Source organism: Heteronotia binoei, chromosome 4 (assembly GCF_032191835.1).
Source record: "Heteronotia binoei isolate CCM8104 ecotype False Entrance Well chromosome 4, APGP_CSIRO_Hbin_v1, whole genome shotgun sequence".
In the NCBI taxonomy this organism is placed as follows: domain Eukaryota; kingdom Metazoa; phylum Chordata; class Lepidosauria; order Squamata; family Gekkonidae; genus Heteronotia; species Heteronotia binoei.
In genome coordinates, this window is record NC_083226.1 from 59,358,960 (window position 1) to 59,636,201 (window position 277,242).

The 277,242-nt window shown below is 41.0% G+C and overlaps 4 protein-coding genes across 7 annotated transcripts; 2 read left to right on the forward strand and 2 right to left on the reverse strand.

Annotated features, from left to right (window-relative positions):
- Positions 1-272: 272 nt before the first annotated feature.
- On the forward strand, positions 273-50,236 carry GLDC (glycine decarboxylase). Its single transcript, XM_060237366.1, has 25 exons — positions 273-647; positions 1,046-1,124; positions 17,557-17,692; positions 23,903-24,067; positions 24,417-24,494; positions 25,896-26,043; positions 26,612-26,808; positions 28,173-28,269; positions 30,240-30,345; positions 30,733-30,872; positions 32,837-32,917; positions 36,784-36,881; positions 37,439-37,523; positions 37,620-37,661; positions 38,403-38,545; positions 38,873-38,948; positions 42,710-42,835; positions 43,567-43,716; positions 44,848-44,960; positions 45,587-45,728; positions 46,688-46,799; positions 47,564-47,659; positions 48,120-48,292; positions 48,863-48,943; positions 49,459-50,236. Exons 1-25 carry the CDS (start codon positions 342-344, stop codon positions 49,600-49,602), a joined length of 3,114 nt encoding a protein of 1,037 aa, XP_060093349.1. The 5' UTR covers positions 273-341; the 3' UTR covers positions 49,603-50,236.
- Positions 50,237-54,052: 3,816 nt separating this feature from the next.
- On the reverse strand, positions 54,053-148,790 carry UHRF2 (ubiquitin like with PHD and ring finger domains 2). 3 transcript variants are annotated; one of them, XM_060237376.1, is made up of 17 exons: positions 148,693-148,790; positions 148,160-148,379; positions 124,419-124,661; positions 118,597-118,859; positions 98,421-98,639; positions 86,804-86,913; positions 84,743-84,929; positions 71,114-71,237; positions 67,374-67,481; positions 66,684-66,788; positions 63,913-64,019; positions 62,045-62,207; positions 60,373-60,510; positions 59,115-59,238; positions 58,557-58,720; positions 57,234-57,332; positions 54,053-55,128 (listed from the first exon to the last, which is right to left on the reverse strand). In XM_060237376.1, the coding sequence occupies exons 2-17, from the start codon at positions 148,310-148,312 to the stop codon at positions 54,982-54,984; spliced, it is 2,454 nt and encodes an 817-aa protein (XP_060093359.1). In that variant the 5' UTR covers positions 148,313-148,379; positions 148,693-148,790; the 3' UTR covers positions 54,053-54,981. The 3 variants fall into 3 exon arrangements, with proteins under 3 accessions (XP_060093359.1, XP_060093358.1, XP_060093360.1); XM_060237375.1 differs by having other exon boundaries at positions 148,160-148,695; XM_060237377.1 differs by lacking the exons at positions 58,557-58,720; positions 148,693-148,790 and having other exon boundaries at positions 54,888-55,128; positions 148,160-148,475.
- Positions 148,791-190,741: 41,951 nt separating this feature from the next.
- On the forward strand, positions 190,742-234,306 carry BRD10 (bromodomain containing 10). Of its 2 annotated transcripts, XM_060237367.1 has the most exons (8): positions 190,742-192,082; positions 203,745-203,945; positions 212,103-213,496; positions 218,507-218,583; positions 221,037-221,126; positions 228,231-228,346; positions 228,522-228,700; positions 229,634-234,306. In XM_060237367.1, the coding sequence occupies exons 1-8, from the start codon at positions 191,502-191,504 to the stop codon at positions 233,296-233,298; spliced, it is 6,303 nt and encodes a 2,100-aa protein (XP_060093350.1). In that variant the 5' UTR covers positions 190,742-191,501; the 3' UTR covers positions 233,299-234,306. The 2 variants fall into 2 exon arrangements, with proteins under 2 accessions (XP_060093350.1, XP_060093351.1); XM_060237368.1 differs by lacking the exon at positions 203,745-203,945.
- A 2,927-nt stretch (positions 234,307-237,233) lies between these two features.
- Positions 237,234-252,500, reverse strand: MLANA (melan-A). The gene is made up of 5 exons (XM_060236401.1): positions 252,435-252,500; positions 251,075-251,169; positions 241,804-241,900; positions 240,553-240,657; positions 237,234-237,592 (listed from the first exon to the last, which is right to left on the reverse strand). Exons 2-5 carry the CDS (start codon positions 251,146-251,148, stop codon positions 237,524-237,526), a joined length of 345 nt encoding a protein of 114 aa, XP_060092384.1. The 5' UTR covers positions 251,149-251,169; positions 252,435-252,500; the 3' UTR covers positions 237,234-237,523.
- Between the last annotated feature and the right edge of the window lie 24,742 nt (positions 252,501-277,242).

Genomic DNA, 277,242 nt, shown 5'->3' on the forward strand with positions numbered 1-277,242 from the left:
CAGAGCAAAAGGCCAGCTGATGAAATGGGCCCGGAGGACTTGGCACTTTTCTTATGATTTAGCGTCTCCGAAACTTGTCCCTTTGCCTCGTAAGACGCCTCGGCTGCTGCTAAGCGAAGCCCATCCTTGTGAGGAGGCAGTGGCCGCCTGTAAGGGACGGGTGACTCTCTCACAAAGCAGGTGGCTTTGAAGGGGCGAGGCCACCGGAGCCCCGCCTCTTGGGCTTATCATTGGCGCGAGGCTATAAGCGGGCATCGCCGCAAGGAAGCGAGTTGTAGGTGTTGCAGTCGGTGAGGAGCCAACTAACTTTGCTTGTGCTCGTCCGTGGGACTCGAGGTAGCATGCAGGCTTGTTTCCAGCAGTGGGGGCGACTCGTGAGCCGGGGCGCCAGTCTACACGGACTCCACAGCGGCGCCTTAGGGGGCAGAAGGGCGCAAGGCCGATGGGGACGCCGGGGGCAGCCAGGAGTGGCCGGTCTGACGAGGAGCAGCACCAGTGGAAGAGGGGTCGAGGCTGCTGCTGCCGCCGCCTCGACCTCCTCCAGGCACATCGAGAGGCTCCTGCCCAGGCATGATGACTTCTCCGAGCGACACATCGGCCCGGGGGACAAAGAGAAGCGAGAGATGCTACAGACGGTGGGGCTGTCGGTGAGGAAGCTCCACGGGATTCCCTCTCTTCTGAGTCTTTTGTTTGTGTCTGTTTCCCACCCCCCATGCTCTTCCCCTCCCATGAAGACCCTAGCCCGACACTCTCTCGAGTAGCGCCCTCTTTGTCTTTGTAGTTTCCCCAGGTTATTCCCATCAGTATGCTCCCCCATACATGCACCTTTCATGCCGTTTGGCTTATTTTAGGAGAGAAATCAAATTTCTTAATAGTCTTCAGCAACAAAAGCTTTTGTTTAAAAAAAAACAACCCCAAAGAGGTTTCATGAGGTTTTCCTTCAGTACTTCTGTTGATTCATAATTTCATCTGTCTGTTTTGGATGCAGTTTTGGAAGAACTTTAAACATGCTCTTAAGTAATTGCATGCTTTGATGTATTTTTAGAGTATTGATGAGCTGATTGATAAAACAATTCCAGCTAACATCTGCTTGCAACGGCCTTTGAAGATGGATGACCAGATTTGTAAGTGTGCCTTTTACCCAGACACCATCTAAATCTTTATATGAGATTTATCTGTGCTTTTTAGTGCTGCTTGTTGAATAGACATTTAAAAAGCTCTATAGGAGAGTTCAGTTTTTAATCACTTTGAGAACTGGAGCTTTATGTGGTGAGGTTCAGCTCAAAAGCAAAGATTGCCATTTAAAATATCTAAAATATTTGCACTAACAAAAACGAGCCTTTTCTCTTCGTTCATTCTGCTTTTTAATGTATTGGTTTCTCAATAAAGCAGCATATGGTTGAAATACTTTGTATGTGTATGAGAGAAAAACAAAAACTTATAGTACTTGTAAGGTCTGACTATCTTAGTTATAGATAAGATTCATAAATGTTCCAAATGCATCTGAACAAAATTGGCATGCATTGTGTTATACCAGACGTCTACCACAAAGCTGTTTTGAGCCATTATGGGGTATATTGGCAGTCTAAAATTTAATTACATTGTTACACTAAACAAAGAAATAGAAACTTTGTCAAGCAGAAGACCCACACTTTAAATGCAAATTGCAAAGAAGCTTGTGTTTGGGAGATACACCATGGTAAATGCTGGCTGAGGGTTTTAAGTGACCAAAAGCTAGTATCTTGATCCAAAATATTTGTTTGGTGTTGCCAGGTTGCAGTGCCAGAAAACATCTTTTTGTGCTTTATTATCAAATTTACTTTCAGTAGTCTGACTAGTCTCCTAGTTTAAAATTAATTAGAAGAATTTATGTTAGTTCATGCTTAGTAGTCATATAGTGACAATTTATTATTCAGAGGGAGCTTCTATATAATTCTTTGGGGGAAAAGGGATGTATTAGCTATTATCTCTAGCCCTATAAATATCTCCTAAGTACCTAACATAAAAGTGGTATGTAAACAACTCTGTGGAAAACATACTAATGACAAAGACAGTTTTAACAAGGTTTGATTATTGCAGTGATACTGCCTGAGAGTTTTTATTCCCTTGAAGACCAAGGATAATATAATTCATGATAATGTTTTAATATGCAGGCACATATGTGATTAGATTCTTCTTTTGATGTTGTTCAGTAGCAAATTGCCATTTGAGTGTAAACTTTAGGTCCTGCAGCCTCTGTGAGGTTCCTGACCAGTTCAGCCTGGTTAGTTCGAGATGATATCACAGAACAGAAGCAGCAGCCAGAATGAACTGTGAATATATGTTTGCACATTATATATTACAGATTCCCCTGAAAAAGCCTGTTGGCAAAATACGTAGGGAATTTTAATCGAGTAATACTCTTGTTTTGCACCATGTGCCTTGGCCTAATTTTGTCCTCTCTTAGTTGCTAGATAAACCAACATTAACAAAAAGTTTATTTTTAATGTAATTATAGGTGGTGTTTTCCAAAATATGACAGCTGTGTAGAATTAGCATTGAGGAAGGATGATGGGAAAAAATACCATGTAACACGCTAAAGTTATTCACACAAATACCCAGTCTTTTAGTGATCTAAGTTACAAAGATTATGTAGTTTCGTTATTGCTACTTTATGAAATTTGGTGGGGAGAGGGATACTTGGATATAGCGTCCAATGCACAATGCAGGTATTCTGCCTCAAATGTGAAGTTTTATATCTATATATATTACTTGTATAAAAATAAACTTGAGTGCAAGCCCTGTTCTTTTGCAACTACCGTTTGGATGTATTCTGAAGGGAAGTGAAAAATGTATGTATTTGCTTGGTCAATGCATGAATTGTACAAAAAACAATCTTGCATGAAGTTATTGAAAGCCACTGTGGTGCAGTGGATAGGGTGTTGGATCCTGGGAGATTCAGGTTCAATTCCCCACATCTACTATGGAAGCTTGCAGATGACCTTAGGTCCATCACAGATTCAACCTAACCTATCTCAAAGAGCTGTTGTGAGAAAACAGGAGGGGCGAACAAAGTTCTAGGTTGCTTTGAGTTCTGGCTGGGGACAAAGGCAGAAAAGAAATAAATGCAAATGTATGTCTATAATAGGAGGAGGTCTGAATGTCCTGCCTCAAAGCAATAATGCTATTAAGACATTTTTCACAAGGCTCAACATGTAGACTGACACTGAGGAAAATGCTTTTCCTCTGCTATTTGTATGTTACTAAGTTGTGCTATATGGCTTACCACTGCATGGGTACCCCAAGTGGCTGTTAAGTTGTATTTGTGTCATCACCTCGGTGGGGTAGGGCGGGATATAAATCGAATAAAATAAATAAATAAATAAATCACTGTTAACTGCTAAACCAGTTTCTGTTGTCTCCTCCCTCCCCCATGCCGTTTTCCAAGTATTTGAGCTATTTGAATCTAGTTCTGTAAATGTTGGTGCACTTGTACATTCTTTTTTGACAAAACAGTGACTAGTAGTGTGCCATCATTCTTGGATTTGAATATTCAGTACTGAAGCATCAACTTGTGTGCGCTTTAAAGTGAGCAATTTCACCCATTCCGCACCAAGGCCTTTTTCTGGCTGTTACACCTCAGTGCCCCAAATTTATGCATGGCAAAGCTATCTTACAAAGTGATTTTAAAATGACATTTTAAGTTTGACTGATAATGCATTTTAGTATAGTCTCTGCCATGTGATTGTAACAAGTCCTAAAACAAAATCCAGCATGTGATAACTTAACAAAGCATTCTACATAACAATATCTTAAGTGACAAAAAATAACATTGTTCAAGTTAAAGTTATGAATTATGGATTGTCATCTTTTTTGTTCTTTTTTTATTAAAATAAATCAACTTTATCGGGCCTATTGGTCACAATTAGTAACACTGTGCTATAGATGGCTGCCTACTCAGTGATAATGTGAAATGATCAGTTGGTGGTAGTATAGCAAGTCTTGTTTGGCAAGCTAATCATCTAGTTCACTGTTACATAACATTGCACTTCTCTGGTAAAATATCTCCGAGGGCCATTGATGTCTGAGTGTCTCAAAATCATAAACTAGAACTTTCCAGTATTTCAAAAGGATGAGAGACTGCACAAGATTGCAACTGCCTAATCTGATGAATTTTAGTGGAGGATTAATAATTTGATCCAATTATCATGTCAACATGTTGACAGAGCAAAAAGTCTCACTGCAAGATCTTGTTACTGAACACTTTGTACTTAGACGTAGCATAGAATCAGCCTGTGCAGATAAATTAACAATAACATAGAGCAACATAAGGAGGGGGGGGGGGGGGTGAAGAGCCACAATTGGAGTTCAGAATTCATAAACTCTTACATTCTCTTTGTGTGCTCTGGAAAGGCATTATTGCGTGTTTGTGGCTTTCACTGATATTAAAGAGAACTGGAGGGTGGGAGGCTATATGTGCATTCAGCTCCCTGTCAGGTTGCCATGTCTGTGTTGGAAAATACCTGGAGACTTGCAGTGGATCTGGGAGAGGGCAGCATTTGGGGAGGGGAGGGGAGGAGACTCATCATGGTACAATGCCATAGAGTCCATACCCTTTAAAGCAGCTATTTTCTCCAGGGGAGCTGATCTCTGCCAACTGGAGATCAGTTGAAAAGCAGGAGATCTCCAGGCCACACATGGAGACTGGCAACCCTAACCCTTGGTGTAAGAATATAAGCTAGAGCTCTTTATGGATTGTCCTTCAAACAAAACTAGAGCTGCACAAATCAGTGAGGAACAGTAAATCTTATCAATTAACTGTTTGGGAAGAGGCATGTGACTGGATTTCAGCTTTCTTTAAGTGGCTACAAATGCACGGCCCCAACCATAAAAATAACTGGGAATTGTATGTGCAGCAACTCATTCTCCTTAGGGTTAGTCTCCTCTAGTTCAGGAAATGTGTATAAAAGCTTTCTTCTCTGCACATGGAATTGTTCAATTGAGGTACTTGTATTTGCATCAGGGCTAGAGCTGTCTACATGGGGTTACAATCTCTTGATAAGTGTTGAAATCCAGGATAAATGAAGCCATAGACTGTGTAAAATGAGAAATCTACAGCCTGTTTTACTCCATTAATTAATATAGAGCTTTGTGTGCCTGCTACTGTTGTTTAGTGCTTTTCATTTGGCACTAAAAATGCTCTTCACACACACCCCTCCCAAATTTTTGATTATGCAGGAAGTGAACATCTTGATCTTTTAAAATGTCATAAAACTTTCCTTTTAGTTGCTGCTTATTAGACTGATTCTTTTGGAAGTTGTTAAGAAGTTCTGTCTTCTCCTGTGTCTTGCCGTTTGAATTCTGTGCTTACTCTCCTTTCTTCCAAGAAGTTCATAGTCATATATCGTCTATAGTTCATAGACTTTTTTTCTCCTACATTCAAGTTCCTTTGCATTTCCATACACAAAGAGTGCATTCAATTCCCTGTTGCTCTTCTTTTCAGATAAGGGCAATGTTAATAGTATGTAAGGGCAGAGGTGATTCTGTTCTTCCATCACCCTTTTTCTACCTGTTTCCATTTTTTCTACTGGCTACCACTTTTGCCTGAGGACTCTATATTTATGCTAAAGTTGTTGTCATAATATTATACATACATTATCCTTCTATATTTTGTCCTGAATTGCATAGATTGAATAGTAGTGGTGAAAAGATAGATAATAGTAGATAGAACTGAATGGTCTTTTGGTACTTTTCAGTTCTGATTCAATATACATTTTTCCCCTGTATTTTTTTTTTTTCAGGCTTGTAACTGATTTTAAGTTCTCTTTAAGTATTTGAAGAGCTGTCACCAGGAGAGCAGAAACCTTTTCCTCCTGGCAGCAGAGGAGAGAACTCACAATATTGAGTTTAAAGTAAGGGTAGGAAAGTGCCAGCTGGATATTAGAAAAAACTTTTTATACCCTGGGTACATTCACACCATACGACATGATGCATTTTGCAACTGGATTTTCGCCATTCTTATACAGTAAAAATCCAGTTTCAAAACGCATTATTTAGTGTAGCATGAATGCACCCTATGAGGAGTTCAACAGTGGAATCAGCTACCTAGGGAGGTGGTGAGCTCCCCCCCATTGGCAGTCTTTAAGCAGAGGCTAGACAAACACTTGTCAGGCTGATCCCACATTGAGCAGGGGGTTGAACTAGATGGTCTGTATGACTCTTTCCATGATTCTAACTAGAACTATAATGGTCTTTTGATACTTTTCAGTTCTGATTCACTATGTCTGTTTCTCCCTGTATTTTTTTCTTCAGATCTGTAACTGATTTTTTCAGATCTGTAACTGCAATAATAGACATAAAGCTAATAGAATAGGGATTGCCAAACATGCTTCACATAAGAGCCACATCGAATAAACGTCAGATGTTTGAGAACTGCAAGACATGAACTTCAGATGTGTGAGAGTTGAGACATGAACGTCATATGTTTGAAGGCAGGCAGGCAAATAGATGGGGAAGTGGGAGGTGGAAAGAAAGCAACTTTAAATGCATTCTCCAAGCTTCAGGCTGGCATGGCTTGGAGAAGTGATTTAGAAAGAGAAATGCCTCTCCAGGGCAGTCAACAGGGGGGTGGGGGCTTTGAAAGTCACACCATATCTGTGAGAGAGCCACATGAGGTTCCTGAGTCACAGTTTGGCCACCCCTGTAATAGCAATCTAAAGCCAGGTTAATGACCGTAATAATGAACAATCACCAGAAAGGGTTTGAATGATAAGGGGACAATATCTTAATCACAGTATTATTTTTTGCATCTCAGTCAGTGGAAATTTAGTGCTTCTCTTAAAACTTAGACTGCTCCTTGGCTTTCACTTTTGTGTCTGCTGTCTGATAAAAAGCAAACAGTAGAAGCAATTTAGTACTCTTGATGGTCCAGGACTTCCTGCAATGCTGGCAATCAGTGGGAAGAATTCTGTTTAAAGTACTTACCCATTCCTTTCTCCCAAAAGGGACCTATATCAACTTATAATAAAACATATTCGTTGGTTTATTCTGCTCCCCATAAACAATCTCTTTCTTTTTGCAGAAAAATGGGGAAGAGTAAGAGATCTATCAGATTCCTTTAATCAGATATATTGGATTTAGTCATTCCTCACTCTGTTCCTTAAACCATGAAAAATACTTAATAAATCCTGAATGGGTTGTTAAAGTAATTCAATACAAACTGCAACAACTGTTTCTTTAGCAAAAAAAAAGGATGACACCTTTTCCTGTCACTTCAGTTTATTAACTGAGACTTTCCTTGAACATTATCCAACACAATGTTTTTCCTGTAACAAAACTGGCTCTATATTGGCCTTAGTCACATACCTCTAGGTTATGCTTTTTTACATTACGAATCAGTTCTGGGAGCCTCTACATTTAGCTGATATAAACTGTAATTGTGATATGAGGAAATAACGTAATTTTACAGACAGTAATAGAGATTCTGTTGAAAGTGGGCTGTCTTCCAGGGAAAAGTCGCACCTTGCCTCTGAAATCCATAAATGTTAATGTTGTACTGAATGTGCAGTGTCCTTTCTCTTTCCTGTTCTGAGATAACAGTGCCAAAAGATCAATGAACTCTATCCTTGGTACATTAAGATCATTACCTCAAATCATTATGCAATACTCACAGCTCAGAGACATAAACAAGGTCAGCTGTAGGTATTGATTCAGCAAAAAAAAAAAAGTGCTAACTAAGTTCCTGAAGGATTACTCAACTAAATTCAGTGTAGTGAGTTTATATTATAACGCATTTCATCTTAGCTGCTGGCCTAGAAAACTAGAAGCAGTAGCCTGAGGAGGATGGCCATGTTCCAAGTGTTTGTTAATGGGTGTTTACAGTCCTCTCGTATTTCCAGCTCCCTCCTCCCTGTTCAGTGAGTACATTCCTTTATAGGTTTCTCATTGCACAATGTAGGGGAGAGCCTCACATTAACCAATTAGATTCATAATCAAAGGGCAATGTCCATAACATAAAGATAAATACTGAAGTAACTTGATAGTGAGTAGTTCTTCATATGCAAAAGAAATCTGGTTGGCAGCCCAAAGTTATGCCATTGCAATATTTCAAAATATGGAGCTGCTCCAGCAGCCCAGCCTAATACATTGGAATCCCAGACAATCATTTCAGGTCCAGTATTTAGGATTGGGGTATTAGAGGCACATTCACCAAAGCATTTCAGAAAGTAGAATTTGTTACGTTAATTGAATTCTGGGCTGACCCACCCCACCCCATCTCATTTTAGATTTTTATGTTGTCTACCTGCACTTCTATCTGAAGTTTTTTGTGCATTCCTTCTGTTTTTCTATTTTGCTTTATCAACGAAATCCAAATTCTGTTTTGTAACTTGGGAACAGTAGCACCACCTCAAATGTATTTTTGACCAGTCCTAGTGAACAATGGCAGGCCTCTTGATGTTTAATTTTGGAGATTTCAAATTCTACTGAAAACATAAATGAACCGAGTGCTGATTATTGTATGAGTATACTACATACAGTGAGTTTGTATCTATTATGTTGTTAATTGCAAGATTGATGCATAAATACATATGAATATAGGGGAAGTCTGGTGCTCTCTGGAAGGCTTATAATAGTTGGGTGGAGATAGCAAGACCAGAAGAAGGAATTGGAGAGATTACCTGGTGTAGAGTGAAGCTCATTTTGGGTTAAGTAGAATAGACGGTAAAAGCATCTTTGATAAGGTTTTTCTCTTGTAAGTCAGGCTTCTATTCTGCATCTCCACATTCTTCTAATAATGGAAACTATTTCTGATAACACTTCATTTTCAACCGTGTGAGATGTAGAAGCTTTGGGTAACTAAGATAGATGCTTGTGATAGATTGTGTGATTCCAATGAAGCTATTAAGAGTGTTTGCGTTAATTCCTAAATTATGCCAAGGTTTTCATTTTATGAAAAGCTTACTTGCTGTTGGCTGCTAGAATTCCATCTTTTTTGTCCTGTTTATGCATTGATATTTTGTGGAAGCTTGAGGATAGTTAAGTTTTAAGAACTCTTTTATTTGATGTAAGGCATTCCTTCTAAAATTTGTTTAAGTTTAAACATCTTAATATTCAAAAATGGTTCTAAACTTAGTGAGCTTGTATGCCATTTTTATAATACATCCATATGAAATGAAAAGAAAGGTGAAAATGCTGCCCCACTTTAAATGTTTCTTAGGAGGAAAACAGACAAATTGCCATAGACTCTTTGACATCTCAATCTACGACTTTTTGAAGCTCTTGTATAATCTGTTTTCAAAAGAAATGGAAGGTTCCATGAATATTCCTTAATTTTAGTTATTAAGGTCTTTGCTGTTTTTGCAACCAGAATCATAAACAGCAAATCTTTCCCACAATAAACCTTGTTCCATGAACGTTTCTGAACTCCTTAAATTGTGCAGACGTGAAGCTCTTTCCTTGCATAAACTAAAGATTTATGTAAATCAGTGAACCTATGTATCTGCTGCCTGAAAATGAATTAGCTGCCCTTCCTTAATGACCTGTATGAATTTCCTCCTGTACCTAATTTCTAGTAATTTGCTTTAATAGGCTATTCACAGAGCTAACAGCTGGCTCTGTCACTCAGTACACATAGGGGAAAAGTCCCCAAAACTGAGTTTGTTTATCCAAAGTAGCTGTGTGAATTAAACCTGGAATCCTGTAACTTCTCTTTTTAGTGTGTGATTTCCCTTTTTAATGTGTGATTTCTGTGCAGTGTGTTTTCTTATAAGTACCACAGGATACCTGTTTCATGTCAGTGTAATATACTTGTATCTATTGCTGCTTTGACCTGGAAATATTTATTTGGTTTGAAGCATGACCTGGAAATACTATATCATATAAAATGGATTTAGTCAGCCTTTGAGAGCTTGCAGCAGTGCAATTCTTAAACATGCCACTACTCTAATCCCATTGATTTAAATGGATTTAGAAGTGTGTAACTCTCCTTCAGATTGTACTGTTAAAATATACACATTAATTCTTCTGTTATCCAGATCTTCCTCACCTTCCTCAGCATGTTCATTGTTGGTCTGCAGTATTTAGCTCCACCCGTACTGCGTATAGTTCAACTACATTATCCAAGTAATGGCAAATACAGTGCCTATATGACTACAGAGGTTGCAAATATAGTCCTGTCCAGTTGAAGGACTGGACAGTTTTCTGTTCTCAGGTGGCAAGTTGTAAAGTAAATAATAATTCAAGGATAGAAGTTTACCTTTTCAGCAACTAAGGCTACTGAGATTGGTTATTCCATACCAACAAGGTGGTGGTTGATAAACAAACCTGTAAATTCAGTGGTTTCCCTGTTGCCCAAAGCAATCAAATGTCATTCAAGACTTGCTAATGAATTATGGCTCCAGTGCTTCCAAGAATGGAGTTAGTTAATAAAAGCAGTTTTATTTTTGCCAAATACTTTTGTTTCCAGCAGCTACCCCTGATGCATGGCATACTGTTCCGATGGTCCCCTGAACCTCAGCAGCAGCTTCTTGAGGAACGGTGTTAGTAAATCTGTGAGCTCTTTTCCTTATTGGGCTAAGTCCTGCAACATATCTGCTGTGATACACAACCTGCTAAGCCACTGGCAACTGGAGGCCATGACCTTAGGGCATTTGACTCTTTGTAAGAATATAACAGCCCCGCAGATACCACATAGCCGCTGCTCGCAGTAAAATAGGGTTACTGATTCATGTTTTAGACCAGAGGTTCCCCAATGTGGCACTTGTGGGTGCCATGGAAGGTATCAGAAATGTGTTGATTGACAGGTGTTTTTAGAATGTGGTAGGGACCAGGTGGGGCTTTTGCTCAGCTTGTGTAAAAAGGATAGCCAGGCTAAATGCTTGCAAAATTGAGGCAGCTACTGCCACATAAGGGTTTCTTAACTAACTGAATACTTACTTTGTGCATGTGCAAGGAAATATTTTGAAATAATATGTTCATGTAAAAAGGGATCCTGTTTAACATAGTTTCTGCCTGAAGTTGCTATCAGATTTATGCACAACATCACTTCCTGACATTTTGAGGCAGACTTCATTTCCTGTGGCAACCATTTGGTGGTTCTCTCTACCGCACTGTATTAGAATTTCAAAAGTGCCCACAGGCTCAGAACAGTTGGGGACTATTTTAGTGACATCACTTCCGGTGACGTCACGCCACCGCCGGAAACAGGAAGTGACATCACTTCCTGTGACATCATCTCCCCCCCCGCGCCACCTGCCGGAAGCAGGGAGTGACATCACTTCCTGTGACATCATTTCCCCCGCGCCACCTGCCGGAAGCAGGAAGTGACATCACTTCCTGTGACATCATTTTCCCCAAATGCCACTGCCAGAAACAGGAAGTGACTTCACAGCACTTCCTGTGACGTCCCCAAAAATCCCCCAAATATCACCGCCGGAAACACCAAGATTATTTATAGAGAGGGAAAGGGGGAAATAAAGTTAAATAAAACTCTTTTTTTACTTTTTTCAAAGTGAGAAGACTAGAGAGAACGGGTTCCACGCTGAGAAGCCAGTCAGATTCCAGTGAGATACCAGTGAGACTGTGCTGCATAATGCAGCCTATTTATTTTGTCCTGTTTGCTCTGTTGGCTCTATCTGCGCCACCTTCATCACTTTCGGGGTGTGGATCCCCCAGTGGGGTGGTCTCCCGACTCCCTCCGCTGGCTGTTTCTGATAGCCCTGCGCCCCCTCTTTCATTTGATATGTGTCCCGTGCGGGTGCCACCCTCCCTCCGGGAGATGCCGCAAAATGAGCCCCCTTGAGACTTATGGCGGCAGGGCTCGGGGGAAGCGAGCTAGACTGCTGTTCTTTTGAGGGGTTATAGAGTGTTTCGAGCCCGTCCCTGTGGCATCGGTCCCATCGTTGTGGGACCCAGGGGGCCGGCGCAGTGGCCCGCCGAAGCAGCCTGTCACTAATAACACAGGTCGAGATGCAGGAAAGGAACCCGGAAGTGACCGACAGGCTGCTTCAGCGGGCCACTGCGCCGGCCCCCTGGGTCCCACAATGATGGGACCGATGCCACAGGGACAGGCTCGAAACACTCTATAACCCCTCAAAAGAACAGCAGTTTAGCTCGCTTCCCCCGAGCCCTGCCGCCATAGGCCTCAAGGGGGCTCATTTTGCGGCATCTCCCGGCGGGAGGGTGGCACCCGCACGGGACACAAATCAAATGAAAGAGGGGGCGCAGGGCTATCAAAAACAGCCAGCGGAGGGAGTCGGGAGCCCACCCCACTGGGGGATCCACACCCCGAAAGTGATGAAGGTGGCGCAGATAGAGCCAACAGAGCAAACAGGACAAAATAAATAGGCTGCATTATGCAGCACAGTTGAGAAAGTGCCTTATCCCATATACTGATGAAGTAAATACAGGATATGAGAACAAAATTGCACCAGAAGAAACAAACACAAAGCTCCCTTACACTGAATCAGTGCTTGGGTCCACCAAAGTCAGAGTTGCTTAACAAAAGAGCAACACAGAATAAAGGTCAGATGTTTGAGAGCCGCAAGACATGAACATCGGATATTTGAGAGCCACGGAAGGAAGGAGGGAAGGAAGGAGGGAAGGAAGGAAGGAGGGAGGGAGGGAAGGAAGGAAGGAGGGAGAAAGGAAGAAAGGGAGGAAGGAGGGAGGGAAGGGAGGGAGGGAAGGAAGGAAGGAGGGAGGAAGGAAGAAAGGGAGGAGGGAAGGAGGGAGGAAGGAAGAAAGGGAGGAGGGAGGGAAGGGAGGAAGGAGGGAGGGAAGGGAGGAGGGAAGGAAGGAAGGGAGGAGGGAGGAAGGAAGAAAGGAGGGAGGGAGGGAAGAAGGAGGGAGGGAGAGAAGGAAGGAAGGAGGGAGGAAGAAAGGGAGGAAGGAGGGAGGGAAGGAAGGGAGGAGGGAAGGAAGGAAGGCCGCCCCCCCCGCCAGCCGCCCCCCCCCGCTTTCGGCCCCCTCCCTCCCTCCCTGCCTGCCTGCCGGCTTACCTTCTCCCAGGGCGCAGCCTCCCCTCCGGGCGGGCATGCTGGCCAGGAGGCGCAGCGGCGGCTGGTGCTGCTGGCGGCGCTGCTGCTGGCCAGGAGGCGCTGCTGGTGGCGGCTGAGGAGGAGGCGGCCGAGCCCACCGACCCGGGGCCTCCCGCCACGCCGCCGCCGGCCCACCTCCCGCTCCGGCCACGGCCTCCGCCGCCTCCCCCTCTGCCGCTGCCGGGGCCCTACGCCAGCGAGAGGAGCCGGCGGGCCGCGCGCGCAGTCGGGGAAGGCGGCGACTGAGGGACCGAGCGTCCCTGCGCGTGCGCACGGCAGTGTGGCGGGCCCTACGCCGCCCACTCTCCTGGCCCCGCGCATGCGCAGAGCCCGCCACACCGCCGTGCGTACGCGCAGGGACGCTCGGTCCCTCACTCACCGCCTTCCCCGACTGCGCACGCGGTCCGCTGGCTCCCCGCTGGCAAAACCGGGATCTCTAATGGTCCCGGTATAGCCAGCCTGGGAGGCGGGAATTGGGGGCCAGAATCGGGACTTTCCCGGGTGACCGGGATGATCTGGCCACCCTACGTCAGGGCTTGGTGGTGGAGGATATATCGGGCTCTTTGCTTCACTGAGACTGGGAGGCTTGGGAGCTTTTATTTAGAGTTATATGCTCACTTGTGGGTGGCTAAGTAAACTGGGAAGAGTTGGGACTTGCCTGCCTAGTGTGGCATTTGGAGGAAGAAATTTCCCCTGCTCCTTTAAACAGGTTCCCTACCTTCCCCCCCCACCTCGGCTCCTCCCCTCCCCCCACCTCGGCTCCTCCCCTCCCCACTCATTTCTACTTCGGCACCTTTCTTCCTTCCTGAAGTCTCTCTTGCTCCTCCCAGACTCAGCTTTTCCTCCTCCTTCCCCGGCTTCCTTCCACGTGGTCTCCCAAACAAACTTTTGCTTCTTCTCTCCCAACTGCACTGTAAGTTGTATTTTTTTTTTTCTGATTGTAAAGGTGGGCGTGGGGGAGAGGTTTGGACCTGGACAAAACATAGGGCTCCAGCAACAGAATTTCAGGGCCAGTTTTGGATTTAAAAATAAAATAAAATCAAGGGCACAGAAGAAGATTTTCCAGGGGGAAAGACTTGCAAGTGGAGGGGTGGAGAATAGAAAGAAGGCAGAGAAGCAAGGAGCTAAAAAAACTGCAGAAGCCTTTCTGCAGCATATCCTGGAAGGATGCCAGCCTCCAGGTGGGAGCTGGGGTTCCTCTGAAATTACAGCTCATCTCCAAACTACAAAGATCAGAAGCGGACAAGAGCTATTCTGTTCTAATCTCCAGGGGAACTGAAAGGATAAGTTATTTCTCTGTTTTAGAACCAGTTTGCTATGTATAATCATGCAACATATCAGAGCCATGCATAGTTACAAATGTTTAAAAACAGCCTGTTGTGAAGGATATTCTCCAGCTATGCAAATATCTCTGGGTTTGGTCCTTGATGACACACAAGCCTGTTTAAAAGGTGGACATGAGACATATGCAAAGAAATAGTCTTTCATGTTGGATTTGGCTGACAGAGGTGCTAAGAGATTTCTTTATGCCAGTTATGGAATTGCTTTGGGACTGTTGTTGCTGTGAATCTAGTTGTGCCTTCCTTCTTTGGCAGCCTGTAATAATTCCTAGCAGGGAATTTTTTTGTAGAAAAATAGGTGATGGAGCTCATCCAGGGATTGTTATGTAGCCACACCTACTATTCAGTGGACAAGGAATGTAGCTGGGGAGGAGGAAAGGGAACCCTCAGAAAGGTTCAGGAGCTGTGCTCCTGTGAGCTCCTGCTGAATTCAAGGCCTGATTCCTAGACATTTGTGAACTGATTACAAAGCAAAATAACATCCAGTGGATGCTAGTTGTTCAAACCAGCAACTGGCACTGTAAAGAAGAGGGGCTGGAATGCCCTATGACAGGAGTGGCCAACGGTAGCTCTCCAGATGTGTTTTTTTTGCCTACAACTCCCATCAGCCCCAGCCAGCAAGACCAAATAGCTGGGGCTGATGGGAGTTGTAGGCAAAACATCTGGAGAGCTACTGTTGGCCACCCCTGCCCTATGACTCAGGGAAGGAGATGTGTGAAACACAGTTATACCCTCCCTTAAGTTATCAGTTGACAGACTTAATAAGTAAACAAATTCAGTAGTACTTTTAGTTATATATCATAGTTAAGATGCAGGCAGTTTCTGCTAGGAGAATAAAAATATCAAAAGGCTACCTTTCACAGAAAAGAAATATAGGAGCTCCTGGCCACTGGCAGGGAATGGGGGAGTTGGGTAGCCATATCCAGATGGAAAACTTGTGGAGATTTGGGGACATAACCTGGAGAGGGAAGGCACCTCAGCAGGGTATAATGTCATACAGTCCCCCCTCTGAAGCAGCATTTTTCTCCAGTGTATAGTCTAAAAATGAGCTGTAATTCCAGGGGATTCCCCAGATCCCACCTGAAGGCTGGCATCCCTAGGTTCATACAGTTTTCTGTTGTGCATTTTGCATAGTGTGAAGTGTGCAGTTCAGTGCATAGAATCATTGAACCATAGAGCTGGAAGGGCCTCCAGGATCACCTAGTCCAACCCCCTGCACAACGCAGGAAATTCACAAAGAAGTTAACAGAATCAACATTGCATGCGTCTCTTTCCTACTAAAGTCAGTGTAAAGGGCTTCACTTTTGGCAGAACTTTTATGCCATGCTCTAGACAAGGAGTGGCCAATCTTGTGTAATGTAAGAGCCACATAGAATAGATGTCAGATGTTTGAGAGCCACAAGACATGAATGTCAGATGTTTGAGAGCAGGAAGGCAGGCAGGCAGGCAAATAGCTGAGGGGAGAGAGAGGTGGAAAGAAAGCAACTTTAAATGCATTCTTCAAGCCACTGTTTGACTAGGCTTGATTTAAAGAGAGAAATGCCTTCTCCAAGTCAGCTGACAGGGTGGTGTGGGCTTCGAGAGCCACACAATATATGTGAAAGAGCCACAGTTTAGCCACCCCTGCACTATACTGTTTTTGAATATTTTACCAAGTAATTCATTTGCATTGTTCTCCACTTCAATAATTGTAGTCCTAATACATTGTTTATTAAAGGCTCTTGCTGTCTGATTGAATTGCGTTTCATTTTTTGTATTCTGTCCTGAGTCTCAGTGAGGAAGGTGGGCTGTAAATGAAGCTGATAACAATACTGTGTGTTGTATATATCTTCTTAAATTAGTTGTGGAGTATATGCAAGAAGTATTCTGTTGGCATTATTATTGTTAAAGCACAATCTGATGGCAGTATAATTTTCAAATTAACACTGCATTTTTGTGGTGGTGAGGTGTTTTTTTTGGTCTGTTTTGAAGCTATGAATTATGCTTGGTATCTGCTGGAGTTCCCTATTGCTGCTTTAAGTCAAACTCTCTTCTTTTGGCCTGCTTTGTTTTCTGCTGAAATTTGACCTTCTTTAAAAACAAATCAATCCAGAGTGCTTTGGTTAGGTTATTTATTTTGGTACAAGTAAATATATGTTTTGCTATTTTGTTTATAACTCTCCCCATCAGTAAGGTTCTACAGCATCCTTGATGCTTTATGCAAAATTTTTGTTATTTTTGTACTGGCAGGAGGCCTAAAAGTCTAGAGCAAGGGTGGCCATACTGAGGCTCAGGTGCCACATGTGGCTCTTTCACGCATATTGTGTGGCTTCCGAAGCCCCCACTGCTGCCCTATTGGCCAGCTTGAGAAGGCATTTCTCTTTTTAAATCATTTTTCCAAGCCAGCTGGCAGCTTGGAGAATGCATTTAAAGTTAAAGTTGCTTTCTTTCCACCTCTCCCTACCTCCTCCCCCATTCAGGGGTCATTTTGTAGGGAAAAAAGGTGCGGGAGCTCAGTAGCATATCTCATTTGTGTGTGCCCCGGAAACTGTGTTCAGTGGGGAGAGAACTGCCCACTGCATGCAGACCCTGGCTGGAGGTTCAGGTGCTATGCTCCTGTGAGCTCCTACTGAATTCAAGCCCTGCCCCCATCTATTTGCCTACATGCCTGTTTCAAACAGCTGAGGTTCATGTCTTGTGGCTCTCAAACATCTGATGTTTATGTGATTCTTAACATTAAGCAATTTTGACCATCCCTGGCCTAGAGGTAATGTAAAATGGGGAAAGGTGGGGGTGGGAAGTTATATACGACAGTATGTTTGAAGTTTGGGGGGGGGTGGGAAGAAGTTTCTTCAGAGGAAAAGGCGGGTTTGGGAGAGTGCCCAGAAAGTGATGTCAAAGGAAGAGGTGGGGTTTTGGTGGAGTGTGCTGGATGTGACATCATCAAATGAGTGGAAGGGACATCACTTGACCTTTGTCCTGGAAGTGACATCACAGGAAATGACATTACAGAAGTCTCCCGGCTCCACCCCCAAAGTTCCCAGATATTTGTTGAGTTGGACTTGGCAACCCTCATGAAATCATGCCTGGAAGGAAACCAATAGCATAGCTGGCTCAGGTTCAGTCTAGCAGGCCCTTGGCTAGTATTGTAATGCCTGCAAAAATGTTTAGCATTATTAAATCCTTCACAAGATGTCCACTATAACTTTCTTTTCAATTAGGTGAGAATGAAGTTCTTGAAACTTTACACAATATTGCCAGCAAGAACAAGATCTGGAGATCCTATATTGGCATGGGTTATTACAACTGTTCAGTCCCTCAGGCCATTTTGAGGAATTTGCTGGAGAATGCAGGATGGTAATGTACACTATTTTATCATTAAACAAGTCTATGGTTCATGAATATTTTTCAGCTTATTAACATTTTGGGATACAGGGAGGTACCCATACTATATATAGCTACTTTGCAATGCATCAAAATGTTAATAATAGAAAAACTACAACTGTAGAATTAAAGTTTAAGTGGCAAAAATGATCTGGTCAGATCTCAGAAGCTAAGCAAGGTCAGTACTTGGAAGGGAAACTACCAGGGAAGACTCTGCAGAGGAAGGCAATGGCAAACCACCTCTGCTTCTCACTTGCCTTGAGAACCCCTTGCTGGAGGTGCCATAAGTTATCTACAACTTGACAACACTTCATACACACACACACACACAAATAGAGTGGTGGTCGTGTTGGGCCAGCAGCGAGCCTAAATGTAAAGGCACCTCTCAGTTGGCACAAGGCTCCTCTGCAGCGGCCAGTGGATGCTGTCCTTCCCATCCTGTCTGGGAAAAGTGCCTTATGTGGTATTTGTTTGTATTTCAGTGGGATTCCTGCCCCTACCATGACCAGAGATGGATGTCACAGAATAACATAATATGAGGCATGTGGGTTACAACAAGCTTGTAGTCCCTTGTGTCTACATATACCCTTGTTGGTGGCTTCAGTGGTAATCCTTCTTTCCCCCACCTTGTAAAGTTTACTGCCACGACACGATTGTTATTCACCACAGGCTGCTGGGCACATACAAGTTAAGCTTATGCAGCAGAGAAGGGAAATGCATTAATTTTATATTGTTAAGCTAGCAAGGCCATATACTTCCTGTGATGTGACTAATATATTTCTTTTAAATAAGTGTTTATTGTCCATCTAGTATGCCATGATGCTGAGCAACAATTTCACAATAAATATACATTTGTAAAGTTTCTGAAATTTTTGGTTTGCATGATTAGATTCCTTTTGGATATGCAAAAGGAGATACTTAGAAATCTGTAGCCATTTTGCTGTGTGTCTCAGCTTCACATATCATAGGAGGCTATTAAATCCTTAGAAATCTTATATTCTAATAGCCATCCATGGCCCCCATCTGTGGATAGCTAAGTCTGTGGATCAGGGCCACATAGAAGCTAAACAGATCATTCTGTAAACTTAAAGCACTCTCCAGATTTGCAGAAAAATCTGAAAATAAAAAATACGGGGAGTTTAACACCCCCCCCCCCAAAAAAAATAGTGTTCTCTGTGCAAGTGCAGAGAATGCTCTTAGCAGATCAGAACAGATCCTGGCCCAGCAGCAGATGCTGACAGCTTCTTTGGGCATTGCATATGGTGGTGGAGGAGGAGGCCAGGAGCTGGGGAGATAAAAAACCATGTGGGGCCAGTCCGCTGTGGAAACTGGCAGCTGTGCAGGGTCTTTGACAGACTCAACAGATGGGGAAGCTGGAGCTGTGCCAGGTTTAGCAATGAGGGGAGGATATGGATTCCCCCCAACAGTCTGCTCTCTCCACTGAGCTGGAAGAAGGGAATCAAGTTTGGGTAAGCAGCAGTGATGGAGGGATTCTTCCCCTGTGAGTATCATGGGTCCCAACTTGTATTCAAATTCTGTCTCTAGAGGACTGTACTATTCATGTGAAAATGCAGCTCCTGTGTACCATGTTACTGCTTTAGGAAGTGTTTAAAGGAATGTCCTAAAAGTAAGTCCATTCCAGGTTAAGGTAAAAATAGGGAATGTACTGTTAATGGGCATGTAAAGTTGGTCCTTGAAGTAATTGGCAAGACTGAAAATAAAATAAATATATAAAAGTGTATGGGGCATATGTTTTTTTAAAAAGTTTATTCTAAGTGAGCTTCAAGTGACTTGATATAAGGATATAAAAGTGTACGGGGTATGTGGTTTTCTTAAAGAAGTATTATTCTAAGTGAGTTTCAAGTGAGTTGCATGAAAGCAGTGTGAGCAAACACCATTCAAAGACTAATCTGGCAAAACATTCACATTCTTCTAGCAAGAATGCAACTCAATAGGGGTCTTGGAAAGGGATGAGTCCTCTTGTTACTCTTGGAAGACAATTGCACACAGTCATTCATTTATGACTAGCTTCTTTATTTTCAGGTGATATTTAGCAGAAATAACACTGCTTGCTTGTTCTCAAGACCAGAAGTAGTATTCATGTTCTCTTCTCTATGAATGGAAGGATATTTCTGCTTACACAAGGAGAGATGTTTTTCCACCCTTCTCAGTACAGACTCCAGTGCAGCATCCCTCCATTTCAGGGTCCCTGACCCTCAGGAGTAAAATGCAGGGGATGTAGGAAGAAGGGGGAGTAGACAGACTATTTCCAGCAGATGTTCTTGCAATCCACTGTCTTAAGCATCAAACACTGGCTGATGTTTTGCAAATCCATCGCAAACTTGCCCAGTCTGCACTGTATATATGGTTCAGTATTCAGCTTTGAATTTGAAATAAGTCAGTAAAAGGTGATGTTCTGCAGTCTCAAATAAAAACTGAAAGAGAAATGAAGAGGAAAGCAAAGCCATGAATAGGTCACTTGCCCTTATAGTCAATTTACCTTAGAGTCAACTTGGAAATGGATGCTGAGCTATCCTCTCAGTTTGAATTAATGATACCATAGATGGAATGACCCCAGGCAGTTGTATGTGTGAATTAATAGGCATATATCTAATACAGTATATACAAATATAACAGCTGTCTGAGTGTTTATTTAAACAGATGAGCATATTTCACACTGTGCATGAACTTTTTTCAGCAGTTGCCAGTGAGACCTGCATGAAATAAAATCACATGAAGAGTCCTAACTCAGCAGCAGAGGCTGTAACTGTAATGTTTTCATAAATTAAGTAAACAGAGACTTAATAATTGCTCTTAAGCATGAGTTTGTTCAAAGAGGGAAACTGATTGTTTGAATCCGCATTAAGGCCCATTTTTGTTTGTTTGATCTACAGAAAATTGCTGCATTGTACTATAGTATTACTGAAAGATTAGGATATTCACATAAATAAGCCAGAATTTCTTGTAAAATATAATAGTGACAGTCACTGGGGTTTAGCAACTGATTTTCTTTAATGAGAAAATTGACAAGTGTGTTAAGGAAAAAGTGGTTGCAAATTAGCAGTGGGTTTTTTCCCTTTCTCTCTCCTAGGTTGTCTAGCTTTTTTCATTTGATCCAAAAATAGGGTAGGTTTAAAACATTGCTTTGGCTCAGCAACTTATAATCAGCAGTTAGCAATGTAATGCTGGGGACTGTGTTCGGCAGCACATGTTTTGGTGTCTATACTTCCTGAATATCTTCACGCTACCTCTCTGCTGTAGTGTTGCCTTAGAAACACAACTACTTAATTCCAGCGACGTGACAAGAACATAAATGAATGGACAAAGAATAGAAAGTATGTTTGGCTTCATGAGAGAGTTGACAATGAGTCTAGACTTAACTATATGCTTTAGTAATCATTAGTGGTTTTGAAATATACTGGAATTTGTGAGGTTTCATGAAAGTTGATTAAACTTCTGGCAAATGCTGGGTAATGCTAGCTAATTTAAAAACCAGAGCATGTAAGTACCTGTAAAAAAGCAAAGTTAGAGCATTCAAAATAATTCAACAGAAGTGATCAAGATAGGGCATTCTATAGGGAACCAGTTGGAAAGAACAGGTTTCCAGGGTCAGTAATAGTTACTGTGAGTGATGTGTAGGAATGACCCTGTGTGAAAATTGAGGTGTCATATTTATTCTATGCCTACTTTATTTAAACACTGGCTAGTGGTAATACTATTGAATGGAAGTTTTGCCTCTTTGCTTCTGTGTTTTGTAATTTAAATTATGCTGTTAAAGTTATCGACTCCTCAAACAATCTTATAGAAGGCCACTTTCAGTGCAGCCATCTGAGTCTTCCCCCCAAAAAGCTCTCTGAGGGCCAGAAGTCCTTCTGGAAGATGATGTGACAGAAGGGGGAGGCTGCAAGTAGGAGTAACTTGGAAAAATGTATCCATGCACTGTTGCAGCACCTTTCATGACATTTGCAGAGCTTATTCTACTACTGCAAGAGTGCAAAGGAGGAGTTTGCTCTTGTGCTGTGGCTTCATGAGTTGTCCTGCATTGTTGTGGAAGATAAAAAGTTTCTGATCCCTAGCAGTTTTTTTGGGAGCTTAGGTGGGGCTGTTTTGAGAAAGTAGCAGAGATCTGTTCTGTGAACTTGTTCATGTCATAGAAGGATTAGATCCTGTCCAGTATTTTTGTAACATACAAGTTTTACAAGTTTAAATCATGAAGGTAGGCTCTCTCTTGTAGGAGCTTTATGGCACAGAGTGGTAAGCTGCCCTACTGCAGTCCAAGCTCTGCTCACGACCTGAGTTTGATCCTAGCGGAAACTGGGTTCAAATAGCCAGCTCAAGGTTGACTCAGCCTTCCATCCTTCCGAGGTCAGTAAAATGAGCACCCAGCTTTCTGGGAGGAAAGTGCAGATGTCTGGGGAAGGCAATGGCAAACCACTCCATAAAAAAGTCTGCCGTGAAAACATTGTGATGCGATGTCACCCCAGAGTCTGAAACGACTGATGCTTGCACAGGGGACTACTTTTTACCTTTAGGCTCACTCCCCTCCCTCACTTTGTTTTATCCAGCCTTGCAAATAACATGTTAGTAGTTTATAAACTGCCTAAATAGCCCACCTGGAGGAGTTAATTGTCTAGGCAACCAGTTACCTGCAAGTCTGATAAATCAGGAGGTTACTTGTAATTTGTCTTTTCTATTTTGATGATATTGTAAAGATAAAACTCAGAAGCTGTTTGAGGGATTAACCTTCCTGTGAACAGCTCCAGAATCTGTAAAAGTTCCACTTATTAAGAAAGATAGAAGATCCTAGATTAATGTAGAAACGTAATTGTGCCACCTGGATATTTTAAAAACTGTATGTTTTTAAAAAACTGTAGCCTTAAAATACACACACAACTGTGAAGGTGGAAAATAAATGTTCTGTCTTTCTGAAAAGGGAGAATCTATAGTTTGAACACTTTAAGAAGCTAAAATTATACATTACTTTAAAAAATCTGTTCTAGCCCAGCCTTTGGTATGACAACAGGGTTATCTAGAAACTGCACTCTAAGATAATAGTTGCTTTGATTGAGGCACAATGATTGCTACTGTCATATTTTTGCTTATATAATTTTGCAGTTGATAAGAAAAAACTTTCCAAATGACAATTTTATACAGAAATTGTAATTGCACATTGCAAAGCCAATCTCAAATGTAAAAGTGTGTGTGTTGCTAAAAAGTTAAATCACGTAACATATTGGTCATCTCCAAGAGAAGATTTCATTGCCCAGTTGTAGCCATAATGGTTCCATCACTAAACTGCTGCCTGTAGAGTCTACAAAGTACAACATCATTCTTAATCTTTACATTATATACCAGCATGACTGCTCACCTGGAATCAGTAATTCACAAAACATTCCTGCTTTTGGTAAAGGCTAAATTGATAAGAATAATTCTGTTTGCAGTGTTTTTCTTTAAACACAGTCTGATAGTCAAGGTACTTTGGCAGTATTCACATGAAGAAATTTTCTTGGAGGAAAGGAAAAAGATGTTTGCGGCAGATATACTTGCTAAGACTGGTTTCTGATGGTTGTTTGTAGCTGCTCCCCAACCAAAATTTAGCCATTCAGAAATAGTGCCTTAACTGTAGTTAAACATCATAGTTTAGTGTTATGAATGCATTGAGTCATTAATGTATCTTTCTCCTAGGTTTCTTTTATACTATTTTATTCCTTTTATTTGGTGACTTAAAAAGACTTTACTAAAAAGTGATATCAAACATAAAGCATAAAACTTCACATGCACTGAATGAACACAAACATTTTATCAGAAAGTAATGCATTTTGGAAGTGTATTTCAAGTTATGCAGCTTTTGTTATTAATCAGATGATTGAATGAATATCCACATTGTAGAGAGAAGTTCTTTTCTCTCATGCTACATGTCATTCTAAAATTGTGGATTTATCCAGTTGAAATGACAATATACATTATTATTTTAATTGATCTGTCTACAATTTTTTGTAGACAAATTAAAATTTTTATAATAAATTAAAAAAATGGTAATAAATTACAAATTTTTATAATAAAAATTATAATTTTGTAATAAAATTGTCCATAGATATGCAACTGTCACCTTCTTGTTAGGCAAACATGCATTTTTCATTGCTTGAAACAGGCTTGATTTCTGAAATCTGTTGATTTTAATAGGATTACCCAGTATACTCCTTACCAGCCAGAAGTGTCCCAAGGCAGACTGGAGAGTTTGCTGAATTATCAGACAATGGTGTGTGACATCACAGGAATGGATGTGTCTAATGCATCTTTATTGGATGAGGGAACTGCTGCAGCAGAAGCAATGCAATTGTGTCACAGGTAAGCAACGGAATGAAATAAATCATAACGAACTGTTTTGCCTTGCTATTTCCTTATGTTAAATTGGCTGGGGGCTTGAGTTGTGCCAACCTGCCTAGAAATAGAAATCTGGACCACAGCTGTAAAAGCCAATAAAAACAGAAGGGTGATGGTTTTGTTTGCATATTGTCTGTACGCCATAGAAACTATTATGCCTTGTACACCAGAAACTTTTTCCAAATAGATGCATTGTTTAATAATCTTGAAGATAGTATAAAGTTATGCTACAATTTTAAATTGAAATAGAGTTGTACTCTTTCCTATGAAGCATATTTAAAATTTTTATATAAAATGATTTTTTTCCCTACAGGCACAATAAGAGGAGGAAGTTTTATGTTGACATCCGATGCCATCCTCAGACGATAGCTGTGGTGCAAACTAGAGCAAAGTAATGCTTGTTTCATGTTCTCACAAAAGCAATGTAGGCATTGTAAGGGGGATCATTAAAATTCTAATAAATTCTAGCTAATTAATTGTTAATGGTGTCCCAGGACCAGTGGGTGATCAGGCCTCCCTTGAGGGAGCAGATTGTTGAAGAGGGAACCCAGTGACCACAGCATGTCAATAATTAAAGAAAAAAATGTTTTAACTCAACAAGGTGATGTTACATCTTAAGCATTCTATTGCTATAAGTTTCCATTCAAGCAGTTATTAAAGCTCACTCTGTCAGGTGACCAAATTTGACTGGTACCCTGTTGTTATCAGGCAGGAGTCCTGATGACTGACTGTCTTTTCTGATGTTGCCCTGTTGGTCTCAAGCATGGTGGATTCTGCGCAATTATATAATTTACTTGGAGCTTGTTATACTCTTGAGGGCCACCTCAAGCTGTCTTGCAAAACTTGGGGTGCAGCACAGCTAAAATTGCATGACATCCTGTCATGAGAACAGGCATTAGTTGTGCCTTTGCTTGGTGTCATTTAGTTCAAGACCTATTTATCAACCCCATCTTGTTCTGGAAGCCAAGAGGCAAAATGACAAGATGTTCTGAGTCTGAACTGTTGGTGGGCCTCTGAGACACTAGGACTGTTCATACTTCTTTTCTGGTCTTTTCTGCAAGCTAAGCAATAAGCTATCTATCTCACACACAGTTATATCAATGCATTTAATCTAATTTGATTATCACTTCAATTTATTTCTCCTTATTAACTGAGACAATGCCAGCATGATCCAGAATGACACTTTTTTGGGCAGGGCAATTTCTGTAGAAAAGGCTCACCAGAAACTCATTTGCATATTATGCCACACCCCCTGACATCACCATTGTTTCACGCAGGGCTTTTTTTGTAGAAAAAGTCCAGCAGGAACTAATTAGCATATTAGGCCACACTCCCTGACACCAAGCCAGCTGGAACTGCATTCCTGTGAGTTCCTGCTCAGAAAAGCCCTGCTTTTGATTAGACTATCTACATAGATACTGGATAAATATTACATATATCTATTATTAGTCCATATGTTGTTGGCCATTTGAAAATAAAGGGTAGGATCCAGAGCATCCCCTGAGCAAACAGGTGGCATGTCTGCTTAAACAAAGAAGGGTCCTCAAAGATTCCTACCCAGCTGCAGTACCAACCCCTCATACCCAGTGCATTCTGTTGAGTTTGTAGTCCTTAGGAATCGTGTTTCAGAAGGTCCTGCAATGAGAAAGAAAAAGCAGGAAATCCCTTTTCCATGCTTTTGATTTTGGGGATTCAGCCCATAGTCTTGGTTATGTCTGGGTCAAGGGGAAACTGAATATAAGGTGGCTTAGGAAGCAGTTTCCTACATGGCTGGATATCATTTGCTTTGCAGTTACACTGGCATCCTTGTGGAACTGAAGCTGCCTCATGAGATGGACTTCAGTGAGAAAGATGTCAGTGGAGTGCTGTTCCAGTATCCAGATACTGAAGGGAAAATAGAAGACTTTACTGGACTTGTTGATCGAGCTCACCAGAATGGGGTAAAAACAGTTGTAATATTATTTATCTACAGGGGTTGTGTGTCTGGTAAATTAGCTGCTATGTTGCAGCTGTTTAAGACCATTCTCCCAGTATAGCTGGTTTGTAGGAGAATGCGTCCTCATGCATTGCTGCACAATATTTCAGCAGAGACAGCAAACAGATCTACTGCAGTCTGTACGTATAGATGTTGGAGCTCTCTCAGGCATGAGAATGCTGTATATGCATTAGAGTTATGTCTATTATATATGAATCATTGGGACTAAGTAATAAGTCCCTAATATATTTTGCATTCAACAGATGATTTCAAGATATTACTGTTTATTTTCATTGCATTAGATACTGTGGTACTATTTATTTTCATTGAGTTAGATCCTGTGGTACTGCTGCTATGGGAAGGATCTTAATTCAGAGAAGACTGATCTCCAGGGTAAAGAGGCTATATGATTGCTGTCCTTTGCTTCTTCGAGAAAAACTTGTGTGCATCATATTTTAACATATTTTAGAACATTTCTTTGTAGCCTTTTCTCTGTAAAAGATGCTGACAAGGTTGATATTTTCTGATTCCAGACTCTTGTTTGCTGTGCAACTGACCTGTTAGCTCTGTGCATCTTGAGACCTCCAGGAGAGTTTGGTGTTGATGTTGCTTTGGGTAGCTCCCAGAGGTTCGGGGTACCACTTTGTTATGGTGGACCACATGCAGCATTCTTTGCTGTCAAGGAAAACTTGGTGCGAATGATGCCTGGAAGAATGGTGGGAGTTACAAGGTAAGTTATGTTTTAGCTTAAAATCTGAATTCCAGACCTCTCTTGGGAATTTGGGGAGCACATTTTTGGTGGATAGTGCTGAACTTGGGAAAAATCCTAGTCTAATGTGGTGGCATTTCCTTCTGTATGCCATTACCTGCTTTTTTCTCATGAGGAAAAATGTCAGTCTAAAATCACTTCTGCTGGAAGTTAAATCTTGCTGTATTTGCATTACAGCTTTTGCTAAAAATCCATCTGTTTGTGTAAATAGATTTACTTGCTGAACTTTAAATATAGAGTATCAAGCCATACCTTAGTTGTGTTGATACTATAAAACCTTAATTGTGTTTTACCTCCTGTTAAATCTATTCCCATCCACTACAACTTAAAAAAAACAATGAAGAGCATAAAGCAGAACTGTTAAATGGTAAAGTTACAGTCCAAACATTTACACTTCCCAAAGAAGCCATTGATACTTTTCACAAGCATGTAGACTGTGCAAAGATCTAAGACTGTCTGAGAAACTGAAATTAGCTGATCCAATATCACAGTTTACAGCAGAGTGTTTGTGCTGCGGATTGAGAGGATTTATTCTAAGATGTTTATAATAAGGTTACTTGGTTTATAAATACTTGATCCAGCTACTTCCTTCCACGGTTGTGAAGGTAATGTTGGTTAGACTTCACCTGCATTTTATTGATGGATAAATTGGGCTTGGTCCAGAACTTTGCAGCCTAATGGAACATGTATATTTCTTAAATGCATATCTGCTGATTAAGGCAAGTACAGAAAAAAATCAGGGCAGGATGAGTGCACAGCCCTTTCTTTCTCCACCTGTAATTTCTCTCATGCAGATATTCTGCTTCTGAATCATTTTTGTCTGTCTTTGAATTTTGGAGCCATGTTGCAGGGCAGGGGTAGTAAAATTGCCGGAGGGACATTGGCAAGAGTGAACTGGCAAGCGTGTTGAGGGCAAAGTGCCCCTCCCCCCATGCATTTGCCTTCCAAGAAAACCATGAGGCTGGGAATCTAAATTTTCCTTACTATTTAGTAACCTCTCCAGGGAAAGCATTTTCAAAGGGGAGAAAGGGGTTTTATGGTGCCTTCCCTAGTGTAGCCATTTCCCTCGGTTTTTTCCTTTCCCAGAACTGCAGTTTGTATGAATGACTATCACAACGAGCCAACATCTCTCCTCATCCCATTTGACCTCAATGGATGCTGGAGAGAGGATACAAATATTTGCTCTGGAATAATTTTATAATTTTTGCAACAGTTTTTCTGTTATTCAGACTTATTAGTTTCTTGTGGACCGGTTGCCATTATGTTGACAAAGGAATGGAAGTAATCTTTATTTCCTTCCCCCACCCCCCCACCAATGGCTCAAGGGATGCAAATGGAAAAGAAGTATATCGCCTTGCACTGCAAACCAGAGAGCAACACATCAGGAGAGATAAGGCTACAAGCAACATCTGCACTGCTCAGGTAAGCTTTTCTGTGGATTTAACTTAGCAATGACCATTTGAAAGTAGCAGTGAACTGCAGTTCAGTAGCTAGTCATCATGACAATCAGCAAGCAGCCAAAATATTTTACTTCTTTTATCGATGGTACAAATTCTGCCACAATTTTAAATTAAAACAATAGGTTCTGCCCTGTGCCTTAACTGAGATTTTATTAAAATATTTTAGTCAAATAGGAAGAGAGAGAAATCTTAAAAATCCAACTTCTTTTGACAGTTTGATTCCAGAATATGTGCTTGCCATACATAGCTATGAAGAGGCAAAGCATAAATACAGCTGTACTTGGATCAGAGCTTAAGTTGGTGTGGGAAGCACACATCCTGAGGGTGGTGAGTCTGTACTGAGAAGATGTTGCAGCCTTTACTTGGAATGTGTGCATTATCAGGCTGAGATGTGAGGGGTATCTATGCAGTGCCAAGGTTCCAGCAGTGTGGGCCCTGATTTCTGGAAATAAAAGATCACTGTCAGTGGCCAGCCTGTTCCTTGGATACAGCCTGACAATATGACCCCTGGTGTGGGCTTCTGCCACAGGCTGACTGCTGCACTTGGAGACCCTACATGCAAAAGTGGATGTGAAAATAAGCCACGTGACAGACTGCAAGGCTTTTAACTAAGTAGCAAGGAACCGAGAGCTGCTAGATCACATGACCAAGGAATTGAAAAAAGAAGTAGTAGTGAGACAGTTTGTTGAGAGAGTCAGTCAGAGCGTTCAGACCTAGAGAGCAGGTCTGCAAAGATGCAGCCAGCTTGAGGGGAAACTGTTACTAGAGACCGAATTCTGCTGATTGCCTCTAGAGAGAGAGAGTAGTTAAATAAAAGGAGCCTCAAACAAGAAAGCTCCTTGGTGTTAATAGAGTCACACACACTTCTCAGAGAAAGCTTTTACCCAGTTGAGAAAATACTAGGAGTCTGGAAAGGCTTGCCAAAGGACTTGGGTAGAGACAAGGATAGGCTCATAGGTCAAGCAAAATTGAGGTAATTCTCATGGCGTATAGAGATTACCTGGAAGTCCAGACTAAGAGAGTCTTAGGAACAACAGGAGATATTAGCAGGAGAAGTGGAAGTATTCTCAGAACCACCAACCAAGTTAACATCTGCCTTGAGTAAATTAAAGTGAAGCATCTTGAACAAAAACAGAAGACTGTCCTATGTAAATACCCCAACCCCACCAGTGTTTGTGTGAATAAAGATCTTTTCTGTTTGCTGTTCAAAAGCTGTGGTACCTGAATTTCTGAGGAGAATTTATGAAGTAAAGACATCAAACCCCTTGAAACAGTGTCAGTCCAAAAAAGGGTATAAGCTGACTTGAAGAAATAGTTTAAACATAATTTTTTATTTTTATTTTGGCAGTGAGCTACCACAAAGTTATTTAGTTTTGTTTATAGGAGCAATACTGCTGAAAGACGGGGGGGGGGGGGAGAGAAAGTGGATGTCACTGTAAAAAGGTGGTCAGTCAGAAAATCAGACAAAGACTGACCAAGTCTTTAGTCAGGAAACAGATTACATCATACTTGGTTAGGGGACACTGGTGTTGCCATGCCCCCTAGCCTATTGTGTAAGAGTTTGTCTTGAACAGTTATGAAATACATACACAGCTCTTAAGGCTTGGATGTGAACCCTGGTGGCTCAGTGCACCAAGGACCTCTGTGCCTACTATTGGTGATAACAATACTGTTCCCCAGAATATAACTATTCAGTGTACAGCTAATAATATGTTTTGCGCATTTTACACTCAAAAGCTTGTAAAGAGTTATTATATTGTTTATAATATATAAGGCATAATTGTAACTTTCTTTGCCTTTTTGCTCAGAGTGTATGTAATGATCAAAGTGTATGAGTAGTAATGTGTTCCTAAATATACTGCAGAACGTTAAACTTCTAATTACACTAACTTGCTAGCAAACTGACTTGTTTACCAATTTGGTTCATTTTAGGCACTTTTGGCTAACATGGCTGCAATGTTTGGAGTCTATCACGGTGAAAATGGATTAAAGCACATTGCCAGGAGAGTGCATAATGCCACTCTGATTTTAGCTGAAGGTAAGTGAATATTAATAAGTGCATAGTGTCTTTAAAAATTGCCATCATCTGGTCCAAAGCAGAATTCTTTACTTTGATAAGATAGATTGAGGAACTATTGGTCAGAAGAACTGTTTGTTAGACACTAGAAAAATTGCCGGTAAAGCAACTTAACCTGTCAGGGCAGATTGGGCAACATGTTTCTTCCCATCATGCTACCTTGACCAAATCTATACAAACTTAATTCCAGTACAGTAATGCACACATTATTCTGGCTCCGGCCTCCATCACAGTTGTTGATAAAATTAGTAACAACTCAAAAATAAATATATATGCACATTGTATGGGACCTTAAGGAAACATGAACCGCTGGTGGCACAGAAAGTTTTCATATATTGTTTCTGATAGGTCTGAAGAGAGCAGGTCACAAACTGCAACATGACCTGTTTTTTGATACCCTGAAAATCCAGTGTGGCTGTGATGCTCAAGAGGTTTTGCGCAGGGCAACCCAGAGACAAATAAACCTGCGAATTTACAGCGATGGCACAGTAAGTGACAGTTTGTGAGCAAGACTCTTCCAGTGTATTTTGTTGTCTGTCAGAAGCATTAAAGTAAAGTAGTAATTTTATAAGGGTTTATAAAAGTTACTTATTTTACTGTTACATAAAAGTTACTTATTTTAATGTCTCAGCAGATGTTATCTAATAATTTTTAAAAATGTGATCACCCAGAGGAGTTGAAAATAAAGCCGTCTTGATCTTTAACAACTCCATATGTTCCTGTGCTATTGCTTCCCTCACCCCTGTACTTGTTCTGTAAATATCTGACAAGTGCTGGGGTTGTGTTTACCTCAGTTACATGGGAAAATGAAAGAAGTGCCGAGGGTGAAACTGACAAAATGCTGCATTTTCTTCCTGGTGCCTTTGCTGCTGATCTTTTCCCATATTACTTAAAAGGTAGTGGGGGGGGGGTTGTTGTTTGTTTTGTAGCTGGTACAAAGAACGCAGTGCCCAGAGTTGGGGTGGTGTCATTTATTTTTTAAATTATTTCTAAATTTTAATAATATATAAAATAGACAGTTTGTTTTTATTTTTATGACTGACTTTAGGCGGTCTACTCAAACCATACACTGGTTTAGTAAAAATACCTTTCCCCCTATAATTTGAAAAACACCAAGGGTATTTTTAAGTTCTGGTAATCCTTTTTAATTCTTTGAAAATTCATTCTCAAATACTTGAAGATGTTATATGTATTCATTATACTTTTGCTGTTTCTCCATGAGTTCATTATATTAAATTCTTGGGGGAAATATTCTGTGTAGGCTGAATAGTAACCCACTTAGCCTCAAGCATAGAAATCCATCCTGCACATTCAGACTACTTGCTACTTATGACAAGCTAATGATAGCAGCAAATCTGGAAAAGGTGACCCTGCCATGCAAATGAAATCTTTGCAGCCTGTTACTTACATTATTTGTCACTGGAATTCTTAGAACTTGTCAGAGAGAGAGAAAGATACAAAGTCTTCTCTGACTGTAGACAAACAATGCAAACAAACCAGTGTTTATTTGTAATGTGGAAAGGCCTGGTTTATCACAGAACCCAGGTTGAAGACTTTTCTGGTGGAATGAAAATGGAGCTGCTTGTGATAGCCAAATTGGAGGGTTTGTTTTTTTTAAATGTAGTTTATTTCTTGGCTACAAACCAGGATTCTGAACTAGGAAGATATATACAATAATCAGTAAGAACCCCCCATGGCACAAAGTGTTAAAGCTGCAGTACTGCAGTCCTAAGTTCTGCTCACGACCTGAGTTCAATCCCCGGTGGAAGCTGGGTTTTCAAGTAGCTGGCTCGAGGTTGACTCAGCCTTCCATCCTTCAGGGGTCGGTAAAATGAGTACCCAGCTTGCTGTGGGGGAAAGCGTAGATGTCTGGGGAAAGCAATGGCAACCCACCCCGTAAAAAGTCTTCCGTGAAAACATGGAAGCAACGTCACCCCAGAGTCAGAAACGACTGGTGCCTGCACAGGGGACCTTTTCTTGTTTTCCTTTCCATACAATTCTCAAGGATAATGTATACTAGGAAGGAAGATGTATACAATATTAGGAAAATGTATACAGTACTCAAGGATAAACCAGATTTGTTTTCAGCATTAGCAAACCAGAATTTGTACTGGATGGAGTCTATATCTTTGGTGCCTTTGACTGTGTTCTATAGCATTTATAAAATTCCATACTCTAAATTGCCTGAAAAGATGTATTAATTTAGTAGTAAATATATTTAGTAGGAACTTGCTCAGATCTTTTATCACATAAAGGGCAACCCTGTACTAAGAAGGCTACACGAACTTCACACTGAACTTACTGAATCTATAAAAATATTAGTCTAAGTTTTCTATTTGGATGTTTGTTTTAAACATAATTCAGAAGTTGTAGATAAAAAGTATTAATGAAGTCTTATCATAAACTGAATCCAGATTTTTATATGCTTTTGTTTGGATTATGGCTGTTGCAGCTTGGCCTGTCCCTTGATGAAACTATAACTGAAAAAGACTTGGATGACCTATTATGGATCTTTGGTTGTGAATCTTCAGCTGTAAGTAAAGTTCTAGTTATAGCACTTTATATGCAATCAGTGAACAACGTGCTAATATCAGATAGGGCACAAACATGTCCATCACAGACACAGCATTGTGGATTTGTATAAATTCAACAACTCATATTGGGATCGGGGGGGGGGGGCAGGTGCAAGCAGCAAATGGACCATTTGGTTGAGGAAGAGGTTTGTTGGCCTTTCAGAATTTACATCGTGTTCTGTCCTAAGTGGGGTGTTCAGTCCTCAATGGTGGGGGAGTGCTGGTTGAGGTTATGGGGAACTTATCTGTATGACTTTACAGAGATGGGGAACTGAATAGTGTCCATAACTTTTACTTGAGAATATTGACTGTTGCTTTGTAAAAGAGATTAAACAAGGTTTTCCAAACTCTTCTCCTGGAGAAATCCAATTGTTAACAGTGTTAGGTCAAGTGCAGGAGGTTAATGTTCTTTATTAGTAAGTTGGATGTGAAATTGCTGGCTTGATTTGTATTATGGCTGAAAATTTCTAGTCCAACCAGTATTCAAGTTCAGAAATTTGTAAGATGAGAAGGTAAGTGTACTGACTTTCAGGCTCCAATTATCAGGTACCAGAAGTCAGGCAAAGCAGAGTCATTCAGTCCAAGGTCAGGGATCCAGAAGTCAGGCAAAGCAGAGTTGGTGACTTAGCATCTATCTGATGCATTGCATCCACACCTAACAGCCTCTCTTGGCTGGTTTTAAAGCCCCCTGCCAAAAGGTCATGTTTGCAAATCGTTACTCAGAAGCAATCCTGCAACTACTCATCTTCATTATCAGCAAGCAGCTGGCATCTTGTCTGCAGCTCTGTCCTCAACCTTCATTTGCAGTGTTCTAAGAGTGTAGTGGGCTGGGAATGGCCAGCTGAGGTTCACCTGCTGGATCGGGGATGGGAGGTGGCTCTGCACCAGCTGTTGGCTGTGAATCCTGACAAGCTTGCTGCTCATTTTCCTGTTGGGCAGCTTCTGTTAACTCGAGGCTAGCTACACAAGGTTCCTCTTCTCCATTCTTTTCCATTCCATCACGTTTTTCTTGCAATCATTGCCAATCTGAGTACGCAGGGGGCAGGGTGAGAAGCTTGCAATGTCCTGCCATTTCATATTTTCCTAACCCAGAGCATTTTATATTTTTGGCTTATATTTTTAGTTTCTGCTGTGATCCTTGTGCTTTTTCTTGATGTTTTATTATTAAATTGCATTGCCAAATCCCACTATTCCCCCACTTTTCCATTTTAAACAAATTACAAGAGTTTTAAACATGTTTGTATTTTAAGTAAAAATAATATATTTAATTGTGTTTTTCAGTATCCTTTATAAAGTTTATATTTCCACTACCTAGCATTACATTGTATGCTACGCATGGCCTGGCCCCACAAAGTCCCATTTATGCCAGATCTGTACCTCATAACAAATGAGTTCAACACTCCTGCTTTAAATGATCCCATCACAGCAAACACATAGTAATTTCAGGTTGCCTCAGCAGTTAGAGATATGGAAGATTTAGTCATTCAGTATATGCATGGGTGTTTCTTTTTCTTTTCTTTTCTTTTCTTTTCTTTTCTTTTCTTTTCTTTTCTTTTCTTTTCTTTTCTTTCTTTCTTTCTTAATGTTAGCTCCTGGAAGTATTGAGTTGAAGGGGGAAGCATGTGAATAAAATATCCAGAGTCACTGAGACCCCACAGGAATTAATGTTGGGGTCCTTACAAATCCTAAATACCATTTCTGCATAGCTGTACCTGTATATGTTAAACAGTAATCCTTAATATAATATCCTTCTTTTTAAATTAGACCTTTCAAGTACATTAACTGTGTGTGTTAAAATTGTGTTGTAATAGTAGTCTGTTTGCTGTAAACTGAACAATACCTGTTTCTGGATTTGCTCCATGAAAGAAATGTCATGAGACTGTAATCTGTTTTCTAAAATACTATGATCCAAAGTCCTTAAAGGATCAGCTGCCTCAACTGTTAATACTTTAGTTTCCGTTGTCACTAAAGAGAATCATGTACTGGGAAGGAATCTTTATGCAACTACGGTACTTAAATTTTGCTGGAAGCAATATTCCTTGACCTCTGAGTTTGTAAAAATAGTTTATACATGTGGGGACCTGTGATAATTGTGGGGGGAATTTGTTACATGTCTTAGTTTTATTTTCTGTTTCATTGCTGTTGCCAGGCCCATACCTGGACCCACCAAGACTTCCCCTATCCTCATCGACAAGGGTGAAATTCTAGCAGCAGCTCCTTTGCATATTAGGCCACACACCTCTGATGTAGCCAATCCTGCAAGAGCTTTTTTGTAAATTCCACCCCTGCTCATTGATGATCATGCTGGTGAGCCCTGCACAGCTCCCAGCTGCTGGGTCCTCCAAGGCTTCCTCCCTGGTTAACAGCGGTGAGCTCTGCACAGCACCAGGCTTCTGAGCCTGCTAAGACTTCTCCCCCCCCCCTCCCCCAATCAATGACAATGACAGTCTCTTGTGTGTGCTGGCCACTAGACTCACCAAGGCTTCTTCCCTGCACTATTGATGATAGTGGTGGTGAGCCTATGCAGCTCCCAACAGTCAGGTCCACCGAAGTTTCTCTCCGCCCCCAATAATGAAAGTGGTGAGCCTGCCACAGCTCCCCCCAATTATACAGCCATCAACAGGACCACCATAGCTCCTGGACACCTCTACCATTGCTGCTGTCACCCTGAGTACACTGGAGGTAGGAGCATTCTCTGCATTTGTGCAGAAAATGCTACTTTACTTTTGGGGAGATATAGCACCCCCCGTGTATTTTTTGGGACACTTCAGATTTTTCTGTAAATATTGGGAAGTCCCCCAAGTTTGCTGAAAAATCTGTTTAGCCTCTGCGTGGTTCCAGTCTGTGGATTTAGATATCCACAAATGGGCACCACACATGGCTAATAGTATATAGACAAGTGGCGACCCACAAGAAACTTGCAAAAAGGGTGCATCCCTTCCCACTCTTTGCTTTCTTCCCTCCTTCTCTAAGAATCCTCCTCTTTCTCACACTCCTCTTATTTGTCAACCTACCCGCATCCCTTGGGTCAGTCTACCTCCTTTCTCTGTTAACCTACTCCTTTCTCCCCTTTCTCCCATTCCATCTCTTTTGCCCCCTTCTCTTCTGTGTCACTCTACCCCTTCTCTGTTTGCCTAGCCCCTATTTTCTCCTTTCTCCATTTCCTTTATCTATCAGCCTACCCCCTATTTCACTCGTTTCTGCCATTTCTGTTATCTGTCAATCTACCCTCCTATCTCTTTTGCCAGCAAGGTAAAATATCTGAGATGAGAAACAGACTTCAGTTTCTAGAGGGAATACATTCAGTCTTTTTCCATCAGTCTACCCAATCCTCAAGAGGTAGGTGCATTCTCTGCACTTGCCCCAAGTTTGTAGAAGAATCTCTTTAGCCTCCACATGGCCCTGATCTGTGGATTTAGCTACCCGCAGGTGGGGGCCATAGGTGGCAATTCAAATACAAAACTGATCTTTGCACTTTGAGTGTCGCTTTGTGTAACTTGAAAGATAACTTTGTGTCACTATGCGTAACTTGAAAGATAAGTTCGCTTTCAGATATTTCTAACTAATGTGCTTCAGACAATGACAGATGACTCTTCTGGATTATATCTTTGTAGATAAGTATTTCATAGCCAGCATTTCTTGCAAGTAGCCTGAGAGTTATACACACTAGAGTTTCACAATGACAAGCTGACAGTTGACTGACAAATTACTACCAGCAAGGTAAAATATCTGAGATGAGAAACAGACTTCAGTTTCTAGAGGGGATACATTCTGTCTGTAAAGAAATCATACCCGTGAGCACATATGCTTTTTTTTTTTTTTTAAGGAACTGGTTGCTGAAAGCATGGGTGAAGAAACAAGGGGCATTTTTGGCACTGCATTTAAGAGAACTTCAAAATTCCTAACACATCAAGTGTTCAACAGGTTTGTGACATTCATTGGACTGTCTGTCCACCCTTGGCTTTGCTTTCCTTTTAAATTGGATAAAGTTGCATTAAAGATTATAATAGTGGAGCAGGGATTTGATTTTCTTATTTCAAAGTGTTATTGCGCTTTACAAGCTACAGGGGAAGTTAAGGAATTAATTTTTTAGCTCTCTCCCCCCCCCCTTTACATTAAATTTAGAAAACTGCCCAGAAACATACGGAGAAAGCAGCCTAAACCGGACCATGCAATGTTTTTCCCTTGGTTGCACAGACATAGGATGCATTTATTATGATAATGCATGTGTGTGTTTAAATATTGAGGCCACGTAGGATCTCACAAATTATATATTCATGTTGATTGGATATTGTAATATATTACTGTCAGTTGGTGGGAAAATATTTGTAAGTACAAAATAGAAGCAAGAAAAAGGAAAGGTCAAGTGTTTTGCAGTAGTGACTGATGTCTTTTAAAAGGGTAAATCTTACAACATGGTACTTTAGGGATGCCTGGTTGTGTAGTTAATTGGCTTGTTAATGTAATGTTTTTGTCTTCAGCTATCACTCTGAAACAAATATTGTCCGATATATGAAAAGACTGGAAAACAAAGATATTTCACTCGTTCACAGCATGATTCCTTTAGTAGGTATAAAATTAAAAGGTGGAATTGGCATTTGCTAGTCTCTTTGAACGAAATCTGCTGATAACATTAATATGTGTTTGGTTTTTTGCCCCTAGGGATCCTGTACAATGAAGCTGAATAGTTCATCAGAACTTACGGTAAGCTTTCTAGCAACTTTATGCCTTTTCTGAGATCAGTATTAAAAAGTAGTAAAAGGCGACCCACTTCCTGCTTTATCATGTAAGTGGCCAGTGAACAATCCCAGACTCAGTAGGTGCATTAAGAACACTGACGATTTTCTTATTCAGTCTCTTTCTCCTTCTAATGAAGGTATGCTTTGAATTACCTTTTTTGTGAGATCCGGGTGGATCTTGTGAGTAGGCTTAGGCATACGTGGTGGTATTTGACCTGTTCACCAACCCACTCTGCATCTCTGCATCTGGATTCCTCCATGGGACTGTTGGGAGGAAAAACAGTTGTATGAACTTGCTTCCACAAACACTTCAGCTCAGAATCCTATTTATATTCACAGGGAGGGTGACCCAGTAGTAATTCAGTAAAATGAAAACAAAAAACAACCCTCCATAAACATGGAGCTTATATGTTCCTACAATTTTGAACTTTAAGGGAATTATTTCGAATCAGCACCCAGCATATGAAAAAGATATTCTGACTCATTGCCTACAAATGAGGCTTTCTGTAATTATATTTGTTTGCTGAACTGTTCAAAAAACAGAATGTGGTTAGATAACAGCAATATACAAAGAACTTTTAGTAGCACTCTGTTGGGGTTAAATAAAATCCTTCCACATATGCAGTGAATAATCTCAGAGTCATTAATCACATTTTATTTGCAGAAGAATGCCTTTATTTTCTTCCTTTCCCCCCTTCTTCTGTAGCCTATCACGTGGAAGGAATTTGCCAATATCCACCCCTTTGTACCTCTAGATCAGGCTCAAGGATACCAGCATATCTTCAGGGAGCTTGAAAAGGATCTTTGTGAGATTACAGGCTATGACAAAATTTCCTTTCAACCGAACAGGTAGGAGCAATCTTGCTTCTGTCGCAGTTTCTGGGCAGGCTTTAAACAAAGAGAAATTTTTCCTGCCCAGGTATCCCTTCAGTGAAAGAAGAAGCAAGCACACTGTGTGTACGTTATCATAGTTATGAAGGCCCATGTTCTTATTTAGCCATGAGTGGTAAAATGAACAGTCATGGAAATTTGTCACACATAGCAGCATGCAGAGTGTGCGTTTAGAGTAGGAAAGTTGGTCTTTTATAGACCTTGCTTAAAGGTGAACTGACCTTTTAAAAATTGGGTACTGAATTGCATTCATGGACATTTATAGTATGTTTTGTGATTTTGCAGTGGGGCCCAAGGTGAATATGCTGGATTGGCTGCTATCAAGGCTTATCTAAATGCCAAAGGAGAATGGCATCGAAGTGTAAGTGAAAGAGATGAGCTTTAACTAACATTGACCTGACAATCCTGCAGGCTACTAGCTATCCACAGAAGTGAGGCTTGTTTTTTAAACCGTATAGCCTTTTCTTGGTTGGGCTATGTTACTTTAATGTACTTCACAGGAAACAGGATCTATGACTTTGCCAAGAGTAGAAAGTACAACTGCTGCTTTAAGGAACTGTATGAGAAAATTATCCTCTGTTATTTATCTTAGACATACTTGTACTCAGATTTTTAGAAAGATGAACTGATGCACTCTGAATACTATTCCTTTATATATACTTTGCATCCTTGCATATGAGTCCACAGGGATACATGAGGCTCAGCTCACGCAACCCAGCCTGATGCCCAGGGAGGGCCAAAAACACGGCCCTGTAGAGGTCAGAGTCAGGCGCAACGGTGTTGCCAGCAAGTGCGAGGGTAGTTGCTTCAGGATCATTACCGTAAGTTCTGATGAACTATTGTTGGTCTGACAAACAGTTGTCAAGAGCAAGTAGAGCACATGGCAACCTTGTCAGTGAGAGAACTGTACCTAATATCCAGATTACCATCAGGAGCAAGGCTCCTGGTGCCAGAAGAGTCTGCAGAAAAACAGGCCCTCAAACAAGCATAAGGGAAAGAGGAGAGAGGAGCCACTCTATGGGGTCCTTGGGTTAATACACTTGAGGTGATAATCTTTGTTCCATGGGAAGCTAGTGGGAGAAAGCACCACAGGAAGAGTAGGAAGACAGGTCTGACATAGACCCAGCCAACAAGGAAGACTGGAGATGGTAAAAGGGTAGTTTTGGCTGATAAGGAGAAGGGGAAATGACTGGTCTATGTAGTCAGTAAGCCCAAGAAGCAGTGGGCTTCTGCCAATCCATGCAGCCTTTTTTGGCCTCACTACATCACTTTAATGTACATGCTGGGTACAAGGGACATGAAGGAGCCAGTCTCAGGTAAGAAGCCACCCAGCTATAACTGGGCCATAATGAAGATAGAGCAGACTGGTATCTGTTGACCTTTGTGACCAGCATGAAGAAGCAGTATGTGGTGCCTCTGCCCTGGAGGCAGATATAAGATGCCACACATCAGCATGGTAGTAAACTATTTTTTGTGTGCCTGATAAATAGGGTTTTGACATTATTGTAATTTTTATCTGTTTCACTGTACAGGAGAATGGATGGGGGAAAGAAATAAAAGGGGCTGGGGTTATTTATTCAGTTAGGTCAGAGGGACACAGAAGAAAGAGCACAGGGTTCCTCACGCCAGTTGTCTGCCCTTGACTGAAAGAAGGTTCAGAAAAGAAATCTCTCTGGTCCTCCATCAGACCAGATGTAGAAGGTAGGGAGGGTTTTCGAAGTGCATATTCTGTTGTATGAAATTCACACTGCTCTGTTGGTAAGTGGCCACTCCTGAACTTTGTGAGGTAGGTGGGGCTGAGAGATTTCTGAGAGAGAACTGTAACTGACCCAAGGTCACCCAGCAGGCTTCATGTGGAAGAATGTGGAGTCAAACCCTGTTCCCTGTACTAGAGTCTGCCACTCTTAACCACAACAGCATGCTGGCTTCCAGTGGCAAGCAGATGCACTGATAGCACCAATTCAATCCTGAGTTTAGGTGGGAGGCCTTGTCTCCGATCTGTGCAGCATTTGGGAGGCTCTTGGAAGCAGTTAGCAACCTATGATTAGCCACTGCCTTTGTGCATACATGCAGGAGTTCACCTTTGGAGTTGCATTACATTTCAGAGGTACCCTTCAGGTAGCAAGACCCTGTTCCTCTCAAGTATCTCTGAAGCTTGGCCCTACATCAAAGCTGGTTATGACTGCAAATTTTGGCTCTCATTCAAAGCCAGCCAAAATTTGTGGACTCTGTTGCTAACCTCTGTTGCTTAGTATAGCAACTCAAAGAATAAAACAGCGTATGTAACACAGACTGATGCAGAGTGGCAGCTTGTTACTTTGCTCTTCAGTAAATCTTGCTGTCTTAAAAAAAAAAAAGTTCTTACTGAGGCCCTTTCTTCTGTCCAGAGAACAGCTTAAAGCTCATTATGAGATTCACTGCTAAAATCCTGGAACAAACTCATTAGCAAAATTAAACTAAGTTGAAGTTTGAAAGAAAGAAAAAAAGGCCTTCTGGGTCTGGCACCGGCTGCTGCGATTTTCCAAAACCTCACTGGGGCATTCAGAAGGCTTTTGTGTCAGAATTAGAACAGCACTGTAGATTTAAATGCATGGGTTGGTTACTTTGCACGCACATAAGGGTTGGTATCAATATGCATACTTTAAGCTAAAAATCTTATACTGGGTTTTTACCTAAACAGTCATACTCTGGCCTTTCCCCCACACAGTCCAGTGCAGTTTACCTGATCTCTGGTTTTCTGACATAATTATTGCGTCTCCATCAGCTCTGTTCACGACCACACAGAAATAAAATGCTTGGTTTTTCAATCAATTAAGAGGCAAGCCAGCAATACCTTGTTTGATCCAGCAATCTGTTGAAATAGGGCTTGTTTTCTACATCTGGTTTTCTGCATTTGTAATAATTCCGCATTTTCTTTGTGCCCTCTTCAAGTCAGTTCTATGGAGTGTATAACGGTCATACTTTGGATTAATTCCTCCTTTATGCACTGTGTAATGGTCTCTTCTAAAATACGTAACTGTTAAGTCTGACCACTTGTATCTCAAAGAATCAGCCTTTTGGTCTCCTAGCACAGATCACTCAAGGCATTGTTACCTTGGATGACTGTACTAAAAAAACTGTTTGCATTCGCAGACTGCAGACTAGTTAGCACTGCTTCCCAAGGACTTATGCACACAAGCCTGTGTGGATGTTGCCATGCCAGTCGCTCTCTCTTTCAACCTAAGCTGCCTTACAGGGTTATAGTAAGCATAAAAATGGAGGAAGGAAGAACCCTGAGCCCCTTGGAAGGATGGGATAAAAATGTAATATATAAACTTTACTACTAAGTTATATATTCCTTTTTTGTTGTAACTTTAGTGTGCTCTCTTCATACAAAGGGTCTCTTACTAGTGCACATGTCTCTTTTCAAGCATGAAACCTATTAGAAGAGGGTTTAGGAAGACATCCAACTAAAAAGACTTTAACATTTGAAAACCTGAAAAATGTAAATAAGCAGATTGTGTACTTAAGAGGCTTTGGGCAGTACAGTATTTATGAAAAGATTCCATGGTGAAGTGGTAGAACTCAATACTCTGTACCTGTTCTGGAGCCTGGTTGTCTCTAATTCTTAGCACAATTCAGTTCAAAAGGCTTCAGCATGAGCTAATTCATGTCTGTTTTAAATAGTGATACATACAGTTTTGTTCCTTTTCTGTTATTAGGGTTTTGAGCCAGAGATCTGCCACTGTCAGCTATTTTATCGATGAAGCAGAATTCTAGAAACAGAGAGCAAGTAGTTCCTTTTATCCATAGTCTCTGCAGATAGTGAGGAAACAATGGAAACTAGGCATGTTTTCTACATCTGGCCAGCCTACCCACTTAGAGATGGTTCTATAAATAAATGGATCAAGCCTTGGACATGGTTAGACTGGTCAATGGAAATCTCTTGGAATAGGATTTGATACAATAAGTAGAGCCAGGGCATGGAGACTGTGTTCTTGGATATGTTCTTCTTGCCTGCTAGTGTCTTGTTGAAATCAAGCCATAGTACCATGACTGCAGACTTAACTAGGTTGTAATATGCCTTAATTAACTTGCACAAGATTGGCATTTTTGTTAACTTTAGCATTCATGTTTTTAAAGGTTTGTCTTATTCCAAAATCTGCACATGGTACTAACCCAGCAAGTGCTCAGATGGTTGGAATGAAGATTCAACCAGTGGAAGTTGATAAAAATGGAAGCATTGATGTTGGCCATCTTAAGGCAATGGTAAAATTGTTCTGTGGAGTTGCTTTCTTTCCTCTTTGCACCTGTTAGAAGCTTTTGTTAATATTTGCCTCTTTCCTTGGTTAGAAAAATTATGTTTCTTTTGAGGGCAAAATCTGTGGCTGAAATATACATATGCATTTTGTAAAGGTTGAACTGCAGAGTTGTAAATCAACCTTCCTGCATGGCAAAAAAAAATCTATTGAGTAACGTGATGTAAATGTAGTTCCTTTTTTCATTTTTGATTTTCACATAAAATCTTCTGTACAAGTTAGAGCTGAAAAGCTCTTAAAGAGACACATTAATTTGTCCGGTGCTACCTGTTAATGGTTTTCCCCATCATTAACATAATCATGCTTTCTTTGGTAGAAAAGGCCCAGCACGAACTCATTTGCATATTAGGCCACAACCCTTGATGTCATCATTGTTTAACATAGGGCTTTTTGTAGAAAAAGCCTAACAGGAATTCATTAGCATATTAGGCCACACCCCCTGACACCAAGCCAGCCGGAACTGTTCCTGTGCGTTCCTGCTCAAAAAAAGCCCTGAACATAATACATGAGTAGCTGAAATAGCTGAAACAAAGTATGGTATATCAAGGCCTAATGAAATAATGCATGTTTCTTTTTAGCCAGGGAGATTTTTCTCTTTGTCTTATCATTGGGGAAAGTTTGTGAAAATGTTCACCCTCCTTGACCTTTCACTTGTGCTTTTTGTTTTTGCCTAATCTGAAGGTGGATAAGCATAAGGAGAACCTTGCTGCTATCATGATCACATACCCTTCCACTAATGGTGTCTTTGAAGAAGAGATCAGCGATGTTTGTGACTTAATTCACAGACACGGAGGCCAAGTTTACTTAGATGGAGCAAATATGAATGCCCAGGTGGGAAATGGATCTCGTAGGTTGCTTCTGTGAAATGCGTGGGCATGTGCACCTACCTCATTGATATTAAGGAATTCTATATGTGTGTCCAATATATGGTTAAAAATCCAGGTTGGGAAATACCTGGAGATACTTGGGGGGTGGAGCCTGAGGAGGGGAAGATTTGGGGAATGGAGGGACTTCAATGGGGTATAATGACATAAAGTCCACCTTCTAAAGCAGCCATTTTTCCCAGGCTGATCCCTGGAGATCAGCAGTAATCCTAGGAGATCTCCTGGAGACTGGCAGCTGTAGTCTGAAAAACTGCATTAGATTCTGTTAATGTGATACAGGAATGGTAAGCTGCATGAAGGCCTAGGCCTGAGCAAGGGGTTTTCTGCACCTATAGTAATTACTGTGTCACACTGCCTGTTTCAGGTGGGTAGCCATGTTCATGTGAAGCAGCAGAACAAAATTTTAGTCCAGAGGCACCATTAAGACCAACAAAGTTTTATACCCAGAAAAAACTCTGTTGATCATAAAGATGCCAGTGGACTCAAACTTTGTTCTATTGCCTATTTGTTTGTGAAAATTCTTTTATCATTGTTATTTCTGCTGTATTTAATGTTATTATCAAACCTTTTGTGAACCACCTGGAGAGTTCTTTCTGAGAGAACTGCTAGTATACATATTAAATAAATAATATAGAATAAATGCAAACCAGGGTTTGACCATCTGAGTCAAACCCTAGCTTCATAAACTAACCATAGATCAAATATAGTGTCATCTTATATATTGTCATCTTATGTCTGAAGTGAGCCAATGTACCTTGTTAACAATTGGAGGAATCTCTAATTTTTGTAGATTTTGGAGTAGTTCCCACAACTGACAATATAATATTCAGATTTCAAATTTCAATGTTCAAAGCATCTTTTAGATAAGAGACTAATTTTGAGCTGAAGTAACATTAGCTTTTAATGTATTAATGGGGAAAGTGGGAATTATTTTTATCAGTATTGGTTAATTTTCTAGGGGAAAATGTAAGCTTGGTACATTGTGGAATCTTAAACGGCAGGAGTAACACTCAAGATTCGGGATCCCCTTAAACCCCACTTTCTTATATTTGCAATGTTCTGATGTCCCTCCTACTAGGTTGGTTTGTGTCGTCCTGGAGACTATGGATCAGATGTTTCTCATTTAAACCTTCACAAAACTTTTTGCATTCCTCATGGAGGAGGAGGACCTGGAATGGGACCAATTGGAGTGTGAGTTGTTTAGTTTAAGAATTTGTATTTCAAGGAAGTTGGTGCTGTTGAGGGTGGAAAAGTGCAATGCTACTGCACTTGCAGTTTTTCCTTGGGAGTGGAAGGCAAACTGTATAGTTCAAGACTAGGAGTTCAGATGTGGGAATGGTCACAATCCCTGCATGCCCTATGTTTATGAATGTAGTAGTAGGGCATCTCCCTAGGCTGGCTGGCTGCACACTCTTATTCCTGGAGCTAAAATAACTGTTGATTCTTTAAAGATGGCAATTATGGAGAGGGATAGCATGTTAGGTTTTGTAAAAGGTTTATCAGTTATTTAGGTTAATTATTTGTGTGTATGTGTTTTATACCATGTTGAGGCATTATAAGCTGTTAGACATTAATAGAGGTATGGTGGGGTAAAATACTTAAGTGTTTTAAAGAACCATCCTGTTGGAATTAAGTTTATGTGGGTGGAGTTTTATCCTGGGATACTGCCAGACTGTGATGTTCACTCTCTGCCTTGTATTGATATCCTGGGACCATGCCTAGTGACTTTTTCTGAAATTCTGAAGGCAGTTTTAGCATGAGGAGGATGCAGTGTGGTAGGGGTTTGATTTATAGGATCTTCTTGTTTCCTTTTTCAGGAAGAAACATTTGGCTCCCTTCCTGCCTAGTCACCCAGTCATTGCATTACACCACGATAAAGATTCAAGCCCGTTAGGAACAATCAGTGCTGCCCCCTGGGGATCCAGTGCCATATTGCCTATTTCTTGGGCTTATATTAAGGTTTGATTTCTCATTTGTACACCTTGATTTTAAACTTGAAAGAAGGCGGGACTCTTCATGATTATTGAAGCTGTTTGCCATCTTTAAGAAGAGATACAAACATATTTCCCCAATATATTACATTCTCACCAGTCTCTGAGCTAAAAGTGTAAAGTTGCCCATAAGTATTCATTTTGAAGTATCCCCTTTGCCAGTGCTTCAAAATTGTTGTGATAATGTACAAAATTGGCCACCACATCCTATGTTTGACCGTGAACATCTTACCATTGTCATCTGTCAGTAAATATTTTTGACATGCATAGGATTTCGCAAGGTTTTTGAATTTTTTCTATATCACTTTAAAACCAAGTTCTATGAATAAATACAGACTCTGCCTTTATTCTGAAAGCCTGTGGTGTTCACTCTCTGCCTTGTATTGAATTTGGCTATGTGTGCCATACTTCTACATCTTTACAACATTGACAGAAATTTCACATGGTGGTTCAATGTTCCTTAGACCAGGTTTCAGTTGAATGAGATATTTGAGGAAGTACACACTTCTAGAGAACCTACTAATTATTCACTTTCAGTACACTACTCCCCCACCCCACCCTGAATGGCCCAGGTTAGCCTGATCTCATCAGATCTTGGAAGCTAAGGTTTGGATGGGAAACCACCAAGGAATTCCAGGGTCATTGTACAGAGGAAGGCAATGGCAAACAATCTCTGTGACTCTTATGGGGTCACTGTAAGTCAGTTTCCGCTTAACAGTGCTTTCCACACGCAGTCCCCTATATTCACAAATAATAGTACTAGTGTCCCATTGCAACTTTTGAATACACTTTTGTAAGGTAAAAACACTTTGAAATGATTGCTTGGAGGGTACAGTGCTTTTTGATCAGATACACAGAGTGAAGAATCCAGGGTTGTTGGTGGTTTATGCTGCTGCTCTTTATTATTTAGTATTGCTGTCTTTTCAGATGATGGGAGGAAAAGGCCTTAAGCATGCATCGGAGATCGCAATACTAAATGCTAACTATATGGCAAAGAGATTAGAGAAGCACTACAAAGTCCTCTTTAGAGGAGCCAGAGGCAAGTATCTCTCTTACATTACCTTTTCTCCCAGATAATGTGGGCCATGCTTTACCATACTTTGATGAGCATCAAAAACTGCATTACAGAGAACCTGTACTTGATTTTTTAAAATGTAATATTTCAAGCATATCTCCACCTCTTAAGACTGTTGAGCAGACTTTGGTTAGCAGGAGTCAGGGCATTAATAACAGAATTGTGGATGTACATCTTCCCACTGTTTATACAAGTAAACTGGATCAATCAGCTTTCTGCAGCAGTTTTTGCCCTGGCAAGTATGCATCCTAGTTCATAGCAAAGTACAGCACTGCAACATCACCTTTTTCCAGGTTCATATTGGATAGGATCTGTCCAATACTGCGCTTAATTCAAGAGGTAGCTTGCACCATAAGACTTTCCATTTTCTTTTTCTAGTCCCTTGCACTGAAGTGTGCCACGAGCTGCTGAGCCATTCCTGTTCTACCTGTCTCTATTGACTTGCAAACACAAGCTCAGAGAAAGTACTAGGCAAATCACAAACTACATTATATAACCAGAAAAGGATCTATGAATGTATTTGTGAAAAACATGCTTCAAAAACTGTGAAAGCAGTTCTGAGGTTATATGGTATAGGTTGCCATAAATTTTGACTAAGCATTGTTCTGTACATTTTGAGTGATCCACAAAGACTCTAGCACTGACTGCTTCAAAATAAAGCTGCCTAATCTTTTGTGTTTCATTCTTCTTCTCATGTGCTCAGCATAAACAATTTTTTTCATATCCAGGTTATGTAGCACATGAATTCATTTTGGATACCAGACCTTTCAAGAAAACAGCTAATGTTGAAGCAGTGGATGTTGCTAAACGGCTCCAAGATTATGGTGAGAAGTCAAAAAAGATTGTGGGCTGGTGTGGCACTTCCCCCTCCCCTTCTTAAAAGAGCCCCGTGCCGCAGAGTGTTAAAGCTGCAGTACTTCAGTCCCTGAGTTCTGCTCATGACCTGAGCTCAATCCCCGGTGGAAACTGGGTTTTCAGGTAGCCGGCTCAAGGTTGACTCAGCTTTCCATCCTTCCGAGGTCGGTAAAATGAGTACCCAGCTTGCTGGGGGGAAAGTGTAGATGACTGGAGAAGGCAATGGCAAACCACCCTGTAAAAAGTCTGCCGTGAAAACATTATGAAAGCAACATCACCCCAGAGTTGGAAACGACTGGTGCTTGCACAGGGGACCTTTCCTTTCCTTTAGGCATAAAGCCGTCTGGCTGGGTCAGGGTGGCAGCTGGTTGATATCTGTTGATGTACTTTCCACTTGCTTTTAAAGCTAATGGAGTTCTTGTTTGCTAGGATTCCATGCTCCAACCATGTCTTGGCCAGTGGCAGGAACTCTTATGATTGAACCAACAGAGTCAGAAGACAAGGCAGAACTAGACAGATTTTGTGATGCAATGATTAGTATTCGACAAGAAATTGCTGATATTGAGGAAGGAAAAATGGATTCTCGAATTAACCCCTTGAAGGTGAGCTAAGAGGAGGGCTCTTCCTGTCAGTGTAGTCTCCACATTGCTAAGTAAACTTTTATTATGTTTGAGGGTAACAATGCATAATAGGTGAGAAAATCTGCCATTTTTATTGCATGTGGTATTAGGAACTTCAGTATTCATAATTTTATCATTGAAAAAGGAAGCATATAGATGATACTACTTTCACATGTTATATTCTAGTCTTCTGATCCAAAGATATGGACACATAATTGATTTCTAAAGCATCTGCAACAGAGTATCTTGAATTCACTGCCCCCTGAAAAGTTAAGATTCAGGTGGCCATGTTGGTCTGAAGCAAGAGAACAAAGTGGCACCTTTAAGAGCGACAAAGTTTATTTCTGGGTATAAGCTTTTGTGTGCACGCACACCTCATCAGTTTTACTCAAGTCTCATTTAAATCAGTGTGACTTCAGTTAGTCAGAACCTTCTACCGATGGGACCTGTTGCACTTCAGCAAATTATGGATGGTAGGAAACGGATAAGATCTGGATAGGTGAGCAGTTTAATTGAACTTAATCTGTTTGTGTCTTGATTTTGTTTGCTTAGATGTCACCACACACCTTGACCTGCATTGCTACTCCTAACTGGGATCGTCCTTACTCTAGAGAAGTAGGAGCTTTTCCACTAGTAAGTGTTAATTGAGTGTAAAGAGAACAAAGTGAGTTAGATGAGATTCATTTGTGATGTAATGTTGAACCTATGTAGCATCCAAAAGACTGCAGCCAAATTGGGTCTTATGGGGCTTTTCAAATATTCTACAATAGGCCTATTTGTAGCAAAAAAACCATGTTTTGCTGTAGGGCACTGTTGCTCTGAACACAATCACTTGCTTGTATACTTTTGTGTTTTCAGTGGGCAGGACACAATAGCTCTGAGTGTCCAACTGGGCTGATTTATCTAATAGCAGCCCCTCTTCCTCCCCTCCTCATGCCTCATGGCCAACTGCTTTCGACACAGCTGTTCCAAGTTCACTGGCATAAGGTCCTTGACATGCCTAAGGATGGAACTAGTTTGGTCAAGTTTTTTGAATTTAGGCTTTGGTTTTTTACTCCCACATCTGTTCCAGTACTCTGTCGCATTTATAAATGAATTGATAAGTGAACTTTCCCCCTCTAAGTATGTGTTTCCTTTCTGCTCTTCAGCCATTTGTGAAGCCTGAGAACAAATTTTGGCCCACAATTGCTCGAATTGATGACATTTATGGCGATCAGAACCTAGTTTGTACCTGCCCACCAATGGAAGTCTATGAATCCCCTTTTGCTGAACAGAAGAGAGCGTCATCTTAGGACCAAGCCATCTCTGCCTCTTCCTCTTCACTTACAAGTATGCAGGGTTTCTTTTCCAAAAGCAACTGGGTTCAGATCTCACTACTGCATTTTTTGTCCACAAAAATGGATTATTTTAACCCAGTGAGCAAATTATATATACAGTGTATATTTTTGTAATCTCTATACTGTTAATTCCTGTGCAGCTACATGTAAATACTTGTTTTAGGTGGAAATAGAGTTGCTTCAGTGCCTCAGTTTCTCTGGTGGTCCATACTGAAGTGGCCTTGATTTAGTACTCTTTGTTCTATTTAAACCAGTGCTACTCTGTCAATCAGAATCTTTCTGTTTAAACTGTAGCAGGGCCTATGTCCCTGTTCATCAAAGTGCTCTCTGATACAAAGCAGCCATTTATTTGAATGGAATCTGTATATTGTTAGATTCATTTATATGGAGATATGGGCCAAAATCTGACACAGAGGTGGGCATGCTGAAATCCGGTAAGATGAATTAAGCATACCTCTCCATGTAAGATTGTGGCCATAGACTTTGTTAAAAATCTCTTGTCTCCAGCTTTGATAATGTCATTAAGGAATATTTTTTTCTTTTTGTAACTTTCCAATATTAATATTCCAATAAAATCTGGTAGACTTCAGCCATAGCCTTTGGAGTTTGATTTCAAAACATGAAAACCCATTCTCCTGAACTATTCACAGAGTGGTTGGTTGTGCTGGAACCAAATAAATGCCCTATCTGAGATTCTGTCCTATGCTACTCTTTCACAATACTCTCATTTCTGGGAAGTGAAAACAAAGAAATGGTAATGAGCTCATACAAATTAGAGTTCTCTTGCTACTTGTGGCCATATGTGAGTCACTTCAGGTAAATGTGTGACCACAATAATCAAAGTCTGAACAGCATTTCAGAATCCAAATTAGGTAACATTAATTTCAGGGAGTTTAGAAAATGCTTTATTAGAAACTATCCATGTCTTTCGTTCTTCAGTGGAGGTTTTGGCATATTTGCTTAATGCTAGCTCCCTAACATCACACTGACCTATTTGAATTTGGGGCTTCTCTTACAGCATCACTTCCCATAATGTGATGCCTTGCCAGCATTTTACCTGCTTACTTCCTCCACACTTTTTGTGTCACATTTCATATTCCTTCCTTTGCTATTTTTTTTCCTGTCCTATGCCACTTCAGCTGGCTTTTAAGGTGTGCTAAAGATGACGGAGGGGCAGAGTTATGGTAAAGCCAATTTCTACCTGCCCACTAAACCAATAGCTGTAACTTGGCTCAGTTTGTCTTAAGAGTACAGTATGCTTGCAATTAGTTCACTAAACAGCTCCACAAGAAGTGAAAGTAAATATAAGAATGAGAAGCGCCAAGGTGAATGGACAATTTACACTCCTTCAGTCTCAGCCCAAGAAGCCCATCCCACTCTTCTGGCATATGTCATACAGAATATTTTCACACAAACGACATGCACTGGATTCACTTACAAGAGTGATTCTTGTAGACTTGTGAATAAGGCCACCTGCAACAATTTAAGTCAGTTACATAAAAATGAGTAAACTAGGTAGTTTCTGAGATAGCAATCAGCATGTGATAATACCCAAAATGCTTTCTGAAAATTCTGTAGGCTCAATAAGGTTGAGGATTTTAATCTTAAGATTTTTGAGGTGTTTTCAATACACAAGTTTTGTTTTGTTTTGTTTTTTTAAACTACTCATAGCTCCCATATGATTTTTTTTCCTGATCAGTGATGATTACCAGTGAAGTAGCTGACTCATTCAATGTTGTTGGATTTCTAGATAGTTGCTTTTTATGAAACAAGCACCTAAGGTAACCCGAAGGTGTAACCCTCATCCTAGAGCACAAGAGTTTTCTGTAAATCATTAATGAATATCTTCAAATTGTTTTTTCCTTAATTACCATTTAAAAAATGCTATTTATTGCATTTGAAATTATGTACTATAACAGATTAACAACAGTAAGGAAAAATACAACTGGCTGGATTGCTCCAATCGAAATTTAACTCATTGAGAAGGATGACACCCACATTTACAATGACTGCTACTAATTAACTTGTCTAGGACACTGTGTGTATGCACTGCAATTTGCGAGTGCAACTAATGCAACTGCAACAAATTGAATCTGCCCATACATCAGAAAAATATGTACATACATGAAACGAATGTGTTAGCAGCTGCTAAAATAGAATGACATCCAAAGACATATTGATGTAAATCTGGTAACCAGGCAACTAGCTTAAAGGTGTGCCCACAGGCCAGCCCAAGACACTTGCACTCTCTCTACCCATGGCTCCTGGACTGCGGAGGCCAGGACATGAGTAACTCAGGCAAGGCGTAGGCAGCACTGGAGCAAGCTATGGTTGTTGGCTATGGCTATCACCTGCTTGACACTTGACCTCTTGCGGCCACACAAAAGCTTTGCTAATGGATGAATGCTGGCTAACAAAAATTTTACTGTATACAGCTTTAGCTCATAGATGCCTAAAATGAGCTACACTGTGGGACTAGTCTAATTTTTTGAAAGTAAGGCTTGCAAGGCTTTTAGTTTTGAATAGCCTATACATGAAGATTGAAAAGTGACTTAAATAGTGAACTCTAACAGTTCATATAATTTTTATTTATTTATTTGGGATTTATATCCCGCCCTTCCCACAAATGGCTCAGGGCGGCTTCCAACAGTTAATCAACATAAAATTTAAACAATTTCAAATATAAAACAATTAAATATTTAAACAGATTAAAACATTAAAAACAGAGTAAATCAGTTTCCTATAAACAGATGGCTGGCCAGTTAGGTATAGGCTAGCCGGAAGAGGGTCGTCTTACAGGCCCTGCGGAACTGCGCCAAGTCCCGCAGGGCCCTCACCTCTTCCGGCAGCTGATTCCACCATACAGGGGCCATAACGGAGAAAGCCCTTTCCCTGGTGGCTTTCAGACGGGCTTCTTTTGGCCCGGGGATAGTTAGGAGATTTTGTGTTCCTGACCTCAGTGCTCTCTGGGGAACATGTGGGGAGAGACGGTCCTTCAGGTAGGCAGGTCCCAGGCCATATAGGGCTTAAAAGGTAATAACCAGCACCTTGTACCGGACTCGGTATATCACTGGAAGCCAGTGCAGAGTCCTGAGACCCGGCTGGATGTGTCCCCACTTTGGGAGACCCAATAACAGCCGGGCCGCGGCATTCTGCACCAGCTGCAGTTTCCGGGTCCGAGACAAGGGCAGCCCCATGTAGAGGGCATTGCAGTAGTCCAACCTTGAGGTGACCGTAGCATGGATCACTGTTGCTAGGTCGTCGCGCTCCAGAAAGGGGGCCAGCTGCCTTGCCCGCCTAAGGTGAAAGAATGCGAACTTGGCAGCGGCTGCTATCTGAGCCTCCATCTTCAAGGAAGGCTCCAATAGCACCCCCAGGCTCTTGACCCTGTCCGCCGCCATCAGCGGCGCACCATCAAAAGCCGGCAGGGGGATCCCCCCACCCGGGCCGCGGCGACCCAAGCAAAGGACCTCTGTCTTCGTAGGATTTAGCTTCAGCCCGCTCAGTCTGAGCCACTCAGCCACGGCCCGTAGTGCCTGGTCAAGATTTTCCGGGGCGCAGACAGGCTGGCCATCCATCAGTAGATAGAGCTGGGTGTCATCAGCATACTGGTGACATCCCAACCCATACCTTCGGGCAATCTGGGCAAGAGGCCGCATGTAGATGTTAAATAACATCGGGGAGAGAACCGCCCCTTGAGGCACACCACAATCGAGTGAGCGCCTCCGGGATAGCTCCCCCCCAATTGCGACCCTTTGTCCCCGACCTTCCAGGAAAGAGGAAAGCCACTGTAAGGCCAACCCCTGAATCCCCGCGTCGGCGAGGCGGCACGTCAGTAGCCGATGGTCGACCGATAATTAAGAGAACAAAAATTATACAGACTTTCCCCAAAAAACTTAATCCCCATTTTGGCACTTTGATAAGCTATAGGTTAATATATGCAGTAATATTTGTAATGCGTAGCTCTGCATGCACACAAAAATTAATGATTCAAGAAAATAGGAAGAGAATTGGTACACAAGAGGAAAAAAGGCCACAAATTATGAAAGTGGCTTTAAGGAATTCTGTCTACAGTCTGTAATGAAGAAATAATAGCGGCTTACCTTAAGGGCTTGTTAAAGTTACTGAAATGCTTTGAACACTCTGCTCTAGAGGGTTGTTCTCTGTTGTAACAAATCACCCACTGAACTGCAATCAAAGCCAGAATTGGAAAGGCTTTTCAAAATAGATTGTTTAAAATATCGCTTTCCAAAAGACTAATCTAAACCTCAGCCTTATCAAACACATTGGCTCAGATTATCAAAAATTTCAATGGAATTACACATACTGTTAGAAAAAGCCTTCCTTTAGAAAAAACACATACCCCTTCAGTTCCATGGCTGTAAAATACAAGCAATTAACAAGATTTTCTGAATCATAAAATATTTAATAAGGTATATGGGGAGGAGGAATATACTGTATATAAAATTTAAGATCACAATATGAAGCAATTTGAGCCCTCTCCAAGCTAGCACTGCTCTCAATGCTGTGTTAAGATGTATTGCCACTGATACAAGACCTACGAAAAGCAAACAGTATTACCAAATACAAAAAGTGGCTTGGTTCATATGAAATAGTTTTTACACAAGTTGAGTGTCTGGAATATCTCTCTTAAGTGCAAAAAACACAAATCACTTTACATTAACAGCAACAATGCATTCATATTGTTCTCAGTCATTAGTAGTCAACTTGCATAAGATACGAGAGCACAAGGACGCTCACCAAAATAGACTAAAAGCCTGTTCTTGCAAAAGAAAGAAAGAAATACAGCATAACGGGAGGAAACACAAACAAGGAATATGCACACCACAGAAACTGATGTTTTGTAATCAAAGCTGGATTAAGTGCCGTATTCTGTTGGTAAAAATCAAACTGCATGGACCAGGCAAAACTAATTATTTAGGAGGCGGTGTGTAGCTAAACTTCATTCAACATGCTTTTAAAATTCCCCACAAATTGTTTTCCTCCATCTGAGGTAGTTACAAAAATTGAAACTGTAATTTGAAGCTTCAACTGCTGTAGCCAGTCAGAGCTAAAGCCTCTATTTTTCCTGGGTACAAACTAGTTGTCATCTGTCCAAAACTACCTTCAGTATTTGAAAGACAGCTGAGAACTCAAAGTTCTTGCTACACCAAAAGATTGCTAAATGGGAAAGAGAATTGGATTAGCTGTTTCACAATGTGGCCTTAAAGTGAATTTTTCTCAACCCATCTGGTCCACTGTTGAGCTTTCCTGGTTTCTTCTCTTTGTACAGTCAATAAGTCATTAGGAGAAGAATGTGTGACGGATCACTTATCATCGTCCTTTGCTGTAACCAGGGAAGAACTGGTCAAGTAGTGTCTGCAGGATCTTGTTTGGAACCATGATGTAGCTCTTTCCAAGGTCATGTCGACAAGCAGGGCAGCTGAAGACTTCAGCTCTGAAAGAGCGCTGTAAACAGCTCTAGGACACAGAATGATAAGGCACATATGTTAAGGCACATATGTTTATGAAGGAGCAGGGGCTCAAAGTCTGAGCAACTGTTTGGCATGCATAAAGTCCCATGTTCAGTCCCTGGCATCTCCAGCTAAAAGGACCCAGTGACAGATAACATTAGAGACCTCCACCTGAGATCTTAGAGAACTGCAATCTGAATAGGCAACAATGACCCTGATCCAATGTAATGTTGAAATGAAATTACAAGAAAATACATAATAGCTTATTTCCAGAAAAACAGAAAGCATGTAACTTGATAATTCCTTGTTTAAAAAAACACAGGAAATCTTTTACAGATCCAATGTGTTTTGTCAAAGTAAATCACAGAAAGAAAGAAAAATTGGGGCCACACTGGGCATGTCACCGACTACCAAGAAAAAAACCACACACCAATCCTTTAAGTCATTTGTTTAAATCAAAGCAACAATATAAAGGGATTAGGAGGATAATCCATTTCATCCTACATACTGGTTCAGAGGACCCCTCTATGGCACCTAATGACACCTTTCCTGGGGTTCAGGAAGTGTTTTTAGAAAGCAGATGAGCCTAAGTGGGGCTTTTGCCCAGCAAGACTTCTGACTGGCTACTGGATATTTCATTGGCTGTAACATTTTGTGGCTGGCTCCGCCTCCTGCAGCAGTCATTTTGTGGCTGCACACACCATTCTGTGTAACAGGGGTGGCCCACGGTAGCTCTCCAGATGTTTTTGCCTACAACTCCCATCAGCTCCAGCCAGCATGGCCAATGGCTGGGGCTGATGGGAGTTGTAGGCAAAAAACATCTGGAGAGCTACCGTGGGCCACTGCTGCTGTGTAAGAATTCCAAAACACGTCAGCAGGCTCAAAAAGGCTGAGGATCCCGTACTAGTTTGCATCTGTTTCAATACAACTGGAGGTAAAATTTCTGCAGAATCATCTCAGTATACAATACCAGTTACCAGTGGGCATCCTCTTAGGCACAAACTTCCCTTTCCCCCCCTCAATCCATGTTCAGTGTTGCATATCCATCAAATGCTGGAGTTAAAATGAACTAAAACAGTCTCCCAGGTGTATTCCACATGACAATGATTCTTGGAAGTACTCTTCTTTCAGTTCAGCAGCAATGGGGCTTCCACATGACCATGGTGACGTAACAATCTCCGTATTCAGAGATTTACTCTGTAAATTACCAGTGGAAGGAGGAAACATGACGGGAAGGCCCTGTCCTCTATGTGCTGCGTTTTCGGCCCTTCAGGGCAACTGTTTCAAACACCATGTTAATATGGAATTTGATGGACTAGTGGTCCAATGCAGCCAGGCTCTTCTTGTGTTCTTATGTTGGCCTGCATTTCCCTTGAATCCGACACCTTGCTGCAGCTACCTCACCCCCAGCACCACTATGCTGTGCAAAAGTGGAAAAATCCCTTCCCAAAAGAATTCAAGTGGAACCAAATACATAGCATGGAAATAACACTGAATGCACTTTTGGAATAGTGCTTAAATACTGTCTAGTACATCAGTAGCACACCTGATTAGAGGGGTGTGTGGAAATCAGCATATAAGAAAGGATGATCAAAGACTGGTGCATGCAATCCCTCTGGCCCATACCCTAAATCTTGCTTCAATATTAAGTATGAACTGACACTGTTTTGTGAAAGTCATAATTACAAATGAGTGAGTTTTCTCATAGTAATACTCTCAAACTGAAACAAATGCATTGTGCATATATGCTCATAAGCCCTTTTAGTCCTTCACACAAATTCTTAGTGTGATACTTGTCACATATGAAGAACAGGATTCTGAACATGTATGAAGCCCAGTGACATTTAAGATCTACTAAAGGGACTCAGCTGAAAGTTCCGTCTAAGGTAGAGGCAGGGTCGTTTCTGTCACAAACCCATATTTTTAGGAAGTGCATATGCCTGTTTGCTTCCTTAACCTCCTTTGTCAATGTAGATCCACTAGAAACAGCACAGGGTTTTGTTTTTGGCCTTCAGCTGGAATGGTTGGTCAAGTTATTTCCATGAGAACAGTCTAGGATATAAGATTACATTTCCCAAATCCTCTGAAAGAACCAGGTTCGAGGGTACTTACTTTACAGACATTATGGAGGCACTCTGTGGTCACCGGCTGGTAAACCAGCTCCTGGCAACAGACACACATAAAGGATTGTTCCAGTTTCTTCAGAAAATTCTAGTACAGAAAGGAAAAATAATTCGGACACAGAAATCTTAGGATGAGCCCATCCAGAAAAATCAAAACGGTAGCAAAAATGCTTTTTTAAATAACAAAGGACACGCCCACAAAAGGAGCAGACTACCTCTCTATGTCCTTGGTTCTGACAGGCAACAGACTCTTCTCTCCACCCCCACCCCCACCTCCACCTTCTTAAAGATGTTGCAAAGAAATCTCTCATGCATGCCTATGGAAGCAGAAAGCTATGCCAATGTATCTGTCCTTGCCTGTCTTCAGTGCCTGAGCTATGGTACTGGTATGGCGAAGTGCTTCACACAAAAACACTATTTACATTTACTGTACTGAGGCAATGGACTTGGAACATAAGAGTGCTTGATGGAGAGAAAGCTAACACAGCTCTCTGCCTTCTCCTTGGAGATAAGACTCTCCAAGCTAGTAATTTCAGTCATCCCCATTTGTTACTTGTTTTCTCTGTTTAGTAAAACTCATAAAGAAAATCACCTCTTCCAGGGCATTGGTGTGCCTTGGGACTCAGTGTATTTCACTAGCAGGTGATGTTTGTTGGAAGATAACAACCTGGTGGGGCATGAGTAATCCTGGGGTCTGTGCGCACAAACAGTATATGCTGCAAGCATCTTGCATGACTGTGATCAGAGATGGAATGCTTAGAAGAGTGTTTGGTGGAATTGGCATAAGCAGGGAGTATACTGAAATCAGTAGAACACTTTATTCCTAATTGTTTTTGCTTTTTTGTGAGGCAAAGGTTAATGTTAAACAGTAACAGCTTCCTTCAATTGTCTTTTGAAAAGGAAACATGGGTGGGCACCAGCTTGCCATTCCAAAGGTGGCTGAGGTTTCATGAACATGGTTTCCTCACTCTTGCATTACTGGTGAATAATGGTAACAGCTGATACCACAGGAAGGCTTTGCTGAGTTGGGTGTCATGAAGCAGCCTGAGATACCAGCTGGGTATCTGGACAGGAGGCAGAGGAAAGAGCAAAACAAGGAATTTGCGAGATAAGCCAAGTTTCAGTAATTATTGGCAGACCCATCTCTGGTTTCACAAATGAACCACAATTAAAAATAAACCATGGTTTTGCATTACTTCCAAACAAGCCCTCTGCCTCCTGTTGTATGTCAATAAATGTTTTTATGAGTGAATCTTCTACAGCTATTGTAAGAAAGGTTAAATGCAGAATGTAAGTTACTCTACAAACATACTGGTCCTTCCTTAAGAGAAGCAAGAACTTCATCCCACAGCTTCTGATTTGGAGAGTCTTCCTGAATCAACCACTGCTGTTGCTGAGTCAGCTGGAAAGCTTCACCTTTCCCACCATCTCCCATCCGTCTGGCTTTGGCTGTTTTTGGAGGATCTTCTAGAGCTTCTGAAAAATATTATCACCAAGTTGCTGGTATTGCCTTACAAAGGATTCACAATAAGGGTACCTGGATACTGCACCCAGGCAAGGTTACTGATACAACTAGTGATAAGAGACATTTTCATTCACATTACCACTACACGGCTAGATAACTATAAAATCTACATTTTTAAAATAGCTACAGCAGTAGAATTTTTGACTGTAAAATATTCACATGATGCTGCAGGAGACTGCTATTCTCATTTAAGCCTTAGTTGAGGCAAAATGTGTTTATATTTATGCCTCATTTTCACGTTCCTGTTTCAAACTGCATCCCTCATCCCAGCATTCTCTTACACTTACAGCATTCTTATGCACTTTTACTGTCTGTCCCACAGCAAATTACTTCTAGCAGCCATACCATCATCAATTGATCTTTTTTGATTTCCATTGCTCTGTTCTGTTGGCTCCTGTTTCACAATTTGTTTTTTTACTTTATCCTTCTTTTCTTTACTAGCCATGGCTTCCAAATAGCCTTCAGGATACTAGAAGCAAAAAAACATCACATTTGAGAAATATTCTAAACAAAATTAACATTAAAAATAAGACTGCTCTGAATTTTTTTTTAAAAAAATCATCATATGTGAAAAGATTTGCATGCCTTGGAGGGAGAGAAGATCTAAAGAGCATTCATCCAATCAACTGACTCAATAAATACCAATCTTACAGCCTAAGACCCAGCTGCATCTTGTTCTCTGCACTTACTACTCTGAGACAGTGAGAAAGTCCTGTGAACTGCAGCCAGTTCTACAGCCTACAGAATTATTTATGAGACCTATTTGGAAACTCAAATGAGCCCACCCATTTCATCAATCACTATTAACAGGTGCCTATTTCGGATTCTAAAAAATTCCAGTGTTTAAAGAAGAAACTGGATTCAAGTGGGTAGCCAAGCTGGTCTGAAGCAGCAGACCATCAAAGATTTATTCAACATATAAGCTTTCATGTGCAAGCACACTTCTGCAGATACAACCAATGGAATAGAATCCCCTCAAGTCCAACATAGGAAAAGAAGAGGGTGGAAGGCAGCCATTAAGAAGGGCCAACATGCATAATTCCACCTGAAATAGGATCATGTGGCTGGTAAGATAATGGTAGCAAATTAGCACATAAATGCAAGAGCTAATGAAGAGATGTGAGAATGAAGCTAGAGTCCAGCAGCACCAAGACAAACCAAACTCCACCCTGGGTACATGTGAGAACAGAGAGCATGTGCATACTTCTTCACATACATCAAAGTAGATTTCTACAAATATTACATGCACATGGTGGTGGTGGGAGTGTTTAGTTGTCAAGAAGTGCTAATTGGAGTCAAGATGCATAAGTAACTGAGCAATAAATACAGCTAAGATTGGAATAACAGTATGGTAGGACATGTAAATAGCAGCAAATTGGCATACAGATGCTAAAGGAGTTAACAACAGATGTGAGAACCAAGTTTGAATCCAACAGCCTCAAAGAAGAAACTATAACTCATTCTGTTTTACCTATTCATCCAGCATCTTCAAAACTTATAAATCTTATAAAAGGCTTGCTGTACAGGACTTTCAGCTGAACTTTTTCTATTGAAGATGTCAGAATGGATATTTTTTTCCAGTATAATTTTGGCAAATTCTAACCTGTAAACTCAGACCCAGTTTCTTTGACCGTTCAGTTCCTTCTGAAGTCCAAGGTGCAGGTTCAGCATCATCTCTTCTCAGAAGATAGCGCCAAACCAAGAACCCACACTTTCCAATTTCTGGCCAATATTTTACCACCTACATTATAAAAGTTTCTTTAGTTGTTTTATTTTACCTTCTACAGTTCCTACAAATTTATAGCTAGTTAAATCACTCCATGCATTTATTACAGTATGAAAACCTGAACATTTTTACTTCAAGATGTAAATAATGTGTATTTTAAATTCTAAAGCATTCATAACTGGCAATATGTAGCTTGAGGAATTCTTCAGTTGGATCCATGAACAATATAAATTGTATATTCAGAGTGATAGAGATGGTTCTGGTTATAGTCAGGAAACCCCTCTTAAAGATGCTTCCCTTGAACCCAAGCAAGTATTGCCAAGTAACAAATATCCCCTTTTTGAACAAGGCTTGAGTCACAGCTGCTTAATTCCAGGGTTTCTTTAATTACTTGAACCTTTAAATTAAATCAGGACAGGTTTGAGACCTTAAATGAACTTGACAACCATGATGAATTAGCTTTATCAGGCAAGAGGCAGGGGGAGGGCATCTCTTGATTTTCCTGGATTTCTCAGAGGCTTGCAATACCATCAACCACTGCAAACTTCTGGGTTAGCTGGTACAGATGGTATCAGGAACACAACACCCCAATGAACCTATCTAGCTGACCTGTGTCAAAATGCAGTGCTAGAATACAGTTGTTCAGGCCCAAGACATTTGTGGCACCACAAGCTTATACTCTGTCCTTAACAATCACACAAAACATCTGAGTTTTCTATAGTATTAGACTATATGCTGGTAACCATCAACTGTTTCTCAAAAGCATCAGGTGGGATGGTGGATACTCTGAACAAGTTCCCAAGTGCAGTGGTGGGCTAATAAACTGAAGACGAGATTGTGGCACAGTTCAGAACAAGACTGTTCAGCCGCCCTACTGACTACGGAGCTCAGCATCCAGTTTCCCAATGCCAGGCCTCCCTGGCTGCCACTATACTTATCTTGTGCCACTCTGCTATGTACCTAATTAGGAACTTTGGGAGGCCTGCTCTGCATGTTTCTGTTTTCCAATCTAAGATGAGTGGCCATGAGAGACAGGGCTTTCTCTGTGGTGACAACCACATCGCATAACATTTTCCCTTTCACAGATGTGGTACCAAATCTGCTATTAGTGTCAGACGTTCCAATTTACCTGGGCTTTTAATAGAGTTAATGTTTTATTGGTTACAACTTGATTTTTAAAGAAAAACCTTCAATAAATTAATGCAACTATTTTCATTGTTTTAATATTTTAAATATGACATTTGGAAACTACGAAGGAACCTTTGGGGTGGGGTAGGGGGGAGAGAGAGAGATTAATCAAACAAACTGCTATGACAAGAAAAGAGACTGATGATCCACTTCCCCATTTTCAGAGAAACTCATAATGGAAGCTGCTAATTTAGTTACTGGAAAACACTGCAAGTTGATTCCACATTAGAATAGGAAAGAAGATCACCCAATGCCCCAAAGGGATGTCTAACAATAATATAATTCACAATTTAAAAAATAAGAAATACAATGCTGCTATTTTCATTTTTAAATTAAAAGCAAGTAGAAGAAAAATATATACCTTGTAAATGCCATCATATCGATTGCCTTCTTCAGGAGCATATTTGCTAATCCTTCGCCCTTTTGAGCTGCGAACAACTCGAACTGGTTTACCAGCTCTCCAGTTTTTAGACTCAGCTCCATTTTTATCATCCAGTGGGGCATCACAATTTAGGGCCAGTGCCCTGGTGAGGAAAAGTATTTAGAAGTCTTCATATTCTATAATGCTTCCTAAAGCATTAAAAACGTGAACAACACCCTAACAAGATCTATCAATGGTCCATCTAGTCCAAAAATTCTACAGTGGCCAACAGATATTCCAAGAAAGCATACAAAAAGGTAACAGAGGCCAAAGTCTTCCTCCCTGTGTTGAGGACCCCGCTGCCACTAAACCCATGATGTTAGCATCATGCTTTGTGTGCAGCCCTGTGGCGCAGTGTTAAAGCTGTAGTACTGCAGTCCTAAACTTTGCTCACAACCTGAGTTTGATCCCCGGTGGAAGCTGGGTTTTCAGGTAGCCGGCTTGAGGTTGACTCAGCCTTCCATTCTTCCGAGGTCAGTAAAATCAGTACCCAGCTTGCTGGGGAGAAAGTGTAGATGACTGGGGAAGGCAATGATAAACCATCCCGTAAAAAGTCTGCCGTGAAAATGTTGTGAAAGCAATGTAATCCCAGAGTCAAAAACGACTGGTGCTTGCACAGCGGACCTTTCCTTTTTCCTTGTGTAGCCACTGATGGACTTGCCCTATGTAATACTGTCTAATCATCCTTTAAAGTCACCATAAGGTGGTAGTGGGTCTCACAAGTTAAATATGTGCTGTATGATGAAGCCCTTTGTTTTGTCCGTTCTAAAACTACTGACCATCAACTTCACTGGGTGCTCCTAAATTCTAATATTATATGTGTGTGAGAGAGAGAAAACACTCAAGTTGATCCACAGCATGCATAATTTTATTAGCTTCAATACTGTTATGTGTTCTTTTGTGTTCTGGAGAGCCAGTTTGGTGTGGAGAGCCAATTTGGTGAAGTGGTTAAGTGTGCCGACTCTTATCTGGGAGAACCAAGTTTGATTCCCCACTCCTCCACTTGCACCTGCTGGCATGGCCTTGGGTTAGCCATAGCTCTGACAGAGGTTGTTCTTGAAAGGGCAGCTGCTGTGAGAGCCCTCTCCAGCCCCACCCACCTCACAGGGTGTTTGTTGTGGGGGAGGAAAGTAAAGGAGATTGTGAGCCGCTCTGAGACTCTTCAGAGTGGAGGGCAGGATATAAATCCAATATCTTCTTCTTCTTTTAGTTTTGCATTTTTTTAACTTTTTTTTTTCATTTCTTCATAAAGGAGGTAATCTGACAGTTTGATCAGTTTGGTTGCCCATTTTTGCAGCCTCTTCCAGGTCAAGAATATCCTTCTAGAGATGGAGTGACTAGAATCATAGATGGTACTGCAGATGAACCTGCACCAAAGATCAGTGCATGGGATCCATGATACTGGCTGTTTTACTATCAATGTCTTTCCTAATAATTTGTATCATGACGATTAACAATACTTGCAGTTATCTTGCCATGTTCAGCTATTTCAATTTGACATTTATAGTCAACTCCAAGTCACTAATTAAAATGCTGTATTGAATCCCATACTGTGTAGCAAATGACAGAAGTGATCATTGTTCAGAGCTTTTCCTCCTCTTGCTTCAGCCTCTCATGCCACATAAATCCTGCCCTTGGAGGCTGGTAGACCCTTGGACCAGTGTGTTTGTGTGTGTCTGTGTGTGTGGAGGGGGCATGGGTGCAGAGTAAGGGTCTGCAACAAGAATGGAGAACTGGCAAAAATTAGCCCCTCCCTTTTGAATTTCTCCTCCTTTGGATAATAAATTGGTTAAGACAATCAGGCCTACCTGTTCATATGTGTTAAAGTTTGATCAAATGAATGTTCTCCAATCCTTTTATTGCCAGAAAGATCTCTCCCACCACTCCCAGTATAAGTGAATTCATCACCTCGGTCCTATGTGAGAAGATCAGTCACTGATTAAAATATCAAATGAACGTAAGAGCTCAAATATACAGTTAAAGATTACCTAGTCAGGGCTTTGCATATAATAAAAATAAGTCAGCACCAGGTCTATGAACTAGGGAGAGAATCTCTCTGTAATGGAGGTTGATCACAGAAGGATAATTTGCTTTCCTGACATACTGTACATATTTTATACAGAACATGGAAATTCTAAAAGGATTAATCTTTGATAACTTTTAGTATAGCACATTTAGCTATAACACTTTCTATTATCCTCTCAAGAAAAATCAACAGAATAGAATAAACACCAGTTAACACTATGCTACCCATATATATATTGAATTCCCCTCCGCAACATCTCACACTCAAAAAATACCAGCCTTCCTCAGAATTGAAACCACCCAACCAACTTCTAAGTACTTAGAAGATGAGAAGAACGCAGTAAGCAACTGGCACGATTAGAACCTTTTACAGAAGTATGGGAGCCAGCATAGCTCGGCTTCATGAATTTGGTAACTATTAAAAAATTCATTGTGAATTTCTAGGCTTCCAGTAACAACTGAACTTACATTGATATGCTAAAATTAGGTACTTTAAACAACCACATTACAATAATTGGTAACACAAATGGACGAAACAAACCTCTTGCAACAGAATTGTCAGTACATTCCATCACAAAATTGGTAGCTACAAGTCATAGATCAGATTTTCTTTATAATATGAATCAAGTATAAGGAAGGGGAATGCTATGCATTATTTATATTTTTCTTAGCTATCAAAAATATTAGACTGGAAAAGAGCTATAAATAAAAAAGTTGCTTTAAAAATGTTAATGCATGTCAACAAATACAATTTCACATTTAATGAGTAGCAGTAAGTAAATTAGTAGACAAAGCAACCTGCTGACCTGTATGACAAACTTAAGCAGGGATGGGGACTAATAAACTAAAGTTTACAATGAATTTTCGCCAGAGGTTCGCGAACTGAAGTTCAAGGCAGGTCATCCAGCATGAACTTTCCATAAACTTTCTAGAAGTTCAGGGAGGTTCATGAATTGATACATTTTCAGATAGACTGTCCCCAATCAAACAAAATGTCTACCAAACTTCAAAGCAAAGGTGTGGGGGAGTGGAATTTTCCAGTTCTGGAAACACTGTTGTCAGTTTCAAATTCCTCATGTCAGTTTCAAGAAGAATTTCCCCCCACACACACACACCTTTTGCCTGTGTTCCTTTGTATTCACTTCCCATTTGCTTGCACATAACTTGCAAAATCCCCACCCCCACAACCAGCTTGGATTTGTGACTGTGTTTTGAGATCAGTGACTGCTAAGATTGTAACTGAGTTGGCATTGCCACATTGCACTGGTTCTGCTGGGAGTGTGATTCTTGCTAGATATCAGTCCTGTTGAGCTGGCATTGCCACAATGGCACTGGGTTCTGCTGGGCTTGCAAAACTGCCCCCCCATCTTCAGTTTCTACTGCAGAGATTCTCAGGGACTTTGATTCTGTTCCACTAAACTTCTATTGCCCTTGCCTTTTTTTCTTTTCTTTTCTTTTTTTGCTGTTTTCTTCCTCCCTTCTTTGTAACTTGGACCCTGTACATCTAATCCTCACCAAACCAAACTCCTGGAGATCATTTCTGGGATTATGGGGCCTGTACTGAAAAACAGCCATGTGAGTCTAGGGAAGGCTTGAGTGAGGAAGGTCAAGGGGCCAGGCTAAAATTGCTCCTCCTCCCTTTTCCAGTCATACAGCTCTGCTGAGGGGAGGAAGCTATTTTGTTCCCTTGCCCTTCCTTATTCTAACTCTACCCTTCCTCACTCCAGTCCTGCCCCCCACTGCATATATGGATGGATGGTTATTAGCAAAGATAGCAATGTATATCTAATAATAATTGGAACAAAAAATCCTTAATACAATGGGAATGTGAAAATTAGATGCATAGAAAGATCAACAATGTTTAAGTTGAAAAAACAAATACAAACAAATATTACAGAACTAATCCATAAAGCTCACAGTCATAATACTGTAGGGGAAAATACACTGTTAATTATACATAAGGTACTCTCTGCTTTAGGTGGTGTCCTCCGAAAAAGGAAGAGGGAGACAGTGCCCCACCTAACCAATCTTCATCCCATCCATCTCCTCAGTAATAGTCTCCTCTGCCTTGCCACTTCCCTATGCAGAAGCCAAAACAGCTACTTCTCCAAGGCCTCTTTAATAGTATGTGCCTTCTAGATCTTCCCAAACTCGTACAAGACTTCTTAGCCATCATTTTGCTTGCAACCAAAAGCAGTGGCTGAACACTCATGAGATGAAAGAGGATTTAGGAAGACCTGAAGGACTTTTATGGTTTATGCAGTTTTTACAAAAGGAAGTGAAGAAGCAAAAAGAATAGTCCACTTTAGCTCCTGGAAAGAAAGGTGTGGCAATGGAAGTAAGGTATATCTTTTTCTGCAGGTCTGTTTTCTTCCCCTTCCTTTCAAGATTTCACTGCATCTGCACGGGAGGACCCAGCTTTACTACTATGCACAGCAGCTAACCTTTTCTGAAACATTTATCTTAACATTTGATTTTAAGTATGCTATCACTGACAATGTGAAAGCAGGCTTAACTCTCAACACATACACAATATTCTGAATATAAAACTTACCACTTCATCTTCAAATCCTCCAGCCAGCACAAGGGAATAAGCTCCATCATTACTACGACCATGAATTCCACCAACATGAGGTCTGTGGACGCCTGCTTCACTCACCTTCATAATAAAAAAAAATTAAAAAATGTTTTAAAAGGAATTTACAGGCTGTGACAGCAATGATCTAAATTTGTATTCATCATTTCACTTGGGACAGCAAACTTCCCATCTTTATCACAAATTATATCAGCAGTTTCAAGTCTTTTGTCATGCATCCTGGGGGCTGCAATTCAAGGACTTCAAGTCATTGGACCTAAAATAGTAACTAGATCTTCATTCAATAGTAAGAAGTAATACCTAAGCAACAACACTGCCTCCTTGGGACAGGGCCACAAACAGAAAGTCCAGTCATAGTAGTCGTTAATGGATCAGCCACCAGACAAGACAAGCCTAACAACTGTAAGAATTTAAAAATGGCCTCCAATATACCATGAAGTGGGGCTGGCAAAGGGTAAAACCAGCCAGGGAGCCTCACTGTACATGGCAACCTTTGGATCATGGTGACATTAACCCCCTCCCCCAATTATTTTAAGCACTGAAAATACAACTGGAGTATGTTTTGTAACTTGCCCACTAGTGCAAACAGTGCAAGTTAAAAGAAAAAGGGGATGTTTAGTTTACATATGTAGAAAAAAGCATATTTACCTGAACTCTGAATTTCCAGGTTGTTCCTACAGGAACTCCAGGAATAGGTCCATAGTGGTTGGAAGGAACAATTGTGCATTCCTTTGTACGCCCAACACAGGCCATACCCTATGAACATGAAAACAGTTAATGTTTCAGAAATAGTTGTGAAGTTTCAGTAATAGTTGTACAGTGACATTTCAGTTCAGTATTGGTAACAGCTGTGAAGTGTAATGAACAGACACACAAGCAGCTGTTATCCCTAGCTAATGTATAGAAGTCATTTCAACACACTTTTTTTATTATTATTATTATTAAATTTTATTTGTATCCCGCCCTCCCCGCCTAGGCAGACTCAGGGCGGCACACAGGTAGATACACATAAAGCAGGTTGGAGTACAAACAACAGACTTTACTCCCATTGTGCAAAATAAGGTGCTTTATTACTTGTACTCTTTGGGGATTTTATATATAATGAAGACATTTCCTAGTAAGTTGTATAGTGCATTTTCACTGAATAGAGAAAGATGTGTGAATTATGTTGACTATTTTGCATTACTAACAACTGAGGTTTAAAAAAATCATTTTTGGCAATATTTGGTCAATGAGTCATGTTTAATAAAAAAACAAATATGTTTAATAAAAGACAAAGTAATACATGCATTTGTTTAACAAATGCATTGTCAGATTGTTAGATGCTAGGACATTTATGTCAGGATCTCATGCTTTGGGTTGACTGGGGCTGCAGATATACATCAGCCTTATTCTAATTCTAATGCATGTTTGCTACTAGGTGAGGATCACTGAAATTCTGAAATTCTGAAAAAGTATGCAGAAAATTGATGCCATATAAAAATAAGGTAGGGAGCAACTGCTGGGAGGGGGATTCTAGTGCACAAACCTCAAAAAGATATGGCTAAACCGAGGGGCAAAATGGTACTAAACAGAAATTGCATGTTGGTTGCTCAAGGGTAAACTAATCTGCATAATAGGAGAGTAGAGAGCAGGAGTCATGGACATCCCTCATTCACTATCCATGTTTAGCAGATGCGTAGCTTGTACTAACAACAGTAGAACCTGTGGCATTCTTTTAAAATTCAGCAGAAACCATCTGAATTGCAAGGGACTAGAAAGAATGGATGGGAAAACCATACCTCAGAGGAGATGATATATCACAGTGCTGACCATAACAGAGCTGGTATAGAAAGGCTGAACATGAGAATACTATGTAAATCAAACTGGATAGAATATATAAATCAGCTAAATGTAATGACTATTTTTGTAAGACCTTTTAGAAACAACTACACCAGGTGAATTTTAGTCATAACTAAGAGCCCCGTGGCACAGAGCGGTAAAGCTGCAGTACTGCATTTGGAGCCCTCTGCTCATGACCTGAGTTCTATCCCAGCGAAAGCTAGTTCAGGTACCAGCTCCAGGTTGACTCAGCCTTCCATCCTAGCTTACTGGGGGGAAAGTGTAGATGACTGGGGAAGGCAATGGCAAACCGCCCCATAAAAAAAAAGTCTGCCATGAAAACATGAAAGCAACGTCACCACAGAGTCGAAAACGACTGGTGCTTGTTCAGGGGACTACCTTTACCTTTTTAATGCAGCAACACAACCATATACTACAGACAACTGGGGAGATTAAATGGAAACACTGCAGGGGGGAAAACAACACTTTGTGCCAAAGTTTTTGATGAAATTAATAGGAAACCATAAAATAAGCTCAGAAGGAGAGACAAGTGCTAGCAAAGTCTGGAATGCACTGTGCACTCTGCAAACTGAGAACAGTTAAATGTTTCCAATCAAGCAAGTCTTTCGCCAAGCCTGTAAGATGGCCCCTTACCTTGATATGGTTGATTAGGTCACCTGGATTCACACCACAGTAACATTGAGACCAGACTACTATAGTGCGCTGCACATTAATCTGCCTTCAGATCAATTTGGAAATCCCAGCTGGTGAAAAATGCTACAGCATTTTCAAGGAGATCAGGAAAGTTCCTATTCTCCTAGTTTTTCACAAACTATGCAACACAAAATGATTCAAGAGGGCTTTTCTGCACAGATAATAGGATTGTACTGTACAAAATGGTTCCCAAATTTACTTGGATAAATGATCAGGGACTGCAGCCTACACTGCTATGTATAGCTTATTGTAAGCAATATCCTATTATGTAATTTTATACCATTTAACATGATAATACTTAATGCTATGCTTCAGCTCTATCTTTCAGAGTTCTGGTTGGCTCCAGATATCGACAATCCTTGTTTACTAAATATTTCATTTTGTTGACTGTATTGATTCACTATGTGTAATAAACCATCAGTTCCTGTGAGAAAGGCATACTACAAATAAATAGCCTTCATCCTTTGTGTAACAGACAACAGTGATAACGTGGCACCAACCATAGCATCACCAGCTGGGCAGAGTACAGCACTGTCCCAATTATGGCTATGCATCTGAATCTACCCAATCCAAAAATATACCTGAAAAACACCTTATCAATATTTTGGGGTATATTTTGACCCCTCACATATATCCAAGATTTTTCAGGAGAACTAGAAAAAAAATCCCAAATCCCAGATATATTCAGAAATTAATGGCAAACCCTGAAAATCAGCTGAGGGCTGGAGCATTGTTCCTGCCACTCAGTTGTTTTTAAGCTTTCTTCTGCAGTCCCTTTAAATGGGGTGTTTAAAAGGACTGCAGAAGACAGCCCGCAAAACAGCTGAGCCGGGGAAGCCCACTCCCCAGCCCCTCAGCTCAGCTGAGGCTCTCTTGGGCAGTCCAGTTTAAAGGGAACTGCCCAAAAAAGCCTACAAAGCACCTGATTCCAGAGTTCTCCCTGTGGCTCTCTTGGGCAGTCTGGTTCAAACCAGGCTGCCAAAAAGAGCTTGTAAATTAGCTGAATCCTCTGGGGAGAACTCCCCGCAGCTCAGCTGGGGATCTCTTGGGCAGTTCAAAATGCCCAAGAAAGCCCCAGCTGAGCCTGTGAGAAGAGTGCTTCCTGCAGGACCAGCAGCTCTGCAAAGCTCCTTTGGGCAATCCAGTTTAAACCAGAATGTTCAAGAGAGCCCCAGCTAAGCCACAGGGAGAGTTCTCCCCACAGGATCAACTGCTTTGCAGATTCTTTTGGACAATCTGGTTTAAAGGGATTGCCCAAAAGAGCCCCCACAGAGCCACCTCTTAGCTGGTTTTTGTGCCTTTGCAGTTGCTTCCCCCATCCATTTTTTTTTTTATTCTGGTCTACTGCAACCCACAAAAATAATTTGGGATTTCCAAAAAATCCCTGATCAAATACTTTACTAATCCAATAGACCCAAACTCGAAAACACCGAGAGAAAAAAATGCACACTCCTGGTCACAAGTAGACTTGATGGATAAAATGTAGGGAAAGTGTGGCACTGAGCGAGTTTCCTAGATGGTGAGGGGGGGGGGGGGCGGGCACTGAAATTTTATAAATGCATAAATAGACATGTACAATTAGAAACCAAACCATGATTTCAATTCTAAGCTGTGGTAAGTATAAATCATGGTTTGGCATGTGATCTGAACTGAGCCCTTTGATTCCAAAGGTTCTTTTTATTCATATGGAAACTCGACAGATTTGTGAATACTATTTGTATACTCTTACATGGTTATATGCAATCCTTAAACATACCCTCTGTACATGTTCCTAGTGTGTGTAAATCATTTTAGTCTGTGTGCTAGTAGAGAACACAAACATACACAGTGTACAGCTGGTTTCTAGTGGTTACCTTGCCCCAGTCCCGCTGGCTGTCTGTGCAGGCAGATGGCATCTTTGCTTTCTTTTTACTCTGTTTGAGTTTTTCCCCAGCTTTTACAACTTCATTGGAATCGTTTTTACAGGAAGGACAATACCTAAAAAAAAAATTATGTTTTTACATTAATGACTCCTGCATAAAAACTGAGCTTGAAGTGCACTGATGAGATGACGGGAACCATTTCTGCAACCCTACTCATCTACATCAGTGACCAGAACTGTACACACCATTTATCTATACAAATGAGGCCACACCATTTATCTATACAGTGGCATTACAACATTGGCCATTTTATTCTCAAAACCTTTCTTAATAATCCCTAACACAGAGTTTGTCTTTTTTCACTGCTGCAGCACACTGGGTTGATGCTTTCATTGAGCTATCCACTACAACCCAAAGATCTTTTCCCCTCTTAGTCTCACAGTTCAGTCTACATTTGAAGTTGGGATTTGTTGTCCCAATGTGCATTACCTTACACTTACCAATACTGAACTTTATTTGCCACAGTGTCACTCACTCACCTAGTTTGTGGAGGTCCTCTTGGAGCCCTTCACAGTTAGCCTTGGTTTCTACCATTCTGAATCATTTTGTATCATCTGCCACTAACATTACTCATGCCTAGTTCCTGATAATTTACCAATCTTTATGAGACCCCCACTGCTTACTGTCCTCCATTGTGAGAACTGTCCACTGATTCCTGCTCTTTGCTTCCTGTCATTTAATCATTTTCAAATCCTCTTATCTCATGACTGCTAAGTTTACTCAGGAGTCTTTGGTGAGGTAACCTGTCAAAAACCTGTTGAAAGGCCAGGTATATAATGTCTACTGGGTGATCGTTGACTTCATGCTTGTTCACTTTCTCAAAGACTTCCAAAAGGTTTGAGAGGCAGGACTTCCCTTTGCAGAAGCCACGATGATTTTTCCCTCAGCAGGCTTTATCAGTCTATGTGCCTGACGATACAATGACTGTATATAACAATTACTGTAGTACTGCTTTCCCCAGGCTGCTTCCCTCCTGCGATCCATGTCAATCAAGTCACGCTTCACCAACATGGATGGTGAGGACCAAGTCATTGCCTTGCAGGTTTCTCGTATGTTGATGTTGCATCAAAATGCTGCAGCAAATGCCTCAGCCCTCATTGAGTGACCTTTTATAAGGAGCAAACCTTTGCCATCATAAGCTATTCTAAGTACTGATGTGACCTACCTGAAAAGCAGCTGAGCTGACACAGTTTTCCCTTCACTAGAATCGTTAAAGCAGACAAACAGGTTGCTGTCTTTTCTAAATGGAGATGTATGCTCTAAATAAAATGGTAATGTTCTCCTCATATCCAGTGCATGCTACGCTTGTTCTGCTGTCAATTGTGGTTCTGGAAAAAATACTGTAATAATGTAATGTTCTAAGACATATGGAATTCCAACATGACTTTTGGGAGGAAATTTAAATTTGGGAGTAACACAACCTTACCTTACCCCTAAGAAACCTAATAAAAGAAGGCTCACATCTCAGGGCAAGCAGCTCCCCATCTCTCCATGCAAACATGAGTGCCACCAAAAATGTAGTCTTATAAGAGTGGAAATACAAATCACATGTAGCCAGGGGTTCAAAAGGTTTATGAATTAGGTGGGATAACATTAAAGATAAGCTTCATTGAGGAACTGGTAGTTTGAGCAGGTGGTGCAAATGGTATAGACCTTTGAGAAACCTCTTTGACAAAGGATTAGAGAAAAGAGGTACAAAATCTATCCCTAAATGGAAGGTGGATATGGCACATGTAGACCTTCACTGAAGACAGGCCTAAATCCTTTAGGGAAGGCAAATATTCAAATATTTCTGATAATGGGCAAGTGACAGGCCTAACCCTTTTCTCTGAAGCCCGTGCTACAAAATGATGTCACAACCTAATATTTTTTTTATTTTACTTTAGATCTTTATCCCTCCCTCTCTGCAAGCGGACTCAGGGTGGCTAACAGTCACTTTAAAATACAATGTCAGGTTACAATTTTAAAACAATAAAACTTTAACAATTAAGCAATTAAAACAACATAGTAGGCGCTATTCAGAAGAATTTTGATACTGGTGGATCACAACTTTTGTCCTTCGGCAGTCTGATCATAGTTTCTTCTGTTTTCTGATGGTGGTCCTTCTGATGGTCCTAGTTTCTCGGAACAGGTATTGCTCAGCAGCACAGAAGTACAGTAAATAAGGAAACTTGCGGTGTGGAGTTTAGGCAAAGCAAGAAAAACACTGAGCACCAAATGTTGCAATATAAGTGCAAAACACTCTTTTACTCAACCACTTCATCACTGTAATTCTTCAAAGCAAGTAAACAGTCCTTAGTAGAAACTCAAACTTTAAATGTTGCCAGGTATGAAAATCTGCTGTCTTCTTGTCTTTCTGTTGAGAGCCACAGATAGCCCGAGTCCTAGGTTCAAGTTCGTGTTTCCTTTACACTTCCTCTGGCCTCTATTTTTACCCTCCGGAACCCATGCTTAGGCAACAACTCACAGTCATATCTTATCAGTATGCATAAGTATCTACTAAGGATTGTTTACTTGCTTTGAAGGACATTTAAGAATTACAGTGATAAAGTCATTGAGTAAAAGAGTGTTTTGCACTTATATTGCAACATTTGGTACGCGGTGTTTATCTTGCTTTGCCAGCAGCATAGAAGTGGCAGCCCTCTCCCATTTAGATATTGTAGGCCAGTCAGAAAAGTTCAGTTTTACAGGCCCTGTGGAACTGAGAGAGATTCCATAGGGCCCTTATGGCCTTTGGGAGGGTTTCAACATTAATGGTGCTGAGAAGGCCCTGGCCCATGTAGAGCTCAGTCTAGCCTCCCTTGGTCTGAGGATGAATAGCTGATTTTGTGCTCCCGAACACAGTGCTCTCTGGGGAACATATGGGGAAAGGCGGTCCCATAGATAGACAGGTCCTCAACCATATAGGGCTTTAAAGGTCAATACCAGCACTTTGAAATGGACTCGGAACACAATAGGCAACCAGTGCAGCTCTTTCAGCTCTTTGAATGTGCTCCCACAGAGGGAGCCCCATTAGCAAAAGTGCTGCAGCATTCTACACTAGCTACAGTTTCTGAGTCAGAGTCAAGGGCAGCGCCATGTAGAGGTGATCGTAGCATGGTGATCGTAGCATGGATCACCATTGCTAAGTCACAGTGCTCCAACTGCAGTACCGTGGCAGATTTAAAAAGGTGGACTTGGCAGTGGCTGCTACCTGGGCCTCCATAGTTAGAGAGGACTCCAGGAGCACTCCCAGGCTCTTGATGTTCAGGGCCAGTATTAGTGGCACCCCATCAAAAGCTGGCTAAAAGATCACCCTTCCTGGACCACCATGACTCAGATAGAGAAGAGAACCTCTGTCTTCATTGGATTCAGCTTCAGTCGACTCAGTCTGAGCCAAGATGCCACAGCTTGTAGTGCCAGGTCCAAATTGTCTGGGGCACAGTGAGATTGGCCACCCATCAATAGAGAGAGCTGGGTGTCATCTGCATATTGATGGCACCCCAGTCCATACCTCCTGACAATCTGGGCAAGCGAGTGCATGTAGATGTTAAATAACATCGGGGACAGAACTGCCCCTTGCGGCACACTACATGTAAGTGGGTGCCTCTGGAATGATTCTTCCCTATCACCACCCTTTGTCCCTGACCTTGGAGGAAAGAGGCCAGCCACTGCAGGGCAGACCCCTTAATCCCCACATCGGCGAGGCAGTTAGACAGTAGCTGGTGGTCAACCATGTCGAATGCGGCTGACAGATCTAATAACAACAGCACTGCTGAGCCACCCCAATCCATATGTCATAGGAGGTCATCTATGAGGGTGACCAAAACCGTCTCCATTCCATAACCTGGACAAAAGTTGGACTGGAACGAGTCCAGTGCAGAAGTGTCATCCAGAAACCCTTGTAACTGAGTCGCTACTTCCCACTCTATAACATTACCCAAAAAGGTTAAGTTTGACACCGGACGGTAGTCTGCCGATTCAGCCAGCTCTACAGATGGTTTCTTTAAGAGGGGGCGGACTATGGCCTCTTAAAAAGGAGTAGGAAATATCCCTTCTAAGAAGAATCTGTTGATAATCACCTGTAGTGGTTCACGTAGCATCGCCTGGCTAGCTTTTACAAGCCAAGACAGGCATAGATCCAACCCACAAGTGGTAGGACACACAGTAAGAAGGATCCTGTCAACTTCCTCCAGGTTGAGTGAAGGAATCTAGAAATGGACCAAAAGACGTGCTCGGTGCCTTGAGTTCGCTCACTGTATCAAATGTGGCAGGGAGATCATGTCAGAGTGACGAGACCTTATCGGCAAAAAACTTGCAAAACCTTACAGCTTATTTCCAGTTCCCTAGCATTTAGTTTACCTTGATGAGGTTATTAATGAACAAATTACACTAAATAATTGTGCCAGGTGTGAGGTTGCAGAAGCAATCTGAGTCACAAAGTAAGTCTTCTTTGTGACTCAAACTGCCATCTCATAGATCCGCATAAACGAACTGTAAGATGTTCTCGTCGCTTTATCATGAGCACATCACCATTGCCTCTCTAGTTGTCTTAATCACTGTTTCATCTATTGCAGCTCTGGAATATACCATGGCGCAAATTGTGAACGGGGATGAAGAGGATGTTGGGGAGCAATCTCATTTGAAGCATATAGACAAACTGGAACGAGTCCAGAGAAGGGCGACAAAGATGGTGAGGGGTCTGGAGACCAAGTCCTATGAGGAAAGGTTGAAGGAGCTGGGCATGTTTACCTGGAGAGGAGGCGGCTGAGAGGTGATATGATCACCATCTTCAAATACTTGAAGGGCTGTCATATAGAGGATGGTGTGGAATTGTTTTCTGTGGCCTCAGAAGGTAGAACCAGAACCAATGGGTTGAAATTAAATCAAAAGAGTTTCCGGCTCAACATTAGGAAGAACTTCCTGACCGTTAGAGCGATTCCTCTGTGGAACAGGCTTCCTCGGGAGATGGTGGGCTCTCCTTCCTTGGAGGTTTTTAAACAGAGGCTAGATGGCTATCTGACAGCAATGAAGATAAACAGGTTTCCTACCTGTAACTGATGATCTTCGAGTGGTCATCTGTGCAGTCACACTTGTGGGATTAGGCGCCTGCGCCGATCTCGATCGGTAAACTTCAAAGCTGTGGATTTCCGCGGGTCCGACCCAGCGCGCATGCCCAGGCGCCCTACTGCGCATGCCCACCGGGACGGCCGCGGACATCCCGCCAGTTCCTTCTGGCCGCCGCGTCAGCCCCACGGCGGGACCGGCTGCAGCGGGGAAGGTGGGCGGGTAGTGTGACTGCACAGATGACCACTCGAAGATCATCAGTTACAGGTAGGAAACCTGTTTATCTTCTTCGTGGTCTCTGTGCATCACACTTGTGGGAGATTAGCAAGCTCAAGCCTACCTGGTGGAGGGTCTGCTGGTCCATCACACTGAAACAGACTGCAACACTGCGCGGCCCACCGAGGAAGCTTGTCTGCGTCGCAGGTCCAGGGCGTAGTGCGTCACGAAGGTGTGCGCCGAGGACCACGTGGCTGCCCTACAGATGTCCTGCAGGGGAACTCCCTTCATGAAAGCCTCAGAGGTAGCTACTGCTCTTGTTGAGTGGGCACGGAGCGGACCTGGAAGAGGCTGCTTCCGGAGAAGGTAACACAAACGAATTGTCCCTGTAATCCATTTGGACAGACGCTGAGACGAAATGCGCTGCCCTATAGAGGGCTCCGCATATGACACGAACAACCTAACATCCTTCCTAGAAGGGCCTGTGCGATGTAGGTAAAAGGAGAGCGCCCTCTTAACATCAAGGGCGTGTAACACCCGCTCATAGTCATTGGCTGGAGAGGGAAAGTAGACTGGCAAGTGAATATCAGAATTGAGATGAAACGCAGACACCACCTTGGGAAGGAAGGTGACGTCTGGGCGTAACGTAGCCCCTTCGGCTGAAAACACCAAGTAGGGGGAATCGCACCTGAGAGCTGCCAGTTCCCCGACCCGCCTTGCCGAAGTGATTGCCACAAGGAAGGCCGTCTTCCACGCCAGGAGGTGGGACGAGCTCGTCGCCATCGGCTCGAACGGTTTCCCTGTCAGTGCCTTGAGAACCAAGGGAAGGTCCCAAGCAGGCGCGGGGGCCCTAACCGTAGGGTACAGCCTTGCCATGCCCTTCAGAAAACGCTTAGTGTCCGGGTGTGTGAAAGGTGAATGGCCATCTATCGGCCCGTGTTCAGCGGAGATTGCGGCTAGGTAGACCCTTACCGAGGAGGGCGCCAAGCCACCGTCCAACAACGAAACTAGAAAGTCCAGTATCAAAGGTAAGTCCGCCCTATCGGGCGCCACGGAACGGTCTGCAGCAAATTTGGCAAACCTGGCCCATTTGGTCGCATATGACCGCCTCGTGGAAGATTTCCTGCAGTTCATGATGACGAACTGGGTCCTGTCTGAGAATCTAGGACCAGGCGCCAGGCCGTTAGGCGCAGATGGGGAATATCGTGATGCAGGACCTGCCCTCGGTGAGAGAGCAGGAGATCCCGCACCTGAGGAAAACGAAGGTACGTCCCCCCCGACAGCCGAAGGACCACAGGGAACCAGGACTGGCGGGGCCACCACGGTGTCACCAGAATCCCTCTCGGGCGTTCCCTTAGGATCTTCTGAACTACCTTGGTGAGGAGCGGTATAGGAGGAAACAGGTAGATTACGTGATGCCTCCATGGCACCAGGAGCCCGTCCCCCAGTGCTAAGGGGTCCGCACCTCCCCTGCAGCAGAACAGGTCGCATTTTGCGTTTTGCCTGGTAGCGAAAACGTCCAGCTCCGGAGTCCCCCAAAGGCGAAAGACTGGGCGCAGGAACTCCCAATTCAGCTCCCACTCGTGCAGTAGAGCTCCGCCCCGACTCAGAAAGTCCGCCTGTGAGTTCATATCTCCCGGGAGGTGGGTTGCCCGCAGGAACACTCCCCGAGAGATGCACAGCTCCCAGACCCGGAGGGCCAGCTGACAGAGCCTCTGGGACACTGTGCCCCCCTGTCGATTGATGTAAGCCATCGCAGTGGTATTGTCCATCATCACTGCTACTGACCTGTCCTCCAGGAGCGGTAGAAAGGAGCGAAGGGCGTGAAATATGGCCAGCAACTCGAGGAAGTTTATGTGTTGACTGGCGTGGTGGCCCGGCCAGCGGTCCCCCACACACATACCCCCCATGTGGGCACCCCAACCCCACAGGGAGGCATCCGTGGTGAGGGTGCGAGTCGGCTCCGGCTTGTGGAAAGGAGCCCCTTCCATCAGGCGACTCTTCAAGCCCCACCAAGTCAGGGACGACAGGATCTCTGGCGGAACCGTGAGCAACTGGGAAGGGTGATCCACGTTGCACCTGAAGCTCCGCAGGAACCAGAGCTGTAGGGGCCTCATCCGAAGCCTCGCGAACAGGAGGACAGAGGTCGTCGCCGCCATAAGTCCCAAAAGTCTTTGGAGTGTCCGCGCTGGGACAGTCGGATCCAGACGGATGGAGGACATCAGCTTCACTATGGCGTCCGCCCTGTCTGAGGGGAGGAACGCCCTGCATACACGCGTATCCAGGATCGCCCCGATGAATTGCACCTTCTGAGAAGGCGTCAGATGAGACTTTTTTAAATTTATCTGGAGCCCCAATTCGTCCACCAAGGTCAAGGTGATAGTGATGTGTCGCAGCAACTGCTCCCTCGACACCGCCACCAGGAGCCAGTCGTCGATGTAAGGAAAAAGCGTCACACCTTGAAGCCGTAGGTGAGCGGCAATGACCACCATGGTCTTGGTGAAAACCCTTGGGGCTGTACAAAGGCCGAATGGTAGGGCTCGGTACTGGAAATGGTCGTCTCCGACCGTGAAGCGTAGATACTTCCGATGCCGAGGGTGGATGGAGATGTGGAAGTATGCGTCTTTCAGATCGAGAGTCGCCATCCAGTCCCCGTCGCTCAGGAGGGGCAGGATGTACGGCAGGGATGTCATTCGGAACTTGTCGCACCTTATGAAGGCGTTCAGGGCCCGCAGGTCCATGATCGGTCGGAGGCCCCCATCCCGCTTGGGGACCGCAAAGTAGCGGGAGTAGAACCCCTGACCTTTCTGGTCCCTGGGAACCTTCTGGATGGCATGCTTCTGACAGAGCAACCTGACTTCCTCGCAGAGGGTCGGAGAAGGAGCTGTGGAGACAAACCTCGGGGTATACGGGCGGCGGCAAAATTCTATGCAGTAACCCAGTTTGATTATCGACAAAACCCACCGGTCCGAGGTAACACGGGACCAGGCAGGGAAAAATTTGGCAAGACGGATAGAGTCCAAGTCCTGTGGGCCGAAAATGACTGGAGGAAAGTCAAAGGCCCTGCTTGCCCTGCTTCGCGCCCTTCTGGCGGGCAGGTTGGGTGGAGGATGGGGAGTACTTATGCTTCGACTGGAAAGAAGGTCGAGTGAAAGAGGCCGATTTTGAGCGCCACTGTCTGTCGGGTGACTTGGAATACGGCTTCTTTTGCCAAGTTTTAGGCCACTGACGCTTGGGTGGAGGGCGCTGCCCGGACACCCCCAGGTTTCTGGATGTTTTGATACTTTTATCTAGCTCCTGGAGAACCGAGTCCGTCGTGGAGCTGAACAGTCCTGCCCCATCAAAGGGAAGGTCCTCGACGTACGCCTGTGTGTCGGGTTGAAGTGCCGTGGATCTCAGCCATGCATGTCTGCGCAGGGAGATAGCCGATGTAAGGGCTTTTGCGCACGTGTCTCCTGAGTGTCTGGCAGAGTTTAGCTGCTGCTTTGCCAGTGCCATACCCTCCTTCTGCAACTTCCGTAATGCGTTACGGCTCTGCTCAGGAAGGGATCCCAAGATGGTGGAGACTTGGTCCCAGAGGGCGTATTGGTAACGGCCATAGCATGCAGCGTAGTTGGCTATTTTAACCCCCAGGGAGCCGGCAGAGTATAATCTTCTCCCCATAGCGTCCAGTTTCCTGCCCTCCTTATCTGGTGGGGTGGAGTGCGTCTTTCGTGCCTTGGAAGACGACGATACGACCACCGAATTGGGTCTAGGGTGGACGTAAAGGAATTCCGCTGACGCTTCCTGGATCCTGTACATATGATCCAGCCTGCGAGAGGAGACAGGTGTGGAGGAGGGTTTGTCCCAGGAAGCCTTGGCTGTCTGCAGCATGACGTTCGTGAGCGGCAGGGCAATCGCTGTCGAAGTGTCCTGCTGCACTATATCAAAAACCGTGTCAGTCACTGTAGGTTGAGGCTGAACGGTAGTGAGGGAGAGGGTCTGGGCCATTCTCCTTATAAGATCCCCGTAAGATTTAAGGTCTTCAGACGGAGATATGGGCTGCTCCTCCGAAGTCTTTGCAGGCGGTGAGGCTTCACCATCAGAGGTTCCCGATGAGTCTTCCACTGATCTGGAAGATGGCTCAGGGGAGTCGGAAGGTTCAGATCGGTGCCGAGGAGGTTCCTGGAGAACTGGTGTAGACTCCTTGGCTGGTGGAGAACGCTTGGGTTCCTTCTGGACCGGCCTGTCGAGCTCAGGGGGCTTCGATACTGATGCCGACGGCTCGTTGCGTTGCGTCCTATGAGACATTCGAGATCGATATGAAGTCTCAGAGGCTTGGTCCCAGTCCTTCTGTGGTTGTTGGAGCCACAGGAAGGGGTGTTGCATGGAGTAAGCCCCATACAAGTACTGCCATTGTCTCTGGTCCCAGGGGACCTTGGTCAGCAGACGATGTGGTGAGGGATCGTCACTTCTACGGCGAGGGGAACGGCTGCTGGACGATCGGTCCCGACGGGGAGATCGGTGCCGAGCAGGAGAGCTGTCCCGACGTGGAGATCGGTGTCGAGTGGGAGAGCGGTCCCGACGGGGAGATCGGTGCCGAGCAGGAGAACCTCGGGGCTGAGAGACCGATCCATCGATTGGACTATTCCTGGTACCGATGCGTTGCGCCGATTCGATCTCCGACTCCGAATCGGAGATGATAAGTTGAGTCGACATCGACGCCAGCTGAGAGCTCGGGCGCTTGACCGGTGACGCGAAGAGCTTCAGCGGGGGAACTATCGGCGCAGTCGGATCGACCGGGGATGCTGGAGAGGAGTGAGACTCCGATCGCTTTGACTTCTTAAGCTTCTTTTTCTCCGAGGGCATCCCTTTGTCCTCCTTAGGCCTCTTTATCGGCACCGAGGACTCCGAAGCGGCTACCGAACCGGATCGCTTCCGGGGTTGGTCGGTAACGATGGGCCGCTCGGGATCGACCGGGGTCGATGACGACTGATCCGTCTGGCCGGGCGCGGATTCAGTCTGGTCCGCTCGCGGGGAAAGCGCTCGCTCCATCAGGGCAGCTGCAAGTCGGGCCGCTCTGTTCTTGCGCGTCTGTTTCGAAAATTTTGCACAGTGTGGGCAGGAATCAGGCCTGTGCCGTTCCCCTAAGCACAGCAAACAAAGCGAATGGCCGTCTGGTGGGGCAATCTTGCTCCCACACTCGGAGCAGCGGCGAAAAAATCCCCACCTCCTTTCCATACGAGGGAGGGAATCGAGATGAAGAGAGCGAGAGGGGGGGGGTGTCCCTTCCCCGAAGGGCGGGAAAACGAAAAGAAGCCCGCTCTCTCGATAGAAATAAAGGAAAAACCTACGCTATCTAAACTATCTAACTACTATACTAACTATATACAGCTAACTAGAAAAATCCGAAAAAGGATAAAGTTCACCGACCGTAGCAGAGAGATCAACCGATCAGCGCGGCGGTCAGAAGAGAACTGGCGGGATTTCCGCGGCCGTCCCGGTGGGCATGCGCAGTAGGGCGCCTGGGCATGCGCGCTGGGTCGGACCCGCGGAAATCCACAGCTTTGAAGTTTACCGATCGAGATCGGCGCAGGCGCCTAATCCCACAAGTGTGATGCACAGAGACCACGAAGAAGATCCTGTGAATTTAGGGGAGGTGTTTGTGAGTTTCCTGCATTGTGCAGGGGGTTGAACTAGATGACCCTAGAGTTCCCTTCCAACTCTATGATTCTATGATTCATCAATAGCTGTGGAGAGCCGATTATTCCAGGTCTCCACAAGATCATCTAATGAGTAACCAGAGGGCCAGGGATCCCACAAAGCCATCTGAAACCGCATAGGGTCCATCTGGCTTCATGGGTGAGCTAAAACCTGCTTGCTGCCTAAACAGGGTGGAAATGGGATATCCACATGGGCCCTCAGGGCATAGTGGTCCAACCATGGCACTGTATCAGTAGAAATCTGGTCCACTACAACTCCCATCGCAAAGATCAAATCTATCATTTGTGGGAGGTGTTACATATTGGGAGAGTCCTAGTGCCACCATGGAAGACACTAGGTCCACCACCCGACTGGAGGCTGCATCCTTGGCATAGACATTGAAGTCGCCCAAGAATATAAGTGCTCCTTGTGCCCAGCCTGCTACCACTTCCATCAGGGACGGTAAGGCACTGGCTGGTGCGTTAGGCAGACGGTACACCAGCCAGATTGCCAAACTCTCCCCAACATCCCACATCAAGCCAACACACTCTATGCCAGTGATCTCTAGTGGCGGGAGTGCCCTTAAGGAGTAAACATCCTGTATGAAAAAGCCACCCCTCCCCCCTGCCCGCTTGTCCATGCTTGGTGAAGGACTAAGAACCCAGGAGGAGCTACTTGGAAGAGAGCTACTGTCTCCTGTCTCGCATCCAGGTCTCTGTCACACAAGTCATGTCCATATCCTGCCTAAGCAGGTTATTTATGGACCTGGCATTACACAACACCAAGGAGAGGCGAGTGCTTCCACTTAGTCCCCATATCTGCTATCCTTGGGATGGGACACAGGCTAGAAGGAGAGCGAGCCTTTCTATGTCTCAGTCTCCTTTCATTCCAACTTCGCCTGCTCCCACCACTATACCCTCCCCTCCCCAGGAGCACTGGAATCCCCTGACCAGACATCTCCCCCTGATGATCTCTGCTGAGCCTCAGATCTCCATCAGAGTACAATGTCTGAAGCTTATCTGCCCCTCCCTTCCGCAGGAGGTTGCCAGCCTGGAAGGACTGAGGTGCATCCTGTTGGGTCCAAGATGGAATTATCCCAGGAGCATAAAAGCCCTCCTGTGGAAGAGGTAGTCAGTTTCCTGATCTCAGCACCCAGAGGTGCCGAGCTGAGGGCCTATTCTGAGTCTTTGGACTTGGAGAGGGAACCTCAGCCACATTGTCCTCTGATGACTTTTAGGCTGTCTCTTCTAAAGAGAGTAATGGTGTTTGTGTTTTCTGCATGGGGATTCTCTCACCCTCAGAAGACACGTTACGAGATTGACAGAGAGGAATTGGAGTCAACATGATGGAGACCACTGAAGTTGAGGTGACTGAGATCTTTGAGCCTGAGCTGCTGATGGTGTTTAGCATTGAGGGCTATCAAGTGGTCAGTATCAAGATGACAAGGGGTGTGATGTCAACTCCAAGGGGAAGATGAATGCTGAATCTGAGTTAGAGAAGGACCTCAGTGTCAAGGCAATGAATGTGAACAGTGTTGATCTGGACAGTGTGGTGGTGACTTTGGTGCTACTGTTCTGGGTGATCACTCAGGTTGGGACAATACCAATCCGAAGTGCTTAGATTTGTTTTTAGCTGTTCTTTGCACTGACATGGTCTTCGGTGCCAGACTTTGATTCACTTCGGTGCCAGACTTTGATTCACCCAGTCTTGATTCACCTTGGGGGTGAAAAGTTGGCACACTTGGCAGGTGCCTCTATTGTGCCCTTTCCCCCAAACACATGAGCCATCTTGGTGCCACAGAATTGGCACTTCTTAAACAGAGCCATGATCTTATCAAAGGGAAGCAAAAACAATCCAAGATTACTCAGAAGAAACCATTCTGAACTGCAGGACAAAATTCTCTCAGAAGCTCGCGGTGCATTTTCTTCCAAAGAGGCAGAAAGACAATTGAGATAAGACTGTTCCCTCCCCCCCTGTCATGTGACCAAGTGTATGGGGAAAGGTTTCCAACTCTGATGGATGGAAAAGAAAGCAGAAGAGCTTTCTAGAAACATATGGAGTTTTTCCTTCAGTGGCATGCCTGCACTGAGGCAGTCTCCATGTGGGACTGCACAAAAAACATGAAGATAAACTGCAGTTTCACAAGCAGCTCAGGGATAATAAGAAAGGGAACAGGACAATGAACCTGCTCTACAACTTAACATTGTGATGCACTGACTTGCAAGCAGATTTACTCACAGGCAGCCCCATTAGCTCAGCATTCAAAGAACTAGTCGTTTCCATAGGTAAATCTATCTGCAGACACAGGCCTTGTTCTGTGTATCACTGTCAGATATGAACAGGAGCAACATTTCCCCATGAGACATATATACTTTACCTGTATCCATTAGACCTGAATTGATTAATTAAACCAGAAATTCTTTTTCCATTGCACCCAAAAGGACCTATGTTTCATTAAAGCAACATTCCTTTTTTGGAAACAGACAGGCCCATTGCTTTAAAGATCAATCACTTTAAGGATTGATCGAAAAGTCTTCTAAATCTGTAAACAAAAGTACACTTGCCTTGCAACAGCAAACAATTATAAAAAAAATAAATCTGTCTTGCATTACTTACCAGTCTTCATCTTCAGGTATCTTGCTTAAAGGTGGATTCAGACAGTATATGTGGTAGGCCATGTTACACTCATCACACAGAAGTTGCATGTGGGCGTCCTGTTTCCCCCCACACAAATAACAGGAGCAAAATCGACATTCTTTATCTGGATCAGCTCGACAATGCTTGCATTCAGGGCCACTCTTTCCTGCAAAGCAAAGTGAGATGATCTTTCCTGCTGCCAAGGGATCTTACAGTTGTGCTTGAATGACTTACCATGAAGTGTTTTCAAGCTAGGTTGCACAAAATATGTATTTGTAATATTACCCCCAGTGACAGAAATATCACAATGTACTACAGTTAGAAAATGTTACGCTTCTGTTTAGGGATAGTTACCTACAAAAGAAAAAGCTTAAGAACAGATCTGGTTTTAGTTTTCTCTATATATTTAATTCAGTACAGGTCTGTTTATGCATATATTTTCTGCAGAACACGAAATTAACAATCCAACATTAAATGTAGTTGTAGCAGAATAACAATGATACTGCTAAGGATGTGCTCCATGTGGGGCTGCCCAAAGTGGGGTGACTTTACACTATTCTCCACAGCAGGCATTGTAAAGACAGTCAATTAATTATATAAAAATATTTATTGCTGTTAATAGATGCTTTCCAGCTGTGTTTCCAAAGGCATTGCACCCCCTGTCACCATAGCTGTATTAGGTCTAGGATTTTGGTCCATTTATACATACACTTACAACTTTTCTTTGGAGGGAGGAATTATCTTAGATATTTTAAAAGTTTAGGATTGTCTAATTTCTGCTGGTGGTCTGGCTGGAATTTGGGTAAGCTGCATGATTTTAAAATATTTTTTCAGTTATTTTAATGTAGTCCACTTTAGTAACTCTTTTTTATAAGTTTACTATAGTTTTTAATAAACAGAAACAGCAGAGATTCACCCACATTTACATAGGATTTGCCATCAAAGTCCATTGCGGGTGAGCAGCTGCACACCTTCCAATCTAAAATTATGTGGAAACTATCCAAAATGTATTGCTGTAAATTAAACAGCACACTCAACAATGACATGGGCTACTTGACTGAATACGGATTAATTTCTAAAGAAATAAATAAAGGGTAATATACAGTATTGACACTTGACACATCTTGGTATTTTCCATTTCTAAGTGTAAAAAGCAGAGCAACGCCCTTGTAAGAGACTTCAGTACACTTAGAATATCATAACTCTTATTAGGATGGTACTGTAAATATAATAAAGCCAGGGCTTTTTTTTGTAGCAGGAACTCCTTTTCATAATAGGTCACACACCCCTGATGTGGTCAATGCTCCTGGAGCTTATAGAAGGCTCTGTAATAAGAGCCCTGTAAGCTCTTGGAGGATTGGATACATCATGGGGATATGGCCTAATATTCAAAGGAGTTCCTGCTACAAAAAAGTCCTGAATGAAACCATTAAGGAACATGTATAATGTATCAACCCAAATTTTTAAAAAGCTTGGGAAACAAAAGCTAAATAACTACAGTGAAACAGAATCAGTGAAAGAGGAGTGATGAATCACATGGAAAAGATACACAGGAGCAGGAAGGATTATAATGGCACTCACATAAATAATGCTTCTTGTGATAATAAAAATAAATACAGGCAAGGAGTAGGGAGGAAAATAATTCTTAAGACTATTTCAAGAAAAAATGTCAAGAGAGATATCTGATATCATAAATTCATTTTACATAAAGCTATGGAAGACAAAAAAATAGTTCTCAGAATTTTCATACAAAGAATCTTAAAATAAATGTCATTTTTAAAAATGTAGTATATTACAACACAGAGTATGCTGTGGGTGATTAGCCTGGATGTGGCCAGAGTCATAAACCAAAGGGCCCTTGGCTCACAGTCTGCAGAGCTGAGTGAGAGGGCCCAGTGGATCCAGTACTGGCCCAGGATTTTTCTTTTGTCTAAATTTACATTTCCCTAACTTTTCAAAGCCACCTGAGCCCCCAGTGGGAAGAAGAGAAATACCTTAAATGTGAACACATTCCTTCACATAATATAAAAAACTGCCTACTTTTGAACTCTCCATCTGCAAATGTCAGAGGATATGCTCCTGGCTTTTCAATCTTGTATATTTCCTCTATAAAAAGTAGTTTGCAATCATTTATTATATTTTCTGGGCCTCTGAAAAGTAAAACAGAAAATATTTTAGCTCAATATATCTCAAATTCTGATTATAATGCTGACTGCACTCTCAAAGTACTAATGTTGGCTTTATGAACTGCATTTCATAAAAGGAACCATCATGTACTGAGCATAGACTGCATCCAAAACAGAACAAAAACCAGTCTCTTTAGGCAGAAACTATTAGTTCACTCGTTTTATCTCAAAAACATTAAAACATATACTTTATTATTTTGAATAAAAATACAGATAAACATAAACAATAAACGTTAAATGAGGATATCTATATGTGAAAAACATTAGTACAAAGAAAATAGAAGATAGTTTGTAGGCATTGTAGTTACATTTGAAGAGATGAGAAATATAATCAGAAAAAGGAAACCATTTTTCTATTAAATGTGACTGGTAATTAATATTTTACGAAGTTAACAACTGATCTGAAATTTTGTCCATAACTACAAAGTTCCAGTTTTTGTTTTGTTTTTTAAACCCATTGTCTAATTATAGGAATTCTGCCTGTTTTCCATTTTGGAGTTAGTAAAAATTTTGCTGCAATTAATAAAATAGCAATGAGTTCTTGCATTTGTTATGGAATAGAACTGTTAAGACAAAGATTCAATAAAATAATTTTAGGTTGTGTTGGAATTACATGGTGAGTAATACACTGTACATATTTAAGGAATTTTATTCCAAAAGGGTTGATTTTAGAAGAGGCCCACCAACAATGGATCAATGTTCCCACACTGTCGCAGCATTTCCAGCACTTTCGGCTACACTGTGATTTGAAATGAGAAAGTCTAGTGGGAGTTAAATATCACCTGATATACATTTTAAAAGCTTGTAGCCAGATATTTAAAATTTTGAAGTGTGTTCAAAGACCAAATAAGACCCCCATTGGTGATCATCAATAGCCACATTAAAATCCTCTTCCCATGCTTTTTCTCAACTAGAGATATTTGTCCATAAAGTATGATTTAGTAGGGGGGGAGGGGAGGTGGGCTGCCTCTTGGGTATCCTGCCCCCCCAGGGAAAGTGTATGCGCAATACATAGCCTCTGCTTTCCCAGTGTAGTGAACGCCGCATGGCCACTGTCCAGCTATGCCTGGCAGATGGTCACTGCAATGGCCTCTCCTGCATTACTGCATCCGTGGCAACACCTTCCCGCTGGTCCCCCCCCCCGTTTCTCACAGAGTTTGTCACGTCATGGTGCGACCGAATGTCCGGTGGTATAACCAGATGGGCAGGCTGAGCTCAGCAACCTCGCCAGCCAAGAGAAGGAAAACTCTAACATCAAACCCGGGCAGATAGAGCTCGTTAATGTAACACCTACCACCTGGAGGACTCGCTGCCGGCGTCCCGACTTACTGGGCCATGGCAGATGACACCAAGGTGAAAGGGTGGAGCCAGTACCGTGCACACTGTGCATCACCTAAAAATTCCTCTGCGCAGGCCTGAAGGGCATATCCACATCCACAACCCACAACACACCAAGTCCTGCAGCGATGGGCAAGGGGCGAAACGACAGGTGGAAGATGCAACTAGAAGCCGCAGTCCCGATCCTGCATGTAGGCGGTTCAGGGTATTGGTCGCCTGATGCTGACCCGGAGACGAAAGCATTTTTCGGCAGCACCCTGAACGACCAAGCAGCATTATCTAGGGACAGCACTGCTCGCTCCGCACGGAGAGGGGCCTAGAAAAGGTGGCCTAAACAAAGCTCGTCTCCCCCCCCCCCGGTTGGCTAGCCGCGGTCAACGGGCATCCTTACTTGCGGTCAAAAAATAACAACAAAGAAAAGGCATGCACCTGCCTCACAAAGTGTGCAAAGACTAAAGCTTGCGTGTTAGAACATCAGAACCATGCTTGACACAGTAGACAGTGGTCGCCCTGAACGACGCTCTGCTCTAGTTGCCCACGAACTTCTCAGGTTGAATATTGACATAGCAGCTCTCAGTGAGGTCCGTTTCCCTGAGGAAGGTAGTCTTCAAGAACACGGTGCTGGCTATACCCTCTACTGGTCGGGTAAGTCAAAGGCTGAGAGCCGCCTTTCTGGCGTTGGCTTCATGGTCAGGAACTCCATTGCCTCCCAACTCGAAAACCTGCCAACAGGTCACTCAGATCGCATCATGTCCATGCGCCTCCCACTTCAAAACAAGCAGCATGCAACACTCTTCAGTGTGTATGCCCCAACCCTTCAAGCAGATCCTGCAGAAAAGAACAAGTTCTATGCTGATCTACGCAACCTCGTACGGAAGACCCCTACAGAGGACAAGGTGATCATCCTTGGCGACTTCAATGCCAGAGTAGGTAAAGACTCGGAAGCCTGGAAAGGAGTACTTGGCAAACACGGCATTGGCAACTGCAATGATAACGGGCGCCTCCTGCTAGAATTCTGCACGGAGCACCAGCTCACCATCACCAGCACTATCTTTCAGCAGAAGAACAGCCTGAAGACAACCTGGATGCACCCACGGTCTAAGCACTGGCACCTTATCGACTACATTCTGGTGCGCCAGAGAGACCTTCGAGATGTCTTACACACCCGAGTAATGCCCAGTGCGGAATGTCATACGGATCATCGTCTTGTACGCTGCAATCTCCGTCTTCACTTTAAACCCACACCCAGGAGAGGAGGTATCCCTCGGAGGAAGCTTCAGGTTGGCAGCCTTCAGTCAGCCGAAGTTAAAGCTGCCTTCCAGGCAAAACTCCAGTCAAGAATTCAGGACCCCAGTTGCCCCACAGACCCTTCTCCAGAAGCACTCTGGGAACACCTAAAAACTACCATCCTGTCGATCTCTGAAGAAGTCCTCGGGTTCTCCACAAGGAAGAACAAGGACTGGTTTGATGAGAACAATCAAGAGATCCAAGAATTACTAGCGAAAAAGAGATCTGCCTACCAAGCACATCTTGCTCAGCCCTCCTGTTCCGGGAAAAAAGCAAGCTTTCGCGCTGCATGTAGCAACCTCCAGCACAAGCTTCGAGACATTCAGAACGAGTGGTGGACCAAGCTTGCAGAGAGAACCCAGCTGTGTGCAGACACCGGTGATTTAAGAGGGTTCTACGAAGCCCTGAAGGCAATATATGGCCCATCATATCAGGCTCAGAGTCCCTTGCGTAGTGCAGATGGCCAAGTGCTCCTCACAGACAAGGCATCCATACTGAACCGGTGGTCGGAGTATTTTCAGGTTCTCTTCAGTGCCAACCGCGTAGTTCAAGATTCAGCAATCCACCTCACCCCACTTCAACCAGTGAAAACAGAGTTGGATGAGATCCCCACCCTAGAAGAGACTGTTAAAGCCATCAAGCAACTGAAAAGTGGCAAGGCAGCGGGAGTTGATGGAATCCCACCAGAGATCTGGAAGCATGGGGGCACAGTACTACATAGCACACTTCACAAAGTACTTGTCACCTGCTGGGAACAAGGCAAACAACCACAGGACTTTCGCGATGCAATCATCATCACTCTACACAAGAACAAAGGGGAAAAGTCAGACTGCTCCAACTACCGGGGGATAACCCTGCTCTCCATCGCAGGCAAAATCCTTGCCAGAATACTCCTGAACGACTGGTGCCCACCATTGCAGAAGAACTCCTCCCAGAGAGCCAATGCGGCTTCAGAGCTAACAGAAGCACCCCCGACATGGTATTTGTTCTCAGGCAGCTCCAAGAGAAATGCAGGGAACAGAACAAGGGTCTATATGTGACTTTTGTCGACCTTACCAAAGCTTTCGATACCGTTAGCAGGAAAGGCCTGTGGCAAATCTTGGAATGTTTAGGATGTCCCCCAAGGTTCCTCAGCATGATCATCCAGCTACATGAAGACCAGCAAGGCCAAGTCAGACACTGTAACGACCTCTCGGAGCCCTTCCCAATAGGCACAGGTGTAAAGCAAGGCTGCGTTCTCGCGCCAACTCTCTTTACGATCTTCTTTAGCATGATGCTTCAAAGAGCCGCAGTAGATCTAGATGATGACGATGGTGTCTACATCCGCTATCGCACCGATGGCAACCTGTTCAACCTGAGGCGACTAAAGGCTCACTACAAGACAATGGAAAAACTTATCCGAGAGCTACTGTTTGCTGATGATGCTGCACTCGTCTCCCACTTGGTATCAGCTCTGCAGCATATGACGTCCTGCTTTGCAGAGGCTGCCAAGCTATTTGGCCTAAAAGTTAGTCTGAAGAAGACAGAAGTTCTCCACCAGCCTGCACCCCAGGAAGATTATCACCCTCCCTGCATCACTGTGGGTGAATCAGTTCTGAAGACAGTCCAGCAGTTCAGCTACCTGGGGTGCGTCATCTCCTCAGATGCCAAGATCGACAAGGAGATTGACAACAGGCTGGCAAAGGCAAACCGTGCATTTGGCCGACTGCACAAAAGAGTGTGGAGCAACAAGCATCTGAAAAAAGGCACAAAGATCAATGTTTACAAAGCGGTTGTGATGACAACCCTCATCTACGGCTCTGAATCGTGGGTTTTATACCGTCATCACCTGCGACTCCTTGAGCGCTTTCATCAGCGCTGCCTTCGCACCATCCTCAACATCCACTGGAGAGACTTTGTGACCAACAAAGTCCTCAAGAGGGCGGAGGTTACAAGCATCAAGGCACTGCTGTTGAAGACGCAGCTGTGCTGGGCAGGGCATATTTCTAGGATGGAAAACCAGCCAGTATCATAATGCCCCTGTATAAATCGATGGTGTGGTCTCATATGGAATACTTTGTACAGTTCTGGTCACCGCACCTCAAAAAGGATATTATAGCATTGGAAAAAGTCCAGAAAAGGGCAACTAGAATGATTAAAGGGTTGGAACACTTTCCCTATGAAGAAAGGCTGAAATGCTTGGGACTCTTTAGCTTGGAGAAACGTCGACTGCGGGGTGACATGATAAAGGGTTAAAAGATTATGCATGGGATGGAGAAAGTAGAGAAATAGGTACTTTTCTCCCTTTCTCACAATAAAAGAACTCATGAGCATTCGATGAAATTGCTGAGCAGTCCGGTTAAAACAGATAAAAGGAAGTACTTCTTCACCCAAAGGGTGAAGACTTCGCACCATCCTTAACATCCACTGGAATGACTTTGTGACCAACACTTAAGTCCTCAAGAGGGCAGAGGTTACAAGCATCGAGGCACTGCTGTTGAAGACGCAGCTGCGCTGGGCAGGGCATATTTCTAGGATGGAAAACCACCGCCTTCCCAAGATTGCTCTGTATGGCGAACTTTCCACCGGCCATCGAAATTGAGGGGCACCAAAGAAGAGGTACAAGGACTCCTTGAAGAAATCCCTTGGCACCTGTCGCATCAACCATCACCAGTGGTTTGACCTAGCCTCAGATCGCAAAGCATGGAGGCACACCATCCACCAGGCTGTCTCTTCCTTTGAGAACACACGCATAGCTGGTCTTGAGGACAAAAGGAGATTGAGGAAGAATCGCACTGCTACAGCACCAACCCCAAATTAGACTTTTCCCTGCAGCCACTGTGGCCGGATCTGCCTGTCCCGCATTGGTCTTGTCAGCCACCAGCGAGCCTGCAGCAGACGTGGACTACTGCACCCTTCTTAAATCTTTGTTCGCGAAGTCAAGCCGAGAGAGAGAGATGATTTAGTAATTTATATATAGTAGAAATCAAACACTTTGCCTATATTACCCCATATTTCAACAGATACGCACACTTACTCATTTTCCTATTAAACAAGGTATGCAATTTTGATTTGTATATCATGTGGTAACCTAAAGATATTGAATCCAGAGAATTACAAAATAATGTTTTAATTCTAATTGACTTGTAGACCATTGTACAGAATTTTTAGTTGAGCTACCTGGTACAGACCATTGCTGTCATTAAAAAGCTATTACTGGATATAGTCCTGGGGCCAGTTTGTTTCTAGTCCTATCCTCAAAAAATAAAGTAGTTCTTAAGTATGGATTTTCCAATATAGTCTTAGGTCCGTCAGGTGGCTTATTCCAAATCATTTATCTTAACACTTGGGGAGAAGCATATGTTTGTTCTATTTGTACCCATGCTTTTTCATTATTAGAAGATGTATTATGTAAGACACGTGTGATCTGAGCAGCTTCATAATATGACTTTAGATTAGGAAAACCTAATTCTGTTTTGTTTGGTCTGTTTAATAATAATAATAAAATCAAATTCTAGGTGTTTTATTTGCCCAAACAAATTTAGTTAACTTAGTTAGTAGTTATAGTCATAAATATCTTTTAAATTAAGAGGTACATTAACACTCAGGTGTTTCCATACATTAGAAACACGTTTAAATTTAAAATTGGACAAATTTGTTGCTGTGTTTTGGTATGAACAAAAACAGGATACAATTCTGCTTGGGAGAAGTTGATTGTAAAACCAGGGATCTTACTATAGTTTTCAATGTGGTTCATCAGTTTGTTTAAAGAATAGATTGGATCACTTATATACAAAACTGTATCATCTGCAAACAATGACAACTTGTGGTTTACAGAATTGACATTAATACCTTTTAACTCCAAATCCTGTCTTATGGCCTGTATTAAAGATTCCATTGAAATAACAAATAAAATAAGTGAGATCAGGCAACCCTGTCAGGTTCCTTGTTGTAATTTTAAATCCTTAGATCAATATCCATTAATATTTATTTATTTGGGCTAAAGGTGACTGATATAAAGCTGAAATTACTGATAAAAATAAATAGCCAAATCCCAGATATTTTAATAACATTTAAAATAATTAATTTACACTTTATCAAAAACCTTTTCAGCCTGCACAAAAACCTGCGCTGCCAGAGTTGGTATCAAAAACGATGGGCTGATTATTCTGAGAGACTTCAACATTCTCTCTAAGACCATCGGTTAGATGCAACTTGGAATGTTATGAGTCTATGGCAGGGCTGCCGATGTGGGGGGGGGGGGGGGGACTGGCAGGACAAAATTTGGGGACCCAGCCCTCATCCTGTATTTATCAAGTACATTTAATTTTTTATATAATGCTGTTCTGACTGCAGCCACTAGTGGCACAATGAAGAAACAGCAAAAGTAAAAGGCAATCACAGTCTAGTGGCTGGGCCTTTTAGCAAAGTTTACCATAAGGCTGACGGAAACCATATATCAGATCAAACCCATCAGCCAAGCCAGCACTAGCAAAGCAAGACTAGTCAGGATAAGGTATAGTCAATGCCAGGATGCAGCCTCCTATCAATGTTTATGGCTTTCACCCAACTCCCGCACAGCCAGATCTTGCAAAGGGGTAGCCTTGTTAGTGTATGGTAGCAATTTTTTTTAAAAAAATTAAATCATTGTCTTTTCCTTAATTTCTCTAACTCTTTTCCACACTTGTGTCTTGATTTGCTATATTTCTGTCATGTCTCATGTTATATCTGGTGCCATACAAACAGCAAAGCCAAACTCTTCAGGAGTATGATCTAAGACTGGGGATCCTTAACATATTTTTTTCATCATAGATCATTACTTGGCTGGGTTAAACCTTACAGATGCACTGGAACGCCATAGTAGTGGGGCATCAGTGAGGATGGTTTCATGTTGGCTCTGAGGAATTTATTGGCATAATGGCTGGTGAAGTGGTCTGAGCTCAGAAGTGGCCTGAGCAGATGACAAGATGGTACTTTGGTGTCCCCTTCCATTGGGTCAAATGTGAGCAAGAAAGCCCAAGTCAGGGATGCAGAGGAACCAAGCTAAAGATCAGAATGGCAGAGCAAGGGAAAAAGAGGAAAGGAAGAACATGGAGAAAGAGCAACAAGGGTCCTACAGTGCCTAATCCTGAAGGGTTAGCATTAACAAGAACTGTTGGGAAAACAGTCCTGATATAAAGCTGAGCCTGGCTGAATCTCATAAAGATTCATAGAGGCAGAGGAACAATGATGAGATGAAACAACTTGAAATACTGGACTAAGGGCTGGTTCTTACATACTTAAAATTCATGCCCTTTTCTTACATACTTAAAATTCTTACATACTTAAAATTCATGCCCTTTTCTGATTTTAGGGGTGCCAGAGTTACTCTGAGAAGGATGCTAATGGGGCAAGAGATAAAGCTATCCTGTTGATTAAGGTCTTTATTAGTCTTATTGGGCAGGGCTGCATTGTAAGGGACAAGTGCAAGGGAACTGGAATGTGACAGCACAAGAGAAGCACCCAGGAGGTACATCTTAGTGAGGAACATCCCTCCAACCAAAAATTCTTCCTTGTCTTCTTTCTCTTCTACATCCAGTGCTGCTTCCTGTAATTGGGGTAAAAGGTTATATTTCTTGAGGAAAGAGGTTCCATACCAAACTTGTGTGCAAAACATTGGAAGCTTCAATGGAAAGGCTGGAAAGTGGCCAGGCAGGGAACAGTAGGGGAGGAAAATAAAAGGCGTAAAAGACCTTTTATGTAAAGGAACTTCCGCACCACTATTTTAGACAATCCTGCTAATAAAATGGTGCATTCAAGTGGGTAGCCATGTTGATCTGAAGCAGCAGAACACTTTAGTCCACTGGCACCTTTCAGATCAATGACAAAGTATATGCTTTCAGGTGCACATAGAAACTTATTCCTTGAATAAAACTTCGCTGGTCTTAAAGGTGCTACTGGACTTGAAAAATGCTGCAGTTAGATTTCCCACTTCTGCACTACATTGCTCACTCAGAGAACGAATGAAATAAACCAAAGTCAAGATATTAATCAAATAAGTTATTTCTGGATTTGCTGGCAATTGCCAAGGTGTTATTTTAAAGTTCTGACTGACCATATTATTAAGAACATGTTTAAATTCAGAAGGCAATTTGTTTAGCAAAATTAACCTTTCCCAAATAACAAAATATCTTTATACTTCCTATTCATAGCAACAATTGAGCAACTGCTGCTACTAGCAACATTAAGATAATGGGCAATAAATACTTATAACAAAGCATTAGTTCAAACAAAAAGTGTCATTCAGTAACTTACATAATAAACATGTTAGAACCATTCCTAATAATGAACTTGATGGTTGTTGTTTATCAATAGCACAACAAAATGGAGTCATCCACAAGCAGAGTAGAAGGCTCCAACAATTCAGATAAGCATTTGTTTGTTAAGGGGAAAAAAATCTTCCAAGAGGGAGCCCTATTATGACTATGCAGGCTCCTTGCTCGCAAGAAGCCAGTGTTGAGCACAGCTGTCCAAGAAAACAAAAAACAAGGCGGAAACACCTACCTGAACTCCTATAATATCCTGCAATCCTCTGCTCCATTTCTGGCCCCCAAATTCCTCCATACAGCAGAGGGAGAGGGAGGTAAAAATATCCCCCTTCCCATGTTGCACCATAGGTCAGAAGATAATTGTATGACTTCCTGTTCAATTAACCCTGAATCTCAGTGCTATAGAGGAATTTTACCATAGTGCTATAATGCTGAGATTTAAGACTAAGTTATGTTAAGCAACTTAGAGATCAGCTGCCTTATATAGCTTGGGGATCAACTGTTTCATATAATTCAAAAAGGAAGTGAAATTTACAGATGTCTGTCCCCTTCCGAAGTTGCTGGTAAACTGAATAATGAAGCCTACATCTCTCTCCACTCTTTTATGAGCTACTTGGACATACGAAGTTGCTGGTAAACTGAATAATGAAGCCTACATCTCTCTCCACTCTTTTATGAGCTACTTGGACATACAAACGAATTATGATTTGGCCATGGTTCAGTATGCATTACAAACTTTCCCGTTACTAACCCACAAATCATATTCACAAAATACAGTCAAAAGTAAGTCCAAAGAAATTGAAGAAGAATTTGATACAAAGTACCTGTGCTTAGAATTACCTCCAAAATTTCTCTTTTGAAGAAAACCACACAGAACTAAACAGCGGCGGTGCTAGGACACCAGCCCAAGGCCGGGGCCCCAGGCAAGGCACCACCACTGCTCCAATGCCAGCACCAGGAAGAAGGAGCGCAGCTGCAGCTAGGTTCCTGTTGTCAGCATGTGCGCCGCTGCTGCCCACCGTTACTCTGCCTCTTGCATCTGTGACACAAGAGGCAGATTGATGGCGGGTGGCAGCAGCACAAACACTGACACCAAGAGCCTCGCTATTGCTTCTAAGAGGACTATTTCAGTCAGCTTAGAAGCACAGGAGGGTAGGAGGGCCCAAACCGGTGGCCTCTCCTCAGCTCGGCGCTCCCAGTAGCCACCTACTGCGGCTCAATGGACGCGCCAGCCCTGGAACTAATGATGTTACCCTATTTTTATTGATACAATTGTTGACCCAGCTGTTATTCTTTAGTTCTCCTTGCCATTTGATATCTGATTCTGACATTCGTCTGAGAAATGCAGCTGCACTTGGCAGTTGTTCTACTAAATGTAAATGAGAGCTGTGATACGTCAGTGGTTTTGAAAATAGCTAAATGAGGAAAAATCCAAAATCATCATCTGAAATAGATAGGCACAATGCATATAGGGGTCGTGCTAAAGCAAAACAAAATTCTCACAGACATACTAAGAACGATGCCAATTTGATGATGCAAAGAAATACAGTACGTTACAAAATAGTAAAAAGGAAAAAAAATGTAAAAAGTTTTTTATCAGCTTTGTATTTGTTAGATTGCTATTGAATGTACAGGAGCAGAAGCTATAATTTTAAAATATTAAATAACAAAAATTTAGATAAAGTAATCTTCATTCTTACCTTTTAAACATACATTCCTAGCTCTTCACACAAAGCGAAGTGAATGAAAAATAGGCCCATGTGGAAATGTTAGCTATCTAAGGTTAGGGGTTAATCTGAACTCTTCATTTTACTGCTCTAAGAATACAGATTGTAAAAACTATTATATCACCAGAATTCTACTGCATGTATTGTGAAAAAATATCCACATACCACTGAAAAAAAATTATAGCTCAATTACCACTCTAATTTCATTCACAAGTAGACCTGTCCAGTTCCAGCTGCTAGGAAACTAAGGCAAAGGCCTATAAGAACTCTACATGAGATGTCAGCTTGTCACTCAAAGGGGGGGAAATCCAGCACAGAGCTACAAAGAAGAAAGCAGAAGCCTTCTTGTCAGCTGTTCACAAGACAAAGTGATCTGCAGTCTGTAATCACATTGTTCTATTCTGGAATTTCTTTTTTCTTCCCCAATTCTGTTTGATTCAAGATAAATTCACAGGGTTCTCCATCTCCTTTCTGATTTTCACCTGACTTCAGTGGGAATCCAAAGAATCTCCCACCCACCCCAATCCCAGTGCTTGATAAAAGGCAAGGAGAACCAGGGTCTGACACTCTTTTGCTCTTTTCCAAGATCTTCAGTGGATTCTAGAAGAAAACCTAGTTTCCTCCTTGGCACAGAAATTCAATCTAGCAATTGGTGTAAACCAATCCGTATAAATGACATATATTTTTTAAAACAACTTTCTTTTAGAAACAAAGCACTCCAAGCTAAGTGAAAAAGAGGAATCCCATTTTTTAATCTGCAGAGTCATTGCATTTAAAACTGAAATGATCTTTTTGGTAAACAGGTTTCTAAAATGTATCAATAAAATCTTACCCCAACATAATTTTGGCATAAATTTCTTTGTTAGTCCTTGAAATTTCCCTTAGAGAGGTAATTTCTGCATCAAACCAAAATCCTCTCTCTTCAGGACTCTCTACATTGTAGTTAACCATTACCATATCACCCACACGTAATTCATTCCATTTCAAAATAGTTCTTGCTCGTGGTCGTAGATTACGAACAGTCATATCTACAATGCCGCTCTCTGGATATCTGGGGGGAAAAACACGCAAAGCAAAGGTTATAAGAGCATCCACATCACAAAATGCAAATGCAACATTTGCATTTTGACTGAGCACAATCTTGTGGAAACCTGATTATATCCCGCCATTATCAAATCCTGAAGTTCTATATATTTATTTTCAAGCATGATATAAGACATGATTTAGAATACCATGAAACCACAAGTATAATCCTAAATATATTCTATTAGAAGTAAATACAATTTAGGCTCACTAGGACTGCAATTTACGTGTATTAACCCCATTGAACTTCATACAAGTTTTGAAACACAGATGGTTTCCGACAGCATTTTGCAACGTGGAATGGTAAAGAGGTCTGAGGAAAATGTGGGCACATTTACAAGGAACTCTCTGCACTGTGGTCATACATTTAAGCATTGAATTCAGATACAGAGATGTCTTATACTGCATTAGACCATTGGTCTAACGCAGATCACTGGATATCTCTGAACAGAAAGATAATGTCATTAACTTTTTTTTTGCTTATTTCAGAAAGATAATGTCATTAACTTTTTTTTTTTGCTTATTTCAGACTGTCAGCTTCAAATATCATTTGATTTGAGTGACTGGGGTCACTCAAGTTCTAAACATATTTTCTTGGAAATTAGTCTCAATAATTTTACTTCCAAGAAAATGTGTTTACGTTATAAATCAAAGAATTCCATTTCATGTCCACATTTGAATATTAACGACACTGAAATAGAATATGAGTAATGGCCATGGGAGGACTCAAGAGATAATAAAGATTACTGGTATTAAATTAAGCAGTTGTGATATGAAAAAAGGTACACAAGCTCCTGTAAATTAGATGAATGGACAGATTGTGGTTTGTTTCGTGCCTAAAACCAGAATACTAAACCACAAAGAATTATGTTGTAGCTATGAAACAAACTATCTGCTTTGGATCTGGTTAGTGTTAGGAAGTCTTCAATCTTGGTTTGGCATACAATGAGAGGAAGGAGTTATGAGCCTGAGGACTTCCTGGATTCTCATCATAGTCATCCCTAGTTTACTCATGACATCTGAAAGTAAGCCATAGAAAGAAGCTCAATGTTCCATAAAAAGCTCTGAATTTTCTTTTTTATATCTGGATGCACCTCAAAAAAGAACAAACAGCTCTGAACAACTGAAAAACTAACAGTTTTGATAACCTCTGAGGGCAAAGTATAAGATCAAAAGGTGGGATCCAATCGAAGTATGATACAGCTGGAGTTCTTATTTTTGAAGAACCTGTCAGAGGCACATATCATACAAGAGTATAAATTCTAAAAGATTCTAAATTTAAGTACAGTATCATAAATGTTTTGAAGAAGACAGTCTAGAATTACAAGTATTTACACTGTTTATTCTTGGAATTAAAAAAATCAAAGAAGCATACTATTGAAGGCATAAGGAGTTCTACATCTCAGTTACAATCTTATGTGGTGCTGCATAAAATTAACCTTAAAATTAATCAAGAGCAAGGAGAGGCAAGAATAAGGTTACTTCGGCAAAGCAATATTTCACTATATTTGCACTACTGTAACTGTGCAATATAAAAATACTTCGTAAAACTAAATGTTCAGTTTTTAAAAGTGAAGTATAGCCACGAAGTACAATAGACTCAGTAAGCTAGGCTGATTTAGAGACCACAAACTGACTGATGCAGAAGATACAGGCCTGACTTAGAAAATAATTTTCACCTATGCCTGATTGGGGAGCAGTAACATGACTTTACACACTATCTACCCAGGACACCACAGTCCATCCACATGTGCGCAAAATACTTTAACAAAATATGTACATGTGAAATCCTATATACGTAAGTACAAGGCTGTGCAGTTAGATCCAAGATTTAATTTGGAATACTGATTATAGTATTTAGACATGTATGTTAAATTTTATGTGCATGTGCCTTATTCAAATATTCCACTCATGTCCTGGAGATTTCTTAAATATTATTTTCATTTATAGTTCAACTTTCTCTTTAGAACTCAGGGTGGGTGACAGCTGAGATGGTTATGCTAGATAGGTAGGAAGGTACAGCGTAGTCTTACTTCCCCAATATGATTTGTGGAAGAATATCATCTAAAGTGAGCCATAGGCAACTCACAGATTTGAAGAAATTAAGGGGAAACAATTCAGTCACTCTACAGTACATAAACAGATGATAGTTGGGATTTCAAAGGGTTAATCGCTAATCAACTTGTTGCTTCTTTATTATGCTTCAATCAAACAAAAAATGCCTCTGAGAGAGTCTGACTTGAGAGCTTTGTCACAAATGATATTTTTTTATACAAGGATAAAAGGGAAAACGTAAAAATGAATACTCAGCTGAATGAAGTTGTGTCACTGTGCTGGGACTATGTATACATATCAAGGCTACACAAAGAGCATTTGAGCTACTTCTACACATTGCACTTTTTCCCAATAACATGTTTAGAAAGAACAGTATAGCCAAAATAGCCTTAAAGCAGCATCATGAGATTTGAGGGAAAGAAGAAAATAAGGCTTAAAGCTCATAAACAAGCAGCAATATGACACAATAAGAAAATTTAGGTCTGGATCTAAAAAGAACTTAGAACATGCAGAGGGTATTTATAGTTGTGGGGGGTTGTCACCCATTTTACCCTACAACTACAGCCTCATCTGCACTGACATTTCTAGAGTTGCCTTTTGGATGGTGTGGGAATGGTAACAGGAAGCAGAAAGCACCATTCCCCAAATAAAACTCCAGTTGCATCTGTAGTGTTTGACAGGTATAGCTGAAAGACAACTGTTTTGAAAACTACTCGAGCATCTTTCTTCACAAACATGAGCTCAATGTAGTTTGTAAGGTACACAGAAGACAGGCAGATGATAAAAACAGTACATCTATTTTAACTTCAGAAGTCAAATATACCATTTAAACACATAAAAGCCAGCAAAAGCAGGATGACCATCCCTTCAGACCACTACTTCAGAAAAATTAATAGAAAGTTCTCTGAAATAAAACAGCCTTATAGGCTTTCCTCAAGACCAGTGAAGAAGTGTTTCTCACTTCCACTGGCAAACCACAGTACTGGTGCAATCAAAGACACTCTAGAATTACATGCTTGAAGACTCAACATTGGGAGACTGAAGAATTATATAATTAAGCTGGTATAACATGACACATGAGAAGCTGAAGGAACATAGGGAGAAAAGATGCTGGATTTATTTATTCGCTTCATTTAGACTCTTTCTCCCTAGTGAGGACCTAAAGCAGTTTATGTCGTTCTCCTCTCCGCCATTTTATCCTCACAACAACCCTGTGAGGTACATTAGGCTGAGAGAAAATGAAATTGGATTATTATCTGGAACAAAGAATGGTTGGTGAGGGTTAGGGGCTCATGGGGAATTTGCCAGAGCTGATGCAGCTGGAACATGGTGGTGCTGGAGATGTGTGGGTGTGCAGAAATAAAAGAAGTCGGGAGGAAAATAAAATGGTTGGAATATAGGAGAACTGAAGTGATGGCTAGATTAAACAGTTGCCCTGGAGACAGCCAAGATTCTCCACTATCCAGTTATCAGATCTCTTGGTGCTACTACAACTACCGTTCTTCTCTTCTGCTACCCTTTTCTTCCTGCTTCTTGGGTATTGTTATGTACATCATCTAAGCCTTGGAAGTCCAGGGAAAAATACTCTTGTTTAAAACTGACTTCAGTACTATTGCCCACAAGAAGAAACTTATAGGAAATCTGAAATTGTGTATTCGAAGTCTAGTAGAAATAGTTTAAAATAAATCACATAAAAGGGCAGGCATATACTATTAAATTAAGCTGCATGAAAACTCAATTTTTGTACAATCTGAAATGTTTAGTCAGAGACTGGTAGGAAGAGATGAAGGACACCCAGAGTTAAATAGCAACAGGTCTATGGACACAGGGACTGTGAACAATGAGGAGGACCAGACTGTTTTTGCACACAGCTTACCACGCAGTCATAATCCTGTTCCCTCTGCAGCGTCTGGTCGGATTTCCCACCATCTGCGCCAAAGTTACAGGAAGTGCCGTGGCTTTTGCATAGCAAACATAAATCGCTAAAATCCAGTTTACGCTTGCTACGCAAAAGCCGCGGCACTTCCTGTAACTCCGGCGCAGATAGTGGGAAAACAGTCCCAGTGAATTGCACAGAGAGCAGCCACCTTAATTTCTGTGATACACTCCTTATTGTTCCTTTTAGAAATCAATCTTGTATATTCCCCATCTATTGTTCAATCCTCTATAACATAAAGACTGGGGAAATGTTTCTGTTTTTTAAAAGAACATGGGTTTTGAAGATTTTCTCTATATCTACATATAATATGCAGTGTTTCTGCCTACCTCCTGTGATTGTTTAATACTCCTCTTCCAAATACACGACTTAAACCTTGAACCATAGCAATGCATTGCAGCACTGCAGTAAATGAAACAACACAAAGATAAGAAACAAAGGAGATTCTATCTGCACCAAAGATAAACCATTCTTAACAAAACCAGAAAGTCAAAAATAAAGCACACACATTATCCTCTAAACTCATAGATAGCCCTTGTGTAGTGTGTATCATAATCCTAGCAAAACATTAAAATACAGCTGGATATGTATGCTAAATTGATCCTACCTGATTAACCGGGTTATGTAATGCACGCAATCCAAATCACATTGAAAACTATGACAAATTTCTCACTGACTTAAATAGTTTGTGATTATAGCTGATTATATTACATTTGAAATAGCAACTAACAGTTTCTAGTCAAATGTGTTTACAAGAAACCAAGATTATTTTACTAGAAAAGCACACCTAGTGTTAATATATGTATTTATAACTAAAATGGTAAAACTTGAAAAAAAATCCAATATACTACACAATAGAGGCTCCATCCTGTAAAAGCTTAACCCTACTGAACTTGCTTCTAATTTTAAATATTAATGCTAACATAGCAGAACTCTCACGTGATCTCCCATCTCTATGGAAACCTTTCTTAGCAATTGGGTGCCCATGAAGAAAGACTCCAGTTTTCCTTGACCACAGGCTCTATTTGAACATTCCTAGAATGTGATGCAAACAAAAAATGTTAACCCTACATGAACATGCAACAAATCTATCCTAAAATTAAGCATTTTTAGAAAATACTTCCTTCTATTTCCTATCCCTTTCTAATTAGAATCTAAGACCATTTTGATCTATATACTGGATCTAAAACAGAAACTGGTACTATATAATACTGTTTCAGATTCAATTTCTCTCTCTTTTATAAGTATTGAATAGGTAGCCTGAATCAAACATACACAATCCAGCTACAATTATTGCAACAGGAAACAGGCTAGCATACCCAGAATGAACTTCTAGATATGGCCTTGCATATGTGAATGTCATTATGAGGGACAAAATCCTACATCCAGCATATATATATCTGTGCAAGTACGATCTTTTGTGCTATCAAATGAAATGCAAGTGAATAGGAAAGAGCGCTTCCACACACTGAATAAGGTACTTCTGATTCACTTTGCAATTGAATTTTACTGTGTGAAATAGCAAAATCCACTTGCAAACAATAGCAAACGTACACTGAAAACAGAATAACGGTGCAGTATTCTCATGTGTGAAAATCTTATATTCACAGAACTCCCCACAGCTAATCATCAATGTCAAAACTAAAAGTGCAAAAGATTCAGCGGAGTAGATTATTTCACACTACCCTAATTCACGGATCCCTTGATATACATGAGGACATTTTATTTTGCTTAGGACAGTATCTCTCCATTTTAAAAACAATAAAATGTCAACGTGCTGCCAGAACATAAAAATGAATAATATTTTGCATACCCCAATAATAGAGCATTTTCTAGTGTACAGACTGATTATACCTAATAAATTACAAGGCAACCATGTATGTTACTATCAGCCACTGCTAATTAGAAAAAAGTGATGATTAGCAGTCAATATTTACTCAATCAACATAACAGCACAAAAGACATTTTTTAGATTTCTGAACTTATTTCCTTCATGTCACAAATGATGACATAAATTCAGGTTGAACAAACGGAAATCTCTTATTCCACACTGTTGGCACGCTTTACCAATTCAATCATTCTATACTGCTGACCTACATGCTCCCTATTCCTCTAAAGAAGAATCCCTGGATTCTTCATAACAACAAAAATTTTTAAAACGCTATCCAAATAAATAAAAACAACTATTCAGTTGGGAAAACTGGATGGCAACAGTTTTGTCAAACTCTCTGTATATGTAAACTTCCAGAAAATATGCAATGAAAACAATTTAGCAAAGCCACTCTTTAAGATAATACATCAACACAGTTATGTTATACACAGTTCTTCCTTCCTGCTATGCAGGATCACTCCTTCCTTCCTTCAACTTAACAGAACTTGTTCTATACATATATATTGGTACTGTGTTGCAATTAGAAAGCACAGTGAAGTTCTTCTACTGAGGTAAAGATGGCATTTTTGGAGTGGTGATTCCGACCACTCAGTCAAAGAAGCAGACTCAGATGGGAGTCATTCAGCTCCTTAGTTTATAAATATTTCAAGCCACAGAAGCCATTTCAAATGTTAGATAATAGAGAAAACAAAACATATAAAATGTCAAAGGGTTTTTTTAAAAAACATTTGACATTGAAATCATAAGTGCAAATATATAAGGATACACAGAAAGAATAGGACCAACAGTCAGAAAAAAGTTCAATTCCTTCTGACTTTAAGTCAGGCTGGAGTAAGATGACCTTCCTACTTCAGTAAAGAATGCACTATCACAGTAAGGCCACTGTTTCTTTCTCACTCTGATAGGGAAAGCATCCCATGTCCAAGACCAGTTTACCCAGGGCAGGGAGATGAAGGCTGACCAATTAATCTGCTTGTCACTAAAGGATGGAGTCTAATGGGGTCTTTGAAGAACTGTTTCCCAAAAGATTAGGTCAACAGCAAGTGTGAAATGGCAGCAAGGTGGAGATGAGTGTGCCAAACCTAAAGAATGTAATCGAGGATTGGGAGTGATATGGAGTCCATTTTGGTGCTGAAGCACTTTCTCAACTAGCAAATTGTTTTCTAGCATTCAGAAGTATATCCCTCAGGGCATCAAAAGGCATCAGAAGTATCATCCAGGCCATTATGTCTGGTCCATCAGAGTTGAGATGAAGGATTCTGCTGTGTTGTGGGACAGGAGATCTGGAACTGGGGGTAGAGAAATCTGCATTCAGACAGATGTGGTAAATCAAAGTCATCTTAGCCAACAAGAAATTATAAGGATGTAATTGGTAAATTTCCTATTTTTCCAATAACTTTGGGAACGAGAGGAATAGGAAGGAACATGCAGAATGGGCATCCTGTTTTTACTAGGTAAGAATAGAACTTCGAGTTGACATGCAGATCAAACTAAGACAGAAGGTAAATAACAGTTTAGATCAGAGGTGTCAAATATATGATCTGCGGGACAGATCTAGCCTCTGCAGGGCTCCAATCATGCCCATGAACAGACCTCCAATGAAGTCTGTGCTTCCTATTTCCTATTCCCAGCATCAGACCTGGGTTTTGCCCAGCCTCTCCTATTTCTTGTTTCACCAAGAACATAGAGAAAGCCAAGCCTCTTTTTCCTCAATTGGCTAAGAGTTCCTCCTCCTTCAGGGAGGGAGAGAGTCCCATAGCACTTTTAAGAAGACCATTACCAACATTTTATTCCAGGTATAAGCTTTTTTGTGCCTTTTAGGAAGTATCTCTATTTTCTTTGTTAATAGTCCAAGATCTTTTGTACTCCATAACATATCAATTCTCGAGAAAGAATTATGCCTTGCTGAAAAGAAAGTATAGTCACGTTCTTTGGGGTTAAATTCCTTCCAAGCTCTCTTGTTTTACCAAATCAAAAAATGACTTTGGTAGTTGCCCTTTGTTATTTTTTCCCCCAGACCGGTCCAAAATATTTTAACTGTTCCATTAAAATCTGCCATTATCATAATTTGCTCATGTACCACTTGGTCTAACTGTTGCATAATGTTTTAAAATAAAAAGTCTTTGCTCCATTCGGGGCATACACTCCCAATAACAAAGTTCTTTTATAATTCAATGTCACTTCCACCGCAAGATATCTGCCTTTAAAAATCTTTAAAAATCAATTTTGGGTCTAATTCTTGTTTGCTATAAAAAACAACGCCCCTTTTTTTCTCCTTGGTCAATGAACAAAATTCCATTCCAAGTTGTTTGGCCCATAAAAATTTGTTATCCGTTTGTTTAATATGTACTTCTTGCAGGCAGATTATATTACATTTTTGTTTCCCAATCCAATGAAAAGTTGCCCTTCTTTTTTGTGGTGAATTTAGTCCATTTACATTCCAAGATATTAATTTGTAATCCATAATGATTTTTATTCTTAATCTGTTCCTCCAAATTCCTTATGATCCCCCAAGAACGTTGTCACTTCCTTAGTGCTTGTAATTGTGAATCTCTTTCCCTTTGTATTCAAAACTTAAACCCTCTGGAAGTATCCATCTGTATCTCATTTCATTTTCTCTTAGCTTTTCTGTCAATTTTTTTGTACAATCTCCTGTCATTGATAACTTTTCTTGGCAATTCTTTCATGATTCTTACACTGCTGCCATCCACCTCCAATGTATTCTCAAATTGTTCACTCAGAATCTTCCCCACCATATCTCTTGACAGAAATCTCACTACCACATCTCTTGGTAATGTATTTTTTCTGGCATAGTCCGAATTTACCCTATAAATGTAGTCATAAAAATAGCTGGTTTCATCTGGGTCTTCATCCAAAAATTCAGCAATGATTTTTAAAATATATGTCCTTAAATCAGTCTCAGCAGATTCAGGCACCCCTCTCAACCGTATCTGATTTTACATTAGTTTACAATCTTGTAATAATGCTTTCTCTTGCATTTTTTGAATAGTGGAATCCACTGTGTCTATTCTTTTTTTTTTCAGACCAACCAATTTTTATTTAGAACATTGGCTTTCGTGTATTTTTTCCAGTTTAAATTTTTTATTAATTAATAATAAAAACAATTTTACAAACATCAACTATAACGATAATATTAACAATAACTAAACCATAAGCCATTCTGTTCTGTATATGATATACCTAGTACATGTCTAATAAAAAGCAAAATCTACGTATTTGTCCGGTAATTTACAAAATGCACTTTGATCGGAATGTACATAGGCAAAAAAATGAAACCATTTTTCTATAAACATATTCTTCTCGCTTCCTTTATCAAGTGCTTCTGAAATCTGTATGGTACCAGCTATTTTGTCCATCACAATTAAGTCCCAAATTTTTAGAAACCATTTTCGTTTGGAAGGTAGAACTGAAGCTTTCCAATGTTGAGCTATTAATAATTTTGCCGCTAAAATAAGCATAGATGCTAATTCTTTCTTATGTTTTGGTAATTTCGAATCATTCCATAGGTTAAGCAAAATTGATTCAGGGGAAAAGGGCACCTTGTGATCTATGATACGTTCCAACGTGGGTAAGACTAACTTCCAGAAATTCAAAACAACAGGACATTCCCACCAACAGTGGATAAATGAGCCAATCTGGCCACACCCTCTCCAGCAGTTTGCATCTTTTGATCTTTTAGAATAAAAAATTTGTTGTGGTGTTAAGTACCACCTGGAGTAAATCTTAAAATTTTGTAGCCGCAAGTTCAATATAGGAGTGTGATATAGATATGACGACCAGATGTTTGACCAATTTTCTATCGTAATTTTAGTCCCGCAATCCTTATCCCAAGCTTTTACTATTGAGCTTTCTATATTCAATTTGAAGTTACTTAGTTCTTTATAGATAATCGCAGTCTTTCCCTTGAGTTTAGGATCCGGATCCATCATGGCTTCTTCAAAGACTTTCAGAGGTCTATTCAATTGTGACAAAATATTTCTTTCTAAATTTTTATTAGATCTCATCAAGTTATTTATAATTAAATGTTTGAATCTAAAGATACCTGCCTCTCTCCAGTTCTTAAAGCTTGTTTTTTCCTTTGCAGCTGGAAACCAGTCTTGCCCCCAAAAAACTGTTGCTGGGGAGGGATATGGCGCTAATATATTCCTATATTTGTCCCACACATTCAGAGTTAACTTCAAAAACGGGTTCAGTTGGATACTTGAACTACGAGAGCTGGGCCTGTTCCAAAGTGCTTCATGTATTAAGTTTGGTTATATAAAAGATTGTTCTGTATGAACCCAGTCTTTTTCTGGATGTGGAGTCGCATATAACAAAACATTTTTCAATTGAGCTGCTAAATAATATTTTTCTAGATCTGGAAGCGCCATTCCGCCTTGATTTAACGGTTTTACTAAGGTCGAATAGGCTATCCTATGTTTTTTACCATTCCATATAAAATTTAGAAACAACGATCTCCATTTTTTAAAAATCTCAGGTTTACTCTCTAAGGGGAGATTTTGGAATAAAAATACAAATTTCGGTAGAATAAAGACCTTTAGTTGCTCTATTTTTTCTAATAAACTTAATGAAAGTTTCTCACAATCTTTAAAAGTCGTTGTTATAGATTTTAATAGGGGGTCAAAGTTAACTCTAAATAGGTACTGAAGATCCAAAGGTATTAAGATTCCTAAATGTCTAAAGTGGGATTTGACCCATTTGAAATTAAATTCAGTTTTTAACTTGGACTCCAATTCAGGACCCAACCAAACAGGGTATATTTCTGATTTATTGAAATTTATTGTGAAACCTGCGACTTTACCAAAGTCTTCAATTAACAACAATAACCTAGTCAAGGAAGATAGCGGGTTTGTACAGTAGAAAAATCGCATCGTCTGCAAATAAACTTACTTTATAGGAAGGATTTCGATAGCCAATTGACACCCCTTTTATTTGAGGATCAGATCTTACGGCCAGGGCCAAGGGTTCTAAGGACAAGGCAAACAAGATTGGCGATAGGGGACATCCTTGTCTAGTTCCTCTTGATAGCGTCCATCTTTGCGAATTATAGTTATTGATGGACAAGAATGCTTTGGGCTCTTCGTAAATAGCATCAATGGAACGCAAAAAATTAGGGCCAAATACCATATTTCTAAGAACTGTTTTCAAAAAGGGAATTTCTACCTTGTCAAAGGCTTTTTCAGCATCAAGAGACAGCATAACTGCCTCTATTTTAGAATTCTTACAATAATTGATGATGTTCAGCGTCTTTCTTATGTTGTCGGTTATTGATCTTTCTGGATGATCTTTCAGCTTGATCTTTATAGATGTAATTAGAAATGATTTTAATTAACCTCGCTGCCAAGATAGAAGAAAAAATTTTGAAGTCGTGGTTAAGGATAGAGATTGGTCTACATTTAACCTACATTTAATTTACCCTTGTCTGGTTTAGGTAGGACTATTACTCTTGCATCTTTCCATGATTCAGGCATAGAACCCTTTGAAAGTACCGAATTGCATGTTTCTAGGAGAGGATCTAAGATATTAGGTAAAATTTTTTTATAGAATTCAGAAGTCAAGCCATCATTACCAGGAGCTTTATTATTTTTCATAGTTTTTATGACTTTTTGCAGTTCAATACCATCAATAGGTTTTTCAAGAAAAGAGGTGTTCTTCAGAGATTTTAGTCTTAAAATTAATTTTCTTAAGGAAATCATCAATAGCATTCTGATGAGGATTATTAGAGTTATAAAGATTTCTATATAATCTACAAATTGTGCTGTGATATCTTTTGTTTTCAGGTGTAATTCACCTTGTGAGGATCTTATAGCATAAATTAATGAAGACTTTTTTGGGGCTAATCTATGCTTCAATAATTTCAGATATTTAGGAAATTTAGTGATATATCTCTGCTTTAGATACATCAGTTGTTTTTGAATTTGAGATGTTTCTTACGTTCAAATTCTAGCTTTTTAAAGGTTCTTTTACCTCCATATCTCATATGTCTTAATTCTAGTGTTTTAATATTGTTTTGTAAATCACTTATGGTTTTTTGTTTTTCTTTTTTATAGTGAGTTGCTAATGAGAGGAGGTTGCCCCTCATTACTGCTTTGAATGCATCCTAAACAACTTCTTGCTTCACACCACACGATGCATTAAAACGAAAATATTCCTCAATCTGTTTTATAGCTGCATCACAAAAACTTTGATCATACAATAATAAAGAATTTAAAGACCATGAACGGCCAATGTCTTCTTTGTTGTACATATCAACTGAAGCTGATATGACTGAGTGGTCTGACAGTGATTGCGAACCAATATCAGACTCAGTTGTGTGTTGTAGTAAGTCATTAGACATGAGAATGTAATCAATACGAGAATAAAGGAGTATTGCTTTACACCTGGATTCAGCGTTCTCCAAACATCTTTTAGGTTATATTTTAAGAAAAGGGATTGTAATTTGGACGTGGCATGCGTTCCTTTCGCTTCAAATTTGTTCTTGTAAGTTTTATCTAACTTAGGGTCATCTATTAGGTTAAGGTCTCCCCCAATCACTACTTCTCCCTGTTTAAACTCACTTAGTTTTAAGAAAACCCTTTCTAAGAATTCTGCTTGATTAATGTTTGGGGCATAAATTGACGCTATTGTCAATGGCATTCCATCAAGCTCGCCTTTGATGAACAGAAATCTACCATTAGGATCAACTAAAGTATTTTTACATTGAAAGGGGATAGATTTTGAGACCAGAATGGCAACTCCTCTTGCCTTGGATGAACCAGGTGCTTGGAAGCTTTGTGAGAACCATTTGGTTTTTAAAATTGAATCTTTCGGTTTTTTGCAATGAGTTTCCTGTAAACATAAAACATTTACTTTCTCTTTATACATTAAGTTTGAAATTCTTTTGACTTTGATACAATTACCTAAGCCTCTGCAATTCCATGAGGCTATTTTTAAGTGTTTAGACATTTTGTGCACAATGCTGCTTCAACTTCCTTCTATATACCACAACAGGACAGCCTATCTAAATATATTCACTAAAGAACAAAATAAAACTTTGAACTTTAAAAACTATTTGTATATGTACAAAATCCTCAACTAGTGGGATACAGTTCCACCCCTCTGCCTCTAGAGAGGGTTAAGAGAGCCTTTAAACATAAAGCTCTCACAAAAGAACTGAGAGTATATCAACAAAATTACTTTATTCTAACATAAGTGGAGGGCACTTTAGAGAATATTAAGATTATAAAATATGTGCTCCGCTTTCCTCCTTGACTGTATAAGAAAATCTATGGACACCAAATATACTTATTCAAATACATTAAATTGAAATAGAGGGCTGGGTACTACCTTTAATGACTTAACTACTTAACTACTTTGTTCCTGTCAATTGTTTGCCAAACTTTATGTAATAAAGGTAAACATAGAGTGATACTTAAAGAATTTTAAGGTATATAACCAAACAGACTAAAATGCAATGGGTGTAAAAAACATGTCTCAATTACGTTGTTGGTGATACTTAGCACGGCTGAGTAGTTTACTTACCACTCCACCAATCATGTACTACCCTCTATCTAAGAAATAAGAGTATCTGATTAATTTTAGCCAAAGAAATAAACAACCAAAAAGACAAATGGAATTCATTAACTGTATTATCTGAAAGACTAGCATATTATTTTAACTAAAACTACCCATGACTTTCCTAAGTTATATCTTCACAAAAAAGTGCTTCTCCTGCTATAATTCATTATTTCCAGTTACCATAATTATAAAATTACCTAAGTTTAGATTTTATGTAATTAATTCACAACTATTCAATAAATCAATTTTCCTTAAATACTAACGTTTCTAATAGATTGGTGCTTCAGTTTAGACTGAGTACATTAAGTGAGCTAAATAATTTTCATAGCAAAATAATAAACAACAATTCTTAAAAAAAATTGTAAACCTTAGGCATACACCAAAGACCACCAGAACAAGTAAGAACTAACTTATAAACTTGTGGTCTCTATCTATTGGATTGTTTACCATATCCTCTTAACTCTTTATAAATGGTTTTGCCAACTATAGGAGTTACACAACAGCTCTCAAATGAAAACCACCACCACTGTATAAGTCTTACAAAATTAACAGTGCAGGAGTACAGACAGTTGCTGTAAAACAGATCAGAAATAGACTAGTTCTGCAGTCCTGGGTGCAAAGAGTAACACGTTGTTGCATGGGATCTGAGTATACTGGCTCTGCCGCGCTGGGTTTAAATGGTAGCATGATCCAGTAAACTTAAACATAAAACAAAGAACAGCTAATAAAGGGGCTTAATTATAGGACTAATAAACCTTGGCGTCTGCTTCTGAAATCAAGGATTAGCTTTGTTTACGGCTCTTTTTGCTACAGCTTCCTGTTGACATTCACAGCCGCTGTAGGTGTGTATTCAGGACAGCTGAACAGAGTCTCATTAGTAACCGACGGGCTCATTTGCTATAGCTTCCTTTTTTACGTTCACAGCCACTGTTGGAGTGCATTCAGGACAGCTGAACAGTCACGTTAATAACCGACGGGCTCTTTTTGCTGCAGCTTCCTGTTAACGTTCACAGCCGCTGTTGGAGTGCATTTAGGACAGCTGAACAGAGTCTCTTAAATAACCGACGCCAAGCCAGGACGAAAAACCAAAAGGGATTAAATCATAGTACTGAAAACAGCATACAGTCAGGTTGTGTCTTTATCTACCTCAAGCAGTTGTTCCTCTTCTTCTTGGTTGAGTGCGATGTTCATAGCTGCTAGTAAAGCCTTCCCTGTAATGCCATCAGACGCTTGGAAAAGCGCGCCATTTTTGAAGATCATGATGTCGGAGGCTGGACTCCAGCGAAACTTAATCTTTTTTTCAAACAGCTTCGTAGCACTGTGTCTATTCTTAATTCTTGGCCTTTCACCTTTTCTTCCACCTCCTGAATTTTCTTTAATGCTGCTTGAGAGTCTTATCTAAGATCTTTAACTTATTTTTTAACTTCTTTTTTTACTTCTTCTGCACTGGATTCAATGTCTTTTTTTATTTATTTCTTACTTTCTATTAATGACTCCATTATTGAAAACATCTGTGGCAAAATTTTTGACTGACATCCTTAAATTTAAATCTGACCATGTATGAATGCATTTGTAAGCTCGGTTTCATTTTGATTTTATCTCCAATGTTTAAATTTTTATATTCTGTTTATTTTTACTTGCAACTGTTATGCCATTAAAGGTTTGGTATGGACTCCTTTATTATTTTTACCAATCTTGCCTCCATAGCATCCATTGTCTCTTGCCATTTAGCCATTTTTGCTTCTTCAAGTGACCCAGTCCTCGGTCGAATCTGCTTTGCTCCTGATTTTTGCCTGCCCATTGCTTAAATAGGCTCCAAAGTTGTATATAATTAGGATTAAGGCCCATTGTGGGAATAAATACAATGGGCTCTAGAAAGAGACTCTGGGTGAGTGTCCCAGCCTTGAGCAGACAGCATCAATTTGCTGTGGTATAACAGCATCATGACGATCACGACGACACTGAAGCTCAGCATTTTTTTTTATCTGCAGTGTGTTGTTGCTGCCTTTTCCTGTCATATTTGGCCTTGCAGATTTTAGCAACAGCATGTGCTTGTGGCATTGTTGTTGTTCAGTCGCACAGTCAAGTCCGACTCTTTGCCACCCCATGGACAAGCCCTCCTGTCTTCCACCATCCTCATAAGTCTGTTCAAATTCGTGTTTGTTACATCAGTAATGATGTCCAGCCATCTCATCTTTTGCCGTCCCCTTCTTCTTTTGCCTTCTGTCTTTCCCAGCATCAGGATGTTCTCCAGTGAGTGCTCCTTTCTCATTTGGTGGCCAAAGTATTTGAGCTTCAGCTTCAGCATCTGATCTTCCAGGGAACAGTCAGGGTTGATTTCCCTTAGGACTGACTGATTTGATCTTCTTGCAGTCTCAACATTTTTCTCCAGCACCACATCTCAAAAGCATCTATTCTTCTGCACTCGGCCTTCCTTATGGTCCAGATCTCACAGCCATACATTACTACTGAGAATACCATTGCTTTGACTATATGGACTTTTGTTGGCAGGGTGATGTCTCTACTTTTTATTATACTGCCCAGGTTCACCATAGCTGACCTCCCAAGAAGCAAATGTCTTTTAATTTCATGGCTACAGTAACCATCTAGGATCCCAGAAATGTGAAGTCTGTCATGACTTCCATGTCTTCGCTTTCTATTTGCCAAGGTGTGATGGGTCCGGATGCCATGATCTTAGTTTTTTTGATGCTGAGTTTCAAGCCTACTTTTGTGTTCTCCTCTTTCACCCTCAACAAGATAGATCCAAGTGGGCAGTTGTGTTGGTCTGAAGCAGTTGAACAAAGCAGGAATCAAGTTGCACCTTTAAGACCAACCAAGTTTTATTCAGAAGGTAAGCTTTCGTGTGCTCTCTAAGCACACTTCATCAGACGAGGAGTATCATCTACATATCTGAGGTTGTTGATGTTTTTCCCGGCAATCTTAATTCCGGCTTCTGCTTCATCCAGGTCAACATTCTCCATGATGTACTCTGCATATAAATTAAATAAGCAGGGTTTGTGGCATAATCTGTCTTTTTTTGCCTGGCCTGGTTGTGTTATGATATACCATACTGTATGCACCTCAAGGCAGCTGTTTTCTGTAGGGGAACTAATCTGACTTCAGCTTTCCATCTCTTCCGCCCTCCCTGCAGCCTCTACCTGGAAAAAACATTATCCACAAGAGGACCAAAGCAAGAGGGAAGCAACCTAAGCAAGGTATAATGACACAGGGTCAACCCTGCAAAGTGGTCATTTTCTTCATTGGAACTCATCTCTGTCACCTGGAGATTGGCAACAATGGTTCACCAGGAGGAAACAGCTGGCTTGGAGGGTGGAGTGTATGGCCAGACAACAGTTATCTCTCTCCCTGGAGGAAATAACTGCTTTGGAGAGTGAACTCTATGGCATTATATTCAGCTGAGGCCTCTCCCCCTTCCTAAACTCTGGCCTTCATAGACTTCACCACAAAATCTCCAGAAATTTTCCAGCCTGGAGCTGGCAACCCTATTTAGGACTGGCCCCAATAAGTTCTCCCTCACAGGCCAAAATAGACCTGGAAAGGGCTTCCTCCCCATTCCCCACCTTTTACTGACAGAACCAAGCTTGGAATACTATGGTTGCCTAGCAACAACCACAAAGGGAAAAGTGGCCCTCGTCTGACCTGGGAGTAGAGGGTGGGGCTGCTCTCTGTCGAGACTGAGCAACACGCAGCTTGCCATTTATATAAACAGACATTCTCAATTATGTACATTAAACTCAATTATAGATCATTAAATCTGCTATTTGTCAAAGTTCCTTAAATAATGGCACTGTATTGAGTTTATGCAGTTAAGTTAAAAATTTTAAGACCAGACACTCAGGTATTAGATCAACAAGAACAGACACTTACACACTCAGTTGCCAATACTGACAGCTCCTCACCTACTGCAAGAACTAGGCTCTGTTATATGGTAGTGGCGTTACACTATTAGCAAAGACTTACATAATAATATTGACTTTTTTACGTCCTAAACACCATAGAACTGCTTGCATGTCATTTCTTAAAAGATTTACTTTTTAAATAAAGTACAACTGAACTGTGTTACAGCATAATTGTTTTAAAGGAATTGGGTTCTCCTCCTAAAGCGTGCCTAGAACTTTGACAGAAACATGACCGAGACACAGTTTTACTCTGATATCATAAACCAGGAAAAAAAGAAATCAGTAACCTAAAGCTCCAAGGCCAAATGTGGCCCTTGAAGAACAATAAGCTACCCCAAACGCTAAGGGCCATATGGTGCAAAAAGAATACAGGAAATGCCATACTACATCAGCCCAGAAATCTCAGAAGCAGAACCATCAGAAATCCGTAACAAAGACTCCAACTTTGATACAACCAGGAACGCTAAACTGACTCCTGCAGGAAAAAAATTGAATAAAATGCCAGTCCAATGTGAGGCAAACAGGTACCCCATGAGAAATTATGCAACCCAGTCTAAGATATTCTCCTGTGGCTCCAAAAGATCGCTCTCAAATTCCAGCATCATAAGACTGGTCAATACTTATCAGCAGGGCTCTTTTTCTAGCAGGAGCTCCTCTGAATATTAGGCCATGCCCCCCTGATATAGCCAATCCTCCTGGAGCTTACAGTAGGCCCTGTACTAAGAGCCCTCTAAGCTCTTGGAGGTTTGGCTACATCAGGGGGTGTGGTCTAATATGCAGGAACTCCTGCTAGAAAAAGAACCCTGCAAGTTATCAGACTTTTGCAAACATTCCTTAATACTTAAACAGATTTCCAAACACCAGACCATAAAACAGATTAATCTAGCCATCTTCTTGAGTTAATCATAAAGTAAGACTCATCTTCTTTCAAAATTAATATATGCCAATTAATATATGGCATCTGTTAAAAGATTTAAAATAAAGTACAACTGAACTATATTAGAGTAATTGTTCTAAAGCAGTGGCCCCAACCTTCTTGGTACCCGGGACCGGCACCAGGGCTGGCCCGCTCACCGCGGCCCCAGGGCTGGCAGGGTGGGGGCACCGAATTTCCCCCTGCCTCCTGTGGTGCTGTGGTTCCAGGAAGGAGGGGGGGAGAAGCATTTTCTCGCGTGTACTTCAAAGTGTCAGACAGCGCACTGGCCCCATCAAAACTTGTTAGGCCCGGTTTCAGCATGGCTCGGCGCAATCAGAGGGAGGGGGAGGGAGGAGGGAGGGAAACAACGGACCGCTGCGCTGCATTGCAGCACCGGGGAGAAAGGGAGGTCAGTGGCAGGGGGCTGACGAAGCTAAACTTTGTGGTGGTGGGGGCAGCCAGGCTTCACGGCCCACTTGCAGATAGGCCCGGTAGTGGTCCCCAGCCCTGTTCTAAAGGAATTAACTAATATATCTTCCAGTAGAGCCAATCCATATATCTTCCAGTACAGCCCCTGGAGTGAGGCAATATCTTTTAGGTGTCCTCCTGCAGACCTGCCTTCACTACACTCACTGCTCAGGCAGAGTATGCTCTAGATCTCCTGCCTTCCATTCACCCCCGCTACTTGCATTCTCTTCCTCTAACCTGGCCCAGCCCTCTCTTCTGAGCTTCTGGCAATGCATCCTCAGCCCATTTGGCCAACTCCACTGTCTTCCACCTCTCTCCCCACCTCCTATGCCTTATCTCAAACTTCAGCAATTCCCAGCTTCCCCTCAGCAAACCCCATTTCCTCCTCCACCTCCGTCTACTCTGATCTTGTGCCCCTTCATATGCTGTTTCTTCCCTGCTTCCCTCCTGCAATTAATTTCATCTACTGTTTCAGTCCCCTTTTGGAATGCACCCCCCACAATCCCTCCCCATGTGGGTTCCTCTCTGGACAAGAAAATGTAAGACACATTTGAGCGCCAGTTTTTTTCAGCATTAGGGATTACACTAATTTACATGGGTGAGTTTCATAATATATTATTGCCACAAAGACTACCTTTTGTGTTTTGACTTTTCCACATTTTCTTTCCATAGGGAAAACCACCTATAGGAACTGTTTCCTGCTTTACAACTTGATCCCCTTTCTCATATTTGCACCACCTTATGACAAAAGATGTGCATGTTAAAAGTAGGGTGTGCATTCGACTAAATCAGAGCTGAAAAAATACTCGGAAAATACCTTAGTGGTATTTGTATGGTATTAATTCAGCCAGATAGTGATTTTGAATATTGTTCATCTATCCAAAATGGCCAACCCCCCCAAATCCAAAATCTTTCAGGTTCATTCAATGTCTTGTTATTTCCAGATCACTTGTTTGAGAACAAGTAAACATTTCATCCAAACTCCCAGGAAAAAAAATCTCTTACAAGAAAATGTTTTTTGTTGTTTTTATAATTCTGTTTCCTTGTAACTTTAAAATTTGAGTTTGTTTTCTTAAGGATGCCAATTTCTTGGAAAATTCTTAGTTTATACAAACCATATAAACTCATATGTGTCCTCATAATAATATCAGCAGCACTTACTCATCATACTTGATACGATAAATAATATCTTCATCATTGTCCATATAATCTGAATAAGATGTAGAAGGTGTATTGTCCAAATTATTTGTATTTTCTCTAGAGTGATCTTGACTTAAGTTTCCATTAGTCCTTTTGAAATTACTGCCACTCTTTCCTTGAGCTTTTCCATTTTTATGTCCTTTTGTTGCTCGAGTTACATTTTCTATATGAGCTTCAAACCAGGATCCAATAGTGTCATCTCGGGCATCAACCAATTCATTTATCTAAAAATAAATTTGACAGTTAGTGATTCCTATGTTGAAAAAATAAATTTAACAATGTAGGCACTTTGAGCCAGTTATATTCTCAATTATAATACAATGCATTACTTTAACTGTAGGTAATAACGTCTACCTATACATTCTAATAGAATGCTGCATATTTATGATACAATCTCAAACAGAATTACACCTTTGAAGTCAACAGGTTAAGAAGAGAGTAATTCTGTTTAGGATTGCATTATAATAATACCATTCTAATCTGACTAAATAAAATGTATCAGTAGAATTTTGAAATAAAAAGGAGCCACACATTTAATAAAACAGAATTCCCCCCCCCCCTTCTGTTTTACTGTTCCTTTCTCCATATAGAAATTGTCTAAGTACATTTGAGAGATCTAGATTTTAGCCTTCAGGTTTCTAGGATTTCTCTGGTTTTCTCTATGACATTTTCTCTTCAGATGTTTCCTTCTCCACATGACACAAGCTACGGGAAAAAATCTATTCTCTTCCTCCTTCCTTCTACATATACTCCACCCTTCAAGAAAAGCACTTAGCATTGCTAATGGTAACTTGTAAGTATCTAAAAGGAAAGTATATGTCTTTCTAGGTAACTGCATTTAGTATATTAAAAGTGGTTGTTATACATTTCCTGAATGAATACAGATTTTCCCTTCATGAAGCACTTTCAGAGAACAGAAATCAAATCTTCCTAATGCTCAAAACACAGTTCTAACACTATGTAATTTGTAAGTGTGATTTATTGCCCTTCCCACACACCTGGGAAAGTTGGTAGGAAAATGCCAGACACACCTGGTCATGAGTGGAACAGTTCCCTTCCACCATGTCCATGTTACTATGTGATTTTTAAAAAAAACTGTGGATACATGTATATGAACCCATGTTTCTTTAGGGACTGAGTATTCTCACACTATACTGCAGAAGCATTGATAAAGCTCCTTTCAAAACAATGGAAATTGCAGCAGTTTCCTCTTCTTCTCAGGATGGTTGCAAATATTCCATGAATTCATGAGCAATGTGAACTTTTTTTACTATTGAGAAAAAAAATACTTCTTTGAAAGTTGTAAAAACTTAAAAAAACAACAACTGCAGAGCTACATTGGGGCTAGCACTAGCACACCCCTGAGTTTAAAACAGAATTTTATGTTGTCTGGAAAAATTTCTCAGATTGTCCTAATTAAATTGTATACTTTTTAAAAGGACAATGGGTTTGAAAACAAAATACAAAACTGAACACTGTTATTTCATGAATCTTTGCGTTTCACAGGCCAAACTAATTAATAACACCAACATTTTTGTACTATTACATAGCAAGCGTAACTTCATACCAAGTAGATACTCTGGAAATTTTTCCCCCAAAATCATCTAGCTGACTGCAGCTAGGTTGTTTCTACATTCAGTACTTCTATTAAAATATAACACACTCTTAATAAAAATTACCCTAAGTGAATTACTTGGCAGTGAATTACTTATTTCAACAGCATCCACAAGTTTACAACTGCAGCACTGAGTTATAAAATTGCTCAAAGCTGATTACATATGTGGTCTTACTTAATACCTTCTAATTATAAACAATAATATCTTATTTGAAATTTGAATTGGCACAGGCATTTTATTTTAAAAAGCAGTCCTAACAGAAACACAATATGGTCATTCTTTCTGTCCTGAGCATTAAAATATAGAATTGGTTTCATACCAATTAATGACACCAGGCTGGATTCTATGAACCATTAATGGAAATAAAACAATTAATGGATCTTTCCATTTCCTGCACAGCTCCCAGCAAAACAGCTCCATAAGTTCAGGAGGTCTCAGGAACAGAGTTGGATGTGGTGCAGTGACAGAGATAAGAAGGGAAAAATCAGCAGAAATCATCCCCTCCCCGTGCACAAGCACTTACTCCATTTGCAGAAGATCAAGAGGGGAGGAGATGATTTCTGCTGATTTCTCCTCAGGATGCAGCGCTTACTGATGCTGCACCCATGTTCCTAATGGTCCTCAAACCAACAGAAGCAGCTTTACAGGGAGCGCAGAAGCCTGGAAAAGGAAAAGAGAAAGGGGAAAGCTCTGTTCCATGTAACTTTCCATCATGGGCCTGTATCTAACTAAATAGTTCTTCCAGAGAATGGCATTTCTGTTTGCAGAAGCAAGAGGTCAAACCTTGTCCTCTGTGTAGTTTCTGAAGATCCACTAAACACAATTCAGAAACAAAACTCAGGGGGTGGGAGCTACTGTGGGAAATGGAAGCAGGAAGATAACACACTGGAGTCTACAAAAAACTGAAGTCAGCCTGCCACAGCAGGAACTGTTCAAGCTGGAATTCTGTAGTTCTGTATTTAGATGAAATAATTAATAAAATCTTTGGGTACGCAGTATACGATTTGCTCCTCAGGGAGAGACTTGGAAATTGCCATTTGTCGAATAATATATAATGAATAAGAATTTCTACCAGGCAACCATGAAGCAGTAGAACAAAGGCAGAGTTTCTTCCTCTCCTGAATCATGGGTAACTTCCACAGATACTTGCAGGAAAACAAGCTAGGTTTAGTGGACCAGTAATTTGTAGATGTCTCTGCAGGACTATGCTGATAATTAAACTTAAACTAAACACACACACAACTCAATCCTAATTATTATATTTGTTTGGGGGCAAAAATTCTCGGATCTTACCAGTTTGAGATCCTGACAAATATTTGGTTGCATACAGTTACACTGTATTTATACTAACGGGTCTTCCTGTTCTAACTCTGAGGAGAGAGGAATGGACAGAACTGTAAGCAAGAGAGAGGGTTTGCAACAGCTAGGTCTGTCCCCTAACCTACTCATTGGATCACAATGAGTTAGATAGAACATCTCAAATTAAAGTAGTAAACGGGTCTGTTCTAGTATAAGTAGACCAAGAGTTATGACTTCAGTTGAGTTATTATACCGAACTCCTAAGCCCTGGCAATAGGCTTCTAAGAACTGAACCATTAACAATGCCTGAATTCCAGCTGCAGCAGTATGTACTTCAGTATCAGCAAATTTCTATGGTAACTGAATATTAAATGAGGCGTGTGAAAAAGCTTCTATATTTTCAGCCAAATCAAACCAGAGCACAGGCTTGTTTGGAGTACAGTCAGTAAGATAATGCAAGAAATCTGGATTGGCATGTCTCTTAAAGCAAGGGAAAATAATATAGCCTAGTAGAAAGAATAATTTGGCCTCATAATATAGAAGAAAATATATTCCTTTATAAACAGCTTCTATAGTAGTCCTCATTCTTTATAGTAGCATAGTATCAGGAAAAGGAAGTAAACAGTCTTACAGTCTGTGTCTTTTAAGCCCAAAGCAGAATTGTGTTTTCTACCATAATAGTGTTCAACAGGAAAATGTTAACAATGGACAAAATAGGAACACAAACTAAGCATATAGTTTCCAATGACTACTATCCATTTTTCATAACAGATATCTGCCTCGTAAAACTCTCATTGATTATAATAAATCAGTCAATTAATAAAATAGCTAGTAATACAGCAATATAAAATTTACAAAAGAAAACATCACAAGCACAAGGGAAGTTCTTACTCAATAACTGTTAATAAATGATCACCAGGCACTTCTAATTACCTCCCATAATTGAATAAAATCTGGAATTTAAACATCACAGCATCTGACAAAGAGAGCTGTGTTTCTCAAAAGCTTATGCTACAATAAAATTCATTAGTCTTAAATATGCTACTGAACTATTTACTATTTTGTAGCAACAGACTTATTTATTTATTTATTTTATTATATTTACATCTCGCCCTCCCCTAATGGGCTCAGGGCAGCTAACAACAGTTAAAGGAGCATAATATTAAAATCATGGTACAATAAAATCATTAGAACGTTTCAACAGTTCATACAGTTTAAAATATGTATTACATATCCAGAGCTAACTGCTCTGGAGCCATATCTATGTCTTCCAATAGGTTTTTAAAATGTTTTCTTAAGACGTTTATAGAACAAAGTCCAGCGGCACCTTTAAGACCAACAAAGTTTTATTCAGGGTATGAGTTTTCGTGTGTATTAAAGCATGGCAAACTGTGAATTTGGTGATATTCCCTTATTGAACTGTTTAGTTCACCAGTCCATATATATAAACCAGTTTGGTGTAGTGGTTAAGTGTGCGGACTCTTATCTGGGATAACAGGGTTTGATTCCTCACTCCTCCACTTACAGCTGCTGGAATGGCCTTGGATTAGACATAGCTCTGGCAGAGGTTGTCCTTGAAAGGTCAGCTGTTGTGAGAGCCCTCTCAGCCCCAACCACCTCACAGGGTGTCTGTTGTGGGGGGAGAAGATATAGGAGATTGTAAGTCACTCTGAGTCTCTGATTCAAAGAGAAGGGTGGGGTATAAATCTGCAGTCTTCTTCTTAGCATAAAACATAAGATGTTTTAAGAGATTCAAACAGGTTTTAACAGATGCAAACTAAGTTTTATAAGGTCACCATTGCTTGGATTATATTCCAGGGAAAACAGTGTAGCAAATAAATATGTCAAAATTGTTATTTCTTAATTGTTAAGTGCTAAGACTAATTGACTGACATCTTGTTGTTATTGTCCATCTGTCTCCTCTCAAATATGGAGGTAACCAACAGCATCCTTTTCTTTGATGTGGGGTAATTTGTAGTGCAGTGTTGTGTCTTCTCTGTTACCAGACATTTATGTCAGTGGATGTCTGCTCTTTTTCCTTTCTTTTCTTTTTTTTGAGGAAAATAATCAGTACACTAGAATTAACTTTTGAAACTAAGAATCTGCATTTGAATTTCTGAATCTACAGCTGTCTCCTGAATGATGATCTTCCCATGAATACTGAACACTTCAGGTGTCAATATTGTTTCTATTAATATTAACCAACACTATTCACTGAGATGTTTGGTTGGCTGCAACAAGTGCAGCTACATCAGCAACTTGGTTATAGAACTGAGAGTGGGCCGGAATTTTTGTATGCTCTCTGCCAAAAAATGAATTTCTCCCAGTGTATTGAAAGCAATATTAACCAACACTAGGGCTAAATCACCAGAGATCTCTCTTAATCCAGAATATAAAATCAGGTTCATAATATCACTTCAGGCTACCCTGACTAGTCCTAAATGCAGATAATGGTATTGTGCCAGAATAATAAATTATCTGCACGTTGTTGCAGAAGAATCTTGTGCTACAGAAAGAATAGGGTAAATCACCATCCCACACTCTGCTATTGACTGCATAACCAAGGCTAGGAATCAACACAGTCTGTAGCACTCTTAGATGACATCACAAGATGTAGAGAAAGAAAGATGACCTCTTACTGATTTCACCCAATCACTTTAACTTGCAAGTAAAGCCTAAAGCCCTTATATAGTATATTTTCTCTATGGCACAGAACTTTCACTTTAGCCATGCCCTTAATGTATAAATCTCAGGGTGGTGGTGGTGTTTTTTAAAGAGTCAACCTCCTCACATTGGTCACATGAATAAACTGTGCCTGAACAGTGAAGAGCCTGCAGGTACAGCCCAAGATTTAAAAAAAAAGTTTACCTTATATCGTCCAATCCCAGGATCAATAAGAAACGTGCGGGCTGATGTAGAAGGCTCATTGGATGATCCACTGTTTGCTCCTTGCTTGACTTTGTTCTTACAGTTGGCAACTGCATAGGGAACAGCCTTCCCAGCTTTATTAGATAATGGAGTAGTTCGAGCGTCAGACTCTGAACGTATCAAAAGCTGAACTATATCATTCAGTCCAACATTATAATCAAATAAAGTATGTCCATCTTCAAGCTGTCCAAAACGCAAAAAGAGTAAAAGTTATTTCAGAAATCTTTGTTTTACAAATAGAAAGCATTGCATCACTATATCACTGTATACTGCTAATGTTTTTCCACGCAAAGGTGGAAAACAAACATAAGGCAAGAAAAATAGTTGTTACTGCTTTTCTCCAAGCATTTGTGAAAGAACTCATGCAGCACCATAACAGGTACTGTAACAGCTCTCATGTGCATGTGAAAAAGTTTGTACACACCATTATACAAGTAGAAGCACAACTTTAGATTTAGTTCCACTTTTCTTGCACAATGTGAGGTGTAAAGCAATCCTTCCATTAACACAAGATGCCTTGTGCCCAAGGTTACAATTTACTTTTGGATACAGAGGTAAATTAATGATATAGAAAAATGCAACTAAGCAAACCACAGCATTTACTAACTTAAAACCACAACTAAAAAAGATAAAGGTAGTCCCCTGTGTAAGTTCCAGTTGTTTCCGACTCTGGGGTGATAAAAAAGTTAAAACCTTTTCTGTGCAAAATGATCCTGGGGGGGGCATCCAAATAACATGGACAGGAGTAGGACTTGCTCCATCTCATGCTGAGCCCTCTGAAATTTTACTCCTAGCAGTCAGCGGATAATCAGGAAAAACCACCAAAAGGCAAAGTCATGATCTACGTTGGGGGGGAGGGATTAGCAGAAACTGCTGCCCCTTTTCCAAAGATTTAACACTTTGGAATTGCATCAATGGATATGCAAATAGTACAATTCCAAACAGAGTTATACCCTTCTAAATCCCTTGAGATCAAGGAGTTTTATATTGTAAGTACCCTTACTCCATTTCCGAACACATGGAAAATAGCATAACAATTTGGATGACACCCAGGTATACATGTTAATGGACGCCCACCCAGATAGCAGCCCACAAAATCTGGTTGCAGGGATGGAGGCTGTGGTGGGGTGGGGTGGTTTAAAAAAGAGGTGGCTGAGATGGAACCCTACATAGATGGAGATTCTGTGTCTGGTGGGAGGGGGGGGGGCTTCAGGGATAGGTCACAAGCTTCCAGTTCTTAAAAGGGCATCATTGATAGAGGTGCAACCCATCAGGAATCTGGACGTAGACTTGTGTATCTTTTTATTGATGGAAACCAGGTCACGAATGTTGCCAGGCTGGCATTTTTTCATCTACACCAAGCACGGCAACTAGATCTTTTCCTGTCATGCCCTGACCTAGCCATAGTTATCCATGTAACAGTCACCTCCAGGTTAGACTACTGTAATTTGCTCTAAGCTGACCTGGAAACTCCAACTGATCCAGCACAAGTCCTGGCTGGAGTTCCAAGGACAGCACATATTCACAACCTGTACTGTGCTGACTGCACTGGCTCCCAGTGGAGTATAAAGTCAGGTTCAAGGTTGTAGTAATGACCTTCAAGGCCTTGAGCAGTCTGGTGTATGTTCGAGACCACCTCCTCTGGTATGTCCCCCCAAAGCTCTGCTGGAAACAATCTGCTGGTGTTTTCTGACCTAAAGGTTGTCTTCAACCAGAGCCATGGCTTTCTTGGCCTTGGCTCCAACTTGATGGAACTCTCCACCACATGACACTAGGGCCCTGTGGGACTTAATGCAAGGCAGATCAGGTGGTTATTACCTTAGATGCTAGGAGACTTGTTCCCCACCTTGGGGGTGCTTTTCAGATCCTCCTCCTGTTTTTCCAAGTTATTTTACTTTTCTAACAGTCCCAACTTTCCATCAACTTTTTTCTCCGCTAGAGTAAATGTTTACCACTTACAGACTTATCAGGTTGCTGGGAAGCCATAACCACAGACTCTGCCCTTGTGGTAGAGCTGTAACTGAACCTTTAGCCCACTTTGTATTTAATTATTTGTATTCATCTATAACAGCTAAATATATATTGATTTTATTGAGCAGGTTTCCACACTGTCACCTGTTATATCTTTTGCCTGGAATTGATTGGCCATAGATATTGTCTTATAAAAGTTTATAGTTTGTGCCTTTAGAATTAGACAGACATAAGCTAAAAATATCTCTGGGGTTAACTAGCAGGGCTGTTGTTTATTAGTTTCATCATGCTTTGGGTCACTTAGGTGCTCTAATTTTGAAACAAAAATAGGAATATAATGCAGTCTTCAGGTCTGAAACCTTATGCTTATTACACTAAGCCTTTATTTTGTACTCTTGAGCTATTTTATTTTGTATTCTTGACACGTTTAACTATTAATTTCCATTCTCAGTAGTCTTCTGATTCTGTGGTAGTAAAACTTCAGATCTTGATAACAGCAGAGATCTTTCCTCAAACAAAATACTGATTTTCTGAACACACTTAGTTTAACATAACAAATGTAAAGAATAAAAAACTAGAATTATTAGAGAGTTGGAATACTTTTCCTATGAAGAAAGGTTAAAATGCTTGGGGCTCTTTAGCTTGGAGAAACGTCGGCTGAGGGGTGACATGATAGAAGTTTACAAGATTATGCAAGGGATAGAGAAGGTAGAGAAAGAAGTACTTTTCTCCCTTTCTCACAATATGAGAACTCGTGGACATTCAATGAAATTGCTGAGCAGTCGGGTTAGAACTGATAAAGGAAGTACTTCTTCACCCAAAGGGTGAACTTTTAGAAAGAAGAATATAAGTTTTTGCTTTAATAGTTAAGGGTACCTTTAAATATTAGTATTTTAAGTAAATAACACTGGCGGGGATCAAGTAACGGGGGGAGGGGTGGGTAGAAAGTAATATATGGGGTAGATAAAAGAAGTTATTAAGATGTAAGAAATAGATTTGTTACCATATGTTATCAATAAAATTGTTTTAACCAGAAAAAAAAGAACTGATAAAGGAAATACTTCTTCACCCAAAGGATGATTAACACATGGAATTCACTGCCACAGGAGGTGGTGGCAGCTACAAGTATAGACAGCTTCAAGAGGAGGATGGATAAGCATATGGAGCAGAGGTTAGCCACAGCGTATTGTTGGAACTCTCTGTCTGGGGAAGTGATGCTCTGTATTCTTGGAGTTTGGGGGAGGCACAGTGGGAGGGCTTCTAGTGTCCTAGCCCCACTGGTGGACCTCCTGATGGCACTTGTGACACAGAGTGTTGAACTGGATGGGCCATTGGTCTGATCCAACATGGCTTCTCTTACGTTCTTAAATGTACAGCCAGAACTCTTTCTATCTCTGCATGAAGGCAGACCAGGATCCAAAGAATCCAATGGGACATCTTTTATTTGAAAAATGAAGTCATGTCACACATTATAAATTGCTTTTGAAAGTCCCCCGTTTTAAAAGTTGTGTGTCAGATGTCACAGTGTTTTTTTTAAAAGAAGTCCAAGCCTTCTTTGAGCATAGAACTAACAGTGCAATCCTAAACAGTTATAGTCCTCTAACACACAGGTCAATGGCTTTAGAAACCAGTAACTCCTGCTTTGGAGTGTACTGCAGTTATGTTTTGAGGATCCTGGCTATGATCATGAAAAGGAAATTTAAACATTATAGCAGTGAAGTCTAGGGTTGCCAATCCTCCACAGGGGGCAGGGAATCCCTTCATTTGGCGGCCCCCTCCCACATCAGGAATATCAGAAAGCAGAGGGGGGGAGGGAAATGACTGCTGGGCACTCCATTATTCCCTGTGGAGATTTGTTCCCATAGGGTATAATGGAGAATCAATCTGTGGCTATCTGGGGCTTGAGGGGGACTGTTTTTGAAGTAGAGGCATCAAATTTTCAGTATAGCATCTGGTGCTTCTCCCCAAAACACCCCCTCCAAGTTTCTAAAAGATTGGACCAAAAGAAGTTGCCCCTATCCTCCATTAAAAGGTGTATGGTCCCTTTAATTATGATGGCCAGAACTCTCTTTGGAGTTCAGTCGTGCTTGTCACAACCTTGTTCCTGGCTCCACCCCCAGACATTTCCTGAGTTGGATCTGGCAACCATAAAATACACACTGCAGTATTATCAACAGCACCTCTGTAGAATACAGCAATAACATAATCCCATTCACACTACTGGAGAAACATCCCATTGAACTCACTGACACTTGCTTTTGATAAAGCTCAGGATAAGAGTGTTCAACCTAGACAGGGGAAGACAACCTCAGTTTAACTTAACAGCGATCAATATATTTAACAAATATAGGTCAGTTTCTCTAAACCAGGGATCTCCAACCTGCAGCCCAGAGGCTGCATGCTCCCCCATGAACTTTCTGTACGGCCCTCCAACCTGCCTGTTTGCTGCTATCACCCTCAAGGCATTTTTCCTCAGACCTACACTGTTCTTCCTGCCTCAAGAGACATCTACCACCCTTCTTCCTGTACCTTTCTTGCAAAAAACTTAATAGCAATATTGTTTCTTCTGATCTCCATGGTTTCTTCTGTCAGCCCCTCTTGGTCTTATCCTCCATACTAGCTAGCATTTTAGCCATCCTGGGTGCCTTGCTGGCTAACAAAGCTCAGGTACCCATACGTTCTCACTCCCCCTTTCATACATTACCATGTGAAGGCTACATATGTGCGTAAGGAAGATAAAGCACTGTGTGAATTGCTTTTGCAAAAATGGTGAGGAAAGGACAGTAAAACAGACATTAAAAAAAGATATAAAGTGTTCTGAATCCTGAATATCTCTAGAGGCTCCTCCCATCAAGGTTCCCCCAGTTGGCTTCCAAGGTTACTGGTGAGATTGCTGCTGCAGGCAAAAGCATTCTTCTTTCTTCATCAAGAGCTGGTTGTTCTGTTTTCTTGCCTTCATTGCTTCCGACTCTCCTTGCCCACTCACTCCAGCTAGTCTTCTCATGTATTTGTTATTGCAGGAGCTGGTGAGTGGACCCTTGGATAGAAAGGGAAGGAGTACTCTCTTAGCGAGAAAGCTTATAGGATTCCTCCTCCCACCTCTTCCTCTGGCCAAGTTCTCCTCTCATGATTGAAGCCTGGCTGGCAGGAAGTGATGTGTATGTACACCCTGCATATAATTTGAAGCTAACAATGGCATATCCTGAACTCTAGGTGGGAGGTTGCCCTTTCATTTCCTCTTTCTCTCTCCCTGCCCTTTATTGGAGGGCCCCAATTTTTAAAGTATTAGCAAGTATAGATTTAAACCTCCAGGCTGTGTATTTATTAAGAAATACATCTCATAATATTCAATGTACTTAGGACTAGAGTTCTACCATCTAGTAGGTCAGATTCATAATCCATTTTTCTTTTTAAAAAATTCTTCCTAGCCTACTCCTTAAAACTGTAGTAGATAGGGAGGCAGTGGTTATCAAGCATTCCCAATCCAGAGGATCCTTAATGTGAAGGGCAGAGCTCAAAATTACATAACAAACCTACCATGATCCTGTTAGACCATCCCTACAATTAGAAGCCACCGGGCAAGCTACTGATCTTTCTGGGATTGAACCAGAATGAAAACCTGCAAAGTAGGACACTTTCAAACTGAGTTTCTATTAAGAAATTACCAGTAGGTGGACGGTTTGGTCTAAGACAGGGGTGGCCAATGGTAGCTCTCCCGATGTTTTTTGCCTACATCAATCCCAGCCAGCATCCGCCCCAGCCAGCATGGCCAATGGCTGGAGCTGATGGGAGTTGTAGGCAAAAAACATCTGGAGAGCTACCGTTGGCCACCCCTGGTCTAAGACAATGAATTTAGATTGCAACCTCTGAAGTACAGAACACCAGTATAATCAAAAGGTATTTATTAAAGAGGTTCAAGTAATGGAAAAAGTAATGGTTAAGTAATGGAAAAAATATGTAAAGATTGAAATTAAATGGTACACTTCCCATGCAATTTCACTGCATCTTCCATCAGCAAGCCTTGTACAGTAATATCCTTCAGTGGGCAATTGTGATGCATATTGTTGTATCCAGCACTGATTATATCATGGTCTTACTCATCATCAGTTTCAAAATTTTCTCTCAGAGATAGGAGCAGAACATGGGAGATGTATTGTACCATGCAGAGGTAAAGTCCTCAAAAGTTTTTCCAGTCTTCATAATGAAGCTGATGTCTTTTTCAAGGAGAAAGGAAAAGATCAAGAAGTACTTTCTGACTCTAGATGGGTATTTGATATGGCTTTCTTTACTGATTTCATACAGCATCTGAACACAGTGAATCTAAGGTTGCAAGGAAAACGCAAGCTTGTGTGTGACATGTATTCTGAACTGAAAGCTTTTGCAGAAGGCCTAAATATTTTTCTGAAGCAAGTTAAAGAAGGTAACTTTTCAAACTTCTGATGCTGTGAAGGAGTAAAATTGGAGAAGGACACGAATTTACAACTCAGTGTTGAAAGACACATCAAAGCACTGAGCCTATTTGCAAGTGGAATTCCAGAACACATATACTGATTGCCATAAGCATGGAAAGGAAATAAGAATGTTCCAGAATCCATTTTAAGTAGCACCAGGAGATGGAAGTAACTTTTTTTCAGATGGAACTAACTCATTTGAAACCTAGTGATAATCTCAGAAACATTTACACTGAAAATAGCATGTTAGATTTCTATTTTGGTCTGCCTGATATATTTATCAACCAAAATAATTTATTTTATTTTATTTATTTTCGTTAATTTGTATTCTGCCTTTTCCCATGAGCGGGCTCAGGGCAGATAACAACAAAAGTTAAAACAATTAAAAACTACAATCGAAAATAAAATACAATAAAACAAACGTGCTGCAGGGCACGTTCACAGTTTTTAGAATTACATACATCTCTAAACAAATTTATTCCAAGATGAAAATTGTGAAATCCAAGTGCAGGTCAAGGCTTACGTTTATATGACAAGTTAAGGGTACCTGTCACAATCCTTGACTTGGACATTAATGCTTTGGCTAACAGAAAACAGCCACAAAAATCATAATGACTAGGTAAGCATGTGCAACTAGATAAAGGATTCCACAGTAAAAAATTGTTCCAAAATGGATTGCATTAAAGTTAACATTTCTGCATTGACTTCTAAACGTTTAGTTTTTATCTAAATAGGTTAATAATTCTGTTACATTTTTATTTAAGATGTGACCCTCTTTAGGTATTGGGCACTCTACTGTGCCAGAAGATTGAGGACCCCTGCTCTAAATGGCATCATTTCAATATGTCACATATCAACAGAATATACATCTTGTTCAAAGGCAACTGTTCAAGTCCAAAGTAAAAATTAGACCCCCATCTTACAGATGAGCAGGAATGCACAATACATGCAGATACACACACTCTTCTCTTGCTTTCCTCAACTCAGCTCTACTGTGCAATCCTGGGCAGAGATACTTCATTCTTACATTCATTGTTTATAATTCTTTCCTTTTTATCCTTTTTTCCACTTATAATTTTCTCCTCTGCTCCTAAATGCAAGGGAACAATTTCATCAAATTAGTGAATGACCAAGAGCTGACAACTAAATCACGCTGTTCAACTTTACTAATAACGTACTGGCTAAATAATGTGCACATTTCTGTAATGCACAAGCTGTTGGACAATGAAGCTAGGCTAAGATATCTCTGAAGTTCGCTGTCTTAGGGTTAGATCCTACAGCACAAAACATTTGTAGAAGCAGATGCAATCTCTTCTTCCACTTCATGCAGAGATGTGAAAACCTGGAAGCATTCAGAAAAAAAGTTGTCTCCCCAAATTTATTATTTTTCCCTACAGTGGAAAAAACAGACATTTAGGGGAACACTGACAGAACTCCAATGAAATCTTCTCTCTTTTGGAATGACAAGGACTACAAAGATTTACTTAGAATACATTGCACAAAGATTTTTATGTAAGAATGCAGAAGTGTCAAACTTATTAGTTACAAGGGCTGGATCTGACATGTCATTTTGTTGGGCTGGGCTACATGTGGCATAAAATGTAATACCAGGTACCAGAGATACAAACTTTATAAAAGACACAGATAAACTCCTGGAGATCCGGGCCCTGCAGAATCTGCTTCAATTCCGCAGGGCCTGTAAAACAGAGCTCTTTCACCAGGCTTTCAGCTGAGGCAGTGGGCATCACTTGTTACCGGCCTCCTGCCCTCATTCCATCCCAGTGCTACAAGATCTGCTGGACTTGGACAATAGGTCACATCTGTGAGGCAGAATCTGTCATCTTAATCTTTGTAATCTTAGATTTTATATTTTAAATTGGTTTTTTACTGTTTTTACTATGGACCATTTTTATGTTTTAACCCGCCCTCAGCCTGTTCTACAGGAAGGACGAGCTAAAAATCAAATAAATAATAATATTTTTTACTCAAAACACAAACAAAAAAATTGATTCCTAGCAGTGAAAGCAACTGATTTACTGGGGACTCCTGAGGATTCCTTCCAACTCTATAATTCTATGTATGATATACTGTATTGAAGATTTCAATTTAATAAAGTTTCATACTATAAGCAAATATGCTGCTAGAGCTGTTACTGTCCTGCATGAGACTGTTTCTATCTGAATTACACTTTTTTATTACAAAATTTGTTTTCCATTTTTATTTCTCCTAGCTCTCAGATTACAAAACTAAGATACATATACTAAGATGGTATCGGGCGCAACAGTTCACAAAACACCCACCAATCTCCTTTCCTTTAAAATTGTGTATTTGTTATTTTGTTTGGAAACCTAACTGTGCTTTTGATTGCAAGTTATACCATGACACTGAAGTCAATAGGCGTAGAAGGGTGTTTCTTTGTTTTGGATGGTACTGTAGGGCATTCTGGGATCAATCCTAAGCAGGTCTATTTTATTCATTTGGGGCTAACTCCCAGGAAAGTACTTCAGTTGGGGCTAACTCCCAGGAAACTCCCAGGATAGCACTTATTGTAAGCTACTTTGAGTAATGAGGAAAAGAAGTACAGAAAGTCAGTAAATAAATAACTTAAATTTCACACTAAAGAATACAATTTTAAATGCTAACTAAATTATGTATTTTATGATTAGCAATAAAATATATGTAGGTTAATAAGAAAGTAAATATTGTGTATATTTTATGTTATCCCTAAATTCCCATTTATCTACCTAGGGCATCTTTCTATAAGGTTTCAAAATTTCCAGAAATTTTATTTCTCTATTCATAGGAACATCATGGGCAAAAATTGTATGGGAACTTCCCAATCATTCTTTCTTACTGAAGAATCACCCTTACCTTCTTTGGGCAGAGAAGACACAGCAGAACAACTCTTGTCCTGGTGCAAGAAAAATTTCATTCAATTGTCCTTCCCTTGTAGCACATGTGCCTCATGGTATTCCGCCCATGAGACCCTTGCAACCCCAGATTTGGGTTTTCAGGGGTCTTACAGAGCTGCTAAGGGAGAAAACAAGACCCACTCTCACAAGCACTTTCTGTTCAACGTTTGTAGAATCCAACCCTCTATAAATCAGTCTATATAACACATCTGACTATGGCAGAAATGATCTATAAATGGTCTAAATGAATGCCAGAAGAAATGTGGTGTTAAAAGAGACTATTTGCACTGCTGGATACACTGTCTCAAAATTATTCCCTTCTGGGAATTTGTATTGGTGCGGATCAATTCCATTACACATTTGGCAATTTTACTTACACCAGAAAGCTTGTTTTTGAATGGATGGGTCTCAAGGAATTGTTGTTCTACCATAGAATGGGTCTATCTTCTGCTTTCTGCTGCTAAGATGTCACTGCTGCACTTTGGAAAACAGTAATGATAACCACTCTTTTACACTGGCATAAAAAGTTGTGGGGTTTATATATCATGGCTAAGCTCACGAATAATGCAACTTGAAAAGCATTCTTCAGTCTCTAATTTTACCTTTATCTTGTTCCCCATCTTAGAATATTTCACCTCTCAACAGAAAATTCTTAAACTAACCGATAACTTATGTTTGTAGTAAAACTTAATAGTTGTTGTTCTCTATTCTAACCTCCTTACATTGCTTTGACTCTTATCTATCTTTAGGCTTTGTATGCAATACTATTACATTTATAAGATCCACTACGTGTGTAATTATGTTGTTTATTTTTGTATTGTCCATAAAACTTCAGTAAAATATTGAGAAAAACTCAGTGCAGCATAAAAAAAGAGACCATAAAACACAGGCCACTGACAGCTTAAAATACATTTCCAGACTAAAGTAGTTATTAGAGGATCAACTTAATTAAAAACCTGGGTGAACAGAAACATTTTGACCTGGTGCCTACAAGAAAGCACCTAATGAGACTCCAATCTAAACACATTCTGGGAAAGTACTTAAGGTTCAAGGCAGATGGAACATCCTTAATGTGTTGTTTGCTCACTCTCTGCTGCTATTTTGCTGTGTCACAGGAATGCTTCCAAAAACCATTTACTCAGAAACGTGTCTCCAAGTTGTATTCAAACCCCAGCTTTAAGGAACTGTTCCCACATAAACCTGAAGAATCCCTAAGGCATCATCTGTTGAATCATTAACTTTATTCTACTACAGAAAAATGTTGGGTCCAGTGGAACCTTTAAGAACAATGAAGTTTTATTCAAGGTGTAAGCTTTCATGTGCAATCAGACTTTTTCAAATATAATGAAATGGAAGAAAACCACTCAGACTTGTAGATTACCATTTCATTTTATCTGAAGTATGCTTGCACACGAAAGCTCATACCTTGAATAAAACTTAGTTGGTCTTAAAGGTGCCACTTAACTCTAACTTTATTCTATTGCTTCAGATCAACATGGCTACCCACCTGGATCTATTTTTCTGTGGTGACTATCTTGCCTGTTTCAACATTATCCTGTGAGATGGAATCTAACCAGACTTGAGCACGAACTGAATAATGAATCATGATTTATGCATGAATCAGGCCAATTCATGGTTTGTTCCGAACAGGTTCATTTACTCGTGACATGCTTGAACTAGAGATTGAACTCTTTTTTTTCTTGGTGCTTCACTCGGTTTGTATTTGCGGTTCGTTTTCCCAGTCAGCCTGGAACCAATTCAATCAATGTCTAGGTAATGCTGGGGATGGACTTCTGGAAGCCCTAGAAATACCCACAGCTGTTGTCCATAACTTGATTGGCAGCTCTGGGGGCCAATCATGGAGCCCCCATTCTGCCTTCTAGGAGGAGACATCCTGACTCTGCTTTCCTTTTGTACTGCAGCAGAGAAAACAGTTAGTGAAGTGAAGCTGAGCTTTCCCAGGGGGAACATGTTGTGAAGGGCTATAACTCATACATTCCAAATCCAATCTCAATTTCAATCTCCAAATTGGAAGGCGGGTAGAGGAGAGCCTACTGAAGGCTCCTGCTGAGTTTTACACCTCCCAAACCAAACAAAATATTGAACCGGTTTGGGCAATCATGGAAATAATGAAATGACCACATGCAGCAAAATGAACCACCATTTTCACATTTCATGACCATGCCTAGATCTAACTATTCATAGCTGATGTAGTTTGAAAGTTTTACTGTAGTTTGAAAATTTTACTGATGATTTCTCTAAATGGACCATCCCTTAAAGATAGGAGTATTCAGGAAGGAATAGAACATTAGTAGTTTAATCAAAAGTCTATGGTTCCAGGTGAAGACCTTCCAGCTTCTTATAAGAAACAAGCTTTGAGTAAACTTCTCAGGAAGAAAAAAATGTGTGTGTGTGCTTAATTTAAAATTGTATATAGATTTCCTTCCTATAAGACAATCTATACACTTGAGATGCTAATGTTACCTGGAAAAAAGTGGTTATCTGCGTAGACATGTTGCCAATTCTCCATCCAAATCTTTCTGGGGGAAATTGATATATATGCTTTAAACAAACTTAAACTTACCTTACAATCATAAAATTCATTATCTACAATTTGGTTACTATATAACTATATTTGGAATATTTATTAAATTGAAATTAATGACTTTTAAAAACTATGAATTTTCCCATTGCTACAGAGAGAGAGAGCAGTAAATGATAGCAGTAATAATACTTCACGTTTGAGAAGATGAAAAAACGGAAGCCAAAAATAAAAGTCATATGTCTTATAGTAGGCAAGAGATGGTTTATTATTGGGACTTTAAAACAGTTATATTAAGAACCAGCAATGGATTTGGACACTATAAAACTTATACACAACTGAATAACATTTTAATGTTTACTATAAAATCCTGCAGATGCAATCTGCAAAAATGCATCTATGGTGACTGCTGCATATATTGACAATTTACACAAGAATTATATAGATTGTTTTATTTATGACTTCATACAACTCAGAAACCCATTACGAGCCTGTGAAACTGTACTATTTCTTTTACTCCAAAAGTGGGGAGCGGGGGAAATCAGGTTTTTCAATAGTCCCCAAACTTCCCCAATTTTTTAATTTCTATTCTTCAGAAGCGCACAACAATCAATTATACTTCTGCAATTAAAACGTTTCATATTTTCCTTTATTAATGCAATTATGATCACAGTCCAATAGTGTAAGCATTATCTTATTGTTACATGTAATAGTGTGGTGGGACTTCATGGCTAGCTAGCAAAAAATAATGGTTTACTACCAAACACAGCCACAGACTGTGGCTGTGTTTGGTAGTGCTCTCCTGGAGTACTAAAAGCTCTGGTGGTGTCCTCACTTAAGCTTCTTTTCACTATAAGAAAGGCTGCCCAGATAGGACAGAGAAAGGAGATGACAGTTGGAAAACGAAGACAATTCAAAATTAGTAAATACTGGTAGAGCTGTAGTCAGATGAGTATACCATGTTTTGAGAAACTGCTGTCACTGTGTGTAGAACAAAGTAGGAGTCCTGTAGAATCTTTAATACCAACAGTTTTATTTAGAATGTAAGTTTTCATATGCATGCATACTTCATCAGACAATGGAATGGGGTACAGTAAGCAGAGCTACATATAGCTGGTGAGTAGTGGTTAAGAATGCAAAGTGTGTGTGTTTGTCTTTTTCAGGTTTTTACTGGTAAGTCTTAAGAGAATTACTCTCAACAGGAATTCACACACAAAGACACACAGATGAAATGGCTGAGAATGCAGAAGATACATTGTGCAACATACTAAGAAAACAGAATTTGTATTACAGTTAGATGAGTCAATTTTGTCAGGCAATGAGTCTTCACTTCTTGCTTATATGCACTTTATAAAAATATGAAAATCTGGCTCAAGAGTTATTTGCAAGGCAGATAAGAACTGACACTAAAAGGGAGTCCATATTCCATGCTGTTGAGCAGTTCTACCACAACAAGGAAATTTAGTTTAGTAACATGTTTGCACAACCGAAGAACCCCATCAATGACTGGCCGCTACCATGGGAGTATGGGGGCGGAGTGGTGGCAAATGTCTTTACTATTCACCATGTCATTCATTGCCAACATCTGGTTGCAAAAAAATATGCAACTGCCCATGCAAGTCATGACACACTTATCACTACTGGAGTGAATTTTTTTAAGTACCATGGTCTCAATTAGTGACTATTCCAAAAATTCTTGTGCTGAGAACGATGAGGATTTTGAAAGTTTGGTGCTTCATACTGAAGTTTGTTGGCTACCAAAAGAAAACAGTTTGAGACAATTTTATGACATTTGGACACTGTTGTGGAGTTTTTTGAATAAATAAAACTAGTTCTATTCAAACAAAGTATAGGGTACCACAACCTATACCAATTCCTGAGCTTGACTGAGCTAGAAGCTGCATGAGGGTACATTTGAAAATCGAGGATCTTCTTTGATAGAAATTCTAGATTGAGTAATAAACCCATTTTCAAGTGCTGAGGAAGCTTGGAGTAGTGAAGTAAGAACTAAATGAACTACAAAATGATACAGAGCTGAAACCAACATTTAAGAAATTGTATCAAGAGTTTTGGTTAAAGAAGGAAATTTCTGACTGTTATCCTGCACTATGGACAGTGGTTAAGAAGCTCACTCTTGCATTTCAGTGTGGTCACCCAACCTCTCCAAACAAAAAAATCAATTCCAGATTACTAAATGCGATTGTTTATGATTCCTGCAAAGTGACTTTAAACCAGTCACTGGGAAACTGGGATCACTTCCATCCATCACATTAAGAATTTCATGAATAGTTAAGTAATTACTAAATGGGGTATCTAAGATTCTTGCTTAAATGACTATCAGATTTTGAAAAGCTACTATCACTGGATAAAGTTTATCAATTTTGTTGAATAAGTTAAACAAACATTTTAACTAGATTTTAAATAAATGTGCCATTGTTAGTGTTCTGGATGTTATTATTAACGTTCTGAACATTATTATTATCTTTATTAGTGGGTCATGCAAACTGCTATTCTGAATGCTTTTTATAGGAACCAAAAAGGCAGCAGCCTGAAAATGTTTCGAAATCACTGCTTTAAATGCCAAAAAGGTTTCTGGACTTCAAAGAAACCAGCTAATCTAAAAGATCAGTCTGCTAAAACTATCTGCAGAATATGAAATTTTAAATTTTATTTTATTAGAATTATATATCCCACCCTTCCCACAAAGCAGGCTTACGGCAGGTTTAATCAAAAATTTAATATTAAAACAATATTAAAATTTACAATATAAAAACAGTTAAAATACACAATGTGGAAAACACTGTCAAATCAGATCCACAGGTCCATCAGATCCCCAAGACAGCTTGTCAATTATAGTCAATGTGCAGAACCAGGGGTGGAATTCTACCAGGAGCTCCTTTGCATATTAGGCCACACACCCCTGATGTAGCCAATCAAGAGCTTACAAAAAAAGAGCCTTTTAAGCTCTTGGAGGATTGGCTACATCAGGGGTGTGTGGCCTAATATGCAAAGGAGCTCCTGCTAGTATTCCACCCCTGTGCAGAACTATTCACCACAACCACTGGGTAGTATTTCAAAACTAGTTACATAAGGTTGATCAAGGGAAGTCAGCCCCAATACTACAACAGATCTACTGGCTCTAGTACGATGAAAGACAGTGGCCATCACTATGTGCACTGTAGAGAGTTTCACAATTAAATTACTAATTAAGTAGAGAAGTATTCCCTTCTAATTTGGTATAGTGGTTAAGTGTGTAGGCTCTAATCTGGGAGAACTAGGTTTGATTCCCCATTCCTCCACATTCAGCTGTTGGTGTGATCTTGGGTCATCCACAAGTTCTCAGCAGAGCTGTTCTCTCAGAGCTCTCTCATCCTCACCTAACTCACAGGGTGTCTGTTGTGGGGATGGACAAAGTGTTTCAAAAGCTTTTCTCCCATAATACTAGAACTTGGGGGTATCCTGTGACAGAAGATGAGAAGAAAAAGAGAATTCAATGTCCTTTTCTTCTCATCTTCTATCTGTCCTAAACTTATTGCCCATAAATGTAACAGGATACCCCCAAGTTCTAGTATTATGGGAGAAAAGCTTTTGAAAAACTTTGTCCATCCCATTCATAATTTTATAAACCTCTATCATGTCCATGTTCTAGAGTAGGAAAAGACCAGCACTTTTTATCATTTGAACTATATTTTTCCTTAGCCTCTTGATATACCAAAATTCAGCATTGCCTTTGTTTCCACCACACTTAATAACTGTTGACAGCAAAGAAGAAACAACAGTGATATCTTAATTCCTAACAAACGAGGTAGTTCAGTTATTCAAAAGCATATATATTTACACAATAACGGCTTATTATTTAATTTCATTAATTTGTACCAAGTATCACTGTTTCAATCAATTTTCATATATTTAATGCAACAATGTTACAAACAAATGTTGGGGGTGGGAGAAGAGTTTTCCTTGAAAAGTTCCAGATTGGTGTAATTGTTTTACTGCTTCCGCCATTATCTAACTCCTTGAAAAGCAAACCTACTGCAACAATTAGCACTCATTCCAGCAAGGAAGCGATATGTTAGGCAGAAATAGCAGCTGCCTTTGATAGCCACTTCTCTTGGATCTTGCCTCAAGGTATCAGCATGCTTTGAAAAGAGCTACTTTCCTTACATTCTAAACTCAGGAAGCCCAAAATAATTGAGAAAAAACTCCCTAAAATGTATAAGGTTCTGCAAAGAGACTGAACAGCCACACAATGTACCCAGCCCAGAGGGATCTTGCTGTACTTAATATCTGTTAGTTTTAGCCATAGCCAAACATAACACATAAAGACACAACGCACCCTTTAAGGATAATACATAAGTATGTCTTCATATATTTGAACTTAACAGATAACCTACACTCAAGTATTTCTTTTCAAGAGCCCAAAAGCATATAATTCCACGGAAAAAGAAAGTCACACTAACCTAGGTAAAGGTAGTTCCCTGTGCAAGCAGCAGTCGTTTCTGACTCTGGGGTGACGTTGCTTTCACAACGTTTTCATGGCAGACTTTTTACGAGCTGGTTTGCCATTGCCCTCCCCAGTCATCTACGCTTTCCACCCAGCAAGCTGGGTACTCATTTTACTGACCTCAGAAGGATGGAAGGCTGAGTCAACCTCGAGCCATCTACGGGAACCCAGCTTCCACAAGGATCGAACTCAGGTCGTGAGCAGAGCTTAGAACTGCAGTACTGCAGCTTTACCACTCTGCACTACGGGGCTCTTACTCTAACCTACATGTAGCTATTTCAAGTAAGAATTGCATCAAACAACCTGCAGCACAAAACATACATATACCACCACAACATACATTCAAATGGGCTGTCTTAAAATCTGAACACCTTGCTATGTAGAACTATGCTGACAAGCACGCTTGTATTCTTATTTTCAAGTATACACACACAAAACACATTAAAATGCAAGCTGAAGCAGAACTAAATTGCTTCCCACATAACCCAAGATCTGCGTACCGGGTAGTCAACTGAAAGAACTTGGCAAGTGGATGTAGATAATATGTACTGTAAAAATGCCAAGCTTTACCTCTTGGTCTTCATTACCAAATGAAGACAAATTACATCAGTGCATTTGCTGTTATTTGCACACATCCATCCCTTGTGGACCCTCCACCAACCATTTCCCAAGTCTAAAGTTAGAATGCAAGCTTCTTGAGATACGACCAGCAGTTTTGATAAATTGGTCTACAAAGCATCAAGACTTACAGCAGTATAGAAATATCAAAAATATAGCACAACACTGGTTTCCCAATAATGCTTTTTTGTCAGTCCTATAAAACACTGAGCCCAAGTAAACCCCCCACTCCTTATACCTCCACGCAGAAAAGTTACCCAGATGCTCATGGGTACATAAAGCTTACCAGTCACCCGTCAAGGCAACACAACTGTGCCCTTATATATAGCTCTACCTCCAGAATGTTGGCAATAATAGAAATATATTCGCAGGTTCAGTCTTCAACTGCAGGGTGATGAGGAGCAAATACTTTCCCATTCATCAGAAGTACATGTGTACAAATGAAAGCCCCAGAAAGTACAAGCAAAGTTCAAAAGCCCATACAGAACTAAGGGGAGAGAAGGAACCATTTTATATAAGCAACAAGGGCAGGGGAAATAAGGGGCAGTATCTTTTTCTTCAGGGTACCCTGACCTTCCAGAGTAGTGAGGAAAGGAGTAAACATATAAAAAGGCCGATGTTTATAGCCTCGTAGCAGTAAGAACTAAGATAGATCAGAAGTAGCTTAGAAATGAGATAGAGTTGTCTTAGAGCAGGCCTGCCAAACATGAGGCCCAGATGAATCAGGTGCCCCGGAGGACTTTTATCAGGCCCTCAAGCAACTCACTGTTGTCTGCTTCCTTTTCCCTCTCTTGCTTCTTTCTGATCACAACTTGCTTTGCCAGGCTTGCTCAATTGCACAGAAGCTACAGAGATAAGCTCCTACCTTGGGGAGGAAGTGGGGGAAGGAGAGCTAACTTTCTCAGGCTCTCTCAATTGCACAGCAGAGCTACTAAGCCTCTCTTCTTTCTGTTGGCTGAGGCTCAATAAGCTAGTGAGATGGATTAGGCCCAGTGTGTGTGTTTATCTGTGTCCTTTATAAAGTTTATATTTCTTCTACCTGACATTACATTTTATGACACACATGGCCCGGCCCAACAAGGTCACAAGGTCAGCAGCTCCGCTGCTCGCCCAACAACATGTGATTTGGATCCTTGCCCCTCTTGGCTGATTAAATCTTGCCAGAGGGAGCTCAGAAGTCCTCTACGGGACATCATAAATAGATCCCTCGTAGAGGGGCACTTCCCAACGCCTCTGAAAGAGGCGTTGGTTCGCCCTCTCTTAAAAAAATGTACAGCAGACCCGGCCGAATTGGCGAATTACCGTCCGGTGTCTAATCTACCATTCCTAGGCAAAATTATTGAGAGGGCAGTGGCGTTGCAGCTACAGAGGTTCCTAGATGACGCTTCCGTCCTTGACCCGTGCCAGTCTGGGTTCCGACCGGGCTACGGGACGGAGACAGTGCTGGTCGCCTTGGTGGATGACCTCCAGCGGCATCTGGATCGGGGCGGCTCTGCGGTACTGATGTTATTAAACCTGTCGGCGGCATTTGATACAGTCGACCATCAGTTACTAAAGCGCTGCCTTGCCGACATAGGGGTTAGGGGGCTGGCCTTACAGTGGCTTTCCTCCTTCCTCTCTGATCGGGGACAAAGGGTGGCCATTGGGGGCGAGCGATCCCAGAGGCACACACTTTATTGTGGGGTGCCTCAGGGAGCAGTTCTCTCCCCAATGCTGTTTAACATTTATATGCGCCCCCTTGCCCAGATTGTCCGGAGGTTTGGGCTGGGTTGCCATCAATATGCAGATGACACCCAGCTCTATCTACTAATGGACGGCCGGCCTGGCTCCGCCCCAGGGAACCTGGATCGGGCCTTGCAGGCTGTAGCGGCGTGGCTTAGATTGAGTGGGTTGAAGTTGAACCCATCGAAGACAGAGGTCCTTTGCGTGGGTCGCGGCGCCCAGGGAGGGGAAATAGCTCTCCCAACCTTCGACGGCGCACCATTGGAACCAGTGCGCCAGGTAAAGAGTTTGGGTGTTTTACTGGAGCCTTCATTATCAATGGAGGCCCAGATAGCAGCCACTGCCAAGTCAGCATTCTTTCATCTGAAGCGGGCAAGGCAGTTGGCCCCCTTCCTGGAACGCCGCGACCTCGCAACAGTGATCCATGCAACGGTCACCTCAAGATTGGACTACTGTAATGCCCTCTACTTGGGGCTACCTCTGTGCCGGACTCGGAAGCTGCAGCTAGTGCAGAATGCGGCGGCCAGGCTGTTACTGGGGCTCCCGAAATGGGAGCACATACAGCCGGGGCTGCGCGGACTGCACTGGCTGCCAGTTATCTACCGAGTCCAGTACAAAGTGTTGGTTATTACCTTTAAAGCCCTATATGGCCGAGGACCTGCCTACCTAAGGGACCGTCTCTCCCCGTATGAACCCCAGAGGGCACTGAGGTCAGCAAGTAAAAACAAAATGACCATCCCTGGGCCGAGAGAGGCGAAACTCCAAAACACCAGAGTACGAGCCTTTTCAGTTGCGGCACCTGCACTGTGGAACCAGCTCCCGGAGGAGGTGCGGGCCCTGCGGAACCTCGACCAGTTCCGCAGGGCCTGCAAGACTGCCCTTTTTAGACACGCCTATAATGATACGGACTGCTGAGTTGCAATGAACGAAGAACCGCCATCTCTAACACCATTTAAACTGGCAGATTCAGCGCCAGAACAGCTATTACTGCCAGATATATATATAATGTAATGTAAAATTAAGTATTTTAACTGAATTAACGGGTTTTTATATGTGTAATTTTAATTGCTAATCTAATGTTTTACTATTTATGTTAATATATTACTTACTGTTAGCCGCCCTGAGCCGCTTTGCGGGGAGGGCGGGGTAGAAATAAAATTTATTATTATTATTATTATATATGTCAGATCCATCCCTCATGAGTTCAACACTCCTGTCTTAGAGTATAGTCGGACCAGACAGATATCAGGACCTGGCCTTAAAATCATAAAAACGGAGGGTGCTGGAGTCACTGCTGGAGGGGCGGCGAGGCGGCAGGAGGGGAGGGCCGGAGGAGGCGGCTGCAGCCTGGCTGCCAGCAGGCCACGGACCTTTAGTGGTCTGCGGCCCGGGGGTTGCGGACCTCTAGTATAGATCACAGTCCAAATTTTTCACAATTTGCAAAAAATTTAAGAGAGTGGGCACCTTTCTGATCTCTTCAGGCAGACCATTCCACAAGGTGGGAGTCACAACAGTGAAGGCACATGTACAAGCAGTTGATGATTTCATCCATTTGCGAGTTAGCACCTGCAGAAGGCCCTTATCACGAGTGATGAGATGGAGCATGGAGGAAAGACAATCTCACAAATATGAAGGTTCAGTACTTTAAACTGAGCCCAGTAACAGATGGGCAGCCAGTGGAGTGTCTGCAGAATGGAAGTAATATGTATGTGACATCTAGCTCCTGATAATAGTCAAGCTGCAACATTCTGCACAAACTGGAGATTCCAAAATGATTTTGAAGGGAAACAAATGTATAGTGCATTACAATAGTCTAGTCTTGATGTTATGTGATATGAATCCAGATGGCCTGATCAGCTGTATCAATATGCCACAAATTGCTACAATACATGGTAAACTCAACATTAATTATAGCAAGGTATTTTGCTATAAATTCCTAGTATGAACACAGATTTATGTCATGTTTCAACTTTGGACTCTCTCATGTCTTGCAAGACAGAAACATGAAAACCTGGTATAAAGATGTTGCAATTCCAACAGCAAAGCAACAGTACTCATCAGTTACATACACTGGGGGTGGGGCCATGGCTCAGTGCTAGAACACATGCAGCATGCACAAGGTCTCAGGTTCAATCCCCAGCATTTCCAGTTGAAAGCATCAGGTACTAGGCTACTGTGGCATAATAGTTAAGAGCAGCAGACTATAATCCGGAGAACCATGTTGATTCCCCACTTCTTCACATGAAGCCTACTGGGTGACTTTGGGCCAGTCAACAGTTCTCTCAGAACTGCAGCTCCACCAACCTCACAAGGTGACTATTTTGGGGAGAGGAAGGGAATTATAAGTCACTCTGAGATTCCTTAGGTGTCATGGGCCAGGCCTGCCAAACAAGAAAGATACTTCTAGACTCTATCTCACACACACACCAGAGACCATAGTACAGTCCAAGAGTCTATCACCAGAGAGGCATTACCGGAGTTGTCAAGAGAGGGCAGAGTCAAGGAATCCAGAGATCATACACAAGTTCAAAGATGGTATAGCCAAAGACCTAATCACAAGCCAACGTCAAGGTCCAAAAACAGTCCTAGGTCACATGAGCCATCAAGGTTCAAGAGCTGTGATTACAGAGTCGACCAGCTGACCTGCTGCTTCCACACGGGATGCCACCTTTGACTAGCTTTTATACCTTTCTGTTGAACAAGCCTCCACTGCAGCCAGCTGCTTGATCCTAAGCCAGCAGCTAATGTCAAACCAGAAGACACGAGTTTCACCTTCTCTCCTGAAACTCTGCCTTATGTCTGTGTGCCTCCTGTGTTCCAAGGCTGGGGGTGAAGCACAGGGCTGTACTGAGCACCTGAGCCTCATTTGTTGGAGCAGGGCTAGGACTGCTGATGGCTGTGAGTTCTGACAACCCTGATGCATGCCAGAGTCAGCTGCCTCAGAACTGACTTTCTGATGCTCTCCTCCTGAGGAGACCTCTTCTTCCAAAGAGTCCCTGCTATTGTAGGGTTCTGACTGAGGTTCCGCTGACCCAAAAATTAGTGTATTGAAAAGTGGTGTATAATAAAACCACCACTTCACTATCCTTTTTGTAGGCAATGTGAAAGACCTCTGCTTTAGTCCCTGGAGAGCTGCTGCCAGTCTGAGTAGATAATACTGATCTTGATGGACTAATGGTCTGATTCAGTACAAGGTAGCTTCACACATTCACTATTACATATTTTGTTAGCTACCAGGCAGCTTCAAAGTTAAGTATACTGTTGTAAACAACTGGACTAGGGACATGTTTACTCAAGGCTTCCAGTAATCAACTAAGGTATCTGCAAAAAAAGATACAAAACTACAGACGCGTTTTGCACACCAACTATACTGAACTCAGATCTGTGAGGCCCAGATTCAAATCTCCGCTGTCCCATGAAGCTTGCTTAGTGACCTTGGACCAATCCCTGTCAGTCTAACATACCTCACAAAGTTGCTAGGATAAAATGGAAGAGGAAGACTGAACTCCCTGGGTGGAATGGAAGGTTAAAACTGTACTAAATAAATATCATCCTCATGCCCTAGTGTATCAAGTGGCTGCTGGCTCTCATAAATTAAAAGAACATATCCAAAAGACTTTTTAAAACACTCTTATAGATGTGTCTGTTAAGGGGAGAGAAGAGTAAAAAAAAAAACTGGACTGACCAGCCTCCTGAGGTTATTTCCTGTCTTGCTCAAGTATCAGCATCACTCTACAACACTTCCAATTCCTTTTGCCACTGAGATGTGTCATAAAAAGAATTCTATAGTCAATTTCATATTTACTAAGGTGGGTGTGTATACATTCTGACCCTTCCTCTGTGTTTTATGAAGCATAATTTGTATATCTGGTCTTATCCTCAGACAAGTAATCTGACAATAACATGTTATTGGGCCAACAGGGTGCAATCTGCCCATTTTATACAACTTGTGACATAACCAGCTTCTGGAGGCTACATACCCAATCATGGAAGATGATATTGCAAGACAATATCCGTAATACATCTCAATGATGGAAGTTCTCTATGGCTGGAAAAGCACAATGACTAAACCATGTGACCAAAACACAACATGCAAAAGGCTACTTGTGGGCACAGCATGTGGTCATCAGAGTGAAATAGCAGTCATCCCTTTAAGTGGTTTAGGTATTCTGAACACCTTCCACCATGCTTAGATTTTTACCTGCGTTTCAAACTGTTGTAAAGCCAATTCCTACAGCAAGTACAAAATATAATAATGCACTACACTCTGTTTTAAGATTCACAAGGGTGAATGGGCGCCAAATAAGGGCAAGAATGGGCATTCACTATGCCAGTGAGGAAAACACCATGAAGTGATAAATGGGCAACGAGAGGCAGAGTTATCTGAAATCGGATCCAGGTAATACAAAGCCATGGGTCTGCGTATGGGGCTTTACTAAGGAAGATCTGGCCGGTCCTTGCAAGAAAGACACTGAAGGGGATGGGGGAGAACGACCCTGAGGAGAACTTTCCTTGGACTGGAGACGGAGAGCATCAACTGTTGCTGAAGACCGTTGAACCGCCGGAAGTGGCGCGAGGCACAGGAGAGGCGGCCGAGTAACCTGCTCTCCTGCACTCTCCCCCGTCCCCGCCCCCCGTTTTTCCAAGGCAAGCAGTGGCGTCCGGCTATCCCTCGTCGCCTCTAGGGCGAAGACTGTCCCGAGCAGAGGGACAGAAAAGGCAGGTCGAGGCCGAGCCTCGTCAGCAACGTCGCTGGCAATGGGGGAGGGGGGAAACTAAACCCTCCCCTTGCTTTATCAGTCCCCCTTAGCACAAAGGCAACCTAGGGCTGCCACCTTCCGCCTCAGGTAAGATAGAAGGTAAACCAAAGTCTGGAGGAGGGGAGAAGCGCGGCAGGTGCTGAAAGGCAAGGCTCGTGAGGGGGAAACGAAGGGCGGGGGGCGCCAGTGTCACCACCTCACCTGCTTGCCCCTGTAGAAAAGGCGCTGCCGGTCGGGGCTCACGCGGAAGCTCTCCTGGATCTTCTCGCGGAGACTCTCGATCTTGGTGAGGCGGCTCAGGTCTTCGATGGTCTGAGTCTGGGTACCGTCGATGGTGCGGACCTGGATCCACATGGCGTGCTCCCACTTAGGATGGGAAAAGGCACCCGGGCCCCAAGCGAGGAAAAGACTCTTCACGCCTCTTTGTTTTGCAAGTCAGTAATGCGGAGAAAAGCAAGCGAGCGAGGGGAAGAGAAATCCTTCACTTCAACCCAGGGACCCCCGCGAAGCTCCTTAACCCCCCGCCTCCGCCCGGCCTTTCTCGCTCCCTCGATGCCCCGCCAGCAAGCCTCGGTCCCTCCCTTTCCCTTCCTCAGCACGGCCGCAGCAAACGGCTCCAGGGAACCGGCTCCGAATCGCCACGAGCCCCTGTCGGAGGGAGCAGGGCACCAGGCTGGGCTAAGCTAACGGGTGCCTACAAGAGCCATGTCCTCCTAACCCCCAGAACTGTTTACCAGGCGCCGCTGCTCTCACATGGAGGTCACGGCGCCAATGCTGTTCTCGCGAGACAACCATCGACCACCATACGCACCCCCCCCCCCACCTTAAAGAGACAACAGAGAGCCGAAAGATGAAGGCGGGGCTTAAGGTAGATCGGCTCGCATTCGTTCCTTTCAAACCCTTCGAAAGCCGTGGTGACGCCCTCTTGCGCCGCTGCTGCAGGCGGTGCTTCTTGGAAGGGGATTGTTGACAATGGAACGCTTCGGGGGTTCGGTCCCATCCCATGATGTGTGTGCCCAAATATCTTCAGGGTCGATTTTTTTTAGCCCATGCTTACAGAACACCACTGCGTACAGTGGACCCTACATCCCAGCAACAGTGCGATTCTTGCGCTTTGCCTGGAAGTAAATCCTATGGGGTTCAATGAGGTTTAAAGGCGACTGCAATCCTGTGCTAGGGATGCTGCTCGATTAACATTTACCTGGGAGTAAGTGCCAAAGTGGAAAAATAAACATGCATAGGATAAGACTGTACCTGATATCAGGAGAGTTATCTTTAAGCCTCATCTTTGTTAGATGGGCAAAAGAGAAACAGTCTGGAGAAACATTCAGTGGATCTGACTTATGGGGAACAATAGATAAGGTCATAAAGCCAGTCATGTTTATTCATTTGTATGCACGAGATCCAGGTGGGCAGCCATGATGGTCTGAAGCAGTAGAACAAAGTAGGAGTTAAGTAGCATCTTTAAGGCCAGCAAAGTTTTATTCAGAATGTAAGCTTTCATATGCACGTGTACTTCTTCAGATAAGGGGATGGGGTATAGTGAACTGGAATACATATAGCTGGTGGGTTAAGAGTGTAAGCTGATACAAAAGTTAGGATCAAATGGCAAAATTGTGTAATAAATTGGAAGACCGTTTGGTCTGGATAGCATTTGCATGGGGAAACAATTAAAGGTAATAAAAGTTGTCTGTTAATTGTTCTTGCTACAAGTCTAGGTAAAACAAAACGACATGCATTTCCTAGTGATGTTCTTGTCCACCTAATTTACTTTTTAACATGTAACATATATGTATGCACTGTTCAGGTATAAAGTGGGTTGTTGGGGAAGAGGTCTGCTTTTTACAGCAAAAATAGTTGTATGAATTGCAGGAACTAAAAACTCCCATACCCTAACTTTCCTTGCTATATCATTTCAGAGGCTTCTCAGAAACTGTGAGTCTGGTCAGGTGTCCAAAGTGTGACCTGCCAAACAATGTACCCAACCAGCCCAGAAATGTGACCTACCAGATACTAACAAGCAAAAGGTAAGCAACAAAAGCAAAAGATTTACATGTTCCTGGTTATCAACATATAGTGCTTGTAGTCAGATCAGCAAGTAAAAAATTTGGCAGGCCTGGCATTATTCAGACCAAGCCTGGGAGCATCTTTATTATCAGTTTTCAGTCCAGTGAACCCTGGATGGTGAGGGCAATCTGGCTGCAACATCTGTCACCCCACTGATCACCAGGGTTGATTTGGCTGATCTGGCTGGTTAGATGGGTGTCCCCTCACCACTCCATGTGCATCCGTCCCAAAGCTGCACACTTGGTGGAAGAGGATGACCTTCCCAGATAGGAGTGTACCATTCTTCAGTCAAGGGTATAGCAATACTTTCCTAAATGTCCCCAATCTTGCTTAGAAATGAAAATTTGCTTCCATAAATACAAATGTACTGTGCCTTCACACCTTTCTTGGCAATGCTCCAAATTTGGAAATGAAACCTGAAAAACTTTTCTTAATTCTGGGAACTATCACGAGGCTCTTTAACTGCTATGGATCTCTATCCTATACATGTTTATTCCCTATAATCAACCTTGATATTCCTCCTGGGGGGCGATCCGCTGCCTTCGCCTCTGATCCCGGCGCTTCCCCCACGCCTGCCTGCCTGGCTCCAGCTTCTTCCGGCATGCGCTGGGATCGCTCCACGCTGCCCCCTCTGCAAACCCAGCGCTTCGCGAGCACCGGCTGTGGAGGGGGCAGTGTGCTTCCTCTGTGCCTGTCTGCCTGGCTCCAGCTCTGATGCTTAAAACGAGCGCTGGGATCAGAGGGCAGAGGGAGCGATCCTGGCGCTTGCTGTAAGCGTCAGAGCTGGAGCCAGGCAGACAGGCACAGAGGAAGCACACTGCCCTCTCCGCAGCCAGCGCTCCCGAAGCGCTGGGTTTGCGGTGGGGGCAGCGTGGAGCGATCCCAGCGCTTGCTGGAAGAAGCTGGAGCCAGGCAGGCAGGCGTGGGGGAAGCGCCGGGATCAGAGGCGGAGGCAACGGATCCCCCCCCCCCCCGAGGAAGGTACCTTCCCTCCATAAGACGCACACACTTTCCCCCCCACTTCTTTTTTGGGGGAAAGTGCGTCTTATGGTCTGAAAAATACGGTAATATAACCAAGTAAATACAATGGGTATGCAGACAGATTGGATAATTCACCTAAATACTAACATCTAAATTTTCAATCCATTCAACCACAGCTGGGGAGAGTACAAAGAGCTTCATCACATTACCCTGGTTGTAAAATCCTGGTTGTAAAAGTCTGGACAGGGATACCAGTTAAGCAGCTACCTGGTTTGATGTTACTGACAGATTTCCTTGGAGCACAAGTGGGCTTGTACCTAGTTGGGTTTTTTTAAAAAACACGTTCCAGGCTTTTCTGCTGGCATGTCTGAAATTCCTGGTTGTAAAATCTGGACAGGGATACCAGTTAAGCAACTACCTGGTTTGATGTTACCGACAGATTTCCTTGGAGCACGTGGGCTTGTACCTAGTTGTTTTTTTAAAAAAACACGTTCCAGGCTTTTCTATTGGCATGCCTGAAATTCCAATTCACTGTTGTTTCAGTCAGTTTTTCTCTGCATGCAGTATTGCATGGAGTAGTTCATGTGCTACTTCTGGGAATTTGCTGTCAACTAAATTTTGATGCAGCCTCTTACTCTGATTGCTCCAGCCTGGAATATATTCTTTCTGATATCCTTGAGGAATGTGGCTTTTGGCTGTAGATACAACAGCTCCAACACATTATTAATGAGCTACAACCCATGTTGGATAGTGACACTTCCCTCATACACTGGGGGGGTGATCTTTTCTTCCTTACAGACAGCCTGCTAACCTAAAACAACTTCTCACAGACAATGATAAACTTCTTAACAATAACATGGACTCTGGTCCCAAGGGTTGCAAGAAACCAAGATGCCAACTTTGCTCTCGTATAGATCCTAGCAACACCATCAGTGGACTGAGCAACATCAGTCATACCATCTCAAGTTCATACTCCTGATCACCCTCTAATGTGATTTGTGTCATCACATGTCAGCAATGCTCTTCCACCCTCTAGATTTAACAAACAGGCAAAGTCCTTTTGACAAAGAATTAATGGACATAAATCTGATATCAGAACCACAACATTCAAAAACCAGTGGGGGAACATTTTAACCTTGCAGGACATTCAGTTGCAGTTATCTTACAAAGGAATTTCAAAGGGAGATTAGAAAGAAAGACAGCTAAATTGCAACTAATAACAAAGCTCAAGACAATGCATCCACCCAGACTGAATCAAGACCTAGGTTTCCTGTCTCATTACCAATGTTAATTTCTCCATGCCTACTAACTCTCCGCATATCACACCTAATCCAATCACACCAGCTATTGTTATTTGCTAATGTCATTTGGCATCTGAAATCACTTCACCTTCCAATATATGACAGATGGACTCACATTCTAGCTGTATGTGAAGAAGTGAGCAGTGACTCACAAAAGCTCATACCCTACCACAACATTTGTTAGTCTTTAATGTGCTACTGGACTCTTCTAAGCACAGTTACACTCTTCTAAGCCCTTCTAAGGATGTAACTCTCCTGCTATTTCAGTTCCACTCCAGAGAACCAAGATGTTCCCCTGGAGAAAATGGATGCTTTTAGATGGTGGACTCTATGGCATTATACCCTGCTGAGGACTGTGTGAGGCTTGCCAAGTAACACTCAGATAGACCTCCATTATATTGAAGATAGGTGAAGGTTTATTACTGATATGCTACAGAAGCAAAAACCTTCTCATCACAGAAGCATTGCTAGGAATGAAAGTAATCAATAAAAACAATCCTAAATATTCCCAGTTCCTGAATTCCCCCCTCTCAAACCCCCCTAACATAAACAGTTTAAAAAGCAGTCACACTCCAACACAAACAAAGCAGGATATAATTCAGATAATTACAAGGTGTTATCATGAAGGACAAGTCTCATGGTGCATGGGGTGAAACTATTTGCAAGTTAGTGCTCCCAGGCTCCAGGGCAATTCAGTAAGGAATACTTTCATGTCACTTCCCAACCATCCTCAAGGACAGGACATGTAGCAATACAAAGTACAGAAAACACAATACTAAACCCCAAGCAACAGAAAGAATACCCCAGGTGTATCTACAGGTGTTTCCCAATCCAGTGAGTATAGTAAAACCTAGAGTCCCACAGAACAGAAACATAATATAAAGCTGCAAAATATAAAGTTCATCATGTCAGTTTCAGACTTCAAACACTCAGTGACTATTCACCCGGCTCCGCGGGAAGAATAAAGTGCCAGTGCCGACCAGATCTCAAGGGCAGATGATTTTAGTTTTTCAAAGATGTTTCTTCTGTTGCAAATGTTCTATTAAAACTTCCATCTTTTAAAAGCAATTTTAAATTCAGTGGGTTTTCACAGCCTCTAAAGCTGCCTGTAGTACTGTTTCACTTTCCTTCATCTAAGAGATGTTTCCCAATCATCTGCAATCAAAGACATACATCGGTCCAACATATGTTACCAATAATTAATACAATGTAGTCAAGTCAGATAACAACTTACCAACACACAAAGCAAGCACTTCTCATAGCACTAGCTCTGGAGAAAACTCTCAAAGGGTTTTCCCGGCACATTCTAGCTTATATTGTTACAATTAAAAACAGCTGGTAAAAATTTAAAGTGACATTTAAAGTAACATTTAACCAAACGAAAATAGGAAAAAGAACTGGAAGCCCTGCACCATTTCAAAAGCAAAATTGAATAACATTATAGGAAGCATAACAAATCTAGTGCTGAATTTAAACCCATGGGTTCTAATGCATCCATTTTAAAAATAAGAGCAGCCTCCTCCCTAAGCAGTATTTTTTAAATTTCACTTGGAGTTTTGTTAGTCCCTTGATATTTATACAAAACACAAAACATCATGTCCTTCTCTGTATGATTTTAGACACACAGTGTTCCGTAAGAGGAGCCTCCATGTTTTTATGACGAAAGCAAGATTGGTGCTCCAGGATCCGAACCCTTACTTGTCTAGTTGTGTTGCCTATGTAGATCCTTGGACAGCTGCACAGGACTGCATACACCACATTTTTTGACAAACAGGAGCTGTGAAATGCCTAATTTTAATCTTAATATCATTAATAGGATGCACAAACTCTTTAGTCTGTATCGCTAGGGAGCAGACTTTGCACCTGCCAAAAGGAAAATTCCCAAGAACTGGTTCTGTTTTTGTTAAATCTTCAGTTCTCATGTCAGAATGTACAACTAGGTCCTTTATACTATAAGTTCTTCGAAGTCCCATATAAGGTCTATTCCTACACCCTGGCACATCACTTAACAGATGCCAGTGTTTATTTATGATAGACTGAATCTTATTAGAAAGGGGAATGTGATCAAAAGCAAACATTAATTGTTCTCCCCGTTTCTCTTCACGGTTTTGAAAGAGGCATGCTTTGTCAATAGAGTCCACCTTATCAATGGCTTCTTTTACTACTAGGGCTGGAAAACCCCGTTTTATGAAATCCTAAGCTCGATCTCTACTATCCCTTCTATAATCTGATTCTGTTGAGCTGCGTTTAATTCTCAACATCTGGCTGTAAGGAAGACTCCTTCGTGAATGTAAAGGGTGAAAGGAACGATAATAAAGAAAGGAACTTCTATCAGAAGGTTTCCTGTAAAGTCGTACAGCCAATTGGTTTTTAGGTGTTTTATATACAGTAACATCCAAAAACGACAATTCAGAAATATCACTCTTGCCTGTAAACTTAATTGTAGTGTGCAGGCAGCTTTACTGTTAGAGGCTGTGAAAACCACTGAATTCAAAAGTGCTTTTAAAAGATGGAAGTTTTAATAGAACACCTGCAACAGAAGAAACATTTTTGAAAAACTAAAATCATCTGCACGAGATCTGGCTGGCACTGGCGGAGCCGGGTGAATAGTCATTGAGCGCTTGAATTCTGAAACTGACATGATGAACTGAAAGGATGGTGTAAACTTGTTCTCTTGCACATTTACCTTGTATTTTGGAATTTATAGTGATATTAATGATTATATTGTTTAAGAAGTAGTTGACTAATCACATATATTTTTGAAATAATTTTCAGTTTTTTTCGTTATTTTTCCAGTTTTTTGCGGCTTTATATTACGTTTCCCAATCTAGAGCTGACAACCTCATCTGTTTAGGATTGCACTGTTTTCTCTCTTGCACCATTTTGTAGCTGTAAGTGCGAAGGCGTAAAGTATGCGGGGGGGCTGGGGGAGCTAGAGCCGCCCCCAGATTTTGCCACCCGGGGCTAAGCCCCCCACCGGGCAACCAACACTGGAATTGGGGCTTCAAAGGTATGAATGGGGTGATAAAGCCTATGTGTTATTTTCCCTTTGAGCTGCAAATGACTTTACAACTTCAGCTCCTTAGAAATGCTAATACAGCTCCCACCAGAGGCTTGGTGTCAATACGCATATAAACCAATGCTGGTAAGCTCTAATTGTGTAAATTGTGTAAATCAATACATTGGGAGACCTGAGTGTTCTCACAGCACACATTTAAAAAGTGAGAAAAGTGACTATTTTTTTCATCCAGCCAGTAGGGGTGTGCATTCGGTCCGGCCGAACAGAATCAGCCGCCAAATCACCACTGATTCGGCTGTATACAGAATAGCCTGCAGCCGATTCCAATTGGAGCCCATTATGCGGGAGCCGAATACGGCTCCCCGTATACTTCTGTATATATGTTCAGAAGTATACGGAATTCAATGCAAAAGGCGGGAAAGGGGCTTCTGCAGCCTCAGGGGAGCTGCTTGCTTCCTTTCCCGCCTTTGGTAGCCTTTTCCCACCTCTTCCATAGCCTCCCTGGGATCAGGGAGTGGGGGGGAGGGGGAAGAGGAGCCCCAGCAGCCAATCCAAAGCATGCATTTGCAAAATGCATTGCAAATGAATGCTTTGCAGGGCTGTTGTGTAGCTGATGGCCCAGCCATCAGCAACATTGTTGTTCTTTTGATCTTTTGCTTACTTGGGGAAATCAAGTAAGCACTGTTGTCTGGCCAATCACAGAGCAGTGCTATTTTTTGAAACTGCTCTCTGTAGGGCCAGACAACCTTTTTAAGGAGTTTGCCTGGCTGGACTCCTCCATTGCTGCTGTGTTGCTGTGTGTTGGTGTGAGAGATTGTGCTGCTGCTGGCTGGCCCTTGGCTTCAGCTGCTGCCTGCTGCTCTCTCACTCAGCCTTACCAGACTTCCCTGGAGTAGAGAAGACAAGGTAAGACAGTCTTAGGGTTCTTGTTTTTATTTAAGTTGGTAAAAGGACTTTTTAAGACACAGAGTCCCTTTACTTATCCAGATTTGGGTAGTGGTGGGTAGCTTATTTGGGGTTAGGGGTTTCTGCTTGGGGAAGGGGCCTGGGGTGGGGGGGGGTTTTGCCAATTTGCCCATATCTTAATTTAGTGAGAGGACTTTTAAAAGTGCAGTGTCCTTTTAGTTTTCTTGATTTGGGTGGCTTGGATTTCTTGGGGTTAGGGTGAAGGGTTTTTTGGGGGGGAGGGGTTGGCAAAGTTCCTGTATTGTTAAAAGTTAAGTTTTTTACTGTTTTAAAAGGATTCTGTGTTTGATTTGTTGCTGCTGTGTTGTGCTGCTGTTGTTCCTTTTCTCTTCTGGTTCTTGGTGTGGGGGGTGCTGTTTGGTCTAATTTTCATTGTTTAAAAGGCCACTTTTGTCCCCCTTTTCCTGGTTCTGGTTTTAGGGGCGGGGTGTTGTTGACTGATTTGGTCTGAGGTTTCTTATTGGTGAAAAGGCCACTTTTTTAACAGTTGAGTTGCTGGGCCTTCTCCTGTTGTCCCTTTTCTTGGTTTTGGGTGGTTGGGGAGTATTGTTGACTGATTTGGCCTGAGGTTTCTTATTGATGAAAAGGCCACTTTTTAACAGTTGAGTTGCTTGGCCTTTTCTGATTCTGCTGGTTTTGTTTTGGTTTTTTTAAATTACCTCTGGTTGGTGTGGGGGTTGGTGAGGGTGTGTGTGGGCTGGGTCACTTTCATGTATTTATAGGGTGATTTTTGGAGTCTGTGTGCTTTTGGTTTGGCTAGGGCCACTAAATAGGCTGCCCCACTAATAAGGGTGTAGATTGTGTGTTGCAGGGAAGCTGGCACCTGGGTGAGAGACCCAGAGCCAGCATGCTTATTGTGCTTGGTCAGCTCTCCCTGCGTTCTTTGGGGCAGGGCTGGAGAGCTGGCATCTGTAAATTGTGTGTTCTGTGGCAGGGAAGCTGGCATCTGGGTGAGAGACCCAGAGCCAGCATGCTTGTTGTGTTTGGCCAGCTCTCCCCGTGTTGTTTGGGGCTGGAGAGCTGGCATCTGGGTTTGCTGCAGCCAGGTCTGCAGAGCAGACTTTGAGCAGATTGTGTTTTGTGTGGTGGTGATGTTGGCAACTGGGTTATATTGGTTCCAGGCCTGCAGGGTTCATAGAGTAGGTAGAGGGATGTAGTGCATTTGGGTCCTATAGAGATCTCTGGTGTGAAGTTAGGTTTGGCTTTGGGTGTCCCAGGAATTGGACCCCCAGGAATTGGCCTTGTGGGTTTTGTGTGGGACAGTGCCCTGAAGCTGCACAGCAGTTTGGGGGGCTCTCCTCAAAACCTCCTGCTTCCCAGAGCCACTTTTTCCACAACAATTACAGTGAGGAAGTGGCTCTAATTGGTTTTTTCTCACCATTGGAAGCAGTGTTCCTTTTGGGGTGCCCACAGATGGGTGCAGTCTTTTTGGCCAAGGGGGGTTTCATGCTGGGGAGTCCCCTAAAGCTGCCCTGCAGTTTTGGGGCCTCTCCCTTAAACACCCCTCTGGCCAGAGCCACTTTCCCCACAGCAATTAAAGTGGAGGAAGTGGCTAATTGGGCTTTCCCCATCATTGTTGGCAATGGGCCTTTTGGGGAGCCCAAAGACAGGGACCCCCTGGCCCAATCTTTTTGGGACTTGGGGGTTTTTGTAGGGGAGAGTCCCCTGTGGGTTCCCTGCAGTTTTGGGGGCTCTCCCTTCTACCCCTGCCCCCCCCAGTAGCCTCTAATTATGCCTATGTTGCCATTGATTTCAATGGCCCATAGGGTATAATAGTGGAATAGTGGGATCCCCTGGCCCAATCTTTTTGGGACTTGGGGGTTTTGTAGGGGAGAGTCCCCTGCAGGTCCCCTGCAAATTTGGGGGCTCTCCCTCAAACCCCTTCCCCTTCAGCGGCTTCAAATATACCCTATTTGCCATTGATTTCAATGGCCCATAGAGTATAATGGGGCCGTATATTTGGAAATAGCCGCGCATCTACCGTATATGCAGCTATTCCGACTTCAGAAATATATGGGACTTCAGAAATATACAGGATTCCGCATTGTTTTTCCCTGTATACTTCCGAATCCATGTAATTCCGATTTTTTTTTTCTTGCACATCCCTACCAGCCAGCCAATTTAGTGTTGAAGGACTCTTGATATTGTAAGGTAATTACTAAAGTATTGATATCCAGCAAAGTTTGGTGTCTGTTGGAAAATAAAACCTGGCTGGCTACACCAGACTCTCTTGGGTGAATTCAAAATACTTGCCTGGTTCCAATTTACATTTGGGGGGAAAGTGAGATTGAGTGTGGGTGGACATGAAGATCAGAGGCCTTTAAGAAAAATATTTGAGGCCACTGGCACCTTTAAGAACCAACCAAGTTTTATTCTGGGCATCAGCTTTTGTGTGCATATATAGTGTTTCATTAGATTGCACACACACTTGTTTTATCTGACATGAGCCTTTTTTTTGCTATTAATCATTGATCTTATTTATTGTTTTGCTGATGTTGGTTTTATGATGTGAGCCATCCTGAGCCCATTTTGTGGGTAGGGCAGGATATGTTGAATACATGAAATGGAATGAAAGTTTGATTTCTGAGTATAAGTGAAAACTGAATGATTTAGGTATCGAACTGTTATCTGGGAGAACCGGGTTTGATTCCCCACTCCTCCACTTGCAGCTGCTGGAATGGTCTTCGGTCAATCATCACTTTTGCAGGAGTTGTCCTTGAAAGGGCAGCTGCTATAAGAGCTCTCTTAGCCCAACCTACCTCACAGTGTGTCTGTTGCGGGGGGGGGGGGGGAGATAAAGGAGATTGTGCTTCAGGGTCATCAGAAAACAGCGGGGGGTCGGGAAATGTTCCCCTAAAACTTTTCTGTATTGCCTTTTATTGTCAAATTTGTCCTATGCACATGATATGTATATTTGTCCTATGCACATGATATGTATATTTGCAGATCTTAAAGTGACTATTCTAAAAGTGAATTGCAAAAACAGGACACAGCAAGAGACCTCTGAGATACCACTATAACCACTGGCCAACTCCCACCTTTTTCTGGGTTTGGCCCGGTCCATGGGCATTGTTGGGGGGATGCTCCCTACATTTATGGGAGGGAGCTTCATAAATTCATAGGTAGTGATAATGGAGGCCCCTACCTGTGATGTCATTGGCTCCTCCCTATGATGTCACTGGATCAAATGTCTCTGGCTGGGCCCCAGCCCCCCCCCTCCCCTGGGAAATTGAAAAGGCTATGCCCCTGGGTAAGTGTAATACCATACACTTACAGAATATAGTAGAAGTGTAACATTAGTTAGCATGCTGAACTTCTTTATTTCTAGAAGCACTCAAATTCATCTTTTCTTTGGCTCTAAATGAAGACATGGTGGTTGTGTCAGGCAGCCTGCCAAAAGCTGGCCATTATTCATATTAACTGATAGTGAAACTGCTCACCAACAGCTAGCTGACTTCAGTAGTTCTAGTAGAGCTGATCTGGCTGTTCTCTAGATAATCATTTGCCAGCAGCCTCATAGGTAGTGTTTGCTAATTTATAATAGTGCTTCTTAAAGTATATCTTTTCAAGATAAAGGTTTCTGTAATAAAAAGTTTTCTATTATAAAATATCAACATTTTTTTAAGAAGTTCTTTTAAAGAAAGTGTTATGCTTGACAAATAATTAAATGGGCTGCAAGACTGGCATAGTGTTTTTTTTAAAAGACCAAGTGCTATGGAAGTGAAAGGAGATGACCTGTAGATTTGCTAGTACTGAAGATTCAGTAGAAATGCTTCACTGCTTCCAAAGGAGGATTTTGATCAAATCCGCATAGTCAAGTTGAATGCTTCAGAAATGCTTCACTGATTTTAAATGAACCTTTCTACAAATCTTGATACAGATGTAATACTAATTCTCAGCTGAAGCTAATGGAAGATTACTATCATCTTTGACTTAATTTAGGGCTTGGTAGAAATTTCCAAGCAAAACTAATGAAGGATTTTAATCACAGCACTTTACTTTAGCTTTATAGCTTTGGATCAGATTTGTCTAGAATAGAAACCTAGCAAGTGCCTCAGCTAAGTTTCACCCAGTTTGCATTGTATGGTGCATTACTTTATCAATAAGGTGGAATGAAAGAGAGTGGCAAATTAATCTACATATTGCATGCTTTTATCTCTAAATCAGGGGTGTCAAACATATGGCCCGTGGTCCAGATCTAGCCCCTGTAGGGCTCCTATCAGGTCCATGAGCAGCTGTCTGCTGCTTCCTACTTCCAGTTCATCCTTCCTATTTACAGCAACAGAGATGGCTTTTGCCCAGTCTCTCCTATTTCCTGCTTCACAGAGAAAGAAAGCCAAGCCTTCCTTTCCCTTGATTGGCTGAGGATGGGGAAAAGAAAGAGCCAGAATGAGAGAGAGAGAGAGAGAGAGAGAGAGAGATCCTGGCACTTGGAGAGATTCCCCCTTTGCAGTTCTAACAAATGGGGGTGGGAAGAAACCTAAGATCACAGCTTGCATTCTTTATTAGTAGAAGGGAGCAAGAGTCCTTTAATGACTAACAAAATTTATGACAGGGCATGAGCTTTCATGAGTCACTGTTCATTTCTTCAGATACTGCTAGAATGTATCTGTCTTTATGTCTTGGAGAGTGAAGTGATTTCAGATGCCACATGATGGTAGAAGTCTTTGGGAATAAGCATGAGCAAGTGAGCAGTGACTCATGAAAGTACATAGCCTACAATGAGAGAAGAAACCTAGGTCTCAATTAAGTCCAGGAGGATGCATTGTCTTGAGCTTCATTATCAGTTGCAATTCAGCAGTTTCTCTAATCTCCCTTTGAAATTCCTTTGAAAGAGAAATGCTACTCTTAGATCAGCAACTGTATGTCCTGGAAAGTTAAAATGTTTCTCCACTGATTTTTGAATGTTGTGGTTTCTAACAGCAGTAGAAGGAGTAAGAGCCCAGCAGTACCTTAAAGACTAACAAAATTTGTGGTAAGGTATCTGCTTTTGTGAGCCACTGCTCACTTGTTCAGGCTTATCTCCATTACTAACACACTGATTGTCCATTTTGTTTATCTGATTCAGAATGGCAGCTTCATCTGTTCAGTGTAAACCTGTGTTCACAAGCTCAACCACTGTTCAGTATCAAAATCCCAGCTAGATAGCTTAAGAAATAAAGTTGATAAAATGCAGGTCAACAGGAAGCACCTATTCTTTCTGTGCACCTACCATGGGCACAGAATACTGCAAATTGTCAAAGTCAGAAAGACAAAAATTGAGCAACAGTAAGGTTGTAGGCCATGACCAAGGCTGAGTCAATGTCTCTCTCTCCCCTATCTCTTGCTCTCTTGAGAGCTCCTTGTACCTAGCTCTATGCCTTCTATACAAGAAAATCATTTCTAAATTATCATTATGGGGAATAGTTCTGTAGTAGAATAATTTTTAAATCAACTGAACTTTATTTCAATCTAACGTAATGAAAAAAATGACATTATTTGTTATTTAGTGTTAAATATATTTTTAATTTATTTTTATTTTTGTTAACTTATATTCCACTCTTTCCCATGAACAGGCTCAGGGCGGATATATGTCCAATTACAAACGTTATGAATTCAGCCAGAGACAAAGAATTAAAAGAAATTAAATTATAAAGTAATGCACATTGGGGCCAACAATCCCAGCTACAAATACAAGTTGATGGGGTGTGAACTGGCAGAGACTGACCAAGAGAGAGATCTTGGGGTCATGATAGATAACTCACTGAAAATGTCAAGACAGTGTGTGATTGCAATAAAAAAGGCCAACGCCATGCTGGGAATTATTAGGAGGGGAACTGAAAACAAATCAGCCAGTATCTCTCTCTCTCTCTTGCCTTGACTTCGCAAACGAAGATTTAAGAAGGGTGCAGTAGTCCACGTCTGCTGCAGGCTCGCTGGTGGCTGACAAGACCAATGCGGGACAGGCAGATCCGGCCACAGTGGCTGCAGGGAAAAGTCTGATTTGGGGTTGGTGCTGTAGCAGTGCGATTCTTCCTCAATCTCCTTTTGTCCTCAAGACCAGCTATGCGTGCGTTCTCAAAGGAAGAGACAGCCTGGTGGATGGTGTGCCTCCATGCTTTGCGATCTGAGGCTAGGTCAGACCACTGGTGATGGCTGATGCGACAGGTGCCAAGGGATTTCTTCAAGGAGTCCTTGTACCTATTCTTTGGTGCCCCTCTATTTCGATGGCCGGTGGAAAGCTCGCCATACAGAGCAATCTTGGGAAGGCGGTGGTTTTCCATCCACTTCAACCATTGAAAACAGAGTTGGATGAGATCCCCACCCTAGAAGAGACTGTTAAAGCCATCAAGCAACTGAAAAGTGGCAAGGCAGCGAGAGTTGATGGAATCCCACCAGAGATCTGGAAGCATGGGGGCACAGTACTACATAGCACACTTCACAAAGTACTTGTCACCTGCTGGGAACAAGGCAAACTACCACAGGACTTTCGCGATGCAATCATCATCACTCTACACAAGAACAAAGGGGAAAAGTCAGACTGCTCCAACTACCGGGGGATAACCCTGCTCTCCATCGCAGGCAAAATCCTTGCCAGAATACTCCTGAACAGACTGGTGCCCACCATTGCAGAAGAACTCCTCCCAGAGAGCCAGTGCGGCTTCAGAGCTAACAGGAGCACCCCCGACATGGTATTTGTTCTCAGGCAGCTCCAAGAGAAATGCAGGGAACAGAACAAGGGTCTATATGTGACTTTTGTCGACCTTACCAAAGCTTTCGATACCGTTAGCAGGAAAGGCCTGTGGCAAATCTTGGAACGTTTAGATGTCCCCCAAGGTTCCTCAGCATGATCATCCAGCTACATGAAGACCAGCGAGGCCAAGTCAGACACTGCAACGACCTCTCGGAGCCCTTCCCAATAGGCACAGGTGTAAAGCAAGGCTGCGTTCTCGCGCCAACTCTCTTTACGATCTTCTTTAGCATGATGCTTCAAAGAGCCGCAGTAGATCTAGATGATGACGATGGTGTCTACATCCGCTATCGCACCGATGGCAACCTGTTCAACCTGAGGCGACTAAAGGCTCACTACAAGACAATGGAAAAACTTATCCGAGAGCTACTGTTTGCTGATGATGCTGCACTCGTCTCCCACTCGGTATCAGCTCTGCAGCATATGACGTCCTGCTTTGCAGAGGCTGCCAAGCTATTTGGCCTAAAAGTTAGTCTGAAGAAGACAGAAGTTCTCCACCAGCCTGCACCCCAGGAAGATTATTACCCTCCCTGCATCACTGTGGGTGAATCAGTTCTGAAGACAGTCCAGCAGTTCAGCTACCTGGGGTGCATCATCTCCTCAGATGCCAAGATCGACAAGGAGATTGACAACAGGCTGGCAAAGGCAAACCGTGCATTTGGCCGACTGCACAAAAGAGTGTGGAGCAACAAGCATCTAAAAAAAGGCACAAAGATCAATGTTTACAAAGCGGTTGTGATGACAACCCTCATCTACGGCTCTGAATCGTGGGTTTTATACCGTCATCACCTGCGACTCCTTAAGCGCTTTCATCAGCGCTGCCTTCGCACCATCCTTAACATCCACTGGAGAGACTTTGTGACCAACCCTGAAGTCCTCAAGAGGGCAGAGGTTACAAGCATCAAGGCACTGCTGTTGAAGACGCAGCTGCGCTGGGCAGGGCATATTTCTAGGATGGAAAACCAGCCAGTATCATAATGCCCCTGTATAAATCGATGGTGTGGTCTCATATGGAATACTTTGTACAGTTCTGGTCACCGCACCACAAAAAGGATATTATAGCATTTGAAAAAGTCCAGAAAAGGGCAACTAGAATGATTAAAGGGTTGGAACACTTTCCCTATGAAGAAAGGCTGAAATGTTTGGGACTCTTTAGCTTGGAGAAACATCGACTGCGGGGTGACATGATAAAGGGTTAAAAGATTATGCATGGGATGGAGAAAGTAGAGAAATAAGTACTTTTCTCCCTTTCTCACAATAAAAGAACTCGTGAGCATTCGATGAAATTGCTGAGCAGTCAGGTTAAAACAGATTAAAGGAAGTACTTCTTCACCCAAAGGGTGATTAACATGTGGAATTCACTGCCACAGGAGGTGGCGACGGCTACAAGCATAGCCAGCTTCAAGAGGGATTAGATAAAAATATGGAGCAGAGGTCCATCAATGGCTATTAGCCACAGTGTGTGTGTGTGTGTGTGTGTGTATATATATATATATAATTTTTTTGGCCACTGTGTGATACAGAGTGTTGGACTGGATGGGCCATTGGCCTGATCCAACATGGCTTCTCTTATGTTCTTTCAGTAAATCCAAAAATTGATAAATTAGCCTGCAGCAGCTATACAAAACTATTTAAAGATAGCCTCACATAGAGTATATTACAGTAGTCTAATCTGGAAATTACTGGTAACTGTGACCAGGATGGGTTTCTCTAAGGGCTATCATTTGTCTGAAGATAAAATGCACTCCAACCACTATCACTGCCTGACCATGCAGAAGCTAAGCTAGGTCAAGAAGACACCCTTGCCTGCAAACCAAAACTCTCAGGAGTACAGTTCCTTCCCAAACAGGCTGGATACCACTCGCCATGTCAGCCAGATCTTCAACCAACAGCACCACCTCTTGTATGGATAGAACGTATCTGCATGAAAATAACTTGTATACACAATTACTAAACGCACTTGGAAGTCCTACTGAAATCAATGGGACTTGCTTTCAAGTAACTAATTAATAATGTATTGTAATTTATAATCTACAAATATTGATAAATAAAAGGTAGATAATATTTTCTCAAAAGTTGCTATTTAGAGTTTGGGATCAGTAATCATATCAGTTATGACAAAGTTTCCATTTTAATTATCCTCTTTCATACTGTATGTGAAATGTTATAATTCAGTATCTAATGGTATCCCTCCATAGCATTGTATGTGCTACTGCAGCAAATAAACCAGAATGGTAGCTATTCTCTTTTGTGGAAAATTGTTTCCATTTTTTGCAAGTGGTTTTTTGAAAATCAGATCACTTGCTAATTGTCAGAATGATCTGATGAAAATCTTTCAATAAAAGCTGCTGGTTTGCTGAACAGCCAATTAACCTTCAGAGATGCACTATGAAAAAGTGCACTGTAGCATGTATCATTGTGCTTGAATGTAAAGCGAAGAAGATAAAAGCTAAGGAGATCTTAGATGTAGTTATATAAGAACTGGCGTACAAACTTGTGAAAGCAGAAGAGAGCTATAAAGTTTCTTATATACAGGATTAGCTGCCTGGTTTTAGGAATATTCTTGATTCCAATAGGCTCTTTTTTTTTTAACTCAAAGTTTTTTATTTTTATTAACAAGAAAAAGTTTCCATATAAGAAATACAATATTACAATATTTTGAACATCAAAAAAAAAAACAGTAATCCAGAACACACTCATCCATCCACACAGACAAGCCACAAAGGGGGGGGGAAAGGGGGGGGAAGGTTAATTGTATTAACTTCAGCTACCCCAAGCACCACAGCCAAAATTCTTAGGATAGTCATTAGTGATGGCAAATGTACCTCAATACAAAACAACTTGTATTTAGGTATTTCGTTGGCATTTTGTTCTTTTTTGACGGATTAGCATTCACGTGTTCAAAAAATTTAAACCATTTTTCAACAAAAAAAACTCCAGCCTTAGGGTTATCACTAAGTGTAAGTTGAGAGGCTATTTTGTCCTGTATAATCATTTCCCATACCTTTTGAAACCACCGAGTAATTGAAGGGACCTTTGCCACTTTCCAAGACTTTGCGAGCAAGATTTTGCCTGCCAATATCAGAAGGGAAATAAGTTCCTTTTTTTGCTTGGAGTATTTATTAGATGGCCAGTAGTTAAGCAAAATGGATTCTGGAGTCCGAGGAATGGTTTCATTAACAATGATCTCAATTTTGCTAATCAAGGTATTCCAAAAAACTTGAACTTTCTGGCAGGACCACCAGCAGTGGAGAAATGATCCAACTTCCCCACAACCTTTCCAACAAAGAGGATTATAGCTTTTACTTGCATGGCTGAGGGAAAGAGGAGTCAAATACCACCTTGAAGTTAATTTGAATTGTTGCAGTTTAAAGTTTGTGCAACGGGATTTGCAGATTGAAGACATCCAGATCGTGGACCATTGGTCTTCTGATAGATTAATAGAGCAGTCTTTGCTCCAAGCATTTTGTTGTGCTGAAGCCGACGCCCAATTTTTTTGGTTCAATAAATGGTATAGTTTTGAAATCACACCTCTCATTATTGTGTTTTCTTTAATAATTAGTTTTTCAAAAACATTTAACTGGCTTTCGGGTATCATAACAGGAACAACTTTATTTAGCACGTCATAAAGTTGATGATACTCATACCAGGGAATTTTGAGCCTATATTTGGATTCCAATTGTTCCCGTGTAAGCAGATGGCCTCTGGAGCTGACATCTGAAATTCTAAGGATGTTGTGTTGTCGCCAGATTTCAAATCCCCCCTTAGACATTCCTGGAGGAAACCAAGGTTGACCCAAAAAGGCCATTACTGAAGTGGAGGGCTGGACTGTGAGATTTCTAAGTTTATCCCAAATCTCCAAGGTGCATCTCAGAAAAGGGTTGTTTAACACTATTTTACTTCGTTCAGCTCTAGTATTCCAAAGGAATTCATTAAGACGTACAGGGTGCACACTTGCAGATTCGATTTGAATCCATGGCAGCTGGCATTCTTTTCTGGCATAAAGTAAAACATTACGAAGCTGGGCTGCCACGTAATAACTGTTCAAGATTGGTGCAGCCAAACCACCCTTAAAATAGGCTCTGTTTTTACATTCATAAATATTATTACAGACACCATAAATCTCTTCTACTTTCTTGTCAAAAATAATTTCTAGAGCTTACTGTAGAACTTTGCACTCTTCAGACCAGTGGGGACCATAAAATAGTATGATAGTGATTTTGGCACACTCACATTTAGACTTCATGATACTGTAATTATTGGCCACAGTCCTGAACCCTGTGCACATAAAAAGCAGAGTACACAGTAGCGCTCCATGAAGCTCAACTTTAACTCACTCATCTTGCTATGCCACTTTCACATCTAACTACCACTGCTGCCTCTTAGGTACTGTGATAGCAGTAGCCACTCATCAAGTCAGGACCACTCACCCCTCCCCACAGAGTATGTAAGTACCATTCTGTTCTTGTCTAGTTTTCTTGCATGAGGTTCATACCTATTTCCGCTGAGTGTTTCCTGCATGATAAGGCTTTAGGAAAGAGTAGGCCATTGGAGATTCTTATGGTGAAGCACAGAAGGTGCTCATCTTCAGATGTTGAACCTGCTGCATCACAGCATAGCAGGGAGAGCAATGGAGCATTAAAATGGTACAGCAGGTGCAGGATATTACAGTAGAGCACTGAGTACAGGATTGCAGCTTCTGTCTTGCTATCATGTAAAGTGAACATAGTGGGCTTCCCTCCCCCTTTGCAATATACGAGACAATCAATATATTATCTATTAGTTACCTTGCAGCAGGATCCCATCAGTGTATTTTGATGGCCAGCCCCCTGAAATGTCCTGTCTTTTTCTGAAGTCACACATATAATGGGGAGGAGTGTAGGTGTTTGGGTGGATAGCTTCAGTGGTTGTAAAGTAGTATACCTCTCCAAATCTATCAATAGCCAAAACATACACAGGGAAGAAAGTCTTCCAAATAATAATACAGGTCTCCATTTCCTTCATACCCCTGTACAAATCGGTGGCAAACAAATTGCACTTACTTACAGAGCTGAATGCCCAATAAATTTTACCCTCCTTTTGGATTCTAGATTTGCATTTTATTTCACATGGCAGGACTCAATGTGAAGACAAAAGAACTGGTTATTTCAAAAGTTTCACACCCCTATGTGTCAACAAAATGTAAACTTATCTGGAGTCAGACTTACTCCACTCAGCAATACTTGAGGGTACACTTGTGCTTTACTAAGAACATAAGAACATAAGAGAAGCCATGTTGGATCAGGCCAACGGCCCATCAAGTCCAACACTCTGTGTCACACAATGGCAAAAAATGTTATATACACACATACACTGTGGCTAATAGCCACTGATGGACCTGTGCTCCATACACTGTGGCTAATAGCCACTGATGGACCTGTGCTCCATACACTGTGGCTAATAGCCACTGATGGACCTGTGCTCCATATTTTTATCTAAACCCCTCTTGAAGGTGGCTATACTTGTGGCCGCCACCACCTCCTGTGGCAGTGAATTCCACATGTTAATCACCCTTTGGGTGAAGAAGTACTTCCTTTTATCCGTCTTAACCTGTCTGCTCAGCAATTTCATCGAATGCCCACGAGTTCTTGTATTGTGAGAAAGGGAGAAAAGTACTTCTTTCTCTACTTTCTCCATTCCATGCATTATCTTGTAAACCTCTATCATGTCACCCCGCAGTCGACGTTTCTCCAAGCTAAAGAGTCCCAAGTGTTTCAACCTTTCTTCATAGGGAAAGTGCTCCAGCCCTTTAATCATTCTAGTTGCCCTTCTCTGCACCTTCTCTAAAGCTATAATATCCTTTTTGAGGTGCGGCGACCAGAACTGCACACAGTACTCCAAATGAGACCGCACCATCGATTTATACAGGGGCATTATGATACTGGCTGATTTGTTTTCAATTCCCTTCCTAATAATTCCCAGCATGGCATTGGCCTTTTTTATTGCAAACGCACACTGTCTTGACACTTTCAGTGAGTTATCTATCATGACCCCAAGATCTCTCTCTTGATCAGTCTCTGCCAGTTCACACCCCATCAACTTGTATTTGTAGCTGGGATTCTTAGCCCCAATGTGCATTACTTTGCACTTGGCCACATTGAACTGCATCTGCCACGTTGACGCCCACTCACCCAGCCTCAACAGATCCCTTTGGAGTTCCTCACAATCCTCTCTGGTTCTCACCACCCTGAACAATTTAGTGTCATCCGCAAACTTGGCCACTTCACTGCTCACTCCGAACTCTAAATCATTTATGAACAAGTTAAAAAGCATGGGACCCAGTACCGAGCCCTGCGGCACCCCACTGCTTACCGTCCTCCACTGCGAAGACTGCCCATTTATACTCACTCTCTGCTTCCTATTACTCAGCCAGTTTTTGATCCACAAGAGGACCTGTCCTTTTACTCCATGATTCTCAAGCTTTCTAAGGAGCCTTTGATGAGGAACTTTATCAAAAGCTTTCTGGAAGTCAAGGTAAACAACATCTATCGGGTCTCCTTTGTCCACATGTTTGTTCACCCCCTCAAAGAAATGCAACAGGTTAGTGAGGCAAGATCTTCCCTTGCAGAACCCATGCTGAGTCTTCCTCAATAACCCGTGTTCATCAATGTGCCTACTCATTCTGTCCTTGATAATGGTTTCTACCAACTTTCCCGGTATTGAAGTCAGACTGACTGGCCTGTAGTTTCCCGGATCTCCTCTGGAACCTTTTTTAAAGATGGGGGTGACATTTGCTACCTTCCAGTCCTCAGGAATGGAGGCAGATTTCAATGAAAGATTACAGATTTTTGTTAGAAGATCCACAAGTTCAACTTTGAGTTCCTTCAGAACTCTCGGATGTATGCCATCCGGACCCGGTGACTTATTAGTTTTTACTAAGTAAACAAGTACTCCATAACATGGGAGCCGTATTTTACCATCAGGTCTATAGTGTGTATTCCCCAACCCACAGTCTCTGAGATCTGGTATGTGGACTGCAAACTGAAATATATCAAGAAAAATGTGTTGTTCTGTTGACTAGATAAAGAGTGAAGGCAGGCCTGGTCAATCAAGAAACTTTATCCTGTCTGCCAGTCATGGGGCTAACTATTCCATGCCACAGTTCTTTCCCATAGCTAAAAATTTTTTGAAGCCAGTCTCACACAGCTGTCTACCTTACACCATAAGGTATATGTTATATACCTAAAATGTTTAGGTGTTGTAAGTTAGGTGTTGTAACTTCTAGAACTATTTCTAGAACTACACTTTGAACAAATACTATGGAAGCTGTGGCATAACATGCCTGCTTCAACCTGCAGGCCCCATTTCTGCCTTGGCCTTCTTGGAGTTCCCAACCCACCTGGGGGGAGGGGCTCTTTTCCTTTCTTCCTCTCAGCAGCAACCAGCACCACCTGATCAATATAAGGTTTTCCCACTGAAGGGATCAGGCCTTTCAGCTTCCCTTCCAAGCTCAGAGGCCTTGTCTCAGTGTTTCCCACTAGACCAGTGCCTGGCTGCCATTAAGACAGATTAATGTATTGTGCATCCCTAGGGGAATAGCCAGTTGCCAACAGCTTGCCTTGTAGTGTTCTGTGTGGTACAGAGAACCACTTCCAGAATCAAAAGTTTAACATATTTTTTAAAATAAAGTGTTTATAAGCATACTTTTATAGCACCATGCCAGATTGAAGCAAGAACAAAATAAATTGGTAAAATGTGAATCCTCTGTCCAGCTCTATAAACATGTCCTAACTAGATACTAAAATTAGGACAGGCCCTTTATCTTAAGTGTCCTAGTTTCCCAAAGATCCTCCATTACCTTGAAAGTTAGTCCAGTTCTCTGGGCCAGCTGCATGGTCCAAAATAGAGACCTGCTCCCAACCTCAACTCAACATCCCACAGAAAAGAGACCATCTTTCCCTTGCAAGGTGGTTTTAACAAACCTGTGTTTTCTCTCCCAGGATCCCAGTCAGCCCAAGTCAAAGCATTTTTTTCCTGCTGTCTCCAGGAAGCCCCTTCCTGTAACATGTCTAGTAAAAAGTCCTCCAAGCCTCTATGTTCGTTGCTTGCAGAAGTGGGGAGGTGTGTGAATTGGCCCATCCTATTGTCTCTAGGAAGACCCATTAACATGTCTTAAAAGATGCATCTGAGAAGGCCCTTTCCTACTTCTACTCCCCCCGCCCCCGCTTGTTCTTAGCTCAGGGGAGGGACTGTTTAAACTGCTCAAACCTTGCTTGGTACCAACTTTCCGGGAGACTAAGGATTTCTCCACAGAGGCAAATACTGCTTTGTGTCTGAGTTTGATATGTGTCTACTTTTTTCTTCCCATTTGCTCTACTTCTATATTTGTGAATAACCAGATATTTAAAAACTCAAATCCCCAGTTATTTCTCTTCACATGCAAAGGAGGTGATGGGAAAAATAGGAAGCATGAAACCATCAAACATAAAGCTGTCCTGTAGAGCCTGTCACAGACCAAGCTTGATATAGCCCACCAGTCATGGATGGAAGTCTACTAGGGTCTTACTAAACCTGTTTTTATGACCTGCATAGGACTTTAAAAAGGATGGGGGGCTGCCAAGCCACAGACTTATTGAAACATGGATAGTGGGGTAATTTGGCTTGGTAAGTCACAAGTTGTGTAGGCCTGGCATATCTTCAAAACATGATTTTCAGAAAGTGATATTAGTTGATATTAGCTCACCTTCTGGATATCAGGTTCATCACTATTGTGACTGTATGAAAACAGCTGAAAAAAGCAGATACCCAAAATGTTAAAACTGATCTCCTATTTAGATTTACTCTAACTTAGGGTTGCCAAGTCCAATTCAAGAAATATCTGGGGACTTTGGGGGTGGACCAGGAGACTTTGGGAGTGGAGCCTGGAACAAGGGTGTGACAAGCATAATTGAACTCCAAGGGAGTTCTGGCCGTCACATTTAAAGGGACAGCACTCCTTTTTAAATGTCTTCCTTCCATAGGAAATAATGAAGGATGGGGCACCTTCTTTTGGGGCTCATAGAATTGGACCCTCTGGTCCAATCATTTTGAAACTTGGGGGGTACTTTGGGGAGAGGCACTAGATACTATACTGAAAATTTGGTGCCTCTACCTCAAAAAACAGCTCCCCCAGATCCCCTGAAACCTCCAGATCAATTCCCCATTATACCCTATGAGAATCGATCTCCACATAGGGAATAATGAAGTGCTCAGCAGACGTTCTCCCCTCCCCTCCTCCCCGGTGACTCTGAAGTGAGGTACTGGCCTCTCTACTCACGAGTTGCAGCCAACTTCTTCCAAGTAACATAGACACCCCATCCCAAGAGGAAGCCTTTCCAATTGGAGACTGGAGCCTGGAGGGGGAAAGTCACATGGTGGCTTTGGGTGCGGGGCTTCCCCCTGCCAGCCAGCTGACTGGGGGCAGGAAGGAGCCTGGGAAAGCGGAAGAACCCCCGCTAGGACCTGGGGATTGGCAAGCGTACTCTAACTACTTCTTTAAACTTTGATTCTAACTTCTTGCAAATTAACAGGGTATGAAAGGCAAGAACTCAAGTTACCAGTTTACACAGTTCAGTGTTCTCTCAGTACAGTTAGGCCCTAATCACATTTCCTTTGCATTTGATCATGGAGCCTCAGCCATGATGGTGTTCTCATGGCTACTATGCTGTTGCCATTTTAAAGTCATTGACAAATGCTGTAGGGGCCTGATACTGATTGGCCCCACTGTGTAGTGTTCTTCCCATCCCCCTGCATCTTTTTAAAGTGCTGAAACAGCTGCGGGGATTGTTGATGTTTTGGTACTTGATACAGAAGGGGGGGGGAGCTCAGATCCCTGGACTGTGAGCCTATTGGGCCCCTCAAGGCATTTTAAAATTACTTTAAAGTGGTGGCAGTGGCCTGATGGCAGCCATGAGAACACTGTCACATCTAGTTTGGCCTTCACTCTTTTCCTATAGGGTGCAAACAATTTTTGTTAAGAGTCTGGAAATCATCCATCAGTGTTGGGAAAGAACACAGCCATAGTTCTCATTAGAGCTCTTTCATAATTTGGAGCCCTTTAAATCACATTACATCAACTCCAGATCATATCACAAGGAGCCAACTATCCCAAGGAAGCCTCAGGATACAGTCTACTTAAAAGTACAGAATAATGTTTTCAGCTTCCTCTTGTCAGGAAAAGCAGGTAAGAATCCAATCGGAAGCTATTATATTACTGCTCTGTGGAATAGTCTGCTATTGGAATCTGATTTAATGTCTCCTAATTTTGACAGTTGCCCTGACTTGGATAGCCCAAGCTAGCCCAGATCTCAGAAGTTAAGCAAGATCAGCTCTGGCCAGAATTTGATATTTGATGGAAGACCTCCAAGGAATACTGAGGGCATGGCACAGAAGCAGGCAATGGCGAACCACTTCTGACTGTCTCTTGCCTTGAAAACCCTACGGGGTCGGCAGAAGTCAGCTGTGATTTGATGTCACTTTCCACCACCAATTTTGACAGTTGGACATTAAAGAGCTCCATAAAATTTTACCTCCTTCACCCCACCCCATTGCAATATCCCTTATTCCACTTCACTATATCATCACCTGGAAGTGAAAAGGTAACCAGGAAGTAGTATGGAATGGGGTGAGACATGTATTTTTATTAGCCATCTAGATCTGTGCTGCCTTCCTAGAACTGGGCCAGTGATGTGAAAGTGACTTGGTAGGACTGTTCTAAGAAAATATTATTTGTTCCATTCTGCGAAAAAACATGGCTCTGAAACTTTTTTTGCTCTGAAAAAATTGTACTCTAAAAGAAATACCCCTTTGTTGTAGTGGTTTTCTTGTTTTACCTATAATGAAAATACAGCGACTTTTTAGTCTTGCACATTTAGGGAAGAGGCTAACCAGCACAATCCTAAACAGGGTAACACCCTTCCAAGACTACTGAAATCAAAGAAGAGTGTAATTCTGTTTAGGAGTGAACTGTAAATATGTTTATTCTGGATTGTCCAGTTTTGTAAGTATGTAAATAATGATTCTTATGAGACTGTTAAAAATCTTGAACTTCCAGATTAATTTGTAATATAAAACAAGATTTAAACTTCAAATAGGATACTGATTTTGTACCATAGGATGTTAAGCAGTCTTCCAAAATTCAAATACAGGGTTATTATTTATTTAATTCCTTTATCATTAGAGTTGCCAACTCCAGGTTTGGAGGTTTGAGAGAGTGGGGTTTCGGGAGTGGAGGGATGTCAGTAGGGTATAATGCCATGCAGTCCACCTTCCAAAGCAGCCATTCTTTCCAGGAGAACTGGAATAACTATTTTACATATATACAAAGGGATTTATGTCATCTGGTGATTATTTGTATCTGCTGGAGATCTCCATCCCCGACCTGGTAGTTGGCAACCCTATTTATAGTTCACCTGTCTCACATAAATAGATTACTATTATGAAACATTTTGCCTAAATTGCAAGTATGTTATTGACAAAGCAATAAATTGCTACCAATTAAAGTCGTTGACAGTCAAATATGTGTTCAGTTATATGCAGATTTAATCATAACAGTAAAATTACTAACATTCCTCTACTTGGATTTCTGCAATGCACAATTCCCACCATTATCCCAGATATAAAGGAAAAGTTACCTTCAGCTTGTTGCCGTGACTGTATTTTGTTAGTACCATAAATTTATTTCTTGACTTTTGAGTGAAAGTAACCAAATGTCTACTATCATTCTCATCTAGAAAGACATAAAAAGACTTGCTTTGTAGTTTAAAATTTAAATTCTTGGAAGGAGCAGTTAATAATGTACAACGGAATGCAGAATTTATTAATTTTTCCAAGATAGTTTAAGGCCATATTGAAATGCATTACCCACAGCTTCAACAGAAACAGGGCACAGATACTTTGTTTTGAAAGGTAACAGAAAATGCTGCTAACTATAGGCCAGCCAAGAAGAAATGGAATCTTGCTGGGGCTTATCCTTCCTGTTTAATTCCCTTGGCTTTGGACACGCCCACTTTACACCCAAGTTCACCAGGGGTGGAGCCAAAAGAGAGAGGTATGTGTCCACCTTGGCTTCTCCCTCCCAGGAAGGTATCTCCACTCCATGCACTGCTGCTGCAACCAGAGGTTTTGCAGCCCTCCTGAGGCACTGGCTATTCTCCTCCCAGTCTGCAACTGCTAAAGCCATCCTGCCTTGGTGCTCCATCCATGCTTCCCAGTCCCAGGGCCTTCTCAGAACTCCCATGGTTGCAGGGGAGTGCACCCCCATCATGGCTTTTTGCCTTGCCTCCATGGGTACTGCAGGCTGCTGCTTCTCATCTGTAAGCCAAAATGCCCTCAAAACGAGATTGGGGAATTGACAGGTGGGCACCTGGCTTAAACAGGATCTTTTAATCCATGTATACAGGATACACATCCAGAAATTATTGCTTAAATTTACCAGGGACACTAATTAAGTAAAAACAATTAAAATTTATTCCAGAAAAATATAGGCATACATACAAGACAATAAACTCATAAAACACACATACCGTCCTAAGAAAAATAGATAGATTCAGAGATAACAAGGATGGACAAACAGGGTGATAATTACCGATCGTAGTCTTCAAGGAAGGCTCCAATGGTGATGAACGAGGACTAGGGGGAGGGGACCCTCAACTGGCCAAGAATCAGGGATGTATCTAGACAGCGGAACTGGGTTACTGCTAGATGCACACCTGGAAGGAGCTGGGTCACAGGTTATAAGGACTACCTTGAGCCCTTAGGGGATGGGAGGTGCAGGGGCAGATGACAGTGGTTAGCTGGTACATGACCTCAGAAAAAGGGAGGCTTTGCAATGACCATAAGGGCTGGACTTCTACAGCAGCCAATAGCCAGTTAATTGGCAGTCTCTGATTGGAAGCTCATAGCTGTCCAATGAGAGGACTTGACCTTAGTTACCTGATTGGACCTCCAGGTAACAATGGGCCAAGGTGGGAGGCTCCAGGATAATCATTAAGGAAAAGAATGGGAAAAATTGTTAAGGTGGGGAGTGCTTCAGTCTATCAAACTTATCTAAAAAGGTGACAATAGATGGCCAAATTGCTACCTAGGTAACACCCGGTCTATACAATGGAACTTGGCTCTGGGTGAAGATGCTCTTCCTCCTCTTTGATCTTCTACTGGCACCAGTCTTTGTCTTGAGTTCCGTTGGACAAAGGCTTAGACGGTCTGACAGGATCCACACCTAAGATAAGCTTGGTGGCTCTTATGCATAGGTGACATCTGTTGAGTACATGAGCCTCCCGCTTTGCTGTAATGGAGTCTGGCACTGCAGGAAGATAGCTGATGGTGGTGTTAGCCTCCCAAAGTGGATTCTATGGTCGAGGCTGAAAACCGCTTGCCTGGACAGTTCCTGGTGGAACACCTTCTTCCACTTCCAAAGTCAAGATGGGGATTGCACAGGGCGACTGGAAACCATCTGTTCTCCTGGTTAGCTCTCCTTCCAAAGACACGGAGTGCTGCTGCAACAAGGTGGCTGTTAATACTCATAAGTCCCTTCCAGTCTGGTAGACAAAACCCATGTTTCCCGGGCAGATGTGTGTGAGCTGAATCTCTAGGCACCCTGGCAACCCAGCGGGTGACTACGATGTACTGGAAATAGGGGTATTTTCCTCACACATCCCACTCATGTGGTGGTAGTCACAGCCATTTCCCATTGCCTCACCTCTGCCTGCCAGCAAGATGAGTTCCCCTGCCCATAGTCCTCTCTGCCTCTCCAAGATCAAAGGAGATCATCTCTGGGAAGTGACATGGGGGAAGGTCCCTTGATCTTGGACAAAGTTTTTAAAACACCAACACATAAACCAAGATCTGTGAATCACAAAGGGCTTTTCCATATGGGTTTTTCTCATTGTTTCTGGCCCCATACTCCTTCAGTTCAACCCCTGATTTCTGTGTGAATTTTGGAGAATTTAGTTTTCACTTAATCTCCCCATTCCCCCCCCCCTCATTTTTTTTGAGACTACACTTATACTGATCTTTTTCTGAAAGCTGATTTTGAGTCTCCTTTTTCCTCATGCATAATTTTTCTGTCTGTTTTCTTTGCCCTGCCCACTCTCATTCCCACCCACCAGCTCACTTTTCACTGCCTAGACTGTCGTCATCATCAAAGCTCTCCACTCCGCATCCTGAAGGCAAGTGGTTTCATTTTTTATTTCTTTTCTCTAAAACAGCACTAAAATATATTGCTATGATGATAGGTGAAGCAGGTTCTGTTCATTTAAGTCTTCAGCCTCTTTCCTTATAGAGATATAAGAAAAAAGGGAAGAAGATAGAGACTTACTTTTTAAAATGAAAGCTGGGTATTCAAAGAACCTGCTCAACCTATGATTACAGCAGTATATTGATATATTGAAATACTGATATTTTAGTTCCCTTTTTTAAATAAATGCAGCCATTACATCAATATTGATACAAGCATGCACAAAAAAATGAAAAGGGGATACTTGACGCTCCTGATGATGCAAAACTTTCCCTTGAAAATCCTGATTATTCTGCACATGTAGAAGAAAATAAACTGACACCACAACCGTGAAAATATAAAGGGTGAGGAGATTTGCAGAAAAACTGTGCCCAAACCAACTGCAATACTTGTGGATTGTCAATAAGTCAAGCATTTGGAAAAGCCTGGAAGTAAGTCTGGATGTAAGGCATATAGAGGCAGTGGCAGGAAAGTCTTCAGAACATATATTACAGAATATTCAAAAATATGAATTTTTGAGACCAAGTCCTGTGAAAATAGGTTGAAGGAGCTGGGCATGTTTAGCCTGGAGAGGAGGTGGCTGAGAGGTGATATGATCACCATCTTCAAATACCTGAAGGGCTGTCGTATAGAGGATGGTGCAGAATAGTTTTCTGTAGCCCCAGAAAGTAGGACCAGAACCAATGGGTTGAAATTAAATCAAAAGAGTTTCCGGCTCAACATTAGAAAGAACTTCCTGACTATTAGAGTGGTTCCTCAGTGGAACAGGCTTCCTTGGGAGGTGGTGGGCTCTCCTTCCTTGAAGATTTTTAAACAGAGGCTAGATGGCCATCTGACAGCAATGCAGATCCTGTGAATTTAGGGGGAGGTATTTTTTAATTTCCTGCATTGTGCAGGGGGTTGGACTCTTTATGCTAGTTAGCTGGTGATAGCCACCTCTTTCCACATATTAAAGGTAAAGGTAGTCCCCTGTTCAAGCACCAGTCATTTACGACTCTGGAGTGACGTTGCTTTCACAACGTTTTCACAGACTTTTTACGGGGTGGTTTGTCATTGCCTTCCTCTGTCATCTACACTTCCCACCCCCCCACCCACAGCAAGCTGGGTACTCATTTTACCAACCTCGAAAGGATGGAAGGCTGAGTTAACCTGGAGCCGGCTACCTGAACCCAGCTTCTGCCGGGATCGAACTCAGGTCGTGAGCAGAGCTTAGGGCTGCAGTACTGCAGTTTTACCACTCTGAGCCACGGGGCTCTTATCCACATATTATGTCTTGATTAAAACACAGGACATTTCCCCAAAACCTCAGAAATACTGCTGTGAACACTAATGCTTACTTAAATGTCATAATAAATGTGGAGAAAAACTCTAACCTCTGGTATTCATATCAGAAGTTACAGCAACTGGGTGTGTAATTCCTACATGCTCCAACGGCTCCAACATGCTCCAACGGCTCTCTGCAGGTTAACACTTGGAGCTATAGGGCAATGAGTCACTTTCACAGACACAGGGCAATTCAGGGCCATAAATATGCAGACAAATGTGGCTGAAGGAAGACAAGCAGTTTCTCTTAATTCCATGCCCAGAAAGTCCCACAGGGCAAGGGTCAGATAGAACAATCAATCTTCTCTTTCAATGTACTTTGTTCTGCTTTTAAATTCTGCCCAGTTAACATGAGGGATTATGCCATGGATGCTATTTTGACCATATGCTGCTGAACAAAGGGGGAAATGCCTCCAACCCAAGAAAATAAGACAATGAAAGGTTTCTACATGCCATAATTCAAAGGAGTATTACCTTATCCTAAATTTACTATCATTAGGAGATGTGCAAAAGGAAGGGGGAAAGGATTTATATCATTTTCTACAAAAATCAGGGTCTTTTCATTTTTGTTTGCCATGTAAATAAACCATCGTGCACTTTGATTACTTTATTAAACTTTTTAATTTGAATGTTGGTAGTCTGATCCCTGTACCCGCCTTTTTAGGGGGGTCAATTCACAGCCATATTATGGCAGCCTGATTTTCAAGGCAAGAAACATTCAGAGTTAGTTGGTCATTGTCTAGCTCTGCATAGGAACTGTGATATTCCTTGGTGGTCTCCCATCCAAATACTGACCAGGGCCAACCCTGCTTAGCTTCCAAGAACGGACAAAATCAGGTTAGCCTGGAGTGTCCATGTCAGGGTCTTTGATCATCCCATGCCTAATTCAGGTGGGTAACTGTGTTGGTCTGAAGCAACAGAATGAAGTTTGAGTCTAGTGTCACCTTTAAGACCAAAAAAGTTTAATTCTGGGTATAAACTTTCATGTGCACATATACTTCATCAGCTGCAATTTGAGCTGTCTCCTCACGACCTGAGTTTGATCCCAACAGAAGCTGGGTTCAGGTAGCTGGCTCAAGGTTGACTCAGCCTTCCATTCTTCTGAGGTCGGTAAAATGAGTATCCAGCTTGCTGGGGGGAAAGTGTAGATAACTGGGGAAGGCAATGGCAAAACCACCCCGTAAAAAGTCTGCCGTGAAAACAAGATGCGATATCACCCCAGAGTCAGAAACGACTGGTGCTTGCATCTTTTACTTATACTTCATTAGATACATTGAAACAATTGCCCTCAAGCCTTACATATAGGTGGGGGGATTAGTTTCCAGGTTAGGTTAGTTAGGGTCAAGATGCATAAGTAACTGGGAGACAGGTATAGCTGAGTTTGGATATGCTAATTTGCTGCTGTGAATTGCAGCAAATTAGCATAAAAATACAAGAGTTAACAAAGAGATGTAAGAATTACGTTTGAGTCTGATTCAGTCATGCTGAAAGGGGACAGTGACTATAGATCCCTTCATCCCCAAATTGTGCAAGTGACCAATCTAGTCCCCGCAGTTGGCAAGTGCAAAGCAGAAGACAAAGCAGAGGCAGAACATAAGAACATAAAAGAAGCCATGCTGGATCAGGCCAATGGCCCATTCAGTCCAACATTCTGTCACACAGCAGCCCCCCCCCAAAAAAGAACCTTTAAGCAGCGCTGTGAGTGCTGAAATGCTAGCCCTTCAGCAAGAGATTTTTTTACTACTAGAAAGGTGGCAATGGAAATAACCATGGAAAGGAAAAAAGAGTAACCTGGGTGGGGGAGATTAGGGAAGCTGGACCTTTCCAAATCATATAAACTTCCACAGAAATCAGAGTCTTTTGTTACATTATTTCAGTGTTTTAAATTCAGTGCTGCTTAATGGTCATTTTAAAAACTCTAGTAAATTTCAGTAATAAGTAACAACCCATATCACAACAGATATATTCATCTTATCAGTACAGAAAATTTCTCATTATGCTATAAAGTCCCAAAAACATACATAAATACATAGATCTTTTTTTAAAAATGCTTTAAGAATCTCAGGCTATACTTACTTTAGATTGCATGCTTGGCTCTTTAGCTTTCTCTGATTGAGATGCTTTGGGCGGCTAAAAGAAAGTCAAGTATTTAGCCCATATACATACGTATTTTAAAAAAAAAACTTTGAAGAATCTCATACTACATAAAATCCAATTCATCCTTCATCTGAAGATTGTGAAGATCTCTTCTGTTTTCCAGCTTTCATCACTGAGCCAGCTAGCCAAATTCTTTAGCTTGCTTTTAGAAGCTAAATAGAAGCCAAACGTTTAGCAAAACACACATACCTTAAGTAGAAAAGCTTTTAAGAATCGTTGGAACATGAGACTCATTCTCATACTTACCTTACTGATCAATCTTTGGCATTGTTTGTCACCTGCTCTTTTGCTGACTGCTTACTGCAGCCCCAAAGCTAACTTCTTAAGAAGAGAAGGATGACTCATGGTCAGAAAATATGCAACTCGGGGGCAGGTACAGGCTGAATTAATCAGAAAATTATGGAAAATAGTTCCCACACTATTCCAGCATTTCTTTATTCTGGGAATTCAAACTCAAACAATTCAAGTTCAAAGAATCAGTGATCCTTCAGGATACTGTTTCCTAGACAATGCAGTCTGTTGCAATTTAATTAACTTTTTAACCCTTTTTCTTGAGTCTTTGTCCACTTTTTTTTAGTCTCTCAGAAGATTCAGGGAACAGAATGCAATTAGTACTGCCATCTTCTCTTCCATTCCTGCATGTCACTGCATGGCTGCAGCAACCACAAGCAGGGCAACCACAGACTCCAGGGACATCAAAGAGTATAGTTTGAACAAACCTAGCTAGAAAGCCCTACAAAACAAACACTGGAAATAAAAACGAGGTCCCCAATTCTGGAACCTGCCAAACTCTGAGCTTGTGATTCCAAAGTACTTAAAGGCCAAAATATTTGTTCACTAGATGACTTTGGGTTTGAAACAGCACATGGAATATTCAAAGCAAATGCTGCGCCAAAGCAAATGCTGCTCCATAACTCCTCTGAGGGAGACTGTTTTAGGTGAAAATCAATTGGGGAAAGGCAGGAGCCCCTACCCCCCCCCCAACAGCATTTAAGCCAAAAAACCCACCCTTTAAACTTTAAAATGGCATTCCTACAGTTTATGTGTGATTGTAGTGAGAACTAGTGTTCAGAAAACTCAAAGTCATCTAATGAACCAGTACATCATTTATTTTGGCCCTTAGGTCCAGTAATTTTTTTGCTGGGGAGGGGCTTATTCTTCAAAAGTCAGAAGGAAATAATTTTGATCTCATGGATTTGCTGCCTAACCACATTATAAAATGTGCAACACATAAAGCACAGCTTAAGCAGCCAGAGGTAGCCTTGATTCTGTTTGTTGTCAGAGCATCAACATCTACATCGACAATCTGGTCCAAAAACAAGGATGAAATCCATGTAATTCCTATAATTAGGATCAACTCATTTGACTCAAGACATTGTGCAAACAATTTGGTAAGTTCTAATGAAAGGCACTACATGGATTTTGTTCTTATTTTTGGATTTTACATAGACCAATATGGCTGTATAACTTTTTCTATGGTCCCAACTAGGTGTTACAGAACATCTGGGTCATGGGTATGGTTCATGCCAATTTTCTCTAAAATGGGTGTCATATAAAGCACAGTATTAACAGGTAGGTGGCTGAAGAGTAATGTAATTTTCTTCCACCTTTGATTTGCCCACAAACTGCTTCTCCCCTGCGGTTTTAATTCTTTCAGGAGTTATTTGCAATAGAAACCCTACTGAGAGGGAGTAAATACTAGAGGCATTACCAGGGTTTAGAAGTGTGTTAACTGACAATTTCCTGGGGCTTCCTGATCACACTGCCATTCCTACTACCTTGCTTTATAATTACAGCTGCTCAAAATGTGACATGTGGGTTGTGCTGGCATAATGACCAGCTTATTCATAAGTCCATTCCTTTCCAGCCACAAGAACTTCCAACTTAGTTGTCACAGTCTGGAATCTTGGACAAGGGAAATTATTAGTCTGGTTCAATTTACTCATTAGAACAGAGGTATCAAAATTAAGAGGTTGGAATTGTCCCATTCAGGGCTCTTATCCAGCATAGGGTTGCCACATCCAACTCAGAAAATACCTGGGGACTTTGGGGGAGAAGCCAGGAGACTTTCCCATTCTCTAAAATAAATATATAGCAGTGCAGTTTTTCTGAACACAGCCTTAATTTCGTCCCCAAACAGCTGCACTTCCACTAAATAAAAGTAAGCACACATAAACACTCAAAAAGCAGACAAAGGGTGATTAACATGTGGAATTCACTGCCACAGGAGGTGGTGGCGGCCACAAGTATAGCCACCTTCAAGAGGGGTTTAGATAAAAATATGGAGCAGAGGTCCATCAGTGGCTATTAGCCACAGTATGTGTGTATATATAAATTTTTTTGCCACTGTGACACAGAGTGTTGGACTGGATGGGCCGTTGGCCTGATCCAACATGGCTTCTCTTATGTTCTTAAAATAAACAGTTTGCGAGCCCACACTGTTGTGATCTCACTGGGGCTTTACTCACAGAAGTTGCTGAATGTAACAATCTGCTGTATTGCCACCAACTTCAATACACTAACATAGGAAAATGAAAGGAGAGAGAGGTCTACTCTATCTAGAGAGTGGAGTTTTTCTCTATCCCATAATCAGGTTAACTCTTTACTATCCATTTAACTATACAAACCACTTCTGAAATAAACACAGGGACTATGCTGTCTTCCACTTTTACACATTCACTGGGAAGAGCTGCTTGCCCCTCCTAATGCAGCTTTTGCATCCTGCTAAGATTTGAAGGCACAAACACATTCCAAAGCACAAAGACTTTGTGAGCTTCTTCTAAACCTGCTGAGATCGAAAGGCACATCCCAGCTGTTGGGGTAGGGCTTCCCTCCCTCCCACCAGCCAGCTGGCTGGAGGCAGGATGGAGCCTGCAAAACCAAGGGACCCCCTACCCGGACCTGGGGGCTGGGAAACCTATGCAGCAACCGGTGCAAAGCAATAACAGGAGGCTGCTTGGGCGGTGGGGAGTAGACAAACTCATCCCGATTGTGGCTTCAGCATGGCAGAATAACCTCACCTGAAACAGTCAAGCAGACCCCTTTGTTTCAGTGGCAGCCTCACTAGCAAATTGGGAGCCATCACAGACGTATTCATGTCAGCTTGGGGTTCAAAGGCAAGGTCCTATGCCTTTCCACTAACCCTGCAGCTCTGGGGCTGCTGTCCCAGATGGCCACAGAGATCAGTGTTTGAACATGAGTGGGTGCAGATGATCCTCTGCTGGGGACTGCTTGTGGCCAGTACCACAGCCATATTTGCCCTCCCCCGTGTGGCAGCTGTGCTTTGGCCTATGTGGGAATTCTTTGGCAGTTTCTTCCACACATCAGGGGCTAGTCCTGCCACTGCCTAGAATCTCCAGCAGCCTATTTTATGTGGCTGCTGCCCTGGGGGGGGTCCAGTGCCAGCAATCTCTGGTTATACTGGTCACTGGATGGCCTGGGGCCTCTGCCACATTTGCAGCCATGTATGGGTGGTGCCTGCTCCCCCATCAGACAATCCAGTGATCTTTGGCCTGGAACAGCTGTTGTTACATGGGAATGGCACAGCTTGCCAATGAAATCTGGCTTGAATTCCAGCATCACCCTGCCATGGATTGCCTGGCGGCCTTGGTCAGAAGTGGCTGGTGCTGCACAGGGATCACTGGCTTATCTGGCTTTGCTTGGTCTCACACCCAGGCCGTCACCCCTACTCCCCACTTCTGCAGCCAGAGGGGTTTGTTTGACTTGGCTTCCGAGTCCCCTTCCATGGTCGCTCAGTGGGCAGGGGGGAGCTTGCAATATCCAGTCACTTTGCAATTTTACTCTGAGGCCCAGACTCACAGAATTGGCAGCAGGAGCAGGATGGGGAAGAGGTATGCCCTCTACAGGCAACATGGGAGCATCTGCCCAATGCTGCAATGCTCCAGTCCAACCATGCAGGTTTTCCTCTGTACCTCTTCCAGTCCATGGGACCTATCAATGAGGACACATCAACTCAGAGCTTAGCAGCTGCTGTCCTTTTTAAAGTTTGTTATCTCTGGTTCCTACCATTTCATTTTATGGCACACATGGCCTGGCCCAACTATGTTTATGTCAGATACCCCAATTTATGTCAGATCCATCCCTCATAACAAATGAGTTTGACGCCTCTGCATTACAGTGTTCAGTAGCTCTCTTGTCTGTCTACTTTAAACCAGTCAGCTAAAAGTAATCAGCTATTTCACTTTATCAGCTATTATTAATCAGTTAGTCCACCTTAGCCCTCAAGCTGATGAAAGGGAGGAAATCAGACTAAATTTGCCAGAACATCAGCTGCAGTCCAGATTCTACAGCCATCCTGAGAAGCTATACTGGATCAGGCCAATGTCCCATCCAGTCCAACACTCTGTCTCACAGTAGTCAAACCAGGTGCCATCAGGAGGTCCCCCTCTGGGGCCAGGACACCAGAAGCTCTCCCACTGTTGCCCCCCCAGCACCAAGTGTACAGACCATCACTTGCCCCAGACAGAGTTCCATCTATACCTTATGGCTAACAGCCACTGATGGACCTCTGCTCCTTATGTTTATCCAATCCCCTCTTGAAGCTGTCTAGGTTTGTAGCTGCCACCATCTCCTGTGGCAGTGAATTCCATGTGTTAATCACTCTTTGGGTGAAGTACTTCCTTTTATCTGTTCTAACCCAACTGCTCAGCAATTTCATTGAGTGCCCACGAGTTTTTGTATTGCGAGAATGGGAGAAAAGTACTTTTTTCTCTGCCTTCTCTATCCCATGCTTAATCTTGTAAATCTCTATCATGTCACCCCTCAGTCATCATTTCTCCAAGCTAAAGAGCCCCAAGTGCTTTAACCTTTCTTCATAGGGAAAGTGTTCCCAGGCCCAGTTCTAGGGGTTCTGCTGCTCCCGGCAGACCCCTGCGCTTCACCCCCATATATTTTTTCACACGCAAACTATGTGCACGCAACATAATATCACTAGTGACATCATCGTGCAGGGCAGCATGGGGGGAGAGAGCAACAGGTGGTAAAGAAGAGTGCTACTGCACTGCCACATTCCCCCTGCACAGCCCGGCCGCTTTCAAGCTGAAAGCAGCCACCGTGCTCTTTGGAGGCTTCCTTGGAAGCCTCCGAATAGCGCTGTGTTTTAGCAGTGCCTGGCTGCTTTCAGCTTGAAAATGGCTGGGCAACACTAAAACACTGAGCTCTTTGTAGGCTTCTAAGGAAGCCTCCAAAGAGCACGGCAGCCAAGCAGCACCTTCCAGCCGAGGAAGGGGCAAGGGGAGTAAGGGGGCGCCTAAGCAGCTGACTACCCTGCCTACTCCCACGTGCCAGCCCAACCCATTAATCATTCGATTTTCAAAAAGTTTTATTAGTTTCAGAAAAAGACCGGGATGGGGAATGGAAAAATAAAAAGAACAATACATTCCGGTATTATTTTGGATAGGAATACTTTCAAAAAGCTTAATTCTACAATAATTTCTTTACATAAATTATCCCCTATTATTTTGTCTCAACTACACAGAATCCATTTTCAAATTTTATAGTATACACCTTGTTAAAATTATCTAGTAATTTTGACAATTCCAGTAAAGTTAAATTTTATAATATAAAATACAGGAAAAAAGAAGAAAAAGTAAATTCACATTAGAGAATTTTAAGAGTCTTGGTTATCTAGCCAGGCATAGAATTTCATCAAATATTTTCTTGCTTCTTCTTTAGATTTCCCAGCCAGCAGCTGGGATAAGAAGTCCAACTCTGCTGTTTCCAGAACTTTTCCCACCAAATCTATTATCGTGGAGATTTCCTGAGATTTCCATCTCTGCGCCAAAAGGATCCTAGCTGCTGTATTAAAGTGCACCAACAAGTGTCTCATTTCTTTGGAATAGTTCTCAGGGAATATATCCAATAAAAATAGTTCTGGTTTGAAATGAATCTGTGTCTTCATGATCTTCTGTAGCATTTCATGCACCATTTTCTAATAGTCTTTCAGAATCTCACATGTCCACCACATATGATAAAAGGAACTAACCTCTTTAGTACATTTCCATCACTTGTTGGACATATTGGTATAAATCTTACACAGTTTCTATGGGGTCAGGTACCATCTATAAAATATAGATTTTCTTTGAAAGTTACTGACCTAGTTAATTTAACATTAAGTTTCCACAGTCTCTCCTAGTCTTCTAATGCAATATTGTAGACAAAGTTTTTTGCCCATTGAACCGTACAGTCCTTTACAACTTCATCTTGTGTCTTCATTTGAAGTAGATATGCATATAATTTGGAGATTAACTTTTCTTGTAGACCCAACAAAATTTTGTCAAATACATATTGCTCTGTATTAAAACCTGTCAGCTTGTCTTTGACATATCTAGATTCAACTTGCATTCTCCAACCCATGAATCATTCTAGTTGCCCTTTACTAAATTTTTTCCAATGTTATATCTTTTTCCAAGGTGTGGTGACCAGAATTGTACACAGTATTCCAAATGAAGCACAGTATTCCAAATGAGGCCACACCATCCATTTATAAAGGGGTATTATGTAAAAGACTGGGGAAGGCAATGGCAAACCACCCCATAAAAAAGTCTGCTGTGAAAACATTGTGAAAGCAACATCACCCCAGAGTCAGAAACAACTGATGCTTGCACAGGGGACCTTTCCTTTCATTATGATACTGGCTGATTTGTTTTCAATTCCCTTCTTAATAATCTCCAACATAGTGTTGCTGTTTTTATTGAGGTTGCAATGTCTCAACATTTTCAGTGAGTTATCTACCACAACCCCAAGATCTCTCTCTTGGTCAATCTCCACCGGTTTGGACCCCATCAATATGTATTTGTAGTTAGGATTTTTTGCTCTTTACACTTGGCCATGCTGAACCTCATCTGTCACATTGATGCCTGCTCACTTCTAACTCATTTACAAATTTACAATATGTGCTAAACATAAGGAGACTTTTTTATATGAGTAGAGTTCTTTATGTATATATACACACACGGCTTCTTTTCTGGGGAAACGTGGTGAAATGGAGTTCTATCTCCAGAGATACTTCTTTATTTTAAACTTTCCCCCAGAATATATGTTAGACCAGGGGTGACCAAACTTGCTTAACATAAGAACCACATAGAATAAATGACAGATGTTTGAGAGCCACAAGATATGAACGTCAGATGTTTGAGAAAGGGAAGGAAGATAGATGGTGGAGGGAGGGAGGGGAAGGAGAGGTGGAAAGAAAGCAACTTTAAATGCATTCTCCAAGCTGCTGGCTGGTTTGGAGAAATGATTTAAATAACAAATGCCTTTTCCAAGTCAGCCAATGGGGTGAGGAGAGCTTCAAGAGCCACACAATATGTATGAAAGAGCCACAGTTTGGCCAGCCCTGCATTAGACCATCCATTTAAAAGATGCTATTTTGGAATATTTAGACTATTTAGAATACATAAACTCTAATATCAAGTTAACATAAGAGCACAATTCTTGGAATGACCTATCACTTCTATTGAGCTACATTAAACAAGAGATGGTCTAACTTTCATTTTACTAAAATATAGTCAAAAGCAAAATATTATAACAAAGGTGTTAATTATTTTTTCTGTTTTGGAATAATGGTACTGTAATATTGTATTATTGTTTTGGTTATTTGCAGCTCACAATCCTAAAGTATCTAAAACAAAAAATAACATTTCCAATAAAAATACAAAAATATAAAATGCCCAGTTAAACAACCTTATTCAGCAAGCATATTAAAATGAAATTATTAAACATTTTTATAGGCTGTAAGTAACAGCTCCTTCAGACATTTAAGATCCAATGTAGTTCAAAAACAGCAGGCTCTATGAAGAAATGAGAGTATTCAGTACTTTCACAAAGAAAATACAAGCTCTGACTGATGTCAGGCAAACCTAATGTGGAAAAGGCCTGTTTCAATTTACATGAGGGTTTGTATAAGCCCCACCAACCTTTCAAGTACTCATGAACAGAGCATGCTGCACAGAGAGATTATTAGATTATTATTGTTTAAAGAATGTTCTAAAGCTCCAATTTACAAAACATAAAATGACTTTAGTTTTAACAGAAAACTTCTATTTTAATTTAAGAGCTTGGCATTTAGCTCAGGCCCATAGCCACGAGGGGGCCCGGGGGAAGACCTCTCTGTTCACTTCCCCTCTTCAAGTGTATGGCCCCTCCATTGGAGTCTTCCAGCTGGCGGGATTCCTGGCCGGCAAGGAACTGCAAAACTAATAAGCCCTAGCCCTAGGTTTTACTTTGCATGGGCAACGGCTGCTGCGGGCCCGGGAGGCAAAGGAAACGACAGCACAGAGCCAGGCGAGGGGATGTGGTGGCCAGCAGCGGGTGGCAGCAGTAGGGCTCGGCAGAATCTGCTGGGGTCTGCATGCACGCCCTGCCATGGAGCAGAGGTGGTGGGGATACTCAAGAGCCAGGCACACAACCTCCTTCCTTGGGGCTCAGCTGCCTCAGCTCCAGCCGCTGTTGATCCACCCCAAACTGAGAGTGGTGCCTGGGCTTCCCTTCCCTTGCTGCTTTTGAGTGGCTTGGAGGCGCTTTGGGAAGCAAGGGGCGGCTGGGGAAGTGGCATGGCATGGAAGAACTCACCCCTCAGAGCCTGAGCCTGCTCCGCGCATGAGGTGAGAGAGGCAGGATGCCCGGCTCCGATGGACCAGCGAGTTGCCTGTTGTGACTGGGGAACTTGGACAGAGCACCTTAGGCACAAAAGGGCTGCACCGCGCAGCAGATTGAGCGCAGGGACTGCACAGTCCCAGCCAGGGAGTCATGCTCAAGAGGGCAGCTGGGCATTGCAACTTGCCCATGGCCCACGCCTGGCAGCTGTCCCACTTTGCCGCACCTTCCTCAACAGCATGAGGCCCAGCTTCCCCATGCTCAATCTTTCAGCATGGAGCGCCTCCTGCCAGACTCTCTGCCCAACCCTGGAAAGTGCAGTCATGTAAGTAGAGCACGCTGGAGATGAGTGGTCGCAGTGGCTCTTTTTTCATTTTAAAAAAATGTGATGCCATTTTGGGCCCTACGGACCCCCCACCTAAAAATTTACCCCCTGGGCTCCCCACCTAAATTTTTCTGGTTACGGGCCTGATTCAGCTATGAACTCTAACTAAACAATCAGCTTTAACCCAGAATACTGCAGCAGCCCCATGGCGCAGAGTGGTAAAGCTGCAATACTGTAGTCCTAAACTCTGCTCACAACCTGAGTTCGATCCTGGTGGAAGCTGGGTTCAGGTAGCCAACTCAATGTTGACTCAGCCTTCCATCTTTCCAAGGTCAGTAAAATGAGTACCCAGCATACTGGGGATAGTGTGTCATGAAAACGTTGTGATGCAATGTCACGCCAGAGTCAGAAACGACTGGTGCTTGCACAGGGGGACTACCTTTACCTTTATATATATATACACACACACTGAAGGAATAATTTACTTTTATGTAATGAAGTTCAGGATTTGAAATTGGGAGTATTAGTACAGATTAGTACAAGAAATATAAAGTTTACACCGTCAAAATGCACAAAGTTAAATAAAAACTACAGCAATACGGAGTACACCCACCTTTCTTGGAACCCTTGTCACAGATTAACTCTGGAACTGTATTATCAGCTGTTTTGAGATTGTTTAAATGAGAGCACTGACTAGGCTTTACTACTGCCACCTGCTGTTCAAACAATCGCATTTCCAATAATTAAACATTTCCAGACTAGATAATATTCCTCAAAAATCTTATATCGTGCAGCCTCGTTTTATCTTCTTTCATTTCCCATTTTCTCGTAAAGTACTTTTAGTTCCCAAGCAAACAAAATTCCTTTTCGCTCGGGTCTGTATTTATAGCACCTGCTGTTGTAAAGAATTTCCCTCGCTCACACCCATGTGTATTCCCACGCCTTCCATTGGCCATGAAAGAATGTGCGTGACCCTGCGGCTGTTTGTCTCTTCCTCTTCCCCCTCCCCTCTTCTCTGTCGCTGTTTGATGACGAACCTCCAGCTGGCGTCCAAAACAAAGTGCGCAGCTAAGCGCTACGGGTATAGGCTGCTTCTGTCGCACATGCGCAGTTGGCAACTAAGTCTCCCTTTTCTTCCCCCACCCCTTTTCCCTGTCTCTTAGCTGGGGGGAGGGGACAGCTAAGGTCTAGTAGCGACCCCCCCCCCCCTTTAACTGACAGCGTGACCGGCTTCGGCCGCGTCCCTCAAGAAACATAGGAGGATACAGGACCTTCGCCGACCTAGGCGCTCTGAGGCGACGAAGTGGCAGAGGCCTGGTCGCCGGCAGCGGCTCGTAATCGAAGCGGGGAGGGACGGAATGACACAGGGACCTGGACAGCAGGTCTTGCATAGACAATCGTAAGGGGGCGGTGGCTTCTCATGCCTCCCTATCCCTTCAGGGCAGGGGCCGGTTAGCCGTACCTGAGGCGCCCTTTATTGTATTCCCGCCCACCCCTTGCAACCAGCCGCTGGAGGCTGAGCTGCTTTCTTCAACCCTGTGGCTTAGAGCGGCTTTCGCCCGCCACAGGTTCCAGCGGCCGCGGCGTCCCATACACGAAGTGGGAAAGGAGGAGGAGGAGGAGGTGATGTAGTTGCAGCGACGGCTACCTGGGCTGCGGCCGGCCTAGCGAGCAGGGACTGGCAGCAAGCGAGCGAGCTCTAGGCAGGGCAGGTTGAAGGGCGGGTGGGTTCAGGTTCTTGGATGCCGAGGGTGCCTCTCGCGGGGTCTGTTCCCTGCAACTACAGCGCTAGAGACGGCGGGGCATGAACCTGGCACAGCCCGAGGGCCAGGAGGAGGAGGGCGGCGGCGGCGAAGGAAAAGAAGACGATATGGAGCCGCCGCCGTCGGACCAAGCCCTTTCTGCCGGGCGCGGAATGGAAGTTGCCTCGGACCCCGCGCTAGTTGGTTGCCTGCGGAAAGAAAAAGAGAAAGATGCCGCTGGCAGCTGTGGTCACCGCGGCTGGGAGCAGAACCTGAGCCCCGAACTGCAGCAGGCTTATCGGATCCTGAGCGAATTTCTGCTGGAAAAGCACCGGCCGCTGACAACACCTTTTCTGAGACCCCTGGAGGGCCAAAGAATTGAGGACGGGCTATGTGAAGTCGCCTCTTCCTCCTCCCAGAAAAATAGCAGGCATCAGCAGTGCCAAGAACCTCAACAGCTGACGTTGCTGAAGATGGAGGAGAAGTTTTCTATCGGGCAATATACAGGGATCGCGGATTTCGTGGCTGATTTTCGATTGATGCTGGAGACTTGCTATCGGTTGCACGGGGTGGATCACTGGCTCTCCAAGCAGGCCCAAAAGTTGGAGATGATGTTGGAGCAGAAGTTGGCACTGCTATCGCGGTAGGTGTAAGGAAGGCATCCAATTCTGTACTGATTTAGCAAGAAGGAAAGTTACCATGATTATGCTGGTGATGCTGTATGCAGAATGGAATAAATTGTACATTTTTGACAGCAAAAGTTATATTTATGTGCTTCTTGATTCAGATTCGGATACACACATACCTGTATTTTTAAGACTGTTCAGCTAAGAATGCATACTAGGGAATATGTCCCATTGAATTCAAGCACTTTGGTGGTGAGGCAATATGCAGATTATTAAGCAAACTCTGGTTTATTTCTAGGTAAACATATCTGGGATTGTCCTGAAGGTCTGGTTATTATTTTGTTCTGATTTGTTATAGAACACATTTGAGATGCTGCTCCAGAAGCTTTTGTTTTCATGTTTGTTTCATACTATTCTATATCTACATTCAGACAGTAAAAAGCTAGTGATGTTTCTCATGGTTGAATTTCTTTAAAAGAGGGAGGTGCTTGACTTTAATGTTCCTAATTTCTACTCTGAAAGCCCTAATCGTGAATATATGAAGCTGCCTGACTGTTATCAGAAATAAGACTGAAGTCTTTCTCAGGTTAGCATTTACATGCTAGAGGTAACTGTGTGTTCAAATTAGAGTAATTGTAGAGTAAAAATATAAAGCACAAAATCAGATCTTACATTTAATGTGTGATTTGTTTGTGACTTCAAAAAAATAAAACAATATATAAACTGGGAAATAAAATTTGAAGTCATGATTGGTGGTGGTGGAAAGTGCTGTAAAGCAGTTGACAGGGTTTTCAAGACAAGAGATGAACAGAGATGGTTTGTCATTGCCTGGCTCTGCATAACAACCCTGGATTTCCTCACTGCTTTCCTATCCAAGTACTAAGCAATGCTGACTGCTTAGCTTCCAAAATCTGATGAGATTAGGCTAGCCTGAGCCATCCGGGTCAGTACAAAATCATGACTACTGAACATAATTATTCTAGAGGAAAAGGATGTGCTTCTGTGTGATATAATCACTTGTTTGGGGTAGAGCATTCATATTGATGAAATACTAAACTGGGGAACTTGATTTGTCTCTTCTGCCATGTGTCTAGTTAAGGAAGAAAGTGTTTCTTGCTCAGTGCATCTCTTATTAACCTCTCCAAACTGTTGTGTGTTTAAGTTAGCCAGTGATACTTTCCACAATGAGGAAATCTCTAAAATCTCACACAGTCATGCAAATAACTAGGTAACTGCATGTGGCAAAATTAAGTAAAGTTGGATTGGGCTTGTTCAGGTGCAAAAAGGACTGTATACATGTATGGCCATAATAGTTGTATGAGAAAGCATTCGTTGTAGGGTTTTCCTTATTAGTCACTTGTTTGGTCTCTGGCCATCTTTACAGAACTGTTGAAGACAGGGGCCCTGTTAGCTGTATTGACAGCATATTTTGGGAAGCTTAGAACTAATTCTAGTGACTGTCTACTTGGTGGCTTCTTGATATTGCTATACCTGCTGCTTTCTGCAGTTAGCAAGTTGGTTGGTTGCAGGTACTATCACAAACAAGATCAGTATTTACAGGCTGAGTTGAAGGTGCTGGTTTGAGCTTTAAAGCCCTTCATGGCTGTAACCTACATATTTGAATGATCATCTTTACTTGTATCATGAACATGCATGTAACTCCATTCCTCCTGGCAATTTCTTCTCTATGCCTTTCTGTAGAGAGTTCCAGTCTCTGGTGGCTACTTGGTTCTAGTATTCCAGTAGCTGTGCAAAGTCTTTGGAACAGGCTTGCATTCTATCAGTGTAGGGCCTAATAAAAAATCTCAGTTGCAAAATCATTGCTCAGTCTTACAAACAAAAAAGCTCTTCAGTAATGTGAGGGGGGGCGGTTGTTAAGATTTTGGGTAAGGTAGACCGAAAAATAGGAGTAAGCATACTCTTGGGACTCTCAGGTTCAAACTGCCATGGTCGATTTTGAGAACTCCGTTTTTTATCAGAGAAAATACTTTAGTTTTGCCCATCTCAAAAATATCATCAATTCTGACTTTCATAAAGTTCTCATCCAGGGCTTTTATCCAAGTTGATCTGGATTTAAAGCAGTTTACAAACCATGTTCAGCAAAGGTTTGTTTTAATCTCAGTTTGAAGTTCTTGTCCTCTCCAGAACTCAGGTATTGAAAGCTGAGTCAGGTTAAGGTGATGAGAGGCAACTGATGGACAAATTAACAACTGACAAATATCCAGGCCCAGGTGGCATACATCCAAAAGTTCTGAAAGAACTCAAATGTGAACTTGTGGATCTCCTGACAAAAATATGCAATATATCATTAAAATCTGCCTCTGTCCCGAGGTCTAGAAGGTAGCTATTTTAACTCCCATCTCTTAAAAAGGTTCCAGAGAAGGTCCAGGAAATTACTGGCTGGTCAATCTAACATTGATACCAGATAAATTGGTGGAATCCCTTATTAAAGATAGAATTAGTAGGCACATTGATGAACAGAAGCTATTGAGGGAGAATCGGCATGGATTCTGTAAAGAAAGACCTTATCTCACTAGCCCTTTGGAGTTCTTTGAAGGGATGTACAAATATGTGGACAAGGGTGACCTGGGTGATGTTTACCTAGACTTCCAGAAAGATTTTGATAAAGTGCCTCAACAAAATATTCTAAGTAAACTCAGCGGTCATGGGATTAGAGGACAAGTTCTCATGAAAGAAGAGGAGGAAGGAGAAGATGAGGAGGAAGATGTTGGATTTATATCCCACCCTTCACTCCGAATCTGAGTCTCAGAGCAGCTCACAATCTCTTTCATCTTGCTCTCCCACAACAGACACCCTGTGAGGTAGGTGGGACTGAGAGAGCTCTCACAGAAGCTTCCCTTTCAAGGACAACTCTGCAAGAGCTATGGCTGATCCAAGCCGTTCCAGCAGCTGCAAGTGGAGGAGTGGGAGAATCAAATCTGGTTCTCCCATATAAGAGTCTGCACACTTAACCACTACACCAAAGCTGGTTAATTAACAGGAAACAGAGAATGAGTATAAATGGGCAGTTTTCATAGTGAAGCTAATAAGCAGGGAGGGTACTGCAAGGCTCACTACTAGGCTTTGTGGTTTTTAACTTGTTCATTAATGATTTAAAGTTGGGAATTAGCATTGAAGTGGCTAAGTTGGCAGATGACGCTAAGTGGTTCAGAGCAATAAGAAACAGGGAGGACTGTGAGGCACTCCAGAGTAAACTATTGAGGCTGGTCAAATGGGCATTACTGTAGGCAAGTGCAAAGTAACACACATTAGAGCCAAAAATCCTAACTATAAATATACGTTGATGGGATCTGACCTGGCAGTAACTGACCAGGAAGAAAGATCTTGAAGTCGTGGTAGACAGCTCAATGAAAATGTTGACTCAATGTGCAACTGCAATAAAAAAGGCAAATTCTATGCTGGGAATTATTAGGAAGGGAAGTGGAAATAAATCAATCAGTATCATATTGCTCTTGTATAAATCAATCATCCAAAGCATCCCCATTTGGAATACTGTATACAGTTATGGTCCACTGCACCTCAAAAAAAGATACTGTAGCACTGGATAAGATGCAAAAAAGGACAACTAAAATGATTAAGGGGATCATTTTTTGCTCTCAAGAAAAGTTTTCTTGATTAATATACGTTGATGGGATCTTGATAGCACCAATACTTTCTTGATAGCACCAACACTTTTGCTATCAAGAAAAGTTAAACCACCAACATTTTTGCTATCAAGAAAAGTTAGTTATCAAGAAAAAGTTAAAGAGTAAGGGTTCTTTAGCATGGAGAAACAATGACTGAGGGATGACGCAGCAGAGGTTTATAAAATTATGCATGAGATAGGGAAGGTAGAGAAAGGAGTACTTTTCTCTCTTTCTCACAGTACAAGAGCTTGAGGGCACTCAATAAAATAATGAGCAATAGGTTTGGAACAGATAAATACTACTTCACTCAAAGAGTAGTTAATATATCAAATTCACTGCTGCAGGAAGTGGCAATGGCTACAAACAGACTGCTTCAAGAAGGGGATTAGATAAACGTATGGAACAGAGGTCCATCAGTGGCTATTAGCCACATGGTATGGGTAGAACAGTATGTCTCAGGCAGTGATGCTCTGTATTCTTGGTGCTTGGGAGGCCACAGTGGGAAGTCTTCTGGAGGTGGACCTCCTGATAACACCTGGTTTTTTGGCCACTGTGTGACATAGAGTATTGGACTGGATGGGCCATTGGGCTGATCCAACACGGCTTTTCTTATGTTCAGTAGCGTGTCTAGTTCACTGCATGATGATATATCTCCTTGTGGCCAAGTTCATAGTGAAGATGTAGCCAACATATGTAGCAGTTTCCAGAAGCTGCCATATGGTTATTATGCCCTTAGAGTTTTTAAAAAATATATATTTGTGTTTGTCTGTGTTCTTTGTAGAATTTATATCTCTTACCTAATCTTAAATAGGTACACACATGACCCAGCCTGCCTTGGCCCGGCCCAACAAGGTCTCCTTTATGTCAGATCTCATAAAAATGATTTCGACACCCCTGCATTAAAGTCTCTTAAGGGGTGTGACATGTTTCTGGAATTCAATGAAATGTCTACAGATCTTCCATGATTTATAGAGACAAATGGTTGCAATTGGGTTCGCTTTCAATTGGCCTGATATTTATGCAATTATACATAATAAATTCAGCTAGTGCTGATGTTGAAGATGCATTTGGTTGACTTAGTTGTAAGTTGGGCCCCTCAAGTATAATGTTTACTAAGGCAATCAATACTTGCAGAACAAAATCTTCCAGACGTATCTTGTGAAATATTCCATCTAAATTTGTGAGTTTCTTAAATACACCTAATACTAAAGGCAAACTGCAGAATCATCATTATTTTGTTCTCTAAAGGTGTCAAGAGTTGTGGAAGTGACATTGTTGGATGTCAGTAGTACATTACACTCTTGTCAAGAATATTAATTGTGTGTTTTTGCTTTGAGGACAACTGTATTTCCATAACTGAATTTTGCAAGAGATTGGCTGTCATCTAGAAGTGTTGCAGTGGACAGAATGTGCCTATGAATGTCAAAATTAGATGCCTGTCTGATTTGGCTTGTTTTCCACAAGAAACCCTTGTAAAACTGCACCAGCTCTCTGTTGGAAAAAAACATGATTGTTTAGATCAGTGGTTCCCAAACTTCTTGAGCAAACGGGCACACAGAATGGCTGCCACAAGAGGTGGACCTAATCACAAAATTTCAGGGTCATGCATACTTCTAATAGTTGCTCTTCAACATTTCAGGCAGAAACTTTTAACAGAATGTGTTTTCAAATGAGCATAGCATTCAACAAAGCACAAGTTATCTTCAGTCATACAAAAAAGATCCTTATGCTGTAGTGACAGCTGCTGCTGAAACAACCTCTTAAAAATTTGCAGAGTCAATCATATATCCAGTGGCTATTTAGAAACCATGCTAGGCTAAAGCTCCCATCTGGCCACACCTACTTTATAAAAACATTTGGAGGGCACCGGGAAAAGTGTCTGCATGCACCATGGTGACCATTGGCACCATGTTGAGGAACCCTAGTTTAGATGTCATTATTCCAGGTGTTACCTGCATGTACTTCCACAACGATCTTCTTGAAGCTTGTTAAGCAGGAGTCTTCACATTTTATGCTATTTTCCCGTTATGCAAGATTAATTTTGCTTGAATTTCTTCATAATATCTGTCAAGTTGTGTTGTTGTTGCCAGTTCATTGATGATGACAAATTGCACTACATTATCTTCAAAAGATTCATACCTAGTACCCTTTGTTTTTTATCATTATAAACCTTCATCTGTCACTTCTGAATACACCACTCATAATTCCTAATCTGTTCTATTAGGAATTTGACTTCTGGCATTTTGAAAGCTTCTGTTGATTTGAACCTCTGAGCTATAATGTATTGTTAGTGGATTCTCTTGCAATATCTTCTAGTTAGATGTAGACATTTGATTGTTCCAGAAAATAAATATTGGTTATTTTAATATTGAATATCTATCTTGGGCTCTTTGAGACCATTTTAAAATTTAAAGAACACTTTAAAAGCTAATTGTATGAGTTGCAATACCTGAAAAAAATAAAATCCTAAAAAGTATAATATTTTTATGATAATTACAAGAAGGCTTTGAAAGTTCTGTTATAGTAATGCTAAGCACTTCATTGCAAGGAAAAGGATTTAGTTAATAATTGCCAATAAATTACTTCTTGATTAGTACTCTTTATGTTATTACAAAAAAAATACTTTTTGTCCCTGTAACCTGAGACCATGTTATTTATAACAACCACTGCAACTTGTTATAAATTTGACTATTAAGGATTCCACCCTACATTAATTGATCTTTACAGGATAGCATTTCATGTCAGGTTTCATGCTTCTGTCACATGGTGTGTAATTTACCCATTGTAGGGCTCTGTAAAGAGTAATTTACCCATTGTGCCCATCTACAACAGTGTTATCAGAACTGATAGCAGCAAACATTCTTTTATGGGTAGGTACTGGAAGATATTTGCATGCAGTGGCATGCTTGCATTCTGAAGGTGATCTGTCTTCCTCTTCTCCCTGTAGCCTTTTCCAGCCCTGGGAAAGTTGAATCCCAAGATCATGGGACCTGTGTGGCATAATAGCCATACAGACCATGTGTGCCACACTCAGAAGGCTTGTTTGGTTGGGGATTGGAGTGCAATAAAGATCTGCACTCTTAGTGTTGAGAGATTCCTGGATATTACCCAACCTTTCCATCACTGGGATTTGCTTTGCTGTCTCACAGTGATTCGCATATGAATGTACTAATGAAAATGTGAATAACGTTTTTCTGAAAAATCTCAAGGAAGTACTTTGTGTGTGAGAGAGATCTAGACGTGGGATAGGTCAGATTTGGGCTGCTAAATCTAAACAGTTCTGTAGCTAAAGGTAGTCTTCTGTGCAATCACTGAGTCATTACTGACCCATGAGATGACACCACATCACAGCATTTTCTTGGCAGAATTTTGTTAATGGGTGGGTTGCTGTCACCTTCCCCTGTCATCTACACTTTCCCCACAGCAAGCTGGGTGCTCATTTTACCAACCTTGGAAGCAGGGGTAATTTAGAAATAGAAATATAGGTGGTGGAACTCATCCAGGGATTGTTATGCAGCTGCACATATTATTCAATGCACAAGGTGGTGGAACTCTCAGGAGGCGAAGGAGGAACTTTCAGAAAGGTTCAGGAGCTGTGCGCCTGTGAGCTCCCACTGAATCTAAGGTCTGCTTGGAAGAATAGAAGGCTGAGTCAACCTTGAGCCAGCTACTTGAATCTGGCTTCAGCTGGGATCAAACTCAAGTTGTGAGCAGAGCCTGGACTGCAGTGCTGCAGCTTACCACTCTGTGCCATAGGGCTCCTGCTTCTGCAGTTACGTAGACTAAATTATTTTTTCAAAGCCAGTTGAGATTCTTAAGGTTTGAATTAATATATACATTGCCTGTGAATACCTAGTTAGCTTACCTCATATTGTTTGCCTTAATAGTCTATATATTTTTCATTGAAATTTGCCAATAGCAACTGGGGGGGGATTAGTGATATTATCTGTCTTGCTCTCATGTACTTACGTTGAAAATGGCTCTCCCATCAGTTCTTACTAAAGGAAAAAGTGAAGGTGTCACCCATGCACTTGGTAAATATGGAATAAGCAGAAAGGAGCTGCATAGTGTAATGGAAGCAAGTGTGTGTGTGTGTAAAAAATAGGCTGTAGAGTTGCAGAAAATACAACTTTTAATCTACACCATTACCTTGATACAGAATTCCTAGTAAATTATAAAGCCATTAGCTTTGTGGGTATAGATTAAATCTTTTCTCCTTTGCTCTATAAAGTAGATGTGAAAAAGTTATGACCCTTCAGATTTTGCACTTCTGTAACATATTTTGAGTGTTCGTAGTACTTCTAAATGCATTAGATTTCAGTAGACAAGAAATAGGTCTTTCACATCATCTATTGACATATCCTTTAACTGGAGAAGTCAGGGATTGAACCTGGGACCTTCTGTATGCCAAGCAAATGTTCTGCCACTGAGCCATAACCCCTCCTCGCATGTTAGCCAAAAGCCGGTTTTCATTTCCAAGTCATTACCCCAGCAAAGGGGGTGTATTTGAATCATTGTCTTTTCATCTGAGTCCAAAGCCAGTCACTACGCTAGATCCATCAGTCAGTTGTTATTCAGATCATACATCACTGCTCCATTATCTTGCTTCTTCATAGCAATTAATTAGAATTTTGTAGCCGAAAACGGGTTTAAATAACTGTGAGCGATTTTGGAGAGCAGAGAGCTGGCAGAGCGATTTTGGCAGAGAGCTGTTTAAATGGCTCCAGCCCATTTAAATCTCTGCTTCTGGCCACTTTTTTGCAGGGAGCAGAAAGTGGGTATTTTCCCATGAAAAGTGGCAGGGAGCTAAAAGCAGGGGTTTAAATTGCTTCGAGCTGTTTAAACCCCTGCTTTCTGCTCTTCACAAACTGTTGTAAAATTTGTGGAAGCTTTTCAGTTCACGAACATCACTTCTTGAACAACAAACCAGCCAAAATTCATCACAAATATCTTTTTTATGAACCGGTTTGTGCCATCCCTACATCTTACTACAGAACCTACACACAAAAGTTTAGAAATTATGGGCCCTTAACAGAATGCTTATTTGTACCACTGAAATAAGCTTTCTTTCCTAAAGCTGACCCCCAAAGCATCACTAAAAGCCAAATAAAAATCCTGGCTAAGCCAATGCTTCTTTCCAAAGCCATAAAATCCCTCTCCAAAAGCTTTTCTTTTCTTTTTTAAAAGCATTCGTCACCCTTCTAAAGCTGAGGCTGGCGCACCACCACCACCCCGGTCAATCCAGTGGAGATCCATGGGCTATAATTGGCTGACAATCACTTGAATTCACATGAGGCCTAAATTGGCGGGGAGGGCGGGATATAAATACGAAAAATAAATTCAATTCAATTCAATTCAAGGATCAATTCAAAGTCCTTTTAAGGATGATTGCCACAGTTACCCAGCAGGCTTCCATGGCAGAATGGATATTGAAACTTTGGCTGCTCAGATCCTAATCTGACATTCTAACCAAGGGCTGTCGAACTCATTTGTTATGAGGGACGGATCTGACATAAATGAGACCTTGTTGGGCCAGGCCATGTCGGGCTGGACCATGTGTGTAAAAAGGTAAAGGTAGTCCCCTGTGTAAGCACCAGTCGTTTCTGACTCTGGAGTTATGTTGCTTTCATAACGTTTTCACTGCAGACTGTTTTTATGGGAAGGTTTGCCATTGCCTTCCCCAGTCATCTACACTTTCCCCCCAGCAAGCTGGGTACTCATTTTACCGACCTCGAAAGGATGGAAGGCTGAGTCAACCTGAGCCAGCTACCTGAACCCATTTTCCGCTGGGATCAAATTCAGGTCATGAGCAGAGAGTTCAGACTGCAGTACTGCAGCTTTACCACTCTGCGCCACAGGGCCATGTGCATACCTATATAATATTAGGAAAAGAGGTATACATTTTATAAAGAACACAAACAAACACAAATGTATATTTTTAAAAAAAACTTAAAACATGCTTAAAATGTTAACTGTCATTGGTTTTAAAGATGCTTGCTTTGTATTTCTTCCATGGGATCCAGGGAACTGGGCAAAGGGAAGTTCTGGCTCCTTCCTTCCTTCCTTCCTTCCTTCCTTCCTTCCTTCCTTCCTTCCTTCCTTCCTTCCTTCCTTCCTTCCTTCCTTCCTTCCTTCCTTCCTTCCTTCCTTCCTTCCTTCCTTCCTTCCTTCCTTCCTTCCCCAGGGGACTGGAGGGTGGGGAGCGTCAGCCAATAGAAGGAAGAGAGTCTTGGCTCAGTAGCTCTGCTGTGCAAAGCAAACTATTCCTCCCCCCTTCCTCCCCAAGGGAGGTGCCTCAGCCAATGGAGAAAATAGAGGCTTTGCTCTGTAGCTCCTGTGCAGTTGAGCAAGCCTTGCAAAGCAAGCTGTTATGCAGAAGGAAGCAAGATTTGGAAAAAAGAAGCAGATGACAGCCAGTTGCTCAGGGGCCTGATAGGAGCCCTCCAGGGACCTTATTTGGCCCCTGAACTGCATGTTTGACACTTCTCCTCTAAACGCTGTAGCATCCCAGTCTTTAAAAAAAGAAACAACCCCCCCTTTTTTTTCTCTTCTAGAATGATGATACATAAATGTTAGACTTTCAAATAAAAAACTTGTTTTGAAGTACCTTTAGTATAGTTAATTATGTTAAGGAAGAGATAAAATCAACAGGTTGTAAACATGGTGATAAACTAAAGACATCAACTGTAACCTAAAAAGGGTGTGTGTGAAAAAAATTTAACTGTATGATGATTCAGAGAAGAGGCCATGGCTCTGTGATAGAACATCCACATGTAGAAGGTCCCAGTTCAGTCTCCAGCATCTCTAGTTAAAAGGATCGTATGTGAATGCTCTTCATATGACACTGTATAGAGCTGCTACAAGTTGGAGTAGACAGTACTGGTGTTGAGGACATCTTCATGTCTCTATATGATATACAATCTTGGAAAGTGGTAAACCTGAGGCAAGTCTCCCTTTTTTTCTCGTTGACTAGCTATGATGCTTCAGGGTCTGTTTTAGCACCTGACTACAAATAAAGGTGAAGTGTTCATTGTGTTTACTGATAACAGTGCTCATGCATTCTTCTAATGCCGGGCAATGCTGTTACAGTCAAAATGTAGAACCTAGTGCAGGATGAAATAAGGTAAGCAGACACAGTGGGAAGTTATTTAGGCATATGGATGAAGTTATTAACATCTGTAAATGGTGGGGTGTGTAAAATATTGGACCTAGAAATGAGAGGTCCCTGTAAAGACTTGGCTGAGAGATAAGTTTGTCACTGTTTGAGACTCTAGGAATCTACTGCCAGCAAAAGTAAGCAGTATTGGAATAGCTAGACCAGTGGTTTGACTCAGTAAGAGGAATTCCGTATAACCAAATCAAATAAGTTGTTTGTTTACTTTAAATCAATTTGTCACATGAAGCAAAATCCAACAAGGCTTACAATTAATATTTTGTGTGTAAGAGTTTAAAGCATGTTGTACGTTGTGTTGTACTGAGTGCCGTAAAAGGACATGCTCCTTCTTGAAGGAATTTGCACTTTAAATTTCAATAGCATGAAAGGTGGGCAGGGGGAGGCAAAGTTAATGGATAATCAAATGTAGTTATATATGCTTAGGCTTCTTTTTAGTTGCGGTCTTGGTAGCTGCTATTAAAAGCTGAAAAAAATCTGTTTTATTACATTGAGATTGCAAACACTTGGGTTTCATATGTGTGTTTTCAAATATAAATTTAGTTTCTTACCATGCAAAATGCATACATGGAACCTAGTTTCAGAAATCCAAGTTGCTTCCTCAGAGGAAGTTATTCTTACTCTAAAGGCAAACATCTTTTTCCAAACAGCAGCTTATAACATAAAGCCCAGATGTTTTAAAAGGTGAAGAGCATGTTCTGCTATTGCTAATTGGACAGTCCTAATACATGCAGCAGTACCACTTGAAGAATAGTTTTAGTCATTTTAATTCACCTTTTTATAAGTTTTAAAAACATAGCTAGACAATTACTGCTGGTCAGGAAAAATATACTTGTGCATTGATGTGATTTTTCTTTCAAGGCATTTGAGAGAGAAGACAGCAATAGCAGTAACATCTAAAGGGTTCTATGGGCTGGAAGATGAGAAGGGAACAGCTTGTGCTTCAACAAGGCGTCGTTCTACACCACGCAGTTTAGCAGGCTTGACCACAGGCGTGTTTGAATCCATAATGGTTCAGGTTCTGAGACAGGAAGAGCAACTGAGAGCAAAAGAAGAAAAGAGGTAAAAGGCAAAAAGTGGCTTGTTTGTAGCTATTCTTTTCATCCTCCTTCCCAAACTTTGCTCTTTTGGGAGATCAAACATTTCACATCCCATCATTTCTGGTTCAAAATGGACTTGTCTGCTAAATATTTCTGCATAATTAAGCATCACATTTAGGTAGTCTGGTATACTGTACCAAACATTTCTTATTCAGTTCATGTTTAATGGGAGGGGATGTTAAAGTGGTGAAAAATTCTAAACTTGTTTTAATGTTTTGCCTTAGAAATTAGGTATGGTATTAAATCTAGAATTAAAAAAATGGTCTTGTTTTTGTTCTATATTTGTTTACTGATGTTTTATTTTACCTTTTGTTGTTACACTTTTGTATGGTTTTGTAATGTATCTGTGTGTATCTGTTGAAAGCAGCCACTTAGAGCAAATTGCTGGGAGAGTTTACTTTTATTTGAATTTGATTTTGTTTCGAACTTGATTTGTTCTCTTAATATGTTAAATGAATATACAGTTGTATTTAAAATATTGTTTGAGTATGAGGAAACTTGTGTGGAGAGAAAAAATAACGAGGGAGAGAGACTGATATTTAGGAAAAAATACTCTAGGAAGCTTTTATTTCATTGGGGAAAATTGACCTTTACGAAAACATGGTAGGGCTCTGTGTATTCATAGGAAAAGATTATCTCCCTCTGCGATTTGTAAGATATCTCCTTCCAGGATTCTATAAACTTTCAAGCATAGTGTTGCCAAGTCTAACTTAGAAAATACCTGGCGACTCTGGGGGTGGAGCCAGGAGACTTTCCTATTCCCTAAAATAAATAAAAATACAGTAGTGCACTTCCACTTCTTCCCTTCCCCCCCCCTTACACACACACACACACACACGCAGCCGCCAAAATAAAGACAGTTTGGAAGCACACACTTTGTGGTCTCACTAGGGCAATTTACTCACCATGGGAGTTGTTGAATGCTGTATACTCAACCAAGTTCTTCAGACTAACACAGGAAAACCAGAGATTATCTCTGTTTTACTGTGCAAACGACTTCTGAAAGGGCTGTAAAACAAATGGAGGGAGGGGGCTGCTTCCCTTCTCTTTCTCACAGCAGCCACATTGTTCTGCAGGCTCACCCCACCCCCATTCAGCCTGACTCTGGAGATTTAAAGGCACACACACCTTTCAAAAAGCAAGCCTTTCCCAAGTCTTCAGAGCCTTCCAAAGTGGAAATGCATATGGTGGCTGTGGAGGCAGGGCTTTCCCCTGCCAGCCAGCTAGCTGGGGACAGGAAGGAGCCTGCAAAACTAGGAGATCCCCCACTGGGACCTGGGGATTGGCAAGCCTCATTTTGCCTCTTCCCTTTTATTTCAGTATCCTGTACTCCTGGACTTTATGCAGGTCTTATCACACTGGTTACTTTGTTTATTTTTGACTATTCTATCTTTTTCCTACTCAAGATGGAGTAAGGTAAAAACAACATAATTTGAAATAATCTTCAACTAAAACAATAAAACCTAATAACTGCAGACTCACCAAAACAGCCCTAAAAACAATTTTCTTTCTATATCCAGCTCTAGGTGAACTATTGAAGGGATTGGGGGGAGGGGGATTTTTCTTTTAATTTGCCAAGTCATATTTTTATGCACGTCTGAAAGTGTAGATAATGCTGCTGTGTCTGAGGGTGGACCAGGCGCTTTTGTGATCCATGCAGGAGCCCATACCATTTACAGTTACATATTGTAATTGACTTTTATGCAGGCTTTTGTTCATATTCTACCTCTTTCAGAGGTTGGATGTTGCTGGCGGTGCAGTTTTGTTCATATTCTTTATACACTGTTTGGTTGCTGTACTAAGAAAGGCAAAATGAGTAAGCATTTTTTTTTTGTTTCAAAAGGTGTAATGTTTTCTGTTCTAACCATTTTTTTAAAAAAAGTGGATATACTTGAATATCTGCTTGAAGCACTTTTTCTTTTTATAGATACACCATTACTGATAAGCATATATAAAAATGGAGGAGCAAACCCAGAGGAAAAAGGATTTTTTGAAAAAGCAGGGCCATTATAATTCTGTTCTGCTTAAATTGCAGTTTTCCTGCATTGTCAGTGGCTTAATTCAGATATAATGGCAATAGTTTGCTATTATATGAATGTGTTCATAGAATCATATAGAGTTGGAAGGGACCTCCATTGTCATCTAGTCTAAACCCCTGCACAATGCTGGAACTTCACAAATACCATTCCCCACCTACACATACACAGTGACTCCTGCTCCATGCCCTGAAATGGCAGAAAACTCCAGGATCCCTTGCCCAACTGGCCTGGAGGAAAAGTGCTGACTGACCCCAAGGTTGCAATCAGTATTTCCTTGGGCATGTAAGGGTTTGAAAAATTGTTGTGCTTGTGCCTTCCCCTTAATTTGTGGCAAGATAGTTTTTCTGAGCTTGCAGTGATCTATAGTTTGCTGCTGCATCCAAGATGGCAAACTCTGGTATTTTTCTCTTCTGAAAGCCAAGATTACAATACATTTGAATGCTGCTTTGCTGTGCAAGTGCAAGTTGCACCTTGCCTGTTGGATACAGTGGGAAATTATGGTTTGCCCCAAATTCAGAAATAGTTAATTATGTTGCTGTGCACAAGGGGAGGAGGGGTGGGAGATGGTGATGAGGGAGCCTGTGGACCTGTGACTCATTCAGGTTTGTACACACAGTGGCAAGCTGGATTGCTTATTATGTCTGAGTGAGTTCACTGAGTAAGGGTGCAGTTTGGAAGAACAGAAGCATAATTCTGGTCAACACAGACATGATTTAAAAGCCCCCCTCCTCCCATATTTCCTCCAAGTCACATATGGTAATCTGTACATGTTTAAAAGCTGTTAAAATTGTTATTTATGTGTATGGTTCTTTCTGTGATTGTAATTTGGTCAAGATTCATATCTGTGGTACCCAAAATAATGTTCCTATACTAAAAGCGCATGGGTCCTTCTGCTTTCTTTTTGCATTTGTAATTGGTCTGACTGGGATGTGCTGTTTTACCAGAAGAATTCAGGCTGTATAAGGGAGGGCATTTCAAGTGGCACCGTCATAGGAGGGTGGAGCTTGTTAAATGAATTTTTATATAATTATAGTACATGCATGTATTTTAAAAGTGACTTCACACCCTTTCACCTCATTTCACAGTAGACTGCGTATACTATACTGAAAGGAAAGTTGAGGGGAAAGTTCAATACAGGAAAAGTTTGGTGGCTCAAGTGTTTTTAGTTACATGCTTACATTTTAGTCACATGCTTACTTGATAAATTGTGAGATTTTCATTTTACTTGGTGATTCTATAACTAGCACTGCAAACAAGTGATGGCAAATTCCAAGCCAATGTTAAGTACTGCAAAACATCACTTTTATAGTACTTTGCTTTTTGTGTTTATGAATAGTCACCTTGGCTATTGTTTATGCTAGAAAGAATTCAAATATATCAGTCCTACATCATGAGGCTTGATTTTTTTCTTCTTACTGATTGATGGATATATGTGATGGTTATGCTTTTGTAACACCATAGAGTTTTGTTTGTGTTTTGTTTTGCTTTGCTGAAAAGGGCTTCTTGTCTACTAATAATTATTTTTACTATCTCAGAAATATCTTGTAGCTGCTGATCTTAGAAAGTATTGTCTCTACATATAGCTGGGGCATTTAGTTTTATATTTAAAATATAAAATAGGATTCTTCCATTTTCTACTGTTTTGTGCAACTATTATTTATTATTTTATTAGAGCATTTGATTACTGCCTCTTGAAACCAAGGATCTCCTAAAAGCATGTTCAAACACTTTCGCATTCAGGACTACTCTCTTTTTTTATAACTGCAGCTCTTTGCACTATTGCCCAGCTGTTTTGTGCACAGCAAGTCAGTTTGCAGTCATGAGGGGGAGGGGGATGTCATCAAAACTGATCTGCCTTGGTCTGAGATAATGGTTCTCAGATCTCAAACCTAAGACCCTGGAGCAAAACTATCTGTTCATAGTGTTAACAAGTTTAACCTGCGTTTGGACCAGCAGAGTCATAGCAACATATCATAAAGCTAAAAAAGCTTTATTAGAAAGAAAGTAAAGAAAAATATTTTTAAAACAATATCATTCCAGTGAAGAGCTCAAGCACACAAAAATAATAAATCTGACTCCCTAAATACACTTACTGAGTAAGGTTCTTGCAGTACAGGTCTTAACATTTTGGAGCTTTAGCAAATTCAGTCCATGAGCAAGCAGTAGCATCCATCATAGATGTAACACATGGTAAGCAAAGGTAAAGAACAAGGGACGGTAGAAGGGAACAGGATGGAGTAGAATGGGAAAGGATAAGGACTAGCAAAATAGACCCTCATTTTATAGAAAGGGCATTGATCTTCTGTCCTTTTTTAACTAATCACCATGCTATTTGCAAATAGTTTTCAGGAACTACTGTACTGACTCCTGAATTCTCAAGCAGCTATCATTTATCAGGATCAACTCAGTCTTGTCTGGTTTGAGCTACAGTTTGTTAGCCCTTATCCCATTACTAACTCTAGGCACTTGTTCAGGACTTCCACAGATCGACCTGACTCAGCTGTTAAGGAGAAGCTGAGCTGGGTGATATCTACATTTTGGTGGCACGTTACTTCAGATCCCCTCATGATCTTTCCCAGCAGTTTCATGTAGACATTAAACAGCATAGAGAACAGTGTTAGGTGAATAAAAATGTTTTGGCCTGGTGTCTATAAGTAAGCCATGCAGATGCCAAACAAGCCACAATTCATATATATCCCACCTGTCTCCTCACTGAAGACCCAAAATGGCTTAGATAGTTCTTTTATCCTCCGATTTATCCTCACAACAGTCTTTTAGGTAGGTTAGGCTGATTGTGAGTGACTGGCCCAACAAAATCCAACTAGATTCCATGGCAGAGTGGGATTTGATCAGGAATCTCCCGCTCTTTAACCACTACACCTCAGCACCATACTAACAGCCCCCTCCCCCAACAGCACTTTCTAGAATTGGCTAGTCAAGTAAGACTAGAACCACTAAAGAATAGTACCCCACTCCAAACTCAGCCAGCCTCTCCAGAATGATACTGTGGTTGATAGTATTGAACACTGCAGGTACATATTTTCCTTGTCACTTTCCAGGCAAAGATTATTAGGGAAGAACCATGCCCATTTCCATTCCAAACCCAGGCTTGAATCCAGATTAAAATGGGTCTAGATACTTCATCTCCTCCAAGACTACCTGAAGCTGTGTGGCCACCATCCATTCAAGGGCATTGCCCAAAAATGGAATGTTGGCTACTGAACAGTTGTTTAAGACAGTGGGCCAAGGATGCCTTCTTCAGGAGGATGATTAAAGTGGTTGGAATTGCACTCTTCTTCAGGGAGGCATTTATTATGTCCTTGACTTATTCAAGCAACCTAACCTGACTTTATACCAACAACCATGAAGGGCAAGGGTCAAGTCACGTTGCGGTGGACAGAATAGTTCTGAGAACCTTGTCCATTTTGTCAGGCATCACCAGCTTGCTATCTGTTAGGCTTATTAAGAATGAGTTGAAAGTTAATACATATGAATATCAAGCTTTTCTTTGGCTTTAGGAGCTGGCCCAAAAATTTAAGAACCAGACTCACTTTTCAGCCTTCAGAGGTTACTGCTTTAATGAACACATTTTCCAGTTATTGCTACCAATCATACTAAAGCAATGACAAACATTGTAGTGTATAAATAAATGTGCTTAACATAGGTTGTAGTATACATAATAAAAAAGCTAACCTCTGCTCCTAGTGAACCATTGAATGGTGTAAATTATATAAGCAAGCAATGAAAAGAATTTCATTCACATGCATTTTATGTCACTTAACAAAAATTATTCTGATGTGAAATGATAAATAAGGTTTGTATTTCTTTTGTGGATTGCCAAGAGATACTGCAATAAAATGTTGAAAATGCTGGATGCTACGCTGAAATTTTTAGACACCACAGTGACCTGGCGCCTGAGGTTTGTCAAGTCCTGGTCTGAATTTATAAGATATGTATAAAGATATGGTACTAGAAGATATCTGAGGAAAGCAGACAATATTATTGGAATACAATATAGGATATTGTTAAAAGGATTAACTTGTTACAAGGTACAATTTAAACATGTGCCATTACACTATTCAGTTTTAAAATGTTAGAGGTGACATTTTTCACAGTTCTTGGAGTAATAGAACCTTTGAATATATCAGGCTGATTTTGCTGTACTGTGCTAATCAGCGTTAACAAGTGTGTTGTGTACAGCAGGTAGTTTCTCTACCCTCATTCCTGTCTGATGATGGACAGTTGTATAATCATAACCTTCTTTTTTAAAAAGATACCCTTGAGTAGAAATGGCCACTGTCTAAAATGTTCTGCCATTGCTATGCAATATAATCTTCTGTGTTCTTTTGATATTCTTGCCTTCATTGTGATGGATACATAATGATATGTATGTATAAAACCAGGGCGAGGATTTGGCTATATCTGAGCCAGAAAAATAGCTGGAAGATACCTGATCTGTTTTTTTGTTTTGCTATCTGAAATAGCTAAGCCATCCAAATCCCAAAAATATTCAGGATTTTTCAGTCAGCCAGCCAAAGTTAATAGGCATTTTAAACTATTGCAGTCACTTTAAGAGACTTTCAGGTGAACTTGTGGCTGGTAGAAGGATTTTAAAGTGAATGTGAGCCCTTTAAATGCCTTCAGAGTTCACTCACAGCTTGTGGAAGATCTTTAAAGGATTTGTGATCCCTTTAAACACCTTTTCCTGCTTCTACTAAAACCAATGAATTATGGGAGCTCTTTCTTTGGAGGCTCATAGTATTAGACCCCTCAGTCCAGTTTTTTTTTAAACCTGGGAGGGATTGAGGAGAGGCACCAGCAGCTATGCTAAAAATTTAGTGCATCTTCCTCAAAAAACGGAACCCCAGATAACCCTGGATCTATTCCCAGTTATATCCTATGGGGAACATAGACTATAATGGTCTCCATAAGGTATAACAGCTAAAAAAAAAGAATAGGATTTCCAAAAAATCTTGAATCTGAGTACCATACTGGTATTGGAATTCTGAAATATTGAAAAATATCATTGGGGCAGGGGTCAGTAAACTCAAACCCAAAATATACCAATTTTTGTGCACCCCTATATAAAACTGCATAAGGAAAGATCTGATATGTTCCCATTTCTGTACCATTTAGATAAAAATTAGTATGAGAGTTAATATGGTTTTATCTATCATAAATGTTGTACTGTGTTCAAATGAGAATAAAACATCAAATAGTGTATCTGAACAGAATTGTTAAGATGCATAGCTGCAGCGTTCAATATGAGTAGAGTAATGTCAATTTCCACAGTTTCAGTATTTTGCAAACCACTGTGCTAACAGCAGCTAGAGCATGAGTCCCCAGCCTTGTTGAACTTGTGCCACTTTTGGAATTCTGAGGAAAAATTCTACCCCAAAATAGTTATTGTGTGATGTTGGGCCAATTACAAAATGACTGCCATTGGGGGAGGGATCAACTGTTTGTTTTGGGGAAGAGATGCTGTTTTTTTTAGTTTGAAAGAAAGGTGAGAGCTTGCCAGCTGTGCAGCCACAAGGATAAGTTGCCAAGTTCTGAAATATACAAGTCTGTCTCTGTGGCAAGCCAGGGCTGCACAGTTGACAACAATATGCTTGTTCAGAACAATGAGTGAGCTAATGAGTGAGCTGGGAGGGAGCATCCCAGCACTCTTTTTTCCCCCTGTTCCGTTCAAGACCCTTTGGATTTTATACCCAGGACTCAAGAAGCAAGCAGGCACCAGGAAACACCTCTGTAATGTATGCTGTAGTGCCAATGGGCATTAGCGATTGCTGAATTTGTTCATCACATTGGGACTGGGAATACTGAATACAAGTTATCTCAGGCTACTCAGCCTGTGTTATCTTATTGAATTGTTTTGAGAATCAAATGGAGAAGAGGAAACTCATGTACACCACACTAATCTCATGGGAGGAATGGTAGGCTATAATTGTGAAAGTTTTTTTTCTCAGTATTGAGTTATCCAGTGTTCAGTAGAAATTATTTTATATGTAAATTATATTCTAAATTCTTCTAAAATTCCTCAATATTAAAACTGATTATTATTATTTTTGCTTTATTAGACATCGGGAACAAGAAAGAAAAGAAGCAGAGGAAGCTAATCACAAAGAAATAGAAGAATGGGACAAATTCCTCCTAGGTCAAGCAGCACCCACTCAGATGGAACACATGTGGGAAATTCCGGCTATTGGTCACTTCCTTTGTTTAGCACAGTATATTTTAAACTTGCCCGAAATAGTTTTCTATGAGTTAGAACGCTGCCTTCTAATGCCACAATGTAGTGCTTTTTTGTCTAAAATAATGACTTCTTTGTTAAGTCCTCCTCATCGGAGATCTACCTTGCATCGAAGGCCAACTCTTCCTTACAGGACTTGGGAAGCAGCACTTCGGCAAAAAATACAGCAGTGGTATACAGCTGTGGGGCAAACTGACAATCCTGACAGCTGTGCAGAAAAACTGGGTCTTTGCCCTCAATTTTTTCAAGTTCTTGGAGAAGTTAACCCTTTGGAGGAAAAAGCATTTCATGAGCTCTCATTTTGTCAGAAAGTGTGGCTTCTAAAAGGCCTTTGTGACTTTGTATATGAAACCCAAAAAGATGTACAAGATGCGGTACTTGGGCAGCCTATCCATGAGTGCAGAGAAGTGATTCTAGGTTATGATTACTTAGAAAATGCCTATGTTCATTTCCCACAATTCTGTGGTGCAGATGTCCGGATTTACAAACAGAGGCCTTTTCATGCCCCTGAATTTCCAGCTCCTCCAATCAAGGTAAAAAGAGTCCCACGCATTAAACTGGAAAAAGCAAGATGTGAATATGCCACCAAAAGCAATGGGGAAGTTAGATATAGTGCTAAAGAAGAGATGCTGTCTCATGCAAAGGCAGAGCATGGGAAAAATCTTTGTTCAGCAAAGATCCATTTCGACCATTTGAGTGCTACCCCAGAAAAAGAAATTAAATTCAAATGTGAAGAGAAAATCCATCAGGGCTGTGACTTTACAACAGATTGCTGTAAAGAAAATAGGGATAAAAGCATTGTTCTGGGAGATAATACTGGTTTTGGGGGACCTCTCAGCCCAGGAGAAATCAGGATTGTGGAAAATGGAGGGAAATGTGGTGAATCTTCTGTAGTGAAAACTGAGGCTACTCCATTAAAAGAGAACACTCTTAAAACCTGCCAAATGCATGTGAATGGGAATCACAGTGATAATCCAGATATGAATTGCCATAAAGTTGCTCTAGATATCACTTCAGTAGAAAATAGCAAAACACTAAAGCTTAGTAAAGAACGAGCAAAAAAGAAGAAAAAGAAGAAAAAGAAACTGAAAGATATTCTGAGTGAAAAGCTCCAGAGGAAGCGTGAGATTCACCTTCACTCCCTGAAATCTTATAAACCTGAAATCCAGAATAAGTTGCTTATGATGAAAAAGAAAGTCAAACACAAGAAGCACAAATCTGGTAAGGTGATTTTTACTCCTGGTACAGGGAAGATGATTTGAACTGTGAGTGTATGTCAATTCTTGTGGGTGGCCTTTGATACCCGGTTGGCCTTGTACCTAAAAAAATGTTTGCTGGTTCCTAGTAATATTGAACTGATACTCTGGAATCTTAAGTGTTATTTCAACTCTTATTGTTAAACTTTCTTCACTGAAGTGAGGACAAAAACTCATGAACTACAAAAAATATTATTGTTCAGCTAGCAGTTGCTGGAGAATTTCATAGTAACTGGTATGCCTCGTAAGGCTTTTTTTGGTCAAATCTTTGGTGTGCTGTGATATTGTGATGTGGTTTTGTTTGTCAGAAGTGGACAAAGCGATACTGAATGTGTTGGGATGTTTTACATAGCTTCTCTCATTTGTAGTCAGTTCGGTGGAACTTCCACTTAATAAATTCTCTCGTTCATTGCATCCTGGGGAAGTGCGTATGACTTTGGCCATTTGTAATTAGCCTTAATTTATTTCTCAGTTATTTGTAGCCATATCTTGAGAAAGACTGCAATCATTTCTTTCTTGACATGGTAACAATCTCAAATTCTTTTTTACTTCAAATGTAGAGCATCCAGAGTGTTTTGTATTTAGATGTTCAGTATTGCTGAGAAGCTACATGGGATTCAGAACTCAGTATCTTGCTTAATGAGAAGCATAATTGTTTTCCAGACCCTTCAGTTAAAAATGCCTCATCAGCAAAATATACAAATAAAGGTGACATTATAGATTCACTCTTTAAAAAATGCTTGTTAAATTACAATAATCTCAGCTCTTCTTCACTCAGCAAGTAAATGTATCTGGGCACAATCTGATGCCAGTTTATCCCTGTGCTTTGAATATCACTAGCATATTTCTAAGAGAAAATAAGAAAATATAAAGGATCATCTAAGCTGGTGTGTTAGCATTGGAAAATGCTAGCAAAGAATTCTATCAGCAGTCAAGGGGAGCATTATCCACATTCACTGCCTGGTGTTACTTTCAGTCACAGTCTGCCTACTTTGAGTTCTGGCATTTGTCTGATTCAGTTTCACAGTGTTTATGTTCTTGAGTGAAACATGGTAAAACACAACCAAATAGAACCTTCTGATTTAATCAGTATGTGTGTATATCTGAGTTAATGTCTCTCCTATGTCTGTTCTTTTGTGGGGAGGAAAAGAATCTAGAGCAGAATCAGATGTAATGCGATGCTGCTTCTACCAACAATTCTCTTCCTGGTGTTAGTCATGCTGATTCAGCAAGACATGATGCTTTCCCCATTCTCATTCCTCATTGTTTACATGATAGATTAAGCAGAGTAAGTACAGGTAGTGCTGTCCAGAAAAATCCTTGTACTAATGCCTTCACCTTATGCACATTTTTGTACCTTATCTGTGTCCATGCCAATATCTCACTTTGTTTCTGGTGTAGTTTTTTTAATAAGCTCCTTTCCTTCTTTACCACCATTCCTTGCTTTCATGGCTCTACTGTCTACCATTCCATATCTTCCATGTGCTGTCCACTAGCACTTTCTTAGTACCTACTCACTTTTTCAAGCCAAGACAGAGGCAAAGCCCATTTCTTTATTCTGTCACAGGAGGCAAAACCTACAAGGCAGCATCACTTATGTAATTGCAGGCTAGATTGGGAATTATCTTGGATTTAGTAATAACTTGCATTCACTATGGGTGAAAACCTTTCTGTACCAAATTCAAGCAAGAGTTTACTATTCCTAGCAAATGTTTTAATTAACACAAATAGTTACAAGGGATTAAATTTTTGCTCATCTATCTTTTCTTGTAGATTTTGTTTTATCTCAGAGCACTTGTTCAGCCTGCCTTTCTAAATTGTAAGCTTGGTCCAAATTTATGTTTTCCTTTGGTTACTTTTGCCTGAAGGTTTGTGTGAATTTTTAACTTTTCCTCTTTAAATTGATCTACTCTGTTAGTGCCTTGTTTAGTTCATTTAGTTTGAAGATGGCTTAAAAACTGTTGTAACATTAGATTAATAAATAAATCTGTTAAACATTTTAGACCAAAGCAGTTGCAGATCCTCTGTATACTGTAACTCTGTCTTTGGTGCTTCATGTTAGTTTCAGAACAATAATTAATTTCTGTAGCAGGAATGGCCAAACTGCAGCTCAGGAGCCACATGTGGCTCTTTCACACATATTGTGTGTCTCTCGAAGCCCCCACCACCCAGTTGGCTGGCTTGGAGAAGGCATTTCTCTCTTTAAAGTCAGTGGCTTAGAGAATGCATTTAAAGCTAAAGTTGCTTTCTTTCCACTTCTCCCTCCCTCTTCCTCCATCTATTTTCCTTCCTTCCTGCTCTCAGACATCTGACATTCATGTCTTCCAGCTCTCAGACATCTGATGTTTATTCTATATGGCTCTTACGTTAAGCAAGTTTCACCACCACTGTTGTATAGCACGGTGGTCCCCAACCTTTTTGGCACCAGGGACTGGTTTTGTGGAAGACAGTTTTTCCACGGACCGGGGGGGGGGGGCAGCGCTGGGGTTTTTGCCACCCCAGGATGCTCCCCACCTGCACCCTGTCCCCCATGGGGGACTTTAAATAGTGGGGGGGAGACGGGCTGTTTCTGCCACCTCCTCACTAGGTGGCAAGGTGGCGGAAGGCCATTCTGCCTCCCCCTCCCATTTAAAGACCCTCTCCGATCAGCTGATCAGTGGGGGCCTATAAATAAGGAGTAGGCTTAGGTCACAGCAGCACTGCCGGTTCTACCAGCCTGGGACCCAGGTGGACAAAAGAGGTGGTGTGGCCTCGCTCCATGGCCCGGTTGCTAGCAGGCCACGGATCGGGACCAGTCCATGGACTGGTGGTTGGGGACCACTGCTATAGCATACCATGCCCCAAAAATCACAGTGACATTTTTCACAGATTGAAATAGGCCTGTCAAGTAGGCCATTGATCTTTACTCCTGTTTCGTATCAGAGCTTCAGTGTAATCCTCCCAATGAAACTGGCAGTAGAAGCAGGTAGAGATATGACATCATACAAGAAAACTGGGAGAGGGAGATTTGAGGGGAAAATTCAATAGAAATATCTGTAAATCTGGGGAAGAAATAAAAAATAAATTTCTATGAATTACTTTCGTTTTGAAATGCTTTTAAATTTTACAACTATACCAAATAGGCCATTTTTAATATGTTAAATTATGTGATCAATTTTAAATTGTCAAAGTAGTACAATAAATTTAGGTTTGATAAGAAAGTATTAAATATATTACAGTTTTTCTCAAAATGTCTGGGGGGGGGGTTTCTGTGAGGAAATAGTCTGTTTCCCCTCCCCCCATATGGCTTCAAAATTTCTGGAAAATTTACATCTCTAGGACCAGGTCAGACCAAAAAGATGCTTTTGGTAATGATCTTTAGAGAATTCACTACCAGGTGATGCAGTGATGGCCAGTAGCTTACAAGGCTCTTAAAAGGGATTAGATGAATTTGTAAAGCATAGGCCTATGTCAGTGTTTGTCAGTTATGACAGTTAAATAAAACTCTATATGTTCAAAGCAAAGCATCTTTCCCGATGCCAAATGGAGACAATAAAAGAAGGCTGTAACATTCTTGCCTTGATTGTGAGCTTCCTGAAAGCCCCTGACTGGCTGCTATTGAAACAAGGCACTGGGATCAAGCTCTTTTTATATGCAGGGGCAAAATATGTTTATGCAATGAAAATGAATGCTAGGGATTATGTGAAGGAATACAATTTTATAAATGTTTAGATAAGAGGCTATCTAGTTTTCCAGTTGTTTCTGCAGATATCTAGGGGTCTTATTTCAGTTTTACATGAAGCATGTTAATTGAGAGGCAGTTGAAAGGTTCTCTGCAAAAGACATTCTTTCTAAAGATTAAGTTGTGTTTAAAGGATCAGTGAAACTTTCTGCATATGCTTAGAAGTTATTTTTAGTTTTCTGATTTTTTTTTTTACAAATTCAACATATTAATAGTTCATAAAGAGAGGAAAAAGAATAAAATAAAATACAGGTGGTGGAGTGGAGTGGAAGATGACATGGTAAAGTACAAGGTAAGCTTTATGTGGATTGGGAAGTAATTTGTCAGATTCTGCATTCTATCTCTGCCCATTTTGTAGTCTTGGGCAAGTGCTTGTTTCAATTTTCTATATCTGTAAAATAGACCTGTATTTCATCTCTAAGCATTGAAAGATGATCCCTGGTGTTGCAGCCTTTATAAACCATGCTGATTCTGAAATTATATCAAGTCGTTTCAGAAGGCTCCAGATGCCCATGACTTGGCCCTCCTACTTCTGTTAAAGGACCACTCCAAGTGGCTTAGGAGGACCACTGGGGCTAAGGAGCTGACATTAGCATTTGTTTGCCCTGACTCTATCAGAAGAAATGATACTGAACTGATGTGAGATGAAATAATCAACAGGTTATTATAGGACTGAAATTGTGCTTAATAAGAGGTGTTAGATCTTGCACAGAGAGGACACATTCAGCATTATATAACACAGAGTAATATCCTTCAGCTACCCTGTTTCATTCAGATTGGGGAACGCCTTTCTGAATGCATACGGGCTAGGCAGGATGGATGGAACAGTTGGCCAGAGCTTGTAGCAGCTACATTTTCGGTGCAGCACCATCTACTGTGGTACAGTTGTATGGCTAGTTGCTTTAGTTCTTTCTGCTTGTTTTAAAGAACTCTGATGACTCAAAATAAATGGTTTTTAAGGTTCAAAAGGGTTTTCTGTTCTTGTCAGTTGTGCAAATATAGGAGACTTTAGAATGTTTGTCTTCTCTAAAACCTTTGGGCTTTGCCTGTTTACAGTTTTTTTTCCCTGTAAGTCAGATTGTATGTAAACACTATTACCATGAGTTTGGTAAAATAGAAGTTGTTTGAGGAGATATTTATACTGTGGTCCTGAAACAATCGCATGAACTGTTAAAATTCATTTTTCAACTCCATTTTTTAAATTAATACTTTATAAAGCATTAAAATTTTATGTCACTATTTTATTTATCCAAGGAAAGAAATCTCTATCTAAAAAAGCAATTACAAAGAAGAGAAAATCTGTTACGAAGCCAGCTGTACCAGAATTTCAGGTAAATAGCATTTCTGTCTGTATTAACTTGAACTTCCAGAAAGCAAAGAAGCAGCATACTTCTAGAGGGCAAATACAGATTTAAGCTGATTACTTGCGCAGCCATGGAGACTTTACTATAAAATGAAATATATTACTGTTATGCAAATAGGTTCCTGCTGGACTTTTTCTACCAACACCCCCCTCCCCCCAAAAAAATACATGGAATATGAATATCTGTTTCTTAGTTGTGGCCTCCACCTGTAGGATACCTAAATCTACAACTCAAGGCCACACTTACTCCAAACAGATTTTGAGCTACTGGCATTAAAGTTGTGAGCTACTGCATAACTTAGTTTGCTCTGGGGCCATTTTTCTTGAGCTAAGACAAAAATGTGTGAGTTGGAAGCTAAAAAACTGTGAGCTAGCTCAAAATAACTCAGCTTAGAGAGAACACTGGTGGCATTGCAGCTGAGGAGCCGCTCTCAGCTTGGCAAGCAAGTGCGGGGGGGAATTCCCCCCCATGAGTCTTGCAGCCCCACACTTGTTATCTGTAAAGTGAATTTACTAGAAAAATCTGATTATACTGAGGAAAAATCAGTTTCAAAGAAGAAGAGGAATAGCTAAAGCAATGACATAGAAGATGTATTTTACCAGAACACTATTCATGTTTATTTTAGACTACATCAACCATGATTCAGTGATCTGGTGAAGCAAAAGCCAATCTGGGATTTGCTGAGGCGAGCAATGGAGAAAGGGCTACTATCTAGGGCCAAAGTTCATGTGAACCAAAGACACTATATTTATGGTCAATATAAATTAAAGCTTTTTAAAAAAAAAAAAAGACACTGTCTAATGGTTTTTAATTATTGTCATTTTGTCAGTATAGAATATGTCTGTGAATACAATTTAAAAACGCTGAGCTAAAGATATAATTCCCAGCCCCATCACCCTTATGATAGTCTTCCAGCATTGATTTCATTAAATGTTGCTTCATCCTAGTGGATTGCATCCTGTCTAAATTTTCCTGTGGAGGAATGGAATTTTCCTGCCTCCTCCCTCCCATTCATCTCTGCAAAATGCTTCTCCTGGATAGGGGATCCAAAGGAATGACATAAGGGAGGTCTGCAGCAGGAAGGGGAAAGTGGTAGAAATTGCCAGTTCTCCCTCTGATGTGGAAGACATCTTATGGGTGATTCCCATTGTACTTGTAGGGAGACAAGAACTACAGTTTTTCTGCTTCCTGTTTCTGCTGTACCTTCCTCACCTCAATTCTTTTCCTGCTTCAGTAGAGGGAGCACCTAGGATAGCCTTTGCCTAATCCTATTGCATTAGTATAGAGTGTGTGAGCAGCAGTTCTTTTCTTTTCTAGTTATCTGCCCTATTCTTTAAAGTTTAATTCACTTCTGACCCTGTTCCTCCTTTTTAGTCTTTATTAATCTCTATTCTATTCATTCCTTTTCTCTAACTGTTGGCCAGCTGCCATTCTACTCCCGGCAGCCATGTTCTACTTGCCCCTTTGTCACTGCTACAAAGGGGCTTGAGGGTAATACCTCATGGACAATCATCTTTAGCTACCTGGGAGCAAAGAAGACAGCTATCTGGCCAGGGAGCGAGCGGCTCTGAGGCCCGACTGGAAAAGCGGAGCAGACAAGACCCAGAAGTGGCTTGTACCGGTGTCCCAGATGGCGCCACCATTCAAAAGTGAAGCAGACAAGACCCAGAAATTGCCAGTTTAGTCTGGATCTAACCAATTGGACTTATGTCATATAAAGTACATGTGAGCTGAGTTACATGATTTTATGGACTGCACTTATCTTTCGTTTTTGCAGGGAAACTAGGACTGAGAATAAGCATACTGTCTAAACAGAAAGTAAAAATATTAGATTTTTATTACATTTTGTTGCTCTTATTCAGGGCTTTTTTCCTAGAAAAACCCCAGCAGAAACTCATTTGCATATTAGGCCACGCTCTCTGATGTCACTGTTTCACACGGCTTTTTTGCAGAAAAAGCCCAGCAGGAAATCATTTGCCTATTAGGTCACACCCCCTGACACCAAGCTAGCGGAACTGCATTCTTATGCGTTCCTGCTCAAAAAAAGCCCTGCTCTTATTTACTTTTTAAATTCTTAATAGCCAGTGCTTGCACAACTTTTTTTTGCAGCGATTAAAATCCTTGTAATACTGGACTGAACAAGTTAAATTCAGCAATATTAATGCAACTTTAATTTGTATACCAGCCCAATTTAATGGTTTCTAACAGTCATATTTACTTGATTAATTGAGTTTGGAGCATATGAAGACATATGAGAATCACTGAGGGAAAAATTAAAATATTTGTGTGAGTAACCTTACCTTTTTAGCAAAAAATCTATGCTTTTTTTGTCAGATGTTACAGTAAATCGATGATCAGATATGTGTTAATGTTTTTTTAAACCCTGTTTCATATGGATGGTGTGTTTGCCCTTATTTTAGCTTATTTGCACTAATCTTGACGAACTCAGGGATTTAATTAGAAAAATTGAGAATGAACTCAAAGATGTGGAAAACATTAAAAAGAAAACGGTATGTGTTTAAACTTTATCTTACTGTTTAATAAAATATATTTAAGATGTTTCTGTGGGGCTTATCTTTTGTAGATGTATTTAATCATTGTTTTCTGGAGCTAGATGAATCATGGAAAACTTTTTAACATTTTCACTTTGTCCTCCCATTGGCTCTCAGTCATTAGCAACTAGCAAGGAAAAGCAGCATGTCTGTGTTTGTTTCTAAAAGTATTTTAGTCAAATAAATTGAACTTGTGACTAATGCCATGATAAAATAATGCTTGCCTCTCTCCCTCCATTCTCACTGCTGCTTTATTAAGCATTGCCCTTTCCAGTTTGGTGGAGCCAGTTTGGTGTAGTGGTTAAGTGAGTGGACTCTTATCTGGAAGAACCAGGTTTGATTCCTCAATCCTCCACTTGCACCTGCTGGAATGGCCTTGGGTTAGCCATAGCTCTGGCAGAGGTTGTCCTTAAAAGGGCAGCTGCTGAGAGAGCCCTCTCAGCCCACCCACCTCACAGGGTGTCTGTTATGGGGGAGGAAGGTAAAGGAGATTGTAAGCAGCTCTGAGTCTCTGATTCAGAGAGAAGGGTGGATATAAATCTGCAATTCTTCTTCTTCCTTCTTCATTGTAATTTGTTTGGATGAGGACCATATCACTTCTACCTATCCTTGAAATATTGGGGTAATTAATCCAGATACAATACAATGAGTTAAAAATAAGACATGCTTTATTAGAAGAATTTGGGAAATAGTGATTGATAGCAGAAAGACTGAGTTAAAGGTAAGTATCAGCCTAACCTGCCTTACAGAGTTGTTGTGAAGATAATAAGGAGAAGCAAATTATGTAAACCACTTTGGTTTGACAAAAGGAGAGAAAAGTGGGGTATACATGAAGTAAATAAAATAAAAAATTCAAAATATACTTTTTTAGAATTGCAGCGCACACATTATTTGTATATTTAGCAAATGCATACCTAGACAGACCTTGCTCCCAAGTACCATAGGACTGCAATCTTATATTATATTGTCTTTCTAAGCATATTATATCGTCTTTCTAAGCATCTGTTCATATGGCTTCTGCTTGTTCTCTGTTTGCAAGAAACTATGAATTGCAGGCTTACTCAAGTTAAATATTCACCCATTAGCCCTGTATTATGTTTGTTTTCCATTCCTAATCTTTCATTCAAGCATTAGTGTTTTTCTTAACCTGTATTGCTGTGAATCTTGCATCTTTGTTCAGAAAACTTTTTCTCAAGACATTCAGGTTTTTTTTTTAAAGTCTGAACTTTAATTTATTCTAAGCCTCCAAGGATTCTCATTAGATTTCTACAGGAACTGAAGTGGTCTGCTCTTAAAAGTCAAGTCATTTTTATTTATATACATAAATCTGGGTACTTGGAAACTGACACTTTATTTTTATTTTATGTATTATATCCAGAGCAGATTACAGCATTGTTCTGCCTTCCTTCATTTTGACCCCTCAACAACTTTGTATGAAAGAATGACTGAGCCCTGGTTCACCCACTGAATTGACTTTGGGTCTCCAGATCCAAGTTTCACCAACAAATGGGTTCCTTCTTTGTAGACTTCTATGCTAACTTTTTTCATATAATTTTAGGTTCAGAATATCTGTTCTCAGTTTAGAGACTCCATATACCATTTGAACTAAACTGAATTCTGTATTTATTTTTTAAAAAATATGGCCATGTTTCTATATTAATATCCAGGCCTCAGATTCAGTGGGAGCTCATAGGAGCACAGCTCCTGAACCTTTCTGTGAGTTCCTCCTCCTCCTTCTGAGAGTTCCACCTCCTTGTCCATTGAATAGTATTGCAGCTGCATAACAGTCCCTGGATGAGTTCCACCACCTATTTTTCTACAAAACAACCCCTGTTAATACCCAACTTTTCTTGACTTCTTTCCGTGTTCCCTCCTCTTTATTTTTATTTATAAAAGTTCTGGAATGCACTTCTGGAAAGCCTTCCTTTCTATTCCTGATTTTTGATGTAATCTAACTGTATAGCTACACTTTATCATGTGTTGTACATTCTTTGCTTCAGTGATATAGTTATGAACTCTATGGGCGTTTTCGCACTGACCTTTTACTGGCGCGACCACCCTCTTCACGCCGGCGGATCTGCAGGGATTTCGCACCAGAAGCGCCGGCGCAGCCAAAAGAGCCGGCTACTTCCGTCGCGAAACCCGCTCAAACGTTTTCCTGCTTCTTGGCGGTTTCCGTTTGAGCTGGTTTCGCGACGGAAGTTGCCGGCTCTTTTGGCTGCGCCGGCGCTTCTGGTGCGAAATCCCTGCAGATCCGCTGGCGTGAGGAGGGTGGTCGCGCCAGTAAAAGGTCAGTGCGAAATCAGCCTATGTAGAGTTACTGGGTTTTTTCTATGTAACTGTCTTATTCATCACACTTTTGTAATATACCTGAGATTCAACTAAAGTAAATTACAGGTTCACATGAGAACTGTGCAGGCCAGCTAGTTTATAGAATCTTCAGTGTGCCTAGGAGTGCTTCCCCTGCTCTCCATCCAAAGCCAAGAACTGCTGGTATTTTTCTGTCCAGTCACATGACAGAGGCAGGAGGAGTGCTCCTCTGTCAGTTCTCTCTTCGCCACTGTGGAGAGCGGACGCCTTGTTTCTAGCTTCTGTTCAGTAAGGTAATTCTTTCTGTCAAGTGTCAGGATCACAGCTCTTTTAAAGAAATGTCAGCAATGTGGAATGAATATGGCTCAAAATTGTGAGCGTGCTGACTGCTTATTTTGCCTTGTGGAAGGGCATAATTCTACTGCCTACCATGCATGCTGGTTGTGCACACCTAAGCCAAGGCAGGAGATGGTGTCAAAATTATAAAAGCAGCACTGGGTGTGTGTGTGAAATCTTTTGCTGCAACAGAAGAATCAGCTGATGTCTTCAAAACGACTTCATATGCCTACAGGAACCTTGGTCCCAGCAGCACCCTCAAAATCACCCTCAGATTTAGCAGGTACTACCCAAAGAGCTGCCTCAGAGCTTTCTACCAAAAAGGCAAAAATAAATAAAACTTGCAACTTTGAAGTTGCCTCAGGCTCTGAAATCTCGATACCATACTCCATCCAAACCTCTCCCTTGGTTCTGCATTGAGCATCAGACTCACCTCAACATCAACCTATGCTGAGAGCTCAATGGTTTCTGCAGGGACTATGGGGAGTTTATGCCACTTCAGACCTATTCACCCTGGCAAACCCCGCTGCCAGGCCAGCATCAACAGTATGACCCTCATAGAGCTTGCAGCCAGCATCTAGGAGAGATCCAGCTGCCTTTCTTTCTGATCAACTTACATCAGTGCTTGAAGAAGACAACACACAGAACTCAGAGTCAGAATGAACCTCAATGACATCCCCAGATGAAGCAGTGGGGAATCCTTCCCTGGTTTTCCCCACAGAAGACTTAAGACTACACTGAACAAGAAATTAGGATGAAGCTCTTGAACTTCCTGACTCCATGTTGTATGGTTCAGAATCAGGACAGTAGCTTTCCATACAGTGAAGGGAATACTTGATATAGCCCACTAATACATGGACCAGGCCAGCATCTGGCCAGGCATCTATTAAGGAATTCAAAAACCTCTATAAGATTAGGGAGGAGGGTGTAAATTTCTGTTTCAATACCCTATTAGTGGAAGGGAGCAAGAGTCCAATAAACCCCTTAATGACTAACAAAATTTGTGGCAGGCATAAGATTTCATGAGTCACTGCTCACTTCTTCAGATACAGCTAGAATGTGAGTCTGTCTGTCTTGGTCTTCCACCCAAGCTGAGTCCATCTGTCCTTATATCTTGAAGAGTGTTCAGATGCCAAATGACAATAGCAGGCTATGGTAATAAGAGAAGAAACCTAGGTTTCAGTTCACTCCAGGAGGATGCATTGTCTTGAGCTTCGTTGTCAGTTGCGATTCAGCAGTCTCTCTAATCTCCCTTTGAAATTCCTTTGTAAGAGAACTGCTACTGTTAGGTCAGCAACTGAATGTCCTGGAAGGTTAAAATGTTCCCCCACTAGTTTTTAAATATTATGGTTTCTAATAGTGAAAAGAGCAAGAGTAAATATTAACAAAATTTGTGGTAGGGTATGTGCTTTTGTGAGTCACTGCTCACTTGTTCAGGCTTATTTCCATTTATTCTTTGCATCCTCCTGTACCAAGTTGAGACCTAGATTGCCTGTCTCATTACCAGTGCTGACATCTCTATGCCTGCTGCCTCTCTGCATATCACACCTAACCCTATCATGCCTGCTGTTGCATTGAAATAATCTGTATAAAGCTTATATCTCTGGTACCTCCTGTTACATTTTATGGCACACATGGCCCAGCTGACAAAGTGACATTTATGTCAGACATGGCCCTTGTAACAAATGAGGCTGACACCTCTGCCTTATTTGGCAGTGGGCCATATAACACCACATCACCCTCACAGTAGTTCACATAGCCAGTCAAGATGTGATTGCAGAGTCATTGAACAGAAAGGCAGGGACAAATGATCTTTAAACAAACACTACCTGAATTCAGTTTTCGTAGAAAAGGGGCATCTAGCTATAGATTTCTTCCCATAGCAGAGAATACCAAATGCGCCCAGTTCAAGTGAGACAAGTGTTCAGTAGGGGATGTTTTCCAGTTTCTGGTGTTGTGCCCTCCTAATTGCATTCCTTCTTTTCCCCTTGCTGCACACTGTGGTCATGAAAGTGAGCACAGACAAAATGAACTGCATCCTGATAGCTCCATATTGGCCAAAAAGGGTTTGGGATCTACTGAAAAGGGAGTTCGGGATGTTGTCAGCTGTCAAGGAGCTTCTCATAAAGAGTCCACTGCTCCATCATAAATCATAATGAGAGCTCAATCCATCTGGCTGCATGGTTAATTCAATAGTAATGGTCAGTGGTCAGATAGGGCAGCAGCTAATGTAAAAGTATCTGCCAGGAAATCCTCTACACAAAAATCATATAATTCTAAGTGGCACTGCTTTACTCATTGGGCTCAACAGTGAAGGCTTAGACCAAATAAGAGCACATTACCTGATGTTTTTGAGTATCTGATCACTTAAATATGAGGGTTTGTCTACATCCTCAGAAAATAGATCCTGTTTGGATCTATCCTCAGTAAAGGTTCACCTAACTGCAACTTCAGCTTTCCATGTGTGCTTGGATTCCTACACCATTTTTTCTCATTCACATTCAAAAGGTTTTTGAAGGGTTGTAATAACATATATCCTCCTATAAGTCCTCCAGTCCCCCAATGGAACTTGTCTTTAGTCCTGTCACAGCTTATTATAAACCAATTGAACTGTTAGCATATTGTGACTTGTCATCTTTATTTGTCAAGACAACATTTCTAATTCCTATCACTTTGGCTCAGCAAGTGGGAGAACTTTTGATTTCCCCTTCACCATGTTCCATCACGATAAGGTGGTCTTGCACCCAAGTTTAGAGTTCCTGCCCAAGATAGTATCTAAGATCCATATAGCACAGGATATAATTTTACCTGTATTTTTCCCAACCCCCGGACAGGGGCTGAAAGAACTTCACACATATTAGATGCCAGGAGACCACTGTGGTTTTATTTACACAGTACAATGACTGTAGAAAAATATAAAATATAAAAAAACCTATTTGTGTGCTTTAGAAGCCAGACAAAAGGGAAAGCAGTCACACCTCAAACCCAGTTCAGGTGGGTTGTATCTGCAATCCATCTAGTATATGAAAGAGCCAAAGCAGACTGCTTCTGAAAGTTGATTCCACCATGGCTCAGGCTCCCTCACCACCTGATGTGCGAGACATGGTTGTCAGTCTACTTTCATCAAGCATTATCCCATTGATGTGGATTCCAGAAGTGAGACAGCTGTTAGGAGAGCAGCATTACAATTGCTTTTTCAGTGACCAGCCTAAACCCACCTCCTTAGCCACTACTCTTCCATATGGGACTGCACAGAATACACAATGATGAAAACAGGGTTGTACTTTCCTGTAACTGTTCTTCATCAGGTGTCTTCTGTGCAAGCACACATTCCTCCATCCTTTCCCTGCTGTGTTTCTCTTTGATTGGCCTGCTCTGTGATGGCAAAGGGAGAACTGAGGGAAAAGCCCTTCTGAGCACACTGAAGATTTTAGAAGCTAGCAAGTGTAATCTCCATGGCTGGCCTGCACCTGTGCATTCCCCATGTGTGCCTGCACAGAAGACACTCAATAACAGTTACAAGTAAATGCAACCTTATTTTCTTTTTTTTTCTGTTAAGCGTGATAGTGTAGGTTCAGTTTTCTAGCAGTAAATAGAAATTCCTTAGAATCAGATATAGACATCAGTAACACATTTGGGAAATGGTTATTTTCATCTTGTAAGTCCTCAGAAATAAGAAATATAGTTAACATGAAAATGAAGACCAGTTGGTTCATCAAGATCAATGACGTATAGTCTCAGTGATGGACTCTCCAGGATCTCACACAGAAATTTTCACATCACCCTGGCACCAGGGTTTGAGCCCAAGACTGCCTGCATGCAAAGGAGATACTGTACACTGAGCCCTCCCGCCACTTAAATACATCGAATTGTAGTCATGAAGGTTTTTTTAATTAGAAAAGCAGAATTTTTTTTTTAATCAGCAAATCTTGCTAGGGGAGTTATGGCGGCTGTGGCTTTCACACACAGATGGAAGAATGAAAATCAGAAATAAAATCTATAATCTATCAGATGTAAAAAAATACTGAAGTATATGTTTACCCATCTACAAAATACGACAGTTGCAACTAAGAAAATAATGTTGAGTCAAAACGTTTTCCTTATAAATGTTTTAATTTTGTTCAGTTATGAAATAATATGTAATATTCAATATTGTATTGATTGTAATTTTAATATATATATTTAAATTACTCATAAAGATAGGACTGAAATCAGGGCAGAATAGTGCATCTGAGTCCCACTCCTAAATGGTGGTCCAGAATGATATACCAATTGATGCATGGAAATGGAGTAAATGCCTTTTTCTGGTCATAGTAATTGATTATCTTGTGTGATGATAAAACATCATGCTTGCTTGGAGATGAACAAAATAGCTTTGATACAAATGTATTGTGATAAATATGTACATATTTACAGGGAAGGTGGTATCATCGAAAGCAAGCTGTAAAGGAGCTGCACTGTACCCTGATACGACTACTAAATGAATTGTTACCATGGGAACCAAAACTAATGAAGGCCTTTCAAAGAAACAGGTAATTAGCTGGCTTCTCTTAACTAATGTGTCATGTAATAATTCATCATTAATAATATTAAGTTGCCTGTTGCTAGTACGGTTATGGTCAAAGAGCCTGATTTTATTGCACTGCCTTCAAGATTGGAAAATGTACATCGTTTTAAGTATTGCTGATATCTGATGTTCTGTTGAAGGTCTCGATTGAAAAAGGATTACGATGACTTCAGAAGGCAGCCAGACTATGAGAAATTTACTAGAGAACAGTGGACTAATGAAGACTGTGAAATAAATTCTGGTAAAGAAATTTCCAGTACATTAACCAGTGAGTCTTCAGAGCACTCTGAATTTCTGAAAAGCGATTATACTGATGCAGGTAGGTGTGGTGTTTTGTTATTATATCTGTGTAAATATGTTGTAGCAGTTCATATACATTGGTTCTTATTTGGAGCAGTGATGCTCAGTGACTTGGGAGCTACCCGTGGTTCTTTTGAGTACTTCCCAGAATGTGGCTACTTGTCCTGTATTCTAGAGAAGTGGGCAAGGCCCTTGTTGTGAGGCTTCTGGCTGGCTGGTAGTTTGCTCTTTGAAACCACTGATGCCAGAGGAACAGGTCAGCTGCAAGCCCATCAGAGGTGCAAATATCATGCCAGGGATGGAATGAAATATGGCTCTTTTGATAAACAATAACAGCAAATGTAGCTCTCTGAGCCATAAATTGAGTACCTCTGAGTTAGAGAGCTGGAGAAATAGAACATTGTAACCTTTAGTCCTGTATAAACTCAATTATTTTTACATATTTAATGCACATATGAAGCAATCTTATACAAAGTTAGGACATTGGCATATCTGGGTCAGTACTGTCTATTCTGACTGGCATTTACTCTCCAGAGTCCCAGATGAAAGTCTTTCACATCACCTACTAGACCTGATCCTTTTTCTGGAGACTGAACCTGGGACTTTGTATATGCAAAGCATACAGTGAGCTAAAGTAGTACCTTGCACTTTAAAACCCAGTTGTCAGTCAAACGACTTGTGAGTAAATTTCATACTTTCATAGTATCAGTTCCTAATGGTTTTCAAATAAAATTTTATGTCTGTTCAGTAATGGTTTGAAAATTAAATTGGGTACACTGTTCTGTTACTGTGTAATTAGCATGCACTTAATGAATTCATGAACAGTAATATTTAAAGCTCCATTCACTTGTGGCAGGCATTCCAACTATAAGTTGCTGTTAAAACGCTAGTAAATTCATAGAAATTTAGAAAATGTTGGCTTTTAAAAGCAATTCCTTTTTTGTTTTTTCAGAGGACATGAAACTGTCAGATGCAGATCTTGCTGTGGGAAAAGCCAGGCCACTAAAAAAAGAATTATCTTGTAAAGAAATACAGAAGACGCTGCCTAAATTTGTTAAGTGTCAGTCCAAGCAAAACAGTTACCTAGATGATAGCACAAAAGAGTTCTTGCCAAGAAAGAAACTGAAATTAAGCACAAGTGATACTGCAGTCCATGGCATAGAAATTGAGCTGTCAGTTGATGGCTGCCTGAATAAACAAAAACAAAAAGAATCCCCATATTCAGAATCGTTGGATATGACAGACTCCACAGCATCGATCTCAAGCATAACAAAGGGGACCAAACCTATCCAGGCTTTGCTTGCTAAGAACATTGGGAACAAAGTGACCTTAACTAGTCAGTTTCTACCCTCTGCGGGTAGAAGCATTGCTTCTTCTGAAAAGTTGATCATGCCTACTGTTGATTCTTCCCCAGTCAGTCCAGTGTTGTCCTGCCAGACCAGTTTGAAAAGCCCTTTGCAAGTGTTATACAAAATGCCACGTGGCCACTGTGTGCCAATGGACCTGCATAACAATTCAATGAAAATTCAAGTTCAGCCTGTGGTTGACTATAAGCCAGGAGACAAGGGCACAGGAGAAAAACTCATGCAGCAAGTTCTGATTTTGCCTAAAAATTTTCTCATCCATCACAGAGAAACTAAAAATGTGGGAAAAGATATCCTGTCATCGCAGCACAAGACTACAGATCAGCAATGCATCTCTCTTCCACAGCCAGTGGCTGTCCACACTACGATAGCAACTTCCCTTACAGCTTCTTCTGTAAATGCTGCTACCACATTTCTGTCCATCCCAGACTTCAAAAAGAATGTTACACATTTGCCTCCCGGGGCCAGTGCAGTAAAAAGACTTCCAGTGTTGCCCTCCATAACTTCCACAGGTAGCATACTTGCATCAGCAGCAAAAATGAGCCAAAGTGAGACTACTAAAACAAAGACTGTAGTTTCAGCTGCCTCATTCCCTGTCACTTCATCCACTGTTTCCTCAACAATTCAGTCTTTAACACCTCTCCCTCAAAATGTTTCTGCAGGCACCAGTAGTTCCTCTCCGAGACTGGCATCAGCACAAAAAAGCAATGACACTGGTGAAGCTAAACAAGAACTGAAAACAGTCTGTATCAGAGATTCACAGTCTATCCTTGTTCGGACGCGTGGTGGGAACACAGGAATTGTTAAGGTACAGACGAATGCAGACCACTGTTCCCCTAGCAACTTATCTCCGAGTTCTGTATTCACTTATGCACCTCAGCTTCAGGCATTTTTAGTGCCAAAAACCACACAGTTGACAACCTCTACTTTTTCACCTGTTACAACAGCTATGCCCAGTTTCCCAACACTTGTCCAGTCTTCTTTAACAACTTCAGCTTCCATTGCAACTCTTCCCACTGATGTAAATCATGTATTAGGGAAAAACATGGCAAGTGCATTTGGGCAATCTCATAACAGTGGTACTGTGGGCCATGGAATGCAAAAAACAATGCATATGTCCTCACCTGCTTTCTTGCCTCCTGCATCATCATCTAACATTGTCATGCCCTCACAGCCAAACAGTTCTGGAAACGCAGTTGGCATTCCTCCAGGAAATATTGGGCACACTACCTCTGGCATTACCCAGTCCCCTTTTTTTAATCAACAGGTTGATGGAAATAATACACAACATCTTGTTACTCACCCTGAGGCCACAGCCACATCCAGCGGAAATCTAATGTGTGGGGCTCAAATTCCAAAACTCATGTTGGTCACAAATCCACCCTTTCTTTCTTCCTGTGGAACTGCAGGAGTCAACATAATCCCTCCTCCAACATCTACTGGCCTTAGCACACAAAAACTGGTTTTTATTAATACTCCACTTCCCAATATCCAGTCAACCACCAATTTTACTGCAGAATCCTTTAAGCAGGCCTTCCCTCCCACTGTGAACAAAACATACGTTAAAAGCACAGAGCAGCCTCAGTTGGTCCTCATTCCTTCTACTGTGGGGGCATCACTAAAAGTAAACACATCACCAACTGTTTCTCAAATTAAAGATTTAAAAATTGGTGTTAATATTGGTCAGGCCATTATAAATAGCACAGGTAATGCTCAAAATGTTCCTCCAATTAACATAATGCAGTCTGCAGCTCCTAAAGAAGTGGAGGAGAAAAATAACCAGAGTGTAATTTTGCCGTTGTTAACAAGTGGTGATTTGCTTCCATTAACTTCAACTTTGGTGAGTCAGAGTATTACATCTGTCAGTGAGTCTCCAATTGTTTCAGCACAAGCACTAAATAGGTCTACAGCAGCAAATGTATGTTTAGATTCTGCTTTAGTGACATGGAGTGGAACTGCTACTGGAACACAACCTACTGTCTTGGTTGGAGGAATAGATACTTCAACAAAAGCAACACCTGTTTCAGCTACCCAATTGCGTACCTCTAATGCTGGAAATACTGTGGCTATATCAACTGTGAAAACAGGACATCTGGCCTCGTCTGTGCTGATTTCAAGTACTCAACCAACAGTATCTCATCCAAGTTTGTCTACTTTTCAGTTGCCAGTTACAGTTGCCTTGCCAGGACCTGTGAATGGTGCCCCTAAAATGATACATACAATTCCGCAGTTACCAGCAGTGTCAATTGCTGCACATTGTACACCTCTTTCTAAAGGACAACAGTCTGCACTGGTCCACTTTCAGTCTCCAGGATCTTCAGCTACTGTGCCAACAAATGGAAGTGCTCAAAAACCTCAGACTGTATTGCCCCCTAATCTACCAAATGCAGGTAAAGTAATTAGTCTTTCAAATTTAGTTCCCTTGCCTTGCTCACAACTTCCCTCTAATTTTGTAAAGTCAGCTCCTGCTCTCAGTTGTGCCCCAGTTGCCTCTACCACTCATACAGCTCCAGTTTCATCTGCAGCAGCAGGACATTTGAATGAGTCTTGTGTGCAACAGAAGATAATAATTAACACCTGTACACCTTTGGCACCTGGAACTCAAATAATGATCAGTGGCACTAGGTTCATTGTTCCACCTCAGGGCCTGGGAGCTGGCAGCCACGTTCTTCTCATCTCTACAAATCCAAAACTGGGGCCTCTGTTGACTATTAGTAATGGTCATGGGTTTCAAGGAGTGCCCCATGCCTCTCATGGTCCCCAGAAGATTACACAAGCATCAGATAATACAGTGAGTTGGCAACCATTGAAGCAACCCTTGAAAAGCTCTACCAAAATTGTGAACTCTCTTGGGACTGCAAACACTATGCCTATTGTACATGCAACACCACAAATAGTAAACAGTGTGGCAAAACCATGCACTCCACCTTCTGCAACAGCCCTGTCCCCTTCTTTGGTTACAAGCTCCCCACCCACTGCTATGACTAAAACATCTTTGGTTTCTACAACTCACACTGACAACTCCCAGGTACAAGATAGAGCATCTGTATTGCATTTGGACACATCTATTAAAAAACTGATGGTCAGCCCAGAAGGAGCTATTCTAAATGCTATAAATACTCCAGCATCAAAAACTTCCTCTCTCCCTTCATCTTTCTCTCCTGACACAGTGTCCACAACCAGAAATCCTGTTGTTGTCTTCCCTAACTTTCTTAAATCCAGCATTGGTGTACCTGATACAGCTGCATCTTGAATTTAAAGTAAATGAGCCAAGTTAAAATGTTGGGGCATTCTTTTGTGTATGAAAATAATTTATAATTGTTAATAGTTTCCTTAGCTGTTTGAAACATACCATACATGGAAGCAAGTTGTAAGCCCTTTTCAATTTGAGCAGCTGGCAGCTCTAAAATACAAGATTGTTTTGCATACCACCATGCACAGATCTGAATCAATTCAGGATTCTGCATGTGGCAACTTTATCATATGCCCAGCTTGTCCTTGCATGCTCAAATACAAAACTGACATCAGCTGCCCAGGGTTTGTAGACCTAAGGCCCAACTTTTTTTTTTTAATTGCTTCATGCTATATTGCAACTGCTTTCAGTTTTTCTTTTGGTTTAAAAAAAGTGAGGAAACTCCTCTAGATACTTTTCAGACTTGTGCTTTCAAAGGGTTGTTTAATAGAGTGGTTAGAAAAGACCATCTGTTAAGACATGTTAAAAAAATTGAGTGTTTTATTCTTGACTAGCACACTGACAGGGATATCCCTCCTCACAGTTTAGACTTTTCCAATCTTGTTCATAAACAGTATAGTACAGCTTATTGCAAAATTTCCTTTGCTTTGATTTTTTTTTGTTTCTAAAAAAATAAGCCTATTTATACATTGTAAAAATGCAGCCAATGGTGTAAAATTGTACATATTCCTGACTCCCTAATAGTATGTACTAAACCTACATGTAAAAAGAACTGCTCTGTCTTATTTATGTTTTATTTACATAATGTATAGTTTTTTAAGTATTTTAGTAATTTTGGACAAGTGTACTGTTTAGCAATAATGCAGAAAAATCTGCATGTAATAAAGTTGCTGTATCTCTTCTTCGATAATGCTGTATCAGTAACCCTGTAGACAAAGGAACACTTGACAGCACAAGGTTTATTTGTTTATTTGCATTAAGAAATTGAGATGTTGGAGTTTGCAAAAAGACTGGACTTAAGCACATTTAATTTACACATTCCATTAAACTAGTAGGATTTACTTCCAAGTAACTGTGCATAAGGCTGTTATTTTTCAGGCCTTCAATTTCTTCTTGCAGCTCTTCTTTGCATCATTTCTAACTTTTCTAATGTTTATAAACTTGCAGACTTCATACATTCCATCTTTTTAATTGACCAAAACACTAGCTAAATTTGATGTGTTCATTGGTTTAATGATACCAACAGACTTGTAAAAAGATAACGAATATTTCACTTTTTTGTATTTCTGACTCCTACAAGATTTGTCTTGGACTTTTTTAAAAGTGAGATATAAATATTTTAAATAAAATAAGACAGAGAAGCCACAATCTGAAGTATGAAGCCTTTCTGGCAAAGTCAAGTGACAGAATGTGATGTGCTAAACTTGTTTGCAGCCAAAGTGATTGGAGAGTAGCTTGCATTGTTTCAGGAATTACTGAAATTCAGTTTTTTTTCCTTTTAGCTGTGGGAAAAGCATTTAACAGTACCTGGGAGAATAAGGAAAGGAACTGAATTGCCTAATGGCTATATTAGAATTAAGAAAATATTATTTCCGAATGAAAGTATGAGAGGAGTTAAGCAGCAAACACAAGAACTTTGATAACATATCTTGATGTTTGTTTACTATTTATTTTAAAATTTTCTGGCCTGCAAGCTCTCAGCCAAACAAGGTTTTTAAAATGTAAAGCATGTTAGTTGAGCATCTGGAAGAATAAACACGAGGTTTTAAACAATCCAGGAAATGAAGAAATGTCATTGCTACTTATCCTGCTTCCTTAATTTTTGTTTGGACGAATTTTAATTTTTGCAGGCATAGGCTCTTTTGTAGAGTTTGACTGTGGAATTTTAACTGAACTGCCTTAATTGTTTCCTCCATCAGCTGGTTTTCTTTTCACCTCAGACTTCATATTCATTCTAGGTGCTGAGCAATTAGTAGCCATTGGATCTAGTGTTCATTGAACCATAGTTACACAGATGTTCATGTTTTGTTAGACAACTGTCACTAAATAAATCATGTTTTGTGGAAGGTCAACAATTAAAGGTGAATGGTCCAAGGGAATGTTTAGAACTCCATACTGTGTTGTGCCAAGAACTACTTTTTGATATAGGTACTTCAAAAGTTTTGACTCTGTGGATGAAACATTGCTGTGTAGAGCCTAAACAGAGGTGGAATTTGAACTCAGTCTTCTGTGTGCTGCTCTTCTTGGCCTCTGCCCCTTGTTTACTGGATCTTGGAGAAGAAGTGCCTTCTGTCTTGCTGTGGACTCTGGAAAACCTTGGCCTGGTGCTTCTGTCTTACTCTGCTATACTAGTAGCTTCATTACCTGCCACCAGTATATAACAAAACTTTTATCCAACTATACTTGAGGTGGAACGGCAAGTGCTGCAACTAGTCCCATCTGTAACTGTATCAGAATGAGGGAGAATAAACCTGACGGTCAGCAAATGGATATTTTTCACTAGTATGCAGCCCCTCAACTCTCTTATTCTTTAGCAAAGAATGTACAAAAGATTGTTGTAGAGGGGGTACATTTTGGCTAAGCGGTATTAATATTTAGCTGACTTCTCTTGCCTAAGGGATTCAATTACATCAGTGTGATATGTATGACTTACTCAATTTATACTTTCCATGTGATCACAGATTTACTATAATCCCTGTTGGGCAAGACCTGATATAATTCCCATTTGCTGCTTCAGTTTCTTTAAAAATGCAAGTGATTGTTCACCAGGACAGCTTAATAGCTGCAGTAATTTACATCTGTGGTGGCAACTAATTAATACAAATAGTATACCCTAAAACTAATCTGACTAATAGTAATTTGGGGGGTTTTGATTAGAATTCAGTCTCCAGTTGGGCAAAACAATTTGGATTCTTTGCATACTTCTTTTCTAGTTTATTTTATCCTCACCAGAATATTTAACAGTTGCAAACAATCAAATTAAGGAAATGTATTTTGAGAATAATTTTGATTTCCCTTGTGTATACAATGATAAGTTTGTTTTGCAGGACATCCAGGTAATGTCACAACAGGCATGGTATTTAATACTGATTCAGAGGCAGTGTTGTCAGATGACTTGGCCATTCAGTTTCACTGCAAGTCCTCTGTCAAACAAAAGGGATTCAGAATTTTAGCTGTAATTGTCAAAGTTACTAGACTCTTTATAGAGTCTAGTAACTTATACTAGACTCTATAAAGAGATCAGGTTATTTCCTTGGTACCAAGCTTCAGTGAACACCGGGACTCCTGATAATCAGCCAGAATGGGTGTGCTGCTCCTGCCATTTCTACATAGGTAATGCTGACTTCACAAGCAAGGCAAACTATGCTGCCAAATCTGACGATTCTAATCACCTACTGTGATAGAGTCCAGATGTAGCAGCAGCCGCCTCCAACAGATGGTGGTAGATGGGGTTTCAGATAGCTCTATCTGATTGATCAGAACCTTTTGTTCATACCACTTACCTGGAGGTGATGGCAGTGGAACAAAATCCCTTAAGTGAAGGACCCTGGGGGAGAGGAGGATGAATGCTACACTCATGTTTTTTTTCCTTAAAGTGTTTTCTCCCCCAGTGTTGAGAGAATGTAATCTTGCTGGGAGAAAAACAGCTGGGGACAAGGCCTTTGGGGTGGAAATGCACAGGTAAGGAATACTTTGCACACTTGGTGTGCACCCAGTCTACAAGCGTTGTCCTGTGTTGCCTTAAGATCTAGTTTGACCCTCAAAGAAGTGCTTCTGGATTCAAGAAAGCAGCATGGGATCTGCTATTTAGTATGATAGCTGGCCAACAGAGGAGAGAGCACAGGAGGCTTAATTGGGCTTACTTCCGAGCCTAATGTCTGATGACAAGTCTTGAGTTTGGTTAAAAAAAAAATCCTGTTGCATCTTAGTAAAATGTTTTTAGTCCAACAGAATAATGTGAATGTTAAAATAATAATTCACAGATTTAAAGAAGTCTGGTTCCTACTCTTTAATATTTAATATGCTTAGTAGAACACTGAATGTAAAATTTCTCATGTTACAGTATACCTTATTCTAAGCTAATTCCAGCAAGTGGAATGAAGGTACAAAGGATAGGACATCAATGCAATAGAGCGAACCTAGATTTTCCTAAGCAATAATGGTTTCTGGAACCATTCATAGTCACAGACATTTTTTCCTTCTGTAAATCTAGAAAGGAGAGAGCATACATGTATTTAAGCAAGAACCTAGTTATAGCTTCCATTCTGATTTAATTGTTCCTGCTTCACGGTGCATAAGGTGGTGGCAAAGGACTGGTGGAGATCTTGTCATAAGCTGGTGGAGCATCGGGCACCTGTGTTAACAAAAGTTAGGTAGTGGAAAACATTAAACCTATGCACAGAAATATTGGATGTACTTAAGTAATAAAGCACATAAGCTAGTATAAAAAACACTTCTCAGTGAATTTCCCATCAGTATTGTAAGCAAACATTCTTAAGTTGAAAGCAACTTGAAAAGGCCAACGCCATGCTGGGAATTATTAGGAAGGGAATTGAAAACAAAACAGCCAGTATCATAATGCCCCTGTATAAATCGATGGTGCGGTCTCATTTGGAGTACTGTGTGCAGTTCTGGTCGCCGCACCTCAAAAAGGATATTATAGCATTGGAGAAAGTCCAGAAAAGGGCAACAAGAATGATTAAAGAGCTGGAGCACTTTCCCTATGAAGAAAGGTTGAAACGCTCTTTAGCTTGGAGAAACGTCGACTGCGGGGTGACATGATAGAGGTTTACAAGATAATGCATGGGATGGAGAAAGTAGAGAAAGAAGTACTTTTCTCCCTTTCTCACAATACAAGAACTCGTGGGCATTCGATGAAATTGCTGAGCAGACAGGTTAAAATGGATAAAAGGAAGTACTTCTTCACCCAAAGGATGATTAACATGTGGAATTCACTGCCACAGGAGGTGGTGGCGGCCACAAGTATAGCCACCTTCAAGAGGGGTTTAGATAAAAATATGGAGCACAGGGCCATCAGTGGCTATTAGCCACAGTGTGTGTGTATATATAAAAATTTTTGCCACTGTGTGACACAGAGTGTTGGACTGGATGGGCCGTTGGCCTGATCCAACATGGCTTCTCTTATGTTCAGTCATGTCTTTTTAAACTTGCTTTTGGTTTTCATACATTCCTCTGCATGTTTCCTTAATCTCAAGTACCACCAAGTCTGTGACTTGTTCCCAAATAATTGTCCATAGAACTGTAGTGTGTTCAATTGGTCAGGCCTGATGCTGCAATGCAATTCTTAATCTTTAAGGATTCACTAGGGCTCCTTGTTATTTTGGCTGCAGCAGAAACATGGATTACCCCTCTCTCTGCAGAGTGAGTGCCTCTTTTATTAATTATAATCTGTCTTTCTACCAAAGATCTTGAGTGTCTCATTTTGTGTCCCAAATGCATCTTTATGCCTAGAATTTTATATCACAAGAGTGTGACTCATGACCTTTAAAAATGCAGAATTTCTTCTCACAAGACTCTGCAGCTTAAAGGGAACATTGTCTCCAAGTTATCTTTACTAACTTCAGAATTTAACACTACATAGAACCTTCTCACTTGCTAGGTTTAATGTCCTCCCCTCAGCGATCCTAAAGGGAAGAGTCAATGGCACACCTTTCCTTAATAGATTATGCTCCTGTGCAAATGGTGCCATTGAAACTGTCCCACGTGATATTAGAATGCTGTTACTGGACCAATGTACAGCATAGCATTTTATCACCAATTCTTGGCAGTATTTTAGACTTGCCTGATATGCATAAATCACCTTTTCTGTTAAATAACACTTCTAATAATATTACTGAAACTGTAGCAAAGTTCCTTCAAGCAGCTGTACTTATATGTAGTAAATTACATGGTAAATTAAGCTACTTTATGATAGTTTTGTTTTAGAATGGAATTGAAATATATAAAAATGTTTTTACACATGTGTATACTTCATTTCCGCATTTCTTTTTATCCCACTCCTGTCTATGTTAATACCTTTTATAATGCCAATAAAGGCAATTGCTTATGACAATGATTAATTACAATCATACTAGTGCCCAGTGCTTATGAACTTCAGCATTAATTACAAAATGCTGTTTAGGCAGGACAACCTTTTATTATTAATGATTATGTGATATGTTAAGCTAAGTGCCTCGGAATAGTTTAAAGGAGACTCTGCATCAAGGCAGAGCAAAGGGAGGGTGCTGAACCCTTCCGTTGCTTCCCAGTTCACTGGCAGAGTTTATTTCAACCTGAGACCCCCAACAGGAGAAAAACAGTGAGGAGAGGCAAGTTTTTGAATTATAAATTACAACTATCCAATGATTTGTTACTACCAATGGCTACAGCATGTTCAGGTACAAAAATCCCCTGTAGTTATTAAGTGAATTGTAAAATGTTCATAGCACCTTGCTTTTCATCCAGCACATTTCCCCAGTGAGGCCACTTCAGGTTAGGAATGGGTTTAAGGCTTAAGTCTCTTCTCTCCATGTGTGTCAGTCCCAGTCTGAATTGGATCCATGTGTTCCTGTGATTTTGAGTTCCCAAAACAGAACTCTTGATATATATCTGCCCTGTGGATTTTGTGATAACTGCATTTCCCTTAAGGGTAAGGGGGCATGAAAAGTGCCGTTGTTGCAGCCAACTTATCACAACCCTGTAGGGTTTTAATGGCAAGAGATTATCAGAGGTGGTTTGCCATTGCCTGCCTCTGTTTAGTGACCCTGGATTTCCTTGGCAGTTCCCATCCAAGCACTAATCAGGGCCAACCCTGATTAGCTTCTGAGAGCTGATAAGATCAGGTTATTCTGGGCCATCCAAGCATAGGGTAGGGTATCTGCAAACTTTAAACAGGAATAATTTTCACTTCATACAACTTAAACAACATTTGCTGCATAAAATGGCTTGGATCTGGATTGAAGAATGTGCTCAATGAAAAGCAAGGTGCTATGAACATTTTACAATTAACTTAATAACTACATGGATTTTTGTATCTGAACAAGCTGCATGAAACATGCACACACAAACTGAATCACTTCCTGACACCAGTGCTACAGTTACAAGACAAACACAGTTTATTTCACCAGCCTTTCCCTTTGCCCTTTTCCCTCCCAAGCCACTGGAGAAAATGCTTTCTGAAACACATGAACATCAATGTATCCCAAATTCTTGTTGCTTGCTGAAATAGCTGAGGGATAAAACTGCTTAAAGTGGTACTCATTGTCAAGCTATTACGTAAGTCTTTATTAGCTTTAATGGATGCATTAATCTTACCACATGGCTGAAGTTGGTAGTGTATTCTTGTAAGGGGAATCTGGAACCCAGCAAAGCACTTTTGCCTTCTGATGTCTTCATGGTGGCCCCTCCAAAACTCTTGCTCTTTGGTAAAATGAAAGAAAAGAGGGAAATCTCTGAATGCAAGAAAAAAGAGGTTATGGCAACAAGAAATGAGAGTTGTCTGTGTTATCATAGGTGAGGTTGAAATATGTCTATAATTACAATTGTCTATAATACTGCTGTAAAAACTACACTGACTAGAAAGTACATTGATTAGAAAGTACTTTCAGTTACTCTTCTACATACTATCCTGCTTTAACAACATTCCCACGTGGCAGAAATGTGCTTTCCAAAGTTGCATCTATAATTAGGATTTTCCTTGCTCTGACATAGTACTGTGTATATCATTTTCTGTCCACATTCATGCAAAACGCTTATCATGGAGCATGGAGGCTCCGACATATGTAGTAGTTGGTGCTTGGGGGGGCACAGTGGGAGGGCTTCTAGCTCCATTGGTGGAGCTCCTAATGGCACTTAAGTTTTTTGGCCACTGTGTGACACAGAGTGTTTGACTGGATGGGCCATTGGCCTGATCCAACATGGCTTCTCTTATGTTCTTAGTTTGTATATTCTCTAGCTGCATGACAGACTCCAGGGCTTGGTACTGTACATCCAAGCTCAACTCTGAAGCAACGTACTAAAGAACAGGTTAACGTACCCCTGAGCAGGCCTCGGATTCAGTGGGAGCTCACAGGAACACAGCTCCTGAACCTTTCTGAGAGTTCCACCTCCTTGTCCATTGAATAGTATGTGCAACTGCATAACAATCTCTGGATGAGCTCCACCACCTATTTTTCTACAAAATGACCCCTGCCCCTGAGCAAGTACAGGGTGCATTTATTTCATGATTAAATAACTGTGGGGTGTCTTCAAACATCAGGGGCTCTGGGCAGACATGGGTCCCAACATTTTCTTTAAATTTAGCTGGGCTATGGAGCTCTGTGTATCACATGTGTATGTGCTTGACAGCCAATGTAATAATAATGGAAGAGGAAGACTTGGAGAGACCTGGGCTCAAAATCCTCATTCAGCCACGAGGGTCATTGGGAGAGCTTGGGCCAGTCACTCTCAGCCTACTCAACAGGGGAGTTGTGACGATATGCTGAATAAAAATATGACTGAAACTGACAAAGCTACAGTAGTAATAAATGCAATCCTCACCAGTAGGCAGCTACCCATAATCCTTACCAGAAGGCTTTTATAACCACTGCGTCTTTTGTAATACCAACAGCCAAGAATCAGTAAAGCACCAAGAACCACAATGAGGATTCCAATGCCTGCAACCCTGTTGCAAAAGAAAAATGAGATTATACATAAACAAGGGCACAGAACACTTGTTTCAATTTCAGGACACATATGTGAAGAAGGGGTTTTGGTATGTTCTACATAAAATGCCACTTTGCAAGACAAAAAAAATACAGGAACAACAGTTGGGGTTTTTTTCCCTCAGGTTTGTAGTAAATGGCAGTAGCCTGTTCAGTTAGCAAAACGCCATAATTTAAGACAGCTTTTATAATATGGAAGGCAATGAAGGAAACACATGGTCAACCAGAAACAAATGGCACTCATAGATCTGTATAGCACAATTGGCACGCTGCAAACTTTTCACTGAAGATAAATTATTGCATGCTGTCACAAATAGTGTAAAAGTTTCAGTGTGAAAAATTTAACTTCATCCTGCAACCTACATGTAGCAGGTAGAAGTTCTATGCATATCGACCACTCATCCAGGCTGGATGGAGCAGACAAGCACAGCTGAAGTTACACACAGATAATTGTGCATAGGATTGTTTTTTTACTATGACAGCCCTATCAAATAAATATTCATAAATAATCACTATAGAGGCGATAGATCCTGTCTCTAATAGCATCATTTTCATATGTATGTATGGCAGTTGGGACATTCTTAAATATAAGCATAACCACTTGGCCACATTTATCGCCATGAAAGCCTGGAACAAATTCTTTCAGATTGTTCACCTGATATTGTTGCCTCCAAGCTCCTGGAGTCAGTCATGTTTGATGGAGTGTGATGACCAGAAGACAGCAATTGTGAGTCTGTACATTAATATGTCCTGCATGTAGACAACTAATTAGCTAAAAATTAACCCGTAAGCAATTCTAGAAGTAGTGTTTTGTTATGAATTCTATACAAATGAGGGGCAAACACCTCAAAATTAATAATGGAGAACAGGTCTTGGTGACTTAGTTGTCTATGTACCAAACATATTTGGTTATTACAGTGTAATTTTAAACAGTTACTCCCTTCTAAACCCAGTCATGTCCATGGGCTTGGGTGTAATCTGTCTAGGACTGCACTGTAAACTTTCCAGAACTGTTAATAATAGTTTCCAGGCTTGGTTTTGGAGCCATCAATATCAATCAAACCTGCCTGAAAGACATATATGAACTATAGTAGGGTTCAGAAACACCAACTGACAGGCAGCCTTTCCTATTCATTCTGTCCCCTCTTATTCCTATCCATTCCTCTTCCTGCCACTCCAATGGGCTTGCCCAGATCTCTCCTTCATATCTTTCTTTCCTATCCTCAGTGGCACCTGATCCTGCTTTCTTTGCTGCCTCCCCCCCCCCCCCAGACCATGAGAGTTAGGCTGCTGTTCTTGCCATTCTTTGCTTCTATAGGAAGGTATCATATGCTTCCAGGAAGGGCTGATTTCTGATAATATTGTAATGAGGATGAGTGGGTAGTTACTCATTTAAGCAAATGATCATTTAGGTTGTATCCTATTCTGCTGATGCAAGAGAAAGAAGGGGCAATCTCCTCTTACCCTCCTTACTGTGCCCCACCCCACCCCCACCCCACAGGCTTTCAGTCTGTGAGAGCCTATGGTTGCTAACCATGGCTAGGGAAATTCCTGGAGATTTGGGGTCTGCCAAAAGAGAGAGTCTGGGGTAGGAGCTCAGCATGGATGTGATGCCTACACCCTTATGAACCTCTCTAACAACTACAGTCATCTTCAGCTGCTTTGGGTGCCCCCACCTGATGAAATTAGGCCAGTGGCAACCCAGGAGAGGGCTTCTCAGTCATGGCACTATAACTCTGAAACTCTCTTCCCAGGGAAATTTTTCTGTCCCCTTCTGTTGACATCTACTGATAGAGGATGAAGACTTCTTTGTTTCATTCTTTGTACCCTCAGTAATCCCTCTTTCCTGCCCAATGTTTTAAGCATTGCTTTACTGTCGTTGGGAAATTTTTGCTCTGGTTTCTATTGTTTTAATGATATGTTGGTTTTGATTGGTGTTGATAGTGATAAAATGTCATTTTATTATACATGTTTTAATTTGTTAGCCCCCTTGTTGGCCTTGTAAGGACAGAAAGGTGGGATATAAATTTTATAAAATAAATACAAATTGAACCTACCCCCCAAAGCTGCTGTTTCTTCCAGAGGAACAGATCTCTGTGGTCTGGAGACCAGTTGTAATTCTGGGAGAACTCCAGGCCCCTCCTATGAGAACCTCATCAGTGCCATCAGATTTCAAGGATTGCGAAAGGCTGCTGGGAGTTGGGGAAGGCAGCAAAAGATCCACTTCTGCCTTAGGGCTTTGTGTAACTTTCCCCTTCAGTCCTCTAGGCTGAGCCAGGCATGGCATTATTTGGCAGTTCCCCTACCCTATGGTATAGCTGGGCTATTCTCACCACCCTTTAGGTTTTAATGCAATCAACACATCAGAAGCCCCAAAGCAATAATGAATTCCTATAGGCATGCCCTGAAAAGCATGCCTATTTTAATTATTATAATGTTTATTGATTTTAACTACAAAAAGAAGAAGCATAAGCATGGATACATAAAAGGGGGGAAGGGCATATACAAGATGGGAAAAGCAGAAAAAGAGAAAAGTACAAATATATCAGTTATAATTCTACCTCCAAATAAAATACCCGATTAGTTCTACCTGCAAGCATTTTACCATCTTTATCTTTCATCGTAAAACATTTTTAATAAACTATTACTTGCAATATAAGTCTAAACAATTCTTCTTTAACACAAATAAGTATAAAAAAGTCAGAGCAATCTCAACATGGAACTGGCTGATTTAGCTTAACCATGTTGAAAACACAGACTAGTTTGTTAGTTTAACAATATCCTAATTAACATAAACACATAACATTCATAACTTTATCCTTAAGAAGCTAAAAAAATACAACATAGACAAAATACTATCTCAATGTAAACAGTTTATCCTGGGAGGCGTATTAAAAGCAAATCTGCCAGATTACAAAATAACTGTCCTGTCTCCCTTTTTAATAATTAATCCAACTCTTATATCCCTATTAGTCTAGAAAAAACAACTTAATATAACCCAAAAATAAAAGGCACATACCTGTTATTATTGAGAGTTCCATACCCAACTACCCACAAAGATAGAGACATTTCAAGAAACACTTCTTGCTAAAAAAAAAATCTGTCTCCTGATTGATAACTAAAATGCACTTTCTCTCTCCTTAATACAGTCTGAGATCTTTATCCTTAACAGGCTAGAAATAGAACACAATAATTTATCTATCTTAGAACACAATAATTTATCTATCTTATAGACAATTTCTTCAAACAAACATATTAGAAGGAGATCTACTAATTTACAAAATAATTATGTCTACCTTCTTAACAATTATAGATTAACTTGTACGATTACCCATATCGATAACAAACATAAAAAGCTAATATCATTATCTGTTAAAGACAAGTTCACCAATTTACCAAATAATTATGCTGTCTGCCTTCTTAAAAATTGATCTAGGTTGACTATTTTTAAAATTATTTTCAAAAACTTTTTGGTCCTTTAGCTTTTATGTCCATATTGTTTTAGACAAGACAACTTATTTTAGCCCAAAAAAAGAATCTCACTTAGCCTTCTAATATTATATATCAGATTTTCTTGCAAAGTCCATATCCAACTATCCACACAGAGAGATCTAGTTCAGGAGACTCTTCTTTCTGAAAGATTTCCACATCATGATTTTCTGATTAAAATGCACCTTCTTGCTTCTTAATGCAGTCATCCCTCTCGAAGAAAGTGGGAAAAATTCCACAGTCTTTGTTCCTCTCAACATAACTTCAGTCAGTCTCCATTTCCGGTCTTCTTTTTTTAGTTACACCATAGGGTTCCATTTTGATTTTCTTTTGTTCATTTCCCAACGAGTCGCTCTCCCATTTCAATTCCACAGACATCACCAGGTTCTCTTTAGCACTCTGCTCATGCAGATTTGAGATTTCGCTAGCTTTCAGCACAAAAGCTCCCATTTGTTTCTTAACCAACTCTGTCAATAAACCAAGATCCTGCTTCAGAGAATTCAAACTGCTTAAAATATCTTTTTTGTGAAAGATTTTGCTTAGCAAAGCCATTATTCTCTGTCAGCAAACACAGTCCATTAATCCAAGTTGAAAAGTAGCTCAGAGTACCAGATAGTCCGTCCTTCCCAATCTCCTCCAACTGGGGGAGAAATCCCTCTAACAAATATCTCATTTTGCTCAGCCCGTATTGCAGATGAATAATAGTCTCTTTAACAAATATCCAATTATAATCCAGGTCAATTTAAGTATCCATATTCAGGTTAATTCAAATTATTTCCAGTACTTAAAGACGTTCTTTAGCTTTTCGAGGCCTTGTTCACAGGGAAATTGGAGGTATCGACCTCTTTCCCTTCCTTTGAACTGCCCGTTTATTGAAATATAAAATGACCCATTAGCCATTGGCAATTGAAAGCCCACTTACTTGCTACATAGAATTGTCATGCTTGAGGTAGAGAAGTGATAGATTAAAAGAAGAGAAGCAAGCAATCGAGCGTTCACCTCTTGCTGCTGTAATGGCAATCATGACGGGGGGAGCTTCGGAGCATACAGAGAGAACAGGAACAACTGCTGTTGCACCCCTTTCTTGCTGTAAAAGCCCCATGCTGAAAGGAGACCCCTTCAGGGCCTCTTTGGGGGTGTCACATCTGAGGCACCCCTCCACCCGCCTGATTCGGGGGGCCGCAGGCAGAAGAACCTGCGGACCCCGCTGAGATCAAGGCAACGTAGCCCAGAAAAACTCAGCATGCTTATTTTAAAACAACTCTAAACTGAGCTGTTTATTTTTATTTATTTATTTACATTATTTCTCACAGAATTTCAAGGCGGATCATGCAGACAGTAAGTTTAATCAATACAATGGGACAATCAATTAACATTACATTAGGACTGCAGAAATCTGGAACCAACCACAAAGAACTGAAGCATTAGTATTAACTAGGGTTGCCTTGTCCAACTTTGGGGATGGTGATTTTCTCATTCTAAATAAATAAATACTGCAGTGCAGTTCTCCTAAAGTCTTCATTTCCTCCTCTTTTTTCCTTTTTGTTCCTCAGCAGCTGCAGGTCCACTAAATGAAAGTGAACACATTCACTCACTCACAAAGCAGCAAAAATAAACAGTCTGCATACCCACGCTTTTGTGATCTCCCTAGGGCAATGGTATGGATAGCTTTACCCATTAGGCTTGCTGAATGTAACAAGCTACTGTATTTCATCCAACTTAAGGAGAGAGAGATCTAAGGGGTGGAGTTTTTCTCTATCCCGTAATCAAGTTCTACTTAATGCTTCACTATCCCTTTCACTATACAGCTTCTGAAAAGAATACAAAAGGAACAGAAGGACTAGGATCTCTCTCACACACACATGGCTTTGCTGCTCACCTGGCCCCCATACAGCTTCAGTATTGCTGAGATTTAAAGGCACACACATACCTTCAAAATACAAGAAGACTGCAAGCTTCTAATACTGCCTGATATCTGAAGGCACATCGTGGCTGTTGGTGCAGGGCTTTCCCTTGCTGGCCAACTGAAGCCTGCAAAACTGGGGGATTCCTTACGCAGACCTGGGGACTGGCAAGCCTAGTATTAACATGATGCATTAAGCAATGCAAAAATTACATAATAGGATCTACTTACAATAAGCTATACATAGCAGATAGGCCACAGTCTCTAATCATTTATCCAAGTAGGTTTGTAAATCATTTTGTATAGTGCAACAAATTCAGTTTTGCATTGTTTGTAGAAAGCCAAGAGAACGGGAGCTTTCCTGACTTCCTTGGGCAAGTCATTCCAAAAGATGGGAGCCACAATAGAGTAAGAACATGTATGGGCAGTTGTTAATTTTGTCCATTTGCAGGTTGACACCTACAGAAAGCCCTGCTATCATGTGAAGATATTGTAGAGCAGAGTGGCAGTCCCACAGATAAGAGGGACCAAGACCATGAAGGGCCTTGTATGTGATAGCCAAAACCTTAAATTAAGCCTGACAATGAATAAGTAACCAATGGAGTGTCTGTCTAGCTCCTAATAATAGCAGAGGCAGGGCTGGCCCTTCCACTTGGCAAACTAGGCAACTGCCCAGGGCACTGGCCTTCTGGGGGCACCAAATTGGTCGCTTCTCCCATGTGACTCGGTGACATTATCAGTGGGGGGGGGGGTGCCGAAGTTAGCCTTGCTTTGAGGGCCAGACAATCTAGGGCTGGCCCTAAGCAGAGGTGTGGCATTGTGTACCAGCTGGAGTTTCCAAACTATTTTGAAGTGAGACCAATATACAGTGCATTATATTATTCTAGTCTCATTGTTACTATGGAATTGATCCAGGTAGCCAGATTAGCTATATCAAAATAACGGACCACCTCAGTAAAGGGGCTGAGATCCTAAAAAGCATTTTGTAGCTGTATTAACTTGCTTCTCCAGTAATAAAGGTAGACCCCAAAGCTATTAACAGAGTCATCAAGGGATAGCTGTAACTCCATCAAAAGTGGGGAGAACAATGTCCTTCAAGACCCCCTCCACCTTCCCAGTCAGCACTATCTCTGTCTTTTCAGGGTTTTGTTTCCATTGGTTCACTTTTAGCAGGTAATCAAAGCAGCTAGGCAGTAGTTCAGGACCTCTACCACATCACCAGGAGATCTGAATAAAATATGGAGAGCTGGGTATTAGTATATTGGTGACAACTAACCCCCAAACTATGAATTATTTGTCCTAAGGGCTTTACATGAAGATTGAAAAACATGGGATATATACTTCCACACTGTGGAACTCCACAAGATAGATCCCACACTGATACGAACTGGTTTCCAATAGCAACCCAATCTGTGACAAATGATTTGAACCAGTTCAGTGCACACCCCCTGAAACCTACTTCTGCTTTAAAGTGACTCAATAAGTATACATGATCTACAGTATCAAAGGCTGCAGATAAAATCAATAAATGCAACAATCTATGCTCAGACATCAACTAAAGTCATCCCTGTTCTATAGATCTGGTCTAAAGGTGATGAGTTATCTGAGAAGACTTGGAGCTGGTCCACGAAAGCTATTTCAAACACTTTGCCCAGAAAGGATAGATTAGAGACTGGCCGATAACTGGCCACATCATTCCACCCCCCATAGGGATGTATTTTTAAGGCAGTGGACCGATAACCACCTCTTTGAGTGGCTGAGGGAAGTTGCCCTGGGTTGTTAGTAACTGATTAATTATAAATACTAAGAGTTTGTTGATGTAGTCCTTACATGATTTTAGCAGCCATAATGGGAAGAAGTCCAGGGTACAAGTAGTGGCCTTCACATAGAGGATCTTGTCAACATCCATCAAGGAAACTGAGTCAAAATGATCCGTAAAAAGATCAGATGGTCCATTAGGCCATTCTTCTGGTTTCCCTATACTACTGATTAGAGTGCACTGTTGAAAAGCAAAATAGCTGGCAAAAGTATTACAGCTAATTGTATGTTCCTGGGACACTAAAGGTTCAGTTTTAGGCATCAGCAGATGCTGAGCTATCTTGAACTGATATGGATGAGAACTAGCTGATGCTATATTATAGGGAAGTAACCTTTTTTTGTCACGATCACCACCTCCTCATAGGTCTTACAATGGAATCTTACCATGATCTTTCAGTTTTTTTCAACAACACCATTCTAGATATCTCCCAACTCCTTTTTAGATCACTCTCTCTGTGGTAAACCAGGGGGCTTCGTCCCAAAGGCAGAAGAGGTCAATAAGAGGTAACCTTGTTGATAACTTCAGGGATCTTCATATACCATGCTTACACTGTGGCCTCAACAGAACACATGTTTGAAATCTTAAAATCCCCCAGAGCATTCTGAAATCCAATAGAATGCATGAGCCTCTCTGAGTGGACCAATTTAACCACGCCTTGTCTCATGAGGGGTGTTGGAGCCACATTCACCTTGGCTTTGTGGTAAAGTTTGACATATTTGTGGCTTTGTGGTAAAGTTTGACATATTTCCAGCTGTTTCTCGAATCACTGACTCTAAGAGCACCCTGGAACAAATCTGAAGAGTGGAAAGCCAAGACTTTGTAAAGGGTAGTGGTCAGATCCAGGGCTTTTTTTGTAGCAGGTACTCCTTTGCATATTAGGCCACATCCCCTGATGTAAGCAATCCTCCTGGAGTTTACAGTAGGCTCTGTACTAAGAGTTCTGTAGGTTCTTGAAGGATTGGCTACATCAGGAGTATGTGGCCTAATATGCAAAGGAGTTCCTGCTATAAAAAAAGTCCTGGTCAGATCTTGGTTCAGGGTGAATCTCCAGCCCTGAAGCCAAACTTTGCCTCAAAGGCTAACTGCAAAAGGTTAAGTCCAGGGTGTGACCTCTTTGATGTGTTGGGCAAGTCACAATTTGGGAGAGACCCAAGGCAGTCAAGAGATGCTATAAAATCCTGAGCCTGTCCCAGCATGGTACCTTATCATGAATCTTAAAGTCCCCTAGAATGATAAGTCCAGGAGTCTCCAGCACCACATCCAACAGTATCTCTGCTAACTGCCCACTGGGGAACTAGATGGCCAGTAGACAAGAAGAATGTGTAATCTCTTCTTAGTTCCTAATGTAAGGAGCGTACAGTCTTTTCTAGTGATTGTTTGCACTGGATGTATGCAGAAGTTGAAGGTCTCATGGAGTGTAACAGCTGATCTTTTGCCCTGGCCAACTGTGCAGGATTGGTGGAGGACTATGTAACCAGGCACTGTTAGCTGAGACAGACACACAGTATCATTTTCTTCCAACCATGTTTCTGTTACACAAGCCAGGTCAATTTCTTCCTGCAACGTCACATAGAGGTAGATTCAGGTGGGTGTGTTGGTCTGAAGAAGCAGAAAGAAGTTTGAGTCCAGTGTTACCTTTAAGATCAACAAAGTTATTATACCCAGTTTAAGTCTGGATATAAGCTTTTATGTACTTTTTCAGATACAGTCATGTACATGAAAGCTTATACCCAGACTTAAACTTTGTTGGTCTTAAAGGTGCTACTGAACTCAAACTTTGTTCTGTTGTCTCTTGAGTTTCATTTAAGTGACCTGTACGCTTAAACATGGTGCAAGGTATAGAAAAACATGCCTCATGGTTAAAAAGATACATATTTGTAAATGAGCCAGAATTTTTGTTCTTTAAATTAAAATTATCCTTACTCTTCAGCTGAAAGATAGGTGTACCCTTTTCCTCTGCCAAAGCTGCCATTTAGGTAGTGCTGTCCCCTGGGCATCTTGTTCAGTCCAGTTCACTTCTATAAAATGAACAGAGTTATGGCCATTCTGTACAATGCACTCCCACAGCATTCTCTTGTTCCCTCCATCCAAAGTGTCTGCCTTTTAGCCTCTGCTCAACTCTGCACCTGGAAATACCTTCCAGTTTTGTTATATTACCTCTTTTGCTTCATTCACATCCATCTTTTCTGTGAAGCATTTAGCACAACCTCGTATTCCCCACTCCTTTCTGAAATTATGCCTAAGTAAGTGTAAACTTATTTGTCTCTGTCTTCCTTTCCTTGATTGTCTTCCTCATCATAGATTTTTAGAATATGACTACATCAAGCCAAAAGCATGACTCCTTGTACTTGATAAAATGTCATGTACTTTGATAGTGCCGATAAAGAATCTAACATACAGCTCTTGACTCACAATCTCATGAGTTGGTAACACAAAATACTGTGTCTGATGACAAGAGCTCTGAATCACAAAATTTTATATTGAAATCAGTATAAGTATTTAAAGTGTCACTATTTCTTTTTTTTCTTTACAGCTACTCTGTTAATTAAAAGAAGGACATATTGTGGCAGTCCTAGAAGAGGTAAAGTCTTATGGTGTTGACCTAATAGAACAGAAGTTTGCTCTACTTGCTCAAGAGTAAGGGCCACAAGAAGCAGTTTCATGATTCTCACAATGGCTTGTAGGGGGGCACTGGGGAAATGCTAGGGAAAAAGGAAGCTAGCAAAAACTTACTTCCATTAACTCTGTATTCAAAGGTTTGGATCCAGCACAACAAATATATTTCAATGACTATTAATTTAATATGTATAATTTTACAAATTGGGCAAACCAAAATATTGTTTTCTTTTAATTCACACTGTGCTGTTTGTGCTTTTCCTAATATCATACTGAAAGCTTTCTGATGGATTTGTCCAGTTCCCATTTGTTTAAGTGCCTGAGGGAAATTAAACATCCAAACCAAATCAAATTAAATGGCTTAATCTAGTTTATACACTCAGGCTCTTGGAAAAAAACACAAATAAACACTTTGGCTGCAATCCTACCTGCAGTAAACATTTTAGCAGTGTGCGGGATCACAATTACTTGTTTCCACTAAGTCATATTTTATTGTGAACCAAGATAACTGACTCACTACTTTTAGTTAATAAAAGCATTCAATATTTTGAAGGCATCATAATTTAAGAAACGTAGTTCATATTTTCTATAGATCAAACTCCCTTTCCAAAATGTACTTTGGAAAGTACAAAGTGAAGACTGCGATAGATAAATATATGAAACATACCTTCCTCACAGATCCAGGCTGCTTGAGCACTGACGGCAAAACCAGATAGTACCCCCCTCCTCTTTTAAAAAAAACCCTTTTTCCTCCATAGGCCTAGCTCTCATGACTATCACGAGTTAGAATTCCTGCTGGTGTAGCTTTTGATCACTGTAATTAGCATGAACAAATAAAACTTCTGCTCTTTCTGTTTGCACAAATTTTCCCCATAATCCTACCATTCTCTGCTCATAGCTAGAAGAACTAACTACTGAATGTTCAGGTCCTCCTGGAACAAATGGACACATAACTACATTGGATATTTCTAATTTATTTATGCAAACAGTGAGCTTTCTAAAGCTAAATACCAAAATGTAAGACATTCCATTCATCCGCTATGTTATCAGTTTCATGTCTCTTAGCAAAACTGACTGCATAACTTCTTAAAGGTTCTATCCTGTACAGCCAGGTGTCTAGCCCATACCTTGCAGTTTTACATTCAAAAAGAGGACAGGCAAAGCTTTATTTTTTAGCAGGAACACAGTTCTGACTGGCTTGGTTTCAGAGTGTGTGTCTTCAAATGTAAATGAGTTCCTGCTGGGCTTTTTCTACAAAAAAAGCCCTATATGAAACAATGGTGACCTCAGGGGTGTGGCCTAATATGCAAATCAGTTCCTGCAGAAAAGCTCTGAAGGCAGGTTTATCAATGGATAAGAGATGGGATCACAAGATTAAAAGAGCACATGCTCTATATTATAACATCACATGGAACTCAAAATCTAAATAATTATATCTAGTGAAACAAGAACCCATACAAGAATGCCTGTCTTGAGAACTTGAGCATATCTTCATTTTTAAACTAATATTTTAGTGGGTTGCAGCTAAATATACAATAACTGTACTATGAATACAGGGAATAACGCTAATCCTTCAATTTTACCTGCAAATCATATATAGGTAAACCAAACACATAATTTATACCAGAGAGAACACATTTTACGGGAACATTTTCCTGTTTTCTTGAGAATGGCCCTCTTGTTCCGCTTTCTGCTGGGCTGAAGGTCTCAGTCCTAAGCATATTTATTAGGTCCAGTACTCAGACCTAGATTTTGGTGAGATTTTGCCAGTCTTATTTTATCATGCAGTGCTGACTTACTCATCTTTCATTTCTCAGAAGGATGGTAAAGATATTGAGTGAGGTGCTGTGGAAATAAGAGAAATCTGTGTTCTTTATGGAAGTTGTTAGCCTACATAGCAAGTGAGAAAATAAGGCTTTGTGGCTAGGTTATATAAGGAACTTTAGAAAATGGAGGACAACTGCTTTTGAAACATACTGAAACCATTATGCTATAATGCTTCTAAATAAACTTTGTTTATGTTAATTTATACCCTGACCTAGATAGCCAGGCTAACCCAGTCTTATCAGATCTCAGAAGCTAAGCAAGTTCAGCATTTGGATAGGAGATCACCCGCAAACACCAGGGTTGCCACACAGAGCCAGGCAATGGCAAATCACCTCTGAATGTCTTTTGCCTTTAAAACCCTACAGTGTTGCCATAAGTCAGCTATGACTTGACAGCAGAAAGTGCAAGAGAAAACAGCTGTTTTATTTAGAGTATAAGATCCTCTTTTACCTGAGAGCCAATCCCATATGCTGACCATTCTGTCATTCTAACTAACCCATCCTGGGTTCAACTATGAAGTCTAAGGCAAGAGCCTCTGGTGGCAGCAAAAATAAGTAGAAAACACTAAAGAAGGAAAGAAGGCAGATTAACACATCTCAGAACACTACAGAGAAGTGCCTTGCTCTCAGAATATTACAAAAAGGTGTTACCTATAAGAGGTCTCAGTAAGAAGCAAAATGTTACCGAGTTGCAGTACCCCTAAAGGGAGTTTAAAATATAGTTTGTAGATTGGGTGTGTTGCTGGAACCAGGCCTCCTATTGGATAAGCAGATGGCAGTGATAGCCAAAGGCACCTTCCACCATCTTTGGTTGGTGAGTCAGCTATGGCCTTTCCTATGTAAGAAAGATCTTACCACTGTGGTGTATGCCCTGATAAGATTACATTACAGCAATGCTCCCTATGTGGGGCTACCCCTGAAAAGTGTCCAGAAACTACCCCTGGTACAGATTACTGTGGCAAGAATGCTACCTAGAGTGGGTCATGAGGATCATATCCCTCCAGTCTTGTTGCATCTGCACTGGATTCCAATTTGCATCTAGGCACAATTGAAGGTGCTGGTATTGACTTTTAAAATTATATGGCTTGAGACCAGCATGGTTTCAGGACCACCTGCTCCCATACAAATTTACCTGTCTTGTTCGGGCTGATTTTACTAAAAGGAACACCGGGGGAGCTTGGAGTGGAACAATAGACTACTGGGATCATAGCAGCCGTAGTCCAGTTAGATGGGCTGCACTGGACAGCCTATAGAGGGCTGGGGGTCAATTTAAACATTCCTATAGTTTGGTGAGTGGGTGGAGTTGGAATATATATAACCAGGCTGAGGGCTGGGAGTTGCTGCTGTATACAGTTATGCTGAAATCACATTAATGAGCTGATCACTATGCTTGGCGCCCTTATCTCTACTGCTGAACCCAGTATTTAACACTACCCAATCATTATGGTCATCATTAGGGGTTCTGCTTTAGCTGCCCACATCATCTGATATGAAATGGTTGAAGAAAGAGCTTTCTCAGTCATGGCACCAAAACATTGGGATTTCCCTCATACACAACTGGGAGACTCATCTCTCTCCCTCAATCATTGTCTTCCATCAGTGGGTGAAGGTTTTTTTTTTGTTTCATTTGGTATTTCTTTAGTGACCATCCTTTCTGTTTATGTTTGAATTACTGCTCTTAAAAAAAAAAATCAACCGTTCAAATTGATTTTTAATATATTTTTAACTCTTCACTGCTTTGAGGACCTGAATTGGATGGAAAAGTGGAATAAAAGATGTTTGAAATAAATAAATCCATATAAACTGCAAACCCAGGATGTCAGTGGACGTTATAATGCTGCATTGCCTGTGGTATGGGTTTGCAGTCACATGAAAACAGGGTAGCAACTCCATAGCAGATTGCCAGTGACCATTGGTGCATTGAGTTGTTTTCCTGCATTGTTTTCTATTCCTGCAGTTCCTTCTGACTCCTGGAAAGATCATTCCTGGGGATGTGGGACCTATAAAGGAGGGGGGGGGGGCTTTTGCATGTGTATATGTGCCACTGTTAACAAGGTACAAAATCACATGTAATATTAAATTAGTGTACATCTTTATATCCTTTTAAATAAAAAGAGTTTTAAATAAAGTGCAAATGGAAGTAGGATGTAGAGGTAGATATCAGAGCAATAAATCATCTTCTACGTTGTAGACTTTGAAAGGAAAAAAAACTATATCTCAAAGTCAGTAGGAATCTGCTCTATTCCTATGTCTAAAAACTATTCAGGTATATTTTCTTCCCTTTCAGGGAAAAAAAATGCATCACCTCTTAGAGAGGAGGTGCTACATGAAGGAGTTCTTTGTGCTAGCAGCTCTACAGTCACAAATAATGCATGTGATGATAAGTCCAGTATTTTTATTTTTGCTCAGCCGGAGGCTTACTGAACATTCAAGATACTGTATGTCAAGATACTGTATGTTATTCTTGTGGCAAAAAGGATAGAAGATCTATCTTGTGGAATCCATCTTGTGGAATCCAAAGATCCATCTTTGTGGAAGTATTAACACAAGCTTTGAGAACAGGCAGTTACAGAAAACAGTAGGTAGAAAATAAATGAAACATGGGCACTCCAGTCTTGGTGATGCTGGTCCACAAAAGAGGGCCTTCATAGTTTTTTGTGCCTTATTAAACCACTGCATGCGGTTGGACCACTTGATTGTAAAATATTCCTCAAACTCAAGTTGATGGGGTGTGAACTGGCAGAGACTGACCAAGAGAGAGATCTTGGGGTCATGGTAGATAACTCACTGAAAATGTCAAGACAGTGTGCGATTGCAATAAAAAAGGCCAACGCCATGCTGGGTATTATTAGGAAAGGAATTGAAAACATATCAGCCAGTATCATAATGCCCCTGTATAAATTGATGGTGCAGTCTCATTTGGAATACTGTGTGCAATTCTGGTCACTGCACCTCAAAAAGGATATTATAGCATTGGAAAAAGTGCAGAAAAGGGCAACCAGAATGATTACAGGTTTGGAACACTTTCCCTATGAAGAAAGATTAAAACGCTTGGGGCTCTTTAGCTTGGAGAAACGTCGACTGCAGGGTGACATGATAGAGGTTTACAAGATTATGCATGGGATGGAGAAGGTAGAGAAAGAAGTACTTTTCTCCCTTTCTCACAATACAAGAACTCGTGGGCATTCAATGAAATTGCTGAGCAGTCGGGTTAGAACGGATAAAAGGAGGTACTTCTTCACCCAAAGGGTGATTAACATGTGGAATTCACTGCCACAGGAGGTGGCAGCGGCTACAAGCATAGCCAGCTTCAAGAGGAGGTTAGATAAAAATATGGAGCAGAGGTCCATCAATGGCTATTAGCCACAGTGTGTGTATATATATATATATATGTAAATTTTTGGCTGCCGTGTGATACAGAGTGTTGGACTGGATGGGCCATTGGCCTGATCCAACATGGCTTCTCTTATATTCTTATGTTCTTAGAATTTTTGTATAGCCCCCGCACTCCTTTTGGCATTTGAGGTAATCATGTTTATATTGGTGATTCTTCTTCCATTTGCTTGAAAGATGACCCCCTGGTACTTAAAGCATGAAACTTGTTAAATGGGAATAGAATTTAAGTACCAATGGTGTGATCTGGGTGTCTTTTTGCATAATTTACCGGTTTTAGCGTAATTTACCTCTAGATTGTTTTCCAGGCAATATTGAGCGAAAGCTTTCAAGGCTCTACTGAAGCCTAAGGGAGTCCTTGAAAGTAAAACAGCATCATCAGCATAAAGAGCACCCCTATATATTTGTTACCTAGCTTCGGTGGGTGGCATTCTGGTTTATTTATATGTGACGCCAAATAATTGATATAGAAATTAAATAAGTAGGGGGTAGAAATGGCCTGTCAAATAGCCTTGATGGGAATATTTCAACTGGATGGTTGTTTGATCATAAAGGGCCTGAATAAGAAATAACAGCAGTCTATCAATGTTGGTGGCTCTTAATTTATCCCATAGGATGGTCCTAGAGATAGAGTCAAAGGCTGACTTCAGGTCTAGAAATGCAGCATATAATGACACACTTGAGTTTGAGGAATATTTTACAATCAAGTGGTCCAACAGCATGCAGTGGTTTAATAAAGCACAACCTTATCTAAAGCCAACCTGTTCCTCACCTAGGCAAAAATAGTTCTCAAGCCAGTCTCTAAATTTCCACAGTAAGTGTCTACCATATAGCTTGCTTGTTACGCTCAACAGGCTGATCGGCCTATAGTTGTTTGGATCTTCTTTGTTACCTTTTTTATATATTTGGGTGATGATAGCTGCTCCCCAGTCCTTGGGAATTTTCCCTGATTGATCAATTTGTAAAAACAAAGCTGCCAAAACTGGGGCCCACAATTCTGCATTCATTTTAACAGTTTTCAAAAGTTTTATTGGTTTCAGAAAGAGTAGGGATAGGGAATAGGGGGAGTAGAAAGCACAATACATTTTGACCTTGTTCTGCATAAAAATACTTTCAAAAAGTACAAGCTTAGTTCTACAATACTTTCTTTACATAAATTGTCCCATATTATTATGTCTAAACTAAACATCATCCACATTTTAAAATTTTATAGCATAAATCTTTTGTTAAAGTTATCTACTAGTTTTGACAATTCCAGTAAAGGCAATTTTATAATATAAGAACATAAGAACATAAGAGAAGCCATGTTGGATCAGGCCAACAGCCCATCCTGTCCAACACTCTGTGTCACACAGTGGCAAAAAAATTTATATATACACACACACTGTGGCTAATAGCCACTGATGGCCCTGTGCTCCATATTTTTATCTAAACCCCTCTTGAAGGTGGCTATACTTGTGGCCGCCACCACCTCCTGTGGCAGTGAATTCCACATGTTAATCACCCTTTGGGTGAAGAAGTGCTTCCTTTTATCCGTTTTAACCTGTCTGCTCAGCAATTTCATCGAATGCCCACGAGTTCTTGTATTGTGAGAAAGGGAGAAAAGTACTTTTCTCTACTTTCTCCATCCCATGCATTATCTAATATAAAATAATATAAAATAAAGGGGGGGAGGAGAAATAAGTTCACACCAGAGAATCTTAAGAGTCTTGAATGTCTAACCAGGCATAAAATTTCATCCAGTATTTTCTTGTTTCTTCTTTAGATTTCCCAGCCAACAACTGGGATAGAAAGTCCAGCTCTGCTGTTCCCAGAATTTTTCCCACCAAGTCCATTTTCGTGGGAATTTCCTGAGATTTCCATCTCTGCGTCAAGAGAATCCTAGCTGCTGTGTTAAAATGTGCCAACAAATGTCTCATTTCTTTGGAATAGTCCTCAGGAAATATGTTCAATAAAAATAGTTCTGGTTTGAAATGGATCTGTGTCTTCATAATCTTCTGTAATATTTCATGCACCATTTTCCAATAGCCCTTTACCGTCTCACATGTCCACCACATATGGTAAAAAGAACCAACCGGTTTAGTGCATTTCCAACATTTGTTAGACATGTTAGTATAAATTACACAATTTCTGTGGGGTCAAGTACCATCTATAAAACATCTTATACAAATTTTCTTTAAAAGTTGCTGACCTAGTTAATTTAACGTTAAGCTTCCACAGTCTCCCCCATTCTTCTAATTTAATATTATGATCAAAAAAATTTGCCCATTGGACCATACAATCTTTTACAACTTCGTCTTGTGTCTTCATTTGAAGCATATAATTTGGAGATTAGCTTTTCTTGTGTATCCAAAAGAATTTTGTCAAATAAATATTGTTCTGTATTGAAACCTGTTGCCGTCTTTGGCATATCTGGATTCAACTTGCATTCTCAATCACCAGTTTATTTTAACATCCATATTTTCCAGCTCTTCTCTGGTTTTCAATGGATTATCTTTTCCCCACAGCTCATCATACCTATAATTCTGATTTGATTTTAGGAGATTTGGATGAGTAAATGCTTCTACTGGAAAAACCCATCTTGGAATTTTTTGATAAATTCTAGTCTTTAACCACGTATGGTACAAGGATTTTCAAAACCAGTGAGTCTTAAAATAGGAATGGTCTTCAAGTCTTTGATACCATAAATATGCATGCCACCCCATAGTAAGATCACATCCTTCTAACAATAATTGTCTCTTGTCATTGAGCAGTATCCAGTCTCTTACTCATAGAAGTGCAGAAGCTTTATAATACAATTGCCAGTCTGGAAGGCCCATACCTGCTCTTAATTTAGAATCTTGCAGTGTTTTTAATTTAATTCTAGTTTTTTTGCCTTGCCAAACATATTTAACGACCATCAGTTCTTGAAAAAATCCACTATTTAAAAATATTGGAATAGTTTGAAACAGGAATAGTAACCTTGGGAGGATATTCATCTTTATTAAGGCTATTCTTCCCATTAAAGATAGGTTCAAGTCATGCCATTTTTCAAAATCTTTTTTTAATTTCTTTAAGTAGTTTGTCATAATTATCTGTTTTTAAGTTGCTATACTTATTTGAAATAACAATACCTAGATATTTGATTCTTTTTTCATACAAAAACTCTGATTTTTTCTGGTAGGATTGAATTTGTTCCATCATCATATTCTTTGTCAGAAATTTTGTTTGGTAATTAATCTTTAATCCTGCCCAGTAACCAAATTGTTTAATCTTATTTATAAGACAGTCTATTGAGTCCATCGGTTGTTCTAGTATAAAGACTAAGTCATCTGCAAAGGCTCTGAGTTTATATTGTTCATCTTTTATCACAGCTCCCTTTATACTTGTATCTTCCCATATTTGATTATTCAATACCCCTAGAGATAAGATAAAAAGTAGAGGTGATAATGGACAGCTTTGTCTTGTACCTTTTTGAATGTTAATTACATCTGTTAGTTTGCCGTTCACTGTCACCCTTGCATTTTGTGAAGAATACATTGCTTCTACTGCTCTCAAGAAGTTTTCACCACATTCCATGCCTTTCAGTTGCTGTAGCATAAAGTGCCAAAGAACATTATTGAAGGCCTTCTTAGCATCTAAACAAATTAAAACCAGTTGTTTCTCTGGATGAGTCTCATAATATTCCAAGATATTACAAACTGCTCTGACATTATCTTTGAAATGTCTTCTAGGAAGGAATCCTGCTTGATCATAATGAATTATAGACTGTAGAACTTTCTTCAAATATTGTGCCAATATTAAAGCAAAAATTTTATAATCCACATTTAAGAGGGAAATTGGACAATAGTTTTTAATATCTTTCAAACCATTATTTTCTTTTGGAATCAAAGATATTGTAGCTTCTTGCCATGAAACTGGTATCTGGCCTTCCTCTTGAATCTTTTAATAAAACGCTTAAATGGTAAGAGTAAAGATTCTTCATAAGCTTTGTAGAATTCTGCAGGTAATCCATCTGGACCCGGAGTTTTACCATACTTTTGAAATGCCATCGCATCTCCAAGTTCCCTTATTGTTAATGGCTCATTTAAAGTTTGTTGTTGTTCTTCTGTAAATTTATTGAAATTATTTTGGTTCATATATTCTTCTAAATCTATTTTATGAACTTGCTTATCTTCATATAATTTTTTATAGAACTGTTCCACAATTTGACATATTTCTTGCTTTTGAGTTTTCTCTTTGTTGTTCTCATCTTTAAGTGTCGTAATTATTCTTTTGGCCTTTTCTTTTCTCATCCTATAAACCAATCACCTTCCTGGCTTATTGGCATGTTCAAAAAATTTTTGTCTAGCATACCTCAATTTAATCTCCATCTCCTCCATAAGAATTAAATTCAATTTGTGTTGCATTTCTTTCATCTTTTTTTGAAATTCAAGTTTTGTTGGCTGTTTTTTAAGATCCTTTTCAGCTTCTCCAGCTTGTGACATTAAGTTTTGAAAATTTTCAATTCTTTCTTTCTTTTTCTTGATACTATATCTAATTGCAAGGCCCCTATAATAAGCTTTAGCAGTGTCCCAAACTACTTGCATCTTTACGTCTTGTGTTGTGTTCTGTTTTAAAAAGGATTTCATTTCCACCTTAGATTCTTTGAGAAAGTCTTTGTCTTTCAAAATTGAAATATTTAGCCTCCATGATCTTCTCATCCATGGACCTTTGAGCTTTATTGTTACAGGGCGATGGTCTGAAATAACTCTTATTTGAATTTCTGTGTCAACTAAGACTTTAATCATACTTGCAGAGAGCCAACACATATCGATTCTTGACCAAGTTTGGTCGCTAAAGGAATAGTAAGTAAAATCTTTGGAGTTGGGATATTTTGTTCTCCATACATCAACCAAATCCATTTCTTCTGCTAATTTCCAAAAACTTATTGGCAACTGAAGACCTTTACTTTTCATCTGTTTGTGCATTTTTTTGTCCAGTTGTCTGTTAGAAACTGCATTGAAATCTCCTATTAGAAAATATTCTACATATTCCAAATTTGATCATTTAAGATGCAAATCTTGAAAAACATTTCTTTTGATGATCATTTTGGGCATAGATATTTGCAAGTAAATTTTTTTTATTATCCACTGTAATTTCCACTAATAGAATTTTTCCATCTTCAGAAGCATACTGCAACGTGGATTAAATTTATCTTTAATATATATTGCCACTCCCCTTTTCTTCTTATTCATGTTTGTTGTGAGCCGCCCTGAGCCATTTTATGGGAAGGGCGGGATATAAGTCATAGAATAAATAAATAAGAATAAATGTCTGTTGCTGTAAATAAATTACCAAGTTTATTTTTTAAAAAATGTTGATCTTTAGTTAAAATATGAGCTTCTTTTAAGCAAATTATGTCCATTTCCATTTTTGTCAACTATCTAGTTAGTTAGTTAGTTAGTTAGTTCTTTATTCACGGTCATCTGACCAGCTTAAAAATACAAACAAAACAGCAACAAACGCATCACCTCTTACACAAAATACCTAACTCCTGCTATTACATATATTGTTAAAACCCATAACCAAGATTTACACTCTCAATTTCCCTCCTTTCCAGCTGTGCAGCGTAACAGAAATGGGCAATCTTAGAAGAAACATCAGAATGAGCATCAGACAGGAGGAAGGCAATTTGCTCATCCTCCTGCCCAGCCCACCAAGGGTCCAAGAATCGGAGAGATTAATCTTGCCCTCAAGTCCTTGTAGTTTGGGCACTGCAGAACAATGTGGGAAGTTGTGTCAACTATCTAAAAGTCTTCCTTCTCTTGGCAGGAGAGTTGAGTCCATTCACATTAATTGAAACTATTGAAGCCATTATGGGTTTTGCTTATCATTATCTTTCTTATCTTTTTTGGAATGCTGTTTTGTATGATATCTCTGTGGTTCATTTGGATTTTCTTCACCAGAACTTTTTTCTTCCTTCTCCTTCTTTTCCTTGCCTTCTTTTTCCTTCACTCTATCCAGAAAATTCTGAGCATTAAAAATGGAGTTAATCTTGTATCTGTTCTCCTGGTAGGTAAAAAGAAGGCCTTCTGGCATTAGCCACATATAGGATATTTCTCTTCCTTCCAAAAGTCTGTTAACGCTTGATATTCTTTTCTCTTTTGACTCACTGGCCAAGGTACCTCTCTTAGAATTTTCACCATATTTCCAGCTACCATCATAGGTCTGCCTCTTACTTGCTTTAAAATATCATCTTTAGTCCTCTTTCTTGTGAGTCTCAAATGAACTCCACTAGGTAATTTGTTTAATCTTGTATAACTCGATGGCACCCGCCTAACTGATCAAACTCTTCTTCCATCCTCTGAGGAGTCACCTGTAAAATTTCAACCAAGGCTTCACTTAAAATTTTCTGTAAAACTTAATTTTTGTCTTCTGGTATATTTTGAAACATCAACATATAGACGGCTCTGTCTAATTCCAGCTGCAAAAGTCTAGAATCGTGTATATTCTGTTCTTTTTTCAGATGTGTCACCTTTTGGATATTGTTTGTCACCTGACCATCTAGTATTTTTAAGGCTTTGTTGGTCTCAGCTGTCTGTCTGCTATTCTCCAAAATCTCTTGTTTAATCTCTGCCATCTGTTCACCAGTATTGTCTACTTTACTAGTCAGCTGTGTTATAGCAGTCATTAAGGTGCTTTGCATTTCTTTCATATCTCCCTGCATGGTCGTAAATTTGCCTGGTCCAAGTGGAGCATTAGGTGAAGGTATCTTTCCTTCTCTGTTATTTTTTTTTTTACTGTTTCTTTGAAACCAATCCCAGCTTTATTTTCCATTCTTATTAGAGTAAGCACACTCACAGCTACAAGTTCAATAATGCCTCTTCAACGTTTGTTTTGAAACTCTATGTTCCTGTTTATAACAGATAAGCTAATCTCTACCAAGCGATGCCCATATTAAGAAATAGTTTTAAAAAGAAAACAACCTTCTAGCTTCTATCAACAATTTGTGGTAGCCAAAGCAATTCTAAGAATAATAACAAATAGGACTTTTTAGCCAACCACACTAAATAGTCAATAGGCAAAACAATTCGGTTCACTACAACAACAACAATTCACTATTACAAGTCTTCTAGCAATACTGATTCAGTTGAAGTCCAAATCACCACAATGTCTTTCAAATAACTTCAAATTTCGGAAACTTCAAGGTGTAAATTTGTAATCCAGGGCTGAATGCCCTATTTGTAATTCAAGAGTAAGATCCAAAATTAAAAAATAAGCCAATAATCCAAACAAAAGAAAAAGAAATCAGGCACTCCCAAAAATAAAGGCCAAAAAAAAAAAAGGAAATAGTTCCCCTATTTGGTGATACAAAAAGGAATAAAAAATGAAAGGTGCATAAAAACAGAAATCCCAAACAAAAAAATACTTAAACCATGTCAAAAAATATTCCAGCCACAGATAAAAAGAAGGCAAAGAAAAAATAAAAACAAGATTAAAAGGTTATATCCATATCATCCAACAAGAATAGATAGAAATCCACTTTGGAAATTTGTAGAGGTATTCTTCTTACAGCCAGAGATCCTGCTATGTCTTATAAGTCAATATCAAGTACCCAGCAGACTTTAGAAGTTAATTAAAACTCGTATAAATTCATTCAGAGCACTTCAATTTAAACTTCAAAGTATTTTTAAGCCAACTGTCTTTCACATCCATATACACTTGCAAGCAAGCATCTTTCCCCAAATCCAAAACATTGTTCTCTCCCAAAGAGGGTTTAAAGCAGATCAGTTAAATTCAGCCATCAAGTCTCTTATAAAACTAAAAGTTGGTGTGGTCTCCTCATGCAGGTATTTTCAATGTTATCAGGTTAGGCAGAAACTTTTGCAAGCCTGGAAAAAGAATGAGGGAGAGTTCCCCCCCCTTCTCAGTCTTTTGCCCCACTTGAAATCTGCTTCAGTCCTGATTCTCTTTTTTCCTGCTTGTCAGAGATGTTACCATTAAAAAAATAGTATAGGAAAAGAACACTTATAGTAGTAGGAAGATCAATGTAACTTATCTTGATATTAGAAGATTTTAAGGTCCAAAATGTAGAGTGCTGGAGAAAAGAAAAAGAAGCCGGTGGCTGACCCTCTTGCCATTAAAAATGGCGATCGGAACGATGAGGCTAGAGGCAAGCGGGAGCAGGGAGCAGCCGCCTCCGCTGACACCCCTGTCTGCAGCTCAAGCCCCTTGTCTTCTAGGACCCTTCTTAGGCCACAGAGTTGTGTTGTCCTTTGGGGGCGACCCCTCTATGGACCAATTTGAAAGTGGCTCTGGATGCGTTGGTCCAAGCCGCTTTTAGCCACGCATCGCCGAAACCGGAAGTCTCCTGCATTCACTTTAAATAGCTCTGGTGGAATTTCCCTGGCTTCAAAGTATCAATGAGCTGCTTTACTTCTATACACCCCACTGGAGGCCAAATTGGTAAGTTATGGATGATATCAAAATTAAATGGGCTTGTAATTGTTTCCCCATATACCATCTTATAATGATGTAACCAGGCATCTGGCAAAATAGGGCTATTAAATATATTTGGTGACCTATGTGATGGATTAGAGACTAGTTTCCAGAATAATACTGCGGGGTTTTTCTTTAACTGCCTTCCAAATTTCCTCCCAAGAAGTCATAATGTCTTCCTGTTTCTTTTTTCTAATGAGGGCCTTATATTGGGCTTTTGGGTGTTTTAAAGCTATTATGGATGTTGCTTCAGGATTAGTTCTATATTTTGCATAGTTAACATTAAGGATATACTTTGCCCTTTTACATTCTGCAACAAACCATGGTTTGTATGCTTCAGTTCTTTGGTTTAAAGGCCCCGACTTAGCTCTTTTCAATTCCTTCTGTATCTCCCTTGAAATTAGATTATATTCCTTTAGGCAGGTATCAATATTGACTGCATTCACCAATCGGAGAAGAGTGTTATTAATGAACTCAGAGGACAAAAAAAGACCCATCCTCCTTTCCAATGAGGATGTCCATCTAGGGCGATTATAGTTAGGGCCATATGTTGGTTTTAGCCTAGTGTTATGGGATTTACCGTAATGCATTACTAGCTCTTGTAAATCAGTTTTTAGGACGAGAGGCAAATGGTCAGTATCACACCTTATTCTTTTCATCTTTTTCAATTAAAACAGTGCCACTGAGTTTTCTTACACTCTTTCTAGCATAACAGATGTCTGCATTTAGTGGCTACTTAATTTCACATTACAATTCAGTTTGTACTAGGGCATTTTTTGTACAAAGCCCAGCAACTCATTTGCATATGAGTACAAAGCCCAGCAACTCATTTGCACACTCCCTGATGTCAAGCTAGCTGAAATTGCGTTCCTGTTCAAAAAAATCCCTGGTTTGTACGTTAAGCTACTTGTTTAAAGCCAGATATTCTGTTACTGATTATGAGCACAGCAACCAGTACAGGCACACTTGAATGTGAAATGGAAAATGGAGGGCAAAATGCAAATTTAAAAGGCACAATGTAAGCTATTGTTCCCAGGCAACTAGATCTCTCATGCTATTTGATTACATTTTATATACCATGTAATCCACCTTGAGTCTCAAGTAGAAAAGTGATAAATAAAGTATAAATAAATAGTAAAGAAAATAAACAATGATGGACTGATCACCACAATACTCATTTGCCCCACCAATTTTTTAAAAAATCTGGCTATAGGCCTGATTTGGCTCCCCAAAGCCTAATTTTCATTAAAGTAATAACTGGCATCTCTGAGCAGTGGCATTTCATACTGCAGATGGAAGAGAAACCATATAATTAAATGTGGTTTCATTGGTGTTTGTGAACAAGAATAGTTGTTTTGTGTTCCATTTCAGGGCTCATGACATCAGGCTGGAAGAAGAATGTGAGTTCAATGTTGTGGTCTGTGCTGCCCCACATGGGTACTGCACCACCTGTGCAAGCCTGCAGTAGAAAAAATCCTACAGATTTCAAAAGGTTCAAAGTACTCCCCTTCCCTCCCCAATATGCCATATTTTCCTGCTGCTTCGATGGACACTCTCACTCAGGTCTAAGATGCTGCCATTGATAAACATCCTGGGAGAAGCCAGCTTTTTGACTTATTAGGTTCAGAGAAGAATTGTAAAACGCACAGCACTGAATAATACCCCAATTTCAATGTCCGAAGAAGTTCCACAATGAAACAGCTGGTTCCAGCCTGATGTCATGAGCCCTGAGGAGGGGGAGCTGGAAGGGTTAACAGACCAGGAAAAATGGCCTTCCAGCCCTGCCCCCCACAGCAGTCCCTGCTGCTGATGTGCACCTGCAAGAACTCCGGGCCTTCCAGAACTTGCTCCGAGAGTAGCTCCAACCGGCTAAAGAGGCCTACAAGACAGCTGCTAACCGAAAGCGACAGGTGAGGCCCCCACTGAAGCCTGGGGACCACGTCTGGCTCTCCACTAGCTACCTGCGTTGGCCTGGCCGATCTCGCAAACTGGATCCTCGCTTGGCGGGGCCTTACCTGATCACAGACCAAATTGATCCTGTTGCTTTCCAGCTACAGCTCCTGGTCACCCTCTGCATCGACCTGGTCTTCCACCAGTCCCTCCTTGTTCCTGCTACACCACCAGTTCCCATCCAACCACCATCTCCATTGCTGCCTCCACCCGTCCTGGTCGATGATGAGGAAAATATGAGGTCAAGCTTCTGAACTCCCGAATCCACTGCAGGAACCTCCAGTACCTCGTGAACTGGGAAGGCTATGGCCCTGAGGACCATTCCTGAGAACCCACAGACAACTTACACGCCCCCAACCTCGTGCAGCAGTTCCACACGTCCTACCTTGACCAGCCTGGCCCGTCTGGGGAGTGGGGTCCTGCAGGGGGGGGGGATAGTGTCATGAGCCCTGAGGAGGGGGAGCTGGAAGGGTTAACAGACCAGGAAGAACAGCCTTCCAGCGCCTCAGCCGAAGAAGTGACAGCTGGCACATCAATCGCTCGCCCCACATTCCACCTGTGCCGGCTGTTGACAATCAGCCTCCTCCAAGCTTTCCCCCTCCCATCTCAAGAATGCAGATCCGTCTTCGGAAAAAACTCTCAGAATGTAGACACGAGGTGCACCAATGCTTCCAATCTCTTAGCCCTGAATACTAGGAGAATTACGGCCACCCAGGGAGCAGGCTGATTGAGGCTCCCATATAACTCACACACGGGACTTGGCAACCTCATGAAAGCAACGAGTCAATTCCCTGGCTTGCATCCACACTCCTTCCTGATTCCAGTTCCTGACTGATTTGAACGCCTTAGCACCCTGACCCTTTGGCTTTGGACACTGACTTCTGCTTTGCAATTTTGCTGTGGTGATTCGGCTCCTGTTTGATTTCCCGAACTTTGACCTCAGACCGGCTTTGGACTCCTGCCTGCCTGCACCCTGAGAACGTGACACCTGAGGCCCAGTTATCGGATTCTGAATTGGCAGGGTTCTTACCTTCTTTTCCACTGGTGCAAAGAGAAGGGATTTTATTTCCATTTGAAATCTTCAAAAGTACAGTGGACTTTCAGTATTCAAGCATGAACTTTAGCTTCCACTTTTAACAGCTTTCCGATAAGTCAATTATCGATATAAGAGTGCAGCTTTATACATTTGGAATGTATGAGACTCATCTTATGAGGATTTATTTATTTATAAATTCCTCTTTATATGTGTTATCACGCCAGTAATTGTAGCTGTGTTGGTTTTTTGTATTGGTTCCCATATTAGTACATGGCTTCCTCTTTTGGGTTTCCTTGAGCTTTCCATGGTGGCATCTTAAAACTAAGGCATAACACTCCCTTCCATATGGTCTTGGATTTCACATGCTACCTATAAAAATGCTGTGGTGTTGGCTTACAACATGCCAGGCACAGTGCTTCTATCCTACTTCAAGAAATTTAGGCGTATGTATATTTAATGCAGTCTTGCAGAGTTATGAGTATTGCTACATGATATGGGAACTGTAGATTGATATCAAATCTTTGCAGAGGTCCCGCTGGGAAGAAGTGTAATATGAAACAAGTTCTCAGTTGACTCCTTGTTCAGGATATTCTTTGGAGGGGATCTTGATACCCTAAGAAGTGACTATTGAATTTTACTGGACATTGGTATTCCTCCCCCTTTTGGTGGCATTCATGTTTAAATTGATGTAGAGACTTTTGGGCTTTTGAACAACTTTGGTGTAACTTTGTAAGATTGTAACTTTGATCTAACTTTGTAAGATAAGTTTCACATATAGAAAGTCTGGATAAACAGTACATTGAGATTAATATTAATCTGTATTGATATTTTGCAGTTTGTATTTTGTTATTTGGGGTTATGATACTGGTTGTATTGCTCTTGTGCTCTCTTGCATAACCCTCTCCCTTGTGCTTGAATCTTGAGCTTTCCATGGTGACATCTTAGATATAAGGGATAACACTCCTTTCCCCTGTGAATCTGTTGAAAAGACATAAAAAGGGGGGGGCATGAGGGGAGAAGAGTTTTGCACCTTTTAAAGAGCTCTATAATCTTCATTAATGAACAGCAGTTAGAGGTAAGTACAACCATGTTTTCTTCATGAAGTTTTATTTCCTTACAATGTTTCTCTTCCTTTTCATCCATTATTTCTGATGATGAAATCAGTTTACCCTTGATGTAGTTACTTGTATTGGACAAAGGACCTGCTGTGGAAAGGCATTCTCTGCACATAGCTCTGACATTCTGAAACTTTTTCTGCCATCAACTGGCATATCTCTCAGAGGAGCTTGTATAAGCTTAGTTCCCATCACCATAAGAGCTCTCACATTCTTTACTGGATTGGATTTTTTTCTCCCAGGGTGGAGAGTATACATGATTTGACACTGAAGACCTAATCACATTTTGAGAAGTCCACTTAGGGTACATATATGTTAGACAAAGAAGAAGAAGATATTGGATTTATATCCCGCCCTCCACTCCAAAGAGTCTCAGAGCGACTCACAATCTCCTTTGCCTTCCTCCCCCACAACAGACACCCTGTGAGGCGGGTGGGGCTGAGAGGGCTCTCACAGCAGCTGCCATTTCAAGGACAACCTCTGCCAGAGCTATGGCTGACCCAAGGCCATGCCAGCAGCTGCAAGTGGAGGAGTGGGAAATCAAACCCGGTTCTCCCAGATAAGAGTCCGCACACTTAATCACTACACCAAACTGGGCCTTAAGCTTCCTTGTTTAGCACCCTATGTCTTGAATCTAAGTATTGGATTCTATGCCTTGGATCTTGTGCCTTGTGTTCACTTGTGCTTTTCTTCATCTGAGAAGAAGGAGGTAGAGGAGGAGGAGATTGGATTCATACCCAAAGGAATCTCAGAGCAGTTTACAATCTTCTTTCCCTTCCCTTCCCCACAACAGACACTCTGTGAGGTAGGTGAAACTGAGAGAGCTCTAACAGAAACTGCTCTTGAGAGGAACAGCTCTTTGAGAACTTATTACTGACTCAAGGCCACATCAGCAAGTGTATGTGGAGGAGTGGGGAGTCAAACCCAGTTCTCCTAGATAAGTCCACATACTTAACCATTACAGCACACTGGCTCTCCTGGTTGCTGTAAGCCAAAATGCCCTCAAAAGAGGTTGGGGAATTGACAGGTGGGCACCTTTGTCTTAAAAAGGAATCTAGAATCTATGTATACAGGATTCCACCTCCAGAAATTATTGCTTAAATTTACCAAGGACACTAAGAGAAACATCAAAACTTTATTACAGAAAAATATAGATCACACACATACAAGGTCATGAATTTATACAACACACATACAGTCCTAATAAAAGTAGATAGAAAAATATAGAGGTAACATAGGAATATACAAACAGGGCGATAATTACCAATTGTAGTCTCCAAGGAAGGCTCCAATGGCAAAAATTGAGGACTAGGTGGAAGGGACCCTCAACTGATCAGGAATTAAGGGTGGATCTAAACAGTGGGAATGGGGTGCTGCTAGATGCACACGTGTAAAAAGTTGGGTCAGAGGTTATAAGGCGTCCCCTGAGCCCTTAGTGGATGGGAGGTACAGGGACGGATGACAGGTGGTCAGCTGGTGCATGACCTCAGAAAAAGGGGAGGCTCCACAGTGACCATAAAGGCTGGACTTGTGCGGTAGCCAATGGCCAGCTTGGAGGGGGCATTTGATTAGATGCCTCATTCTTGGCCAATGAGATGTCTTGGCCCTGGTTACCTGATTGGACCTCCAGGTAACAATGGGCCAAGGGGGAGGCTCCAGGATGACCATTAAGGGAAAGAATGGGGGTAGACTCCTGGGGTGAGGGAGATTGAAAAGCTGTTAAACATATCTAAAAGGTGACAATGGATGGCCAAATTGCTACCTAAGGTGACACCTGATCTACACAAAGACACATGGCTTTAGATGAAGACGTTACTCCTCTGCTGGCGCCATTTTTTGTTTCGGGTTCCATGGGACAAAGTTTATGCAGTCTGACAGGGCCCCCTCCTGGGGTGAGCTTGATTGCCTTATGCACAGGTGACATCTGTTGAGTACGTGAGCCTCCTGCTTCGCTGTAATGGAGTCTGGTGCTGCGAAAAGATAGTTGCTGGTGCTGTTAGCCTTCCTGAGAGATTCCGTGGTCAAGGCTGAAAACCGCTTGCTTGGACAGCTCCTGGCAGCGTAACTTCTTCCGCTGCACCGGCTGAGGTAGGGATCGCACGGAGCGACTGGAAACCATCTGTTCTCCTGGTTAGCGCTCTTTCCAAGACACTGAGTACTGCTGCAACGTTATGGCTGTTAATACTCACATAAGTCCCTTACATTCTGGTAGACAAAACCCACAGTCTCTGACAGATGTGTGTGAGTTGAGTCTCCAGGCACCCTGGCAATCATGCGGGTGACTACAATGTTCTGGAATTAGGGGTATTTTTCTCACATTGCGGAGGCTGTCTTTTGCTGTGGACCACAGTCCTCTAGTGTAGGCATTTCTGCTTATGCAAGAAATTTGTATTCCAAGGAGCCAAAAGAAGAAGAAGAGTCTAGCACAAGAGGAATGTGGTCTGAAGTGGAGAACCACCTCTGAAGAGAAGGGCAAGCAGAAACATGGTACAGGATTAAAGTGCATATTTGGTCTGCAATAGAGAACATCCTTTTTCTTCTTCATTCATCACCTTTGTTTATTGTCTATTTGCATTCAATTTTAAGCTTTTGTGCAGAGTGTTCCTCTCCCCCACCCATAGAGCCTAGTTTTTAAACAATATAGAAATATACATTTTATTATTTCTTAAAGGCTCTAGAGGGAGCTCCAGTAACATGTTAGTATTACTTCTCATTTTCTTTCTACCATCTTAGTAAAATTGCAAGGAGTTTAATCATGCTTCACAAATTAATTCCTGAAGAACAATTCTGTGAGGTCTGTGACTTTACCAGAGATTTAAAAAGGCTGCAATGTAGACTCTCATTCAGGGTGGGGCCATGGATGAGCAGAAAGAGGTTTAACCTTTCCAGTCCAGATGGTTTCACACCACTAAAACCAACTCATCACAGATTTTCTTCAATAAAGTATATTATGGCCTTAGGGTGGTAATTAAACACCATATGTTATCACATGATCAAATTGTCCTAACCACATTTCAAATCCTATCACTGTTCCTTTTCAATTTAGTTTTCAGGGTTGCCAGTCTCCAGCTGGGGCTTGGAGATTTCCTGCTATGGATTGTACCATGGATTGTACCATGCTGAGGCTCCTCCCCTCCCCAAATCCCACTCTTTCCTGGATCCATCCCCAACTTCTCCAGGTATTTTCCAACCCCAACCCTAATGTAGCATGATGATATAATTTAGGGTTCCCATCTTCCAGGTGGGAGAAGTACTCAAAAGTAGCTGTGATGTGGAGAGTAAATCACATAATTACACCACAAGTAAGGTTGAAAAATCACCCAGTACTAGGTTGCAAGTTAAATGTGTAATAAATTGTAACACCATTATACGTATATAACCAACAATATAAATATAACAAGCACACAAGGTTACAGTACAAATTCAGCTGGACGGACCTACTTTTACATCTGAATGTAACAATAATATATTTTGTTATATCATTTGTTAATTTCAATATATCATTTTTGTGTTTCAAACAATTTTATTAGTAACATATGGTAATAAATTTCAATTTCTTACATCATTAATAATTACTTTTTTAAATCTATCCCATATATTACTTTCTACCCACCCCTCCCCCCCGTTACTTGACCCCCGCCAGTGTTATATACTTAAAATCTTAATATTAAAGGTATGCTTAATTAATAAGAACCAAAATTAATATCCTCCTCCCTCTTGCAGTTAGTCATTATCAAAAATTGTCCAATGTCCTTTTATTTTCCACTCTTTTTCTACGTATCTCCTGAACTTTTTCCACTCTATTTTAAATACTTCTACATCATAGTATCTTAAGGTTTTTTTAACTTGTCCATTTCACTCCATGTCATAATTTTTACAATCCAATCCCATTTCTCTGGTATTTTTTCTTGCTTTCACAACTGCGCATACAATGTCCTAGCAGCTGAGAGCAAGTACCAGATTAAAGTTCTATCTTCTTTTGGAAATTTTTCCATTTGTAATCCCAACAGAAAAGTCTCTGCAACTTTGTTAAATTCGTATCCCAAGATCTTAGAAATCTCTTGTTGAATCATCTGCCAATACTTTTTCACTCTTTCACAAGTCCACCACATATGGTAGAAAGAACCTTCATGTTTTTTACATTTCCAACATCTGTCTGGTATCTTATTGTTCATCTTTGTCAACTTTTTAGGAGTCATATATCATCTGTACATCATCTTAAAACAATTTTCTTTAATACTCTGACATGTTGAGAGTTTCATAGAGTTCTTCCACAAATATTCCCATGTGTCCATCTGTATTTATTTATTTACATTAATTGCCCACTTAATCATTTGAGATTTCACTACTTCATCTTCCGTAGACCATTTTAAAAGTAACTTATAGATTTTCGAAATTAACTTTTCATTATCTCCAAGCAGAACTTTTTCCATTTCTGTTTGTTCTCTAATAGGCTTAAAAAAGTAATAACTACCATAGTGCATGAAGACCAAACGGGCTTTATACTGGGAAGAATGATGCGACAGAATTTAAGATTCTTCTTGAATATTTTAAAATATTATAGGGAGCATCCAGAAAAGCAATTTGCGGGCATTTGACAATGTTAACTGGAAATTTATTAACAAGGCGTTAGTAGCTGTAGGCTGTGGAGAGATCTTCAGAAAGCTAGTGGAAGCTATATACACCAAACAAAATGCGAAAATAAATTTTAATGGATGCATCTCGGAATTGACAGATATAGAGCAGGGCACAAGGCAAGGGTGTCCCTTGACTCCCTTACTCTTTGTATTAACTTTAGAATTTTTGACAAAGAAAATAAGAGAGGATGCTGAAATTAGGGGTACAAAAATTAAAAATGAAGAATTTAAAATTCAGGCCTTTGCAAACGACCTGCTATTTACATTGGAAGATCCTAATTTTTCAATTGACAATTTGAAGAAAAGATTAAAACAATGTGGAGAAGTATCAGGATTCAAAGTCAACGTACAAAAAACTAATTTTTTGACCAAAAATATGAGTAAGGAGCAAATTATGCAATTAGAAATTAGACCTGGGTTTAAGCATGAAAATAAAATAAAATATTTAGGTATTTATCTGACGAATGAGTTGAAGACAATACAACGAGACAATTATGGGAAAATCCTAAAAGAAATTAGAACAGATCTCGATAGATGGAGAGATCTGCAAATTTCACTTTTGGGGAGAATAGCCACAGTTAAGATGAATATTCTGCCCAGAGTTTTGTTTTTGTTTCAGACGGTTCCAATTATCTTACCAAAAACTTTCTTTCAACAGCTCAATAAAATGGTCATGACATTTATTTGGCAAAATAGGAAGCCGAGGATAAAATTAAAAGTGTTGCAAGACAGTAAATTAAGGGGAGGATTTGTATTACCTGAATGGAGACTATATTATAAAACATGCTGTTTAGCCTGGGCTAAAGAGTGGTTTGTATTGGAGAATAAAAGATTGCTAATACTTGAAGGTGCAGGACTGGCAAAAGGTTGGCATGTGTATATTTGGTATCAGGCTCCCCAGAGGAACAGTATTTTTTTGAATCATGAAAGAAAAGCAATTTATAATGAATGGATGGAAGTTAAAAGTAAATTTTATACTTATACACCACTTTGGGTATCTCCGGTAGAGGCTTCCATGCACCCAAATTTATATGACTGGGGAAGCTCTTATAATTATGGTATGTTGCTGGATAATGGAAATAACTTAAAATTAGATGGTAATATAATATTGGATTGGTGGGTCAGGTGTCAAGTAAAGTCAAGATATCAATCTGATAAAGAATTAGGCTTCCCCAAAAATTTAAATGAATTTGATACACTGATTCAAGATTCCCAAAAACTTATCTCAAAAATTTATAGTTGGTTACTACAGATCAAAATGCAAAATGAAATTGTGAAAGAAAGTTGGATAAAATGGTTAGAAGATTTTAGATATACCATTGAATTGGCGGAATGGGAAAAAGTTTGGAAACAAAATGTAAAGTTGACAAAATCATCGGTTTTTAAGGAAAATTTATATAAAATGATGTACCGCTGGTATCTTACGCCGGAAAGATTGGCTAACATATATTCAAGTTATACAAACAAATGCTGGAAATGTAGAAAAGTTAAGGGGACGCTTTACCATATATGGTGAAATGTGAATGTGCAAAAAAATTTTGGACCCAGATCAATATCTGGGCCCAAAGAATTTTGAAAAAAAGGTTTCAACACTCTCCGGAATTGTACTTATTGATAGGGTTGCCAATCCCCAGGTGGGGGCAGGGGATCCCCCGGTTTGGAGACCCTCCCGCCGCTTCAGGGTTGTCAGAAAGTGGGGGGAGGGGAGGGAAATATCTGCTGGGAACTCTATTATTCCCTATGGAGATTTATTCCCATAGAAAATCATGGAGAATTGATCTGCAGGTATCTGGGGCTCTGGGGGGGGGTTGTTTTTTGGGGTAGTGGCACCAAATTTTCAGTACAGCATCTAGTGCCTCTCCCCAAAATACCCCCCAAGTTTTAAAAAGATTGGACCAGGGGGTCCAATTCTATGAGCCCCAAAAGAAGGTGCCCCTATCTTTCATTATTTCCTATGGAAGGAAGGAATTGAAAAGGTGTGCCGTCCCTTTAAATGTGATGGCCAGAACTCCCTTCGGAGTTCAATTATGCTTGTCACAGCCTTGATCTTGGCTCCACCCCTAATGTCTCCTGGCTCCACCCCCAATTCTCCTGGCTCCACCCCCAAAGTCCCCAGATATTTCTTGCATTGGACTTGGCAACCCTACTTATTGAGTATATGCAAAGAACAATTACCTATAACTGAGAAAAAATTATTAATCCATATGATTACAGTTGCTAGAATCTTATATGCAAAATATTGGAAAGTCTCCAAAATTCCTGATAAAGAAGAATTTTTATCGAAGTTATTGGAAGCTACTGAAATGGATACTTTGACTACAAGGTTAAGAGATGGAAATTTGCAGGAGTGTAAAAAGACTTGGGAACCAATATATGTTTGGGCCAAAAGTATGGGAATTATGAGAAAATAGAAATTGTATATAGTAAAGCCCTCAAACTCCTTGTATGAATGGTTGGAAGCGTGGTGGTGTGGGTGATGGTAGGAATGTCGGTTATGTTTATGTTAGTATGTTGTGTACATACAATAAAACTAAATAAAAAAAACAAAAAAACTAAAGTTTAAAACTAAATAAAAAAAAGCTCTTTATTAGTGATACAGCATGTTACTGAGTGACTACAAAAACTACTGGTAAGCACCAGAACTGGTAGCAATATATACAGTTAGGGCAGGGGAAACTCAGTCCCCAAGAAGCAGAAAAAATCCTGTGATTGTACTCTTTTTGGATACTTCATTGGAATATGCATACGCATTGGCAGATCCTAGGATCCTCTGATACTGCCTCTCAATTAGCCAGTTTGAATTAAGCAGCCAATCAGGATGCAGATCTTTGGATCCTCTCAGTCTATTGTTTCACCTCAAGCTCAGGATACAACACCCAGCATGTCCAGGCATGCTTTGGGCTTGGCTGAATTAGGCAGAGAAGGGCGTTCCTTTTGCCCGTTCTCTCCACTTTCTGCAGAAGTGAAAATAAAGCTGTTTTCTCTGAACAAAAAGTCCCCGCCTGGATAAATTGTTTATGGGTCTGGGGCTGTGACCCCAAAAACCGGTTGACAGTAA

Coding starts and splice junctions, on each gene's coding strand:
- BRD10 (XM_060237367.1), top strand. CDS start 191,502: ATGAACCTGGCACAGCCCGAGGGCCAGGAGGAGGAGGGCGGCGGCGGC. Junction 192,083..203,744: donor AAGTTGGCACTGCTATCGCG/GTAGGTGTAAGG, acceptor TTTTCTTTCAAG/GCATTTGAGAGAGAAGACAG. Junction 228,701..229,633: donor AAGCGATTATACTGATGCAG/GTAGGTGTGGTG, acceptor TTGTTTTTTCAG/AGGACATGAAACTGTCAGAT.
- GLDC (XM_060237366.1), top strand. CDS start 342: ATGCAGGCTTGTTTCCAGCAGTGGGGGCGACTCGTGAGCCGGGGCGCC. Junction 17,693..23,902: donor TTGCTGGAGAATGCAGGATG/GTAATGTACACT, acceptor TGATTTTAATAG/GATTACCCAGTATACTCCTT. Junction 32,918..36,783: donor TTGGTTGTGAATCTTCAGCT/GTAAGTAAAGTT, acceptor TTTTTTTTTAAG/GAACTGGTTGCTGAAAGCAT.
- UHRF2 (XM_060237376.1), bottom strand. CDS start 148,312: ATGTGGATCCAGGTCCGCACCATCGACGGTACCCAGACTCAGACCATC. Junction 66,789..67,373: donor CCTGGAAATTCAGAGTTCAG/GTAAATATGCTT, acceptor TTTATTATGAAG/GTGAGTGAAGCAGGCGTCCA. Junction 62,208..63,912: donor ACTTTAACACATATGAACAG/GTAGGCCTGATT, acceptor TTTCCTCACCAG/GGCACTGGCCCTAAATTGTG.
- MLANA (XM_060236401.1), bottom strand. CDS start 251,148: ATGCCCAGGGGACAGCACTACCTAAATGGCAGCTTTGGCAGAGGAAAA. Junction 240,658..241,803: donor GTGGTTATAAAAGCCTTCTG/GTAAGGATTATG, acceptor ATTTTACCAAAG/AGCAAGAGTTTTGGAGGGGC. Junction 237,593..240,552: donor CTACCAACTTCAGCCATGTG/GTAAGATTAATG, acceptor TTGTTAACACAG/GTGCCCGATGCTCCACCAGC.